At 38.7% G+C, this 288,358-nt stretch overlaps 11 protein-coding genes and 5 long non-coding RNA genes across 30 annotated transcripts in view; 8 read left to right on the plus strand and 8 right to left on the minus strand.

Annotated features, from left to right (window-relative positions):
* Window positions 1-4,284: 4,284 nt before the first annotated feature.
* LOC123878830 (probable proline--tRNA ligase, mitochondrial) lies at window positions 4,285-12,357 on the minus strand. 2 transcript variants are annotated; one of them, XM_045926175.1, is made up of 10 exons: window positions 12,179-12,357; window positions 11,253-11,369; window positions 10,864-10,998; window positions 9,610-9,690; window positions 8,725-8,905; window positions 7,838-8,013; window positions 7,398-7,516; window positions 6,686-6,782; window positions 5,540-5,685; window positions 4,285-4,482 (listed from the first exon to the last, which is right to left on the minus strand). In XM_045926175.1, the coding sequence occupies exons 1-10, from the start codon at window positions 12,269-12,271 to the stop codon at window positions 4,293-4,295; spliced, it is 1,335 nt and encodes a 444-aa protein (XP_045782131.1). In that variant the 5' UTR covers window positions 12,272-12,357; the 3' UTR covers window positions 4,285-4,292. The 2 variants fall into 2 exon arrangements, 1 of the variants encoding a protein (XP_045782131.1); XR_006798889.1 differs by having other exon boundaries at window positions 4,350-4,482; window positions 5,540-5,696; window positions 6,681-6,782.
* A 4,911-nt stretch (window positions 12,358-17,268) lies between these two features.
* LOC123878840 (GILT-like protein 1) lies at window positions 17,269-51,039 on the plus strand. 6 transcript variants are annotated; one of them, XM_045926191.1, is made up of 7 exons: window positions 17,269-17,392; window positions 38,921-39,001; window positions 39,661-39,792; window positions 41,738-41,806; window positions 42,488-42,592; window positions 49,570-49,722; window positions 50,870-51,039. In XM_045926191.1, the coding sequence occupies exons 1-7, from the start codon at window positions 17,294-17,296 to the stop codon at window positions 50,957-50,959; spliced, it is 729 nt and encodes a 242-aa protein (XP_045782147.1). In that variant the 5' UTR covers window positions 17,269-17,293; the 3' UTR covers window positions 50,960-51,039. The 6 variants fall into 6 exon arrangements, with proteins under 6 accessions (XP_045782147.1, XP_045782150.1, XP_045782149.1 ...); XM_045926194.1 differs by having other exon boundaries at window positions 17,336-17,396; XM_045926193.1 differs by having other exon boundaries at window positions 17,338-17,385.
* LOC123878862 lies at window positions 24,373-33,321 on the plus strand. Its single transcript, XR_006798900.1, has 2 exons — window positions 24,373-24,459; window positions 33,241-33,321. It is a non-coding gene; the product is annotated as an uncharacterized LOC123878862 (long non-coding RNA).
* Window positions 51,040-54,120: 3,081 nt separating the features above from the next.
* LOC123878824 (transcriptional repressor CTCF-like) lies at window positions 54,121-60,863 on the minus strand. Of its 3 annotated transcripts, none has more exons than XM_045926164.1 (7): window positions 60,670-60,863; window positions 59,247-59,315; window positions 58,305-58,476; window positions 57,391-57,596; window positions 56,745-57,028; window positions 56,065-56,224; window positions 54,121-55,714 (listed from the first exon to the last, which is right to left on the minus strand). In XM_045926164.1, the coding sequence occupies exons 2-7, from the start codon at window positions 59,306-59,308 to the stop codon at window positions 54,982-54,984; spliced, it is 1,617 nt and encodes a 538-aa protein (XP_045782120.1). In that variant the 5' UTR covers window positions 59,309-59,315; window positions 60,670-60,863; the 3' UTR covers window positions 54,121-54,981. The 3 variants fall into 3 exon arrangements, with proteins under 3 accessions (XP_045782120.1, XP_045782119.1, XP_045782118.1); XM_045926163.1 differs by having other exon boundaries at window positions 56,065-56,227; XM_045926162.1 differs by having other exon boundaries at window positions 56,065-56,232; window positions 56,744-57,028.
* A 2,956-nt stretch (window positions 60,864-63,819) lies between these two features.
* Window positions 63,820-69,967, minus strand: LOC123878834 (cyclin-dependent kinase 9). The gene is made up of 5 exons (XM_045926181.1): window positions 69,105-69,967; window positions 68,612-68,697; window positions 66,579-66,716; window positions 65,830-65,909; window positions 63,820-64,503 (listed from the first exon to the last, which is right to left on the minus strand). The coding sequence occupies exons 1-5, from the start codon at window positions 69,784-69,786 to the stop codon at window positions 64,293-64,295; spliced, it is 1,197 nt and encodes a 398-aa protein (XP_045782137.1). The 5' UTR covers window positions 69,787-69,967; the 3' UTR covers window positions 63,820-64,292.
* Window positions 69,968-70,417: 450 nt separating this feature from the next.
* Window positions 70,418-81,261, plus strand: LOC123878827 (sorting nexin-7-like). Of its 2 annotated transcripts, none has more exons than XM_045926171.1 (10): window positions 70,418-70,533; window positions 72,842-72,993; window positions 73,451-73,570; window positions 75,218-75,359; window positions 75,882-75,964; window positions 76,278-76,369; window positions 77,253-77,381; window positions 79,052-79,251; window positions 79,653-79,698; window positions 80,167-81,261. In XM_045926171.1, the coding sequence occupies exons 2-10, from the start codon at window positions 72,856-72,858 to the stop codon at window positions 80,753-80,755; spliced, it is 1,539 nt and encodes a 512-aa protein (XP_045782127.1). In that variant the 5' UTR covers window positions 70,418-70,533; window positions 72,842-72,855; the 3' UTR covers window positions 80,756-81,261. The 2 variants fall into 2 exon arrangements, with proteins under 2 accessions (XP_045782127.1, XP_045782125.1); XM_045926169.1 differs by having other exon boundaries at window positions 70,418-70,528; window positions 72,852-72,993.
* A 3,622-nt stretch (window positions 81,262-84,883) lies between these two features.
* LOC123878842 (pyridoxal phosphate phosphatase PHOSPHO2-like) lies at window positions 84,884-90,529 on the minus strand. Its single transcript, XM_045926199.1, has 4 exons — window positions 90,194-90,529; window positions 87,980-88,168; window positions 86,329-86,547; window positions 84,884-85,649 (listed from the first exon to the last, which is right to left on the minus strand). Exons 1-4 carry the CDS (start codon window positions 90,344-90,346, stop codon window positions 85,497-85,499), a joined length of 714 nt encoding a protein of 237 aa, XP_045782155.1. The 5' UTR covers window positions 90,347-90,529; the 3' UTR covers window positions 84,884-85,496.
* A 473-nt stretch (window positions 90,530-91,002) lies between these two features.
* LOC123878843 (grpE protein homolog, mitochondrial) lies at window positions 91,003-94,635 on the plus strand. The gene is made up of 6 exons (XM_045926200.1): window positions 91,003-91,180; window positions 91,579-91,732; window positions 92,276-92,389; window positions 93,025-93,147; window positions 93,643-93,726; window positions 94,268-94,635. Exons 1-6 carry the CDS (start codon window positions 91,092-91,094, stop codon window positions 94,379-94,381), a joined length of 678 nt encoding a protein of 225 aa, XP_045782156.1. The 5' UTR covers window positions 91,003-91,091; the 3' UTR covers window positions 94,382-94,635.
* On the minus strand, window positions 93,280-111,095 carry LOC123878821 (putative pre-mRNA-splicing factor ATP-dependent RNA helicase PRP1). Of its 2 annotated transcripts, XR_006798888.1 has the most exons (11): window positions 110,952-111,095; window positions 110,169-110,293; window positions 108,762-109,914; window positions 107,566-107,702; window positions 106,509-106,646; window positions 105,977-106,099; window positions 105,405-105,504; window positions 104,749-104,839; window positions 104,014-104,176; window positions 102,656-103,573; window positions 93,280-93,290 (listed from the first exon to the last, which is right to left on the minus strand). XR_006798888.1 is itself a non-coding variant. In XM_045926157.1 (10 exons), the coding sequence occupies exons 1-10, from the start codon at window positions 110,999-111,001 to the stop codon at window positions 103,446-103,448; spliced, it is 2,208 nt and encodes a 735-aa protein (XP_045782113.1). In that variant the 5' UTR covers window positions 111,002-111,095; the 3' UTR covers window positions 102,336-103,445. The 2 variants fall into 2 exon arrangements, 1 of the variants encoding a protein (XP_045782113.1); XM_045926157.1 differs by lacking the exon at window positions 93,280-93,290 and having other exon boundaries at window positions 102,336-103,573.
* Window positions 111,096-111,422: 327 nt separating this feature from the next.
* On the plus strand, window positions 111,423-127,864 carry LOC123878836 (suppressor of cytokine signaling 7-like). Of its 3 annotated transcripts, none has more exons than XM_045926186.1 (12): window positions 111,423-111,704; window positions 113,752-113,826; window positions 114,936-115,029; window positions 115,582-115,680; window positions 116,234-116,301; window positions 117,816-117,888; window positions 118,976-119,051; window positions 119,534-119,623; window positions 120,185-120,299; window positions 122,177-122,355; window positions 126,211-126,331; window positions 126,714-127,864. In XM_045926186.1, the coding sequence occupies exons 2-12, from the start codon at window positions 113,799-113,801 to the stop codon at window positions 126,827-126,829; spliced, it is 1,059 nt and encodes a 352-aa protein (XP_045782142.1). In that variant the 5' UTR covers window positions 111,423-111,704; window positions 113,752-113,798; the 3' UTR covers window positions 126,830-127,864. The 3 variants fall into 3 exon arrangements, with proteins under 3 accessions (XP_045782142.1, XP_045782140.1, XP_045782141.1); XM_045926184.1 differs by having other exon boundaries at window positions 115,579-115,680; window positions 126,714-127,863; XM_045926185.1 differs by having other exon boundaries at window positions 115,579-115,680; window positions 126,214-126,331; window positions 126,714-127,862.
* Window positions 127,865-130,473: 2,609 nt separating this feature from the next.
* Window positions 130,474-131,814, minus strand: LOC123878853. Its single transcript, XR_006798892.1, has 2 exons — window positions 130,765-131,814; window positions 130,474-130,632 (listed from the first exon to the last, which is right to left on the minus strand). It is a non-coding gene; the product is annotated as an uncharacterized LOC123878853 (long non-coding RNA).
* Window positions 131,815-135,310: 3,496 nt separating this feature from the next.
* On the minus strand, window positions 135,311-205,182 carry LOC123878818 (protein slit). The gene is made up of 36 exons (XM_045926149.1): window positions 205,031-205,182; window positions 185,207-185,278; window positions 183,374-183,445; window positions 160,945-161,088; window positions 160,373-160,534; window positions 159,914-159,984; window positions 159,175-159,316; window positions 158,051-158,194; window positions 157,699-157,770; window positions 157,491-157,562; window positions 157,122-157,193; window positions 155,968-156,131; window positions 154,874-155,027; window positions 154,399-154,490; window positions 153,737-153,863; window positions 153,114-153,185; window positions 152,718-152,878; window positions 152,219-152,348; window positions 151,152-151,329; window positions 150,475-150,584; window positions 150,032-150,201; window positions 149,123-149,336; window positions 148,484-148,623; window positions 148,109-148,278; window positions 147,279-147,437; window positions 146,213-146,288; window positions 145,381-145,482; window positions 144,454-144,586; window positions 143,891-144,000; window positions 143,124-143,237; window positions 141,949-142,118; window positions 141,102-141,231; window positions 140,195-140,269; window positions 139,393-139,466; window positions 138,267-138,404; window positions 135,311-137,661 (listed from the first exon to the last, which is right to left on the minus strand). Exons 1-36 carry the CDS (start codon window positions 205,180-205,182, stop codon window positions 137,554-137,556), a joined length of 4,446 nt encoding a protein of 1,481 aa, XP_045782105.1. The 3' UTR covers window positions 135,311-137,553.
* LOC123878857 lies at window positions 139,122-146,525 on the plus strand. Its single transcript, XR_006798896.1, has 3 exons — window positions 139,122-139,132; window positions 145,185-145,186; window positions 146,465-146,525. It is a non-coding gene; the product is annotated as an uncharacterized LOC123878857 (long non-coding RNA).
* LOC123878861 lies at window positions 146,574-155,273 on the plus strand. Its single transcript, XR_006798899.1, has 3 exons — window positions 146,574-146,698; window positions 148,540-148,544; window positions 155,264-155,273. It is a non-coding gene; the product is annotated as an uncharacterized LOC123878861 (long non-coding RNA).
* Window positions 205,183-207,200: 2,018 nt separating the features above from the next.
* LOC123878855 lies at window positions 207,201-216,429 on the plus strand. Its single transcript, XR_006798894.1, has 3 exons — window positions 207,201-207,280; window positions 208,824-208,826; window positions 216,334-216,429. It is a non-coding gene; the product is annotated as an uncharacterized LOC123878855 (long non-coding RNA).
* A 63,407-nt stretch (window positions 216,430-279,836) lies between these two features.
* Window positions 279,837-288,358, minus strand: part of LOC123878820 (insulin-degrading enzyme) — a 22,332-nt gene continuing 13,810 nt past the window's right edge. For 2 of the 3 annotated variants that reach the window (XM_045926154.1, XM_045926155.1), the window contains exons 18-26: window positions 288,099-288,174; window positions 287,430-287,556; window positions 286,724-286,794; window positions 286,189-286,346; window positions 285,499-285,633; window positions 284,302-284,430; window positions 283,298-283,378; window positions 281,389-281,508; window positions 279,837-281,202 (exon numbers count right to left, since the gene is read on the minus strand). In XM_045926154.1, coding sequence (XP_045782110.1) covers window positions 281,095-281,202; window positions 281,389-281,508; window positions 283,298-283,378; window positions 284,302-284,430; window positions 285,499-285,633; window positions 286,189-286,346; window positions 286,724-286,794; window positions 287,430-287,556; window positions 288,099-288,174 — 1,005 coding nt within the window. In that variant the 3' untranslated portion in view covers window positions 279,837-281,094. The remainder of the gene's footprint in view (window positions 281,203-281,388; window positions 281,509-283,297; window positions 283,379-284,301; window positions 284,431-285,498; window positions 285,634-286,188; window positions 286,347-286,723; window positions 286,795-287,429; window positions 287,557-288,098; window positions 288,175-288,358) is intronic. The other variant, XM_045926156.1, reaches the window with a different exon arrangement.

Raw genomic sequence — 288,358 nt, forward strand, 5'->3', positions numbered from 1 at the left:
ATAGAAGGATATCTTAACTTTTAGGTCATTAAGATATGGACGTATTTCACCTTTTTAGGTAAGCAAAATACAATTAGTTGTGTACTAGTAGTGCCTTAGTGTAGGCGTAGCATTCACCTTTTAGGTCAGTGAAGGCCAATTTTGTACTGACTTTTAGGTCATCAGCACGTTAGTGTGTATCTAGCATTATAGTAATATTATTTATGGACTTCGCAAGGTATGTCTGTGGAATAAGTAGTGATTTTTATGTAGCGGTTGGTACATTAGTTGTTTAGGTTGAGGGTAGATGTACATAACTTACTGAGTTTGTAGTTATGTCTAGTTAAATGTAATAGGTGAGTATATGTTAGATACTGGTGTAGGTATCTGTATAGTGTACCGGTTCTGACTACTTTGTTTTGATGAACGTAAGATTGCGCGACGCGGTGTACAACCAACCTTAAAGTTCATGCATATCGCGTGATGTTAAACTTGAGTTGACTGCTGTACATTACGTGAACACTGTTTATCGGTTGTTGTTTTTTTTTTGAATCTAGATGCATGGAATGATCATGTTTGTTTGATAGCACTTTTCGCGGCTTTATTTACGTTTATAGGTATTTGAGATTAGGGTGATTAGCTAATGAATCGATTAATTAGTTTATGAGTTTAGTGGATAGATGTAGTCTAATTTCTTAAAATTATGCCTAGTAGGTGGTTTGTAATGTTATATAGAAAATGATGCATAATCTTAAGTTTGAGTGTTGTAATTGGTTAGTTTTATGTCTTTGACATGCCAGGTGCCTAAGTTATTACCGTCTAGGTCTGCTATGACTTTGAGTTCGTTCTTTAGAAGAGATAGGTATATTATTGAGTAGGACATTGTGAATGTGTGTAAAGTAAAATGGAAGTTAAGAGTGATTAGTGGAACACTTATAAAAGTTGGTAACTGTGTTACACAAAATATAAAATATAGAAGTTAGTACAAAATATACACACGTAGTGTATCCTGAAATTTTACACAAAAATTTCAAAATATACTCGTAACCATACACTTTGTTACGGTCAGCGTATGTTAATGCTATGCGATCTCGAACCTGTGGGTGAACTGTGATTAGGCACCTTTTTTATTCCACAATAAGAGACACAAAAATTAGAGTGGGCGCCACTGTCGGGCTTCGGACAGGGGTCCTAATGTGGAAAATGAATAGGTTGTTAGATACGCGGTAGGATCGCATGGGTAGTTAATCGTAGAAACTAAATGAACTAATAGGTACGCGGTACGAGAGCAGGGTAGTTAATACAATTAGGTTAGATAGCCCCACGTTGGGCGCCACTGTCGCGCTTCGTGCGACAGGTAGGAATTTAGTAAAACGCGAAGACGGATTGATACTTATAATTATAGTCAAACAATCTTACAAATAGGTTGTGTCTTATTGTGGAACTAAATAAACTTAATAGATAACTCAGTCGGGAGCGGCCGTAGGTAACGCGCTACAATCACAGGGTAGTTAATTGAGAATCGCATACGCATGAAGACACGCTGACTGTCCGAAGGAAGACAACTGGCCTTGGTCAGACGCCGGGGCAGACACGGGCTCGCAGAAGGCTCGCAGACGCGTCGGACAATCGACGATGCTCGGGCGGCGCTGCGGTGCGGCGGCTCAGTGCTTGTGCGTAGGCTACTCGACAGCAGTGTGCAGCGTGGCTTGGGTAGACGGTACGAAGTTGGTAGACACTTCGCCGGTGTGGTAGCAGTCAGGTTAATAGCAGGGCTTCAGTGTAACTGTTAGAGCTTCCTGGTAGAAGGAACCCTGGAATCGAGAGAGGCAATCTTAAATGATTTGCTCAAACTCTCGTTCCATAACTTTAGATGAGCCTTGGGTCGTCTGAGCCAAGTGCAGGTCGTATAATATAAAAGTGATGGAACGAGTTTACAGATTCTGTTAGTAAATATCCTATCGCAAGGGTTAGGTTAAACGAGTACAAAACAATTAGCCTAAACTTATAATTTAATAACATCACAGTTACCAACCTTAATCCAGGGTTACACAGAATTCACTACACTTATTTATTACTTTCACTTCACTCCTGCGTCGTGATTGCAGGTAATAGAAATCAGGAATGTCCCTGAACTAGGAGGATTGCTTATTTATATTAAATTTAGCGGAAATAAGGTGTAGTCTCGAGTGTTCTGGCTACAGGAAATGTTATTAGTTTGTCGGGAAAGTTTCCAGAATGAAAGACTATTGATCGACAGATGTCGCTAGCGTATATGATTAATTAAATAGTCTTGACAGATTATTTTTAAATGGAAAGCTATCTGTCGTTAGAGGTCGCTAATTTGTATGAGTAGTTTTATTTTAAAGAATGTTCTAGAAAAACTGTCATTGTTTGATTAGTCTATGTAAACTATTCTCCGACAGATGGCATTGAATGTTAATCAGTGTTGACGTTGAAGTCTGTCAATGTCAGAAATTCTTTGTCCTAGTAATGTATTATGCGACCGGTAGATGTCGTTCGTAATTGTTTATTACAATTCCGTGATTCGATTTTTTTCGAATCACTACACACTTGTAAAAGTTTAATTGAATAAAAATAATTTGAATTTGAATTTTGCAAGTAACGCTACCCGCTCCACTCATGCTCTGTGTCCTCGGGCGACGAAAGAGCGAATCACTGGTTTTGTATTAGCACTTATCAGTCGGGTTAAATGGCTTGTTTCGTCGCCTGCCGATGCTCTGCTAACGCCTAAACCCGCCTGTCATACCAAAATGATGATCCTAAATATCTGCCCAACCATTAAAATAGGACTGGCAAAATAGGTTTATAGCTGTGATAGCCTAGTGGTTAGTACGTCCGCCTCCTAATCGGAGGTCGGGGGTTCGATCCCGGGCACGACCACTAACTTTTCAGTTATGTGCGTTTTAAGCAATTAAATATCACTTGCTTTAACGGTGAAGGAAAACATCGTGATGAAACCTACATGCCTGAGAGTTCTCCATGTTCGCAAAGGTGTGTAAAGTCTGCCAATCCGCATTGGGCCAGCGTGGCAGACTATGGCCTAAACCCTTCTCATTCTGAGAGGAGACCCGTACTCAGTAGTGGGGCGGAAATGGGTTGATCATGATGAAAATAGGTTTATGGTACCAGGACCTAATTGCTCCAAATCACACTAATATTATACCTACCTAAAGGCGAAAGTTTGTGTGTATGTGTGTGTGTATGCTTGTTACTCCTTCACGCAAAAAGCACTGGACGGATTTGGCTGAAATCAGAATGGAGATAGATAATATTATAGGATTAGCACATAGGCTACTTTTTATCCCGGAAAACCAAAGAGTTCCCACTGGATTTCGAAAAACTTAAATCCACGCCGACGAAGTCGCCAGCGTCAGCTAGTAGGAACAAGATAAAGTTGAAACTAAAACCCGACTGCGATCGTCTTAATAAACGCTGAAATATTATGATAAAATTGTTTTTCTGTCGCTTGGATTATTTTAATGTTGTTGTACATTATATTCATGAACTCAGAATTTTTTCCTCTTTCATTTGATATCCCACTCGGTACAATAGCAAAAAAAAATTTGGAGACCCCCACTTTTTCATGTAACATTTTTTCAGGTCAATTTTTTTCGTATAAAATGTAGCCTATGTCACCCGGACCTTTACAACGAATCAATTGACACCTCATTCATCAAAATCGGCCCAGTAGTTTAAACACTACGGTGGAACACACAAAATCTGGATACAAACATATATACATACATACATACATAGACTGCTAAAATCATTTTGGCTTGATCACACTTGATGGAAAGTGATGATATGGCCTAAGATGGGACGCGTATACCTAGAAGATGCATTTCACTCTTGTTTTAAAGATACCCGGATTGTAATTGATAGGAAACACAGATCGTGGAAGAGTATTCCAAACCTTAGCCATGCGTATGAGGAAACTCGCCCGACGTCTTTTCTAAGACGAAGCTATCCTAGCTTTTTTTCTTTTTTTAAAAAATAATATTAGCCATGTTAATCATGACTTTTCCCTTTCCCCTACAACTAAGTGCAAAGCTGTATTAGGAGTAGGTACGACAATAGTGCAACGGGTGGGGTTTGAACCACCGACCTTTTAGAACTCAGTCGGCTCCTCAACCTGTTGGGCTATTGAGGCTTGAGCTTTATTCTGCGGATAGGGTATGGCGCGCTCTTGGAAAGGCCTACGTCCAGGCAGTGGACGCATACAGGCTGATGGAATGAAATGGAATAAACCATAGAATGAAATAAAACCAAATATTGAAATTAAATAATATTTATTTGGCAACACACTTTTCGCTATATTCTACGTCAATTTTATTTTTATTCTGCTTGTGTAAAGTGGCCAATAGTTCATGGATGTCTAGTATCTGGGGTGCTCCGCCCTCGGCGCTCCGGTACAGCTCGTAGCGCGGCGGAGTCTCCAGCGCGGAGCGCCCGCACACTATGATGTAGGGGTAGCCCATTCTGTGAACAAGGCAAAGTACAAAATCAATAAACATACGCGCCGAATCGAACATCCTCTTTTTTGGAAGTCGGTTAAAACTCGACTGTATTACTTAAGTACAAGTGTAAATTAAAAATTTATAACACCCACGACAAGTGAAGGTTAAAGTAACTAGAAAAGAGCTGATAACTTTCAAACGGCTGAACCGATTTTCTTGGTTTATAGCTAAGAACACTCTCGATCAAGCCACCTTTCAAACAAAAAAAATAAATTAAAATCGGTTCATTAGTTTAGGAGCTACGATGCCACAGACAGATACACAGATACACGCGTCAAACTTATAACACCCCTCTTTTTTGGTCGGGGGTTAAAAAGTAGGTCTAGGTACTCCTAGAATGGTCTATTGTTTGTTTGTTGATTTGTCCTTCAATCACGCCGTAACGGAGAAACAGATCGATGTGATTTTGTGCATGGATATAGTTAGAGATTATAGTATAGGATAGAGATACACTTTCTTCACGTGTTCTTTCAACCAACTGTAATATCTCACTGTCATGGGTCGCGTGGTCATTTCAATCTCAATTAATATTCTTGTTATTTATTGGTTATTTATTGTAATTAATAGTCTAACTATATATTTTGCACGCCATACACAAATGGCAAAATGTGAAGGACCAAGGACCTGTCAATATACCTACCATCATTGTTACTCACATTTGGCAAAAAAAAAAGAATCATTTCATTGATTTCAGTAATACTAGGTTATAAGTTACTGACGTTGTAATTGTCAAAATAACCAACATTGCTGTAGCCTATCGACAGATTACAGATAGGATTGGTTATTAATTCGGCATGATGACTTGAGTAGCGTGCCGATAGCTAGAGATTGAGAGACAACGACCGTACCGTAAATAGGTCGCTCAATAGGGGGGGGGGGGGGGGGGGTTTGTTTTAGTTAAAAAATCAGAATCGTCAGCCTAGTGGTAGGCATTTGGTCCCATTTGCCGAGCTATTGACTCAACTTACATATGTTAACAGTAAATAACATATAACATAAGCTCATTTAACGGAACTTACCTGTCGGCCATCATGAGTCGCTTGCCGATAGTGAGAGCGTGTCTGTCGTCGACGATGACGTCAGCGTGGCAGCCATTTTGTTCTATCTGTCGCGCTATTGACTCTACTTTGTCGAAGCCATGTCCGAGCCACTCTTTTGAGCCTTCCTGATAAAAAACGGACCGAATTGAGAACTTCACGCATTTTGAAAGTCGGTCAAAAGTAAAATCTAGCTACGTCATAGTTATTATATCAACTCATGTTATTTATTGTGTTTATTAATATAATTAATTTATTCTTCATTAAGGTATACTATATTATACTACTACTAGCGGATGCCCGCGACTTCGTCCGCGTGGATTTAGGTTTTTAAAGATCCCGTGGGAACTGTTTGGTTTTCCGGGATAAAAAGTTGCCTTTGTCAATTACAGGGACGCAAGCTACCTCGGTAGCAAATTTCATACAAATCGATCAAGCGGATGAGTATTTAGGAATCCCGCGGGAACTGCTTGTTTTTCCGGGATAAAAAGTAGCCTATGTCCTTCCCCGGAATGTATCCTAAGTCTGTACAAAATTTCATTAAAATCGGTTAAGCGGTTGAGCCGTGAAAGCGTAGCAGACAGACAGACAGACAGACAGACAGACACACTTTCGCATTTATAATATTATTAGTATAGTAAATTAGTAATATTAGTAATTAGTAATTAGTATATTAGTATGGATATAAGATTATTGTAGTTTGTACCTATTGCGCGTAAGTAATATCCAACACACCTAGTCTCTCCTTTCACCAAAGGTTGCTTGGTGGAAATTGCTCTAAGCAATAAGGCCGCCTTTGCATAGAATTGTTTTTAGTTTATAGTTTCTTGTTTTGCCTTGTTTTTTTTCCTGTTTTGTGTGCAATAAAGTCTTCAATCTGTCTATCTATCTATTATTGCCGGCCAAGCATAGGTCTCCGCTCTTAAGGGTTTAAGGGATAGTCCACCACGCTGGACATGTTCGGATTGGCAGACTTCACACACTGCCGAAAACATTATGAAGAACTCTCAGCCACGCAGGTTCTCTCACGGTGTTTTCCTTCACCGTTATAGCAAGTGATATCTAAAAACGCCTAAATAAACTCATAAAGTTAGTGATAATTGAAGTAAGTTAATTAACCTGGATTACCTTAGGTCCGATAACGATTGCGGAGTAGGGAGCGATAGCTTTCGGCCATCGTATAGACTTGTCACTTGATAGGGATTCTATACTGGCGGATATTAACCTAAAATCATTATAATCTACATTATTGTATGTACCTGAAGAGGTATTTCTTAGTTTGTGAGTTTGTATGTAGGGGGATTACTCCGGAAATAATGAGATAAGATAAGATTCTGAAAATTATTATTTTTTCATTTTATTTGCTCAAATGCAGGTTAAAATAGTAATTACAATTCATTTTGGTATCACCACATTTGCCATGGAATGGCGTGCAAATTGCGTGTGTGAAACATTAGGAGTTAACATTACTCAAAGTCCATAATACCTACTCAATTTGAAGTCAAAAAATTCCTTAAGGTCATAAAAATTGTGCATAGATTAGATAGATAGCTACATTATTCTCGAGTGTTATCAATACCTATCACTGTCTAGATTATAAATGCGAAAGTGGATTTGATTGTTAGTTTGTCCTTCAATCAAGGGAGCAAGTTGGTTTTTGGTATAGGTATAGTTTGAGCGCGTGGCACGGTTATGCACAAGCGTCAGGTGTATGTGGCGTGTTTATATAAAAAGGTCATAAGTGCGACAGGTTTTTGATGCAATAGTTACGCGGAAAGCTTCTCGAATTCTGAGGCAGACAGACCGTACATTATTGGATTATCAAATTGATGAAACTTACCTGGTAATCCCAATGCCATAACAGCCCATGTGCAAAGGCATATTGGAAGAGTTTTGAGCTATGAAGTTAGCTTGCAAAGGTTCACTGTACCTCGTGCCTAAAACGAAAGTGTGACCAACCTGGGAAAAATGGCATGAATTTATTATTATTTTAATCATGAATTATCAGATGTTAGTGACAATAATCGGGACCGATGGTTTAAAATGCTCTCCGAGGCACGGAGGCAACGAAAAGGCCAAAGTCGGTCACCCATCCAGTTACTGACTTGAGTCAAAGTTGCTTGACAATCGGAACGATTGATATACGCTGTCTCAAGTAGGCCACATGCCCTTCCGTGATAATGACAGTAAATATGTGAATATCTGCAATATTGTAGTAATACTATATGGGCCAAAGAAATAAAGACCCAATTTTTCTTATTAATCGTGGTATAAACATACCTCAATGCTGTTGACTGCATCTGTCCCTTTCCCGCATTTCTCACAAGTGTTACTTTGGTTGGCGAGTGCAGTGTGCGAGCAAGACGCACATACAGCGAGAGTGTCTTCACCAGCCTCTGCGGGCAGTTGCCACTCGTGGGACAAACTACCTCCCATTTCACCCGTTGGCGCTTGTACTAAAACAACATTTACAAAACAATTAACATCCAAGTAAGTAAATCAATGATTTAGTGTAAGAAAGGTATACAATGGACAAATCTCTATTCTATAAGTTAGACCTGGAACCAGTCTTGTCTTGAAATAATCAGTTACATGACTTAGTATTATAATATCTACATATTGTAACATTTTGCTTTTTAAAAAGCAACTGCTGAGTTTCTTGCCAGCTCTTCTCAGTAGAATTTTCTTTCCGGTAAATAATTATTTTGCACGCACTGTAACCATTGCATAAAATACATTAACCAAAGTTAGCTGTCACAGTATTTGTTCCTATAGATGAGTCAATATCCTAAATATCTTTTATAACAGCTGAATATTATACTGATTTAAGTATAACTAGTGTTCAGGCAAATGTTACCTGTAAACCAAACTTACCTCTGTGTACAGGTAAGTCTAAACTCCTGAATAAGCCTCTATCACTACTCACTATACTATACTATAAGTTTGAAATCTATAGAGCGCACCTTGACTTTGCTTAGACTTAAGTTTTAGTTAAAACAAGACAGATTTATGTCAGTCTTATAACGCTGTCTCGTTTTAACAGTGTCTTAATTCTGAGCAAAGACAAAGACAAAGTAGCTCCATAGATCTCAGCCTAAGTGTTAGTCATTCACTCATTGGAGGAATGTGCTTACATTATCTAAATGTTACCTGTAACCCAAACTTACCTCTGTGCACAGGTAAGTCCAAACTCCTGAATATCTTCTTATAAGCTTCGGTCATTATACTATAAGTGTTGGTCGCGCAGTCATTGGAGGAATGTATACTGTATGTGTCTAACATGCTAAACTCCCTAGAACGCAGGAGCCCATGTTTTGGTCTATGCTCATCTCGGTATTTGTTGCCTATCTGAAATAATTCAGTTTAACCAATTTCAACCGTATGTCAAAGTAAATATAACTGAGTTTGGATTGTTATAAAAAACTGGCCAAGTGCGAGGGTTCCGTACCCTGGTGTTTTTTCCGACATTTTGCACAATGAATCAAAAACCATTATGCATAAAAATACATAAAAATCTAGAAGTTTTAGAATGTACAGGAAAGGATACCTAACTTGGTATAGTTATCTTACTTTGAAAATTAAAAATACCGTTGTTTGTTGTCATTTTAATTTTTTTTGTGATGCAACCACAAATCCACGAATTTCGGATTTTTTCCTTTACTTCTGCTATAAGACCTACCTACCTGCCAAATTTCATGATTCTAGGTCAACGGAAAGTACTCTGTAGGTTTTCTTGAGAGACACAAAAGACGGACAGACAGACAGACAGACAACAAAATGATCCCATAAGGGTTCTGTTTTTCCTTTTAACGTACTGAACCCTAAAAATAAGCATGAACTAAGGTTTGGAATACTCTTCCGCGATCTGTGTTTCCTACCAATTACAATCCGGGTATCTTTAAAACAAGAGTGAATAGGCACCTTCTAGGTAAACGCGTCCCATCTTAGATCACATCATCACTTTCCATCAGGTGTGATTGTGGTCAAGCGCTCACCTATAGTGAATAAAAAAAAAAAAAAAAAAAAAAAAAAAAAAAAAGAACTGAACTTACCTGATAAAGTATGAAGGGCAACTGTTTGTATGACAACGGACCTACATCTGCAAATAGATCAGCTATTGCTTCCTCATGAGTCTGAAAATAAACTAATTTTATTTATTACTTAGTGAAATATAGTGCTAGTGTAATTTAAGGAACACAAGAACAAAGTGTGTTCCAAAAAGAACTCTGAACAGAAAAGAATAGAATAGGTTTTTATTCAAGTAGACTTTTATAAGTGCTTTTGAATCGTCAAAATAATTTACCACTGGTTTGGAATGGTGTTCCTACTGAGAAGAACCAGCAAGAAACTCGGCGGTTGCTCTTTTCAACTGTTCAATTCACAATAATATGCCATACTATACAAGCAATATATGTATTACTGTAAACTAAGATAAGTCAATTGACTGATTTTTAGGTATAAGAATGTTTTAAGTTTCGGTTAATATAATATTGCTTATTAGCTTCACTCATAGGCTAGATTGTAATGTCAGTAATTAATTGCTCTCAGCATTTTAAGATTTAATAAAAAAAAATACTTTGAATAAAACAGATACTTCATACAGAATAAAACAGAAATTAGAATAAAACTGATTTGGAGTATTTTATTTGTCTTAATTTTTTTTAAACATTTTTATCTTACACACTTTCCAATTCTTAATATTAGTAAGATAAAAATAGTGTATAGTATCGTATGCAAAGTAATTGTGACTCTACCACCAGTCCAGAAAGAAATTTCTACTGAAAAGAGTCAACAAGAAACTCAGCAGTTGCTCTTTCCAAATCATAAAGTTACAGTATTATGATGAAAGAAGTGGTGATAGCCAGTGGTTAAAACGTCAGTCTCCTAGTCGAATGGTCGGGGGTTCGATCCCTGGCACCCACCTTTACTTTTTGGAGCTATGTGCGTTTTAAGCAATTAAATATCACATGCTTTAATGGTGAAGGTAAACATCGTGAGGAAACCTGCATGCCTGAGAGTTCTCCATGTTCTCAAAGATGTGTTAAGTCTGCCAATCTGCACTGGGTCAGCATGACAGACTATGGCCTAAACGCGAATGAGAGAGGGCCGGTGCTCAGTAGTGGCCCAAGGATAGGTTGATCTTGAAATGAAATGAAATAGTTTATTTGTTTGATTATGGGATGATAAGGTGTTTACAATACAGAGTTGAGCCAACACAAATTTTTTGACAAAGCAAGTAGTTAAGTAAGTTGATTAAGTACTTTAGGAGTTATAAGCAAATAGATGAACTTAAAGAATGTACTAACTGGTGCCAGCAAATACTTCTTCCCATGCCTGTCTTCAACCTTGATGAGTTCTGGTCCGATGTCCTCCATTCTACCGCTCTGTTCCCACAGCTTAGCTGATGTCAAACATGGCAGGGACAACCTTTGAGCCCCGACCTGGAAAAATTCAAAATTCAAAATATTTTTATTCAATTAAACTTTTACAAGTACTTTTGAATTGTCAAAATGTCTACCACTGGTTTGGAATGCCTTTCCTACTCAGAAGAACCAGTTAGAAACTCGCTCACTATTGGCTACAATGCATTGTTGCAACAAAATTACCATAAATTCAGTCAATCACTACAATAATTGCGATTGTAATAATGATTGATGCAGGTTTTCTGGAATGGCCTAACATACTTCATACATACCTCCTCCAAACAGCTGTGTATTATATTCTCAAGTTTGGTGATGGCTCGTCGGGCTAGAGGCAGGATTGTGAAGAGTCCAGAGCTGGTCGGTCGCACTAGACCACATTCTAGGAGCAACTGAAATTATGTATAGACAATAATATTGGGATAAAATCCAAAATCATAATAAAAATCAATATTCAAAGAGATTTGTCTTGACTGATCTCTCAATGCACAGCCAAAACTACTAAGGCTAGAAACTTTTGACAGTAGGTTTCCTTTACCACATCATCATCATCACCATGATCATCAACTCATTGCTGGGTCACTACTGAGCACAGGTCTCCTCTCGGAATGAGGGCTTAGGCCATAATCCGCCAAACTGACCAAGTGTGGATTGGCAATCTTCAAATTACAGAGAACTCTCCGGATGCAGCTTTTACGATGTTTCACCGTTAAAGCAAGTGATATTTACTTATTTAACGCATATTACTCCGAAAAATCAGAGGTGGGTGCCCGGAATCGAAGCCCCGACCGACAAGGCGGACATCTTATCCTCTAAGCTATCATGGCTTTAGCAAGAAACAGTTAAAAATTATTTTGCTATAATCCGCCAACAGAAAAAATCTGTATGGTCAAACATGCAGTTACAAGCTAAGCACCGCTTACCTCCCCAACCAAGCAATAAAGCCAAGCTCCCAAGCAAGCACTGCCACCACCATTCACATGCAACACCACACAAGACTTTTTCTGTTGGCGGATTATAGCAAAATAATTTTTAACTGTTTCTTGCTAAACATGAACTTCCGCAAAGTAACGCCTGATTCTATCCAATATCATGGCTTTTTTTTTAATACTAAGCGTCTAACACAATCATTGTTTAGGTCCTAAAGCGAATATTAACAGGTTAATTAACGTTTTATTGGAGAGGAATATTTGTAACTTACTTTCTGGCTTTTACATGTTATTTCCGTGTTTTTTATCTTTGCGCCCTTGGGTATTGTGATGACCGGCTGAAATATTTGAGATAGAAATCTCATTTTACACCAATTTTAACACAAAACCACAGTTTGGTTGGTTTGTATTTACTATTTTAGGTTAGAAAAACACAGCTGATCGATTTGACTTTGACAGCTTACGACATTGACAGTTCTTGCGTTTTGTAACTGCAAAGTGCAAACTACAAACCTTCAAAGCCTTCAGTGCGATCGATTCCAATAATATCAGCCAGTCATTTTCTGTTAGTAATAATTAAAAGCCAAAACATGTTCGAAGTAAACCTCGCGCCAATATCTAGATCAGTCTGTGTGCGTAAATACGTAGGTAGCTACCTAGTTACTTATATATAACACAGTTATTGTTGTTGTTCTATTCCAGACTATCCTTACCTATAAATAATTTTTTATCTAACTAGGTATCTAGTTACCTGCCTACATAGTTACCTGAAAAAAAATATGAAAAGGAGATTAAGCGATCATATATTATTATCACATCATAATAGCGAAATAAGGCATTTCGTTCACAAATAACTATCTGTATGTTTACTTTAGTAACAGTTAAAATATTTAAACACCTTTTTAGCAGAAGTGGTCTAGGGGTTCGATTCTGGCTTCTAACTTTTTAGATAAGTTTTAAATATCACTGCCGGTAAATAAGTAGGTTATTGAATGGACTTCGTCTGTGGTGGCGTTTGCTGGCGCGCTTGTTGTGTCTTTTTGGAGTGTTATGGTTTTTTGTTAGAAGTGGCCGGTTTCTGTGTTCTGCTGGTGTTTGTTGGTGGTGGAACTGACTGGGAAGCGCTCTAAAGGGGCGCCGCGTGTATGTCGGCGGGCGCCGGCACAGACGCAGTCCATACTTAAAAATATAGTTTCCCTAACATGTAAATAACTACAAACTTGACATTGGCTAATCAGTGTAAAGCCAGATGAGAGAAAAAAAAACCTTATAGAATAGAGTAGAGTAGTGTAGAGTAAAGTAGAGTAAAGTGGAGTACCTACAGTAGAGTAGAATAGTATAGAACAACAACAGAACAGAAGAGAAGAGCAGAGAAGAGAACAGAATAGAAATTATTTATTTGCATAATGTGTGTCACAAAAGATGATAGTATATGATTACAAGAGTTCAACACATTAGCCGTAGTGGCGTACAAATATTGTGGTAACTAGTTAATTGTACTTAAATGTTTTTTTTTTATTTTTTTTTTTTTTTGTAGATTTACATCAAGAAACCCTATTATAGGATACTTTCCGTTGACCTAGAATCATGTTTGGCAGGTAGGAAGGTCTTATAGCACAAGTAAAGGAATTAATCCGAAAACTGAATTTTTGGTTACATCATAAAAAAATTAAAATTATATGCGGTTCGTACAATGTATTAGGTGTGTACTTATGTATGTAATGGTATGTATGTAAAGTATTATGTATGTAATGTTCGTATTAACTATATAATATTATCTTCACAATCGCAACACAAGAACTGTCCCAACACCTTTCACCACTCTATACCTGTTGTTGTAGACAAGTAACGGTAAAGGCTGTATGGATGTCACCATCCTTTGTACTCTCGTGGGAAACAAGTCAATTGCTATAGTAGCATTTTAACAAACAGGTACCTACCTACTCAAAGTACACATAAGTATACCTAGTAGTAATAGGTCGACGTGACAATCGGGGAATGAGACGGGGCGTCCTAACTCCGATTACCATGTCGATCTGTCGCGAACTATACAAATAAGTAGCTGGTACCTACTCAATTTGATCTACCTGCCCATTTTACTCTTATCTTAAACAGAGTTATTCTGAAGAATGTCGAACGAATTGCTAGGTGATTCGCTTACTCAGTGTCTTTAACACTGAATGATAGCCATCGGGGTTGGTTGATTGTACATTGCTACTTCACTGGGTGACATTAAAATATGGTAACGTAGAGAACCCTCAATGTATTAAAAACCGGCCAAGTGCGAGTCGAACTCGCGCACATATGGTTCCTTACTCGGGTATTTTTTCCAACATTTTGCACGATAAATCAAAACTATTATATATAAAAATAAATGAAAATCTGTTTTAGGATATACAGGTAAAGCCCTTGCATATGATACCCCACTTGGTGTAAGTTATCTTATTTTGAAAATTGAAACACATTTTAATTTTTTTTTAATGATGTAACCACAAATTCGCAGTTTTTAGATTTATTCCTGTACTTGTGTATGGCCTATGTCCGTCTAACAAGCTAACTGTGTACTAAATTTCGTTAGAATCGGTTAAACTGTTGGGCCATGAAAAGGTAGCAGACAGACAGACACACTTTCGCATTCATAATATTATAGTATAGATTTGACCAAAACGAGTGTTGAAGTGGATTTGCGGCGCTCGCCCTCGTACGCTAAAACTATTGATTCTACAAAAAGGTTATTGCAAAAACTGTAGGAAATTTCCTGGTGGGAGGCTTCGGCCGTGGCTAGTTACCAACCTACCGGCAAAGCCGTGCCGCCAAGCGATTTAGCGTTCCGGTACGATGCCGTGTAGAAACCAAAGAAGTTTGGGTTTAATTGAAAACTGCCATACTCCTTCCAGGTTAGCCCGCTTCTATCTTAGCATCATCACTTACCACCAGGTGAGATTGCATCAAGGGCTAATCTGTATCTAAATTAAAAAAAAAACGACAGCCACCGTATATTCACAACAGTTATTATTATTACAATAGGAAGTACTGACCTACTTTACTTTCACCGAAATATTATTAAAGTTGGAAACTTGAAATATCTAGTTATTTATTAAACTTTCACTTCCTGTGAAATAATGGTATACTTAATTTAATACCTATTTAGAGTTATAATAGTAACCATACACTAAACTAATTTCATTTAGTCTAATTTCATTCGTTTTCCCCATACAGAATGCGCGACGGGTATGCTCTATACAGCTACTCTATTTTTTACCCGACTGCGGCAAAGCCAAAAGGAAGGGTAATGATTTTAGCAGTCTATGTATGTATGTATGTACTTACCACGGTGAGATTGCAGTCAAGACTCAAGAGCTAACTTGTAAATATATTTTTTTAATATATAGACTCGCGCTTGGCTACAATCAGTCCTGCTAGCAAGTGATCTATTAAAAACTAGCTGATGCCCGCAGCTTCGCCCGCGTGGATTGGTCAGATCCCCTGCAGCATCAGGATTGAGGAGTTGGACTCCAAATTTTTTATGAAACAATGTCGCAAAGTTCCTCTATCGATTAAAAAAGAAATGACGCAAATCGGTTCAGAAATCTCGGAGATTTCGGTGTACATAGGTAGAAAAACACAACTCCCTTTTTGAAAGTCGGTTAAAAAAGTAGCCTATTTTACGCCCTGGTCAATCCTCTACTTGCCTGTGAAAGTCCCGTCAAAATCGGTTCAGCCGTTCCAAAGATTAGCCTTTTCAAACAGACAGACAGACAGACAGACAAAAATTTTAAAAACGTGTGATTCAGTTATGGTATCGTTCAAATAACCATATGAGCTTAATATGAGGTAGTTATTTCGAAATTACAGACAGACACTCCAATTTTATTTATTAGTATAGATATGCTCCTGAGAAAAGCATATTATACAATCGAAGATTATGTAAATGATAAAAGAGCGTGGATTTGACCTGCAGCTCGCTCCAGCAATGCAACAATAATATTGTATATCAAATCTTTAAAAAGAGCAACCACCGAGTTTCTTGCATTGCATTGCAAGGCATTCCGAACCAGTGGTAGATGCTTTTTACGATTCAAAAGAACTTGTAAAAGTCTAATTGGATAAAAATATTTTGAATTTTGAATTTTTGAATTTTGATGGTGCAGCCTAAGATGAAGCGCGCTTGCCTAGAAGTTGCCTATTCACTCTTGACTTGAAGGTACCCATATATAACCAGTGGTAGGGAAAACTAATGCCAAAAGTGCGTTCTATATCCAAGCGGTTCGGATTAGAAACGAGGAAGCAAATCGTTTCGTATGTATCCGAGGAATTAAAATTAAAATATGAATAATAAAAAAAGTTTATGCACTATGTGAGTGAGATTTGAACCTACGATGTTGCGGATTTTTGAGCGTTGAGCCAACAGTGGCGTGCTTCCATGCATGTGCCTCCATACATGCATAAAAGCACTGCATACCCTATAACCACAAGTCGAGGCTGCTCGTATGGATATGTAAAGTTTAGAATGCAATAACACAATCAATGTTAAAAGGGTAACGTACGCAATACGTACGCACGAGCAAATTAACGCTCTTATTTACTTACCGTAGCGTGGAGACCGTTCACATTACAGCATCACGACTCACGATCACTGAGTTCAGCGGGTCGAAAGCGGAATAGCTACATCAATCATCGCTACAGTCTCAATTGTTGAGTTTGGCTCCATCATCATGATCAATTCATCGCCGGTTCATTACATTACTAACATAGGTTAAGATGTTTACTAACATAATATTGTGGGCCTTTGTTGCTTAAATAAATAAAGATATTATTATTACTAAGCACGGGTCACCTCTTAAAATGAAAAGGGTCTGACCAGAGTCTACCAAGCTGGTCAAGTGCGGATTGGCAGATTTGGAGAACTCTCGGGCATACAGGTTTCCTCGTGATGTTTTCCTTCACCGTTAAATCGAATGATATTTATATTACTATCACGTCATTGAGTTTGATTTAATTTATTCTAATTTTACTGAAGAAAGCGGTGATAACCTAGTGATCAAGACGTCGACCTCCTATTCAGAGGAGTTTGAGATCATTTTTAGGGTTCCGTACCTCAAAAAAAAGCGGAATCCTTATAAGATCATTCAGTCTTGTCTTGTCTGTCTGTCTGTCGGTCTGTCAGTCTGTCCATCTATCCATCTGCCGTATCTGCCAAGAAAACCAATAGTTCCGTTGACCTAGAATCCTAACCTAGGTATCCAGTGCAAAATAATGTAGTACCTATACGTTGTAATGTAAACTGTCTGCATCAATCTACAATGCGTTTGCACAAGCACGCTAATTGCACAAAACTAAGCTCTAATACCATCGAATAAGACCTAAAATCCATTGTAAATTAACAAATGGCCAAGAACTCTCAGCGTAAGTTGGTAAATGGCCAGTCGCCGACCATCTCGCAACCGTTGTTCGCGTATTCAGTTCGAAATTTAAAAAATAAAAAAGTAAGTGTCAAATTCAATTTTTTTTAATTTTTAAAGCTGGACGCGCATTATTTTTTATCGTGTTTTGAGGTGTTATTTTTAATCTACAATCATTTTTTTTTATTGATTTTTTTTAAAATAAAATTATCAGCAAATTTATTAAGAAAACATTATTAAATAATAATTAAACAATAATAAACATGTAAGATAATATTTTATATTTTGCGGTACTATTAGGTCAACGCTTTGGTTGAACGTCCATTCTCCCATGTTTTTTTTTCAAGGCTGCCCATTGTTAAACTGCCGTAAGTGCAAATATTAAGTTTTTTTTCCTTCATATAAGTTTAGAGCGCGTTAAAAACCGGTACCTACTTGGTTTGCGAAGGTGACTTTTTGTACTTTTTCTACCTAATTACACGCTTGGTACGTACGTTCAGTAGTTACCTACGTATTTATGTACTTTGTGAATTTATTTCTTTATTATGCTGATGATAATTTGAATTTTAATTACCTAAGTAGCTGCACCCAAATAAGTACTTTTAAAAATTATGTTAAGTAGGTTTTATATTTTACTAGCTGATGCCCGCGACTTCGTTCGCGTGGATGTAGTTTTTTAAAAATCCCGTGGGAACTCTTTGATTTTCCGGGATAAAAAGTAGCCTATGTGCTAATCCAGAGTATAATCTATCTCCATTCTAAACAGCCCAATCCGTCCAATAGTTTTAGCGTGAAGGAGTAACAAACAAACATACATACACACACACACACACACACACATACATACAAACTTTTGCCTTTATAATATTAGTGTGATATTTTAAACATGATTTTAAATTATGAACTTTTGTTTTAGAATATTTATCTCTTATTATCTACAATATGTACTTACTTAAGTTTATAATTGCTATAGGGTAACTACCTACCTACCTAGATATGTATTACATACCTATGTACTATGTACTACTAACGCTTTCGTCTTAATTACTAGTACTAAGTTTGTATAGTGAACCTTCGTGCATTTTTAACCGACTTCCAAAAAAGGAGGAGGTTCTCAATTCGTCGGAATCTTTTTTTTTTTATGTATGTTCCCCGATTACTCAAAGACCCCTGGACCGATTTGGATTTTGGTCCCATATAAATTTGGTGAAGATCTGATGAATATCTTCGGAGATGGAGAACAGAACTCCTCAATAGATAGGAGCAAATTACTCGCGATCAGTATAATAGCTTAGTAAACAGTAGGGTATTAACTGGGCATAGCATATTATAGTACAGTGGGGCCACTAAAAATTGTGAAATAAAAAATTTTCAAAAGAAAAATAAAACCGACTTTTGAAAATTTTTATTGACATACCGATATATCATGATTTAAAAAAAGTTGGTAAGTTCTTATTTACGTAGTTAGGTACCTATACCCATTGATTTTGAAAGAGCCTCCCTAACGTATTTTTTGTAAACATAATTAAAAATAATATTTACAAAAAAATACATTAGGTACGTACATATAATGGAGATAATAATGAAACATATTCAAGAATAAGATGAGGAGCTGGATAACAAAACAGTATAATCCCACTTCTGATCCAAATAACTACTTTTGATTCGGCTGTTTTTGATCCACTGTTGTCTTATTCAAGCACAGTACCTACTTGAAAGCTTCATAAAACATGGTTTTTGACTAAAGCAGCCTTAGATTAAGGTTTATGTTATGTAGGAATAGCCCTTCTATAGGTAGGTAATAATTTTTTTTAAAGAATATTAGCCATTTACTAACATTCCCCTTTCCCCTCCAACTAAGCGTAAAGCTTGTGCCAGGAGTGGGTACGACAATAGTGCAACGGGTGGGGTTTGAACCGCCGACCTTTCGGATTTCAGTCCGCTCCTATAACCGTTGAGCTATTGAGGCTTTAATTTAATGACTATTTCAATAGTAAAGCGTCTCAAAACAATCAATTTGAACATTCAACCACAGTTTGACGCTAGCGAGCGCAAAATGGAACAGTGTTGCAACTCGTAATAAAGGTAGGTACATAATCTACGCTACGAACAATACTTATTTACTTAGTAATTTTCGTAATTTTCGTCAATTTTTGATGTATACTAGGTAATCTAATCTATATACATATAATAAAATTGTAGAAAAGTGGTGTCTGTACAATGGAAATATATAAAAAAAAGTAGCAGGGGTTGTTATTATATCAATGCCGAACCCGAAATTGTAATTAATTTTTTTTGTCTGTTTGTCTGTGTGTTTGTGCACGCTAATATTAGAAACGGCTTATTCGATTTAGATACGGTTTTCACTAATATATTGTAGTAAGCTTCACTTAACATTTGGTGTTTATTTCATGTCAATCGGTTCATAAACAAAAAAGTTGTCAATTTAAAGAATCACGGTGAACACTATTCCACGCGAACGAAGTCGCGGGCACAGCTAGTCTATATTAATATTACACGTAAATGCGAAAGTGTGTCTGTTTGATTGATTTTGACGGCTTGCATCCCGGATACCGATAATAAAGACTACTTTTCATCTCGGAAAATCAAAGAGTTGCCACGGGGTTGCAAAAAGCCTATTAATTATACCTACCACGAGGATAGAGTCGCGGGTATCATCTAGTATTGTAAAACTACGATAGACTGGATAATATCAATGTAATTAATACAAACCTGATCGTATCTCCTCAACTATTGTTGTAGTTAGTAACCACAGAGGAGTGCAACATCGGATGTCTGACTGACTGAAAGTAGGTTTACATAATAAGTACCTCTAACAAAACTTTGTGTTTATTTCGCTGATTCATTTTAAGATTCAAAATTGACAAAATTGGCTCATTTTTGCGCAACGGATCAGCCTGACTGTCCAGCGTGGAAATGCAGCCAATATTCTTGGCACCATTCCACGCGGGCATGATTTTTATAGTAATTAGATATGGCTCGCTTTAAGTTTTAATAATGTAATATTTTCATTAAAAAATCGGCCAAGTGCGAGTCAGACTCGCGCACTGAGGGTTTCGTACTCGGGTATTTTTTCCAACATTTTGCACGATAAATCATAAACATTGTGCATAAAAATAAATAAAAATTTGTTTTAGAATATACAGGTAAAGTACTTTCATTGACACCCCACTTGGTATAGTTATCTTACTTTGAAAATTGAAACACATTTTAATTTTCATGATTCTAGGTCAACGGGAAGTACCCTATAGGTTTCTTGACAGACACGACGGACAGACAGACAGAAAGGGTAGGTAGGTTTTCCTTTCCTTCCTATAAGGGTTCCGTTTTTCCTTTTGAGGTACGGAACCCTAGAAAGGTCTTAAGAATCACCGTATATAATTTGGAAACCTTCAAAGCGCAAGTGAATAGGCACCTTCAAGGCAAGCAAGGCCAACTTAGACCTCATTCATAGTTCCCTTTAGACATAATTGCAGCCAAGGGCAAGACTGACATGAATTCGATTAAAAAAACCAGCCAAGTTCGAGTCAGACTCGCGCACCGAGGGTTCCGTACTCGGGTATTTTTCCGACATATTGCACGATAAATCGAAAACTACTAACTATAAAAATAAATAAAGATCAGTTTTAGAATTTCCAAGTAAAGCCCTATCATATTATGATACCCCACTTGGTATAGTTATCTTACTTTGAATTTTAGCACACATTTTAATTTTTTTTTGTGATGTATCCAAATATTCGCGGTTTTCGGATTTTTTTCTTTTACTTCAACTCTACTTGTGCTATAAGACCTATCTAAATGCCAAATTTCATGATTCTAGGGCAACGAGAAGTACCCAATAGGTTTTCTTGACAGACACGATAGACGGACAGACAGACAGACAACAAAGTGATCCTATAAGGGTTCCGTTTTTCCTTTTGAGGTATGGAACCCTAAAAACCAAATAAATATCGTACTAAAATGAATCTAACAACTATATGTCGCAAAGTTAAGTAAATACTCTACGAATTTAAAAGTACACGCTTTCTCTAGAAAGTGATTGTAATTGTGAATAAGCATAACATTTCAATCGTCGATTAGATTCATTCTCTTTGTGAATGTTTTTCCGGCTGTAAGGTAATTTAGTTGTTTGACAAATAAAGTAGGTTACAACAATATTTTACAGTTAACTAAATAATGTCTGCGACTTCGTCCGCGTGGATTTACCTAGATTTTTTTAAACCCGGAGGAACTATTTCATTTTCCGGGATAAAAAGTTTCCGGGACGCAAGCTATTTATGTACCAAATTTCGTATAAATCGGTTAAAACGTGAACTCTTTAATTTTCCGGGATACAAAGTAGCCTATGTCCGTCCCCGGGATGTAAGCTAACTCTGTACCTTTCATTAAAATCAGTTAAATCTATACTAATAAATAAAATTGGAGTGTCTGTCTGTAATTTCGAAATAACTACCTCATATTAAGCTCATAGGGTTATTTGAACGATACCTTAACTGAATCACACGTTTTTAAAATTTTTGTCTGTCTGTCTGTCTGTCCGTCTGTCTGTCTGTCTGTTTGAAAAGGCTAATCTTTGGAACGGCTGAACCGATTTTGACGGGATTTTCACAGACAAGTAGAGGATTGACCAGGGTGTAACATAGGCTACTTTTTTAACCGACTTTCAAAAAGGGAGTTGTGTTTCTCTACCTATGTACACCGAAATCTCTGAGATTTCTGAACCGATTTGCGTAATTTTTTTTTTAATCGATAGAGGAACTTTGCGACATTGTTTCATAAAAAATTTGGATTCCAACTCCTCAATCCTGATGCTGCAGGGGATCTGACCAATCCACGCGGGCGAAGCTGCGGGCATCAGCTAGTAATAAATAGTTAAGCCGTTAATTGGGCCGTGAAAAGCTAGCAGACAGACAGACAGACACACTATCGCATGTATAATATTAGTAAGTATGGTAGTATGCCATGGACATAGATTAATAAGTTTTGAGATAAGTAGGTATTATTAGCTAGTTTTAAGAAAGTTTTACAAAAAAATACCACTAATTTTTTATTATCTATAAAGTTATCGTTTTAAGATACCTTATTAGCAATTGTTAAGTATTCAAAGAAAACAGTCCTAAGTCATTTTTTGTATTTTTTTCGGAACCAATTTATCGGATATCGTAACCAATTTTTTTTACTAAAACGGTCCATAGCCCATAAGATTTTAATAATATAAACTTAATAAAAATAGGTACCTACTTTTATGTGGTATTTAAGATATTATATGTACTTTATCAAATACATATTTACATTATAATGTTGCAGTGGACCAGCGGACGAGAACAATGCCTGTGTAAAATCAGTGGTTCATGAAAACAATTGAAAAATTAGCATAAAAATATTATAAAGACGGCTGAATATATTATATTTATCAATAAGGATATAAATTTTAATATATAAAAGGAAAAGGTGGTTGACTGACTGACCAGCTCAAACTACTACACGGATCGGGCTGAAATTTGACATGCAGATTATAATAGGCTACTTTTTATCCCCGAAAATCAAAGATTCCGTGTAGTTCTGTTAGCCCTGTTAGCCGTGTCCCCGTTAACGAGGCCAACGGGATAAGAATAAAATTATTAAACATCAGTACCGTTGGCCCCGTTAAATTAAAAAAAAAACTAACATTTTGATAAAAATTCCCACGGGTTTTTTAAAAACCTAAATCCACGCGAACGAAGTCGCGGGCATCAGCTAGTTTCAGATAAAAATAAACTTTGATATTCACTTAGTAACATGTGTGGTACCTACCTACTTGATGTAAAAAACATACCTTTGCAATTGCTCAATGCTTAATGCATGATAAAATAATTATTATAACAGACATAGCGCTTATGCTATTTGTACTGTTAACTTGTAAAACATGTTTGACTTACAGTGCAACCAAATTAATAATGCGCATAGAAATCTTCGTCACTGTTCGGCAACGGTCGTATGATACACATGATATTGACTCCTATTTGTTTATAACAAGGTGCAAAATTCGTCGTATTCCCAGAAACACCCGAATCATTGAATCGTAAGAGCCCTAAACAATGCACTTGCATTTTGCACCTTGTTATAAACAAATAGGAGTCAATATCATGTGTATCATACGACCGTTGCCGAACTGTGACGAACATTTCTATGCGCATTATTAATTTGGTTGTACTGTACAGTGTTTAGTATTCGCATACTAAACACTGTAAGTGTGTTTGATTTTGATTTGTTGTTTTGTCCTTCAATCACGCTCAATGGAGCAATGAATCAGCGTGATTTTTGCATGTTAGGTAATTGCATATAGTTAAAGACCTGGAGAGTTATAATTTTATCCCAATTTATAAAAGAGTTTCCTCGGAATTTTTAAAATCCACGCGGATGAAATGCCCAGCATCATGCAGTTTTTGAAAATCCTTTTTCATATAACGGCCAACAATGCGATGTTCAACAGCGTTTCCCGTTAAACGTAGATGTAGCCACGATCAATGTAGTTACAACGGCATTCACATTGCCGTTTGGCGTTAGACGATTTTAACCCCAATTCAATTGGCATTAGACGAACTAACCGTTCAAGTGTGGCCGCTTAGTTTAACGCGTTGATTATCGCAATAATTATGGCGTTGTTGGGCATTGACGTCAACCTTAATGTAGCTGTAACAATAGCGTGCGTACTCTCAAGTTTCTAGACAGTCAGTTGTATATTTCTATCATTAAATAATTACCTGCCTGGTATGTGCCATACGAGATGGTAGGTACATATACATGCATACATAATATTTTGTTCAGTATCAGTAAGTAACAATCTCCCACCACCGGTTAGGAATGTCGCTCCTACCGAGAAGCATCAAGCAAGGACTTTATTTTTATACTTTTTTTTTTATAATTTGTTGTATATTTTTTATATTCGATTCGGTCGTTAATTATTATTTATCAAAGTGGATCGGATCTATCTCTATTTTTACCCGACTGCGGCAAAGCCAAAAGGAAGGGTTATGATTTTAGCAGTCTATGTATGTATGTATGTATGTATGTGAGTATGTATGTTTGTATCCAGATTCTGTGTGTTCCACCGTAGCGCCTAAACTACTGGGCCGATTTTGATGAATGAGGTGTCAATCGATTCGTCGGAAGGGTTCGGGTGACATAGCCTACATTTATACGACCTAACGGATGTTACATGAAACAAAGTGGGGGTCTCAATAATTTTTTTTTTGCTATTGTATCGATTGGGTGTCAAATGAAAGAGGAGAAAAATCTTTGTAAGCGCCCTCTAGTTACTTAAGTTATTATTATATATTTAATTACGCTATCATACATACACACATACAAACACTCACGCACACATAAAATTCCATCCTATTACCCGCTCTCACACCCCGCTCCTGTCAGTTACCTTTGAACCGGCGTTTACGCACGTCGAGTCTGAAACCCGCTAACTGCGTGACGCCCGCTGTACAAAACGCCACGCGCCGCTTGTGTAAAAAACTCATATAACGCTAAATTAATCACGCAAAACCCGCTATTAAACTGTAAAAACGCTACGCTAAATAAATAAGTTAAATCACATAAACTTTAAAATTAAGTGAAGTGTTCTGCGAATCTGTGCTTCGAAGAAACTATCCACGGAATACGAGAAAGGGAAGACTCCAAACCACCGGTGACCTATCCTGCCTAAATCCAGGTATTTATCCTACAATTTCTCTGGTCCTATCGCACCGTATCCAATTTCTCTTCCTAGAATCGTATTCATATATAATTCAACACTAAACACGCTATTTATTGTATATTTCAATATTCATTGCAATAGAATTACGTTCGGAACATAGGTACCGCCGCTAACAAAAATATACAAAAATCTTGTATAATTACGCATATTTATGTTTAGATCCACGCATTACATTATATTAACGCATTATATATAATTATTTATGTATATTTTTCAATATTTAAAGATTAAAACTTTTTATATCTACCTACAACTAACTCATTATAAAATTATATCGAAATATTAATTCGCCTGTATTGAGTCTTATTCGCTTGAAATAACGTTTATTATCGCATATCAGAAATCAGAATGTCGAAATCTAACGAAACTATTGTTAGATTAGAGGCTAAGAAAGAATTCTTGTTTTTATCAATTCAACAAATATATGATTTAAGTCTGAAGGTGAGTGATCCTGTGAACAAAACGAATTTCTTGTCTCGCGTTCAAAGTTTAGAAAAATTACGTCAAGATTTCGCGATAGTTATAGACGATTTAATTTCAGCCTATTTGAAACATGACCCTGTTTATACGCCGAACTATGCCCCGCTAGGCGCATTTGACACATTATACTGTCAAATTCAATATACTCTAAATGAAATTAAAAGTGAATCCGCTGTGTCACAGTTTGACAACCAATACAGTTTGTTAAATAAAAAATTACCTCCACTGAATTTAAAAACATTTGATGGCTGTCCGTCAAAATGGACTGTCTTTTACGAAAACTTTTTAAACTTAATACATAACAACAATAGACTCACTGACGTACAGAAAGTCCAATACTTAGTTAGTTGCTTGACTGATAAGGCGCTTTTGGTTTGTTCTGGTATACCACCCACCTCTGAGAATTATCTTATTATATGGAACGCATTATTAGAGAAATATCAAGATACTAGAGTGCAAGCTACTCAATACATAGATACGATTTTAAATTGCAAACAAAATCAACCGCTCGAATCTTTTGTTGATCAATTTTGCTCCGCGCAAGCGGCACTGCAACGCCTAGAAATACCAGACTTATCAGACTTTATGATTACACACATTGCACTCTCAAAGTTAAGTAAAGATGTTGTGTCATTATTTGAACAAAATCACAAACACATTAAAATACCTACCTTTTCCGATTTAAATAACTTTTTAAAAGAACAATTAAAAATACAAACTTTACGCTCCGCTCAAGTTAACACTCAAACTCCAAATAAAAAACCTAATTCATATAAACCTAAATCGCAAACTCAGACTTATACTAGTACAGTCAGCAACAACAATAATTATAATTTAAATTCTCAAAATACTCAACGTAAGTGCTTAATCTGTAAAAATCAAGACGCTCATCCGCTTTACAAGTGTGAGGTTTTTAAAAACCAAGACGCTAAAACTAAGCTAGACATAGTGAGAAAAAATAGATTTTGTGAGTTCTGTCTAGGATTTCATTTAAAATTCCGCTGTAAGAGCCAAGGTCGATGTGGGAACTGTGCATCTAGCTCACATCACAGTCTGTTATGTAGCTCTTTTTCTAAGCCTAGATACGAACCCGGGACCTCACAGTCACATGCCACCGCTTACTCACCGAACCGCTATGGTGCTAACAACAGTAACACTCCGATACAGATGCCACCGCAGAATGATAAATCTAGCGATTTACCAAAGATTACAGCACCGCTACCCGCACCTCACGCTCCGCCAAGTAATCCTACAGAATTAGCACTTTCGGTGACTACCTCTTCACGCAATTATTCACAAGATACAACTGTACTTTTACCTACCGCGAAAGTAAATGTATGTAGTAACAATAATCAATACGCTATCCGCTTATTTTTAGATACAGGTTCAATGACTAATTTTATATCAAAAGAATGTTGCCAACGCTTAAATATGAAAATTAAATTTGCTCCGTCAGTTGTAAAAGGCATTGGTCAAACAGAAAGCACATCCCTGGGATTCGTAACATTTAAAATTTATTCTCGCTTTGACTCACGCTGTTCTTATACTATTACCGCTAGGGTGATAGACACAATTACCGACCACTTACCAAACGCTCGTATCGATGTTTCCCAGTTGACTCATTTACACGCATTGCCATTGGCTGACGACGATTATCATACTCCAGGGCCGATCGATTGCCTAATCGGTAATGAACTGTTCCCCTTCTTGCTTGGGTGTGACAGAGTGGTCTCGCGTCGTTCGTCTGTAGTCGCGGTTCAAAGCACGCTAGGCTACATACTGATGGGGAGAGCAGACTGCGCAGCTCACAACTCGATTCACCGCTCAAACGATTTTAAAACTTTTTTATGTCACACAGACTCTCCGTCACTTGATGAAATTACTGAACGCTTTTGGTCATTAGAAAATGTACCTAATAAAATTCACATAAGCCCTGATGATGAAGCATGTGAACGCATCTTTAAAGATACTTACTCACGCGATGAAACAGGCCGATATACTGTTCACTTACCCTTTAAAGATGATCCCGCTAAACTCGGTGACTCATACTCGATCGCCAAACTCCGCTTTCTTCAATTAGAGAAGAAATTAAACGCTAATCCCGCTCTTCGTAAAGATTATAACGCAACCATTCAGTCATACATAGACAAAGGTTATCTTACGAAAGTAGACAACCCTTCACGCGATATAAATTGTTATTATATTCCGCACAGAGCTGTTTATCGCCCTGATAAGCAGACTTCGAAAACTCGTATCGTTCTAAACGCTTCAAGTCGAACTACCTCCGGAAAATCGCTTAACGATTTATTATATGTAGGTCCTAACTTACAAAATAACATATTTGAACTCTTAATAAATTTACGCTTATTCTCAATCGCAGTAACCGCAGATATTGAAAAACATTATTTTCAATTAAATTTAACGCCCGCGCATCACGCTTTTCAAAGAATTCTTTTTAGATTTGACACTGAGCAATCTATTGACACTTATAACTTCACCGTAGTATCATTTGGAGTATCTAGTTCACCTTATCTCGCTATGAGAGTCGTGCGTCAGCTAGCTGAAGACAGCATTGACAGGTACCCGCTCGCAGCTAATGAAGCTACTCATCACATGTACATGGACGATTACATAAACTCAATCGATGGTTTTGAGAAAGCCAAAGCAACTTATCATGAAATGGTCGATATGTTCAACTCAGGTGGTTTCAATTTAACCAAATGGATCTCCAATGACACTAAATTTCTAAATGAAGTTCCTAGCTCTCATAAAAATCCGCACGCAATTAATTTTGATTCAGATGCTCAAGACGTTACAAAAATAGTAGGAATGCAGTGGCATCCTAAACTCGACACTTTTACTTTTAAAATCAACGCTAATGAGAGTCCACGCGATTATACAAAACGCTTAATTCTTTCAATTACCGCGCGCCTGTTCGATCCAATCGGTCTAATAGGTCCTGTTACCGCTTTTATGAAACTTCTCGTCCAAGAATGTTGGAAATTAAATCTCGACTGGGATACTCCAGTACCCAGCTCAATCGCTCAACAGTTTGAACAATTTTGTAATGAACTACCACATTTAGAACAAATCAAAATTCCACGCTACGTAGGGATGAACTCTGAATCCCATGTAACGCTCATAGGTTTTTCTGACGCTAGTGAAAAATGCTATGGAGCCGCCGTTTACATACGCGTAAGTTCAGATGAACATTCTTCTGGATCTATTCATTTGCTCGCTTCAAAATCTAGAGTCGCACCGCTTAAGAAAACATCACTCGCTCGACTCGAGCTTTGCGCATCTCTTCTATTAGCCAGTTTAATTGATTTGATACGTGAAACTCTTAGCAAGCGCTGCAAAATAAATAACATTTACGCATTTTCGGACTCTACAGTAGCTCTTTCATGGCTGCATTCTCCCGCATATAAATACCATACATTCGTTGCCAATAGGATTACCGAAATTAATTCAAAGTTATCTGCTGAACATTGGTATCATATAAAAGGACGCGAAAATCCTGCGGACATTATATCTCGTCCAGTCACGCCGAAAGAATTATTAGAACGCAAACTTTGGTTTAACGCTCCTCAGTGGACAACGCATCCTATATCGCGATGGCCTATAACGCCTTTTCAAGTAAACGCTCATAATGAAAATTTTGAAGAAGCAAAAATTACTGTTCTAGCAGTTGAAACTTCTGTTTCCGACACTCAACATCCGATTGATATCTTAGCCGAACGCTGTTCTAGCTGGTCTAAATTATTGCGCACCATTGTTTACATGTTAAGATTCTCTAAACGCTTAAAATCACGCGGTTCTATTACAGTTTCAGATCTAGAATTTGCAGAAACTTATATAATTCGCTATGTTCAAAATAAACATTTTTCTCAAGATATTCACGCTCTCAAAAATAATAAACCTTGCTCGAAATCGATCTTAAAACTTAACCCATTTCTCGCAGACGACATCATCAGAGTTGGTGGTCGTTTAAGCAATTCGCAATTAAATTTTGGTCAAAAACATCCAATAATCTTACCTTCTAAAGACCGCATTACTCAACTAATAGTTGATTATTATCATATCACTAATTTGCATACAGGACCCGCGTTATTACTCGCTTTACTCAGACAGAAGTTCTGGATCATTGCTGCCAGAAACTTGGTTCGACAACGTGTACACAAATGCAATATTTGTTTTCGCACCAACCCTCAATCTACTTTTCCACAAATGGGAGAGTTACCCGCTTTTAGAGTAGCGCAAGTTAAAGCCTTCGTTCACACCGCTGTGGACTACATGGGACCTTTCTTTGTAACTCACATTCGCCGCCGAGGTATTAAAAGTCATAAAGCGTACGTCTGCATATTTACATGCATGACTACCAAGGCAGTACACCTAGAATTAGTCTCAGATCTTAGTTCTGACTTATTTCTTGCAGCTTTTTTAAGACTAAGCGCACGCAAAGGCCCTGTAAGTCTAATATACAGCGATGGAGCTACTACATTTTTTGGAGCTAAACGCAAATTAGATGAACTTTACACTCTCATACAGTCCAATGCTCATAAAAATTTCATTGAAAATCGCCTCGCAGAACATCGTATTCAATTTAAACATAGCCCGCCTTACGGCCCGCATTTTAATGGTCTTAGCGAAATTAACGTTCGTTGTGTAAAAACGCATTTATACAAGGTAGTAGGGACACAAATCCTTACTTATGAAGAATTAAATACAATTATAATTCAAATCGAAAACTTATTAAATAGTAGACCATTATGTATTTTAAGCTCTGATCCGTCAGATCTTTCCGCACTTACGCCCAATCATTTTCTTAATCTCACTCCCGCAAAATATTTACCTGTCGAGGATTTAACGGATATTCCTGACAGCCGCTTATCCCGCTATCAATTGTTAACTAAAATTACTTGTTCTTTCTGGAAACGCTGGAGCCAAGAATATTTGACTTCTTTACAACACAGACAAAAGTGGAATACTCCATCCAACCCTGTGAGTCTTGGAGCTGTTGTTGTAATCAAAGACTCCAACGTTCATCCTCTTTGCTGGCCTCTAGGAGTTATAGAAGAACTCTATCCAGGGAAAGACAGTATAATTCGAGCAGTCAAAGTTAGAACGCGTTCCGGAAGCTACATCAGACCTGTAGTTCGGATATGCCCTTTACCTTCTCAATAGGCTGCTATTAACGCTATTAACTCTATTTAACCGCTTTAAACGCTATAATTTTTATCTCTCTCTTGCAATTCGTTCTGTTTAGAGGACTTACCTCTAGGCGGGGGAAGTTGTAAGCGCCCTCTAGTTACTTAAGTTATTATTATATATTTAATTACGCTATCATACATACACACATACAAACACTCACGCACACATAAAATTCCATCCTATTACCCGCTCTCACACCCCGCTCCTGTCAGTTACCTTTGAACCGGCGTTTACGCACGTCGAGTCTGAAACCCGCTAACTGCGTGACGCCCGCTGTACAAAACGCCACGCGCCGCTTGTGTAAAAAACTCATATAACGCTAAATTAATCACGCAAAACCCGCTATTAAACTGTAAAAACGCTACGCTAAATAAATAAGTTAAATCACATAAACTTTAAAATTAAGTGAAGTGTTCTGCGAATCTGTGCTTCGAAGAAACTATCCACGGAATACGAGAAAGGGAAGACTCCAAACCACCGGTGACCTATCCTGCCTAAATCCAGGTATTTATCCTACAATCTTAGTTCATAAATATAAATGTACTACAACATTAAAATATACCAAGCGACAGAAAAACAATTTTACTATAATATTTCAGCGTTTATTAAGACGATCGCAGTCGGGTTTTAGTTTTCAACTTTTCTATCATATTCCCAACATTTTGTCGAAACCAAAAACCAAATAATTAATTTTTAGGGTTCCGTACCTCCAACGGAACCATCCATAAAATACCCAAGTACGGAACCCTCGGTGCGCGAGTCTGACTCGCACCTGGCCGGGTATTTTAAATGATACCTACCTATTCAGACTAGAAAGTAGAGATGTAAATACTAGACACCTATTAACCGATTTTTTCTCGCTGTTGCTATCAATATAGCAACAGAGCAAAGTTTCTGGGTTGATAGTTGATACGTCATAACCGCATTTACTTTGGTATTGCTTATCAGTTCAGGTCAAGGGTTAGGTCTTAATTTATTACTAAATGCAGCTGTTATCATTATGGCGCCCGCTTATATTGGCGGAGCAAGGGATTAGGGATGCCACCTACCACTTCATGATTTAAGGGTTACCAACATCAATAATACGGGTTTTAAATTTTTTTATGGGAGATAATTAAAACTGCAGCAGCATCAGAAAAAACATCAGTGTTTGGTTTCGCCAGTCATCTTTGACTGAATTTGTAAAAATTCAGCCTTTTTACTTTAGCAATTACGGGTTTCTGTAGTCTCACAGACTGAAAAACCAGATAACCCGAGGCAAATATCGCACTCGCTTCGCTCGCTTTTTTCTTATATTTTAGTAGTTGCCAGCAACTTCATCTGCATTTATACCGAGCTCGGCTAGTCTGTCAGAGATTATGCCCAAAATATTTCACAAGATTTATTCAGACGGTGGTTCACGTTTGCCTTTACTAAAGAACGCGTAATGAATCGAAAATATCAAAGAGTCAAGACTGACCCAAAACCAAATCGTTGCTAGTTACATATTATGATCACACTAATATTATAAAGGCGAAAGTTTGTATGTGTGTGTGTGTGTGTGTGTGTGTGTATGTTTGTTACTCCTTCACGCAAAAACTACTGGACGGATTTGGCTGAAATTCGGAATGAAGATAGATAATATCCTGGATTAGCACATAGGCTACTTTTTATCCCGGAAAACCAAAGAGTTCCCACGGGATTTCGAAAAACCTAAATCCACGCGGACGAAGTCGCGGGCGTCAGCTAGTAGTGTTTATATACCGTGTACATCCGATTGCATTGGTTATGGCTATGACTCAATAACCGGATTGGTGTAAAATAGCTTTCGGCAATATTTGCCTACCTAATTTTGTAACTAACTACAAAACATTTCTCACTGTTTAGTTCGCATTTATGTACATTTATTATTTACTTACCTACAATTTGAAAAGCTGGAGAACAAAACGGTGTAACTACACCGATTATTCATATGTTTTTCTTCCATTTAGACGTTCTTGGCCCACTGAATACAAATTTTCAAGAAAACTGCCAAAACTTTGGCTAAAATTAAGTCCTTTTAGCTTTGGGCTTTTTCTTTAAAAAAGTATTTTACGCAATTAGTAATTACGTACTTACTCTGTTTTTCTCATAATATTATATTTACTTAGCTGTTGTTATACATGGCTATTATGTTACAAAGGTGGACCTAGTAGTCTAATGGTTGTTGTTGTTGTTGTTTATTTTAGTGGCTTTTTGTTGTGCCACACAGCACAATTCACTTCGCCAAAGACGCGTTTGTAAGACGTCGGCCTATTCGAGGGGTCCGGGATCAAAACTGGGCACGGACCTCTTTTTACCCGACTGCGGCAAAGCCAAAAGGAAGGGTTATGATTTTAGCAGTCTATGTATGTTTGTATGTATGTATATATGTATGTGGGTATGTATATTTGTATCCAGATTCTGTGTGTTCCACTGTAGCGCCTAAACTACTGAGCCGATTTTGATGACTGAGGTGTCAATCGATTCGTCGTAAAGGTCCGGGTGACATAGGCTACACTTTATACGAAAAAGTTGACCTTACGGATTTTACATGCAAAAAAGTGGGGGTCTCCAAAATTTTTTTTGCAATTGTATCGAGTGGGATGTCAAATGAAAGAGAAAAAATATCTGAGTTCATAAATGTAAATGTACTACAACATTAAAATATAGGTACCAAGCGACAGAAAAACAATTTTACTATAATATTTCAGCGTTTGTTAAGACGATCGCAGTCGGGTTTTAGTTTTTAAAAGTTATAATCCCTTGGTGAAAAACATCGTTAGGAAACCTACATGCCTAAGAGTTCTCCATAGTGTTCTCGGCGGGTGTGTGAAGTTTGACAATCCAGTTGCCAGCGTGGTATTAGACTATAGCCTTAAAGATTCTCTATCTGTGCTCAGTAGTGGGCCAGCAATGGCTTGAGATAATGACGATATGTTGACAAAGTAACTAACTGTAGGGGTATTTAAAAATATAACATCTTATTATTAGCATCACAACGATAAAGAATGTATAAGATCCATATAATACATACATAAATAACACTTCGATAAGAACAGTTCAAAATATTGTCGGGTCAAATGCGAGTCAGTAGCCCGACTGTCGTCTAGAGGTTAATTTATTTAAATAGCTGCTGTTAAAATTATATTATTATAGTAAATATTCATATAATAATACTGGAGTAAAACAAAATCTATATTTTTTTACTTGTGTCACTTTTTTTGGAATCGTGTTACCTGTAGTAATTTCTTAATGTTACATTTATTGATCAATATTAATTAATTTCTAATTTTTTTAAATTAATGTTTTCGCTGAAAAGATCACTAGTTTCGTTTTTGGGCTTAATTCAACGGGTGAGTTGTTTTTTTTTTTTAAATTAAAAGATATCGTTGAAAACTAAAACCCGACTGCGATCGTCTTAATAAACCCTGAAATATTAGAGTGAAATTGTTTTTTGTCGCTTGGTACATTTTAATGTTGTTGTTGGGACACCCCACTCGATACAATGTAAAAAATATTTTTGAGACCTCAACTTTTTTGGTGTAACATCCGTTAGGTCAATTTTTTTCGTATAAAATATAGCCTCTGTCACCCGGACCTTTACAACAAATCAATTGACACCTCATTCATCAAAATCGGCGCAGTAGTTTAGGCACTACGGTGGAACACACAGCGCATACATACCTATACACATACATAATGTATGTATGATACATACATAGATAGATTGCTAAAATCATAACCCTTCCTTTTGGCTTTGCCGCAGTCGGGTAAAAAAACGCAATGCGAGCTAGGCAGGTGCTAGGCCTTAGGCACTTTTAGTATAAGTACCTACAGTGTACAATAGTTTAAATTGGCAGACCACGTGTAAGGTCGTTGCCTCACATTAGTATGCTGAAGACACTTGTACATGCACTTGTCGAAACACGCATATTATGGTAATACAATAACTGTTATTCTGAAATGTTGAGAACTGCGGTTATGCCTGTTTAACGCTGCCGTCCTTTTGCTTAAAAGTGGTAAAAACTAAAAAGTGATAACTTAAAAAGTAGTTTTTGAGTTATTGCCAAAAAAAGAAAAGAAATCATGAGAATTTTGAAAAACTCATGTTTCTGGCAGCCTAGTGGTTAAAAAAGCTGTGATAGCCTAGTGGTTATGAATGTCCGGCTCCCAATCGAAAGTCAGGGGTTCGATCCCCGGCACGCATCTTTAAAACTTTTCAGTTATGTGCGTTATATAAACAATTAAATATCACTTGCTTTGACGGTGAAGGAAAACATCGCGAGGAAACTTGCATCCATGTACCAAAATGTGTGAAGTCTGCCAATCTGCATTTAGGCAATGGGTTGATCATAATAAAAAAAATGTTTCTAAAAAAAAGTACTACCTACCAGTTTTAAACTTAAAACTAACTAAAAGCCTTGGTTCAATGTATCACAGAAACATCAACTTGTAGCTTTCAGGCTTCCGAACCCAAAGGGTGCCAACCACAGAAATCCAAATAATACTAATAAATCTTTGGTGCCAAAAGAACCCTATTACGAAGCCACTGCTGTCCGTCCGTTCGTCTGTCTGTCGGCTGGCAATATCTCGTGAACCGTAATAGGTCGATAGTTGAAATTTTCACAGAATGCATTGTAGTTCTACCAATACTGTACGATATTTGTATTGCCGCTTTAACAACAAACAACAAAAATTTAAAAACGGCTGCCATGATAATTAAAAAACAAGTGTAAATAAAAAATTTATAACACCCCCGACAAGTGAAGGTTACAGTAACTAGAAAAGAGCTGATAACTTTCAAACGGCTGAACCGATTTTCTTGGATTATAGAAGAACACTCTCGATCAAGCCACCTTTCAAACAAAAAAAACTAAATTAAAAACGGTTCATTAGTTTATTAGGAGCTACGATGCCACAGACAGATACACAGATACACACGTCAAACTTATAACACCCCTCTTTTTGGGTCGGGGGGTTAAAAAGTGTTATGTCTTGTACGATGGTGTGGAACCATTTGTGTGCGAGTCCTACCCACACTTGGCCGGTAAACTACTTACTAGCAATTGCATACCGACTTGGTTGCGTTAATTAACCTGGGCTAGACCTTTTAGCAATTAGGAGAGTAATGATAGGCATTTTATCTAATTCTAGATCTTAATAACCGTCATGCTAAGTTTAGCAGTTGCTAGACATCAATCAACGTGATTGTCTGTGCAATTATCTCTCTGTCAGTCGCTCCATACAAACGTAGTTTGGTAATTGGTTCTCATTTGAATACTAGCTGATGCCCGCAGCTTCGCCCGCGTGGATTGGTCAGATCCCCTGCAGCATCAGGATTGAGGAGTTGGACTCCAAATTTTTTATGAAACAATGTCGCAAAGTTCCTCTATCGATTAAAAAAAGAAATGACGCAAATCGGTTCAGAAATCTCGGAGATTTCGGTGTACATAGGTAGAAAAACACAACTCCCTTTTTGAAAGTCGGTTAAAAAAGTAGCCTATGTTACTCCCTGGTCAATTCTCTACTTGTCTGTGAAAATCCCGTCAAAATCGGTTCAGCCGTTCCCAAGATTAGCCTTTTCAAACAGACAGACAGACAGACAGACAGACAGACAGACAGACAGACAGACAGACAGACAGACAGACAAAAATTTTAAAAACGTGTGATTCGGTTATAGTATCGTTCAAATAACCATATGACCTTAATATGCGGTAGTTATTTCGAAATTACAGACAGACACTCCAATTTTATTTATTAGTATAGATTAACCAACCAAACGTAGACCGTAATGAAATTTTGTAGTAAACGCGTTCATGTATATCTGTTGTATGTCACATTTTCTTTAAAATATTCCAATTGTACTTGAGTAAAAAGAATTTTGTACCTATTATAAATATATAAATGTATCTCTAAGCAATTAATTATTATTAGTTCTAAAATGTGTCCACAAAATATATTCAAATGAGAACTAAACTACATTTGTTAGAGGAGCAGGTAAGTAGGTACTACGAATAAACTCCTCTTACTCTATCTTTTCGGAGTTTTAATGCGTATTAAGGGTTCCGTAACTACCCAAAGGCTGCCAACGGAACCCCCTCTCTCTCTCTCTCTCTCTCGTTTCCGCAACGGAACTCTATTACTAGGCTTAGTCCCTCTCCGTCCATCCGCTGAACCGTAATAGGTAGAGAGTTGACATTTTGACGTAATTTGTTTTTCTTCGGCCGCTATAAAGAGCAAATAATACAATTTAAAATGACCGGCGATTAATTAAAAAAAAAATTGGTTGTCTGTAAAGTCGGTTTACTGACGATAGTTGAACGTGACAACAAAGGCCGATTGTGCTTCTTTGTCGCTCGTTCCGCGCTCTCGCTTGCACTTCAAGCCTTACATGGAACGCCTCAGAGCGAGGTAACGCCGCATGAGTCATGTTTTTTCGTGCGTGCAGCCGGCTCTATCGAATTATAAGACGTTGTCACGTCAAAAAAGTTTTAGGTAAGTATTCCTTGTATCTCTACCGATACTGTACGATAGTACGGGACCCTTAGTATGCGAGTCGGATTCGGACTTGATTGATTTTTCCTTTTATTTGAACCGTAGCAACAAATTCAACGTGTTACTTGTAGTGACACTTCTCTGCGATGCTAATGTAGAAATCCAAGCGCCAAGTGAATGTGAAATCGTTTTGTTTAGAGAAAGCAATTCTACAAATCAATCTAACACGCAGAAACTGTTTACCTTCGAATAGAATAGAAAACGCTATTTTCATTGAATGAAATGTAACTAATAAAATTACTTTTATAACATACCTACAGGTAAAAATAGTCAAGTGTAAATTAAAAATTTATAACACCCCCGACAAGTGAAGGTTACAGTAACTAGAAAAGAGCTGATAACTTTCAAACGGCTGAACCGATTTTCTTGGATTATAGCTAAGAACACTCTCGATCAAGCCACCTTTCAAACAAAAAAAAAACTAAATTAAAATCGGTTCACTAGTTTAGGAGCTACGATGCCACAGACAGATACACACGTCAAACTTATAACACCCCTCTTTTCGGGTCGGGGATTGCGAAAGACTAAATAAACTACATTTAATATGGTTGTGGTACTCGTATACTTGTGGACCACTAATTATAATTAAGAGGGCTCCTCCGTCACTGGTTTCCACTCGTTTCATACAATCGTAGTTCCAATTTCATTTGAATATTAAGCAACCAAAGTCCATGAAATTTTGCAGACATATTCTAGAAACTAATATCTATGTCTGTGGTTTTCCAGATTTCTGTTAAAATATTCGGTTTCAAAGTTACGCGGTCTTAAAATTTTCATACAAATCTTGGAGCCCCTGAAATTTTAAAACTACATATTTTTAGAAAAATCTAAAACACCACAGACACAGATATTAGTTTCTAGAATATGTCTGCAAAATTTCATGGACTTTGGTTGCTTAATATTCAAATGAAATTGGAACTACGATTGTATGAAACGAGTGGAAACGAGTGACGGGTACACTCGCGGCGCGAACGGCCGCGAAAGCCCGCGACAAGTGCGAATCACGAGTGTAGATGTTGTTCACGCCTTCGCGTTCCCCTTTCCCCGATCAGTGTCGGTTTTTGGTCCACGACAAAGGGTTTCGTCCATAGTCACGAACAAGCCTGTGAAGACTTGCGAGTGTGGAGGGACACAGTTCACGCGCGGATCGCGGCATACATTCACGGCGCGAAATAACGGCGCGACTTCACGTGCGAGTGTAGAGCCGGCTTTATAAACTGCAAATTACCAACTAATCCACACTAATATTATAAATGCGAAAGTGTGTCTGTCTGTCTGTCTGTGCTACCTTTTCACGGCAACAGTTTAACCGATTCGGACGAAATTTGGTACAGGGTTAGCTTATATCCCGGGGACGGACATAGGCTACTTTTTATCCCGTAAAACCAAAGAGTTTCCACGGGATTCCTAAAGACCCGTCTGCTTAACCGATTTGTATGAAATTTGGTACCGAGGTAGCTTGCGTCCCTGTAATTGACATAGGCATTTTATTCCAGAAAATCAAATAGTTCCCACGGGATCTTTAAAAACCTAAATCCACGCGGACGAAGTCGCGGGCATCCTCTAGTTACAACTAAATATGTACTGATTGTCCCCAGCACAAGATGAAGTCGTTGGTGGCGTTCTGCATCCTCACGTTCCTGTGCAGCGCGCTGGCCAAGAGCAAACGAGACGACAAGGTAAAGGCTCCCATCTTCGTCCTATTGTTGAACACCGTACCTACGCATGGCTTAATATTATTGTTTTTCGAAAAGAGCAACCGCTGAGTTTCTTGAGGAGCCACCTCTCGGTAGTGCGGTTATTCCGAACAGTGTCAGATGTTACTGTTAGTGTCAGGTGACGTGTGGGTGTGCGGGGCGTTCCCCCGCCTCATACTGCGGTTTTATTTTAATACATTTTTGGAGTAAAATTTAACATGAATCGATTAAGTTTTTTTTAAGTATACCGTCGCTGACGCGTGGTTTTTTACGAGTGTCTCAGAATGAAGGTTTTTAATTAAATTCGATAAACACATAAACACATTTAAAATGGTGTCGTTAACTGAGTTTTCTTCAGGCGCTGATTACGAGCCGAGATAATATAACGCCCATTTTCAATTTTTCTTAATTCAATAAGAGATTGGGTTGTAACTTGTAAAGTAAGAATGTATTTGCATGCCAACTTGGATAGGTCCAGCTAACCAATATTTTATTATGTATTTACACCTTTATGTATGTACATAGTTACCTGTATCAGCAAATAAATGAAATTGAAAATTGAAACTCTCAAGTTACTGACAATGTTACTATACTATACTATACTATAGGCTGCGTATTTATACCAAGTTTCCTGTTTCCAGGTGAAGATAGCGGTGTACTACGAGTCGCTGTGCCCTGACAGTAAGAAGTTCATCACAACACAGCTGGCGCCCGTCTGGAGGGAGTTCCGAGGCCTCGTCAAAGTCAAGCTGGTGCCATATGGCAAGAGCACTGTGAGTATACACGCGAGGGGGAGGCACCAGGGCTTGAGGCCTTAGGAGTCCACGAAAATAGATTTTGCTGTCAGTTGTATACATTTTGCCACTAGGATTGCTAGACGCCCCGTATGTTGCCCCGTATTTCAGGATATGGTAATATTATATAGAATAGAATAAAACAGAATAAGATTTATTTGTTGATCAAACACAATTAAACACAATAAACACTAACAAAAATAACGCCTTAAAATCTAACTTAAACAGTGTCTATATTATGTGTCATGCCAGCGAAAATACCCGAACTCGGTTAAATGCTGTGGATACTTGAAAGAGTAACCACAACGTTACAGAAACCCGTAATTGCGAAAATAAAATACGGGGTTGACAAAGCTCCCGTATTTTTCACAAATTCAGCCGAAGCTGACTTGTCCAGTTAGATAGAGTAGGTATATTCCTTGTGCGGCAATGCGTGGGATGTAAGCTAACTCTACCAAATTCCACCAAAATCTGTTAAACTATTGGGCCGGGAAAAGCTAGCAGACAGACGAACAAATACAGACAGAGAGACAGACACACTTATGCATGTATAATATTAGTATGGACTAGAGGATGCCCGCGACTTCGTCCGCGTGGATTTAGGTTTTTAAAGATCCCATGAGAACTGTTTGATTTTCCGGGATAAAAAGTTGCCTGTGTCAATAACAGGTTCGCAATCTACCTCGGTACCAAATTTTATACAAATCGGTTAAGCGGATGGGTTTCTAGGAATCCCGTGGGAACTCTTTGATTTTCCGGCATAAAAAGTAGCCTAGGTCTGTCCCCGAGATATAAGCTAACCCTGTACCAAATTTCATCAGAATCGGTTAAACTGTTGGGCTGTGAAAAAGTAGCAGACAGACAGACAGACAGACACACTTTCGCATTTATAATATTAGTGTGGATAAGTAACTAGGTCCATTGATAAATATAGATATAAGTAGGTAATTTATTGTGCGCATTTATTTAATCCAAACATGGTCAGAGTGATTTCACATTGCGTTGGCATCCGTGGGTATATAACAGTTATTTACACGCGCTGAATAATAATAAGCTAAGGAATCCCGTGATAATAAATAATCACGAAGTAAATCCATAATATAATATTATAAATTTGAAAGTGTGTCTGTCTGTCTGTCTGTCTGATTGCTAGCTTTTCACCGATTTTGATGAGTGAAACCTTAATAGAATAGAATATAAATTAGGTATTTATTTGCATAATATATGTTACAAAATATGATATAATATACTCGTATGATCATAGAATTAAAATACTATGTATATGATTACTAAACTTCAACACATTAGCCGTAGTGGGGGGGTACAATTAATATTGTGTTAGTTAATTATACCTACCCACAAAAAATGCATATTTTGTAGATTTACATGTGGTTCGTAATATTATAGTTCTTCTTTTCTTCTCTATGGCTCTTTGTACTGCGGCTTTATAATTATTATAGTTGAGATAGTCATGTTAAATACAAACAAACCGGATTTTTTTTTTCACTATAAGCAAGCGCTTGACCACAATCACACCAGATGGAAAGTGATGATGTGGCCTAAGATGGGACGCGTTTACCTAGAAGGTGCCTATTCACTCTTGTTTTAAAGATAAACGGATTGTAATTGGTAGGAAACACAGATCGCGGAAAAGCCAAACCTTAGCCATGCGTATGAGGAATGATGATAGATTTTAAAATTAAAGAAAAAAAAGATTAAGATTTGGTTTTGCCAGCCAGCTCCGGCTGAGTTTGTAAAAATACAGGAGCTTTATTTACCCCGTATTTTATTTTCGCAATTAAGGGTTTCTGTATTGTCATGCCTTGAAATACGGGGTAAACCGTAAAATACGGGACATTTGGCAACTAAGTACCTAGTTATCTATAGGCTGTGGCCTGTGACTAAAGTATGCGTTTTGTTTCAGCACGACAAAAAAGACAACAAATGGCAGTTCACCTGCCACCACGGCCCTGAGGAGTGCTATGGTAACAAGGTGTGTATCCTAGAGTACCTAACTTTACGGTCTAGCGGGTGTATCTATTGTATCTATCTAAGGTGCATGAGACGGGTCTGCCCGCGAAATTCAAATTTTATTTGGTTTTTCGCAATTTGTAAATTAATACGACAAAGTAGGCTTAGATGGCATTCTAATTCCGCCAATGGCAGTATCATCTTCACAGGATTACATAAAAATCTTAATACTTGAAAGTATTCAGTTTAAGAAATTAGTCAAAATAATGAGTTTGACATGAGTTACTCACAAATTAGTCGATACTGTAGCTAAATTTCTTAAACTGGACCCTTTCAAGTAAAGATTTTACTCATACGTACTCATACAATTTTACTTATACAAGTACTCAACCTACTGACACCCGGCTGAGTTTGTTGTTGGCTCTTCTCAGACTTGGGCGCGTTTGGAACCTTACGAGTTTACGTAAGTAATTAATTATCACCACTGTATCATCTTACAAATCCAACAGTTCAGACCATCAAAAGGCGTGCCTACCTACTTTGAATAAATGATTTTGAGTTCAGTTTGAGTTTGAGTTAATACTAATGGTGTTATATTATTACTTACCTAATACTATAATAATACTAAAAAGTTAAGCCTATAGTTCCTTGCATAACTCCTAAAGTTGTATAATTGTAACACAAGTTTGTATGATAATGTCAGATCCAGTCGTGCATCCTGAAGGACCGCAGCCTCCAGGACACGGAGAAGATGGAGCTGGTCATCTGCCTCATGACGCAGGCGCATCCCGACAAGTCCTTGGATGTGGTAAATATATATATCTTTACTAGCCGATGCCCGCGACTTCACCCGCGTGGTTTAGGTTTTTCGAAATCCCGTGGGAACTTTTTGATTTACCGGGATAAAAAGTAGCCTATGTGCTAATCCAGAATATTATCTATCTCCATTCCAAATTTCAGCCAAATCCGTCCAGGAGTTTTTGCGTGAAGGAGTAACAAACATACATACACACACACACACACACACACACACACACACACTTACAAACTTTCGCCTTTATAATATTAGTGTGATTCAGATACAAGTTAGCCCTCGACTGCAATTCTCAACTGATGGTAAGTGATGATGCAGTCTAAGCGGGCTTAATCGCTAATCAGGGAAGGGATATGGCAGATTTTTATTAAACTCATACCTACCCTTTTGGTTCAACAGCACGCTAAATCGCTTAGCGGCATTATAAAAACATAGTATTCTATGATATCACTAGATTTGTTTAATGAAATAGTCTAATTGAGTTGTCGTTTTAACATCTCCCGGGCGTTAGCACTTTCAGTAAGGCTAAAAGCAGAAAATTTCTGTTTTTCCTAATTGTTTACTTTACTGTTAATTGAGATAATCTTAATAAGGTAAATTAATTACAATGAAGAAGTATGCATTTTTATGAATAAAAATTTGAGTATTAAATTTTTTATCTCTCTACAAAATTCGTCCTCTTGCATATATCAGGGGACCAATTTTTGTACGACAAAACATTCTCAGCTTTACAAAAAAATCGGTGACTTCCACGACTGGCAAACTAGAAACCGTAATATGCTCCTAATTCCTACGCTCCGCCTCAGAAAAATAGGAAAGTCATTTGTGGGAATGAGTGTAATATTTTTTTTATAATAAAATTCCACAGTCAATATTAAACTTGCCTTTACAATAATTAAAAAAATCTATTAAAAGTATGCTGCTGGCAAAAGCATATTACATGTACAGGTATATTTGTACAGATATTTGATGTATATATATATGATGTTGCTGGATATATAGTAGCGCCGTGTTCTCTACCAGGGTAGTAATAAAAACAAAAGAAATGAACACTAAAAAAATATATATTATAATTCACAATTTTAAGTTACAATTTGTAAACGTCAACATGATACAACGGGCTAGATGCAACTAACCAAACTTGCTACGGCTCACACGGCGTAGCTCGAAAATGCCTATTTACTAGTGCCTCTACATCACACCACCCCAAATTTTTATCTTAATAAAAATTAAACAAATACAAATTTCCGCAACCTTAATTTTATTTCACAATATTCGTTCTTTATTTTTCGACAACCCTAGCAATGTTTCCGATCCGCTTACCCAACAAATCATAATTTAAACACGTCACCCAGTTAAAGTGTTCCTTTGATTCGATGCATGGTACATCTCTTAACACATTATACTTGAGATGAGGTCACTAGAACTTGAGCGGGTGGCGACGGGGTCGCTGTGGCAAGTCCACTTACAATTGTTGCTATGCCCGCGCCATCCAGCCTACGTTGCACTCAACGCTTCGAATGTTTGTTACATTACATTTTACGTTTACACACTATCCAATAAATTATAACAATCGTCAACCACTCTAACACTCTCAATAATAAGGTTTAGTTATGACTTCTAATAAAAAATAATACATGAATAAAATAAAAAATAATATATGCGGATCGGGGCCATTTTACAATACTTATTGCTTAATTGCTAGTTGATACTCAAATTATTCTACTGATACCTAACGGGCGTTTTGCTGACTCTCCCACTCCGAGTAGTACGGATTGTATGAGTCGGCAAAACGTCATCGTCACTAAATCTACATTTTTTCTTACATGACGTTTCACCCGGCGTTTGTCGTGAATTTTCGATATCCAGGACAAAAGCCGGTTTCAACCTGTCAATAGAAATAAGGGCCTGTCTATTGGGTAACTGTACTAAGTATGCTTTTTCCAACCGCTTTATGACGTCATAGGGACCGTCATACGGTGGTTGTAGACACTTACGCATTACATCGTTTCTAACAAAAACTTTTTTACAGTCTTTTAAAGCAGGGTGCACAAAAATAGTTCGAGAGTCTCTCTGTGTCTCGGGTTTCGGTCTTAAATTACTAATTACCTGTTTCAACTGCTTTAGGTACTCCTCACCGTCCGTTATCTTACTATCCGATGGTTCGAAAAATTCTCCAGGGAGCCTCAGAGTTCGCCCAAAGGTTAATTCCGCGGCACTTACCCCTGTGTCACTGCGTGGTGCTGCACGTAGTCCCATCATAATGGTGTGCATTTCTTCAACCCACGATCTATTGTCCTTTAATCTCGCCATTAAGGCGGCCTTAAAACTACGATGCCATCGTTCGATCATGCCATTACTTTGTGGATGGTACGGTGTCGTCCTAAACTTATGAACCCCTAAATATTTCATTAACTGTCTAAAGAGACTGCTTTCAAATTGCTTTCCTTGATCTGAACTCAAATTAATAAAACACCCATGTCTAGTAATCCATCCTTCATACACGAGTTTGGCTACTGTCTTCGCACAAATATCTTTAATTGGAAATGCTTCCGGCCAACCCGTTTCTCTATCTATCATTGTAAGACAATACCTGTAGCCTTCCTCTGAAATAGTGAATGGACCTGTAATGTCAATGTGTAAATGACACATTCTATCTACTTTTGCAAATTGCCCTAAAGGTGACATAGTGTGTCTGTGAACCTTTGCTTTTTGACACTCTATGCACGACCTAGCCCAAATACCTATGTCTTTATTCATCCCAGGCCAAAAATAATTATTAGTTACCATTTTCCTTGTTGTTCTAATGCCTGGATGGCTGAGGTTATGTATTGTTTCGTATGCGATACGCCTAAACTGTTCTGGTAAGTAAGGCCTAGCCTTATCGCCTCGCAAGTTACAAACAATCGGTTTATTTACACTCGGCAAGTCAATTTTTATTAGTCTCGTATTACCGTTTTTTGTTCCTAGCAATTCTGTGAGCTCTTTGTCGTTCGCTTGCGCAATAGCCACTTCTGTGAAGTCAAGTACAGACGGGCACGAAATTGTTTCAACGCGCGATAACGCGTCCGCAGGCGCGTTCTCTTCGCCTTTTGTATAGCGTATATCCGTCGTGAACTCACTAATAAATAATAACTGACGGGTCCTTCGCGGCGTTTCTTTACTACTACTTAGCTTTTTAAACGCAAACGTTAACGGCTTATGATCTGTATACAAAACGAGATCTCTACCTTCGAACATGTTCCTAAAATATTGCACTGACAAATAAAGCGAAAGTAACTCCCTGTCGTAGGTACTGTACTTTTGTTGCGTGTCAGTCAATTTTTTCGAAAAATAACCTAACGGAACCCATTCGTTATTTACTCTTTGTTGCAATGTGCCTCCAACGCAAGTATTTGACGCGTCTGCCATTATAGCAAGCACTTGACCTGTTATCGGATACGCTAACAAAGCAGCGTTCTGTAAATTCAACTTGCATTGTTCGAAAGCTTGAATAGCACTTTCTGTCCACACTATACTACTTTTGTCACGTTTCTTTGCTCCGTGAAGATACTTATTTAATTCAGCTTGATATTCGGCTGCCTGACGCAAATGACTTCTATAGAAATTTACCATGCCTAGAAATCTACGAAGTTCCTCTACCGTTTTCGGTCTGGGAAAGTCTACAATTGCTTGGACCTTGCTTGGCAACGGCCTTAAGCCACTGGCTGAGACCTCATGACCCAGAAACTCAACTTTATCCTGCAAAAACGCACACTTTGCTAAATTAATAGTTAGTCCAACTTGTTGTAGTCTTTCAAAAACGGCCTCTAAATGTTTTTCATGGAGCGAACTATTTTCGCTAGCTATTATTAAATCATCTAAATATGAAAAAACAAATTCAGTTGTATAATTCGCGCAATCCGGGTTATTTTGTTGAAAATTTGCCTCTAAATCCTGTAAAACATAATTATTCATGAAACGTTGAAACGTTTGTGCTGCATTTTTTAAACCGAAAGACATACATGGCCATTCAAATAAACCAAAAGGTGTAATGATAGCTGTTTTCTCCACGTCATCCTCTGCTATCGGAATAAAGTGATACGCTCGGTTAATATCAATCCTGCTAAATACTTTCTTATCGGCTAAAATAAACGTAAAATCCTTTATGTGAGGAATTGGGTATCTATCAGGCTTCGTAATTGCATTCAGCGCTCTATAGTCTCCACACGGCCTTATATTACCATCTTTTTTAGGTACAACGTGTAGAGGACTCGCCCACGCACTCTTTGACGGGCGGCAAATACCCATTTCCTGCATAAGGCGAAATTCTTCTCTTACCTTTTTAAATCGGTCCGGCGGCAGTGGCCTTGGGCGCGCATGCACCGGAGGACCTGAAGTCTCGATGTGGTGTCTTACGCTGTGACGTGGTGGTTCTTTGAACGTCGCTGGCATTGTCAATTCTGGAAACCTACTTAGAAGAGAATAACATGGATGCGACTCGGCTATAGTAAAAATAGATGAATGCTCCGAGTTTACTATAGTGGAAATTACATACATGTTAGTCTCCTGATCTAACAATCGTCTGTTTCTTAAGTCTACTAACAAATTATACTTAGCTAAAAAATCCGCTCCTAAAATGGGTTGTTTAACGTCGGCTATTACAAAAGTCCACTTAAACGCACGACGCAATCTTAAATTTAACACTAGAGTCTTTGTTCCGAAAGTTTGTATTTCACTACCATTCGCGGCATAAAGTTTGTATTTATTATTCATTGCACTGTCACACACTGATTTATAACTTTTAGGCAACACTGAAATGTTCGCACCTGTGTCTATTAAATAACGTATGCCATTTTCCTTATCCGTAATACATAAACGGTGGTTCCCTAATTCGACGCAGGTACCCACCGGTTCCACCTGCATCTCCACTAGTTTTCCTGCTTCGTATTCCAGGTGCACGGCTGTTCGCAGCGATTAGCTCTCTGCCTGTATCTAAAATGATGCACGCAGAGCCAGTCCGGGCTATCCGGGGTACGTCTGGACCTGTTGTCGTCTCGTCCTCTGGAACGCGAACGACCACGGAACCCTCCGCGACCTCGCCTGCCTCGCCAACTGTGTCTGGACCTGTCCAGCTGGTCCAACCTCGCATGGATCCTGGCTATTTCAGCTGCCATTGACGAAGTTCCGGGTACCGCCTCCTTAACTGCCACTTCTGCTATCGGTTGGGACTTCATAGTCTCCATTACTTTGTCAGCAATCACGGCTAGTCTGTCTAGATCTTTGGCTTCTGTCGCAGCCAGAACGCCTCGTGCTGCTGCTGGTAGCAGATTCTGCCATAAAACGCTTAGGGTCTCATTATTAATTTTACCCCTGGCCAGATCTTGCATCTTTCGGAGGAGGTGGCTGGGTTTCTGATCACCCAGTTCCATCTCCCCGATGAGCTTCTGTATTTGGCGGTTCTCCGACTCTTCATATATGTTCAGCAACCTTTCTTTAAGTACCTCGTACTTACGCACCTCCGGAGGATTGATCAGGATGTCCGTCACCTGTTGAATGACATCCTTACCCAGCTTGGATACCACTATATTGTACTTGGATGCGTCTCCTTGTTTTTGTGGTGCCAGTATTGCCTCCAGCTGGATAAACCAGACTCTAGGTTGGTCGGTCCAAAACTCCGGGATCTTCGACGTGATAGATATCGACGCTAGATGCGTGTCTTCATCCATCACTACTGTCGTAGGTTGCGCCATTTTTAAAGTTTTTTAGTTTTTCACTTCCTTGCACGTGTTAACTTGAGTTGCCCTAGCTCACGTTACGTTACTATTTTAATAAAATTAACACGCGCTACCCTGGTAGTTCAAAGTCGGGGTCACCAATGTACAGGTATATTTGTACAGATATTTGATGTATATATATATGATGTTGCTGGATATATAGTAGCGCCGTGTTCTCTACCAGGGTAGTAATAAAAACAAAAGAAATGAACACTAAAAAAATATATATTATAATTCACAATTTTAAGTTACAATTTGTAAACGTCAACATGATACAACGGGCTAGATGCAACTAACCAAACTTGCTACGGCTCACACGGCGTAGCTCGAAAATGCCTATTTACTAGTGCCTCTACATTACACAATCGAGGATTATGTAAATGATAAATGGATTTGACTCGCTCCAGCTATGCGCTGGGCGTAATTGCTTGTATAGTATTGAATATTATTGTAAATTGAGCAATTGAAAAGAGCAACCGCCGAGTTCCTTGCTGGTTCTTCTCGGTAGGAACGGCATTCCGAACCAGTGGTAAATTATTTGACGATTCAAAAGCACTTGTAAAAGTTTATTTGAATAAAAATCTATTCTATTCCACACACACACATAAACATTAAATTTAGGTCTTTCCCCGCCCCTGGTTAGCCACATCCCTAAGGAAGTAGGCTAACTCCCGGCTTATGCCATTTCGCTGCGACACAGAGGTAAAATAGTTGTTTTTGACGTGACAACGTCTTATAATTCGATAGAGCCGGCTGCACGCACGAAAAAACATGACTCATGCGGCGTTACCTCGCTCTGAGGCGTTCCATGTAAGGCTTGAAGTGCAAGCGAGAGCGCGGAACGAGCGACAAAGAAGCACAATCGGCCTTTGTTGTCACGTTCAACTATCGTCAGTAAACCGACTTTACAGACAACCAATTTTTTTTTTTTTTTTTGGGACTTCGTCTGCGATGGCGTTTGCTGACGCGCGTGCTGTACTTGTTTGGAGTGTTTTTTTTTGTTAAGAGTGGCTGGTTTTTGTGTTAGTTGGTGTTTTGTGGTGGTGGAACTGACTGGGAAGCGCTCTAAAGGGGCGCCGCGCGTATGTCGGCGGGCGCCGGCGCAGACGGAGTCCATACTTGTATAAATTCAATAACTTGAAAATATCACAAACTTGACATTGGCTAATAAGAGTAAAGCCAGATTTAAAAAAAAAAAAAACAATTTTTTTCCAGTGCTTGGAGCAAGTGAAGCGTCAGGCGGAGTCGGACAAGCTGAAGCGCTGCGCGGACGGCGAGCAGGGCGACAACCTGCTGGCGACGTTCGGCGACAAGACCGACGCCGTGGCGCGGCCGCTCGGCTTCGTGCCCACCATTATCATCAATGAGGTACAGCGTTATGCCAACACAGCGAACTATCAATAAGTGCACTTCTCAAGATGGCGGCGTTAGTTCCCATTTTGGCTACGCGCCGATCCTTGTTGCACTGTAAACTAATCTATTTCATAATCATGTTTTTTATTCATTACTAGAGGATGCCCGCGACTTCGTCCGCGTGGATTTAGATTTTTATAGATCCCGTGGGAATTGTTTGATTTTCCAGGATGAAAAGTTGCCTATTTCGATTACAGGGACGCAAGCTACAATTTTATACAAATCGATAAAGTGGATTTGTCTTTAGGAATCCCGTGGGAACTCTTTGATTTTCCGAGATAAAAAGTAGTCTAGGTCCGTCCCCGGGATATAAACTAACCCTGTACCAAATTTCGTCAGAATCGGTTACATTGTTGGGCCGTGAAAAGGTAGCAGACAGACAGACACACTTTCGCATGTATAATATTAGTATGGATAGGCAAGCGCTTGACCGCTAGTCAAATCAGAAATTTTATCAAACATCATACGCTTGCTTAGTATGGAGCTTGCATGAAATACTTATGACGTCATAAACGTTTGACGTAATTCTTGTTGTTAGATTCTTGGCTGCTTTGAAATTCAATAAAATGAAATAAATAAATAAGTCTCTATTAACTTTACAAATTAAATTACAAAACATAGTATTTACAATTATTATAGTATTCAATTTACAATAGTATTGGCATATTATTGTAAATTGAATACTTGAAAAGAGCAACCGCCGAGTTTCTTGCTAGTTCTTCTCGGTAGGAACGGCATTCCGAACCAGTGGTAGATAATTTTGACGATTCAAAAGCACTTGTAAAAGTTTACTTGAATAAAAATAATTTGAATTTGAATTGAATTTGACAAGCCTAAGTGTGAAGCCCTGCCTCCTGCCTTATTTCTGTTCTAATCTATTGTTGTTTTTTTGACGTGACAACGTCTTATAATTCGATAGAGCCGGCTGCACGCACGAAAAAACATGACTCATGCGGCGTTACCTCGCTCTGAGGCGTTCCATGTAAGGCTTGAAGTGCAAGCGAGAGCGCGGAACGAGCGACAAAGAAGCACAATCGGCCTTTGTTGTCACGTTCAACTATCGTCAGTAAACCGACTTTACAGACAACCAATTTTTTTTCAGAAATTCGACCAAGCGCTTCAAGACGAGACGCAGACCGACCTGAAGGGCGTGGTGTGCCGCTTGTCGCCGACCAAGCCCAGTAGCTGCTAACTAGAACGCTTACCCTACTCACACTCCTAACTTATAAGTACATTTTATAATAATAAATAATTAATTCTTACTTTTACTTATTTCATGATGTTTCATTTATTCATAATCCGGGTATCTTTAAAACAAGAGTGAATAGGCACCTTCTAGGTAAACGCGTCCATCTTAGACCAATCTTAGACCACATCATCACTTTCCATCAGGTGCGATTGTGGTCAAGCGCTTACCTATAGTGAATAAAAATAAAAAATAAAAATAAAATCTACTTATACAGGATGTAATCAGAACGCTAGCAAAAACGAAGACAGGTGACAGTACTGATGATTACTGATAAAATACCACTAAAAAACTACGAAAAACAAATTTTAAAAAACCTGTAATTTTTATAAAGTTCACAATATATTGCAAATAAAACATCTAACTGACGCTAGAGGTCAACGAACGTTCCATAAATAGGTCACTCGCAATCAATGCTGAATCATAGGTAGGGCATTGACCCGAGTTTTGCAGTCTATACAGTGCGGGTTTGAAAAATACTAAATCACTAATACTGCAAGATGCAAATGGTTATTGGCATTGGATTGCGTTAAGGTAGTATAAAAATAATACTAAAAGCCGATTGACACGCGCGCACGTACACGTGATACGTGCATAGTGACACGCGTGAATCCGTAGACATAACTGCACGCCTTACGTCTACGCGAACGTTCACGCCACGCAAGCGGTATGCCATGTCTCATACAGTTCCATACATTACAACGCAATGCTACGCGCAATGACTTTCTAAGCATGGACACATCGTGGCATACAACACAAGAGCCCAAACATGGCACACGTTTCTAAATTCACCCTATGTAGCTTCAACTGCTCCATTTTATACATTCCCGCTAACATTCAAGTCCTGTAAACTAACCTCAGTGATTAAGCCGCAATGTAAATCGATTATTGCACTCGAAGCTGAATAAGGTGATTTTAGAAGCAAACTTGAACAAAAAATGGAATGGAGTAGTGTAGCACTATTAATTTTTGTTATTTCTTTGAGAGATTTTTCGTTTTTGTAAATATGAAACTATTATACTATATCTATACTATATAACTATTATACTATTCTGCTCGTGTTGATTCACTGACTGACTGACTGACTGACTCATTTGATCACCTCTTCTGTAAAATTTTGTATGTTTTTTTTTTTTACCGATGGTTTCGTATAGAGGACAAAAAATGATTCGGAGTAAAAATATGGATAGAGCTGATGATTGAGGATTTCGGTGAGGAGCACGGCCAGGGTATTGAAGATAGGTGGGGGGTGCTCGAACAAATGTCACTCAGAACTTCATCCAATTGACAGGGAGCTGAAAAATAAAACCAAAATGGCGGATTCAAGATGGGCCTTGAATCAAGATGGCCAAAGGCCTCCCACCAGCCGACCTAAACCAATTAAGAAAATCTCAATCGGCCCAGCCGGGAATCGAACCCGGGACCCTCGCCATGCAAATCCACCGCGCTACCACTGCGCACCGGAGGTCGTCAAAAGATCTATACATATAATAAAATTGTAGAAAAGTGGTGTCTGTACAATGAAAATATATAAAAAAAAGTAGCAGGGTTTGTTATTATATCGATGCCGAACCCGAAATTGTAATTAATTTTTTTTTGTCTGTTTGTCTGTGTGTTTGTGCACGCTAATATCAGAAACGGCTTATTCGATTTAGATACGGTTGTCACTAATATATTGTAGTAAGCTTCACTTAACATTTAGTGTTTATTTCATGTCAATCGGTTCATAAATAAAAAAGTTATGTCAATTTATAGAATCACGGCGAACATTTTTAACGTACAGATACACGCCTCGCGCCTGAGCGTCCGTGGCTATATAAAGCGCGCTGAGAGCTATTCCACACGAACGAAGTCGCGGGCACAGCTAGTAATAAAATAAATGTGATACAATAATGGCCAATAGATTTTACATTGAACAAAAAAAAGCTACTCCACAGTTTTGTTTTTCCGACATTCGTGACGCGCCCTTCCATCTGTCTCTTTCCGATGTGCGTGAGAGAAAGGAATGGGAACATTGTAAATAATTTTAGATATTTCTAGTGTTTTCAATGGTTTTACTAAGTATTTTACACTTTTTCGCATGTTATCTTACGTAAATAAAATTAACTTACTGGTGGTAAGTCACACCATCTCTTTTCTGCGTCGTTAACGTATTATTTCGGCACTTTTTGATCGCGCATTTAGGCGTCTTGACAGCTTTGCAGTCAACATGCGACTAATGAAGAAAGTGTGCTTACACCGCGTATAAGCACACTTACTTGGTCCCTTGTTATGCGCGCCAGTGCGATGTCCTTGCTTAGAAAGTCATTGGCTACGCGCTACGTCTACGCTTACGCGACGCATACGCGGCCTGTGTGGCCGGCGCTTTTCTGGTTACTACACCCTGTATCTAATGCCCGCTCTACGTTGCAATACAGCTTAATGCCCGCGACTTCGTCCGCGTGGATTTAGGCTTTTAAAATCCCGTGGGAACTCTGACCAAACAAACACACTTTCATATGGCATTTCTAATATGGGTAGCGATAGTTGGGGGGGGGATTAGAAAATAAAACAAAATATTCGGAATTTGGATTGGATGGCATGTATTTACAATTTATTTTATTTACATTTACACAGACTTACAAAAATCACTAGCGACCTGCGCGTACAAAAGACAAGTGTTTTCATCTGTACTTATATGAAGGATTTACACATAATTATTACTTAGCCCTATCTTAGCCGGGTATTAAAGAAATACATTACTTTCTCAGTGTGATTTATAACTTATTATATTACAAAAAAAAACCGGCCAAGTTCAAGTCAAACTCGCGCACTGAGGGTTCCGTACTCAGGTATCTTTTCCGACATTTTGCACGATAAATCAAAACTTTCATACATAAAATGAATAAAAATCTGTTTTAGAATGTACAGGTAAAGCCCCTTCATATGATATCCCACTTAGTTAGTTAGTTATCTTACTTTGAAAATACTAATTATTATTATCATTAATTCATGAACACTTTTTTTTGTGATGTTACCACAAAATTCACGGTTTTCGGAATTTTTCCTTTACCTGTGCTTTAAGAGCTACCTACCTGCCAAATTTCATGATTCTAGGTCAACGGGAAGTACCCTGTAGGTTTTCTTGACAGACACGACAGACGAACAGACAGAGAGACAGTAAAGTGATCCTATAAGGGTTCCTTTTTTCTATTGAGGTGCGGAACCCCGAAAATAATAACAAAGCTGGAAAAGAAATCATCTATACCCCCGTTTCAGTGCCTCAGTGTAGTACAAGATGTGATGTTTCGTCTCTTACGTGGTAACTCATTACTAAGGGTCGTCACTCCTTCCAAAATAGTGACGGCTTGTGATGATGATGTGAGGGAATGCCAAATCCATCAGCAATTTACTTTCTTTCTCTTTCTGCTCAGGGTCATAACCACTTCCATAATGGTGAGTTTCATTGTAATAATAATGCGGTGGGATATCTTAGAGGTTGATCCCTCAACCTTTTGCAATGAAGTCTCCTTCATTTTGTGGGTCATGGTCGCTACCATACAGCTAGGGGTTTTATCGGATTAGTAATGCTGTGAATTTATGGTATCATTAACCCCATTGTTGCGGGTCGTAATCCCTTTTATATATCACATTTTGTATGAATATGTTTCATCAAACTCTCTTTACAGAGTCCTACTCGGAAGTGCACTTTTCACACTTTAGTCATGCATGAAATGTTTGCTATCGTGCTACTTTAGACTGTAGATCAAACTCATGTTGTCTCGTTTTGTATTGGACTTGGAAATATGAAGGGGAAAAGAGAGAGAGAGATCTTAGGGTGGTCATGCTCATTGCTGAGGGCGAAATCTCCTACCATAATGATCGTGAGTGACCCCTTCCGATGACGATTTTATTGAGAAAGCAATGCCATGGCATCCCTCAACCTTTTGCAATGAAATATCTCTCATTGTTGCGGGTCATGATCTCTTCTATTTATCACATTTTGGTTTCTTCGCCCGCGTGACCCACGCTGGTGGTTCATAGTCACCATCTTTACCAGTGTTGTGTTTTCTCGCTTTATGTCTCTTCAAGTCGCTCCGTCTGTCCGTCTCATAGCTGCACTTGGCACAGCTATATCTCTTGGACTTAGAGGAACATATCCGGATATGTTTCATCAAACTCACTTTGTAGTCTGTCTCGAAATTACACTTTTCACACTTAAACACACTCATATCACTCACAAACTGTCCGTTGTCATGGGATTTTAGATGGTAGATCAGACTCATGTTATGCCTAGCTGAATATTTACATAAGTGGCATTTGAACCGTTTGTCTTCTTTGTGTTTCCTTTTGTGTCTGATGTATTGGTGTTTGCTTGACGTTGTATAGCTGCAGATCTCACAGACTTGTATCACTTGTGTGGAATGCTCCTGCATATGTTTCCTCAGCTCAGCGTTGCTGGTGGAAGTGAACCGGCACTCTAAACAGTAGTATTCGCAGAGTCGTCCCCATAGAAGTTTAGTCAAGTTTGTTTCCGATAGTATATCTGTGTTTTTCGTATTTTTCGGGAATTTGTTTTGGCTCGGTTTGTCGACGAGTCTGACGAGCGGTACGTCGTCCTCGTCGGTCTCGTCGGACACTTCGACCATGTCGTATTTGGGTTCTTCGATGATCACTTCGTCTTCATCGCTTGAAGTTAGCAGGCTGACTGGGTCTTCTTTTCTGTAAAATAAACATACAGTATTTTTTTTAACTCGGACAGTATGGAGAAATCCAAAAACAGGAGATACAGGAAAACTGTCTTAGGAAACTTCAGCTCTTTTTTTGTGAAAACAATTCTGGCATAGTCCATTTTTTGGTCAAGCGTGAGTTGTCCACAAAAACCAATAAAATTGACTACTATTTTAATGCCGATCGACCCATTTTCTTGTATGGATTATTTCATTGAACCAAAAGAAAAAAATCGGGACCTCAGAAGTTGCTCTTTAAGTAAATGTTTTTTCATAGAATAGGAGGAAGCAATGTGCTTCAAATTGTGAGGAAATTTCAATAAATCTATATGGGCTACTCACTTCTCCCCCAAGTCTATGACATCGGAGTCATTCCCCGCGTCGTCCCCGGGGTCGTTCCCGGGATCTTCTGGGGGAAACATGAGGCAGCTGGGATCCACCTCGCACTGGACGCTCTCCAGGAGCATCATACAGTCCTCATTGGTCGTCTCCTCTACCCCACCACCTGGAAAAAAAACATTTCTTTATACAGAGTGCAACAGGGTGGAATGCTTGCAAAAACGAAACCAGATGATAATACTGATGATTACTGATAAGATACCATAAACAACTACGAACATTTTTTTTTAATCCTGTATTTTTATAATTTCACAATATATTACAAATAAAACATCTAACTGACGTGACTAAAGTTCCGTAAATAGGTCACTCGAAGTCAATGCTGCGTCGTAGGTAGGGCATTGACGCGAGTTTTGCATGCTATACAATGTGAGCTTGAAAAATACTAAATCACTAAAACTATAAGATAAGGCAAATGGTTATTGGATTGTGTTAAGGTAGAATAATAATACCGCTAAGTTTTTGCTAGCGTTCTGGTAACACCCTGTATAGTTATCCAATCAAATCAAATCAAAATATTTTATTCAATAACAAGTACTTTTGAATCGTCAAATTCATCTAATGCAAAACTAATAATATACTTTTGTATCAAATTAGATTTAAATAAAAACAAGAAATCTTACCTTTTCCAACCGCAACTTCAATAAACACAGGTTCCGCTTCTTCATCCACATCAATCACATCGTCTATTTCCCCATTTCTCCCCATTTCCATTTCCCTATTTCTCCCTATTTCCATTTCCCCGTCCATTGCAAGGGGCACTTCAATCTCTATAGACATGTCTGGGGTGGTCCTGTCTGTCGGTTTGTGCAAAGGTCGAATCTGTTTGATTTGGTAATGTGTTATTATGTCTTCAATGTCTTTGTTACTCTCCGAGTCGGTTATAGATACTATATCTGGTTGTTTTCTGTAACAAAGGGGTATTTTAGATTTATCTATACTAATATTATAAAGAGGTATAGTTTGTAAGTTTGTTTGAAGGAAGTAATCTCTGGAACTACTTAACCGATTTTGAAAATTCTTTAACTTATAGAAAGGTATATTATTTCTGAGTGACATAGTTTATTTTCAAAAAATTAGAGATCCCTACGAAAAATCGATAAAGTCACCAGCGATCAGCAGGGGCGGGTCGCTTGTATAGAATATTATAACAAGTCAAAATTGGAAAAAATTACAACTGACAACCTGAGACAACTAACTAGCAAGAGAGCATAAATAGCAGTTTTAGCCGCTTACGTCCAGAAGAACTGAAAAAAAAAATGTTTATACCTTTTCACAATATCATCTTCTTTAACTCCATTTCTCACACTAGCCTCACTGTCCTGTCTATCCTCAAGTCTATGGTCTGGAGATTGTTTGCTCTGTCCTGTATCTGTATTGTCTGTGGCAACGGATTTGACTTTTTGTAAGGGAACTGAATCTTCACCATCACTGGAATCCGTTTTCTCTTTTTGTGGAGATGTTGGCTTTGTGATCTGAAATTGTGATAAAAATGGTTACAAGAGGATTTTATACTTTTTAATTTCTGTATCTCCATAAACAAACTGGTCAAGTGCGAGTCGGACTCGCATACGAAGGGCTCCGTACCATCGTACAAGATATTTTAACATTTTTATGTGCAACACTGCAACTTAATGACAACAGCGCCATCTATATGTGATTTAGTTAATTCATTTTTCGTGAAAACGTTTTAATTTTTTTGTGATGTAACCACAAATTCTCTGTTTTCGGATTTATTCCTTTACTTGTGCTATCAAACCCACCTACCTACCAAACGTGATTATATGTCAACGGGAAGTATCCTATATGTTTTCTTGACAGACACAACGGACGGACGGACGGACGGACAGACAGACAGACAGACAACAGAGTGATCCTATAATGGTACTCAGATTTCGTTCTGAACCACATTCGATGTAATCGTAAAATCCCAGAAAAAGAAGGGCGCCAAAATCTAAAGTCTGGTTAGATTAGGTGAGAACATAAATATTATTAGGTCCTATGGAGTAATATCTTAATATTATCAGATGCTCAGTACTCTATGATATCAGTAGATTTTTTTATTGAAATATTCTAATTGTGTAGTCGTTTTAACATCTTCCGGGCGTTAGCCATATCCCTAAGGGAGTTGGCTAACTCGCGGCTTATGCTTCGCTGCGACAGATATAAACCCCTGGACTCACGTTATCAAACACGCTGGGAACTACTTTCGCCTTGAGTCTCTTCTTGCCGCGTATCACCTCGTACTGGTTGGGCAGAAAGTGCCGACTGCAGACCGCTGTGTCCAGGGTCACCTTCACTGAGTTGTTGATCGCGTCCAGCCACTTGCGGCGTAAAGTACGGCTGTTTGGAAACCTGGAATACATTTATTTACATCAACTAGCTGTGCCCGCGACTTCGTTCGCGTGGAATAGTGACCGCGCTTTATATAGCCACGGACGCTCAGGCGCGAGGCGTGTAGGGGTGAGGCGTCTTTAAATTGACATAACTTTTTTATTTATGAACCGATTGACATGAAATAAACACTAAATGTTAAGTGAAGCTTACTACAATATATTAGTGAAAACCGTATCTAAATCGAATAAGCCGTTTCTGATATTAGCGTGCACAAACACACAGACGAACAGACAAAAAAAAATTAATTACAATTTCGGGTTCGGCATCGATATAATAACAACCCCTGCTACTTTTTATTTATATATTTCCATTGTACAGACACCACTTTTCTACAATTTTATTATATGTATAGATATTAGACCTCAAGTTACTCAGTGCGCTATGGAGCGAGCTATCTTGGGTATCACTCTCAGAGGTAAAATCCGGAACGAGGAAATTCGCAGATTCGCAGATACAGGATATCCAAGAACCTGCATTGCCCCAAAGAATAATAGCTCGTTCACACAGGCTGCGTAAGCGTAGACGTAGCGCATACCATTGCGTTGTAATGTATGGAACTGTATGAAACATGGCACACCACTTGCGTAGAGCGTGGACGTTAGCGTAACCCGGTGTGTTAGAGGTTTACGCGCGTCACTGCACGGCACGTGTCACGTGTACGTGCTCGGTGTGAATCAGCCTTAAGACGAAGAACGAAGGAAGAAGATTATATTACATATATGACTTACTTGAAGTAGGTGACATCCTCTGCTGTAGGATCACAGCCATCCACACAGCATATTCCCGCCATTTTTATTCTGTTATAAAAATAACGCAAATCATCTTAAGTTCAATAAACAGCAACAGAGAATAAAGCCTCTTTTTACATGACTGCCCAAAAAATCGGTCAAGTGCGAGTTAGAGTCGCACACGAAGGGTTCCGTACCCGTCGTATTTTGGGTGTATGAAATATTTCATACACCCAAAATATATTAATTGTGTACGGAACCCAAATATCGAGGGTTGACTCACACTTGACCAGTTTTTAATATTTGAAAATTGAAATAAGTAAGTACTTAGATAAAAATTATATCGGTATTTTAATATTATAAGGCATAAGTGTGTCCTTATGCTAGCTTTTCAATGGCCCAAAAGTTAAACCAATTTTGATGAAATTTGGTACAGAGTTAGCTTACATCCCGGGGATGGACATAGGCTACTTTATATCCCCAAAACTAAAAGAGTTCTCTCTAGATTCTAAAAGGTCCATCCATGAACCAATTTATATTAAAGGTACAAAGGTATCTTTTTTCCTGGAAAAGCAAAGTCCCCATGGGATTTAAAAAAAACTAAATCCACGTGAACGAAGTCGCGGGCATCAGCTAGTGTTATAATATATTATATTAGCGCTTGCTTCACACATCATTCATCCAATTGATTTGAAACTTTGTACAGTTGTTGTTGGCACTTGCACTTGCACTTGTTGAAGGTTTCTGGTATAGTGGTGTCAATGTACAAAGACAAATCTATTTATCATAGCAAGTTAACTAAGTCTTGCTGCCTTTACTAGTTTTTATAGTAGTAGTTATTAATATTTTTTGATTTATTCTTTACTTTAACTCTAATGAGAGTATTTTTATCTTTTTAAAAAACTATTGCAAAAGACAAATTTTTTGCCATGCATCAGATTTGGCATGTGAGATTATAAAATAACTTATTATTAATAAATAAAACGTTTCAATAGTCTGTTTAACTCTTTTAATGATTATTTTTTGCATATTTATTTCAAAAAAAAAATTAAGTAAAAATTAATTTTTCAATTAGGCATCAGTGTACCACCGCCTTTACATTCCCCATTATAACTTGTTCCGCGTCCTTACTCTGGTATTCCAATATCGCAACGACATCGAATCCCTTTCTCGACCTTATGCCTCTAACAATAAGGTGCAAAATACAATATCAAGCGGCGATCTAACTTCGCAGTTTCACGAAGCGATTTCCAGAGTAAGACGCGTCAATAATCAATTTCGATCACATAAATTTGATCGAAGAAGCTATTAAATATATGTTAAATAGGCAATTTAACTTAAAATTCACCTAAAAAAACTTATTTCGCGCGCAAATAGTTCGAAAACAAGGTTAGAAACTGCGAAAACAAAAATTTAAACTTACCACGATTTACGACTCCGGAATGCTTCCGAACCTCTAAATATACTTAAGCTAGCTTCACCATAATTTTTAAAAACCTTATTTACTCTATTAATACATTAATTTCACGAATAATTTTACAGTAAGAACAGAAATAATTTGCTATTAATTTCCATAAAATATTGGATTTTTGACAACTGCTAGAGTGGGGCATACGATTGCAATGAAACCGGTGCCGAATCGAAAGAAATAAAGCTATGACCACACTAGCAACTAGGTAAAATTTTACGATAAAAATCGATAAAGAGCGGCTTGTTGCGTACATTGGTTGCGTAGAGTTGCGTATGTTGGTATAATATATACCTATGTACTTTTTTTTTTCTCTCGTCTGGCTTTTACAATGATTAGCCAATGTCAAGTTTGTAGTTATTTGTAACAAGTTAGCTATTAAACTATACAAGTATGGACCCCGTCTGTGCCGGCGCTTGCCGACATACGCACGGCACCCCCTTAGAGCGCTTTCCAGTCATTTTTAACAAAAAAAAAACACTCCAAAAAGTCACAACACGCGCGCCAGCAAACGCCACCACAGACGATATATGTATTTACCATGCACTCGATTGTGTACGGAATACGGATCACATGTTATTGGTCTGTGGTGATCACCGGACCTTTCGAGAATCGAGATACTAGGGTGACTAGGACATTTAACCACAGACCAGGCCCGTGACACCTTTAGTTCTTTCTTAGCCGCAAAGCGCTAGTATCGCAACAAGCTGCAGCCATATTCTTTTTTCTAGTCGATGGCCATATACATAGACTCTGTGGCATACTATTCTCTCGTTAGAGAGTAGTATGTACCTTGCTCTGTGGTACATATACTGGGAAGCCATATTGTTTATTGTTGTTGTCTCCAAAGGTTAATAAATTATGGGAATTGTGGTGATCCCAATTAATTCCTGTAAATATAGGACTCAGTGCTTTGCCGAAGGCTCAATTGTTGAACAGACACGTATGCCAGAAGCACTTCGATAGACATCAGTTCGACAGTATGTGGTGGTATGGGAACCCGACGTACGCATGGTTATCTCTACTTGTTTACTGAAAAGGAAAATACTTCACGGAATTCCTGAGCTCATTAGGTAAGTTGATTTCATGTTAAAGATGTATTAAGCACTAGGTATTCCCTAACATAGTTTTTACTTTGTGCTTTCATACCATATTTCATGTGAATAAATTGTGTAAAATTCTTTTTTCAGCTGAACATGATTTCAGTGATCACAATTTTATTATGCTTTACAACCAACTTCAGATCAACAGAATTCAACATTCAGAAGATTCAACAGTATCCACTTAAAGTACAATAATAATAATTAGTGGTGAGTTAGTACAAAATTATCTGTCCTGTGTCTAGTAACTATTTTATTTATTCTTTGCTAACATTGCCTTAATTATGGCTAAAGTCTTATATGCAATACAAATATTGATGTGATGGTCTCCACGGAACCACTACTTTAACACTGTACTGATGTCCATACAGTAGATTTTATCCATACTTCCATACTAATATTATAAATGCGAAAGTGTGTCTGTCTGTCTGCTACCTTTTCAGAGCCCAACAGTTTAACCTATATTGACGAAATTTGGTACAGAGTTAGCCTATATTCTGGGGATCAACATAGGCTACGTTTTATCCCAGAAAATCAAAGAGTTCCCACGGGATTCCATAAAACCCATCATCCTCTTAGCCGATTTGTATGAGATTTGGTACTGAGGTAGCTTGCATCTAGTAATTGACATAGGCAAATTTTTATCCCTAAAAATCAAACACTTCCCACTGGATCTTTAAAAATCCTCCTAGTCCTCTAGTTTTAGTTTAGTTTATAGCTGTATTTTTTAATCAATCGGTTATATTATTATTAGACCAATTTTAATATGTAGGTACCAACTATCAGTCGTCTCATTAAGAATCCATGTAGTTTTTCATACATAATTTCTTGTTTATGTAATTTAATTTTTCATTAATAAAATAATATTATTCCTTTACAGCCAATTTGACAACCAAGTGCAGGTATTAAAAGAATAATAGAAATGTTTATCAAAGAAAACAAGAAGCAAAGGCTATTTTCAGAAGGATCCTCAAAGATGACTTTTGGTAAATATATAAAGTGTATAGATTAAGAAGCAAGAAATATAAAACTGAATTTGATAAGTTGTTTTATTTTACACCTAAATATATGCAAAAAAAATAAAATTATAAAGGTACCCCGTTTCAACGTTGTCATGGGACATCACTATGCTATCGATATCGACATCGACACAAGGTCGGATTGTGTCCCAACACTTTTTGCGACACTAGCGCTATGCGGCTACAACGGAACTAACCGTTAACTTTTGCACTGTCCTATCTGTCTTTAGACTGTATATAGTGATCTGTGCCACAGACCACGAATCATCTAACGTCGTCAAACCTCGGGAATGCATTTTTGCTCGCGTTTCTAGGAAGAAAACATGCTCGCAACGCACATCCTGATCTGACTAATTTGTTCATTCGATACTCGTAACGCCATCTATGACATTAAATGAGAAACTCGTAAATACTCGCTTCTAATTTTACAGCTCGCAGTTTTTTCTTCCTCCTGAAAAGTTACTTCTTTTACACTTACGAGGTTTTCACTATAAGCCGTCGATATCTGGCTAACAGTGTACGTTGTGGCTGACGGAATACCGGCACCATATTACGGACGGTTACTAGTATACTAAGTTACCAATACCTCTATCTTGTATTAAATACACTTCGTCTCATTTCTCGACGTGTTTTTCTCGCTACATCGCTCCCTGACTCTACCAAGTGTTATTTCTTGCAGGATGATACGGAATCCTACGTGTGAGTCGGTTTTTACCCGACTGCGGCAAAGCCAAAAGGAAGGGTTATGATTTTCGCAGTCATGTATGTTTGTATCCAGATTCTGTGTGTTCCACCGTAGCGCCTAAACTACTGGGCCGATTTTGATGAATGAGGTGTCAATTGATTCGTTGTAAAGGTCCGGGCGACATATGCTACATTTGTAGGAAAAAATTAACCTATTGGATCAAAAAAAACTGGGGGACTCCAAAAGTTTTTTTTGATATTGTATCGAGTAGGATGTCAAATAAAAGAGGAGAAAATTTTGAGTTCATGAATATAATATATATACCAAACCACAGAAAAACAATTTTACTACAATATTTCAATGTTTATGAAGACAATTGCAGTCGGGTTTTAGTTTTGAACTTTATCTTGTTATTCACATATTTGTAGAACAAAAATTAAGTTTTAGATCATATCACATCACATTTCGGCTACACTGCAGTAGACAGGTCACTTGAGGTTAAGTGATTACCGCTGCCCATGATCATTTGCTCTCATTGTCTAATAGCTGGCCTTGGCAGAAACTCCATACAACGTCTGGTCTAGAACACTCTGTCCTGGTAGCCGGAGTCCTGCGCGGGCTTGGGCTGGACGTGGTGGTGATGCCGCAGGTGGGCCTGCGAGGAGGCGCCAGGTACTCCAACATGTTCCGAGTGTGTTGGGCCAGCATGCAGGTCCTATATCTCCGTGTGTGTCTAACATCTGGCCCTGGCAGAGACACCACCCTACGTCTGGTCTAGAACACTCTGTCCTGGTAGCCGGAGTCCTGCGCGGGCTTGGGCTGGACGCCCGGCACGTGGTGGTGATGCCGCAGATGGCCGGGCCTGCGAGGAGGCGCCAGGTACTCAAACATGCTCTGAGTGTGTTGAGCCAGCATGCTGGCCAGGTCGCAGGGCATTGGGTCCGTCCAGAAGAAGTCGTGGTTTAGAGCTGTGTCAGCATCATACCTAAAAGTTCAATTATTAGGTTTACAACGTAACATTCTAATTTAGACTAGATACTGAAATTCTAAACATCATCATCATTATAATAAAACTGTAACTGGACAATTTCTGTACACTAAACATATTTTGAAAATTTGAATCAGAGGAAACATAATCCCCAAAACAATTTCTTTTGGAATTTTTGTCCGTCTGTCTGTGTGTGCGCATCACGTGATAACTACTAAACGGATTTAAATATTTGGTACAGCGGTAGCTGATACTCTAAGCTAACATAAAGGGTAGTTTTTATCCCGAAAAAAATTACAGATTCTTCTGGATACAGGATCACATATTTTTATTGATTTTACTACTATAACTCCGTCAAATCTAAATTGGTTTTAATAATTTCTTCTTTATAAGAAAGTGTGTACCATCAGGTAAAACTGTGTCCAATTTTCGTGAAGATCTGATGAACAGTTTCGTAAATAGAGGATGGAACTCCTCAAGGGGTAACAGCAAATCCATCGCGTTCGCCCGGGATTTTTAAAAGCTAAATCCACGCGGGCGAAATCGCGGGCATCAGCTAGTTAACACTATAATTCGGGAGTTTATCCATACTTCCATACTAATTCGATACTAATATTATAAATGCGAAAGTGTCTGTCTGTCTGTCTGTCTGCTACCTTTTCACGGCCCAACAGTTTAACTGATTCTGGCGAAATTTGGTACACGGTTAGCTTATATCCCGGGGACGGACATAGGCTACTTTTCATCCCGGAAAATCAAAGAGTTCCCACAGGATTCCTAAAAACCCATCCCCTTAACCGATTTATATGAAACTAGAGGATGCCCGCGACTTCGTCCCCGTGGATGTAGGTTTTTAAAGATCCCGTGGGAACTCTTTGATTTTCCGGGATAAAAAGTTGTCTAAGTCAATTACCGGGACACAAGCTACCTCAGTACCAAATTTCATACAAATCGGTCAAGCAGATGAGTTTTTAGGATTCCCGCGGGAACTATTTGTTTTTCCGGGATTTTATCCCGGAAAAACAAATAGTTCCCGCGGAAAGTAGCCTATGTCCTTCCCCGGAATGTATCCTAAGTCTGCACAAAATTTCATTAAAATCGGTTGATTGAGTGGTTGAGCCGTGAAAGCGTAGCAGACAGACAGACAGACAGACACTTTCGCATTTATAATATTAAGTATGGATTTGGTCCCGTGGTAGCTTGCGTCCCTGTAATTGACATAGGCATTTTATCCCGGAAAATCAAACAGTTCCCACGGGATCTTTAAAAACCTAAATCCACGCGGACGAAGTCGCGGGCCTCCTCTAGTAATAAGTATATTACCTCTTGGCAGGGTCCAGTTGCAGCAACTTATCCAGTAAATCACAGCCATAGGGGTCTTTGACGTAAGGTTTTAGTCTTTCCTGAAGTTAAACATAACCACCGTTAATAATAATGAATGAATTTTATCAATAACATAATATTATTCAAATAAAATAAAAAATTATAATAGATATTTATAAAAAATAAAAAAAATCTTAATCACTTAATCTAAAATATAAGGAAAAAAGTGTTTCTTTCACGCAAAAAATACTGGTCCTATTTGGAATGTATATAGATTATACCCTGGATTATCACACAGATTATTATCACACTTTTATCCCAGAAAATCAATGAGTTTCTACTGGATTAGAAAAAAAACTATGTCTACAAGAATAAAGTTATGGGCGTCAGCTAGTTAAACCAGTTAAACAACAGAGCAAGCAACTTCCTCACAGTGTGTGAGGAGGTTCCTAACTCTAGAGCTCTGACCACTAGCAACTTGGGTCCTACGCAGCTGCTAGTGGGATACAAATTAACATATTTTTAGTTAATGTTTTTTCTGTTGTTTGAATTATTTTTTATTTTTTTCTGTAATGTTTTATTTTCTTTTTCTGTTGTTTCTGATATTTTATTTTTGTTGTTTCTGTTATTTTGTTTGTTTGTTACTTCCCTTATTTTATTTTTGTAAACATTTTTTATTAAATATGATAAGAATGAGATGGTGTAAATAAAGAGGTATGCTTATTTGATTGGTTTCAACAATATCTGACCTTGACCTTCCTCTTCTGTCCCTTGGGCAGTTCCATCTTGTTGTAGAGGTCCAGGCTCTCCACTCCAGGCCACACGTCGGGGGTGCATGACCCACACAGTTGGGAGATCAGGATTAACTGCTGCTGTTCTGTGGGACCCTAGGAAGAAAAACTTACATACATACAGTGCGACAAGGCTCTTTTGGCGCGTGGCCAAAATCGGAACTAAAGCCACCATCTAGAGAAGTGCACTTATTGATAGTTCACTGCGTCGGCATAAAGCGACAACTGCGCCCTCACTCAAGTGCCAAAAGAGCCTTGTTGGACTGTACATGTTTTGGAACCAATTCAGTCATACAAGAAATGGCAATCGTGCCACTGTAAAAGTTGAAATCCATGTTCATCTACATGATCAACCCATTACCAGCCCACTACTAAGCACTGGTCTTTTTCAGAGTGAGAAGGCTTTAGGTCATAGTCTGTCATGTTGGCCCAATGCGGATTGGTAGACTTCATACACCTTTGAGTATATGGAGAACACTCAGGCGTGCAGGCTGATACATGCAGCGCAAGACCGATGTGTCGTCCCTACAAGATGTTCAGCAGTGGGCATCTATCAGTTGTTGATGATGATGATGAAAGTGTGTATGTCTGTCTACTAACTTTTCACAGGCCATCTCTTAAAACGGTTTTGACGATATTTGGTACAGAGGTAGCTTACATCCCAGGGCTAGTTATCCGAGGATACTTGTTATTTCAAGAATCAAAAATCCCACATGATTTAAAAAAAATCTTAATCCATATAGACACAGTTACGGGCATAATTTATTTGGTACAGAGATAATTTGCATGCTGGAGACAGACTTTTTTTTTTTTTTTTTGATATTTCTAGGCTATCTGCAATCAGTCATTTGCCGACTATAATCAGATTGTATGAGTGCGTTGCGGGTTTGGAGAAGGTCACTCCATCAAGAGACTCTTCTCATAGGGCTATCCCTGGCTTTATTGTCCACAAGACAGTTCTTCTATTGTGGCTCGTTTTAGCCTATTTACTCTGCTGCATGTGGTAAGTGACACTGCCAGACTATTCGCATGGACTTCTAGCTTGGCTTTGTGTTTTTTAGCATTATTATTAATTTCTTCTTTGATTGTGGGCATTGCAAGATACTCATGTGTTTCACTTGTTTTAGTAAACCATGGAGCATTCAGTATTGTGCGAAAGACTGAGTTTTGATAGCGCTGTAGTATTTCTATGTTACAATTGCTGGCTGTGCCCCACAACTCCAAGCCATATGTCCATACGGGTTTTAAAAAGCTCTTGTATATGAGTACTTTGTTATTAAGTGATAGTCGGGAGTGTCTGCCAAGTAACCACATTAGCGATCTCGTGCGTACACGCAGCTCTTCTCTCTTTTTTTTTATATGTGTTTGCCATGTTTGTCTTCTATCAAGATGCATACCAAGATATTTGGCTACATTACCATGTGGCAGAGTTTCGTTGCCAAGTTTCACCTCTGGGCAATCACCGGGCCTAAGTGTAAAGGTTACGTGGGTTGATTTGGATGCACTAGCCTTGATTCTCCACTTTCGCATCCATTTATCAATATTATCCAAGTGGCCCTGTAGTCGCTGGGATGCTACCGTCGGATTTGAGTGAGTACTCAGTGCCGCTGTGTCGTCAGCAAACGTTGCGGTGAGGATACTTGGTGTCTCGGGTAAGTCGGCTGTGTATAGGGTATAAAGGGTCGGCCCTAGCACTGATCCCTGTGGAACACCAGCTTTGATATCGTAGAACTGGGAACAATGCTCTCCTACTACGACTTGGAATATCCTGCCTTGTAAATACGACTTCAGCAGAGTATAAATATTATGAGGAAAGTTAATCTTTATTTTGTACAAAAGGCCTTTGTGCCAAACCCTGTCAAAGGCCTGGAGACAGACTGACTGGGCACTTTTTATTCCAAAAATCAATGTTGCCACAGGATTTTTAAAAACCTAATTCTACACAGGCAAAGACGCAGGCATCATGTAGTTTAATTTAAGTAGGTAAACACCTGCATAATAGGTGACCTTGTCCACATCTCAGCCATGATGCATCCAGCTCCCCACATGTCCACTGGAGGCCCGTAGTTGCGGTCACCTGGAAACACACCATCATCATCATTATCAAGCCATTGCCGGCTCACTACAGAGTCTACAGGTTGGCTCTCAGAGTGAGAAGGGGTTAGGGTATAGTCTACCACGCTGGCCAAGTGCGGGTTGGAAGACTTCACACACCTTTGAGGACATAATAGCAAACTCTCAAGCATGCAGGTTTCCTCATAAAGCAAGCTATATTTAATTAGTTAAAACACACCTAAGTTCGAAAAGTTAGGGTTGAAAAGTTAGTTTTAACCACTGGATGGATCAGGCTGACATGTAGATAGCTATTATGCGTAGACAACAGACATCTTCTAATAAAGTTTTTCAAAATTCAACCCCTAAGGGGATAAAATTGGGGTTCGAAATTTGTTTAGTCCACAGTCGCATGATAAAAGAGATACTAACCTAATAAAAGTTCTGGAGGTCTATACCACAATGTGACGACCCTATTTGTATATTTATTGGCTTGCCCCGACTTTGCCACACTGAATGCTCTTGCCAAACCAAAATCAGCTAATTTCAACACTCCGTTCTTAGTAATCAACACATTTGCTGCTTTCATATCTCTATGCAAGATTTTATTACTGTGTATATAGTACAGGCCATTTAGAAGCTGTTGCATTACTCTTTTGATTTCTCCTAAGCTGAATTTTACGTTAACATTAGATAATAGTCCAGCCAAATCGTGTTCGCAAAAGTCGAAAACTAAGTAGAACGTCGACCTATACTTGTTATGTAAAGTTGCCTTTGTTCTGCAAATTTCGATTAAATTCACAACATTTTCGTGTTTCAAAAGTTGTAATATCTTTATTTCTCGCAACGCTGTGATGGGAAAGCCTTCTTTCTCGTTGTCCATTAAAACTTTTTTCATTGCGACGAATTTTTTGCTACTATTCCTTGCGCGAGCTTTGAACACTTCCCCAAAGGTTCCTTGGCCGATTTTAGCGACTTTTTCGTATTTAGAAGACTCGTCGCAGAAGGGGAACTCAAAATCTTCAATATACTTTTCTTTTTCCCTCATATTGAGGATGGTGGAGCTCGTGCTCATCACGGGAGCTGGCTCCCGCGGAGCGCTCACGTTCTGCATTTTGGCAGCAATTTTGACGGCTTATCAGGAACTTCCCGGTTGAAAAACTGTTTTTCCTGCGTCCTTCAGGCTTCATTAATCAAATCTGCACTTTATTTTTGTTTAAAAACTTAAGTTTCAGGAATTATTTTAAAACTCACTAGGTTCTTGGAAAAAAAATCGTAAACGTCAACAATCAAGATGTCAATAATGTGCTGGCGAGAGTAGTATATTCTTTGGTGCTGGCAATAAGGCACATTCGCACTATCAAGCAAAATAATCATTAAAAAAAATCGATTCTCCATACTCTACTATCCACATGTCGGACATCTCGCAGCCCTACTCCCTATAGGTTCCTTCAATAGAAATATAGTGGACTTCCGAAAAGGACTTCGTCAGTGTTGGTGTTAGCTGGCAGGCGTGTTCTGCCTTTTTGGAGTGTTTTTTTTTTGATAAAACTGACTGCAAAGCGCTCTAAGCGGGTGCCGTGCGTGTGGCGGCGAGCGCCGGCACAGACGGGGTCCATACTTGTATAGTTTCCCTAACTTGTTACAAATAACTACAAACTTGACATTGGCTAATCTTTGTAAAGCCAGACGAGAGAGCAAAAAAAAAAATAGAAATATAGTCTATGGTTGTTGGTTGTCAATGATTGTCATTTTAGGTGTGTCAAAATTTTAAAGGAAAAAAATGGAATTTTATTAATTTCATGTATTTAAATTAAAATTAGTGTAGTAACTTGGTGTTTATTCACGTAAACCAGGTAAACTAAACATGTTTTTAATTATTATATCCATGTGTAACTTGTGAACCAGATAGATTTATGTGTGTTGCATCCGTGCATTATCGATCCTTATTTAGATAAATGGGGCGAAAGGAAAAGGCGTTTTTAAACTTTCGCTCACCTTTCTATTGTTATCGTACGATAACGAGCTATATATAAAGCAAACGAGCGATAAAAGTATACGCCCACTTCATTATTTTTGATAAAAATTCACATTGAAACAATTTGGTGTGCATATAATTTTTTTAATACTTACTATTGTTTTATAATTAAAATATTACTTTTTAATAATAATATAATAATTAAACAATGGAATTTTTATATATGGGAGGCTTCGGTCGCGGCTAGTTATGACCCTAGTGACAAATACCTATCGATTTTGTGTTCAGATACTATACCGCATCTAAACCGATTGATAGTATTGCTTTATAATACTGCCATAATAACTCATTCAAAATCCATACTAATATCCTACGTAATATTATAAACGCGAAAGTTTGTAAGTATGTATGGATGGATGTTTGTTACTCTTTCACCCAAAAACTACTGGACAGATTTGGCTGAAATTTGGACTGGAGATAGATTATGCCCTGAATTAACACAGGCTACTTTTTATTTTGGAATATATTGATGTTCCAAAAGTTCCCATGGGATATTTTAATTCTTATTGATTCTCTGGGATAAAAGTAGCCTATATGTCAATCCAAGGTATAATCTATCTCCATTCCACAGCAAAATCTGTCCAGTATTTTTTGCCTGAAAGAGTAACAAACATCTATACTATACATCCATACATACAAACTTTCGTGTTTATAATATTAGTAGGATGTTGATTTATGTATTAATAGCTGATGCCTGTGACTTTGTCTGTGTAGATTTAGGTTTGCGAAAATTCCATGGGAATTTTTTGATTTTCCAGGATAAAATGTTACCTAGGTTACCCAGGTCTTAAACAATACATATGCAAACATGTCGACCTATTGCTCTGTTGCGACGTGATTGAAGGACAAACCAAATAAGAAACACACTTTTGCATTTATAATATGGGAAGTGGTGTAAGTTATGTTAGTTAATGAAGAATGTACCATTGCAACTAGTTTGAAATATTTTCCCTACTGAGAAAAACCGGCCAAGTGCGAGTCAGACTTGCGCACTGAGGGTTCTGTACTCGGGTATTTTTTTCCAACATTTTGCACAATAAATTAAAAACTATTACGCATAATAATAAAAATCTGTTTTAGAATGTACAAGTAAAGCCCTTTCATATGATACCCCACTCGGTATAGTTATATTAAATTGAAACACATTTTTTTTTTTAAATGATGTAACCACAAATTTGCGGTTTTCAGATTTATTCCTGTACTTGTGCTATAAGACCTACCTACCAGCCAAATTTCATGATTCTAGGTCAACGGTACCCTATAGGTTTCTTGACAGACACGACGACGGACGGACAGACAAACAGACAACAAAGTGATCCTATAAGGGTTCCTTTTTTCCTTTTGAGGTACAGAACTCTAAAAACCAGCAAGGAAACACCTGTATAAGGAAACTAAACTATTAACTTAGTTTACGTAATCTAATGACTGAGCACCTGAGAAAAACTGACATGTAATTATCTGTAGCTCGATTGTGTAAAACCTACATCAATCATTCTTACAATTGCAATTGTTGTGATTGGCTGAATTTATGGTATTCTTGTTGCAACAATGCATTGTAGCCAATAGTGAGAGAGCGTCAACCAATCAGAGGTGATTGCCATTGTGACATTGTAGCTGTCATTGGACCGCAATGGAGCTACTGTTGAACTAATTAATGAGTCAGCTCTATTATTCATCTGGTATATATCATAACTTATTTTTTCTGCCGACTTATATCATCATCACTAACAACCTCTCAAAATGAAAAGGCGACAGTCTGCCACGCTGGCTCAGTGTAGATTGGCAGACTTCACACACCTTTGAGAACATGATGGAGAATTCTCAGGCATGTAGGCAAGTATGATCTGCCTGGTCTTATTAGTGGGAGGTCTAGGGTTCGGTTTCCGATAGGGTTTGGAATTTTATAATTTCTAAATCACTGGTCCAGTCTGGTGGGCGGCTTCGGCCGTGGCTAGTTACCACCCTACCGACAAAGCCGTGCCGCCAAGCGATTTAGTGTTCCAGTATGATGCTGTGTAGAAACCAAAGGGGTATGGGTTTGATAAAAATTGCCATAACACTTCCAGGTTAGTCTGCTACCACCAGGTGAGATGGCAGTCAAGGGTTAACTTGTTTCTGAATTTAAAAAAAAATTGTTGTAGAATCATGGCCAGCGAGAGCAGTTCTGCGGTGCTGGAGCTGAACGATGCAGATGCGACGGACACGGAGGCCCCCAGCGTGATAGACGATGCCCACGATGCCACCCCTCTTATCATGGAGCACGGATATGATATTGCTGTTAAGGTACATTGGTGTGGTGCTGTGTGGTGGTAACGCATATTGCTTGCTTGGTGGTTGACTTTTCCTGCATGTTTAGCAGTGGAAGGGCGGGCGGTGCATATCGCATGCTGCATGTTGCACCACAGAGATTTTTTTTTAATAGATTTACTAGCAATTTAACATATAAACTTAATACCTACAAATTCAAAATTACAAAAAAAATATTGATTAAAGTAAAAATTCCATAAAATGTGTCTGTATGGCTAAATATGTATAGTAATTTAGGGAGTATTAATGCTAACTAACAATTTATTCTAGTTTAATGCAGTATGAAATTAGTCTGTTTCAATGGATTATAGGAAATTAAGCGTTTGGTTCCTTGTATATCATGGACTTCCGCAAAGTAACGCCTGCTTCTATACAAAATCTGAAAGAGTAGAATAGTACCTAATTTGAATAGTTGACTTTGACTTTGTTCCAGGTGGACGCGCCAATGAAGCAGCTTTCAACACTAGAGACGTTTGTAACATATCGGGTCAGGTGCGTGTGTGCGCGTTGGAGCACCCCGCCGTACGTGCGGCGCCGGTATAACCACTTCAAAGTAAGTACACCAAACAGTATTTTAGTCCCACTTGCTCGGATATTGCTTCATTACTAAAAATCAGACAGTGCGAGTCAGTTTTGGCACACAGGGTTCTGTACTACACAAGAAGTAAAACGGTACAAATCACTTCTCAAAACAAGGTTTATTGTTTACTAGCCGATGCCCGCGACTTCGCCCGCGCGGATTTAGGTTTTTCGAAATCCCATGGGAACTCTTTGATTTTCCGGAATAAAAAGTAGCCTATGTGCTAATCCAGGATATTATCTATCTCCATTCTAAATTTCAGCCAAATCCGTCCAGTAGTTTTTGCGTGAAGGAGTAACAAACACACACACACACACACACACACGCACACACACACACACACACACACACACACACACACACACACACACACACACACACACATACATACAAACTTTCGCCTTTATAATATTAGTGTGATCATATATTATTTACTAGAGGATGCCCGCGACTTCGTCCGCGTTAATTTATGTTTTTAAAGATCCCGTGGGAACTGTTTGATTTTCCGGGATAAAAAGTAGCCTAGGTCTTTCCCCGGAATGTATCCTAAGTCCGTACAAAATTTCATTAAAATCGGTTCAGCGGTTAAGCCGTGAAAGCGTAGCAGACAGACAGACAGACAGACACACTTTCGCATTTATGATATTAGTATGGATCATATATTATTTATTATATAGCATTGCTTTTATTTCTCCTGTAAAATGTATATATCCTTAAAACTCTATACTTGACCATAACTATTTTTTTCCTACATTTGACACTATAAATCATAAACTCAAATTCAAAGTCACTATTTGGTGGTCATTTTTGTATTCCAATTATATTGGGCTTCTATTTTTTTAATTAATTTATTTAATTACAGACATTTACACCTAAGCACTAGATAAAAACTGAGACTGGTGTTTGCCCAAATAGACCATATAATATTTTTTTTTTCCTCTCTCGTCTGGCTTTACAAAGATTAGTCAATGTCAAGTTTGTAGTTATTTGTAACAAGTTAGTTAAACTATACAAGTGTTGACCCCGTCTGTGCCGTGCGTGTGTCTCGCCGACACACGCACGGCCCCTTAGAGCGCTTTCCAGTCAGTTTTAACAAAAAAAAAACACTCCAAAAAGGCAGAGCGCACGACCGCCAGCCAACACTAACACAGACAAAGTCCCCATATAATCACACTAATATTATAAAGGTGAAAGTTTGTATGTGTGTGTGTGTGTGTGTGTGTGTGTGTGTGTGTGTGTGTGTATGTTTGTTACTCCTTCACGCAAAAACTACCGGACAGATTTGGCTGAAATTTAGAATGGAGATAGATAATATCCTGGATTAGCACATAGGCTACTTTTTATCCCGGAAAACCAAAGAGTTCCCACGGGATTTCGAAAAACCTAAATCCACGCGGGCGAAGTCGCGGGCATCGGCTAGTATTATATACAACTATTCCGAATTTAAGTACATATTCGAAATAATTGATTGTGACAGACAGATGAATAAGCAAAGTCGTGCATAAGGGGTCCATTGTTACCATTGGAACAGAACTCTAAATAGCTCTATATCTTGTAGTTGGTATGGAGCTCTTTGTGTAGGAGTCTGACTCGCACAAAGCCAGTTTTTTTTCATTGCAGTTGCTACATAAACGCTTGTCTGCGGCTCACCCGCTGGTGGCGGCGCCGCCCCTGCCTCCGCTCCACTCCGCGAGGCAACAACTCGACAGATACTCCCCCGTCTTCGTCGCTGTGAGGTGTTTGGCCTTACACGCGTTCCTTGGTAAGAACGCATCATCGTGATCAACCCATGCCAGCTCACTACGGAGCACGGATCTCCTCTCAGATGTAACCACAAATTCAGAGTTTTCGGATTTTTCCTTTACTTGTGCTATAAGATCTACCTACCCGCCAAACATGATTCTAGGTCATCGGGAAGTATCCTATAGGTTTTCTTGACAGACACAACAGAGTGATCCTATAGAGATTCCTTTTTAACCCCTGACCCAAAAAGAGGGGTGTTATAAGTTTGACGTGTGTATCTGTGTATCTGTCTGGCATCGTAACTCCTAAACTAATGAACTGATTTTAATTCAGTTTTTTTTTTTTGTTTGAAAGGTGGCTTGATCGAGTGTTCTATAATCCAAGAAAATCGGTTCAGCCGTTTGAAAGTTATCAGCTCTTTTCTAGTTACTGTAACCTTCACTTGTCGGGGGTGTTATGAATTTTTAATTTACACTTGTTCCTTTTGAGGTAGGGAAGGAACCCTTAAAAAAAATGTATAATGTCGTATTGTGTTTGTCAGAGCGCGTGGCCAAGCATCCGATCCTGACCCACAGTGAGGACTTCAGGTTGTTCCTCACTACACCTGACGATGACCTGGACAAGGTATGCTTCTTGATTACTTCATCACTACCTCATTACTACATCACAAAATAAACTTAATCACTAAAATCTTTTATTGTATCATATTTTGTTCTATCTTTACCTTTTATTTATTTTTTCTTTTTGTATTTGTATGATAATAATTAATCATCTAGTTCGTGTAAGTGGCACTGCCGTTCAATTAGATGTAAAATAAAATAAATAAATCACTTGATTACTAATCATTATTACAAAATCACTTATACTTATTATGGCGAGTAAAGGTTGCATGCCTCTACATAAAATCATCGGCACTGACAAACATACACCTTTCCAGGTGTTCAAGAGTGAGAACAGTGCATTAAATCTATGGGGCTTAAGTACTGCTTTGTACGGAGGAGGAGAATCCAAACCTGCCAACGGAGCCAGGTAAATATTAAGAATATATTTATAATATATTACAGAATATGTTATGGAAGAGCGGGGCCGCCCGCCACAAGTACTAGTTTAATACTAGTCACTTACTGGGATGGTCCCAATTTCTATGTTATATGTAAACTTGTTTTATACCGAAATAAATATTTTTGTATTTGTATTTGTATTAAGTACACAATATCTAAATACATATATATAAAAGAGCCTCAATAGCTCAATGGTTGAGGAGCAGACTGAATTCCGAAAGGTCGGCGGTTCAAACCCCACCCGTTGCACTATTGTCGTACCCACTCCTGGCACAAGTTTTACGCTTAATTGGAGGGGAAAGGGGGTATTAATCATGATTATCATGGTAAAAAAAAAGCTGCCTGATTAACTGATCTATCAACGCACAGCTCAAACTATTAGATGGATTTGGCATGCAGATAGATGCTAGCTATTATGACGTACACATCAGTGTGACATAGTGCCACGGGACTCTATTACCAAGCCTCTCTGTCCATCTGTCTGACTGCCAGCGGGCTGTATCTCATGAACCGTAATACATAGATAGAGAGATGATTTCACAGAATATGTATTTCTAGTATTGCTTATGCTATAACAACAAACAATAAAAATTTCAGAATGGCCGCCATGACAATAAAAAAAAAGTCTTATATATTATTTAAAACAAGAGTAAATAGGCACCTTCTAGGTAAACGCGTCCCATTTTAGACCACATCATCACTTTCCATCAGGTGTGATTGTGGTCAAGCGCTTACCTATAGTGAATAAAAAAAAAAAACAACCTAGTAGAATAGTACGGAACCCTGCGTGTCCAAATGTGACTCACATATGACCGATTTTTTTTTAAATGACGATTTGTTTACTATTTCAGAGTGAAAGACCCAGAGTTCAGTTCGGCAGCGGACTACCTACAGTCCCTGCAGCAGAAATTGACCACCCTCTGTGTGTTGACCAGCAAACTTTACAAGGGGTCCGTGTCACTAAGCACTGAGCTCATGGGGTACGTAACTCACTTCAATCACATTTTTTTTTACTTAGATACAAGTTGGCCCTTGGCTGCATTCTCACTTGGTGGCAAGTGATGATGTACTGTAAGATGGAAGCGGGTTAACCTGGAAGGGCTATGGCAGTTTTTATTAAACCTACTAGCTGATGCCCGCAGCTTCGCCCGCGTGGATTGGTCAGATCCCCTGCAGCATCAGGATTGAGGAGTTGGACTCCAAATTTTTTATGAAACAATGTCGCAAAGTTCCTCTATCGATTAAAAAAGAAATGACGCAAATCGGTTCAGAAATCTCGAAGATTTCGGTGTACATAGGTAGAAAAACACAACTCCCTTTTTGAAAGTTGGTTAAAAAAGTAGCCTATGTTACTCCCTGGTCAATTCTCTACTTGTCTGTGAAAATCCCGTCAAAATCGGTTCAGCCGTTCCCAAGATTAGCCTTTTCAAACAGACAGACAGACAGACAGACAGACAGACAAAAATTTTAAAAACGTGTGATTCAGTTATAGTATCGTTCAAATAACCATATGACCTTAATATGCGGTAGTTATTTCGAAATTACAGACAGACACTCCAATTTTATTTATTAGTATAGATACCCCTTTTCTTTACCGGTTTCTAAAAGACATCATACCGGAACGCTTAATCACTTGGCGGCACGGCTTTACCGGTAGCTAATATTATAAATGCGAAAGTGTGTCTGTCTGTCTGTTAGCTTTTCACGGCTCAACAGTTTAATCGATTTTGATGAAGTTTGTTACAGAGTTAGCTTACATCCCGGGGATGGACATAGGCTACTTTTTATCCCAGAAAATCCAAGAGTTCGCACGGGATTCTTAAAGGCACATCCGTTTAACCGATTTATACAAAATATAGTACAGAGGTAGCTTGCATCCCGAAAATTGATATATGCAACTTTTTATCCCGGAAAATGAAAGAGTTCCCACAGGATTTTTAACAACCTAAATCCACGCGGACGAAGTCGCGGGCATCCTCTAGGTCTAGGTGTAAACAATTTATAACAACAAGTTAATATGATAATCCATACTAATATTATAAATGCGAAAGTGTGTCTGTCTGTCTGTCTGTCTGACTGCTACGTTTTCACGGCCCAACCATAGAACCGATTTTAATGGGTACAGACTTGGGGTATATCTCGGGGAAGGACATAGGCTACTTTTTATCCCGGAAAATCAAAGAGTTCCTACGGGATTTAAAAAAAAACCGAAAACCACGCGGGCGAAGCCGCGAGCATCTTCTAGTCTTAAATAAAGTTAGAACTTAGGAACTTCTAATCTAATTTGCGCATTGCACGCCACGAAGCGGCAAACTAGAACTTTTATCCCTATAATACCTAAATATGTACACAGTTGATGCAATGAAACTTATTCTTATTCTGTCTCTGTACTAACTTCTCTCCGTGGATACAGTATAGTTGTTCTGCATCACACTAATCACACTAATATTATGAAGGCGAAAGTTTGTGTGTATGTTTGTTACTCCTTCACGCAAAAACTACTCCACAGATTTGGCTGAAATTTGGAATGGAGATAGATAATACCCTGGATTAGCACATAGGCTATTTTTTTAAGGATTTTGAAAAACCTAAATCCACGCGCATGAAGTCGCGGGCATCAGCTAATGAATAAATTTTGATTTTATTCCAGCATGCGTCGTGTGTGCGACGCGTGGGCGGTGCAGGCGGGGGGACGCTGTGGGGCTGCGGTCGCGGGCTGCGGGGTCGGGGCCTCCGCCGCGGCGACCCCCCGCGCCAGGGCTCCGCTCAAGTACCGCGCCACACTGCCACTGCTCGCGGCGTACGCGGGCGCTCATCTGGACAAGATACGCAACAGAGACGCACTGCATGGTATGTATGTCTTGTATACAGTGAAATGGCATAAACCAATATCACTATAGATTTGTTCATTGAAATGGTCTAATTGAGTTGTCGTTTTAACATCTCCCGGGAGTAAGCCATATTTACTTTACTTTGAAAATTGAAAGACATTTTAATTTTTTTTTACAATATGAAATAACCACAAACTCGCGCTTTTCAGATTTATTCCTGTATTTGTACTATAAGACCTACCTACCTGCCAAATTTAATGATTCTAGGTCAACGGGAAGTACCCTATAGGTTTCTTGACAGACACGATGGACAGACAGACAGACAACAAAGTGATCCTATAAGGGCTCCGTTTTTCCTTTTGAGGTATGAAACCCTAAAAAATGTAATGTTATCAATATTGTAGAATGTTTTTGTTTCAGCGGCCTATGTAGCGGGAAACAATGCCACAGACGAAGTACACAATAGGTAAACAATTTTTTTTTTCGAAATTCAAATCAAATTCAATTTCAATTTCAGCAAAATTTAAAAAAAAAACTGATCACAGGAACCAACTCACACACAAAAAGGTCTGCAGAAGATATACCTACCTAACACTTTTATGTAGAACACTGCAAGTCAATGACAGACTGCGCCATCTATATATAATTTAGTAAATTAATTTTTTTGATCACAAATTCAGGGTTTTGAGATTTTATCCTTTCCTTGTGCTATAAGCACTACCTACCCTCCAAATTTCATGGTTCTTACCTACCTACCTGCTAAATTTCATGGTTCTAGGTCACTGGTCAACGGGAAGTACCCTATAGGTTTCTACAGACAGACAGATAACAAATTGATCCTACAAGGGTTCCTTTTCTTCCCAAATCCGAGATTATAACAATTGTAATTAGTTATAATAATTATTATAGAAGAAATAAAATTCTATATTTCCAGATTAGAACAAGCCTCCGAAGCCCTACGTTCAGAACTATCGGACTGGATTCCAAAAACCAGAACGGAAATCCGTTCCTTACTATTGGAATTAGCGGACAGACAAGTGACGATCCACACCCAAGCCCTAATGGGCTGGGAACATGCCCTTAAGTTATCCACAGAAGACATCTCCGAGATGTTCAAAACAGTATCAAAATCGGCCGTGCAAAATCTATCACCCACCAAATGTAGAAACCTTATGACGCCCGAAACAGAAAGGGATATAGATGATATTGATATAGAGAACTATAGTAACGACTCGGATATACAGGATGTTTCGCATTTGGACATTTCCAATATACAGGATGATTTCAAAAGTGAAGTCGGTGAAAAAAGTGATTTGAACTATGACAAAAGTGTCAAAAGTGATCTAAACTATGATAAAAGTGATTTGAACTGTGTGAAAAGTGATTTGAATGGTGACAAAAGTGATTTGAAAAGTGTGGAAAGTGACCAGGGGGTGTCAAATGGTGAGAAGTTGGATTTGAAGGAAGAGAGTCCGAAGTTCTCGGATCCGTTGAAGGATTTTTCGGAAGTGGATTTGTCATGATTCTGTGATTCTATTTTTTGTAATATAATGAAGGATTTTTGAGTTTTCTTTTACCTGTTATTGTTTTTTTGATTACGATTCTACCACTTGTAAGTTATGTTGATTTACCTGCGCAGAAAACTTAGTTTTGACGCGAAAATATCTCAGCCAATCATAGCGCGCGTCCGTCCGCTATTGGTTGTCGCCTACGCGCCATGTTTTGTACGCGCGAATTATGAGCGAGATAGCACGAGTCTCTGTTGTTTTTGTGTTTAAAACCTTAACGTCAAGCAATAAGGTCTGTATTTCATTGGTGTATGTTCGGTTTTGGGACTTAAAGTGGTAGGTAGTATTGTAGTTCAATATGAATTCTAACAAGTTACATCATTGTTTCATTTCTTGTCAACAAAGAGATCTATAGTCTGTACACTAACATGGTGTCGGTACACGCGCAGGCGCTCTTATTATACTGCTTTTATTTAATTATTTTTTACTGTGTTTGTTAAATAAAATATTTTTTCTATTCTTTCTAAGAATAAAATAGAAAACAATTTTATCTTGTGGTTATTATTGTAATAAAATACGAATATAAATAATGATAGATGCCAAATTCTCCTGCGGGTGTACGTCGCACGCGGCTAACTTTGAAGCCGCGGCAGCGCCTTTGCCAATTTGCGGTTCGACACAAAGGTAACCGTATCTAAGCGAACAGACTTTGATATTACTATATATACTCTTTTTAAGATTTCCAACTGAAAAAAATTATTTTGCATTTGGTAAATGATATTTGTTTTAGTTATTTTAGTTATAGCAATAAAGACAATTTGCATAATATCGATAATATCGATCTAGTTTTGTGTAAATATAATATTACAATGGCGTCGATCCTGATCTTTTTCTCTATACTAAAAGAGTATAGCTGCATCTTTTTCTTTTTAATATTGCTAAAAAAGGACAGAAAATTAATTTTAAAAGACTATATTTTATTGATAAAAATAGGCTCACAACTGGCACCGAAATTCATGAGGTAGGTTTGACAGTTCCAAATTGAACTAGGTTTCTCTGTCCTTTTCTTATTACATTGGTAAGAAAAAGATGCCAATACTCTAAAAATTTATTTGCGTTCAGAAACTACCAATTTGCATAATATTTATCTAGTTTTTGTAAATATAATATCTGTATATAAAGAATTTACATATTTATTGAAAACTAACTACTTATAGCCATGCAATAAGCCCGTTGATCTGTCGTCGGCGTGATTGAAGGACAAACGAACACTTTCGCATTTATATGGGTAGTGATAGCACTTAACAGGGCTCTCTCCGTCACTTACTCCATACAATCGTAGTCCCAATTTCATTTGAATATTAAGCAACCAAAGTCCATGAAATTTTGCAGACATATTCTAGAAACTAATATCTGTGCCTGTGGTGTTTTAGATTTTTCTAAAAATATGTAGGTTTAAAATTACAGGCGCTCAAAGATTTGTATGTGAATTTTTATGACGGCGTAACTTTGAAACCGAATATTTTAACAGGAATCTGGAAAACCACAGGCATAGATATTAGTTTCTAGAATATGTCTGCATAATTTCATGGTCTTTGGTTTCTTAATATTCAAATGAAATTGGAACTACGTTTGTATGGAGCGAGTGACGGAGAGACCCCTCTTTAAGTTTTCCGGTTGTAAAATTATCTACTAAATAAGTGAAATACGTAAGTTTTTCTTTATAATTTTGTGTACTTTAGGAATTTGTGTTTTTTGAAGCCAAATTAAAATGTTTAAGTATCGTCATCTCCAAAAAAAATCATCATTTTGTTAAATCAAAATTAGACCTTAGAGAAATTTTAAATATAATGGCATTTTTTTGTATATATTTGTTCAATATGTACAGTTGATTAATTAAATTATACCAGTATTAAAATGCGTTTTTTTTCATTCCTCAAGAATTTTTGTACTGTCGGGAAAAGTTGGGGCCTGTAGGTAATCCATTTATCGAGCTACTAGCCGATGCCCGCGACTTCGCCCGCGTGGATTTAGGTTTTTTGAAATCCCGTGGGAACTCTTTAATTTTCCGGGATAAAAAGTAGCCTATGTGCTAATCCAGGATATTATCTATCTCCATTCCAAATTTCAGTCAAATCCGTCCAGTAGTTTTTGCGTGAAGGAGTAACAAACATACACACACACACACACATACAAACTTTCGCCTTTATATAGTGTGATTTAGCTTTTAGGGTTCCGTACTCGAGTACCAACCGTTCCGAAGTCTGTCTGTCGGCGGGTTGCATCTCCTGAACAATAATAGGTAGAGTTGATTTTATATGTTAGATTGCCATCCCAACCTGTCGCGTACTATACTTGACTAGTACTAATAGGCAGTAGCAAAGGTAATCAGATTAGTCATAATGTTGGTGAAGACTCGATAGCTCAACGGTTGAGGAGCGGACTGAAATCCGAAAGGTTGCTGGTTCAAACCCCACCCGTTGCACTATTGTCGTGCCCACTCCTGGCACAAGCTTTACGCTTAGTTGGAGGGGAAAAGGGAGTATTAGTCTTGATTAGCATATCTAATATTCTTTAAAAAAAAAAGTTCTAGTAGGTTTGGCAGTACCACGCATAATAAACAGTCTTACATTACCCGCACACAAATACTGCGCGGCCAGGCCGGTGTTCCGGTAGTAATACATAATAGCTCGTCACACAGGCTGCGTAAGCGTAGACGTAGCGCGTACCATTGCGTTGTAACTTGTTATGTATGTGGAACTGCATGAAACATGGCACACCGCTTGCGTAAAGCGTGGACGTAAGCGTAACCCGGTGTGTTAAGGGTTTACGCACGTGTACATGCTTGGTGTGAATCTGCTTTAAATCAGTACGCTTGTATGGAGTACTATAATCTACATTAAAGATCGATGGTATCTAAAAGGTAAAAAAATAAAAACCTTTTATATTGATAGCTATTTATTAGTAACATCACAGAAGTTCTAAGCACTTAAATATATAAATAACTAGCCGATGCCCGCGACTTCGCCCGCGTGGATTTAGGTTTTTTGAAATCCCGCGGGAACTCTTTGATTTTCCGGGATAAAAAGTAGCCTATGTGCTAATCCAGGATATTATCTATCTCCATTCCAAATTTCAGCCAAATCGGTCCAGTAGTTTTTGCATGAAGGAGTAACAAACATACATACACACACACACACACACACACATACAAACTTTCGCCTTTATAATATTAGTGTGATGTGATACAGCGGAATTTATACTACGAAATTAGTGGCACGAAATAATAGTTACACGACATCCACACTAATATTATAAATGCGGAAGTGTGTCTGTCTGTCTGTCTGCTACATTTTCACGGCCCAACCGCTGAACTGATTTTAACGCAGATATCCCGGGAAAGGACAAAGGGTACTTTTTAACTCGGAGAATCGAAGAGTTATTACAGGATTTAAAAAAAACCCGAAATCCACGCGAGCGTAGCCGCGGGCATCCTCTAGTTAATTTCATAATTGTCAATTGCACGTGTAAACGTCTAATTACGTAATGCACGCTTTGTGAAATAATACGTTTACACGTGCAAATCACACTAATATTATAAAGGCGAAAGTTTGTATGTGTGTGTGTGTGTGTGTGTGTGTGTGTGTGTGTGTGTGTGTGTGCGTGTGTGTGTGTGTGTGTGTGTGTGTGTGTTTGTTACTTCTTCACGCAAAAACCACTGCACGGATTTGGCTGAAATTCGGAATGGAGATAGATAATATCCTGGATTAGCACATAGGCTACTTTTTATCCCGGAAAACTAAAGAGTTCCCACGGGATTTCGAAAAACCTAAATCCACGCGGACGAAGTCGCGGGCGTCAGCTAGTTCGTAATAAAATTCCGCTTACATCTGCGGCCAGGCGCACACTAAATGATGAGCAAACTATATTTTTCTAACATCTTTTCAATTACAAGGCGAGTTTGTAACTATCGGCCAACGGCTGAAATTCATATCAATATCTGTACCTACTATGGACGAAGAAATTTCATTTTCATAGTATCCTTTACCTACTGTAAAATTAACAGCAAAATACAATTTCTCTCCTATAAAAATATAATCATTTAAACAATATTTATATTAGTTATATCTAAAATAAAATTTGAACTATCTGACTTTTTATTACTTAAGCTACACACCCACTGCACAGCAATTAATTGTGTTAAAATATAAACCAAAACAGACAAGTCCAATATTACAGATTCCATGTAATTGTAAAGATAACACTTTGTAAGTCAATTTTATAACATTCAAGATTAAAAGTTATTGAAATATAAGTTAAAAATACTTGTAAAAACAGAATTTATAATCCTACATTTATCAATATTACCTATTTTTTGTTTATATAAATAGGTTCCGCCCAAAGAAGCATAGGGCCAGCAATACTTATGAACTTATTCAAAACATCACAAATTTTCTACTATGTATAGTAACTTAAAACATAAGTTATGGTATACATCATGAAACTGTTGTGTTTGTGAAACATGACTAGTCTAGTACATTGAAGGTATGTGGACAATTTTTTAATAACTTGACTGTCATTAGTTATGACTTATGAGTCATGTCCAATATAATATTATGTCTAGTGAGTGGCAACTTTAAGGTATTTTGAGCTTGTGCAACATGACACTGGTATGCTAATAGTTTGCGTAATTTTTGTAACTTGTTTGTCATAGGTCCTATGTCATGTGTCTAGTGGGCGGTGACCTCAAGGTTCCCTAACTAGCGTGTTGTCCAGGAAACAGTGTCTGCAGTATAGTGGACGCATGGCTCCAGGGCACCACGGCACACTTGACCTGCGGGCTGGGGGACGCCAGGGTCTTCTGGATCAGGTCATCCATGGGGAAACCTTTCCTGGGGAAGACTATTGACTGGAAACAAAAAAAAATTATGGTTAGTGTTTCTTACACTTCAAGGAAATTTCTAAATAGTCTATACTAATATTACAAAGAAGTAAAGCCGAAACGATTTGAAAGAATCTTTCACCAGTAGAAAGCTACATAATTCCTTAGTGACATTAGCTATATATTTTTTTAAATTAGAGATCCCTTCGAAAATTGTAATAATCTACCCGTGCGAAGCAGGGGCGCGGCGCAAATTTTTAATACATACCAAAATTTCGGACGGCAGGATTCGAACCTGTGTCTTGTTGCATAAATATGAAAACTTCTCTACTGCGATTCAAATATACATAGCGACATCTAGTTTATAACAAGTTAGTTACTGTTTTACGAATCGTTACTATACTCGTGTTAGACAGGAAATCCTGTCGTGGGATTTTTATACAGCGGCCTATTTTCATAACTATCGCCCGGATCCATTAAAAAAACTGCTCTACCGTGATTGAAATACACACAGCACCATCTAGTTTAAAATAAGTCATAACTGAACGATTACTAACGTTAGGCGTTAGGACAGGTGGTAGGACAGACAGACTAAGTACTGTCCTGTGTGACTTTGCAACTATCGCTCGAGGAAGAAAATTTCTCTAGTGCAATTCAAATACACATAGCTCCATCTAGTTTAAAACAAGTTAGTTACTATACTCACGTTAGGCGGTAAACTGGTGGCAGGACAGTAGTCATTCCTGCCATCGCCCGTATAGACTATTCTCTCGTACTGTCGCGACTGGGTCCAGTGCGCTAGCGCGAGTGACTTGCACAAGTTGGACGGACAGCGCGGGCAAGTAGTTTGACGCATGCAGGGTTCTATGTAGAGTCGGTCGTTGCGCCAGAATGCGCGATTTGTTATCACCTCCGTTATTGATCCCTGGGGACAACGAAATTATTATCTGTATCAGAGTGAAATAGAGTGAGGGAACTCTCGGTTCGATCCTGAATCGACGATAATACGTCAAATATTAGGCTATGGCAACGTAAAATCAAAGAAAAATAGAGCTATTTTTCTTTGTAGCCCTATTTTTCTTCGCAAACGTTTAACGTCGCGAACGTAATCTACACATCTACACAATTGTTTCGCAGCGTTCGCTAGCTATCGCAGCGCAAATAACATTTGGAGTCGACATTCGATGGGCTTCGTGTAACGACGCGAACGCGAAATCATCTGGGCTGTTTCGCGATGTTTGCGGGCTGTCGGGTCGCAAGTGTAGACCAGGGTTTATGAAATGACGCTTTTGGTTGCATAGAGCGATTCATCGACCTATTGACGGCTCACTACTGAGCACAGGTCTCTTTTCAGAATGGACGACCTCCCTGGCGCTATGGTAAGTGCTGTGGTCTTATTAGTGGGAGGTCCCGGGTTCGGTTCCCAGCAGGTGGTTGGAATTTTATAATTTTAAATTTAATGGTCTGGTGTGGTGGCAGGTTTGGTCGTGGCTAGTTACCACTCTACCGGCAAAGCCGTGCCGCCAAGTAATTTAGCGTTCCGGTTTTAATAAAAAACTGACATCCCCTTCCAGGTTAGCCCGCTTCCATCTTAGACTACATCATCACTTACCACCCGGTGAGATTGCAGACAAGGGCTAACTTGTATCTGAATAAATAAAAAAAATCAAAGTGTTTGGCCATAGTCTGGCTAACTGTAGATTATCAGTCCTCACATACCTTTGATTGACGCATAATATACTATAACTTGATATAGTTATATAGGCAGGTAGTAGAGTAGGTAGGTACGTAACTTACCGGAAAACAATAATCGTAATAATTGAGTTAGTCATATTAGAACATAGGAAGGTTTACCCCTACTCGTGGTTGGAAAATTATATGTAACTATTAACACTTAAGTGATGACTTTATTCACAGTACTTACGTAGTTAGATAACAATTTAATTTTCCTGTTTCTATTTTTTTTTTTTGTTTTGTTTTATCCTTAACTTTACTCTATCCGCGAAATTTATATTTATATTAGTATATAGCGCTCTCTCTGTTACGAAATCCCATACAAATGATAGGGACAAAAATCTCAGGGGGCGTTAACCATTTTGTATCAACAACCAATCACAAACGAAACTATGTTTTCTAATTGAATTGCGAATGTTCTTTGAAAATTGTGATTGGTTCCTGACTGAAAACGGTTAACGCCCACTGAGATTTTTGTCTCTATCATTTGTATGGAATTACGTAACAGAGAGAGCACTATACTAACTTCTTTCCTTTTCTCTCATTTGGATTGGCAACGTAGGAGTTATAAAAGACACATATGACAATGCATGGTTACTGGCCTCTTGATGATGATGATTTACCTGCAGGCCATGAGTCTTGAGCCAGTGGTTGACGAACACACTGTTGGCATCAGTCAGCACCAGCACATGCCAGTTCTCTCGTGCCAGGGTCTGGATGAGCTGTGGCATGCCAGGGTTGGCGCGCATGGACGCTATGGACTCCAGGATGTCTGACGGGTGGAAACCAGCTGAGTACGCGTGCTCGAATACCTGAGAAAAAGGGTTCTGATTTTTAGGGTTCCATACCTCAAAAGCAAAAACGGAACCCTTACAGGATCACTTTGCTGTCTGTCTGTCTGTCTGCCTATCTATCTGTCCGCCTGCCCATCTGTCGTGTCTGTCAAAAAACTTAGGGTACTTCCCGTTGACCTAGAATCATGAGGCAGGTAGAAGGAAAAAGGATGAATTTGTGGTTACATCACAAAAAAGTAATTAAAATGTATTTCAATTTTCAAATTAAGACAACTATACAGAATGGGGTATCATAATATGAAAGGGCTTTATCTGTACATTCTAAACAGATTTTTATGGATAATAGTTTAAGATTTATCGAGCAAAATGTAAAAAAATACCAGAATAAGGAACCCTCGGTGCGCGAGTCTGACTCGCACTTGGCCGGATTGCGTATATACAAACATACGCCCAAAATACTTTAGCCTCCTTCTAGTGTAGTTGGGTAAAAATTAGAATCTTGAGAATCTGGAGACACTTAGTCTAAGTTGCGCTCGTTCTTGGCAGCGCGCCATAAACCTTGAATAATCACCTTGACAATGAACAAACCTGCTGCTCGATTGCGGTAGAATGACAGCTACAATCTCACGATCGCAATCACATCTGATTGGTTGACGCTCGCTCACTATTGGCTACAATGCATTGTTGCAACAAGAATACCATTTTAGCCAATCACAACAATTGCGATTGTAATAATGATAGATGCAGGTTTTCCGCAATCGAGCGGCTGATGTAAGTGATGTAAGAAGTTGGGATTTATTTGCAAAAGGAAAATTCTTCTTGTCTTCTTTTTCTTAGATAGTTCTTGTTAAAAATTGCATAATTAATCATCATCATTGACTGATTGCAGATAGCCTAGAAATATCAAAAAAAAAAAAAAAATCATCATCATCATCCCATCGTCGGACCACTACTAAGCACAGGTCTCCTCTCAGAACAAAAAAGGTTTGGCAGTTGCCTGCCAAGTCTGGATTGGCAGACTCTGTTGGTTACACAAAATGAAGAGCGTTTAAAAGCTGTTTCTTCGAATAATAAGTATTAAAAAATCGATGTAAAGCACTGTGTCTCCTGTAAAAAAAATATTTTATTTGCTGGTAACCCTTAAATCAGGCAGTGGCAGGTGGCAACTCTAATGATGATGCTATAAAATGAACAGTTTAGTGGTACCTAGTGTTTACATTTTACAAACAAAAGTAAGCAGGTACACAAAACTGTTTTTTTGGATTCTGTATCTCCAGGAACAAAAGGAACCCTATTGGGATCACTTCATTGACTGTCTGTCTGTCTATCAAGTGATCCATCAAGGGAATCAAAACCTATATGGTACTTCCTGTTAAACAAGAATCATGAAATTTTGCAGGTAGCACTGTCTTATAGCAAAAGTAAAGGCAAAAAGCCAATACTGTAAATTTTTCTGTATTGTACAGAACTCTTTGAGTGTGAGTCCACTCGCTCTTGACCGGTTATTCTGAATTAGCATCACCAGACGACAGACATTGCTAGAATAATATAAACATTACGCAAATATTATTGTGACTAAAAGCTATCATAGGAAGTGATGTAACAAAAGTTTTTGTTGCCAATGAAACTTTCACAATAAAAGATTCTAACATAGTAAGTTACCTATTTATAACATAAACTAAATATACTATGGCTAAAATACGTCGTAATACTAAAAATACACTTGTTATATTTAGGGTTTTGTTCTCTTTATTGTTGTCTGTCTGTCGTGTCTGTCAAGAAAACCTATAGGGTACTTCCCGTTGACCTAGAATCATGAAATTTGGCAATTAGGTAGGTCTTATGGCACAAGTAAAGGAAAAATTCGAAAACCGTGAATTTGTGATTATATCCCAAAAATAATTAAAATGTGTTTCTTGTCTCGATTTCTCATGCAAAATGTTGGAATATTTTTCCACCGAGTGCGGAACCCTGGGTGCATGAGTCTGACTCGCACTTGGCCGGTTTTTTAATACAAATTGATGCACCCCTTTTTATACTTACATCGCTCATATAGGGAGTCCAATCTAGACTTCCAGCTTCCCACTCGGGCGGAGGCTTCTTCTCACGAAGTCTGTTAATTATTGTAGCATCTGAATCATCGCTGACGATAGTGCGATCAAAATCAAACACTGCTAAGGACGGTAGCGGAGCCATGGTCAAAATGCGCGCGCACGCGGCTGCAGATGTGAATGCACTGCGGCAAATTCTCGCGGCGGACGCGAAATTGATGAGACAAGGGATTTGGCATTGGCAATGGCATGCTGTGATGGAGTTTTTTGTAACTTTTTCCGCAATTTCCAACAGCTGTTCTGTTTTGTTGACAAATTTAAACGTCAAACTTGCATGCGTCAAACGACAAACTTGACAGTTGACAACAAGATCGCATAGATGTCTGTCAACTAGTAATATAGTACCTAGAATCTAGATAATCTATGTCTGTTAATTTTAATAGCATGACGGGCATAGAGATTCATCCAAGATGACGGGCTTTAGAGGGCACCAAATCAAAGAAATTGCCTCGATTAGAGAAAAATTGTTTGATTTTGTACCTACTTCTTCCTCATTCTGTGATTCTTGGCACCATTCCACGCGGGCATGATTTGTACAGTAATTAGATAAGGCTAGCTTTAAGTTTTATTGTAATATTTTCACACATTATTATAATTGTCATTCTGTGATTTCATTGTTTTGTTGCCGCAGCTCAAGATGTGGTCAAGCTTCATGGTGCTGCTCATGTGCCTTAGGCCTAAGAATTAGTCCATAGACAAGAGTCAAGATGACACCGATGACAGTTAATTTCGTGACAAAAATTGACAGACAAAAAATCCTACATAACCTCTTGCGTACATTTTCCTAGTACATTAAAATAATTAAAAAACACTATTTATAAATTACATAAATGGCTTCCTTAAAAGTGTATTCAGTGGGCAGGTTAGCGAGATACATGACAGAATCATCGATACGGAATATACGCACAAATTTGTATAGGTAAGGTTGCGCAACTTGAGATAATAAAATCCCAACCTAAAAATTATATTTTCCGACTGAGGATAAAGTTTTCAAAGAAAAAACTAAGATTGTATTACTAAGTGAAGTCTATTGGGATCGACTATTGTCAGGTTTTGAATTTTGAAACAGTTTTATTGTGGTTTTGATCATAAAGAAATAATGTAATGAATTTACCCAATTTCATCATTTTTTGATATCTTGGGTAAACTAAAGTTATTGAAAATTTAAGGCGAAACATTTAAATCATGTGAAATAGACGAATAGACTAAATACTTCACTTGTGTGGGTACTGGGTACCTCCTGAACACTCATGTGAATATAGATGAGACATTTCACTCATGTAAGTATGAAAATATCCAGTTAAATGTATTTTCCAGAAGTTCAGCAGCAAGATACAGCACAGAAGAGAAGGCAGCGGAACCTGAATCTAGTGACAAGCAGTTGCCAACATCTGTAGAAGAGTGTCACAAGCAGATTGAGTCATTAACTAGTGAAGTAGGCAAGCTTAAGCAACAGCTTAGTGATTATGAAGTGAGTATGTCAAAAATTTGTGAGAAAAACCTCTTAACTTTTCAGAGTTATGTGCATTTTAACCAATTAACTCGTACACAGTAAGTTATGTCATGCTCTGGAACTCTGTTCCTTCGATTCAACTATCTAAGTCACTCAATATTTTTAAAAGTCGTTTTAAAAACTATTCTCTAACTTTGTATAATGATGATGATATCAGAAATCAATATTTAGGGTTCCATAGGAGAACTAAGAATCTTACAGTTTTCTTAGGTACAAAACTAGGAAATCTTATAGCTACCTACTCATAGCATAAGCTTTACACTTAGTTGTAGGGGAAAGGGGAATATAAGTTATGGTTAACATGGCTAATATCATTCTTTTATTAAGAAAGTAAGGTTGTAATTAAATACAGAGAAAAATGCCTATACTACAATATAAATACAATAAGGCCACCTTTGCACACAATTGTTTTTTTCTGTTTTGTTACTGTGTTGTTATCCTTATATGTGTTTTTGTGTGCAATAAAGAGTTTCTATCTATCTATCTATAATATGGTTTCAGGACAAGTACAAGCGAGCGCTGGCAGACAGTGAGAATGTGCGGAGACGGATGCTGAAGCAAGTGGAGGATGCCAAGTCATTTGCCATACAGAGCTTCTGCAAGGACTTACTGGATGTGAGTTTTGTTCTTTACTAGGTGCAGCCCGTCCCCACCCCGAATGAACCATCCCCTTGGTCTGATGAGTGAAGGTATCACCAAGCTTGCAGGAAAAATTTGGAGAAGGCTCGTCCAATACCGAGAAGAATGACATGCATGTGAGGAGGCCTATGTCCAACAATGGATAAGTAAGGGCCAACAAAGAAGAAGATGAATGCTTCATCATTATTGGACAAAGTTATGGGCTTCATGATGAATCCCATAATTTTGTCCATGTGGGTTTGGGTTTTTAAAATCCTTTGGGAACTCTGTGATTTTCCAGACAAATAAGTTTCATAAACCCAGATTGTTTTTTGTACTGCACTTTTTTCAGTTAAAGTGCATAGAATCCGCCATTTTGTTTTGTAAGTGTTTTATGTACCCAGTGAGTAGTGACACTCAGCTCTTGACATGAAATGGTGTATTATTTATCAAAATCGGTTGTACGAATGGACTTTGAATAGCTAGCAGACAAACAGACACACTTGCGTATTTATATTAATATGGATTACTTTATGTGGGTGATCACAATGGATTAGAGATAATCGAAGTGATACAGGGTGATCCAACAACCTACGAAGCCCTAGAGAATAAGAAGATGTATTACTTTCTAGGTAGCTGACACCCTCTCTGCAGCGGCAGAGAGTGTGCCGGAGGGCGTGGAGGGAGAGGGCGCGCCGGCCGCACTCCGTTCCCTCCGAGATGGCCTCAAACTGACCAAGGCGCAGCTCACACAGGTATGTTACATTCATTTGTTTTACAGGAAGATAGGCAAAATACAAGAACAGTGATGACTTCAGAAATATGATATTTGAACTGGATGACTGTCTGTCCATCTGTCGTGTCTGTCAAGAGAATCTATAGAGTACTTCCTGTTGACCTAGAATCATCAAACTTGGCAGCTAGGTAGGTCTTATAGCACAAGTAAAGACAAAAATGCAAAAACCGTGAATTTGTGTTTACATCACAAAAGAAACTACAATATGTTCATGAACAAACAATAATTCGTATTTTCAATTTTCTAGTAAGATAACTTTACCAAGCGGGGTATCATATGAAAGGGCTTTACCTGTACATTCTAAAACAGATTTTTATTTATTTTTATGCATAATAGTTATTGATTTATAGAGCAAAATGTCGGGAATTTCCGAGTACGGAACCCTCGATGCGCGAGTCTGACTCGCACTTTGCCGGTTTTTTACACATACTGACTTTTCGTTGTATTTTGTCAGGTGTTCAGTAGACACGGCCTCGTAGTAGTGTCGCCGCTTCGAGAAAAGTTCGATCCCAACTTGCACGAAGCATTATTCCAACAGGTAATTTTTTTTTATTTCTATTCAAGTTAAGCAATCTCACCTGGTGGTAAGTGACGATGCAGTCTAAGATGGAAGCGGGTTAACCTGGAAGGGGTATGGCAGTTTTCATTAAACTCACACTCCTTTGGTACTTACACGGCATCGTACCGGAACGCTAAATCGCTTGATGGCACGGGAGAAAAAAAAAGTATAGCGGGCATAGTATTTTCCCGCGACTTCGTCCGCTGTACATAGATGTAATTTATAGCCTACTAGATACTAGAAGATGGCCATGACTTCGTCCGCGTGAATTTCGTTTTTTCAAAAATCTCGTATGAACTCTTTGATTTTCCGGGACAAAAGTAGCCTATTTTTTTCCTGGGATGCAAGCTTATCTGTACCGAATTTCTTCAAAATCGGGTGAAGTCTACCAATCCCCACTTGGCTAGCGTTGTTAGACTATGGCCGAACCCTTCTCATTCTGATACGAGACCCGTGCTCAGTAGTTAGCCGACGAGAGGGTAATCATGATAATGATGATGATGGTATTTTAACTTTTAAGGAAGTGGAAGGTGCAGAGCCGGGCACCGTGGTGGCGGTGAGCAAGGTGGGGTACAAACTGCACGAGCGCTGTGTGCGGCCGGCCTTAGTGGGAGTCGCCAAGGGATCCTCCTAGTGTGGACACGCCTTTATATCGGGATACCGGCCTTTATGGATTTTACATTACGAAATAAGTTTCACGACATTTATCATAATAGAGCCTCGATAGCTCAACGGTTGAGGAGCGGACTGAATCCCGAAAGATCGGCGGTTCAAACACCACCCGTTGCACTATTGTCGTACCCACTCCTAGCACAAGCTTTACGCTTAATTGGAGGGGAATGGGCAATATTAGTCAGTATAATTAAATTGACTAATATTCTTTAAAAATAAAATTATCCATCATTATCAATTGCACGTGTAAACCTCTTATAATGCATACACGTGCTATTTATAGTGAAATTAGTGCCGTGAAACTAATTTCGTGCCACTAATTTCGTAATGTAAATACCGCTTTATGGTTTTTACAAATTCCACAATTCTCTTACATTGTAAAAGACAGAGAGAGCCCGTGAGGGTACCATTGTTATTTTATAAAAGCTGAAAGTTTCTCTGCGTATTGTCCCCAACACAGGGAGGAACGATCAGCGACTATGAAGTTTACGAAGTTTAGTAGTACTAAGGTTGAAACCTATAGAGCGCACTTTGTCTTTTCTTAGACTTAAGTTTCAGTTAAAACGAGACAGATTTATGCCAGCGGTATAGCGCTGTCTCGTTAATAGTGTCTTAAGTCTGAGCAAAGTCAAAGTGCGATCTATAGATCCCAAGTCTAAGTGTCATGACGTGATTTCTAATTTTATTCTGAGGAAAATATAAAAAAAATTACTACTATTCATACTTTGACGTAAATAACAGGTAAGAAAAGTGTAAAAAATGTTATCATATCTCATCTAATCATGGTGATAATCCAAACTTCATAGTTCCTGATCCTTCCTCCCTGTGTTGGGGACAATACACAGAGAAACTTTCAGCTTTTATAAAATAACGAAGGTCTAGCACGCGCTGGCTCTTAGTCCTCGAGTAATGGGATATGTGAACTACTCAGACTAAAGGAATATGGTAGATTTAGAATAATGGGCGCTCATTCTTCTAAGCTCTCTTAAGTTATAAATAATATTTTCACAATTCATGTTTACTATAGGTATAGCGCGTAATTGAATAGGCTCACGGTGCGGGAGGGTAGCAGTTTAATACTAATAGCAAGCAAACGAGCAAGCGGGTCACTTGATGTTAAGTGATTACCGCCGCCCATGAACATTTGGAGCACCAGAGGAACCGTCGATGCGTTGCCGACCTATCAGGAATTAGTTGGTCCGCCTCTTGAATAACCCCATGTTGTGATCTAGTGGGAACACCGCCGATGGGAGTTGATTCCACAGTTTGCATGTGCGTGGAAAAAAGGATCTGGCACACCGGGCGGCCGAAGTGCACCAGGCACTCAGGTGGTGAGGGTGAAATTCTTGACGTCACTAATTTATGAGTCACTGAGCTCTCGCGTGACGTCATCATCACACCTCCCGCACCGCATGCATGCATACGCATGGCTAAGGTTTGGAATACCTACCAATTACAATCCGGGTATCTTTAAAACAATAGTGAATAGGCATCTTCTAGGTAAACGCGTCCCATCTTAGACCACATAATCACTTTCCATCAGGTGTGATTGTGGTCAAGCGCTTACCTATAATGAATAAAAAAAAAACCGCTCCACCACCGCAGGAACCTACTCAGTTATGCGCTATGCCTGTAGCATTAGATCTATCTATTTCCTTTAGTCTATGGAATAATGACTAGTTTAAAAAATACAATTTCGTTGTACATTATTGCGGAAGGGTTGATTTTATGTATGTTTTGTCGCAACATATCACCAATAAGTAATTAAAGGATTCTTGGTTTATTTATTTTCTATTAAGTACATTTTCTAAAGGAAAACACTTTTTCAGAGTCATCTATTTTGTTGTACGGTCGGCCTCAGAATTCGAGTAGCAATTCCGCGAAACTTGCATCAAAAACCTGTCGCACTTACGATCTTTTTCTATAAACACGTCACACACTTAACGCATGTGCATAAAATTGCCACGCGAATATGATCATTAAAGTGCTAAACGACTTATGGCCTTTAACTGTACAATAAGGTGACGCGCGAGTCTCGTAACGCGTGCCGGGCATTAGCTATAATGACTTCTATTCCAAAAAAGCATTTCAAGCTATATTACAGTACAACCAAATTAATAATGTGCATAGAAATGTTCGTCACTGTTCGGCAACGGTCGTATGATACACACGATATTGACTCCTATTTGTTTGTAACAAGGTGCAAAATGCAAGTGCATTGTTTAGGGCTCTTACGATTCAATGATTCGGAATATCTGCATGCGCATTATTAATTTGGTTGTACAACCAAACAGTGATTTAGTGATTGCAAAACAAATGGTCCAATCTGAAGATGCAACAGGTCTTTTGGTTCGGCTCCATATTGTAGCAGCCATGCAGCGTATGATAACTGATAATTAATTTGACTGTACCTTACTCGATGCTTAAATAATATGGGACAAATGGCGCCTATAAGCATCGAGTAAGGTAAGTAAATTAATAAGCGTTTTATTGGTAGGTAAAACGCGTCTAATAAAAATGCCGCTAACAATTATTATCACTTGTATTACATGGGCTGTGGTTATAATTAGAACTGTGGTAGAAAGCGAGGGCCAGAGCTTGCCAGGCTTGACCGAGGTGTTTCGGTCTTGATTATCTGAATTCTGAAGTGAATGTGGTGAATGCGCTGCCTGGGTTCGTCCAGGCCAGCAGGATATTCGAATTGTTCCAAATTCAAATTGTGTTCTCTAAGTGACAGCTGCAAAGTGTGTTGTTTTCTTCACAGCTGCCAGTCTTAAAAGAGGCTGCATGCCTCTACAATATGTATGGATACATATATCGGGATTTGGCAAATAGTGTGGCCGGTGACAATGGCATCGCTCGGTACATTCGCGTTAACCCGATAGGTTTTTAAGAAACCTCGCGGAAACTCTGTTAATCCTTCTGTCTTTGTTAAAAAAAAACCTGCATTTTTTAAAAGATTGTAATGTAGATATTGCAAATAAACCTGACGCCCGAGATTAACGAACGTTGCGTAGATAGGTGTGCCCAAGTTTTGCAAGCTATACTTTGCAGGTTTGAAAAATACTAAATAAGTATAAGGCAAATGGTTATTGGATTGCGTATAGGTAGTATGTATGATAATAACGCTAAGTTTTTTTAATTACACTTTGTTACAGGCTATAACCAGAACTAGCAAAAACTTAGCATTACTACAGGCAACTTATTACAGGTTAAGGTAGTATAATTACTACCTTAACACAGTCCAATGCCAATAACCATTTGCCTTATCTTAGTTTTACCGATTTAGTATTTTTCAAACCCGCATTGTATAGCATGCAAAACTCGGGTCAATGCCCCCACCTACGACGCGGATTTGTCACTGAGTGACCTATTTACGGAAAGTTCGCTGACCTCTAGTGTCAGTCAGATGTTTTATTAGACTAAAGTTACGCCTCGTGTTCAGATTGGAATATTTGTTTTGCGCGCGCTATACAATTTTTCTTATTATGGAAACGTGGATTTATAATGTAATTTTTTTGTTTAGAATTCCAATATGTTAGTAGTTGTAGTTAGTAGTTTTACTTTAGTGTGTACGTTTGAGAGCGCTTTGTATTGAGAATTGGTATGGATAGCTGTTGTTACTAATAAAGTGAACTGTTGATATTTTTTCCTTTTATTTAATTACTTTATTTACTCGTAACAAAAACAACGCATAAGTAAAGTAATGGTTCCGTACCTCAAAAGGAAAAGCGAAACCCTTATCGTATCACTTCGTTGTCTGTCTGTCGTGTGTGTCAAGAAAACCTATAGGGCACTTCCCGTTGACCTAGAATCATGAAATTTAGTAGGTAGGTAGATCTTATAGCTGATAGCACAAGTAAAAGAATAAATCTGAAAACCACGAATTTGTGGTTACATCATTTAAAAAAAAATTAAAATGTTTCAATTTTCGAAGTAAGATAACTAAGTATACCAAGTGGGGCATCATATGAAAGAGCTTGTGACGAACTGCTCTGCGAGAGTGAAGTAGGCGCGTTACTTCGGGTATGTCCGACACGGATCGGGCTCTATGACGTGACGCCAGTCGATACGAACTTCCGACACCGCGAGGCCGCGCGCGCAGGCCATGTTTGTGAGACGCGACTCAAAAACCTTGTGTATAATAATAATTTACAAATAACGATTAATAAACAATTTATATATAGATAGGGGTTTCATTCATACGCCTATACCCCTACAAGCTTTACCTGTACATTCCAAAACTTATTACGAAGTACGTAACCCTCAGTGCGCGAGACTGACTCGCACTTGGCCGATTTTTTACCCGACTACGGCAAAGCCGAAAGGAAGGGTCATGATTTTAGCAGTCTATGTATTTTCATTTGAAATCACTAATCACCTGAACCTGGTGAACCTGACGTTAGTGGCACTGCGCTTGATTTACGCGCAATGGTGGGTAGTTTAAAGTAAATAAAACACTATATAATCTTACAACGTATCTTTATTCCACATACACACACTATCGCTTACTTCTTTTTGAGTCCGCCCTTAAACATCATAACACTTTGCAGACTTACCGAATATTTCTAATCAAACAAACTATAATTATAAGAAAAATTAGACATCTCTAAAACTTCTTACAGTTAAATAATTATAGCCAGAGCTATTTTGTAAAACTAGAAAGTAAAATTATTTAATTATAATTTCACATTTTGAGTCTCCGCATGTATATGTACATTCTTGAACTTATAGTTTACTAGATGATTCCCGCGACTTCGTCCGCGTGGATTTAGGTCATTGAAAATCCCGCGGGAACTCCAATTTTTCGGGATTAAGAGTATCCTTCTAACCTAGCCTTTCGCATTTATGCAGGTGTAACCAGAACACTAGCAAAAACTATAACAGGTGATAGTGTACTGATGATTACTGATAAAATACCAATTAAAAAAAACTGCCACTTTTTAATCGTTTATTTTTAAAAGTTCACAATAATTATTAATAAAACATCTGACTGGCGCTAAAGGTCAACGAACGTTCCGTAAATAGGCCATTCGAAGTCAATGCCGCGTCGTAGGTAGGGTATTGACTTCGAGTTTTGCACGCTATACAATGCGGGTTTGAAAAATACTAAATCACTAAAACTACAAGATAAGTCAAATGGTTATTGGCATTGGAGTGTGTTTAGGTAGTATAATAATAACGCTAAGTTTTTGCTAGCGTTCTGGTTATATCCTGTAATATTAAGTATGATTGCGTACATTTTGACAGCTCAATTTTAGCTCTCTGTCAACTGTCATGTCAAAAGTATTCACCTTTAAAAGAGGGGTCTCTCCGTCACCTCGCTCCATACAAACGCAGTTCGTCTCATTGGAATACTAACCAATCATACTCAATGGAATTTTGTAGAAACGTTCCGGGAACTAATATCTATGCCTGTGGTTTTCCAGATTTCCGTTAAAATATTCGGATTCAAAGTTACGCGGTCTTAAAAATTCACATACAAATCTTTGAGCCCCTGTAATTTTTAAACTACATATTTTTAGAAAAATCTAAAACACCACAAGCACAGATATTAGTTTCTAGAATATGTCTGCAAAATTTCATGGAGTCTGGTTGCTTAATATTCAAATGAAATTGGGACTACGATTGTATGAAACGAGTGACAGAGAGAGCCCTGTTAAGGACTATGTCGCGCTTCGTGCGACAGGTAGGAATTTAGTAAAACGCGAAGACGGATTGATACTTATAATCATAGTCAAACAATCTTACAAATAGGTTGTGTCTTATTGTGGAACTAAATAAACTTAATAGATAACTCAGTCGGGAGCGGCCGTAGGTAACGCGCTACAATCACAGGGTAGTTAATTGAGAATCGCATACGCATGAAGATACGTTGACTGTCCGAAGGAAGACAACTGGCCTTGGTCAGACGCCGGGGCAGACACGGGCTCGCAGAGGCTCGCAGACGCGTCGGACAATCGACGATGCTCGGGCGGCGCTGCGGTGAGGCGGCACAGTGCTTATGCGTAGGCTGCTCGACAGCAGTGAGTAGCGTGGCTTGGGTAGACGGTACGAAGTCGGTAGATACTTCGCCGGTGTGGTAGCAGTTAGGTTAATAGCAGAGCTTCAGTGTAACGGTAAGAGCTTCCTGGTAGAAGGAACCCTGGAATCGAGAGAGGCAATCTTAAATGATTTGCTCAAACTCTCGTTCCATAACTTTAGATGAGCCTTGGGTCGTCTGAGCCAAGTGCAGGTCGTATAATATAAAAGTGATGGAACGAGTTTACAGATTCTGTTAGTAAATATCCTATCGCAAGGGTTAGGTTAAACGAGTACAAAACAATTAGCCTAAACTTATAATTTAATAACATCACAGTTACCAACCTTAATCCAGGGTTACACAGAATTCACTACACTTATTTATTACTTTCACTTCACTCCTGCGTCGTGATTGCAGGTAATAGAAATTAGGAATGTCCCTGAACTAGGAGGATTGCTTATTTATATTAAATTTAGCGGAAATAAGGTGTAGTCTCGAGTGTTCTGGTTACAGGAAATGTTATTAGTTTGTCGGGGAAGTTTCCAGAATGAAAGACTATTGATCGACAGATGTCGCTAGCGTATATGATTAATTAAATAGCCTTGACAGTTATTTTTAAATGGAAAGCTATCTGTCGTTAGAGGTCGCTAATTTGTATGAGTAGTTTTATTTTAAAGAATGTTCTAGAAAAACTGTCATTGTTTGATTAGTCTATGTAAACTATTCTCCGACAGATGGCACTGAATGTTAATCAGTGTTGACGTTGAAGTCTGTCAATGTCAGAAATTCTTTGTCCTAGTAATGTATTACGCGACCGGTAGATGTCGTTCGTAATTGTTTATTACAATTCCGTGATTCGATTTTTTTCGAACCACTACAACTAAAATCTTACTGTTGACATGACACTTGACCAATAGAGCTAAAATGGGGAGTGAGATCCCAAAATGTATGCATTATATGGACATGGATTCAAGCAAAGAATATGTATGGACACAACATCAAGCTTTTCTATGCTTTATACAGCTTGCTTGTCGAAACAGCTTGGAAAAAGCTATTTTTAACCGACTTCAAAAAGGAGGAGGTTCTCAATACGTCGGAATCTTTTTTTTTAAATAAGGAGCTGGCAAGCAAAACAGTGTCATTACCTGTTTTAGATCGAAATACGTTCTTTTTAAATCCACTCGTTTTTGGTCCACTCTCTATACCAATGTAAACTCATTTCCCAGAAAAATCGGTCAAGTGCGAGTCGGACTCGCTCACGAACGGTTCCGTATTTTTCTGAACCGGAACCATGAGGACAACACTGTTTTTATTAAGCTGGTATCATTATTTTTAAGTTTGACATAGGTTGTCATTTTGGGGGATTTAAAAAAAATTACAGGAAAAAGAAAGAAATATATAAATAAAAAAGACATTCAGATGAATCTTTGAAAATTAAAGAAAAAATATTTTATTAAAAGAAACGACTGAACAGGCTTTGCCTTCATATCTCATAACCACACAAGAAAAATCATCTAAGACTTACCAGGCTGCATGGTCTATGACCTTTGCCTTTCCTGAAGAGAAAAAACCATAAAACTATTTAAAAAATTACAAGAATCAGTTCTTTTCTTTCGATCAGTTTTTGCTCTTTCTATAAAATTTAATTTTGTGCAATCACATTGTTTTAGCTTGCCAGTTCCTTTTGTAATGTTCATTAATTTCTTTTCTATATTATGTAATTAATTGTAAATTACATTCGAAATCATATTAAATATTATTACCTAAATAGATGTCTCTTTTAAATACATGGGTTTTTAAAATGAATTTACATGGTTTAGATTCTAAATTATTTAGAACTAACTGGTACCTGTATTCACGATCATTACTATGAGGTCTCACAATGCGCTCGAATGCATAGTGTAGGTTCCACCAATCAGATCATTGTAAATTGACGTGATACAGCAATCTAATTGGTGGAACCTTCACTGCATTTGAGCGCACTATGAGACCTCATAGTAACATTTATAAATACGGCTGTTAGTCGGTGTGGATTTAGCTTTTTAAAACCCCATGGGAACTCTTTGTTTCTCCGGGATAAAAAGTAGCCTATGCCACTCTCCAGGTCTTCAACTACATCCATGCATAAAATCACGCCGATCCGTTGCGGCGTGATTGAAGGACAAACCAACAAACAAACACACTTTCATGATATGCAGTGATTGTTTGCCCGACATTTTTGTTCTTGTTGATAAAACTGTAAGTTTTGCCAGCTCTACATCCTCTCATCATGATATAGAAAGTCTGGTGGAAGCTGAACAGACCTTGTGGGTCTAAGCATGTTGAGACCTGCAGGTCTAGACACTCAGTGACTAGCTAGCATGTCTTGAAGACCTGGTGATAATCTGGCAGGTCTAAAAGACCTGATAGGACGCTGGAAGGTGTATTGAGAGTTACTGATCTAGACACGTGCTTAAGAACCTTGTAGAGACTAGCAGGTCTAGTTGTTAAGTGGCTGGCTGACAGGTCTTATAGGCCTGGTGGCAGGTTTAGAAGCCCTCCTGGTAGACCTTAGAGTCGATACGCGCTTACAGTAGTTCAAGTTGGCGTCCAGCCTCGCACTATGGGCAGGGTTCGCACGTCAAACAGATCTGGTGGGTCTTAGCTTGTTTAGACGTTGCAGGGCTAGATACTCAGTGCCTGGCTGACAAGTTTAATTTTTATAGGCCTAGTGAAAAGCTGGCAGGTCTAAAAGGCCTGTTGGGAGGCTGGTAGGTCTAGACTCTGGCCTATTGAGAGTTGCAGTAGGTGTACAAATGTGCCTGATGGCTGGCTGACAGATATAGAAAGACCTGTAAGGCCGAAGAGCTGGTGGGTGGAAGCTTATTGAAATGTGCAGGTTTAGACGTTCACTGGCTGACTGACAGTGGTGGTAAGCTGGCAGGTCGAAGACACCTGGAGGGTCTATGCTGGTTGAGACTTGCAGGTCGAGATAACAGCTGGTCTTATAGGGCTAGTGGTAAGTCTAAAAGCCCTCCTGGTAGGCCTTGGAGTCGAGGCGCGCCTGCAGCAGCTCCAGCTGTCGCCTCGCCTCGCACTGCGGGAAGTTGTTGAGCTCGTAGTACTGAGGGGCGATCCGGAGCAGCCATTCCGCTGGAAACAACATGAAACATCTTTATAAGCGAACTAGCGACAAGTGCAATGTAGATATAATGCGTAAAAAAACCGGCCAAGTGCGAACCAGACTCCGGGTTCCGTATTCGGGTACTTTTTCCGACATTTTGCACGATAAATCAAAAACTATTATGCATAAGAATAAACAAAAATATATTTTAGAATGTACAGGTTTTTTATATGATACCCCACTTGGCATTGTTATCTTACTTTGAAAGTTGAAATTACTAATTATTTGTTCACAACCACATTCTAATTTCTTTTTGTGATTTAACCACAAATTCACGGTTTCCGGATTTTTTTCATTTACTAGTGCTATAAGACCTACCTACCTGCCAAATTTCATGATTCTAGGTTAGGGTACCCTATAATGATGTGGGTGGAGCGCCTAAGTATAAATGTAGTATAGAGATACTCACGTTTGATGTCGGTGACAGTGCGTATATAGTTTTTGGTGGTCAGCACGAACTCATTGTAGATGACCCAGTCGGGCTTGTGGTCGAGGCAGGTGGAGGGGTGCAGCTGGACCACTTGGTTGTCTTTCACTGTGAGATAGTGGCCCGTCCGCTCCAAGTGGGCCACCTGGGAATATAGACAACGAAATATGTATTCAAACGAAATATGTATTCAAACGAAATATGTATTCAAAGGTATCAGATATTCAGTCTCATTTGAATATTCAAAATTGTTTCTGCAAAGTATTCGGTTTTATTTTTGCACAATTTTTGATCTTATTGACACAAGAAATGGGAATAGTTCACCATGATTTGGCAGAATATTCGACCTTATTTCTGCAAAGTATTCGATCTTATTTTTGAACAATATTCGATCTTCTTTACACAAGAAATTAGACTGCATTTTGAGATAATATTCAACCTTATTTTTGCAGAATATTCAATCAAATTTTTGAACAATAGTCGATCTCATTTACAAAAGAAATTAGAAGAAGAAGACTATTTTGGCAGAATATTCGATCTTATATTAATAATAATATAAGATCTAATGTGCTAATGCACAATATTCAAACTTATTTCTGCACAATATTGGGTCTTATTTTGACATTACACACTTTATTACACTTTTGTTGAATATATCCAACCTTAGATGGAATATTTGACCTTATTATTACTATTTTTAATACATTAAAGTATTACCTGCATAAAGAATCCGTTGACAAGTGCTTTCCTAATATTAATGTAGTAGTCTTTGCTCGTGAACTCTGTACTTGTTCTTTTTAGGTTAAATCTGGAATAAAAAATGAGCAAGTTTTATAATAGAATAGAAATGTTCTTTATTCAAATAAACCTTAGTAATAAGGTCCCATGGGCACCCTTCGGGTACAGAACTTTAAAAACAGGAATGCATTCAGTAAGGTTCATCATCATCATCATCAGCCTGTGGACGTCCACTGTTGGACATAGGCCAACTCAAGAGCACCACGACACCCAGTCATCAGCCTTCCTAATCCAACCACTTCCCGCCAGCCGCTTTATATCGTCGGTCCATCGTGCTGGAGGGCGTCTCACACTACGCTTGCTTAACGCGGTCTCCCCTCAAGGACTTTCCGGCTCCACCAGCCATCGCCTCAACGACAGGCAAGGCCTGCCCACTGCCACTTCAGCTTGCTTAGTTTGGGTTATGTCAGTGACCTTGGTTCTCCTGCGGATCTCCTCATTTCGGATCTTATCCCTGAGGGAACTCCTAACATAGCCCTCTCCATAGCACACTGAGCAACTTTGAATTTGTGGACAAGGCTGTTTGTCAGTGTCCACGTTTCAGCACCATAGGATGAGGACGGCAATAAGGTTACCTGTCCATAATCCGGCTGAGTTGCTGCCGCACGTTGTCTCCGGACTTCAGCGATCTGTAGTTGATGAAGTTATCATAACACCAGTGCGGGTCCTCCATATCTGTGGAACCACATCATATAAAAACTTAGCTAGTGAATGAGGAACTTCTACAATGCTAGATTCATAGCTGGTATCATATGAAAAAAAAATTTTTTTTCATATGATACCACCACTTGGTATAGTTAATTTCAAACCCCCGATGTCCCTCCCCCCCCTTTTTTTAATTAGCTAAAAAATGTTTAACTCCAATGATGTTGGTCCACTATTAAGGTGGACACACACTTACCCAAGCCAAACGCGTCGAATCGTCCGAATTTTCGACGCGCGGAAGTGTGGAGATTTCATATACAGAATTCTAAAATTCGTTTTGTTTAACGCGTTTGGCTCTGATAAGTGTGCGTTCACCTTTATATACAACTATTCCTTTTATGTCTCTAGCTTTAAATCAGTTACTGAAATAATCGACTCTAACAGACAAACAGACGGACAGATAAGTCACACCATACCAGTCAGAACCCAAAAAATAACTCACTCTGTTTGAAAGCGTGGTACACATTGAGAAGCGTGAGGTGGTCGCCGTCGATGTGGGCGAAGCGCATCTTCGCTTCGTCCGCCGCCTTGCGCGCTTCGTTAGGACGCACGAAGCATTGCGGCACTGGAAGCGAAGCGTAATATATTTACAATTTATTAATAAACTAGCTGATGCCCGCAACTTCGTCCGCGTGGATTTAGGTTTACCGAAATCCCGTGGGAACTCTTTGATTTTCCGGGATAAAAAGTAGCCTATGTGCTAATCAAAGATATTATCTATCTCCATTTTAAATTTATGCCAAATCCGTCAAGAAGTTTTTGCGTGAAAGAGTAACAAACATACACACACACATACACACACACACATACAAACTTTCGCCTTCATAATATTATATTGTGATTGTGATAGTGTGATTTATTAATAAAAGGGTTTATTTGAGTTGTACATTTTGAGGACATAAGTTGTAAGTTTTGAATTGGGCATTTCGAATAGTGTAGTTTGAGGTTATTTTGAATTGTGTTGGAGGTCTCACCGGACAGCATGGCAGTGATGGAGAGGATCTCGTTGGAGCAGTTGTGGTTGCAGCTGGCGATCAGCATCTTGGCGAGCTGAGGGTCGAGGGGGAACTCCGCCATCACTGCGCCCAGGTCTGTCAGGTTACCGTCATCATCTGCAAGTTGAGAACAATATTGCTAACTACTGGTTGCGCCAGTTTAAAATAAAATATAACTAATTAAATTAAATATTATTTACGCGGTGTCATCCAAAAAATCTTTTTAACTTAAATTAACATACCCCAAAAGTGTTCAATGAGATCGTTTTGGGACCCCATAACCTTCTATATGATTGTGCCGAATAATATATGTGAAGTGAATCTGCGTCGTGTTTTTCGGAGACAAGGGAATTATAAGAAGAAACGGCACCATTGCAGATGAAGAATTAAAAACAAAGGTTAGTGCCTGCTTTCCCGTCTTTCTAAATTTCCTATCTTTTCATTTCGCACCCGCGTTATTTCGATTTATTCGATTTATTAAATACAGTCAATTTTCGATTAGAATACTTAAATTTAAAATAACATACTATAAACTGGCGCAATCAACTACTATAATTTATGGACATCACCTGAGAACATTCTGGTGTCAGAGTGAATCATACATTGGGTGTTTCATATTGCTTACTTGGTCGCTTGCTTTTCCTGCATGTGTAGTAGCCGGAGGGCGGTCAGTGCATGTCAAATGCTGCCTATTGTATCATACAAATTCGTTTGTTTTGGGGGATTTTAAGAACTAAGATTATTGTTCCTTGTGGAAATTGTATGGTATTTTTGGAAAATAATATATGCTGTTTATGTATGTACATATTTTTGTGTAGAATTACTTATGTAGAGTTACTTATGGCAATATTACAATATTATTACAATTATTATAGATTAATTATTAATTTTGGCCATTAGTCGAGTCATATGTAAAAGGATAAAAGGAACCCTAAGCATTAGGGATAAGGGTTAGTGCTGGGTGCGGTAACCCTTATTGACAAAGGTCTGTGTCCAGCAGTGGACGTCCACAAGCTGATATGATGAAGCAACTCACCCAGTGCAGCCAAGTAATTGAGCAACTCAAGCGCGCGCATCAGGGTCTCCGGAGCTGGCGGGTCCATGAAGTCAAAGTGCACCAGGTCGTCGATACCCAGCTTTTTCAACTGCAAAACTACAGATCCTAAGTTTGATCTGCAAAACGCAACGCGGGTGGCATTAGGGCACAGCTTACTACTACTAGACCCTACTAGGGGCTACCGCTACTTTTTTTTAATTATTAAAAAAAAGGATATTAGTGATGTTGATCACGACTAATATTCCCTTTTTCCCCTCCACGCATAAAGTTTGTGCTAGGAGTGGGTGCGACAGTAGTGCAACGGATGGGGTTTGAACCATAGCTATTTTCGATGGCAGTGTGCTCCTTTAACTGTTGAGCTATTGAAGCTATTACTTAATACTACATTCAAACCCGTATTTATTATCCTTACTCTAAAGAGCTGTTATAGCTTGCTGGCGAACCTAACCAAACTTTAGATTTTGATGCCCTTCTTCCTCTGGGATTTTACGATTATTTGAATGTGGTGTCAGAACGAAATCTGAGTACCAAAATCTAAAGTTAGGTTAGGTTAGAACATAAATATTGATGTGCCTTTAGGTTCTCTTAGGCAATGTTATTATTATCAATTAGTGTTTCACTAGACTAGAATCGAAATCTGACTATTACAACCCCATGCAGTCTTATCTATCCTACCCTTATAGTATTTTCGTGAAAAAGAAAGTCGGTCAGTTCGGTCTGTCGTAACATTTCATAAACAGTATTCTATATCACTAGATTTGTTTAGTGAAATTCACTAATTCGTTTTCACATCTCCTATGCCATTTCGCTGTGGCATATATAACAATGAGGAATCTACTAAAGGCTAGAGAACTTTAACTTTGGGTATATGGTTTACCTAATAGAGCAGTGTCTGATCAAGGAGCACAATTTGAAACTTATATTTTTTCAGTTTTAGAAAAAATCGTGTATTTTTGTGTTTAAAAATTTGTGTATAAACAACATAAGTCTGAATGATTTTGACAGAATCGTGCCAGTATTTAAATTATATTTATGATAAGTATTATTTATAAAAAGCGTAAGATATTCAGTTAAAACCTTAAGAAAAATATTTTTCATTAAATAGCAAGCGAAAATTAGACATTTATAACATAAAAGGTAAGTAAAATAAAAAAAATACTTCACAAAAGTCAAACCTCAAAATCTCCGGATAGGTATTATCTTGCATTTCATTCTTGTATGCCTTTTCTGTATAAAGCCTGAAGCATTTCCCTGGACGCGTCCTGCCAGCCCTGCCAGCTCTCTGCTGAGCCGAGGCCTTACTAATAGGCGACACCAATAGAGACTCCACACGAATCCTAGGGTTGTACACCTTTTGTTTTGAAAATCCAGTATCTATGACAAATACTACACCATCTATTGTCAATGATGTTTCTGCTATATTAGTTGAAACTACAACTTTTCTACCAATTGCTCCATTAGCTCGATTAGGAGGTGCCGGTTCAAAGATCCTTTGCTGCAAATTCGGTGGTAAAGTTGAATATAACGGTATACATTTAAGTTCACCCACATCTGGTCCCAAATTATCAATTTCACGCTTAATTCTTTTACAAGCATCCTCAATTTCTTCCTGTCCAGTCAAAAACAGTAAAATATCACCGGGAATTTCCTCACAAATATGTATTTGGATTACTGTACGAATGGCTGCTTCTAAATAATCTCTTTCGGGCTGAGGTGTGTAAAATATTTCGACAGGATGTGTTCTACCAGGAACGTTCATTAATGGAGCATTATCGAAATACTGTTGAAACTTCCCTGCATCTAAAGTCGCAGACATAATAACTAGCTTCAAGTCTGTACGTTGTTTAATAACCTCCTTCAGTACACCCATAAGTATGTCCGTAGCTAACGTCCTTTCGTGAGCTTCGTCAAGTAAAATCACTCGGTATTGCTCCAACATCGGGTCAGACATGGCTTCACGGAGTAACATACCATCTGTCATGTATTTTAGTACTGTTTGTGGTCCCGAACAGTCTTCGAAACGGATGCTGTAACCAACTTGCTGGCCTAAAGCAACATCCATTTCTTCAGCAACTCGTTGAGCTACGGACATGGCTGCTACTCTTCTAGGTTGGGTGCAGGCTACTCCGTGAGACTTTCCAGCGGTTACAGCGGAAAATTCCACACACCATTGTGGGATTTGGGTGGTTTTTCCAGAACCGGTCTCACCGACTAAGACCACACATTGGTGTGTGCTGAGGAGTCTCATGAAATCGTTTTTGTATTCCCATACAGGGAGTCCGAGTCGACGGCGTAAGAGTTCATGGTAACGCGTCGAGTGGGGGAGACCTGCGGACAAAAACCAGTTAACCACTTAGTTTTAAAAAAATTTATCTGACGGACGGACAGATAGACAGACAGATAACAAAGTGATCCTATAAGGGTTCCTTTTTTCCTTTTGAGGTATGGAACCCTAATCTAAAAAAGACCATACCACATTGCTAAATAACTTATCAACAGATTATAGACAGATTGAATACTTTAAGTATAAATCAGTTGAAGTCTGATGTGCCTCCCAACACGCTAGTCAATAGTATACAAACCTGTGTAGGGATTAACCCCCGGGGTGCTGGTGGCGGTGGGCGGGGGCGCAGTCCCCAGCGTGGCCACGGAGTCCGACGACTCCCCGCCGCCCCCCGCCTTCGCTAACGCTGCCGCCTTTTCTTCTCTATGGACAAGACAATAAATATAAATAAATAAACAAACTTATTTCATCTTTTCTTGAAGCTACTAGAAAACATAGCTTACCCGCATGCCTGAGAGTTCTGCATAATGTTCTCAAAAGTGTTTGAAGTCTATCAGTCCACACTTAATCAACATGGTGGATTATGGTCTCAGCCTCTATTTAGGTCTAGTGATTCTGGGTAGACCATTTCTCAGTAGTGGGCCGACGATATTACCATTTTTTCGGGTAGCATTGCAAATGACCCACAAACTAGACTGACTATATTTTCAGGTTTTTGAGGTCTACCTAATTTTACAGATTTATTTCTGTTCGAGTGGTAAGTTCTCTGCTTAAAATATTTATGCTACCGTTTTATTTACTCAAAAAATGCTTTTAGGTAAGTGAATATGCTTGCTGGGCTTCCACTAAATATTTAACCGCATTATTGATGCATTAACATCATAAAATCATGCATTGATTCACAAACAGAATATTGTTTACTAATACGTAAAGCGGCTATATAACTCACAGAAAACATAGTCCTGCTTCAAATAAGATAAGTTTCTGCAGTAAAATATAGATTTTTTTAATAAAACAAAGAAAAAACAAGGCATGGTTTCATACGTAAATCGTAAATAAACAGCTCAAACCATTTACATACCTCTTTTTCTTGATGAAAGGATCCATCACTTCAATCCTTCGTTTAGACATAGTTATTTTAAATCATATAATAACAAACAATCACACGCGAGAAAATTTTTATTCAATTTTCGGTAAACTGGCGAGGCAGGCAACAAAATGGCGACAGTAATAGACAATAGAACAGAGTACAGATTAATATTATTCAAATCATACCATAAATCAGAAAAAAATTGAATGTTGATAGCAGTTGATAGTGCGAAAATGACCTAAACTCAGATACGATCCTTTTTACGCATTTGACGAAAGGGCATCTTGAAAATTTTTAGTTGAAAATCTTATTTATTTTTCAGTAAATAAACAGAAAGTAATGTAAGGTATACATAATTCAAACAAAAATCAAATGTTTTTTGGTTTTAAATCAAGAAGAAATTGGTTAAGAATTTAACACACTGAAACTCAACATAAATAACATGACAGTCGAAAGGAACGTTATCAAATAAAAAATGTCACATCAAGGAACTGCGTATTTTGGCCAAGTGTTAAATATTTGTAAAAATATGTGTAAAATACATTAAAAACAATTATGTACAATCGCTTAGCAATTAGTTAAAACGTTTGTAAATAATGTAAATTGTTTTGTGTTGGAATTTTACTCCTGTGGATGTTTGAAGCGGAGATGAACATAAATCGACTAAAACCAAGAATTTGGTTTGGAATTAAAACGAAAGTAACGAATCAATATTGCGACAACACATTAATAAAATAATTAGACGTAAGTATTACAAGTTCTAATCGATTTAAAATTAATCCTCTAGGATTGAGATCATTCTTCATGATCATTTCAAGATGGCTGCCTGATAGATTTTACGATTTATTTTGTAAACTGTAGTGGTTCTAGATCACTTCGTACTGAATTTGTGGCTATTTATTCAAGAAAATCTTAAATTGCAATAAAAATCGATAGATATTACAGTTTTCTGTATTAGGTCATTTGAGGTTATTGAACTTGTTGAGACAAGTCTGTATTTGGTACAGCTGAACTCAAGTTTATTTTGAGTTAATATTACCAAAGTATTGAGCAATAAATAAAACTGTCTGTTCTTACTTTGTTGTACCTCATGTAAACCTCAAACTAAATCAAAATGTGTTGTTGTAAATAAAATGGTCTAAATATTTTCCTGCACTGTTAAAGCAAGTGATATTTCATTACTTGTCAACTTTGGACAAATTTTCTCAGAAAGTCCTACACGGCAATGCGCGTGCAGTACAATGATGCTTTTTGCATATTGATGGGTTTGCCTAGATACTGTAGTGCATCGGGTATGTTTGTCGAGAGTGCCTGATTTTTATGCTGTAATGAGAGAAAAGAATGGCTTCCTTCTGGGAGAGTCTCCGGGCATCTCAGAACAGTATTTTGAAGATGGTCTGTGACGGAATGCCTAGTAATATTTTTACATATTGGCTATCTGTGCATCAAAATAGTGATAAGAAATAGAATTACATTTGTTAACAGTGACACCTGGGAAGTCTTTTTTAACATTCTTAGTTATGTTCTAAGTTATATGTACCTATAGTTTATTTTAATCTACTTTTATTATATTTTTTGCAATTGTGTACTTTGTTATGTATGTAATTGTATACTTGGTTCTTTTGCTTTCAATAAAAAACTTTATTATTATTATTACTTAAAATGCACGTAACTCCGAAAAGTTAAAGGTGTGTGTCTAGGACCGAACCCCTGACCACTGATTAGCTGGCAGACGTTTTAACCACTAAGTTATAGCAACATACTAAAGCTTAACCTTTAACAAAGTTAGTTACGCAATATGAGACTATCAACGAAGTAATGACTTTGTAGTGTTAATTGGTACCAATTGTACCCAATTCAAATGTATCAGACTGTTGTACACTTTTTCACTGAATCATGAATCATGCCTACTTGTTGCTAAATTGTCTAATTTTCTTTGCTTGGAGTCACTTTTAGTTTCATTTGATGTTCCAGTAAAGTTGGTTTAGTTTATCTGTGAAATGAAATTTTGGTGAGAATTTTGAAGATATCTTTTATCTGTAAATGAAAGCAATAATGTTAAGTTCATCATCATCATCATTATAATTGCTGGTTTAATACTAAGCACAGGTCTTCTCTCAGAATGAAAAGGGTTCTGCATTTGCAGGGGAGAACCCCTTATAGAATAGAATATATAGGATCACTTTCTTGGCTGTTTATCTCTGTTGTGTCTGTCAAGACCCATCAAAGGAATTAAAATCTATAAGATACTTCCCATTGACCTAGAATCATGATATTTGGCAGGTAGCAATGTCTTATAGCACAAGTAAAGAGAAAAAATCCAGAAAATTGTAAATTTAACACCAAAAACCTTAAAACATGTAATTTCTCGAAAGCATGATGGTATGGAACACTTTGTGTACAGTTTTTACTTTTCACTTTTGTTAAGTTACAAGTTTACAAATAGAAAAAATTGAGTACAAAAGAATCAGCCCTAGTCTATTAATTTTAATTGTTGACTGCTTTCTATTCTAACGTATAGAGAGTGTAAGCCAAGGTGTATCTTCACACTAACTATAAACTATACCTTATCTGTGGAAAGAAGTTGGTATAGTGCTCTCTCGTTACGTCCCATACAAATGATAGAGACAAAAATCTCTGTGGGCACTAACCATTTTGAGTCACCAACTATTCACTAATGAAACTATGTTTTCTAATTGAATTTTGAAAACATGTTTCCCCGGGTAGGGTATAGGCTCAAACTTAGTGCTACACCTACTGATTGTATGTAACTGTAATGTGTTATTTGCAGATGGTAGTTCGTTTGGCGAACTGTTCATAGTTGGCACAACAAGCAACATGGGACAGCAGGCTTCCAGCAGAAAGAGTGAGTTCCCTTTTTAATGGACTTCCAAAAAGAAGGTGGTTCTCAATTTGGCCGGGTTTTTTTAAATGACTTATAATAAAAGAGCAGGTCCATGCATTTTTTTGCAGTGTGTCTCCATAACTCTATGAACCAATTTCAATAATTCTTTTTTTATTACTAGAAAGGTTGGTCAAAGCAAAATCAAATCAATCATGTTTAATTATCGTTTTTTCTTGTCTATTCTGCGGTCAAATCAAAATCAAATCAATCATGTTTAATTATCGTTTTTTCTTGTCTATTCTGCGGTCAAATCAAAATCAAATCAATCATGTTTAATTATCGTTTTTTCTTGTCTATTCTGCGGTCAAATCAAAATCAAATCAATCATGTTTAATTATCGTTTTTTCTTGTCTATTCTGCGGTCAAATCAAAATCAAATCAATCATGTTTAATTATCGTTTTTTCTTGTCTATTCTGCGGTCAAATCAAAATCAAATCAATCATGTTTAATTATCGTTTTTTCTTGTCTATTCTGCGGTCAAATCAAAATCAAATCAATCATGTTTAATTATCGTTTCTTCTTGTCTATTCTGCCGGGCAATCCAGAATCGCACGGAGAGCAGATGCAGTGTTCTGAATCGACCAGCCGGGCCTGCTCTTGGATTATTATTCATCACAGAGACTTAAATTGAGGGTAGTTTCAAAAGACCCAGCTCATATTAAGTTTGGTGCAGCTAGTGGCGAGTGCGGGTCACTACAGAGGCAAAGACTTCACACACCTTTGAGAACATGGAGAACTCTCAGGCATGCAGGTTTCCTCACGATGTTTTCCTACACCGTTAAAGCTGTTAAACTGAGGGTAGTTTCAAAAGGCCCAGCTCACAACAAGTTTGGTGCAGCAGGCGGCGAGTGCGGCCCACTACAGAGACTGGCAGACTTCACACACCTTTGAGAACATTATGGAGAATTCTCAAGCGTATGGATTTCCTCACAATCTTTTCCTTCACCGTTAAATCCGTTAAATTGAAGGTAGTTTCGAAATGCCCAGCTCATTTCTTTTTCTTTCTTTGTTCTCTCTGGGCTGGTTTCCGAACCTAAACCGTGCCCAGCTCATGATAAGTTTGTTGCAGCGGGCGGCGAGTGCGGCTGCGGCGCGTGGGAGCGGCGCCGCTACGCCGAGTCGCCCAGCAGCGTGCAGCGGTACGTCAGCGCCGTCACCGACAGGTAACTTTCATTTAAACTGAAACAGACAGACAGATTTTTTTTTTGATATTACTAGGCCATCTGCAATTATGTGGACTATAATCACATTATATGAGTGCGTTTAGGGTTGGGACAAGGTCACTAGACCTCCTCCCCCCCTTACATCGACGTTTCGTTTAGAGTTATATTCAAGATCGGTTCTTCTGCCTGCAATCAGACCTGCTAGCAAGTGATGATGCAGCCTAAGATGGAGCGCGCTTGCCTAGAATTTGCCTATTCACTCTTGGCTTGAAGGTATCCATATTAGAAGTGGAAGGGAAAACTGATGCCGGAAGAGTGTTCCATTTCCTACTGGTTCAGTGGATAAGTTTCTTGCTGGTTCTTCTCGGTAGGAACAGCATTCCGAACCAGTGGTAGATTTTTTTGACGATTCAAAAGCACTTGTAAAAGTTAAATTGAATAAAAACATTTTGAATTTTGAATTTTTGAATTTTAAGTCGAGAATAAGTGATAGACAGTTAGACGCACATTCCTATATGTTATACTAGTATATATGTGGTGTGTCTCCAGATGGACGGGGCGGGAGTGCGTGTGCAGGCGTCGGCGCTGGCGGCGCCCGGCCTGCGTGTGCACCGCGTACCGGCGAGTCAGCGACGCGTGCCACGACGACGGGTGAGAATACTGACTGACTTGTGTACAGGGTGTAACCAGAACGCTAGCAAACACGAAGACAGGTGACAGTACTGATGATTACTGATAAATAAATAAAACTGAAAAAAATTAAAAGTACCCTGTATTTTCTAAAAGTTCACAATACATTGCAAATAAAACATCTGACTGACGCTAGAAGTTGCAAAATTTTAAAGGACAAAAAACGATTTCTATTAAATTAAAAAGTGTCAAGTTTTGCTAAAAATGTTTTTCTTTTTTTTTTCCCCCATGTGTGATCTGCGATCAGTCAACAGACTATAAGCAGATTTGTTATGGTCGGTTATGACTTTTGCAGAACTTAGGACCAGTGTCCTTAGATCTGCAAATCAAGCACATTTGCCCAGCATATGTGCCAGTTGATTAGGGTGCCTCAACAAGCGATCCTGATATTTTGTATTATACTTATTGATTTCCTCAATTACTGTTGGTATTTCCAGATACTCATGTATTTCTGTGTTGCGAGACTTTATTATGAATACAGAATAAGCTGTTGAGATTATGTTTAATATTCCAGTTTGGCAGCCGTGCTGACTCTGGGCAGAGACCTCCGCCGGGAATTGGATGCCATCGTCTTGAACAGTGGTACGTATCTAATTAAACTCCTATTTACAGAAATAAGTTAGTATAGCGCTCTCTCAGTTACGTGTTCCCATACAAATGATAGGGACGAAAATCTCAGTGGGTGTTAATAATTCTGGTCACCAATCACAAACATGTTTTCAAAAAACATTCAAAATTCAATTCAAAAATAGTTACACGTACTATTTCGTAGTAACAGGTTGAGATGGCTATCAGGGTGGGGTGGGGCAATACAGTCTAAGGCTGATTTTAGTCTCACGCTTACCGTCAGCGCTCATAGCAGTCACCCCGGGACCCGAAAGGGTCCGCGTGGACGACCTCGAGATGCAGCGCTCATAGCTCAGCGCGTAGTTCATCAGCGCTGAGGCTCAGCGTGGCTCGTTTTAGTATCGTACTGAACGCCTTACTGTACAGACGAGGACAAAAATGTGGAGTGTATTAATTATTGCTGCTTTGTACTACCTATCCCAAAGGAATAGAAACCGGCGATTCGCCATGACTGTACACGCTGACTACATCCGCTCCGCTCGACACTAGAACGCACATAGAAGGCAGAGGCGCTCGTGCAATGGTCAGCGCCGACAGCTCCGCGGCGCAGACGCGCGACGCGTGCGGCCGCGTAGCTATCAGCGCTGACGACTGTGCGCGCTGATAGCTACGCGTCTTTCAAAAACGCTTTCTATAAGTTTATACATCTCAGCCATCAGCGCCGACGGTGCGCGTGCGGTCGGCGTGAGACTAAAATCAGCCTAAGGCTGAAATCTATAGAGTGCTCTTTGACTTAGCTTAGACTTAAGTTTCAGTTAAAACGAGATAGATTTATGCCAGCGGTATAGCGTTGTCTCGTTTTAACAGTTTCTTAAGTCTGAGCAAAGTCAAAGTGCGGTCTATAGATCTCAGCCTAAGATGGTAGCGGGCTAACTTTGAAGGGATGTGGCAGTTTCATTAAATTCGTACCCCTTTGGTTTGGTTGTCATTGTGAGAGGGTACCTGTGCTCAGTAGTGAGCCGGCGATGAGTTAGTGCTGTAGTGTTCTGTGCTAATAGGTCGTATTTTTAACCCCCGACCCAAAAAGAGGGGTGTTATAAGTTTGACGTGTGTATCTGTGTATCTGTGTGTCTGTGTATCTGTGTATCTGTCTGTGGCATCGTAGCGCCTAAACGAACCGATTTTAATTTAGTTTTTTTTTTTGTTTGAAAGGTGGCTTGATCGAGAGTGTTCTTAGCTGTAATCCAAGAAAATCGGTTCGGCCGTTTGAAAGTTATCAGCTCTTTTCTAGTTTTCTTGTAGAAAAGAAGGTTAGATAACCGTTAGGTTCATAATATTATGTCAATAGACAAATGTCAAGCTGTCAAGATGGACGTTGCCTAAATACATAACTATTTATTTGAAAATGATGTTTTGGAAAACTCAAATACTTTGGATCGTTGGGGGTGTTATAAATTTTTAATTTACACTTGTATGAGTTTGAGTCCCACTTGCGCCAGGAAGGTGTGTATCTATTTCCGTTGTTTCAGACGGTGACGCAAACAGAGACATCAGGGAGCCCACGGCTGAGCTGTACGTGCTGTCCGTGGAGCCTAGTAGAGCGTATGTATTTCATTTGCCTAATAATGTTACTTTTTATTTCTCTTTATTATTAAACTAGCTGACGCCCGTGACTTCGTTCGCGTAGATTTAGGGTTTTCGACATCCTGTGGGAACTCTTTGGTTTTCCGGGATAAAAAGTAGCCTATGTGCTAATCCAGGATATTATCTATCTCCATTCTGAGTTTCAGCCAAATCCCTCCAGTGGTTTTTGCGTGAAGGAGTAACAAACATACACACACACACATACAAACTTTCGCCTTTATAATATTAGTGTGATTTTCTGGTGACTTCGTCTGTGGTGGCGTTTGCTGGCGCGCGTGCGGTGCTTTTTTAGTGTTTTTTTTTATTTTGTTAGAGTGGCCGGTTTTGCTGGTGTTTTTTGGTGGTGGAACTGACTGGGAAGCGCTCTAGAGAGGCGCCGCGCGTATGTCGGCGATCGCCGGCACAGACGAAGTCCATACTTGTATAGTTTCCATAACTTGACATTAGCTAATCAGTGTTAAGCCAGATAAGAGAGAAAAAAACTCTGGTACAAATAAAAAAAATGAAATGCAGGAAAGTAGGTCTTATAGCACAAGTAAAGGAATAAATCCGACAACCGTGAGTTTGTTAATAAATCGCACCTGTCAATTTAAATTTATATTACTACATTAAAAATTCATTTCTTTAGTAAACTAATATTTTATATATGGTCTATATAAATTAACTAATCTATACTAATATTATAAATGCGAAAGTGTGTCTGTCTGTCTGCCTGTCTGTCTGCTACGTTTTCACGGCCCAAACGCTGAGCCGTTTTTAATGAAATTTGGTACAGACGTGGGGTACATCCCGGGGAAGGACATAGGCTACTTTTTATCCCCAAAAATCAAAGAGATCCTATGGGATTAAAAAAATATTTAAATCCACGCGGGTGAAGCCGCGGGCATCCCCAAGTCTTTTATATATGGAATAGAGTTTTGAACCCCCTTTAATAACAACCGTGACATCGAGGGGTCGCGACCCCCAGGTTGAGAATCGATGCTACAGATTCATTAAATACATTCTATAGTCTATACTATATATAGATGTTTATAATAATTTGCAGGGAGGGTGAGGCTTCGGAAGGAGCTCGGAGGAGGGAGCGCGCTCAGGCCACCGACCGCGCCATCAGGCGATTCCAGGTACCCACATATTATTTTGCTCATTACTGAGGGTTGGGACCACTTTCCATTTGTCACATTTTTTTGAAAAGAGCAACCGCCGAGTTTCTTGCTGGTTCTTCTCAGTAGGAAGGGCATTCTGAACCAGTGGTAGATGCACTTGACGATTCAAAAGTACTTGCAAAAGTTTAATTGAATAAAATATTTTGAATTTTGACTAGAAGATGCACGCGACTTTATGTGCGTGGGTAGATTTTTATGAAGCCCGCGGGAACTGGTTTATTTTCCGGGATAAAAAGTAGCCTTTGTGTTAACCCAAGGTATACAAAATCAACAAATAACGTCAAATCCGTCCAATAGTTTTTGGGTGAAAGAGTACCTAATAAACATACACAGACACACACACACATACAAACTCTTGCCTTTAGTATTATTTTATAATATTAGTATGATAAACCTATTTAATTGTACTGAATTATAACAGTTTGGTTTATATTTTGCAGGTGGTTTGTGGGGGAGAGCTCCGTGCTTTATTACTCCGCGCACCCCCCTTGGAACATCTACCTTCACCCCCTACTACTGTACACACGCAGGTACGTAAAATGTTGCTTGTTTTTAGGTTTCGTAACTCAAAAGGAAAAACGGAACCCTTATAGGATCACTTTGTTGTCTGTCTGTCTGTCGTGTCTGTCTAGAAAACCTATAGGGTACTTCCCGTTGACCTAGAATAATGAAATTTGGCAGCTAGGTAGATCTAATAGCACAAACACAGAAATAAATCTGAAAACTTCGTGGTTACATCATTAAAAAAAAAATGTGTTTCAATTTTCAAAGTAAGATAACTATACCAAGTGGGGTATCATATGAAAGGGCTTTCCCTATACATCCTAAAATAGATTTTTATTTATTTTTATGATTTGAATCATGAAATTTAGCGGAACCCTCGGTGCGCGACTCTGGCTCCCACTTGGCCGGTTTTTTCTTTCTTCTCGATTGTATTTATTTTTATTCAGATACAAGTTAGCCCTTCACTACAATCTCACCTGGTGGTAAGTGATGATGCAGTCTTAAATGGAAGCGGGTTAACCTGGAATAGCGGGTGAAAATGGCGCGTGAGAAGTAATTTTTTACGTATTTTACTGTACATATTTCAGGTGGACTACAAACATTGCTTGGTACCGGATTTACAAGAGATCACCGCTTGCTCGTTCTACTGGGGCAAGATGGACCGATACGAGGCCGAGCGGCTGCTGGACAACAAGCCCGAAGGTGAGCTATGGGAGTGAGGGAATAGAGACCAATGGCGGAAACACCTGGCCTATTTAAAGACCTGGAGTGTGGCATGCTACTTTTTATCCAGGGAAATCAAAATTTCGATGGCTTTTTGTAGGGTTCTTGTCTCAAGAGAAAAAAGGGATTGTTATTGGATCGCTTCATTATCTGTCTGTCTGTCAAGATCCAATAGAGGAGTTAAAACCTGTAGGGTACTTCCAATTGACCTAGAATCATGGAATTTGGCAGGTTTCTTATAGATAGCTCCAATAAAGAGCAAAATCCGAATTTGTGGTTATGTCATACAAAGTTATTTCTTGTACAACGGCACGGAACCTTTCATGTGCAAGTAAGATAATATAATTTGTATGACAGCCATTTCGAATCGTTTTTTTACGAAAACGAAGTGCACAAACACCCTTAGATGTACAACTTAAGCACCGGCCACACAGGCCGCGTATGCATGGAACTGTATGAGACATGGCATACCGCTTGCGTGGCGTGAACGTTCGCGTAGACGTAATGCGTGCAGTTATGTCTACAGATTCACGCGCGTCACAAGCAAGTGTCACGTGTACGTGCGCGCTTATCAATCGGCTACCAAGTTTTAACTGACAATGTTTTATAGATTAATTTTATTGATGGAACAACTTTTAGACGTCCTGTCCTGTATTTAAATATAGCAAGGAAAAAGGACTTCTTTGGCATATTATAGCTATGTATTATTTACATACATATGCTATCGAAAAATTTTTCTAAATTGACTCAGGTCTGTTAGATATTTCCCGCCTAGCCAGCTTATAGCACGTGTTGAGCCACACAAATCCGCGCGCAGTAACTGCCTACAACGCCATCTTGTTTTGTGGAAGGGAATTAAATTAACTTAATAAAATTCTGTAAATTCTAACTAAATATAAAAATGAGGCTATCTTACATCGGACACATCGTAAAGAAAGAACGCCAGCTATTAAGGTGCATGAGACGGGTTGACCCGCGAAATTCAAATTTAATTTGGTTTTTCGCAATTTGTAAATTAATACGGCAAAGTAGGCTTATGGCATTCTAATTCCGACAATGGCAGTATCTTCTTCTCTGGATTACATAAAAATCTTTACTCGAAAGTGTTCAGTTTGAGAAATTAGTCAAAATAATGAGTTTGACATGAGTTACTCACAAATTAGTCGATACTATAGCTAATTTCTTAAACTGGACCCTTTCAAGCAAAGATTTTTATATAAACCTGTGGAGACGATACTGGCATTGGCGCAATTAAAGTGCCATAAGCCTACTTTGTCGTATTAGTTTACAAATTGCGAAAAACCAAATTAAATTTGAATTTCGCGGGCAGGCCGGTCTCATGCCCCTTAATACTTGCATCACCTACCTCTAATACTTATAGTTATGCCCTTCGCACCATTTTGGCTGCCTGGAAGAGATTGCTACCTCTATTTTTGACGTGACAACGTCTTATAATTCGATAGAGCCGGCTGCACGCACGAAAAAACATGACTCATGCGGCGTTACCTCGCTCTGAGGCGTTCCATGTAAGGCTTGAAGTGCAAGCGAGAGCGCGGAACGAGCGACAAAGAAGCACAATCGGCCTTTGTTGTCACTTTCAACTATCGTCAGTAAACCGACTTTACAGACAACCAATTTTCGATTTGCTTTTTATGTGTTTCTCTGTGCTGATTTTGTGGTGTACAATAAAAGTATATTCTTCTAGTAGTAGTAGTCTTCTTTCTAGTAGGTTCTTCTCGGTAGGAACAGCATTCCGAACCAGTGGTAGATTATTTTGACGATTCAAAAGCACTTGTAAAAGTTTAATTGAATAAAAATAATTTGAATTTGAATTCATTGTACATGATATTGTACAGGCACATTCCTCCTGCGCGACTCGGCACAAGAGGAGCACCTGTTCTCGGTGTCGTTCCGCAAGTACGGGCGCTCGCTGCACGCGCGGATCGAGCACTACCAGCACCGGTTCAGCTTCGACTCGCACGACCCGGCGGTCTTCGCGGCGCCCACCGTCACGGGCCTCATCGAGCACTATAAGGTGATCCACCATGTGGTTCCGCAAGTACGGGCGCTCGCTGCACGCGCGGATCGAGCACTACCAGCACCGCTTCAGCTTCGACTCGCACGACCCGGCGGTCTTCGCGGCGCCCACCGTCACGGGCCTCATCGAGCACTATAAGGTGATCCACCATGTGGTTCCGCAAGTACGGGCGCTCGCTGCACGCGCGGATCGAGCACTACCAGCACCGCTTCAGCTTCGACTCGCACGACCCGGCGGTCTTCGCGGCGCCCACCGTCACGGGCCTCATCGAGCACTATAAGGTGATCCACCATGTGGTTCCGCAAGTACGGGCGCTCGCTGCACGCGCGGATCGAGCACTACCAGCACCGCTTCAGCTTCGACTCGCACGACCCGGCGGTCTTCGCGGCGCCCACCGTCACGGGCCTCATCGAGCACTATAAGGTGATCCACCATGTGGTTCCGCAAGTACGGGCGCTCGCTGCACGCGCGGATCGAGCACTACCAGCACCGCTTCAGCTTCGACTCGCACGACCCGGCGGTCTTCGCGGCGCCCACCGTCACGGGCCTCATCGAGCACTATAAGGTGATCCACCATGTGGTTCCGCAAGTACGGGCGCTCGCTGCACGCGCGGATCGAGCACTACCAGCACCGCTTCAGCTTCGACTCGCACGACCCGGCGGTCTTCGCGGCGCCCACCGTCACGGGCCTCATCGAGCACTATAAGGTGATCCACCATGTGGTTCCGCAAGTACGGGCGCTCGCTGCACGCGCGGATCGAGCACTACCAGCACCGCTTCAGCTTCGACTCGCACGACCCGGCGGTCTTCGCGGCGCCCACCGTCACGGGCCTCATCGAGCACTATAAGGTGATCCACCATGTGGTTCCGCAAGTACGGGCGCTCGCTGCACGCGCGGATCGAGCACTACCAGCACCGCTTCAGCTTCGACTCGCACGACCCGGCGGTCTTCGCGGCGCCCACCGTCACGGGCCTCATCGAGCACTATAAGGTGATCCACCATGTGGTTCCGCAAGTACGGGCGCTCGCTGCACGCGCGGATCGAGCACTACCAGCACCGCTTCAGCTTCGACTCGCACGACCCGGCGGTCTTCGCGGCGCCCACCGTCACGGGCCTCATCGAGCACTATAAGGTGATCCACCATGTGGTTCCGCAAGTACGGGCGCTCGCTGCACGCGCGGATCGAGCACTACCAGCACCGCTTCAGCTTCGACTCGCACGACCCGGCGGTCTTCGCGGCGCCCACCGTCACGGGCCTCATCGAGCACTATAAGGTGATCCACCATGTGGTTCCGCAAGTACGGGCGCTCGCTGCACGCGCGGATCGAGCACTACCAGCACCGCTTCAGCTTCGACTCGCACGACCCGGCGGTCTTCGCGGCGCCCACCGTCACGGGCCTCATCGAGCACTATAAGGTGATCCACCATGTGGTTCCGCAAGTACGGGCGCTCGCTGCACGCGCGGATCGAGCACTACCAGCACCGCTTCAGCTTCGACTCGCACGACCCGGCGGTCTTCGCGGCGCCCACCGTCACGGGCCTCATCGAGCACTATAAGGTGATCCACCATGTGGTTCCGCAAGTACGGGCGCTCGCTGCACGCGCGGATCGAGCACTACCAGCACCGCTTCAGCTTCGACTCGCACGACCCGGCGGTCTTCGCGGCGCCCACCGTCACGGGCCTCATCGAGCACTATAAGGTGATCCACCATGTGGTTCCGCAAGTACGGGCGCTCGCTGCACGCGCGGATCGAGCACTACCAGCACCGCTTCAGCTTCGACTCGCACGACCCGGCGGTCTTCGCGGCGCCCACCGTCACGGGCCTCATCGAGCACTATAAGGTGATCCACCATGTGGTTCCGCAAGTACGGGCGCTCGCTGCACGCGCGGATCGAGCACTACCAGCACCGGTTCAGCTTCGACTCGCACGACCCGGCGGTCTTCGCGGCGCCCACCGTCACGGGCCTCATCGAGCACTATAAGGTGATCCACCATGTGGTTCCGCAAGTACGGGCGCTCGCTGCACGCGCGGATCGAGCACTACCAGCACCGCTTCAGCTTCGACTCGCACGACCCGGCGGTCTTCGCGGCGCCCACCGTCACGGGCCTCATCGAGCACTATAAGGTGATCCACCATGTGGTTCCGCAAGTACGGGCGCTCGCTGCACGCGCGGATCGAGCACTACCAGCACCGGTTCAGCTTCGACTCGCACGACCCGGCGGTCTTCGCGGCGCCCACCGTCACGGGCCTCATCGAGCACTATAAGGTGATCCACCATGTGGTTCCGCAAGTACGGGCGCTCGCTGCACGCGCGGATCGAGCACTACCAGCACCGGTTCAGCTTCGACTCGCACGACCCGGCGGTCTTCGCGGCGCCCACCGTCACGGGCCTCATCGAGCACTATAAGGTGATCCACCATGTGGTTCCGCAAGTACGGGCGCTCGCTGCACGCGCGGATCGAGCACTACCAGCACCGGTTCAGCTTCGACTCGCACGACCCGGCGGTCTTCGCGGCGCCCACCGTCACGGGCCTCATCGAGCACTATAAGGTGATCCACCATGTGGTTCCGCAAGTACGGGCGCTCGCTGCACGCGCGGATCGAGCACTACCAGCACCGGTTCAGCTTCGACTCGCACGACCCGGCGGTCTTCGCGGCGCCCACCGTCACGGGCCTCATCGAGCACTATAAGGTGATCCACCATGTGGTTCCGCAAGTACGGGCGCTCGCTGCACGCGCGGATCGAGCACTACCAGCACCGGTTCAGCTTCGACTCGCACGACCCGGCGGTCTTCGCGGCGCCCACCGTCACGGGCCTCATCGAGCACTATAAGGTGATCCACCATGTGGTTCCGCAAGTACGGGCGCTCGCTGCACGCGCGGATCGAGCACTACCAGCACCGGTTCAGCTTCGACTCGCACGACCCGGCGGTCTTCGCGGCGCCCACCGTCACGGGCCTCATCGAGCACTATAAGGTGATCCACCATGTGGTTCCGCAAGTACGGGCGCTCGCTGCACGCGCGGATCGAGCACTACCAGCACCGGTTCAGCTTCGACTCGCACGACCCGGCGGTCTTCGCGGCGCCCACCGTCACGGGCCTCATCGAGCACTATAAGGTGATCCACCATGTGGTTCCGCAAGTACGGGCGCTCGCTGCACGCGCGGATCGAGCACTACCAGCACCGGTTCAGCTTCGACTCGCACGACCCGGCGGTCTTCGCGGCGCCCACCGTCACGGGCCTCATCGAGCACTATAAGGTGATCCACCATGTGGTTCCGCAAGTACGGGCGCTCGCTGCACGCGCGGATCGAGCACTACCAGCACCGGTTCAGCTTCGACTCGCACGACCCGGCGGTCTTCGCGGCGCCCACCGTCACGGGCCTCATCGAGCACTATAAGGTGATCCACCATGTGGTTCTGACGTCATTTCCGCCGACGATGCCCGCCAAACAGAACAGTTTTAATATGGGTACCTTCAAGTCAACAGAACAATTTTAATATGGGTACCTTCAAGTCAACAGAACAATTTTAATATGGGTACCTTCAAGTCAAGCGTGAATAGGCTACTTCTAGGCAAGCGCGCTCCATCTTAGGCTGCATTATCAATTGCTAGTAGGTCTGATTGCAGCCAAGCTCTAGTCTATATAATTAAAAAACAAATTGAGGCTTCCATCCCGTGTCGGCACTTCCTCATTTAGGATTAGATTAACCGAACAACAGAATTTTTGAATTACTTCCAAATCTTGTGATTCCGAGAGGAGACTCGTGTGCTCAGTAGTGAGCCGGCGACGTGTTATGGCTGAAGTGTTCTGTGCTAATAGGTCGTATTGTTGCCCCCTCCCCCAGCAGGACCCCGCGTGTGTGATGTTCTTCGAGCCGATGCTGACGGCGCCGCTGCCGCGCAGCGCGCCCTTCTCCTTGCAGCAGCTGGCGCGAGCCGTCATCGTCTCGCACGTCAACTACGACGGTGAGTGTTTCACCGTGCCCCGAGCGTACGCCGTTTGGGGCACCGTGAAAATTAAGTTACACATCGCTCCGAACGGGAAAGAATAATTTAATTTTGGAATTAATTAATGTGAGCGTCTTATGTTTTACATTAAAGATTCGTACTCATAATAAAAGTGAACAGGAAATCAGCAATCGGACATTGAATAATATTTCGAGAGCAAAGCGAACAGGATTCTATTTAAGTTTTGTGGAATAAATCAAATAATTGCTTCAATAATGATGCCTAAAATAAGCTGTACACTCGTGTTATACGCATCGGTGCTTCAATGCTCATAGATTGGAAAATAAACAGATTTGTCTATAATTAAAGAGATAATATAATAAATGGTTATTGTTTCCAGGCGTGGAGCAGCTGCCGCTGCCGTCGCGGCTGCGCGCCTACCTCAAGGAGTACCACTACCGCCAGCGCGTGCGCGTGCGGCGCCTCGAGCCCGACGCGTACGAGCCGCACATGTAGCAGATACAGCTCTACTACATCCCGCGCGTCTGCTACAACAGCGGCCTGTGGCGCGTCGTGTTGCACGAGAACCAGTAAAACTGGGAAACGATCGTCGGGGACACGTGAAGTGGCCGTGGGGCACGCTGAAAATAATTGTGGGGCAATATGAAAATTGATTGTGGGGTACAGTGATAATTGACTGTGGGGCACATTGAAATTGAGAGTATAATAAAATGAAATTGTGATAAGCAGTGAAAATTAAGTTTGGACTTGAAATTAGTAGTGTCAAGTGTAATACTTTAAAATATCACACCTTGAAACTTACACCACAGATACATCACAACAAACATTATCATCATAAGTACACATAAAATGTGGGCGTTTAATAATGTATGTAACAGACACACACACCTATATCCTGTTTGTATTTTAGCAGCCTGTGATATCTCATGGTGCAAAGAATACAATAAAAAAATCACTAGTGACTTGGGCATGGTGAATAAATATAGGACACAGTGAAGTGACAGGTGTAGTGAAAAAGAGTTTGTTCCACATTGAAATTGGGTTTGGGGCATATTGAAAATGAATTTGGGGCAAATTGAGGGCTTAGTGAAAATGAGTTTGAGGTACATTGACATTAATTGTGGGGCATAGTGAAATTGAGTTGGGGCACACTGAAAATGACTTTGATATTCTATAAAACCTGTGAAGTGGAAAGAAAACTGGATAACTATGTATATTGTTCATCACAAATGTATGTTTTTGTTTGTAATTCTGTCTTCTACAATACATCATAATATACCTAGGATTAATAAAATATGATATTTATAGTTGAACATATTTTCTGAAAAAGTTCCAACCTACAGTCAAATCAAGTAAAATACTTCAATTATATTAATTATACGATTTACTCACTGCTATATTTAATCCACAAAATAGATAGTTTTATTTAAAGTAATGTATTAAATACCGGGTTGGACTTCGTCTGTATTGGCGTTTGCTGGCGCGCGTGCGGTGCCTTTTTGGAGTGTTTTCTTTTTGTTAAAAGTGACCGGTTTTTGTGTTTTACTGGTGTTTTTGGTGGTGGAACTGACTGGGAAGCGCTCTAGAGAGGCGCCGCGCGTGTGTCGGCAAGCGTCGGTACAGACGAAGTCCATACTTATATAGTTTCCCTAACTTGTAAATAACTACAAACTTGACATTGGCTAATCTGTGTAAAGCCAGACGAGAGAGAAAAAATACCGGGTTGGCGCGGGGGCTGCGTGGGTGTGCGGGGCGACTCCCGATTGCCATCTCGACCTGACGCGTATTATAGGTTCAAATCATCCATTGCGTTATAGTCGTAACTCGTATCTACTTGTAAACAAAATGCTTAGTTGGAGATGAAATATCAGTCGTGTTTAACATGACTCATATTCTTTTATACAAAAATTGTACATAAACTTTTTTTATTATAATATTTGTGTAAAATCAGTGAAGAAAAAATGTTAAAAGTAAATTGTCACGCTCACTCCTTGGATTTAATACTATAGTTTGTGGATATAAACTAAAAAACGGTCAAGTGCGAGTCAGAACCGCACATGAAGGGTTCCATACAAGATATAAGTATATGTATTTATTAATTTGTATGCTGGTCAATTTGAAGTTTTTATTATTTTTTGTTATAGCAGCAATAGAAATACAAAAACCCGGCACAGTGTGAGTCAGACTCGCGCACTGAGGGTTCCGTACTCGGGCGTTTTTTCCAACATTTTGCATGATAAATCAAAAACTATTATACATAAAAATTAATAAAAATCTGTTTTAGGATGTATAGGGAAAGCCCTTTCATATGATACCCCACTTGGTATAGTTATCTTACTTTGAAAATTGAAACACATTTTTTTTAAATGATGTAACCACAAAGTTTTCAGATTTATTTCTGTACTTGTGCTATAAGATCTACCTACCTGCCAAATTTCATTATTCTAGGTCAACGGGAAGTACCCTATAGGTTTCTTGACAGACACGATGGACAGACAGACAGACAGACAACAAAGTGATCCTATAAGGGTTCCGTTTTTCCTTTTGAGGTACGGAACCCAAAAAAAATAGAAACTCTTTGTGAAAATTTCAACTCTACCTATTACAATTCATGAGGTATAATAGCCCGCTGATGAAAAGACAGCAAAGGGACAGCGGAATCTTAAGTGATAGGGTTCTTTTCAGTATAAAACAATAGAATCTTGTTAGAAAACATGCCTAGTATTTGTTAAAAATGTTGAAGAATTATCCTAGGTTGAAAAAGAACAAATTATTGAATATCATATAAATAATTTTGTCATATATATTTTTATATAATTTATTTAAAATTATACATTACTTTATCTACTTAAAATTGAATACTAAAATCAAAAGTTCCAATAAAGTTAGGACTTTATGAAAAACCTGGTTTTCTTGTGATCAAATATTATTGTTGTAAAATATTATTACATTAATTGTAAAAATTTATTGTAATATTAAAATAATAATAATATAATTAGTTCCAAATAACATCACCTATTATATGAAATGACTATTTCTTTACACAATAATAATTAAATTGTAAATAAACTGATGTGTAACTTAAACACTTTATTTTAATAAAAATTGGTTCTAAAAATATTAGCTAGCAGTTATGTAGCATTTCAAAGTGATATTTTGAGATTTTTCAATGATATAAAAATAATTTAAATCACTATCCATACTAATATTATAATTGTGAAAGTGTGTCTGTCTGTCTACTGCCTTTTCACGGCTCAACACTTAAACCGATTTTGACGAAATTTGGTACAGAGTTAGCTTAAATCCCGGGGATGGACGTAGGCTACTTTTTATCCCGGAAAATCAAAGAGTTCCCACGGGATTCCTTAATACCCATCCCGCTTAACCGATTTGCATGAAGTTTGGAACCGAGGTTGCTTGCGTCCCTGCAATTGACATAGGCAACTTTTTATCCCGGAAAATTAAATAGTTCCCACGGGATCTTTAAAAACCGAAATCCACGCGGACGAAGTCGCGGGCATCCTCTAGTCTATTATATTTTTCGATCAGCAGTTGCGATGCAGTTATGTTGTCTGCTGTAAGACTGCATGCCAACTGCAATTTTGGGTTGGCCTTACACGGGCAGCTTGAGCAATTAGCCAGTGACCAAAATATACGGACTGCTCAAGCAGTCATTGAACAACAGCTTGAAGCTGACATTGCATAACTGCTGCTAACTGTAGCAGTCGGAACTGCTCCAGTGGTTCCATGACAAATAGAAGACAGTAGTTCACGATGCAGTTGCAGTTTGAAGCAGTCAATCCTGACTGCTTCAAGCTGCCTGTGTAAGGCCGGCTTTAGGTTTATCGCGCCTGTTTGTAATGCACTTGTTAAATTTTGGTCAAAAGTGTTTAGTACGTCTCATTTTGTATATTTTCAAAGCTTTTATAAAAATAACTTTATTTATGAACCTACTTTAAACTTTCCTATTGTATATGTTTTATAATATTAATGATACTGTCCTGGAGAACATGGTTGTTGAATTGAAAATTGACTAAAATGTATGTTTAGTAAATAATTAATAAATAATAATTGTATAATCATAAGTGCTTACATTTATAACTAGCTAGAGCTTGTTTTAATCGGACATTTTCTTTCGGTTAATACTTCATAGCTATATTATACAAGATTTCACTTGCAAAGCCATTGTAGGTCAAGTCAAACCTTCAACCATCTGAAACTACATCATCAACCATCAAAAACTGCATCATCAATCATCACAAACTAAATCAGTAAACATCACAAGCTATATCATCAATCTTACAAAACTGCACCATCAATCATCAAAAACTGCATCATCAATCATCAAAAACTGCATCATCAATCTTCATAAATTATATCATCAACCATCATGAACTAAATCATCAACTACCACCAACTATATCACTAACCATCACAAATTAAATAATCAACCATCACAAATTATATCATCAACCATCATGAACTAAATCACTAACTATCACCAACGATATCATCAACCATCACAAATTATATCATTCACCATCATGAACTAAATCATCAACTATCACCAACTATATCATCAACCATCACAAACTATATCATCAACCATCACAAACTGAATCATCAACCATCACAAACCATTATTAACCAAAGATAGGACAAAATATGATGTTTACGAACCCCGTAATAAAATTATATTTACAAATCATATAATCACAATATTTTATAAACATTCATTTAACACTTTCTAGACAGATATAAATGTAACTTTAATTTTTAGTTAATAGATATTGCTAATTCAATTGCATATAAAACTAACCAAACTAAATTGATACAACTAAATTTCTTAGATCTCCCTGAAAAAAGATGCATGAAATATTGCCATCTTTTTCACATTGTCTTGTACGGAAAGAGATGGCAATATTTTTGGTCAAGTCAATTTAGTTTTGATTTATGTGCAACAGAATTAGTGTCTATGTTTTGTATAGTAATAATAATTAATTATAACTTGTATAAATATACCTAGTAATATTTTAGGGCGGAAATACACTTACGACATTCGATCAGACTTGATGCTGCGTGACACATATAGAATAACCATTCTCGTGTCTCTTTAATTCCTCACATCATTGGCGAAGTAAGTTACATAAAAAAATTGAATTGAAATCCATACAGTACCTGTTTACCCATATTCGCAATGAAGAAAATTGAATTGAATTAAAAAGTTCATTGGGTTTTGTATGAGATTTTACATCACTCATCGAATTGATAGAATTCGAGCGATGCAATTAGGAAATGTACTAGCACATTTCACGAGTTATGAAACTTGCAAGAAAATGTCGAGGCTTCATTTTGACTGGCAGGCGTCAAATGTTACCTATATTTGACGCTTGGCCACGAAACGACTAGGTATCTTTGATTTCACGTTACCCCTAGCCTAATATTTCACAAATGTTGATCAAGGTTGAAATCTATAGAGCGCACTTTGGCTTTACTTAGACTTAAGTTTCAGTTAAAACGAGACAGATTTATGCCAGCGGTATAGCGCTGTCTCATTTTAACAGTGACTTAAGTCTGAGCAAAGTCAAAGTGCCCTCTATAGATCTCAGCTTAAGAATCAAACCGAGAGCGTCCTCACTCTAGTTCACTCTGGTACTGAAGTAAAGGTTGGTTCTACGTTTTGGTTAGACTCAACAAACGTCGCGTCGCGTCGCGTCGCATCTTGTCTATCGCGTGTCGCAAGTGTGGTTCCGCCCTTACGTTAATTTACCCTCATGTATTATGACGAAGGCGGGAGTAGATCGCGCAAAGCGTACAAATTATATTGAGAAATAAATATATGTATTTTAAAACTATTTTTGCGTTTGTTTTGAAATCCTCGCCTAATGTCCTGGCCATATTCTCATTTACGATGGCGCCTTAGGTTTGAATTATCAAAAATCCTTTTTGGGTTCCGTATCTCAAAAGGAAATACGGAACCCTTATAGGATCACTTTGTTTGTCTGTCTGTCGTGTCTGCCAAGAAAACCTATAGAGGTACTTCCCGTTGACCTATGGTTATTAAACCCCGACCCAAAAAGAGGGGTTTTATAAGTTTGACGTGTGTATCTGTCTGTGGCATCGGAGCTCCTAAACTAATGAACCGATTTTAATTTAGTTTGTTTTGTTTGAAAGATGGCTTGATCGAGAGTGTTCTTAGCTATAATCCAAGAAAATCGGTTCAGCCGTTTGAAAGTTATCAGCTCTTTTCTAGTTACTGTAACCTGCACTTGTCGGGGGTGTTATACATTTTTAATTTACACTTGTGTAGTTTGTAGTAGTTTAGATCAGTCAGTCACCATTCCTATATTTGGAGTAATTGTGAAGAAAAATAAAACTGCCATACTATCTAACATCCTCTTTTATTACATCAAATAAATTATAAAGTTAATAGACAATATTGTTACTTTTATTTTAATAATAAGAAGCGCATGCATAGACGTCCCGCTGCATGTAGGTACTTAGTAACTTAAAGCTTAAGTTATGTATAACTTACTACATGGGAGATATCTTAAAAATCCTTTATCTCATTTACTTTGATAAAATTAAGAGTTAATTAGTAGTAAAAGTAAGAAAAAATCAAACGGAATAATTAAATGCTGAATTCGAAAACAAATCCATTTTATCTAAACTAAACGTTATTTTTAGAGCTAAAGCGCACTTTGTCTTTGCTCAGACTTAAGCCACTGTTAAAACGAGACAGCGTTATACCCGGCATACATCTGTCTCGTTTTAACTAAAACTTAAGTCTAAGGAAAGTCAAAGTGCACTCTATAGATTTCAACCTTAGAAACTGAGACTGATTTTGAATTCGTGAAAAGCTATCATGTGTCTTTCTCTCCGGTACAAAATCGGATCAAGGCGAAGAGTTGTTCATTATAAACTTACTTCGATATTCGTTGCACCGTTATTATGGACATTTGGGTTATAGGCATGTTATAAGTATCGATGTAAACGTCCTTTTTTCTATTCTTGTTAATTAATGTCGGACTCATTGCAATAGAATCGCCGCCCGCAAGGTAGAATTTGGTAGCCAAGTTCGCAATAAAGTGAATTGAATTGAACCTAGCAGTTAGATCATTTCAATTTTCGCAAGTACCTGTTCCGCCTACATTTTTTCTTAGTCTGTGTCAGATATCTTATGCCAAAGCTACATAAATTAATAAATTATCATTTGTGCAAAGAAATATATAGTTTTACAATATTAATAATCCCGGATTTACAGAAATCTCCCTTTAACAAATAGGTAATACTGAAAAATTAAGGTCGTTAAATGCAATGTTGCCGTTGCGATGAAAAATCTACCAAAATGGTAGAAAATAAATACGGAATGCTTGTAAAAAAAATGTTAAATAAAAACACCTAAGTAATCGTTCCTATACAATACATCTTAGCTACAATTTACAATGGATAAGCCTAAGCTACGACTTTTAGCAACAAAATTGCAATAAATATAATAAATCTATTTATTTTTATACAAAAAGGACCTTCAGTCGCACTCCTATTAAATTATTAAGGCTCGTAATATTTATAGCACATAAGTAGTTAACAGGGCTCTCTCCGTCACTTACTCCATACAATCGTAGTCCCAATTTCATTTGAATATTAAGCAACCAAAGTCCATGAAATTTTGCCGACATATTCTATAAAGAAACTAATATCTGTGCCTGTGGTGTTTTAGATTTTTCTAAAAATATGTAGTTTTAAAATTACAGGGCCTCAAAGATTTGTATGTAAATTTTTAAGACCGCGTAACTTTGAATCAGAATATTTTAACGGAAATCTGGAAAACCACAGGCATAGATTAGTTCCCGGAAAGTTTCTACAAAATTCCATTGAATATGATTGGTTAGTATTCCAATGACAGACGAACTACGTTTGTATTGTAAGGTTATTTTTAAAAATTGATTCCAGTTGTCAAAAATAATATAAAATTTTTAATTTATCTAATGCAGGTAGTTTGATAAAATCGATATTTGGCTCATTCGATGTCATACAATCTGTTGCTAGGCGGCCAACAAGATTGAACTTGCATAAATACGGGTGTTTCGAAGGTTTTAGTTCAGTCTCCTTCTGAGATTCGGAGCGATATCGCATATTTTCGGTATTTGGATTGTGAACTGAATAATTAGATGTTGTGATAGCAATCACGCTCTAATTAAATTATTTATTTTGGCATTAGTTTGTTTAGATTAAAACTCTCGGATAACCTTACACATTAAACTTGTGTTTTTTTTGTGTTGGTTTTGGAGAGGACATTCCAATAATTCGATAAAAATATTTAAATAATACCTGCTTTTCTGAGTGACGCCAATAATATGGACCGAGAGACCCCTCTTAAGAATCGAATTTAGTTTGAATTTATTTGCAATTTTGATCGTAAACTCATTTAGTAGGCAGTTTATGTCTTGTATTAATTGTATTAATTTCAAAAAAAAAATGGTAAAGGGCCATGGCCGTTTCTAGGCTGGTAGGTGCAATAAAACTGTTTCTTGCATATAATGTGCTATAGATATTACAAAAACTATACATATTATTATTTCGTCCTTAAACTATTTTGAATACTTGCTAATATGTGTTATAGCTCACACATCTGTAACTGTTGACAATATTCGAATTTGCAACAGATCCTCAAAGTTAAAACGAGACAGTCTTAAATGACCTTTAGTCTATTTTGGTCCAATTCCTCGTAATCCCTTAACAATGCTCAAAAACCTATGCCATTATGAAAGCTTTTGGGATAGGTACAATTAATTTCATACTAGGGGATGCCGATTTCGATTTTTTTAAATCCCGTAGGAACTCTTTGATTTTCCGGGACAAAAAGGAGCCTATGTCCTTCCCCGGGATGTATCCCAAGTCTGTACCTTTCATTAAAAATAAAACAGACAGATACACTTTCGCATTTATAATATTAGTATGAAAGTATGGATTGTATCGGCACAGTCGAAGCATTAGTAACTTAATTAACAAAATGTAATTTAATTAGACACCATGTTCGCGCTCAATTTTGACTTGGCCTATAAAATAAATTGTACTCCAAAAGCTTTCATATGGCATAGGTTTGAATTGAGGCATTTTGAGGAATTGGAGACGGTGCATTAACTTTTATCTTGTTTTAACTCTAGTCTGACGCGTCAACACTATAGTTTGCAAATTTTTTTCAGCCCTAACTTAAAATGCAAAACCACAAAATGTGAATGTGAAGTCCCTTCGCCGGCCCACTACAGAGCACGAGTCAACTCTCAAAAAGAGAACAGTTTAGGCCATGGATTGTCCACCAAGATGGCCTAGTGCGGATGGACAGAATATTAGATGTGCGGGAATTCAATTTTTCATTCGATATGTTGGCTTAAATTAATTTTTAATTTTACATGAAAAATGGCAAGAACTCTGCTTTTTATAAAAATTAAGAAAATACAAAAGTTTTTAAAATAACCTTCGGCGTCTTAAAATTAACTTATCGATACAACATACTTAATAAACATCTAGATAATGATAAATATAATTATATTATTATTAAATAGTACATCAAATGAACACATATAATATTGTTTAAGGTTTTTTTTAAATAATAAAATCAGTGTTACATATTATTATTAATACATGGCAGTTTTAAATTAAGTTTTATTTATTTTGTAGAAAATAATAATTCTAAGCTTTTTTCAAAGATACATTAATAAAAATTATACATAACTTAAACAGTTCTAAATACTGTTTTCAATTATTGTATTGTAATGTAAGAGCATTAGCATAAAGTTCTTTGACAGCTATATGCTAGGGTTGCTAGAGTGAAAAAATGTGCTCACAAAAAACTTTGTACGATAAAAAAATCAATGGATAAAAAGTTAAAAAAAGAGAAAAATAGCCTCCAGGGCAAGTAATATACAACGGATAAATCATATTTTAGGGTAATATTACTTATTGCTTACCCTTATTATATAAATGTACGTAAACCTTAATCGTAATATCCACCACGAATGAAACTCAATTACCTAGTGTCAACTTTCGGTCAATCTATCTGTAATATGTCGTATACGTAAGCGACGTTGTTGATTGTCAATAAATACAAATGTTTTTTAATAAATAACAACGCTGCTAAGTAACGTATCGACAGATTAATTAGATCGAATTGATTTACGGCCAAAATTAATGCTCAATCTATCTTTAACTTGTCGATAATTTACTTAATAACGTTGTCATCTGTCAAAAACGGCCGTACCAATTTTTGACAAATAACAACGTTGCTAAGTAACTTATCGACAGATTACAGGTAGATGATTTTAATTTTGGCCGTTAGAATGTTTCGCGTAACTATTTACGCTGTATTATGAGGTCATTTCAAATTCAACCTGGTGGGCATGACAAATTTAACTTGACGGGCACGACAAAATAAAATTTCTATCTCCTCGCTTACGCTGGCTAATAAGTAAATGCAAAAAATCCTTAACTTTGAAGTATATTCATGTTTTAAGTGTTACTATGGTATTTCTTAACATATTATAGTCTAATGGGGTATATTATTAGGTCTACGGGTTTCGTACATACAAAATCTCTATAAAATCGAGGTCTAAATATGATGTTATTAGGTCGTCTTTTTTTAATAAATCATTTTTAGGCGTTAAAGATTAGTATAGGGTTATTTATTTTTTGTATTGTTTTCATTATTTTTAGACTACATTTACATGATTGAATTAAACTTTTTAAACGTTAAAAAATATTGTGAATTAGGCCGGTGTTTCATGGGGTAGTAATAAATTAATATGGGGTAAAAATAACCCTTAGTCGGTGTTGCCATATATATAAATTTTGTATATTTTTTAAATGCAATAAAATATTTAAGAAATTTTATAAAAGGGAAGGATTATTGTCTATTGGGATTTCGTTGATCGTTTTTATAAATTGGTTATAATGTAATTATGAATTATTTGTATGAATGGTCACTATTCAAAATGGATGTTAGGTACACATCATATGTTATGTTTTAACAGTCTCTCATATTTTTGTTTGGATTATAAGATTGGATGTATTTGTATGGTAGATATATTACTACGCATAATACATGTATTGTATGTTAATTGTATATGAATACGAGTACCTATATTTGTATGATAGCTACTATAATACTTAGGTACTTATTTGTATGGTACATTACACTTGTATGGTGCGCTTGTATGGATTCAATGCAAGAAGGGCGTGTTCCTAGGACATTTCTTGCCGCAGGCGCATTTCCTTACTATTTCTATATCTTTGGTGTAGCGGGTGCCGTCCGCGCAGACCAGGCGGATCTGGAACCAAAATAGATAGACAGATAAATAGAAAGATTTTAAGGCTAGAATTAAGGTTATGTAAATTGATGATTTTAATTTTGAAGATTATGTAAATGATAAAAGAGCGTGGATTTGGCCTGCACCTCGCTCCAGCAATGCGCGGGACTTTAATCACTTGTATACGTGTCATAATATTGTATATCAAATCTTTGAAAAGGGCAACCGCCGAGTTTCTTGCTGGTTCTTCTCGGTAGGAAAGGCATCCGAACCAGTGGTAGATGCTTTGACGATTCAAAAGTACTTGTAAAAGTCTAATTGAATAAAAATATTTTTAATTAGAATTAGAATTTGCATGCGAAGGGAAGAGAGTCATATCACTAGAAGAATGTTAAATATGCATGTGGATGGAGAAAAGAGAAGAGGACGACCAAAGAAAAGGTGGATGGATTGCGTGAAAGAGGATTTGCGTATAAAAGGGGTAGATGATAAGTTGATGGATGACAGAAGAGAGTGGAAGAGGAAGACACGTTGTGCCGACCCCACGTAGCATGGGATAAGGGCTGGAAGAAGAAGAATTAGAATTTAGTTTTTGCTATCGCTCTGGTTACACCCTGTGTACATACCTTCCTCTTCTTGGTCTTCCTGGGCGCGCAGCAGGCGGCCTTGCCGCACGAGTGGCCGCTGGTGGACAAGCAGCGCGCGCCTCGCACCGCGCGCCGGCTTCGGCACGAGCCTTCTGTGATAAACTCGCGGGTTGCCTCCTAGAATTATGGTTGGACTTAACAATAAAACTGATCAAGCGCGAGTCGGACTCGCATATGAAGGGTTCCGTACAAGATATTTTAATATTTTTACCAACAACAAGTTAATGACAACTGCGCCATCTATATGTGATTTAGTCAATTTTTTCATGAACACATTTTATCTCCCACAGTACGGGGGCCCTGGATCCAACACACATCCTCCTGGCCTGGCCTCCTGGACCTCGAGGCCCAAAGCCAAGAAGGCAGGCCTTAACCGACAACGGCTTAAAGGACGTTACCGGGGAAGTGTTCTTCCCCGCGCCACACCCGGGCAAGGAGGCCACGCCTCGAGGCCCGTACCGTCTTGACCTAGGTCAGATGGAGAAGACCCCGCTGCTGCTACTGCTGCATTTTATCTCCACGCTTGACAGCGAACTCAACGCTGTCGCGCGAACACCAAGACCCGCACTGTATATTTTATTTTATTTTGTGATGTAACCACAAATTCACGGTTTTCGGATTTATTACTTCAAGTGCTTAAGACCCCACCTACCTACCAAATTTCGTGGTTCTAGGTCAACGGGTTCCGTTTTTGACGTGACAACGTCTTATAATTCGATAGAGCCGGCTGCACGCACGAAAAAACATGACTCATGCGGCGTTACCTCGCTCTGAGGCGTTCCATGTAAGGCTTGAAGTGCAAGCGAGAGCGCGGAACGAGCGACAAAGAAGCACAATCGGCCTTTGTTGTCACGTTCAACTATCGTCAGTAAACCGACTTTACAGACAACCAATTTTTCCTTTTGAGGTACGGAACCCTAAAAATAATATCTAGTTATGTCCTTAATTAAACAGTACATTACAGTTACAGTCACACAATTACAGTCTAGACTCTAGGCCGTAAATAAAGCAATTGTCGGCCGAGTAATATTATAGAAGGAGGATGCGAAGCTTCCAAAGTGATTTGAAGAAGACTAAACTTAAACGCTAATTTTACAAAACTTACTTTTCGACAAGCCGGTCCGTTGGGTGGTGGCTGCGCAGGAGTTTCTTCAGGATACTGTTTTTGTGGCGGCGCGGCTAAGCAAGAAATAATCGTTAGTAGGCAAGTGTTAAATTAATAAAACGATGAAAATATAAAATCTGTTTATGAAAAGAAAAGCTAACATTGTGATAAAAGGGAAGTTTCACACTAATATTATAAAGGCGAAAGTTTGTGTTGTGTTTGTTAACCCCCGACCCAAAAAGAGGGGTGTTATAAGTTTGACGTGTGTATCTGTCTGTGGCATTGTAGCTACTAAACTAATGAACCGATTTTAATTTAGTTTTTTGTTTGAGAGGCGGCTTGATCGAGAGTGTTCTTAGCTATAATCCAAGAAAATCGGTTCAGCCGTTTGAAAGTTATCAGCTCTTTTCTAGTTACTATATATAACCTTCACTTCTCGGGGGTGTTATAAATTAATTTACACTAGTACTTTTATTACTCTTTCACGCAAAAACTACTGGACGGATTTGGTTGAAATTTGGAATGGAGATAGATTATATTCTGAATTAACACATATACTATAGATGACTAGCCGATGCCCGCGACTTCGCCCGCGTGGATTTAGGTTATTCGAAATCCCGTGGGAACTCTTTGATTTTCCGGGATATAAAGTAGCCTATGTGCTAATCCAGGAGATTATCTATCTCCATTCCAAATTTCAGCCAAATCCGTCTAGTGGTTTTTGCGTGAAGGAGTAACAAACATACACACACATATACAAACTTTCGCCTTTATAATATTAGTGTGATAAGGTGGAGATTACCTGGCGATGCTTGCACGTTGCTGATGATCAGTTTGCGCGGCGGTAACTTCCCTTGAGTTATGACGGGGGCGCCGCCTGGACCAGAAAGGGGTTTAAACGATTTTTAATAATAAGTTTTTCAAGTGAAATTCTTCTCTACCTAGGCAGGTAGTAAGTCTACTCACCGGTAAACCTACTACCTGTCCTAGGACCGTAAGCCAAGACTGGCAGGCCCTAGCTGGTGAAACCTCGGTTATAAGACCTTTACCAGGGCACAAAGATCCCCTGCCCGGGTAAGGAGGCCATACATTTTTTTATTCACTGTAGCCAAGCGCTTGACCACAATCACACCTGATGGGAAGTGATAAGGCCTAAGATGGGATGCATTTACCCAGAAAATACCTATTCACTCTTGTTTTAAAGGTACCCGGAGTCTAATTGGTAGGGAACACTATGGGAAACACAGATCGCGGAAGAGTAGGTATTCAAAAACTTAGATAGCAACTTGACTGATTGTGTTGAACATAACTTGGTTTTTTTACAACTTCAAGGGACCTAATTTATTTGCAATATTAATTAATTTCACCTAGTTACTTGTTATTACCAATTACTTGTTACCTCCACGTTTCTGAAAATAACCCTTCCTTTCGGATTTGCCGTAGTCGGGTAAAAAGGAGGGTATACAACAGTGATAACCTAATGGTTCAGTTATCAGCCTCCTTCCTATCCATGAAGTAGAGGGTTTGATTTAACTTCACCTATTCTTTCTCTCAGTCACATCTTACTTTCTTTTAGTCATGCGTATGAGGAATGATGATGAAAAACGTTTCATGCGTGTAGATGAAATGTAGACGACATAAGGATGGAAACTCGCCTCGAGGCCCGTACTGGCTGTTCCGTCCAGTCGGAGAAGACCCGTAACACTCACCGATAGAAGTGCGTAGTTCACACTGGGCTCCAGCAGTACCAGCTCTGCAACGGCACGTGTAGTCAGACCTGGATCCAGCTTCTCTCACGCAGCGACCCCCGCGAGCACAGGGGTTGGGTACACACGGGTCCTGGCAATTAAATAATGCAAATGAGGAATACAAACGGTCCTAAAACGGAACCCTGGGAGGCCCCTATTTTTATAACGGATCCGGGAATTGCTTTCGATTCACGTCTACATTTTCTATTCTTTTATTTAAGTAAGAACTTATCAACTCCAATGCTAGACCCCTAATTCCGTAATGGTGCAATTTCCTGAGCAATATTTTATGTTTAACACATTCGAAAGCCTTCGATAAATCATAAAAAACGTCAAGCATTTCACCCAGGCCATTCCCTCCCAGGCTTCAATAATTAATATACTTTGAATTAACTCAACACCACCATCGGATGTTCAGTGACCCAGTGTAAAAACCAAGCTGTTTAGTATGTAATTAAATTTATTATATATAGGTATAATTTTGATAACTGTAATAATTTTTTACAAAAAGTGGGTAGTACACAATATTCACAAACTAAAATTCAAAACAGTTCCAGTTATACAGTCTATGTTCGGCACTTAAAATATGATTCCACCATTTCTTTGGTTTCAACACGGCATCGTACCGCTAGTCGTTTGGCGGCATGGCTTTACCAGCAGGGTGGTAACTAACCACGGCCGAAGCCTCCACTAGACCAGACCAGAGATTGAGAAATTATAAAATTCCAAAAGGCAGCCGGGAATGGAACCCGGGACCACACACTAATGAGGCTTACCATTGCGCCACTGAAGTCGTCAGATCACTTACCGGCTCATGTGCGCCGTCTTCCTGCAGCGCGTGCGGAACGAGCGGCGCCGCACTGTGCGTCTGTGCGGAGTGAGAGTCGCCCGCACCGCAGCCCGCACCCGTCCGCACGCTGCGTGCGGCGTTCACGAAGTCCACGCGCTTGTGGTTGATCCACGCTTCCTTCAGGCAACCTGCACGAGCGTAGAAGACTTGATAACAAGTGTAAATTAAAAATTTACACCCCCGAAAAGTGAAGGTTACAGTAACTAGAAAAGAGCTGATAACTTTCAAAAGGCCGAACCGATTTTCTTGGATTATAGCTAAGAACACTCTCGATCAAGCCACCTTTCAAACAAAAAAAAAACTAAATTAAAATCGGTTCGTTTAGGCGCTACGATGCCACAGACAGATACACACATCAAACTTATAACACCCCTCTTTTTGGGTCGGGGGTTAAAAAATGTGTTTTCTTCAATCTTTCGCCCGACAAAGGCTTAACGAATTTAGGCCATATTTTGGACTTGCTTTTACACAAGTTCAAAAATTCTGTGAAAAGTAGGTATAGGTAAATGGTGAAAGAACGTGGATTTGACCTGCAGCTCGCTCCAGCAATGCGCGGGACTTCAATTACTTACCTATATTGTACTTATATCAAATCTTTGAAAAGAGCAACCGCCAAGTTTTTTACGCACGAAAGGCATTCCGAACCAGTGGTGGATGCATTTGACGATTCAAAAGTACTTGTAAAAGTTTAATTGAAAAACAATATTTTCACTAGAGGATGCCCGCGACTTCGTCCGCGTGGATTTAAGTTTTTAAAGATCCCGTGGGAACTGTTTGATTTTCCGGGATAAAATGCCTATGCCAATTACAGAGACGCAAGCCACCTCGGTACCAAATTTCATACAAATCGGTTAAGCATATGGGTTTTTAGGAATCCCGTGGGAACTCTTTGATTTTCCGGGATAAAAAGTAGCCTATGTCCGTCCCCGGAATATAAGCTAACCCTGCGCCCGTCGGAATTAGTTAAATTGTTAAGACAGACACAATTTCGCATTTATAATATTAGTATGGATTTAAAAGGTATTGGACTGGAAAAGTCGAGTTATTACCGTAGTAATGACGATTGCAAGTCACACAATTTTTGTGTTCTATGGAATCTATGGATATTGATTAGGGATGGGGTAGAGACAAACCTTTGAAGCTGGTGATGTTGCGCAGATGCCACTTGCTGAACGCGTCCCTGGCGACGTCCTCCGGCACCCCGCCCACGAACATCGGTCGTTCCAGACGCAAGTATTCGTTGCTGCCTGAAACATACACAAAATTGAAGCAAACCCCCTTATGTCGTCGACATTCCATCTACACGCACGAAACGTTTTGCGTCTTCATTCCTCATACGCATGGCTAAGGTTTGGAATACTCTCCCGCGATCTGTGTTTCCTACCAATTACAATCCGGGTATCTTTAAAACAAGAGTGAATAGGCACCTTCTAGGTAAACGCGTCCCATCTTAGACCACATCATCACTTTCCATCAGGTGTGATTGTGGTCAAGCGCTTGCCTATAGTGAATAAAAAAAAAAAAAAAAAATTACAATGCCACTTATTCTGTCTGTCACAGGTCACTCAGGTTCTCCTACGGAGCTCTGCATTTCTGATTTTTGATCACGTAAAAAAACCCCAAGAATAGCTCTTGCCATCTGAGTGACTCAAAGAGCTTTTTGGGGTTCTGTACCTCAAAAGGAAAAATGGAACCCTTATTGGATCACTTTGTTGCCTGTCTGTCTGTCCGTCCGTCCGTACGTCGTGTCTGTCAAGAAAACCTATAGGCTATTTCCCGTTGACCTAGAATCATGAAAGGCAGGTAGGTAGGTCTTATAGCACAAGTAAAGGAATAAATCCGAAAACCGTGATTTTGTGGTTACATCATTGAAAAATAAAACAATTTTTTGGAAAAATACCTTCGTTGATGATAGATCTCGCGGGGCCATCATCAACGCGTAGTGTGAAGTTTTTCTTGACGGCCAGAAGTTCCGCCTTGTGGTAGTTACCGTCCGAGACCATTTCGAAACTGAAATAATAAATTAGTTTTAGTTTACATTGGTTATCTTAGTTAAAAGTGGTTTGATATAGATTAATATACGTTGAAATCCGTTATTCTAAGTTTGTAACGTTAATTAACGAGAATTAATGCAAATTATACACGTTAAACATTGGATCATCTAGTTAATATTGGTTAATATAGTTTAAAAATGGTTAAGCAAGCTTCGGACCAAATATTAACCAAAGTTAGCAACGATTAACCATTTTAAACATTGGTTAACACTGGTTAACCTAGCGCAATAATGGTTTATCAAGCTTCAATACATTTATTAACCAGTATTAACGTGGATTAACAACGTTAAACATTGGTTAAAAACGATAAATATTCGTAAATCAAGCTTGACTATAGCTAACGTGGCTCTACAACATTTTTTAACAAGTATTAACGTTGATTAACCACGTTAACCAATGGTTAACCTACCTGTACATGGTAGAAGTAGGGTGGTTTCCGACATCGTAGCTGATGCGAATCCTGCCGTTAAACAGCTCCACCGCCAAATGCTCATTGTCGCCGAAATACATGAGTACTCCATGTAATTGTTTAGTACTGAACACTGAAAACAAATTATTATGTGACTAGCTTATATGCTCGTAACTTCATCCGCGCGGATTAAATAAATTTCAAACTCCTATTTTACGCCCTTAAGAGGGGTCTCTCCGTCACTCACTTCATACAAACGTAGTTCCAATTTCATTTGAATATCAAGCAACCAAAGTCCATGAAATTTTGCAGACATATTCTAGAAACTAATATCTGTGTCTGTGGTTTCCAGATTTCTGTTAAAAATATTCGGTTTCAAAGTTACGCGGTCTTAAAAATTTACATACAAATCTTTGAGCCCCTGTAATTTTAAAACCACATATTTTTAGAAAAATCTAAAACACCACAGACACAGATATTACGAGTAGTTTCTAGAATATGTCTGCAAAATTTCATGGACTTTGGTTGCTTAATATTCAAATGAAATTGGAACTACGATTGTACGAAGCGAGTGACGGAGAGAGCCCATTTTCAAAAATACTTTCTTAGTGGATGTCTATAATATGTGTTTACGACGCACGTCTACTCCCCAGTACCCCAAAAAGTGGTATCCCATAAATTATGGCAAATAAGGCAATTTTTTTTCGACCTTTGTACGAACAAAATCGCAGCGGTCTACGAGGCAGGCACTAGGCTAGGAATGTTAAGCTTAAAATAAACGATTATTTTTTGGGTACTAACATTACACTGGGGTATTTGGGTTGCGCTATTGTCATACCTACTCCTAACACAAGCTTTACGCTTAGTTGGAGGGGAAAGGGGAATAGTCATGATTAACGTGGCTGATATTTAAAAAAAAAGACTTACCAAGAGTAACGTTGGCCTGTGGAACTGTGCGTAGTGGTTCCAACTCGACCAAAGAGTCGTTGTGGTTGAACGTGAGTGATGTGAGGTACTCGCACAGACGACCTGACGGACGAACTCACTGATTAAAACCATAATATACACCCTACAGGATGTAACGGACAATCATTCACAATCAAGGAAAGTGTTAGAATGTGTAAAAAGGTTGTGGGTTCCAAGGGGTCCTAGGAGTGAAATAAAACCCACAAGTCAGCACGAGGAATTTATTTAACGGTTACTGATAGGGTCGTGCGTTTGAGAATAGAGTGGAGTGGAGTGGAGTGGAGTGGGGTGGAGTGGAGTGGGCAGGGGTGGGGTGGGGTAGGGTAGATTCGGGTAGGGTAGAGTAGAGTAGAATAGAATAGAATAGTGTTGTGGTGACGTCCCAGATGGCAGTGGGAACACGGCAAGATGTTCTCAGGTCTATAGTAGGCGCGCTGGTAGTTACAAGGTAAATTAGGTAAGTAGCATCAAATTCAAATTCAAATTATTTTTATTCAATTAAACTTTTACAAGTGCTTTTGAATCGTCAAAATAATCTACCACTGGTTCGGAATACTGTTCCTACCGAGAAGAACCAGCAAGAAACTCGGCGGTTGCTCTTTTCAAATGTACAATTTACAATAATATGCCATCGGCAAGTCTTTTGCGCAGAAAAGCGCAACTTAACACCGACTAAACCCTAATGTACAATTGTACACCAATAAAATACAGACCTTATTGCTTTATGTTAAGGTGCATGACACGGGTCAGCCCGTGACACACAGACAGACAGTCTTACTAGGATGAGACTTACCGGAGTAGCCGGGCGCGCACTTGCATAGGTAGTCGGCAGGCGGCGCCAGCAGCGGCCGGTCCATCATAATGTCATCCTGCGAACCAGCCACTGATATTTAATTAAACTACCGTTTGCGAACACACCGTATGCCACTATGTTGTTAGGCAGCCAGTGGACGTGGAACTAGCCGTTCAATTACCTGTCTATTACCGCGTCAAGTTATCTCAAGTCAAGGCGCAATCTCCACGGACGGGTTTATCGTGGCAATAGTCTCGCCGTGCCACCAAATCCGACACAAACTCTATGGGCCTATCTCCACAGGGCGATACGACGAGTGGATACGGCTACCCGTATCCACTCGTCACGTTACGTCACGATCCGTTGCGGTCTTGTGGCGTATCGTTGCGAGTCATGACGACACGCTGGCGGAATTATCGTTGTATCGTAGAGATTATCCGACGATAGTAGGACGGACAGGTTGCAATACTCTCGCCCGAGGAGATGGTAGGGAGTTTATCTCAAAGTTTCCATGTGCGTGGAAAAAAGGATACATCCTGTAAAATACTAACAGACAGGCAACCATACATCGATGTTTAAAGCTAAAGGTACAGATGTTCTAAAGCTAAAGCTCAGAATACACAGAAATTTCACTATAAATAGTAGCAACTCTTACTACGACTCAATAAAGTGCAATTCAGGTCGCACAGCGCTTTATTACCTACTACTATATTTACTTAGAAGTTGCCTCTCTTTCTATCGCTAGCTCTTATCTTTTCTTGCACGCGGCAAGGATCTGAATCCGCCCGACCGGTCGGTTCCCGCCGGGTACTTGTAGCTTTATACCTAAAATGCGGAGTGCGCCAGGTCTGGCTAGAGGTACAAGATGTTCTAAAGCTAAAGGTGCAAGATGTTCTAAAGCTAAAGGTACAAGATGTTCTAAAGCTAAAGGTGCAAGATGTTCTAAAGCTAAAGGTACAAGATGTTCTAAAGCTAAAGGTACAAGATGTTCTAAAGCTAAAGGTACAAGATTTTCTGAAGCTAAAGGTACAAGATGTAGTAAAGCTAAAGGTACAACGGTACGCACGTGCACCGCCAAGTAGCACACGCCGTGCACGCAGTCGTGGTGCGCGCACGGGGACGTGCCGAGCGCGGCGTGCGGCGCCGCCTCGCAGTAGCGGCCCGCGTACCCCGGCGTGCACGCGCAGCGGTACTCGTCCAGCCCGTCCACGCACGTCGCCCCGTTCTGTAAACAAACACGGTAAGCTTTGATGCAGGAAAAATGTCAGCTCCCACAAGTCCTCTTTCCCAAATATGTAATTTTTTCAATCAAGATTTCAAATTCTTAGCCTCAACTCTCGGGTTGAAATTCATAGAGCGCACTTTGACTTTGCTTAGACTTAAGCCGATGGAAGCAATTAATCCGCACGAGGTTGCAAGAACACCAAGACCACGATCTTCAGAAATGAAGGAACGACTAGAGAGAGAGACGGAGAGAGAGAGAGACGGAGAGAGAGAGAGAGAAAGAGAGAGACACTTAAGAACGAGAAAGATTTATGCCAGTAGTATAACGCTGTCCACACAGGTAGCGCCGTTGGCACAGGGGTTGAACTGCGGGACATCTTACCTGGCACATATGGTTGATGCAGTCATCAGCGTTGATAGTGCAGTTCTGCCCTGAGTAGCCCTTAGGGCACGAGCAGGTGTAGTGGCTGATGTGGTCCACACAGGTAGCTCCGTTGGCACACGGGTTGAACTGCGGGACATCTTACCTGGCACATATGGTTGATGCAGTCATCAGCGTTGATAGTGCAGTTCTGCCCTGAGTAGCCCTTAGGGCACGAGCAGGTGTAGTGGCTGATGTGGTCCACACAGGTAGCTCCGTTGGCACACGGGTTGAACTGCGGGACATCTTACCTGGCACATATGGTTGATGCAGTCATCAGCGTTGATAGTGCAGTTCTGCCCTGAGTAGCCCTTAGGGCACGAGCAGGTGTAGTGGCTGATGTGGTCCACACAGGTAGCTCCGTTGGCACAGGGGTTGAACTCTGAACTGCAGTAGGGGATTTTCTTCTCACAGAATTCGCCTGGGAAAAAGTTAAAAAGTAAAATTATGAAACGATGAATACGTTTTTCTTACATAACTGGGGAGCACAATGGCTCTGAACTGTATGTTGTTCACTGAGTTGAGCTAACATAGGCCGCTCTCTCTTGCACTATTGTATAGAAGTGAAAAGGACACACTGGTCAATGGGTATGAGTATTCTCAGAAAGTAAGGAATTGATAGTTACCCATAAAGCCAGGCGCACACTTGCAGGTGTAGCCCTCGAGGTGGTCGATGCAGGAGGCGTTGTTCTGGCAGCGGTGCGCGAGGCAGTCGTCGATGTTGACCTCGCAACGCACGCCCGTGTAGCCTGCGTGGCACGCGCAACTGCAACACAGAACATTATATAGACTGCATTGACTGCAATCAGACCTGCTGGCAAGTGATGATGCATCCTAAGATAAGCGCCTCTCGCCTATACCTCACTAGATGGCAGCACCAGTATGTTACAGCTGAAGCTCAAATAAAACACGCAAATCTGAATCGCACTAACGGAGCGTTTAGGAATCTGCACTATATGTAAAAGTTTCGACATGTAACCGTCGGCCGAGCATAACACCGCTCGGTGGGTTTTCATTTGCTACGGTACCTTGAAAGTACCTTATACCAAGCTCAAGTATGGGATGGCCCTACCAAGTACCAGCTTGATGCAGGTCTTTAGCAGACACCTACCTGAACCATCCCTCTTCAAGCACTTAGCACACCCCATGGGCACAGGGGGATGCGTAGCATGCATTTATCTGATGCTGACAGGTGTAGCCATGGAAGGTGTACCCTCCAGCTAGGTACGGCCGAACACTCCTAGCAGCTGCCTCCAGACACCTACCTAAACCGTCCCTCTTCCAGCAGTTGGCAGACACCATGAGCACAGGGTGAACCATAGCAGGCATCTATCTGGTGCTGACAGGTGTCACCATGGAAACCACGTGCGCACGCGCAGGCGTAACCACCAGACGCTGTAGCGGAGCAGACCCCGCGGTTGAGGCAGGGGTTCTTGTAGCAGCGATCGCATTTCGACACCACTTCAGCCGGGGGGTCGCCTGGAAACAAAATGATTATTGAAGTTTTTTTTTTAATTTATTTAATCAAAAAAAATTTAACATGGATCTTGTAAAACGTCTTTAGACACGACTTGACAGTACCTAACTCAAATCTTTTTTAGGCCGAAATAAAAAACGCCTGACTTCCATCCGTATTCAAAATGACTGCTTACAGAACTGTTGTGACGCCGCCATTTTTTATCGAGGTGTTAAATTTTTTAATAAAAAATAGCGAGCCAACGAGCAGGCGGGTCACCTGATGTTAAGTGATTACCGCCGCCCATGAATATTTGCAGTATCATAGGAACCGCCAATGGGTTACCGGCCTTTCAGAAATTTATTAGTCCGCTCCTTGAGTAATCATATACCCTTTTTGGATGTGATTTGGGTTTGGAACTCTCATAGCTTTAGTTTTAAGTTTACCTAATTAATTATCACCAATATATCATGTTTCAAATTTAAAAAACAAAAGTTTTTTATTATTTATTTATACCCATATTATAGGTGGCAGAGAAAACTGATGCTGGAAGGGCGTTCCATATCCTAGCGGTTCGAATTAGAAACGAGGAAGCAAATCTCTTCGTACCTGTCCGAGTAATTTCAACAATTTGTAATCACAGAACTCCAAATATATCTGTGTACAATAGTTTTGAATAACTTTTGATTTTGACTTTGACTTTGATGCAGGTAAGTACCTCTACACAGGAAGGCTTCGGAGTGCGTGCTTAGCACCAGCTTGTCTCTCATGGGGGGTGGCTCTGCGCAGCGCGCGATGCCCGCTTCCACGTATTCACCGGCCACCTTCACCCACTCGGACAGCCAGCGGGCTCGGCAGTCGCAGTACAGCGGGTTGGAGCCCAGGGCACTGTGGACAAAATCCACCGCATTACTAGGGTTCCGTACCTCAAAAGGAAAAACAGAACCTTTATAGGATCACTTTGTTGTCTGTCTGTCTGTCTGCCAAATTTTATGATTCTAGGTCAACGGGAAGTACCCTATAGGTTTTCTTGAAAGACACTACGGACGGATGGACAAACAGATAGACAGACAACAAAGTGATCTTATAAGGGTTACGTTTTTAGGTACGGAACCCTAAAAAAGGAGGAATGCCTATAAAAGAACATAAATGGTAACTCACACGTGAGAAATAGATTCCAGGTCCCTGAAGACCCCGTCAGCCAGCATCGAGATGTTGTTGCCGTGGAGAGACAAGACACGGAGCTGAGTGAGGCCTTTGAGGGCATCTCGCTGAAAACATACAAAAAAAATTCACTCTCCAACTATTACGGTTCACGAGATACAGTTCTCTGACAGACGGACGGACGGACGGACGGACGGCGAAGGCTTAGGTAGGGTCCCGTTGGCATCCTTCGGGTTCGGAACCCCAAAAAAAAAATCATTTTTATGACCTCTGATTGTTTTCAGTTTTCTGGGGTTCGTTTGGGTAATTGTTTTAAAATTGAAATCTTCTGAAGGGCAATTTTGGGATGGGTAAAAATTTCAAGGTCACACCATCAACATGCAATTTTTATCTTCTAAATATATAAAAGGAAAAGTTGACTGATTGATTGATTTATCAACGCACAGCTCACACTACTGGATGAATCGGGATGTTTGACATGCAATAGCTATTATGACAGAAATAAAAATATATCATCATCCTGTGGACGTCCACTGTTGGACATAGGCCTTCCAAGAGCACCACCACACCCAGTCCTCAGTCTTCTTCATCCAGCCACTTCCCGCCAGCCCCTTCATATCGTCGGTCCATCATGCTGGAGGGCTTCCCACACTACGCTTGTAAGAAAGATATACCTGCACACATCTAAGTCGATTGTAGCTGACGATAAGTGTGGATAACTTAGTGAGGGCTTCAAAAGTGTTGTTGGATAGCACGCTGATCTTGTTGTTGGATAGGTCCAGACGAGTCAGTTGGGTGAGATGTCGGAGCTGGTCAGCCGAAATGCTGGTTATGTCGTTGGATTCCAGATATCTGCAAGAGAAGATGTACGGTTTCAATAACCTTAATAAATATATTGCCTTATTTTGTAGTTTTAGTGATTTTGTATTTTTCAAACCCGCAATGTAAAGCGTGCAAAACTCGAGTCAGTGCCTCACTTACGACGCGGCACTGACTCCAAGTGGCCTAATTACGCAACGTTCGTTGACCTCTAGCGTCAGTCAGATGTTTTATTTGAAATATATTGTGAACTTAAAATATACAGGATTATTTATTTCGCGTTTTTTTGCGGTAGGTATCTTATCAGTGATCATCAGTACTATCACCTGTCTTTATTTTTATTAGAGCTTTCTGGTTACACCCTGTGTAAGGATTGTTGAAAATTCAATCCCTAAGGAGTTAAAATAGGTATTTGAAGTTTGCGAGCAGATGCTGGTCATCTAATCACACTACTAATATTATAAACGCGAAAGTTTGTATGTATGGATGGATGTTTTTTTTACTCTTTCACGAAAAACTACTGGATTTGGGTGAGGAATGAAGATAGATTATACCCTGGATCAACATAGGCTACTTTTTATTCTGGAAAACCAAATAATTCCTACGGGATTTTCAAAAAACTAAATCCACGCGGTCGAAGTCGCGAGCATCATCTAATAAGGTATAGCTTACCTACTAGATGTTTTATTATTGAGGAGATTATGAAGTATATTTCGGTTTGGTTTGGGGATAATGACATCTATCTGCACATGGCTGCTTTCCAAATCAAATTATGGATAGTGAGAAAGACTTATTTTATTAGATTAAGAATTTTGTTGTATTGTTGTATTTAATTAGATTATAATAGGGCTGACATGTACTTTTAAATGTATCAAAGCCCTTAAATAAATAAAGAAAAAAAAAAAAAAAAGGTATAGCTTACAGTTCAGTTGTGTAAGGCGGTATCCTGGCGGGCAGCGCGGTGAGCTTGGCGCGCGCGCAGCGCACCACCGTGCCGGCGCACGAGCAGCCCGCGGGACAGTAGTCCTGTGGGAGGCAGCCTTTATCCTCCGCTGGAACAAACATGCTCAATTGGTCATATTGTATGACGAGGGTGATGATCACTACAACACAGTTCATTCTTGTGCAGGATCATCGTTCCCATTTGTTACTCTAAATCATAAGTTCTTTTATTTACTTCATGTAAATAAGTTTATAAAAAATGTATGTGGGAAAAATAAAGATTATTATTATGACTATCTAACTATTATGACCAATTGATATTTAATTTCTTAACACACACATTACTTCAAAAAGGTAGAAGTGGTAATTAGAAGTAAAAGTTAGACACCATCTTTAAACACTAGGCTATCGCCGCTTGATTTTTATATTAAACTGTATTTAAACGGCCGCAACCCGAGACAACCCCAAAAAAAACTTACATGTGCACTTGAAGTCGGCAACCTCCAAATGCTGCACCTCGGTTCCCCTCAGGGCGGCGGGGAACGCGCACGCGGCGCCGGTCGCCAGGCGACGGTTGCGCAACCAGTTGGGCACCCACGATATGTGGCACGTGCAGTGTAGGGGGTTGTTGCCGAGTGATCTGTTTTACCAAGCAAATCATAGACTGGGGATTAGAGCATTCTTAGGTTGAAATCTATAGAGCGCACTTTGACTTTGTTCAGACTTTAGACACTGTTAAAACGAGACAGCGCTATATCGCTGACATAAATCTGACTCGTTTTAACTGAAGCTTAAGTTTGTTATTTGCTTAAGTAGGTACAGGGTATCTTTTGTACCTGTACTTAAGCAAATAAAGGATATGATTATGTACTTACAAAGTGGTCAGCATGTTGAGATGATCGAAGGACCCCGGCGTGATACATCTTATTTTGTTATCCGTCAGTGATCTGTGACAAAAACAATTATTTTTAGTCAAATGAAAACTAAATATGTAATACAATCTCACTAATCTGAGGACACAACAAAATTAGCTATTTCGTTTCCTCCACACCTGTAGTCAGGCATAGACCTTGAATAAATTGGGAAAATACCAGGATAAGAAAATAACAATAGGTACAGGTGTAACTAGAACGCTAGCAAAAACTTAGCGTTATTATTACTATACTACCTAACACAATCCAATGCCAATAACCATTTGCCTTATCTTGTAGTTATAGTGATTTAGTATTTTTCAAACTCGGATTGTAACCGACCAAACTCGGATCAATGCCCCACCTACGACGCGGCATTGACTTCGAGTGACCTATTTACGGAACGTTCGTTGACCTTTAGCGTCAGTCAGATGTTTTATTTGCAATATATTGTGAACTTTTAAAAAATACAGGAATTTTCTTTTCCGTGATTTTTTTTGTAGTATCTTATAATCATCAGTACTAACTATCACCTGTCTTCGTTTTTGCTAGCGTTCTGGTTCAGCCTATAATGTACATATACTTACAAAGTACTAAGACTATGTAAGCCAAAGAACATTTTGTCTGTGACGGTTTGGAGCAAATTCCCGTCTAACAATAGTTCCTGTATGGACGCTGCACCATCAAAAGCGTTGTCTTCTATCACTGTTATACCTGGAACAGAACGAAAATATTTCTGTGAAATCATTCACTGCTATTTTAGCTGATGCGTCAAAAACAACTCTTACTTTTATAATTTTTTTTTAAGGCTTCCTAGTTCAAAAGGAAAAACGAAACCCTTATTGGATCACTTTGTTGTCTGTCTGTCTGTCCGTCTGTCAAGAAAACCTATAGGGTACTTCCCGTTGACTTAGAATCATGAAAGGTAGGTAGGTCTTATAGCACAAGTAAAGCAATAAATCCAAAAACCGCGAATTTGTGGTTACATCACTAAAACAAAAATTAAAATGTGTGTTAAAATTCAAATAAGATAACTATACCAAGTGGGGTATCATATGAAAGAGCTTTACTTGTACATTCTAAAACAGATTTTTATTTATTTTTATGCATACTTAATAGTTTTTGATTTAAGGTGCAAAATGTCGGAAAAATACCGGAGTACGGAACCCTCGGTGCGCGAGTCTGACTCGCACTTGGCCGGTTTTTTTAATGCTGCATAGGCTTACGCTTGATGAAATCTTTTTCTCACCATTATTTCTGAAGTCCAGTTTAGTGAGGTCCGGCAGTCTCCCAAATAGACCATCTGATTTGATTTGACCCAAATTGTTGTCTGGCATGATGCTGCAAAAGGAGACAATTTCTGCTCATAGTGGTCTGTGTTTCGGCTGCATTAAAAATATATGACTCCAATGGGGATATACAGCCAATTTATCCCGACAGGTGGCGCATAAGCGAACCGCACGGCCATGGAGGCAGTAGATCTATGGAACTGGCTATTGAGCTATTAAAGAACTTTCATCAATTTCAAATCAGAGAGTGAAAAGAACTTGTAAAAGTCTGATTGAATAAAAATATTTTGAATTTGAATTTAAAAGGTAGAACCCAGAGCCGTAAAGCCAGCTAAAAAAATGAGCTATCAAACTAAAAATATAAGCCAGAAAAAAAAAAACTAATAATATTTATTTAGCGCAACTTGGAAAATAGTGTAACCTGAATGAACTCACAGTGCGATAGTAGAGATGGGCAAGTCGCGGGGCACGTCGGATAAGCGAGCACGTGCGCACGCCACCCGTACTCCGCGGACTAACGCGCGCGAGCACGCGCACATATCCGGACATGGGGGCTCATCGCCACAGGCTTCTGCTGATTCTTCGCCAGCTAAACGAAATATGAATAATTATGGTTTATTTAAAGAATATTAGCCATGCTAATCATGGCTAGTTCTCCTCTTTCCCCTCCAATTAAGCGTAAAGCTTGTGCCAGGAGTGGGTACGACAATAGTGCAACGGGTGGAGTTTGAACCGCCGACCTTTCGGAATTCAGTCCGCTCTTCAACCGTTGAGCTATTGAGGATCTCGGTTATGCTTATATTACACTGTATTCACGGAAATAAGTTAGTATATTATGGCTCTCTGTCTCTCTGTTACATAACCCCATAAAAATGACAGAGACAAAAACTCAATAGGCAATAAGCATTTCGAGTCACCGATCAATCACAAACGAAACTGTTTTCGAATTGAATTTCGAATGTTTTTTGAAAACATGTTTGCGATTGGTTGAGAGAACCCTATACTAACTTATTTCCGTGTATAGAGTATTATAGTGTTTTTTTCAATAAATACTGTAATAGGTAGAGACTAGAGAGTTAAATTTTCACAGAATGTATTTCTATTGCCTATAAAATTTTTAGCTCACAGACACAATATTGGTCTAAGTATTTTCTACTTTTAAGTTTAGTTGATAATTTGTATGAATTGTATTTTTATTCTTTTTTTTGTGATTTTGTTGAGCTGAATAAATTTTTATTTATTTATTTAAAAAACCAAGATACTGAATTTCAGAATAGCCGCCATGCAAATTAAAAAAAAAAAAAAAACAAAATGTGTAAATGGAGAATTGTGTTTCTCTGTTAGTTTAATGGTTTGTCCCTGTCGCAACAGGAGCATCCGAATGACTAGATTTTTTGCAGGGTTATAGTTAAAGTCTGAGTGACATAGGCTCAGTTAGTAGTGTTATATCTCGTACGGAACTCTTCATGTACGAGTCCGACTCGCACTTGGCCGGTTTTGTTTTTATAGAACACTCTTAGAATACTTACGTTTACATTTAAAGTTCTCTTCTCTTAACGCATCTATTCTTTTTCTGTTCATTCTCTTTGGGGAGTCACATTTAGCACCAGAAGTTTCTATGGGGTTCTTGCGTAGATACGCCGCAAGCCAGCGCAACGAGCAATCACAGGAGAAGGGATTGCGACCTAGATGCCTAGGAAATAAGATTCAAAGTCAATTACTTACGGATTGGCACATATATCTATTCTTAAACTTTTAAATGGTAATACTAGCTGACAGACGATGAAAATATAACCTAAATGCATATGAAATAGGGTTGAATTTTCATTGTATTGTATTGTTTTATTTATTTAAGCAACAAAGGCCCACAATATTATGTTAGTAAACATCTTAACCTATGTTAGTAACTAAATTATAATGTAATGTATGTTAGTAAGAAACTTATTCTATGTTAGTTAATATAATTAATATACTTATTAACTAATGCAGACATCCAGTGCGCTTTGAGAGCGCTGTCCTGTCTGTCTGCTATCACCTTCAGGATAATGTTGGGACTTCTCTCCAGCCTGCTTTTAATTGAGGCGATCCGTTTCCGCATTATTGCGAAGAAACCGTCTACACGGTTCTCCGCAAACATACCGGACGCGCTACAGTATCGAGGCAGTCCCAACATTATTCTGAAGATGTTATTATACTGGACTCGGAGAGCGTTTATAGATTTTTGGGTATAGTCAACCCACAGACTGCACGTGTAGAAGCTCTGACAAAAGGACTTGAACAAAGTGACCTTAACTTCTTTTGTGCAACGTGCAAATCTGCGAGCTATCATATTCCCTCTAACCGCCAACGCCCTCCGTTCCCTATCTATGTCACAGTTATCTTTCATGTCTGCTGTAACCACATGACCCAGGTATGTGAATTTGGGCACCCTAACCAGCTCTGCACCGTACAGTCTCACTGGAGGTACATAGCTGGGAGAAATGCTACCCGCCGCAAAGACCATTAGCATGCTTTTTTTTACATTATATTTAAGTCCATGCTTTTCAGCATAGTCTTCGCACACCCTCAGCAAATCTCTCAGCGCACAGACCAATTGTAATATGGCACCTTATTTTAATTATGTACATAATTATATGGAATTGATTAATGGAAACTTATTTTAATTGAGTAGGTAGGTACTTACAAAGTCTGGATTCCAGTTAACGAATCGAAAGTTCCATTTGGTAATGATCTGATATTGTTGTCATACAGAGATCTGAAAAAAAAAACGGTCCAAATTCATTGACCAAAATAAGTTTTGTGATTTTGAAATCGTCTAGACACACAACGGTCAACAACAACAACAACCACAAACGGTCCTTTAATTTAAAAGGTTGTAGGATCATAAGATAAGTTATTCCATTAAAAATTGAACCTTAACAGTTTGTGTTAAGGAACAAATTTCAAGAGCGAATAAAAACTTGTGGCTGGATATTTTTTACAATTGAAAAACCGCTTGTGGTCGTCTAGATACTGTTTTTTTTTTAACTTATTTAATGTACATTGTACTTACAATAATTTGAGACTCTGTAGATCTCGAAACGTATCTTTACGGACGCAAGTTATTTCATTTGAGTTAAGTAACCTGAAAACAAGAATACCACACTAATATTACTACTGGACGGATTCGATACGATACGATCGAAAGATCTAAACGTTCATACATACACACATACAGACAGTGGACTCAATTTTACAATGTGTAGAAATTGAATACTTACAGGAGTTGTAGCGATGTTAAACCGTGGAATATTCCAGAAGGAAGATCCTTAATTTTGTTCCCATAGAGAACCCTGAAAAGAAAAGATAAGTATTGTAAAAATATTATGTTACCGCTAGAATTAGGAATACCTATGCAGTATGCATTGTCTTGTAGCTTCCATCTTAGACTGCATCATCACTCACCATCAGGTGATATCGCAGATTAGTGAAATTGTTTTTTTTTTAAAAATAGTCCAGAGGACCTACCGTTGTATCTATGTCTAGCAGTATATTACTTACGGAACCCTTTAGGGGTTTCTTTTTAAAACTATAAAGAACGAAGACTGTCTTACAGTTTTACGAATTACTTACAAAGAAGTTAAATGCGTTAGTCCGTTGAAGGCATCGGCGGCCATCTTGGAAATCTTGTTGTTTGACAGATCGATGCGAGCGACTCTCTTCACTGCTGAGAACGCGCCGGCTCCCACTTCCGTTATCTCGTTCTGTTCTAGGCGACTAGAAAGAGATGGATATCACATCACATCACACTTCACACTAATATTATAAAGGCGAAAGTTTGTGTGTATGTTTGTTACTCCTTCACGCAAAAACTACTGGACGGATTGGGCTGAAATTTAGAATGGAGATAGAATATACCCTGGATTAGCACATAGGCTACTTTTATCCAGGAAAATCAAAAAATTCCCACGGGAAATAACCTACATCCACGCGAACGAAGTCGCGGGCATCAACTAGTATGTTAATAAGATCCAAGTGCGGATTGGCAGACATTACACACCTCTATATGCTCTAGAATGCTGTATTGTCTTTGGACCGCACGGCCACAGGCTGGGCTAAGAGTGGGAAGTAGTAACGGGCAACGGTCCACCAGACAAACAGACGATTCTACTACATAGTAGAATCGTCAGTAGTAGAATCGTCATACATCTCTGTGCCTGAGAGTTCTCTACAATGTTTCCAGCGTGGTCGACTTTGGCCAAACCCTTGTCATTCTGAAAGGAGACCCGTACTTAGTAACAAGTGTAAATTAAAAATGTATAACACCCCCGACAAGTGAAGGTTACAGTAACTAGAAAAGAGCTGATATAACTTTCAAATGGCTGAACTGATTTTCTTATAGCTAAGAACGCTCTCAATCAAGCCACCTTTCAAACAAAAAAAAACTAAATTAAAATCGGTTCATTAGTTTAGGAGCTAAGATGCCACAGACAGATACACAGATACACACGTCAAACTTATTTAACACCCATCTTTTTTGTCGGGGTTAATGATTAATGGACAGGAATAGAATAGAATAGAATAGATTTTTATTCAAATAGACTTTTACAAGTGCTTTTAGATCGTCAAATAATTTACCACTGGTTCGGAATGCCGTTCCTACCGAGCCAGCAAGAAACTCGGCGGTTGCTCTTTTCAATTCTTCAATTTACAATAATATAACAGGGGCCGGGAAGAATACGTAGACAGACACTCACATCTCAGTGGCTCTGTGCGGGATGCTGGGCAGATCTGTGAGGAGCTTTTCGCGGCAGTCGACAGTGCCGTCTGGCGAGCACCTGCAGGGCGGCGGGCAGCGAGGCTCGGCCGAACACTCCGCGATTACCGTCGTTGTGGGACCTGGAGTTAAAACATAAATGGATTTAGGTTTATTAAATAATTCCGTAGAAATTCTTTGATTTTCTGGGATAAAAACTAACTTTGTAGGTACCAAATTTTATCAAATTCTTTAAATCGCCGTGAAAAGTTATCATACGGATAGACATACACACCTTCGCATATTTAGGTACAATACTAGCTGATTGAGTGATTGCCCACGACTTCTTTCCCGTAGATATAGGTTTTTAAAAATCCCGTGGGAACTCATTGATTTTCCGGGATAAAAAGTAGCTGATGTGTTTATCTAGGGTATAACAATCTATTTCAATTCCAAATTTCAGCCAAATCCATCCAATACTTTTTGCGTGAAACATCCATACATCCATCCATACATATGAACTTTCGCGTTTATAGTATTAAGTAGGATTAGTATGTCTAAACCGCGACACGCAGCGAGCTGAGTCCCTATGAGAAAGGACCCCGGATGGGTTTGAAGGTAGGACTTACATCAACTAAATACATGACCATCTATACTTATAGTGGAAATAACTCACAATAGTTCAAACATTAAAATATTAGTATGCATGGATAATATGGATATGAATAGTGATTACTTACCATTGCATATTAGCTCGTGTGCTTCGAGTTCCGTGAGAAGTGCACCTCTGAGGGCAACGGGAGCCTGGCATCTAAAACGCAAAAATATACTAATTATTATACTTAGATAGGTATTTTACATAAAAGTGGGCCTACCGTATACTTGGCTGGCTTCGGCCGTGGCTAGTTACCACTCTACAGTTGAAGATATTAATTAATTCAGGGTTCTGCTCCACAATAAATAAGAAAAACGTATTTATTGTTATCCAAATCGACAGCAAATTCGGCTCTTTGATTGGTTAATTCGCTGTTTACATTTTTTCACAGCCATTCAAAGGACAGAATTGGCTACTGATTACGATGCATGAACACTTGAAAAGAGTAACCGCCGAGTTTCTTGCTGGTTGTTCTCGGTACGGTACGATAGCGATGAATACGTTTTTCTTACACAATTGGGGAGCATACTCTGATAATACTTACCTCGCTCCAACTCCGAGGATGCCAGCAGCGCGTACAGCCGCCGACAAACGCGCGACACGACAGTCGCAGACGATCGGGTTGTCCGTCAGTCGCAGCGTGTGCAGACGTGCGACCGACGCCGCCTCCAACGACAAGTACGTTAGATTGTTGTTATTCAGGGTCCTGAAGAAAAAAAATCGGTCAAGTGCGAGTCAGAATCATACACGAAGAGTTCCGTACCATCGTACAAGAAATAACACTTTTTCATTTTTTTTAATTTTCATGGTGGCCATTTTGAAATTTTTAATATTTCTTGTTATAGCGGCAATAGAAATACATGTTCTGTGAAACTTTCAACTCTCTACCTATCACGGTTCACGAGATGCAGCCCACTGACAGACAGATGGACGGACGGACGGACTGATGGACGATTTGATCACGTAGAGAAATTCCAAGCATAGCTCTCTCCATCGCCCGTTGAGGGACTCTGTTACTTTCTTATGAGGTCCATAGTTAGCGACCATGTCTTGGAACCATATGCCATCACACACGCACTGTTCGAAGACTTTGGTCTTCAAGCACTAAATACTTACAGCACTTCTAAACTCTTAAGGTGTTCCAGCGCTTTCTCGTCGATACACTTGAGCTGGTTTCCGTCCAGGTGGAGACTCTTCAGCGCTGTCAGACCGCGGAAGGTTCGCCGACTGATCGCAGTCAGCTCGTTCCGGCTTAGGTCCCTGTCAAAGTAGAGTACAATCTTGAAGGAGTTAATTTAGTCGAGTTGTATGCGGTAGGATCTGGGAACCCACCGCTTTATTAAGCCTCGATGACACGGGGCGAGTTTACAAGCTGCTAGCGAACTCGCTGCCTTGTAACTTGTAAACTCGCCACGTGTCATCGAGCTTTTTCACAATCTGCTTTTGATTATCAGATTGTAAAAACGCTGCTTGGAAAATAGAAAGCCGGGCTAATTTACTGGCCATTCGCTGGCGTGTTGGCCTGTAAGCTAGCTAGTAGCCACGTGTCATCATCACTGCTAGTAAACTAGTTGCGAGCATCTGCGTTTTGGCAGTTAAAGCTAAAATGTCAACACGCTAGCTAGTTGGCTACTGAGCGAGTGGAATGTTTTGTGTGTCATCGACACTCGCTTACTCGCTCACTCGCTAGCTTTTAAACTCGCCGACTAGCAGCTCGTAAATTAGCCCAGTGTCATCGAGCCTTTACCCCAAGAAAACTTCCTTTTCCATTAATATTCACAGAAAAGGGTCAACCCTCAGCAATGAGGAAAACAACGCAGAGAAAAAGAGATATGAAGTAGTAACCTATCCACGGGTCTGCCCGCGAAATTCAAATTTAATTTGGTTTTTCACAATTTGTAAACTAATACAGCAAAGTAGGCTTATGGCATTCTATAATAATAATTTTTAAGAAGAAGAAATAAGAAGAAATTTGTATGAATTTTTTATGGAACAATTTTGCAAACTATCCTTGTTGATTAAACAAAAATTTGCAAATCGGTCCAAAAATCTCAGAGAAATCGATGTACCTATATAGGTACATAAAATAATAAGTATGTTATCATAAGTATATGTATGTGTAGTATGGGCCTTTAAGTTTTATATAAATACTTTTACCCAAGCGTTTGTTGCATATGGGAACAGCTAAAGGGTAGCTAAAAGTATCATCAACAGCTATGAAAGCATCTGTTGTAGAAAGAATAGCTTTTGTTATCAGTATCAGTCCCCTGACCATAGATATGTACCCCTGACGCAACGAACGGATTCGTTTAGGAGCTACGATGCCACAGACAGATACACAGATACACACGTCAAACTTATAACACCCCTCTTTTTGGGGTCGGAGGTAAAAAACCAACTGTTCGTTCCCGCCATTTGCCGGGCACTTAACAAAATGGCGCTAATGCACCTCTCAGCTTAGCGGCGGAACAATAAGCTTTCGACCTTTTGTGAGCCGATTGTCGCTTTACTGCGATTTGCGAGTGACGATGGATTTCAATTTCGTTTTTTATCTACATAAAAATAAACAAGTGTAAACAAAAATTGCTTTTATATCACTTGCTTCAACGGTGAAGAAAAACATCGTGAGGAAACCTGCATGCCTGAGAGTTCTCCATGTTCTCAAAGGTGTGTGAAGTCTGCCAACCCGCATTGGGCCAGCGTGGCAGACTATGGCCTAAACCCTTCTCATTCTGAGAGGAGACCCGTACTCAGTAGTGGGGCGGAAATGGGTTGATCATGAGACAAATAAAAATTTACAACACCCCCGACAAGTGAAGGTTACAGTAACTAGAAAAGAGCTTGATAACTTTCAAACGGCTGAACCGATTTTCTTGTATTATAGCTAAGAACACTCTCGATCAAGCCACCTTTCAAAAAATAAACTAAATTAAAATCGGTTCATTAGTTTAAGAGCTACGATACCACAGACAGATACACAGATACACAGACACACAGATACACACGTCAAACTTATAACACCCCTCTTTTTGGGTCGGGGGTTAAAAAACGGTCAAGTGCGAGTCGGGCCTCATATTTTGGGTGTATGAAATATTTCTTTTCCGAGCTAGAACATCGCAGTAAACCGTAAACGCGTCCCATCTTAGGCCGTATCATCACTTTCCATCAGTTGTGATTGTTGTCAAGCGCTTGCCTATATAATGAAAAAAAAAAACTGAAAATCCCGCTTCTAATTCAAATTCAAATTCAAATTCAAATTATTTTTATTCAATTAAACTTTTACAAGTGCTTTTGAATCGTCAAAATAATCTACCACTGGTTCGGAATGCTGTTCCTACCGAGAAGAACCAGCAAGAAACTCGGCGGTTGCTCTTTTCAAATGTACAATTTACAATAATATGCCATACTGTATACAAGCAATTGCAGCGCCGTGTATTGCTGGAGCGAGTCAAATCCAAGCTTTTTTGTCATTTACATAATCTTCGATTGTATAATAAGCTTTTTTCAGGAGCACACTTTTAATAGATTTTTTAAACTTGTGTAAACTTCTATACCAATGTTACCCGCTTCTACTGTACGTGAAGAGATTAAGGTTTTAGGTTAACTCTTGGTGGGTAGAGACCCTCCTCCCCTCAAGACACGCAGGTCCTACACAACAGTAGGGCAAGTGCCGCCTCATTAGCGAAAGGACGTGTCTTTACCACATACTTGGCTGCTCGCTAACATGCCAATGCGTAATGAAATACGAAAACTTTCGCAAGAAACAAGTCAAAACTGTATTGAAATTAAGAGGATCGTCTTGTAAATTTTCATACAAAAAGCGATAATGTTTTTCTCCCAGTAAATGTAGACCAATTTTCATATTTTTTGAAATGTATAGATGTAATAAAGAATTATCCTTGTACGCTTTGATTAACAGGGCTCTCTCCGTCACTCGTTTCATACAATCGTAGTTCCAATTTCATTTGAATATTAAGCAACCAAAGTCCATGAAATTTTGCAGACATATTCTAGAAACTAATATCAGTGTCTGTGGGTGTTTTAGATTTTTCTAAAAATATGTAGTTTTAAAATTACAGGGGCTCAAAGCTTTGTATGAAAATTTTTAAGACCGCGTAACTTTGAAACCGAATATTTTAACAGAAATCTGGAAAACCACAGACATAGATATTAGTTTCTAGAATATGTCTGCAAAATTTCATGGGCTTTGGTTGCTTAATATTCAAATAACATTGGAACTACGATTGTATGAAACGAGTGACGGAGAGAGCCCTCTTAACTAAATATCCATATTTTGATTTTTGACATTAAAACTTTTATCGACTGAAGATGTGAAACTATCATCTCATTTTCTTGAAAATAAAACGTTTCATTTCAAAATGAAGCGACAAAATCGTGAGAATGGCTTTATAAGGCTACAAGAAAATGGCAAAAAAATACTAATAATTCGCCCCTCAGGTCGTAGGACAAAGAGGTTTCTTATGTCTCGAGTGACATAAAAATAAACAACTGGGGGTGAAAAGTGTAAGGGTGCGTTTACACTGTGTACCTGCGTGTCACGCTTCAGTTCGAAATTGCCTGTAAAATGAATATATCCAGGTACTTATAGCTTACAAAGAGGGCTTTTTTATTTCTACCAAGTTTCTGCCTTATACATCACACTTCACACTTATATTACACCTAAAGGCGAAAGCTTGTGTGAATGTGTGTATGTATGTATGTGTGTGTGTGTGTGTGTGTATGTTTGTTACTCCTTCACGCAAAAACTATTAAACGGATTTGGCTGAAATTTGGAACGGAGATAGATAATATCCTGGATTAGTACATACTACATTTTATCTCGGAAAATCAAAGAGTTTCCATGGGATTCCGAGAAATCTAAATCCACGAGGACGAAGTCGCGGGCATCGGCTAGTATTATTACTACGGGTAGTTTATTGCGATTTTCGTATGGATCTCAAATTTTTTTGGACTTCATATTTTTAGATTTCAAAAATTAGCAAAAGAACATCGAAATTCCTTCAAACAAAACAAAAGGATTTTCAAATAACAAGACATAAAAATAGCCTAGGTAGTTGTGCACGCACCTTATCCTTACAAATTGACATTTCCAAATCCCTAACATGGCTACTGCAAAATGGCGGATTTCACCCCAAATAAAAGCCTGACATTTCTTTGATTGTGGTGTTTTTATTTGATTTGAAAGACCTACACTTTGATAAATTCCCCAAAGAGATTTAATGTGCACAGGACAGGTGTGCGCAAATCTCCATTCCCTCACTCTCATAATTAAGTCAAAATCAAAGCATTTTATTTAAAATAAGAAACATTGTACACTTTTGACTGTCAATTGTTGAATTTGTTAAATAATGACGTAATGTCGATAATTAATTAAGTATGTGAACTTAAAAATAAAGCTACGAGGGTCCCAAACGCGCCCTGGTTTGAGAAGAAGGCCACAACGTTACTGGTGTTTTTGGTGGTGGAACTGACTGGGAAGCGCTCTAAAGGGGCGCCGCGCGTGTGTCGGCGAGCGCCGGCACAGGCGAAGTCCATACTTATATAGTTTCCCTAACTTGTAAATAATTACAAACTTGACATTGGCTAATCTTTGTAAAGCCAGACGAGAGAGGAAAAAAAACGCCCATAACTCCGGCAATAGGTTTAGACAACTGTAAATTAACAGGGCTCTCTCCGTCACTCGCTTCATACAATTGTAGTTCCAATTTCATTTGAATATTAAGCAACCAAAGTCCATGAAATTTTGCAGACATATTCTAGAAACTAATATCTGTGTCTGTGGTGTTTTAGATTTTTCTAAAAATATGTCGTTTTAAAGTTACAGGGGCTCAAAGATTTGTATGTAAATTTTTAAGACTGCGTAACTTTGAAACCGAATATTTTAACAGAAATCTGGAAAACCACAGACATAGATATTAGTTTCTAGAATATGTCTGCAAAATTTCATGGACTTTGGTTGCTTAATATTCAAATGAATTTGGAACTACGTTTGTATGGAGCGAGTGACGGAGAGACCCCTCTTAAAACCATCTTAAAACGCACATAACTCCGGCAATAGGTTAGACAACTGTAAATATTAAACAGTAACTGCAACCTTTCATAACTAATCGTTCAAAGCAGCTGGTCATATTACGTTAAAGTTAAACAATACCAAATAATTTTCACTATTTACAGTTTACGGAGAAAGATGATATGCTCCAGCATATAATATCAGCTTTCTTGTAGCCGGAAACTGCAACTTTGTTGCCTAGCTCTTATACCGAAGTATACCTAAATCCATAATTCCTTATACATACTTCCAAAGTCCATATTAAATTATTAAATAGCCTATTTTGACGTTTAGTACAGAGATCCCAAGGAAGGACATATTATCTTACTTTTGATCTGAAAAATCAAACAGTTCTCTCCTAATTTGTTGGTGTATGTGTGTGTGTGTGTGTGTGTGTGTGTGTGTGTGTATGTGTATGTTTGTTACTCTTTCACGCAAAAAGTACTGGACGAATTTGACTGAAATTTGGAATCGAGATAGAGATTAACACATAGGCTTACTTTTATCCTGTAACTAGTGTAAATTAAAAATTTACAACACCCCCGACAAGTGAAGGTTACAGTAACTAGAAAAGAGCTGATAACTTTCAAACGGCTGAACCAATTTTCTTGGATTATAGCTAAGAACTCTCTTGATCAAGCCACCTTTCAAACAAAAAAAACTAAATTAAAATCTGTTCATTAGTTTAGAAGCTACGATGCCACAGACAGATACACAGATACACACGTCAAACTTATAACACCCCTCTTTTTGGGTCGGGGGTTAGAAATCCATGGTTATCGCGGAATTTTTGAAACATATATCCATATGGACAAAGTCGCGACCATCATCTAGTAATTTTATAAGTTTAAAAGTTTGTTACTCCTTCACGCCACAATGACTAACCGATTTGCCTGTGGAATGAAGATAACTTATACCCTGAGTTAACACATACTCTTTATCTCGGCAAATTAAAGTTTCTACGGGATATAAAAACCTTCATCTACGCAGGTAAAGTCGCAGGCATCATATAACAAGTCTATATACGTATTGAAGGAGCGATCTCCAAATTATCTAACAAACCAAAAAAGAGAGAATTTCTCAAATAGAACATCCCCAAAACAAAACATTTCTACACTCAAAAGAAATGAGGAGCTCATTAAGCGAGGGCGGTTTCCGGAATCAAGATGGCGCCGCATCCGGTCCCGCGCAGTCGACGTCTGACTGCCTTCCGGTGCGGACGTGCGCGACGGTGCAGCTAATATGAGGTTGAGATTATAAATTAGCTACTGAGTATTGTTTTCTTTGAAGGGATGATTTGTGGAAATATAGGGTTTTGTTTTGAGATATCAATAACACCTTAAATCTATTTTTTTTAAGTCATTACTAGCTAATGCCCGCAACTTAGTCCGCATGGATTTAGGTTTTCCGAAATCCCGTGGGAGCTCTTTGATTTTCCAGAAAGTAGCCATGTGCTAACCCAGGATATGATCTATCTCCATTCCAAATTACAGCCAAATCCGTTTAGCAGTTTTTGCGTAAAGGAGTAACAAACATTACATACATACACACATACATTCAAACTTTGGCCTTTATCATACTAGTGTGATAGGCACACGCTTGACCACAATCACACCTGATGTAAAGTGATGTTGTGGCCTCAGAATACAGAGTTCTCTATTCTGAGGCTGTGGCCTGAGATGGGACGCGTTTACCTAAATAGAAGGTACAATTCATTGTTTTAAAGATACCCGGATATTGATAGAATTGGTAGGAAACACAGATCGCGGAAGAGTACTCCAAACCTAAACTACGAGATATGTATGAGGAATGATGACGCAAAATATTTCGTTTCGTGTGTATAGACCGTAGATGGAATGTCGACGACTTATTTACGTAGGCATCGTTCCAGAACGCTAAATCGCTTGGCGATCGGTACGTTTTTTCCAGAAGGGGTAGTAACTAAAACCTCATACTGGACAAAATAAGAGCCTCTTTGGAAATGATGAACTCTCATATTGACCTCTCCAAGAATCAAACTCTGAATTTCCCATTTATTAAGGCAAGAGCGTCAAAATTAAATAGGTAATTAAAACGTGACTAATTAATATGAATGAAGTGTCACATTTCCCCGCCATTTTGTGGTGTGCCACAGGAGCCAAGATGGCGGATCCATTAACGTTACTTGAGTCTTATTAGCCGAATTAATTACCCTTCCAATGTCGGGGGAAATAGTAATTTTTTTTTTTTTTTTTTTTTTTTTTTTTTTTTCTTATACAGCAGGGGAAATCCTCATGGACACCCACTGGGTAGTGCCGGACTTTTACCGGCTAAAACCCCTGCTGTCTCCTTGTTGGCTGTGTGCCCGCCTCGCAGCCTAAAACACAGCACAACACTTTTGCCCCTTCATCTACTTTTTTCCCTCCTTTTCTCTTCTTCCTCCTTTTCCTTCATGATTACTTCGGCGTAATTTGCAACAGCAATCCAATTCTCTTCCTTTGCTAGCATCTTTTTAACTACATTTTCTGCTGTTATGTCTCCTATTTTATCCACCAGTTTTTCTCTTTCCGTCTTCCACTTTGCACAGACAAATATAGTGTGCATGGCGTTATCTACTTCGCCGCAGTAAAAACATGTATCGTGTTGACTCTTTCCGATACGGGGGAAATAGTAACTTGAGGGAAACTTAATTTAATAAGTTACTCGAGAATTTCTAAACGTTTTTAGATAGATAACAAGTTAGCAAAACGTATTTATCTCTTATCTGTCTTTTCATTTGAAATTATACATTTAAAATTTTTGGTATACAGCGTACATCCATACAGACCTTCATTCACATCCCCTATTTAAATCCTTTAGGGGTAGAATTTCCAAAAATCCTTTTTAGATGCGCCTTAGACGCCAGAGAGAACTAGAGTGAGGGAACCTTTTTGATCCTTAATCGACGATATGTCAAATAGGCTATGGGTGAGAAAATAGGAATCAGGTAACCCTATTATAGTCCTATTTTTCTATGATTTCACGTCACCATAGCCTAATATTGGACATATCGTCGATTCAGGATCAAATCAGGCAGATCACCTGATGTTAAGTGATATCCACCGCCCTTGAACATTTGTAGCGCCAGAGGAAACACCGATGCGTTGCCGGCCTTTCAGGAACTTGTTGGTCCCGTGAATAACCCCATGTTGTAATCTAGTGGGAACACCGCCGATGGGAGTTAATTCCACAGTTTGTATGTGCGTGTACATATGTATGTATAAAAGACTACGAATAATTGTTATTATTCATAGTCCATACTAATATTATAAATGCGAAAGTGTGTCTGTCTGTCTGTCTGTCTGTCTGTCTGTCTGTCTGCTACGTTTTCACGGCCCAACCACGGAACCGATTTTAATGAAATTTGGTACAGACTTGGGATACATCCCGGGGAAGGACACAGGCTACTCTTTATCCCGGAAAATTAAGTTCATACGGGATTTAAAAAAATCGAAATCCACGCGGGCGAAGCTGCGGGCTTACATATACATGAACTGAAAGAAAATCTAGAAGCAAAGGAAACAACTTAAACCAATATTCCGGCTTTCAAAGTGTATTACAATATAAAAGGAGCTAGGAAAGTACACAAAGAACCCCCTCGCCTACCTGCCGCCGCCCTTTGCGAAATTAAATGCCCTCCGTGAATTATATAAACGCACCGTCTGTATGTCACGGTATGTCGTTAGGGTGCCCATATTATGTGTATGGATGTTTAAGAGGGCTCTCTCCGTCACTCGTTTCATACAATCGTAGTTCCAATTTCATTTGAATATTAAGCAACCTAAGTCCATGAAATTTTGCAGACATATTCTAGAAACTAGTATCTATGTCTGTGGTTTTCCAGATTTCTGTTAAAATATTCGGTTTCAAAGTTACGCGGTCTTAAAATTTTCATACAAATCTTGGAGCCCCTGTAATTTTAAAACTACATATTTTTAGAAAAATCTAAAACACATATTAGTTTCTAGAATATGTCTGCAAAATTTCATAGCTTTGGTTGCTTAATATTCAAATGAAATTGGAACTACGATTGTATGAAACGAATGGAAACGAGTGACGGAGAGAGCCCTGTTAAGGATTCCGTATTTCGAAAGACAACAATTAGTGTAAATTAAAAATTTATAACATCCCCGACAAGTGAAGGTTACAGTAACTAGAAAAGAGCTGATAACTTTCAAACGGCTGAACCGATTTTCTTGGATTATAGCTAAGAACACTCTCGATCAAGCCACCTTTCAAACAAAAAAACTAAATTGAAATCGGTTCGATAGTTTAGGCGCTACGATGCCACAGACAGATACACAGATACACACGTCAAATTTATAACACCCCTCTTTTTGGGTTGGGGGTTAAAAAGGAATAGATCACTAACATAATTTTTGTACGATAAAACACTCACAGTTACAAAAAAGTCGATGATTTCCACGACAGGCAAACTAGAAACCGTAATAGGCTCGCATATCCTACGCTCCGCCTCAGGAAAGTGGAAAAGTCATTTGTGTGTGTGTAATATTTTATAATAAAATTCCACAGTCAATTTTAGATTTGCCTTTACACAAGTTTAAAAAATCTATTAAAGCATGCTCCTAAAAAAGCATATTATACAATCGAAGATTATGTTAATGATAAAAAGCATGGATTGACTCGCCCCAGCAATGCGCGGGCCTTCAACTGCTTGTATAGACTGTTTTTGTATAATATAGTCTGAAATAAAAGTATTTTTTTTTTATTTTATTTATTATGTGTTTGTATGTGACACTACCATCGAATAAATTCATTTTCTTTCTTTGTTCCCTCAAACCATGGCCACCCTACCCGGTCCGGTATGTATGAATAATTCCCATGCAATTCAGACGGCGAGGCCTCCGGGGACTCGATCAGGAACAGCCGGAGGCCCCTCGGTTATCTATTCACACCTCGCCAGAAAACACCCGTTTTTGGGTCGCGTTTCAGAAAAACCGGCCAAGTGCGAGTCAGACTAGGCACCGAGGGTTCCGTACTTAGGTATTTTTTCTGACATTTTGCACGATAAATCAAAACCTTTTATGCATAAAAACAAATAAAAATCTGTTTTATAATGTACAGGTAAAGAAAGCCCTTTCATATGATACCCCACTTGATATAGTTAGTTAAGTTATCTTACTTTGAAAATTGAAAATACTAATTATTTGTTCATGTTCTTTTTTTGTAATGTAACAAATTCACGATTTTCGGATTTTTTCCTTTACTTGTGTTATAAGACCTACCTACCTGCCAAATTTCATGATTCTAGGTCAACGGGAAGTACCCTATAGGTTTTCTTGACAGACAGACAGGAAAATTTAATTAAGTAGATACATTTTTCAGTGGTCTCTACCAACTGAACAAGTAAACTTTTGTGACGAAGTAATTGAAACCCGAATAAAAGCAAGGATTTGAACAGATTATGCGCAGCCATGGTCGTCCGTTGACAAACATTAATGTATCTGGAGCGGAAACGCCGCCATCTTGGTAACGGAGACGGATGTTCAGTTTCTAATAGCTTACTCCTGAGTAGCTTATGCCCGCAATTCCTATTTCCTAATGTTAGCCACAAGTCTTCTTATTTACACAAATAACCCCCAAGCCAGAAAGAGGGGTGTTATAGTAAGTTTGACGTGTGTATCTGTGTATCTGTGGCATCGTAACTCCTAAACTAATGAACCGATTTTAATTTAGTTTTTTTTGTTTGAATGGTGGCTTGATCGAGAGTGTTCTTAGCTATTATCCAAGAAAATCGGTTCAGCCGTTTGAAAGTTATGATCTTTTCTAATTACTGTAACCTTCACTTGTCGGGGGTGTTATTAATTTTGGTTAGTGTAACCTTCACTTGTCGAGGGTGTTATAAATTTTTAATTAACCCGTCTTGTACACATACATTTGTAAACTCTTTACAAAAATCAGTGTAAAATGTTTAGCAAAATAAGAAAACTATTCCGTGTGTAAAGTCTCCATTATGAGTGTAGTGGTAACCGCTTTTCCGAGCTTTTGTGCCCACATCGCGTCTGAAAGAGCAACAACGGGCGAAAGAAACTACTGTACACTCACTGACCAAAAATATGGGTACGGCATTATCACACTAATATTGTAAAGGCGAAAGTTTGTGTGTATGTGTGTATGTTTGTTACTCCTTCACGCAAAAACTACAGAACGGATTGGGCTGTTTGGAATGGAGATAGATTATACCCTAGATTAGCACATAGGCTACTTTTATCCCGGAAAATCGATGAGTTCCCACGGGATTTAAAAAAACTTACATCCACGCGAACGAAGTCGCGGGCATCAGCTAGTTCTCAATAAAACAGACATTCTCCTACTATTATTTTAATGTTTTTGTGACAAAAATATATTGTAATTTAATGTAACATACTGCATGCTTATAAGCAGAATTTGGCTGTACCCTTTTTGTCTTTGTAATATATCTACAATGTTAACCCATATCTATGTATACTATACTAATAAATAAAATTGAAGTGTCGTGTCTGTTTGAACGGGCTAATCTTCGGAATGGCTAAACCTATTTTGACGGGACTTTCACAGACAATAGAGGTTTAACCAAGGAGTAACATAGGCTACTTTTTTAACCGACTTTGAAAAATGGAGGTGTTGTGTTTTTCTACCTATGTTTAATGTTTATATCTCCAAGATTTCAGAACCGATTTGCGTAATTTTTTTTTAAACGTTAAGGGAACTTTGCGACATTGTTCCATAAAAGATTTGGATCCCAACTCCTCAATCCTGATGCTCCAGGGGATCTGACCAATCCACGCGGGCGAAGCTGCGGCCATCATCTAGGTTCGCAATAAAGAAATTTGATTTGATTTGAAAATTTCATTGTGAAAAAAGTGTTCAGTTATTTTGGCCCGCAGTGTAACCATCTCGCGCAGCGCGAGGTCGAGTAACTCTCAAAGGGAGTGCTCGGCGCCGCGGGGTATGTGCCCGGTTTCACACGAACTGCCTTTTGAATACTTACCTACTGTTTTCGTGCACTATACTGTAATAATTCGCTTTCCGAACTTTCTTTGAAATGCTGTAGCGAGCACAAGTTTATAGTGTACTAGCTGATGCCCGCGACTTCGTTCGCGTGGATGTAAGGTTTTTTAAAAATCCCGTGGGAACTCTATGATTTTCCGGGATAAAAAGTAGCCTATGTGCTAATCCAGGATATTATCTATTTCCATTCCGAATTTCAGCCAAATCCGTCCAGTAGTTTTTGCGTGAAGGAGTAACAAACATACACACACACACACACACACATACAAACTTTCGCCTTTATAATATTAGTGTGACTAGCTGATACCCGCGACTTCGTTCGCGTGGATGTAGGTCTTTTAAAATTCCCGTGGGAACTCTTTGATTTTCCGGGATAAAAAGTAGCCTATGTGCTAATCCAGGGTATAATCTATCTCCATTCTAAATTTCAGCCCAATCCGTCCAGTAGTTTTTGCGTGAAGGAGTAACAAACATACACACACGCACACACACACACACACAAACATACAAACTTTCTCCTTTATAATATTAGTGTCATTGCTATTTCTGTATAACTTTCGATTGTGTAGAACTTGCAAGTTAGCGAATTCTACACATATAATAATATACTTAGAGGATGCCCGCGACTTCGTCCGCGTGGATTTAGGTTTTTAAAAATCCCGTGGGAACTGTTTGATTTTCTGGGATAAAAAGTTGCCTATGTTAATAACAGGGATCCAAGCTACCTCGGTGCCAAATTTCATACAAATCGGTTAAGCGGATGGGTTTTTAGGAATCCCGTGGGAGATCTTTGGTTTTCCGTTATAAAAAGTAGCCTATATCCGTCACCGGGATATAAGCCAACCCTGTACCTTTCGCCAGAATCGGTTAAGCTGTTGGGCCGTGAAAAGGTAGCAGACAGACGGACAGACAGACACACTTTCGCATTTATAATATTAGTATGGATATACAGTATACATAGCTTCAGAAGTAGCAATTAGTGGTAGTTTCCAAGGGACTTAGGTTGAAATCCATAGAGCGCACTTTGACTTTGCTTAGACATAAGTTTCAGTTAAAACGAGACAGATTTATGCCAGTGGTATAACGTTGTCTCGTTTTAATAGTGTCTTAGTAAGTAAAAGTGTCTTAAGTGTCTTAGTAGTAAGTCAAAGTGCGGTCTATAGATCTCAGCCTTAGAATCCACACAAAAATTAAGTGGCGGGCATCAGCTAGCTTAGCTACATAAACATTTATTTGAAACTAGCGACCCGCCCCGGCTTCGCACGGGTGAACACTACCACGAAAAATCCTATCTATTTTCCGGGATAAAATATAGCCTATACGGATTCGGAAGAATCCCTCTAAGTAATGGTAAAAGAAATTTTGAAATCGGTCCAGTAGTTTTTGAGCCTATTCAATACAAACATACAAAAATACAAAGGTTTCCTCTTTATAATATTAGTATAGAAGAGCATTCGCCGAGTTTCTTGCTGGTTTTCTCGGTAGTGAGGGCGCGTGCGGGCAACCGCAGTCCAAACGAGTGGTACCTAGATTCGAAAGCACTTCGTTATTAGATTCGTTTTATTCAAATGATAAGATTATCACACTAATCACACTATATCACGTGTATTTATATGTGTATATGTGCGTATGTCTGTTACTCCTTCTAGCAAAAACTACTGAACGCATTGGGCTGAAATTTGGAATGGAGATAGGTTATACCCTGGATTAGCACATAGGCTACTTTTTATCCCGGAAAATCAAAGAGTTCCCACGGGATTTTTAAAAAACCTACAACTACGCAGACGAAGTCGCGGGCATCAGCTATCATTTGAATAAAACGAATTCTATTCCACGCAATTCTCAAATTATAGGACACGCAATTTGAACTTACGAGTATAATGCCCTTTTTTATCTTAACTTAATCTAGGATATCCTTTAACCTAAATCTGTGAAAGTAGACCAAGTACATAGTAAACGTAATTTTGTCGTTCACATGAGCATATATCATGCTGTCAGTAGCTACACCACGTCTCAAGTAGATATTCGGTAACTAGTGGTGTGCGCTGCATGTAATTATATCGATATCGATAAATAAAAACCGGCCAAGTGCGAGTTGGACTCGCACACAGAGTTCCGTACCATAGTACAATAAATAACATTTTTTATTTTGAAAACCGGCCAAGTGCGAGTCGGATTCGCGCACCGAGGGTTCCGTACTCGGGTATTTTTTTCGACATTATGCACGATAAAACAAAAACTATAAGGCATAAAAATAAATAAAAGTCAGACGGACAGACAGACACACAACAAAGTGATCCTGTAAGAATTCCGTTTTTATAAAATTTTGATGTAACCACAAATTCACGGTTTTCGGATTTTTTCCGTTACTTGTGCTATAAGACTTACATGCCAAAATTTCATGATTTTAGGTCAACGGGAAGTACCCTATAGGTTTTCTTGAGAGACACGACAGACGGACAGACGGACAGACAACAATCCTATAAGGGTTCCGGTTTTCCCTTTGAGGTACGGAACCCTAAAAAAAGCTAAATCGTATAAATTAAGTTCAATAAAGCCGTAAAACAAAGACTACGTTATTTAATTAAAAACTGCAGATGCTACTAAGTACTAAGTTTATGTTTTCGTTGTGTAAATGAATTTGTCTCGCAACAATTCAGGCAGCTTATCTTGCTTCTTTATTAAATCTCGAGTGAGCAGTAAATTGTGTTCGTACTCACTTCGTTGCTTTGACAATAATTTTGTCTGTAATATAACTTAAAATTCTTTTTAAAATTTAGGTGTTTCTTCTTCTTCTCTCTGGGCTGGTTTCCGCACTTAAACGTTTCCGTCAATTTAGGTGTTTAATAAACTCCCTTGATTTTCGAGGATGAAAAGTAGGCTATGTCCGTCTCAAGATGAAAGCTATTTTAAACCAACTTCAAAAACCGGCCAAGTGCGAGTCAGACACGGGCACCGAGGGTTCCGTACTCGGGCACTTTTTCTTAGTTAGCTTACATCCCTGACTACTTTACCACGAAGTCTTTTAGATAGGCAACTGTTTATCCCGGAATTATAGCAGAGTTCCCACGGCATTTTGAAAAACCTAAATCCACGCGGACGAAGTCGCGGGCATCAGCTAGTATTTATATAAATAAAGCTGTCAAAACTTTCATAATTAAGTTTTATAGTCTTCCAAACGTTTATAGTTTAATGCATATAAATAAAAACGTAATATCTTCAAGTAATAATTAAAAGACGCAGATGCGATTGTGTCTGGCTTTATTAAAATTTATTCGCCTCGGATCTAAGCTTCTAAGATAACGAGCAGTTTCTTAATTAAAGACTAAGTCTGGGAAAATTCTACACAAATTACGGGCAAGGCGGTGTAAAACAAATACAAAGGCTAGAATGCTTAGCATTGAGTTCGCCTTTTGTAAAGTTTTTCGTTTTAACAAGTGTAAATTAAAAATTTATAACACCCCCGACAAGTGAAGGTTACAGTAACTAGAAAAAAGCTGGTGACTTTCAAACGGCTGAACCGATTTTCTTGGATTATATCTAAGAACACTCTCGATAAAGCCACCTTTGAAACAAAAAAAAAAAAACTAAATTAAAATCGGTTCATTAGTTTAGGAGCTACGATGCCACAGACAGATACATAGATACACACCCCTCTTTTTGGGTCGGGGGTTAAAAATACTTCGTACGTATTTCGCAGGTAAAATTAAACGCTAGTTTTTGTTTATAATTAATTGGATTAAATTAATTTATGGTTGACTAGATAATATCCGCGACTTCGTCCGCATGGATTTAGGTTTTCGGAAATCCCGTAGAAACTCTTTAGAATTTCTGGTATAAAAAGTTGCCTTTGTCAATTTCCGGGGTACAAGCTGCCTTTGTACCTTTCATATACATCAGTTAAATGGATGGGCCTTTAAGAATTCCGTGGGATTTTCTTTGATTTTCCGGTATAAAAATGTCCTTCCCCGGGATGAAAGTTAACTCTTTACAAAATTTCATCAAAATCGGTTAAACTGTTGGGCCGTGAAAAGCTAGCAGACAGACAGACATACACACTTTTGCATTTATAATATTAGTATGGATTAATTGGGTTTATAGCTGAATTACTTATTTAGCTAGACCGGACACATTTCTCGTATTGTTTAGGTCATCCATGAGGCTATTTCTGTTGTAGGTACACAATCTCTAAACTAAAATGACAGATCTAAATCATGTCTAAATGTATCGCTATCCCTTTCATAATGCTCTCTGCGGAAAAGGATAGCGTAAAAGACTTATGTCGTCGACATTCCATCTACACGCACGAAACGTTTTGCGTCTTCAATCTTCATTCCTCATACGCATGGCTAAGGTTTGGAATACTCTCCCGCGCTCTGTGTTTCCTACCAATTACAATCCGGGTATGTTTAAAACAAGAGTGAATAGGCACCTTCTAGGTAAACGCGTCCCATCTTAGACCACCACATCATCACTTTCCATCAGGTGTGATTGTGGTCAAGCGCTTGCCTATAGTGAATAAAAAAAAAAAAACTTGTCAATTTAGTTTAGTATAGAAACTGTGTACAATATAGTTAGCCATAACCAATGTCTCTCAAAATAGTATAACAATCTTTTTACGTCCATCTAAACATATACAAAAGTAGGTATAATCACCATTTTAACCATTTTAAATTTTATGTGTCAAAAAATATCATGTCAAAAGTACGATTTTAGTCAGTTGATCCATAGAGTTAAAATGGCGAGTGAAAAGCCATTTTTACAGACTATTTTGTACAGAACGATGTTCATTCTTCAACCTCATACAAATATCAAAGTCCTTGAACAACATTCAATAACACAAAAACCCCGACATACGAGGCCAATAAATCAAAGCACGAAACATGAAAAGCGTAATATTCTATGAGGCTGTTTATCGAATAATCCTCCAGTAAAAAGAAATAACACTTTTATCGACACACGTCAATCCCTTCCCTAGAGTGGTTGTCACGTATTTGAACGTGGAAGCTCTGTTTGCTTCTCGCTCGCACAATATGTCTATTACACTCTCACACTGGTATGATGAGCAAAAAAATTAAAAGTAGAGTAAAATAAAAATAAAACAATTTTTTGAATTATTATGGACACCATAATATCTAGGTATTTAAGTAGGTAAGTATGAATTGTGTTGAATAAATCATTAAAAAAATCTAAAACTGTTTTTAAATAGCACTAATAAAAAGTGTTACATCTTTTATAATGCTCCCTGTGAAAAATTTAGCACTAAGTTCATATCTGCCTAATTATTCTACATTCCGAACCGGTGGTAGTCTTGAATTATCATAAGAGACAGATGATGATGAAATACATTTATTTCATTTAATTTCCTGTCAATTTAGTTTAGTTGCAAAAGAAGTCCAAGTCAAGTTCAAATCAAGAGTGAATAGGCATCTTCTAGGCAAGCACGCTCCATCTTAGGCTGCATCATCACTTGCCACCCAGGTCTGATTGCAATTTGCAAAATAATGCAAATAAAAAAAATATATTAAAAATTGTATACAGACAGCCACAGTTGTGTATAATTAAGTTAAAAGTAATTAACTTATTAATGTATTAAAAAAAAATACTTCTTACTTTAATTATTTTTTGTGCTGACTATACAGTATACATGCACCACGGTCAATCACATTCTTTACAATCGTCATCGTAAACGGAAAATAAATAATTCAGTTTCATCGACAATACAATAAGGTACTTTATCGACAAATCCCCTCACTAGCGGCGTCGTCACGTACGGCCCTACGCTCTGCTTTGTGGTCCAGTTAATACTATAGTAAGTTGCATCCGGTAGTCATTTTGATGAATACTTTAGTTAGGTTAACTGACCAGTGGTAAAGCGAAGATACATGCAGCGATTTGGACGATATAGCACGCGGCAAGAAACTAAAAAGGTTATGACCTTGAACACGCAGAACTCCTTTTTAGGTCTCATCTTTAGGGTTCCATACCTCAAAAGGAACAACGGAACCCTTATAGGATCACTTTGTTGTCTGTCCGTCTGTTTGTCTGTCTGTCGTGTTCGTCGAGAAACCCTATAGTCCACTTCCCGTTGGCTTAGAATCATGAAATTTGGCAGGTAGGTAGGTCTTATAGCACAAGTAAAGGAAAAAATCTGAAAACCATGAATTTATAGTTACATCACAAAAAAATGTTCATATGATATACCTATCAGACATTCTAAAACAGATTTATATTTATTTTTATGCATAATTTTTTTTTGTCGTGCAAAATGAAAAAATACCCAAGCACGGAACCCTCGATGTGCGAGCCTGACTCGCACTTGGTCGCTACAATCTCACCTGGTGGTAAGTGATAATGCAGTATAAAATGGAAGCGGGCGAACTTGGACGAGCAGTTTTCTACTTTAATTTTTAAATTTGTATTATGTTTAAGACAAATGTATTTGCATGCCAACTCGGATTGGTACAGCTGGACCAATATTTTATTATGTATTTTCACCTGTATGTACGTAAATATAAGCAAATAAATAAAATTGAAATTGACGCTCATTCTTTTATTTATAAAACCGAAAAATAATACCCGATTGCTAAACTACAAACTAAAAGAGCCGTGATAAATACGTCCACCTTATATTCGGGAGGTTGAGGGTTCGATTCTGGCCACGCACCTCAGACTTTTCGGGGTTATGTGCGTTTTAAGATATTAAATATCACTCGCTTTAACGGCGAAGGAAAACATCGTGAGGAAACCGGCATGCCTGAGTGTTCTCCATAATGAAAGGATTGGTAAATCCGCACTTGGCCAGCGAGTTGGACTACGAGTTACGACCAAACCCTTCTCATTTAGAGTGCTCAGTAATGGGTTCATGATGACTAAACTTACCTACTTTTAAAATTACTACCACGGGATAAATGTTCCTTATGTATTTTTAACCCCCGACCCAAAAAGAGGGGTGTTATAAGTTTGACGTGTGTATCTGTGTATCTGTCTGTGGCATCGTAGCTCCTAAACGAATGAACCGATTTTAATTTAGTTTTTTTTTGTTTGAAAGGTGGCTTGATCGAGATTATTCTTAGCTAAAATCCAAGAAAATCGGTTCAGCCGTTTGAAAGTTATCAGCTCTTTTCTAGTTACTGAAACCTTCACTTGTCGGGGGTGTTATAAATTTTAATTTACGCTTGTAAAATTACTACCACGGTATAAAAGTTCCCTACGTATTTTATTTAGGTTTGTTGACCAATAGTAAAGCGAAGATGTAGCTAGCTAAATATTAATACTACAAAAAAGTTATTTGTAGTATTAATATTTTTGTTACTCAGGCTTTTATTTGGATTATTAAAATTTTCGATACTTATTTGAAAGTTCAACTTAAATTCTTGGCTTAAATTATACACATATGTTATTTACAAGAGTCGATAAATCATATTTGTACCTGTTTTAGTATAAATTTTATGATAATATTACCTTAATGACTAAATCTAGCTTACGCCTAGATTATTTACAGTACACATAAAGCTAGTATACCCGGGAAGCACGTCCTGTACCGTGGGGTAAGGAAGCCCATGAGATGAACCTAGCTATGGGTTGGTTAGATGGACGGTTTACCCCATTTGTGAATAAAAGAAATCGAATCAAAACTTTTTAAGAGGGGTCTCTCCGTCACTCGCTCCATACAAACGTAGTTCGTCTCTCATTGGAATACTAACCAATCATACTCAGTAGAATTTTGTAGAAACGTTCCGGAAACTAATATCTATGCCTGTGGTTTTCCAGATTTCCGATAAAATATTCGCTTTCAAAGTTACGCGGTCTTAAAAACTTACATACAAATCTTTGAGGCCCTGTAATTTCAAAACTACATATTTTTAGAAAAATCTAAAACACCACAGGCACAGATATAAGTTTCTAAAATATGTCTGCAAAATTTCATAGACTTTGGTTGCTTAATATTCAAATGAAATTGGGACTACGATTGTATGGAGTAAGTGACGGAGAGAGCCCTGTTAAACTAAACAATATTTACGGGACTAAGAATCTGTCATCCTTTTACTAAAAAAATCACAAACTACAAAAATTTTCATTTAGTTGTCGCCTAAAAATCTGGGAATATTCAAAAAGTAGTGTTGTCAAAAAATAATGCCACATAGAGTTTTAGTTGGTTTTTAGTTTGGACCTATCAATCTTTTTTAGAAACATCAGTTTTTTAAAAATCCCGTATACATATTTTGGCGATAACTCCTTAAACTATTTGTTTTGCAGTTAAAAGCTTTTTATATTTATGACGTAAAATGATGTTTCATGAGTTTAAAGCGCTAAACGTTTTGTTAATTTTTCATAGTTATGTCGTGGTTATATATACAAAGTAAGAAAAACAAAACAATTAAACTATTGCGCTTTACCTTTGTAAAGTAGTAATCGGGTAAGTGGGTAAAAATCATTAAGCACTCAACCAAAAAATGCGTACTGTGATAGTTAATTGTAAATGCAATCTTCATGTAATTTAAGGTACTATTTGTGGGGCGACACAAGCGTTTTAACTTTTTATTCCTTTCCACCAATTTCCTATTTTTTCAGTCTAATAAATTTTTTTTAAAGTATTTTTTTTTATACAATTTTCTTTTATTCACAAACTATTAACCCATTTTAAAGACGTTTTTGGACCAGCGAAGGGTATAGGCAAATTAATACAGTTTAAATGTTGGTATGAGTTGATGAGTAGTAGTAATTAATGTTCGGAAGAGATAGAACCCACTAAGCAGGGGTAACTGGGGGTGACAGAGGGTAACGGGGTAACTGCGAAGCGGGGTAACGGGTATTATGAGATTCAAGCACCGGGGTACCTACAGACGGCCTGTGGTGGAATTTGAAATCAAAACCAAAACTTATCTATGAAACCTTTAAAAAATATAGCTTTGACTACTAATTTTGGTACTTGATTTCGAAATTCGACCAGTGAATGCTGTGAATTGTGGTTTTGACGGTTCAATTATAGTTGAACTTTACTTTTCATAAGCTCTTTTGGAATCATTGGCAATAAAAAACATTAGGGAGTAGCTCAAGAAAGATTGCCATTATTCCACATTTACTATAATAGCAATTAATTAGTTTAAAATTTCATTTAATTGAAGACATCACAGTACAATTATTACGATACCTATATCAATCTGAAATGTTTGAAAATATAAAAAAAAATCAATACCAATCTATGCAATATCAATTACCTAGTCATGTGATTTTGTAGGTCTATTATTTTTTCATCGAATCGTTGTACTGATACAATAAAACTGATCAATATCTCTCATAGCGTATTTAGCTCGTAACTAGTTGAAAAAAATCCTGTGAAAACAAACCTTCATTATTGAAGTGGTTTATAAAATAAATTCTCAAACATATCTAATCACGCTTCTTCTGTCGATCTATACTTTTTTCTCATCAAAATTATACTGACTTTTTAGTATTTTATAGAGCTATTCTAAACAAGCAGATCCAAAAAATTAATGGGTACAGATCGATGACATAATATAAACCAAGATAAACTAAATGCTTAAGGACTCCTTTTATTTTATTTTTTAGATCGTTTCAAACCCCCAAAACACAGCATTATCGGAAGGTGAGTTTGCAGGTATACCACACCATTGGCCGGGGACATCCCATACCAACTACTCACAAACGCTGCAGGTGCCTCAACCTCACAAACAGGCCGTCAGCCAAGTGGCCCAGACGGTTATTGCTCAGTTTCCTGCAAATTCAAAACAATACTACACAACTACCACTTTTATAAGTCGCATCGGAAAATTCGGTAACCTAACGCCGACTGAAACCAAATTTACACTAATGAAATACAGACCTTATTGCTTGACGTTAAGATTTTAAACACTAGAACAACACACTCGTACTATCTCACTCATAATCCGCGCGTATAAAACACGCGCACACACGCACGCGCTATAAAATAATACTTCTGAGCAGGTACATCAGCGAAACTTATAAAAGTGGTAGAGTTTGTACACGTTGGATAGAAACACTACCTAGTTACTTTGCAGAAGACCATCATACGCAAGGAAAAAACAGTTTATTTTGATATAATCTGCTATGGTTCAAGCGGTGGCAGTAAAAACGTACTGAATTAAGAACGAACCTTTTCGGAAGGTTATAAATACTTGGAAATTTTTGAAATATTGAAATTTTGTTAAAAGATTGTGTGCATCGTGACAATGAAGAAATTCCTACGCGTTAATCTAAACCGATTTAACTGCTTTATAAGATTATAATAACAAAATAAGATGGTTTTTCCTTATGTACAAATACTACACTACAAAGTCATACCGAGTGGTGGATCATCGATAGAACACTACGATTGGTTGATTTTAAATTTCGAACAGAGATTACAGTCGACGGAGTAACTTTGTAAGGGCGTATCTTAATAAATACTATATTTGTACTTACAGGCGTTCGAGTGCATTTAGCTCCAGAAAGGCATCCCGTTCTATCGTGTGGATTTGGTTTTCAGATAATTGTCTGCAAGATAAAAAAAAAATTGTGACTAAATATCTTTAAAGTTTAATACGATCATCTTTAAACCACATTTTACTTGCAATATTCAATTTCTGAATAAAGTTCAGTTACACATTAGGCGGTTAAATACACAAAATAAAATGAAACCGGTCAAGGGCGAATAGGACTCGCACACTAAGGATTCCGTACAATCGTACAAGAAATAACACTTTTTAATTTTTATAAAACATGGCAGTCATTTTGAAATTTCTATTATTTGTTATGATAGCCCGCAATAGAAATACACAGTCTTTGAAACTGTGATTTCAACTCTCTACCTATTACGATTCATGAGATACAGCTGACAGACAGACAGATGGACGGACAGCGGGGACTTAGCAAAAAGGGTTCCGTTGGCACCCATCGGATACGGATCAAGTCAGAATACCCGGCTGAGTTTGTTGTGGGCTTTTCTCGGACCGGGGCGAGTTTGGAACCTTTGGAGCTTTAGTTTTAAGTAAACGTAATTAATTATGACTACTATAATATCATCTTACAACTCTAACAATTCTGGCCATCAAAAAAGTGCAATAGTACCTACTTTGTATAAATGATTTTGAGTTTGAGTAAAAACTTTAACAGTTTCCTAACCGTAACCTTACTTTAATCGTCTCATATGCAACCAGTCCCTAGTGAATGCTTTTAACTAATAAGGGATTTTTTATGCTAGACCGTGCCGGGCCCGAGCCGTGTTAGGTCTGAGACATACAGATAGGTAAACGTATGAAATCACTTCAAGCCGTGCCATGTCCAAGTCATCCGAGCCTCGTCCGTGTCACGTTTTTTTTATACAAAACTATAGGATGCCCGCGGCTTCGTTCGCGTGGATTAAGGTTGTCAAAGATCCCGTGGAAACTGTTTGATTTTCTGGCATAAAAGTCTATGTCCATCCCCGGGATATAAGCCAACTCTGTACCAAATTTCGTCAAATTCGGTTAAACTGTTGGGCCGTGAAAAGGTAGCAGACAGACAGACACACAGACACACTTTCGCATTTATAATATTAGGATGGATTGTATGGATTGCAATTCGTGGATTATCTGTGCGTCAAACGTGCCTCGAACGTAGCACGGCTCGGACCCGGCACGGTCTAGCATAAATCATCCCTAACTTGTCTAGTAGTAGCTAAGTTAGTAGTTAGTCAGGAAAGCCCGTACAATAAGTAATAGTGAGTCATACGCCACGTGGCAATGGCCTCGTAACTAGGAAATTATTAAATCGATTCGTATTTACATTCGGTAGGTAGAGTAGGCGTCGATTCTGATGTCTTTCTCTGAACTGATTTTGGAGTATCTGCATCTTTTATTTTAATATTTCTAAAAGAGGACGAAAATGAATTTCAAATGAAAGACTCTGTGCTACTCTGCAAATTTAAACTTCGTGCTAAAAGTAGAGACCTTAAACAATATTCTCAAGATTGGCTCCTAAATTCACTAGGTTTGACTGACTAACTGATCTATCAACGTGCAGCTCAAATTACTGGACGGATTACCTACTGGAAGACATCCGCCAAGAAAGGATTTTTGAAAATTCAAGCCAAGGGGATAAAACAGGAGTTTGAAATTTGTCTACGCGGACCTGGTCGCGGGCATTCGCTAATTAATAATTATATTAGTTTGTCTGTCCTTTTCTTATTACATTGGTAAAAAAAAAATACGAAGACTCTCAAATTTAGTTGCTATCAGAATAAGTACCATTGTCTATAGGTAATGTTTAGTTACTTACAATATTTTGAGGTCTTTCAAGTTCTGGAAGTCACTCTGGAATATGATGCTGATGTTGTTGCCTTGAAGGTCTCTGGAACAAAGATAAAGATTGATGATACAACGTATTGAACGTAGGCCTCTTAACCGAGAGTCTGGGGTTCGGTCCCGGTCATACACTCTTAACTTTTCGGGTAAGTATCACTTGCTTTAACAGTGAAGGAAAACATCGTGAGGAAACCTGCATATTTTGGAGTTCTCGACAATGTTCTGCAAGTTCGATTTGTACAAAAATTAAACAAGGCTAGCTTTAAAAAGTTTGTAAGTGCAAGTATCAAGACTCATTAGTCTAATAGCCCGCGTCCCCTTTACCCCGCTCAATGTAGAAGGTAATTCCTTCCACACTGTTAACTTGAGAGCCACTTTGCTCTACCTACTACATATTTATAGTTTGTTCAACTGTGAATATAATATGGGTTAACGTTAACACGTTATAAGATCGAAGACAAAATCATTCAAAACACGATTAATCTTACTTTTTATTGAAAACTGACAAATGTTCGGCATGCACTGCGAGTCGCGGACTACCTGTTGTATGTTAGTAGTACTACATCAGAAACCTTGACGCAAGTCCCAACAACAACTGAATAAAGTTTCAACTCAATCAGATAAACAATGCAAAGTTACGAAAAGAGAGACAGAACAACATTGTTTTTTATAGGAATCCTTATACAATAACTACTAATTGTATAAGTATTTTTATTCTGTAACTAGTATCAAGGCGTTGGGATCAAAAGATGCTATAATGGCGGCCTCGCGTCGAAAAGCGCAGCGTTGTAAGTCACAGAGAGCCGCTGGTTCAGGCGGCGCAAAATCGTGACGTGTGAAAGTCACAACAAGAGACCTTTGTCCAGCAGTGGACATCTACTGGTTGATAATGATGATGGTGATGATCAAGGTAAATTACATGACACAATTTCACTAAAACTTTAGTAATTAAGTATCAAGACCCATTAGTCTAATAGCCCGCGTCCCCTTTACCCCGCGCAGTGCGGAAGGTAATTCACTTATAAAGCGAAGTGTTTCAAGTGTTCTAAGTGATCGACGCCGCAGTTAACTTGAGAGCCACTTTGCTACTACATATTCATGGTTCATACAAGTTAGGGTATAGGCTATAATTTATAGGGTAAAAATGTTATAACATCAGAGGGTAAAATTCTTTGAAGGGTAAATGCTGTCGTATTGTAAAAACCAGGTAAAGTTTGAAGCCAATAATCTCATAATTTAATTTATAAAAAAAAACCGGCCAAGTGCGAGTCAGACTCGCGCACCGAGGGTTCCGTACTCGGGTATTTTTCCGACATTTTGCACGATAAGTCAAAAACCATTATGTATAAAAATAAATAAAATTCTGTTTTAGAATGTACAGGTAAAGCCCTTTCATATGATACCCCACTTGGTATAGTTATCTTACTTTGAAAAAAACACATTTTAATTTTTTTTTAATGATGTAACCACAAATTCACGATTCTCGGATTTATTCCTTTACTTGTTCTATAACACCTACCTACCTGCCAAATTTCATGATTCTAGGTCAACGGGAAGTACCCTATAGGTTTTCTTGACAGACACGACGGACGGACGGACAGACAACAAAGTGATCCTATAAGGGTTCCGTTTTTCCTTTTGAGGTACGGAACCCTAAAAAAATGTTTTTCTTATTATATTTTTGTATAATATGATTTTAAGATGTTTTAGATTTATTTCAAAACATTTTGCAATTGTAATTTGGAGCTATTTGCTGCAATAAAACAGTAATAAAACGGTATCGAGTGTCCTAATTCGACATTGACGGTAATCAAAATAAATTACCGACGATTGAGCTGTAATTGTGACTGCCAGCTGTTCCATGATGAGCAGGGATGTGCCTGCTGTAAAGATGGTATACTTATTGTTAGGGTTCCGTCCCTCAAAAGGAATATCGGAAGCCTTATAGGATCACTTTGTTGCATGTTGGGCATATTATTGTAAATTGAATAAGTACTTGAAAAGAGCAACCGCCGAGTTTCTTGCTGGTTCTTCTCGGTAAAAGGTTCTCGGAGTTATGTGCGTTGTAATTAAATATCAATTGCTTTAGCGGTGAAGGAAAACATCGTGAGGAAACCTGCATGCCTGAGAGTTCTCCAAAATGTTCTCAAAGGTGTGTGAAGTCTGCCAAGTGGACTAGACTATGGCGAAAAACACTTCCTACTCTGAGAAGAGACCCGTGCTCTGTAGTTAGCCGGCGATGGGTTGATCATGATGAAATAACTTGAATAGACACAAAAATAGACATAGAAACAAATGCATTCCGTAAATCAATATAGCACTTGCATTTGACCGCAATCACACCTGCTGATGCAGTCTTATAGCTCGTTCACACAGGCTGCGTAAGCGTAGACGTAGCGCGTACCATTGCGTTTGCGTATGGAACTGTAATAAACATGGCACACCGCAAGCGTGGACGTATGCGTAACTCGGTGTGTTAGGGGTTTACGCACGTGTCACGTGTACGTAATTGGTGTGAATCGGCCTTAAGGTGGAGCGTGTCTGCCTAGAAAACGCCTATTTACACTTATTTGGAAGATACCAAATATCTACTCATCATGTGCCAATATTACGGTATGAGCATTGAAATGAACTTAAACAAGTACGCTGGAAGAGGTATGGCACACAAAATGACAGTTAGTTTTTGTATCGAAGGACCCACCGACCACTAAGCCAAAGTAGACAGTGGAAGCGCCCAACGAAGCTCACCCGGGATTAAAATTGACACTTTCTGTCTAGTAATAATAACAATCTTCGTGTTGACTCTATGTTGGCAGATACCTTTTTTTCTCTCTCATCTGGCTTTACAAAGATTAGCCAATATCAAGTTTGTACATGGACTTCGTCTGTGCCGGCGCTCGCCGACACACGCGCGGCACCCCTTTTGAGTGCTTCCCAGTCAGTTCCACCGCCAAAAAACAAATCCCGGCCAGTTTCAATAAAAAAAAAAAAACACTCCAAAAAGGCAGAGCACGCGCGCCAGCAAACGCCAATGCAGATACCTATACTTGTGAGTTGTGGTAGATGATATTTTAGTTTTGAGTACGCTTCACGACACTCACTGCTGCTTTCAGCGCCTAAAATTGAATTGAATTGAATTAAAATATAGTGAAAATCTAGTTCCTTTTCAGAGACCTCCCTGGCGCAGTGGTAAGTGCTGCGGTCTTATTCCAGAGGTCCCGGGTTCGATTCCCGGCAGGGGTTTGGAATTTTATAACTAAATTTATGGTCTGATGGGAGGATTCGGCCGTGGCTAGTTACCACCAAGTTAGTTGCAGTCAAGGGCTAACTTGTTTCCAAGTTTCTTGCTGGTTCTTCTCGGCAGGAAAGGCGTTCCAAACTAGTGGTCTACTAGTTCGGAATGCCTTTCCTGCCGAGACGCACTGACTGCACTTGACGATTCAAAAGTACTTGTAAAAGTTTAATTGAATAAAAAGCAAAGAAAATGCTTCAAAAGCTCGTCGGCAATTGTAGCTCCAGCGTACAAGTAATAATAGAGGTCAGTTATTGCGAGTACTTTATTGTTTTGACGTTAATAGTAACTACTCGGATCGCTATGTAATCTAAGAAGTAGTCATTTATCACAGGCATTACGTAGGTCCATAACTTTTGCGCAATGCTAACTCTCAAGCTGTGAGAAACAGAGAAACTTGGCGCGTTTAAACGAAATACACGACACGTACTGCAGAGTTATGAGTTGTAGACTGAGAACGCGCGTGGTCTGTTTGCGAGATCCCAAAATACATAATATGCATTGTGAATGCTGCTTAAGGCTGTTTTACGCCGAAGCAACAATATGTTACAATGCGACATGTTACAAATGAATAGAAATTGCAGCTTCATTCGATTCTTGCACGAGTACTACCCAATAAAATAGTGTAATGTTTTCAGGGTTCAAGTTTTTTTTTATTCCACCACGACTTCTAAATGCCTGAACAGGTTTAGATGTATGGGTTATTGGTAGAATTCTTACATCATCAACTGTTACTGGCTATGAATTTTTGGAAACAAAATCAATATGGCGGCTGTTTGGCGCCATGTACTTACAAATGCAAAAAGTTTAAATTTTTTAGCTCGTTTTTGGTGTTATTGTTTCGACTTTTAATGGAAACACTTTATATACACACCCGGATCGCTATGTAATTTGATAAGTATTCATTAATCACAGGCATTACGTAGCGCCATAACTTTTGCGCAATGCTAACTCTCAAGCTGTGAGAAACAGAGAAACTTGGCGCGTTTAAACAAAATACACGACACGTACTGGAGTTATGAGTTGTAGACTGAGAACGCGCGTGGTCTGTTTGCGAGATCCCAAAATATATAATGTGCATTGTGAATGCTGCTTAAGGCTGTTTTACGCCGAAGCAACAATATGTTACAATGCGACATGTTACAAATGAATAGAAATTGCAGCTTCATTCGATTCTTGCACGAGTACTACCCAATAAAATAGTGTAATATTGTTTTCAGGGTTCAAGTTTTTTTTATTCCACCACGACTTCTAAATGCCTGAACAGGTTTTGGATGTATGGGTTATCGGTGCAATAGATCATCAAGTGTCACTAGCTTTTGTATATTTTATAGGTAATATAGCTTTTGGAAAAAAACAATATGGCGGTTGAATGGTGCCATTTACAAAATGTAAAAAACTGTTGGCTATTTTACACCGAAGCAACAATATGCGATAAATGGAAGAAAATTGCAGCCGAATCCGATTCCTGCACGATTGGCTTAGAAAAGGAGTTAATGTTTTTAGGGTTCGTGTGTGTATGTCAGTTTCTCCATTCCACCATAACTTCTAAATGCCTGGACAGATTTAGATGTATGGGGTATCGGTAAAATCTGCCCGAATGACACTGGCAGCGACGTCGAAGCTCGGAGCTCAACGTTTTAAACCCCCGACCCCAAAAGAGGGGTGTTATAAGTTTGACGTGTGAATGAACCGATTTTATTAAGTTTTTTTTTTTTTGAAAGGTGGCTTGATCGAGAGTGTTCTTAGCTATAATCCAAGAAAATCGGTTCAGCCGTTTGAAAGTTATCAGCTCTTTTCTAGTTACTGTAACCTTCACTTGTCGGGGGTGTTATAAATTTTAAACTGTACAATTTACACTTGTGTTAGATGTTCCTGAACTGTCATGAAGTGTGACGCCATTTTCAAATGTGAAAATTTTTGGAAGAGCAGTCGTGTTTTGAATTTTTAATAACGATTTTCTTTATTGTTTTGAGTGTTAACACTAAACATCTACCTCGCTAGGCTTAGATACTCAGTCAAATATTCTGTATTGTACATTTTTCAGTAGGTATCTACTATTGAAAGGTGTGATATCACTCATCATCAGGCATTAAATACTGATCGTTAAAATTTTCTCCAGCTTTTTACTTGTAAAAATTCGATTTTTACAGCCATTTTGGAACCGGATGCAACTAAGCGATATACCAAGTAAGATATGAGTCGATGACCATACAAGTCTACTATAAAAGCGATATGGCCGATAAAATGCATGTTTTATAACTTTATTGCAGCACTAAACTGTACAATGTGCTCATATTTACGCGGACTTAAGAACTCCAATGGTTGAGATTAAGACATTTCAATACAATGTTTATATTTGGTAGCCTCTGGTTAAGCGATTTCAATTCACAATGTTAGGTCCTTAGTTCGAATAAACGGGAATTACAGATACATTTTTAATTATTTCTATAAGTACTTCTAATTAATTAATTTACTTAATTCATCATCATTCTCAACCCATTGCTGGCCTACTACTGAGCACGGGTCTCTTCTCAGAATGAGAAGGGTTTAGGCCATAGTCTGCCACGCTGGCCCGATGCGGATTGGCAGACTTCACACACCTTTGAGAGCATGGAGTACTCTCAGGCATGCAGGTTTCCTCACGATGTTTTCCTTCACCGTTGAAGCAAATGATTCAAACGCACGGAAGTGAAAAGTTAAAGGTGCGTGTCCGGTATCAAACCCCCGACTTCCGATTAGGAGCCGGACGTTTTTGACCACTAGGTTATCACAGCTTTTTTACTAGGCTGTCCTTAAATTAATTACTTAGTAGAATTACTAGAGTTAATAATATGTTTTATACATATATCATAATATCTTTGGTTTCGGTATTTAGAAGTTATGGTGGAATAAAGTAACTCATATACTTACATCCAAGAACCCTGAAAACATTACACTGCTTATTTTGGGCAGTCGTGTAAAAAAATGACAATTTTTTTTTTTGTAAAAATGTATTCATGCTGTGCAGCTGTGTATCCCTAGTGCAGAAAAGCACTAATATTTTTCGTTGGGTATTGTTTAATTGCCGCACGAGCGTTCAATGAGGGGAAACTTCTTAAACTATTTGAGCTGCGCTATCTCGCCGAAACTTCGCGGTGATTAATTTCAGTCTAGTGGCGTACAGGTGGATACACAAGTGATAAAATATGTTCATATTTTTAGGGTTACGTATCTTCATTAAAAAACCGGCCAGAAGCCGAGTTAGACTCGCGCACCGAGGGTTCCGTACTCGGGTATTTTTTCCGACATTATAACGATGAATCAAAAACTGATATGCATAAAAATAAATAAAAATCTGCATTGAAATGTAGAGATCTCTCTTTCATATGATACTCCACTTGGTATAGTTATTTTAGCGAAAATTGGAAATACTTCTTATTATATGTTCATGCACACATTTTAATATTTTTTTGTGATGTACACGCCTATCTCACCCTTTTGCTGACGCAACAATAAAATTCTTTTTGTTTTAAACCAAGTTTTTGATTTGCTTTTATCGTGCAGGGAATAAGGCAGGTTATTCAAAGTATTTTTATTCAATTAAACTTTTATAAGTGCTTTTGAATCGTCAAAATAATCTACCACTGGTTCAGAATGCCGTTCCTAACGCGAATAACCAGCAAGAAACTCGGCGGTTGCTCTTTTCAAGTATTCAATTTACAATAATATGCCATACTATACTATACACGCAATTGCAGCCCCTTGTATTGCTAGAGCGAGTCAAATCCAAGCTTTTTTGTTATTCCAGCATTTCGTAGCAGCATATTTAAAGCTGCCAAAAAAAAAGCTGTGATAGCCTAGTAGTAAGAACGTCCGCCTACTAATCGGAGGTCGGGGGTTCGATCCCGGGCACGCACCACTAACTTTTCAGTTATGTGCGTTCTAAGCAATTAAATATCACTTGCTTTAACGGTGAAGGAAAACATTGTAAGGAAACCTGCATGCCTGAGAGTTCTCCATGTTCTCAAAGGTGTGTGAAGTCTGCCAACCCGCATTGGGCCAGCGTGGCAGACTATGGCCTAAACCCTTCTCATTCTGAGAGGAGACCCGTACTCAGTAGTGGGGCGGAAATGGGTTGATCATGATATTTAAAGCTATTAGTATTTCTGTTTAGCCTTTGTGTTCGCGACAGTCCACATTCCCGCGCTCACAAAGTGTAATGAGAACCGTGAACTCGGCTGTGCAATTACTTGTACAGTTTCAGCTGCGCGCTTTTATTGGCAGCTAGTGTACTAACTATGGGCCTCATAAGAGAGCTCAGAGTCACTCAGCGGGCGATGGAGAGAGCCTATGTGCGGAGTTTCTCTACGTGATCAAATCAGACATGAGGAGATCCGCAGGAGAACCAGAGTAACCGACATAGTTCAACAGGTTTCGAAGCCAGGGTATTCCGCAAAACCGATGGATTTCGGGGTCCCAGGTGCGACAATAGAAAGAAAGAAAGAAAGAAAAAAGAAAAAAAGAAAATTATTTTATTCATCTTGTGTGTGCATCAACAAGTATAGACAAACTTAGGTTAGTAATGGGTTAGTATTGGATTTTAATAAGTACTTAATCTATACTAATAAATAAAATTGGAGTGTCTGTTTGTAATTTCGAAATAACAATACAATACAATAAGCCTCAATAGCTCAACGGTTGAGGAGCGGACTGAATTCCGAAAGGCCGCCGGTTCAAATCCCACCCGTTGCACTATTGTCGTACCCACTCCTGGCACAAGCTTTACGCTTAATTGGAGGGGAAAGGGGAATATTAGTCTTGTTTAACATGGCTAATATTCTTAATAAAAAAAAAAAAAAAAAAAAAAAACTACCACTTATTAAGGTCATATGGTTATTTGAACAATACCATAACTGAATCACACGTTTTTAAAATTTTTGTCTGTCTGTCTGTCTGTCTGTTTGAAAAGGCTAATCTTCGGAACGGCTGAACCGATTTTAACGGGATTTTCACAGACAAGTAGAGGATTGACCAGGGTGTAACATAGGCTACTTTTTTAACCGACTTTCAAGAAGGGAGTTGTGTTTTTCTACCTATGTACACCGAAATCTCGGAGATTTCTGAACCGATTTGCGTCATTTTTTTTTTAATTGATAGAGGAACTTTGCGACATTGTTTCATAAAAAAAATTGGACTCCAACTCCTCAATCCTGATGCTGCAGGGGATCTGACCAATCCACGCGGGCGAAGCTGCGGGCATCAGCTAGTAATAACTAATTCTTGCACCCACATGGCACAAGATGAAAAGGCCTCGGCTCAGCATTAATGCTGCAGGTTTTAAAACAAAACCTGAGCGCTGGTATTCTGCCGGGACCAGGAGTGACGCGCAGGAGTTCCAATAATTAAGAGTTAAAATAAGATAAATAGTTAATGTACATAGTGAGTATAACGTGTAAATAGAAATCTTGAAAACTTGTCGTTTGGTATTAAAGATCATGGTTAGAAAGACAGTGAAATAAATGAAAAAAAACAAGTGTAAATTAAAAATTTATATCACCCCCGACAAGTAAAGGTTACAGTAACTAGAAAAGAGCTGATAACTTTCAAACGGCTGAACCGATTTCTTGGATTATAGCTTAGAACACTCTCGATCAAGCCACCTTTCAAACAAAAAAAAAACTAAATTAAAATCGGTTCAGTAGTTTAGGAGCTACAATGCCACAGACAGATACACAGATACACAGATTGGGTCGGGGGTTAATAAAAGCATAATTATTAACATGTAGGTGTGATAAGGTATAATTACTAAGATACGAGACTCCGATGAAATAGCGACCTCGACGGCAGATTTCAGGTCAAATCCGTCATGTTTTCAGGTGAAATACTATCAAAGGAAGATAAAAAGGATAAAACCCCCGTGCAATCTGTATTCCGCGCTGCGCTGGCGGGGCGCCAACGCGCATTGCGGGGCGCGGCGAATTTAACAGGGCTCTCTCCGTCACTCGTTTCATACAATCGTAGTTCCAATTTCATTTGAGTATTAAACAACCAAAGTCCATGAAATTTTGCAGACATATTCTAGAAACTAATATCTGTGTCTGTGGTGTTTTAGATTTTTCTAAAAATATGTAGTTTCAAAATTACAGGAGCTCAAAGATTTGTATGTGAATTTAAAAGACCGCGTAACTTTGAAACCGAATATTTTAACAGAAATCTGGAAAACCACAGACATAATAAATATTAGTTTCTAGAATATGTCTGCAAAATTTCATGGACTTTAGTTGCCTAATATTCAAATGAAATTGGAACTACGATTGTATGAAACGAGTGACGGAGAGAGCCCTCTTAATTTACGTTTCGGGCCGCGCTTGCCTTTTATCGAGCGGGTATCGGCTAATTGAACTGATATTTCCCTGTGGATTCATCTATGAAACCTATGGAATAAAACCACCACTACAATTGTCGCTTATCTCCATGTTAAATTATAATCATCATCATCACTATAAGTTTTAACACTCACAATAATTTATTATCATCATGTAGGTAAGATTTGACGGCCTCCCTGGCGCTGTGGTCTTATTAGTGGGAGGTGTAGGGTTCGATTCCCGGCAGGGGTTTGGAATTTTGTAATTTCTAAATCTCTGGTCTGGTCTGGTGGGAGTCTTCCGCCGTGGCTAGTTACCATCCTACCGGCAAAGCCGTGGCGCCAAGCGATTTACCGTTCCGATGCAGTGGTAGATGCTTTTGACGATCAAAAGAACTTGTAAAAGTCTAATTTGAATAGGTAGGCTATTTAGGCATGGCTCTCTTAACGATACGATCAAAAGGGCTCTTGCCACCATAGACGTTCCTGCGCTCATTGAGCCGGCAGGGATTAGTCGAGATGATGGCTAGAGACCTGATGGATTGACGCTGGTTCCCTGGGAACGGGGACGGGCGCTAATGTGGGACGCAACGTGCGTTGACACATTGGCCCCGTGTCATATCAGGGAGACAGTATCGAGACAGGGAGCCGCAGAAGAAATGGCAAGCGGCGCAAGTATGCCTCTCATATTGAGAGTTACATTTTTGTTCCGTTTGCCGTGGAGACCCTGGGGCCATGGAGTCTTAGTACAAAGAAATTTTTACGAGACATTTCACCGCGTTTAATAGCCTCATCGGGTGACAGAAGGGCTGGCTCATTTTTTGCGCAACGGATCAGCCTGGCTGTCCAACGCGGAAATGCAGCCAGTATTCTTGGCACCATTCCACGCGGGCATGATTTGTATAGTAATTAGATAAGGCTAGCTTTAAGTTTTATTGTAATATTTTCAATAAAATAAAGAAATTTGAATAAAAATATTTTGTTTCTTTAACTTTTTGATACGATGTCGTGTAGAAACCTAAAGATTCAATCAAAATTCAAGAATTTAATGTTCTACCAAATACCAAAATTTCAGGTTTGTAACTCATTTGGTCTACGAGCTAGAGACCTGTGACACGCGCACAGACAGACAGACAGCAGAGTGATATTAATAGGGCTCCGGTTTTACCGGTTGGGTACGGTTTACGGAACCCTAAAAACCTACCACGGTTTTATCAGCCAATACATTACAAGCTTTCAGTATTATCGTGAGCATTTAAATCCGTATCACGTTTTAGGGTTATAGGTTGTATTCCCGTCTAGGGTTTAGTATGCGGGTCTAGACGGAACCCATAAACTCGACGATTGAGCTAAGCGACACGTTTTATGAGTTGCCATTGTTTTTATTGGCTCAAAGCAAGATTAATTTTCTGAGGAATATCTCTTGAATTCGAGTCATCCATATCCATACTAATATTACAAATGCGAAAGTGTGCCTGTCTTTCTGTCTGTCTGCTACCCTTTCACGGCCCAACAGCTTAACCGATTCTGACAAAATTTGGTACAGGGTTAGCTTATATCCCGGAGACGGACATAGGCTATTTTTTATCCCGAAAAATCAAAAGGTTCCCACGGGATTCCCAAAAATCCATCCGCTTAACCGATTTGTATGAAAGGTAGCGAGGTAGCTTGCGTCCCTGTAATTGACATAGGCAACTTTTTATCCCGGAAAATCAAACAGTTCCCACGGGATCTTTAAAAACCTAAATCCACGCGGACGAAGTCGCGAGCATCCTCTATAGTAAATAGTTTCATCTTCATCATTAGCAACCCGTAGCCGGCGCACTACTGAGTACGAGTCTCCTCTCAGAATGAAAGGGATTAGGCCGTAGCCTGCCATGCTGCCTGGCCAAGTGCGGATGGGCAGACTTCACACACCTTATGGAGAACTCTCAAGCATGTAAGTTTCCTCACGATGTTTTCCTTCACCAAAGCAAGTGATATTAAGATTTTTTTTTTGAAAAGTTATGGATCCGGGATCGAACCTCAAATTCAGAAACGTAGCGTCGTATTTAGTTAGTGCGGATTTTTCAATAGTCAAATGACTTTTATCTGAGGAATTACGTTTAGACAGATTTTCTATGGAAAAAACCGGCCAAGTGCGAGTCAGACTCGCGCACGAGGGTTCCGTACTCGGGTATTTTTTCTGACATTTTGCACGATAAATCGATTTTAAACGATCTGCTACGACCCGGAATCGTTGGGTACGCAGACGACAGCACAGTAATGGAGAGATACATATCCAGTCCACGCGCTAGTAGTTCTGAGATCAATGAACTCAGGGAGGCAATGGTACTGCGGTTAAACTCTACCCTGAAATACGTTTCAGATTGGGGTGATGCCAATTTGGTAGAGTTTAACGCTACCAAAACGCAGGCGTGTCTACTTACAGCAAAACGGAGTCCTTTTACCTTGACTCCCACTTTCCGGAATATGTCTATTAACATCACTGATCACATAGATCTCCTAGGTCTCGACGTCTCGGCTAACATCAACTTCGGAAGATCCATCGAAGCCAAAGCCAAGACTGCCGCAAAAAAACTAGGCATTCTTAACAAGGTCAAGCAGTACTTCACGCCGCGCCAACTGATTACTTTGTATCAAGCACAAGTCAGGTCGTGCATGGAGTACTGCAGTCACCTCTATGATGGCTCCGCAAAGTACCAACTAGCGGCTCTGGATGCCGTTGACCGTCGAGCTAGGAGACTTATAGGCGAAGACTCTCCTTTGTTGGCGAAACTTCATAGTCTCGATCACCGCCGTAAGGTCGCCGGCTTATCGGTGTTTTATAGGATATATTTCGGAGAGTGTGCACAGGAACTTTTCGATCTTGTCCCCCCTTCACCATTTTACCACCGAACCGCAAGACGTCGGGCGAGTTTCCATCCTTATGTCGTCGACATTCCATCTACACGCACAAAACGTTTTGCGTCTTCATTCCTCATACGCATGGCTAAGGTTTGGAATACTCTTCCGCGATCTGTGTTTCCTACCAATTACAATCCGGGTATCTTTAAAACAAGAGTGAATAGGCACCTTCTAGGTAAACGCGTCCCATCTTAGACCACATCATCACTTTCCATCCGGTGTGATTGTGGTCAAGCGCTTACCTATAGAGAATATAAAAAAAAAAAAAAAAAAAAATCAAAAACTATTACGCTTAAAAAATCTGTTTTAGAATGTACAAGTACCTGCCAAATTTCATGATTCTAGGTCAAGGGGAAGTACTCTATAGGTTTTCTTGACAGACACGATAGACGGACAAGCGGACAGACAGACAGACAGACAACAAAGTGATCCTATAAGCGTTCCGTTTTTCCTTTTGAGGTACGGATTACGGAACCCTAAAAATTTCAAAACCTCAAAATTATTCCTCAGATAAAAGTTATTTGACGATTGAAAAATCAGCCCTTAATTTCTTAAAAAATACCCATTTCAGCATTACCGTTGCCAAAAGTTGAGAGTAAGTTAGTTGAAAACTAACTGGATAGTTGGATACCCACTCAGTTATACTTCACAGTTTAATTCACTTACTGCGGAACCCTGCCAAGTTACACTGGCGCCCCTCCAAGACTGTGCACTTAATTATTACTTATTGCTTTAAGACGATATGGAGGTATTTATTAGAAGAGGGTCTCCCGCCTGAATCCAGCGGCTCTTGCGATTCGTTGATGTCTTCTTGCGGGAGGCTTCGGCCGTGGCTAGGTACCAGTCTTCTGACAAAGCCGTGCTGCCAAACGATTTAGTGTTCCGGTACGATGCCGTGTAGAAACCAAAGGGGTTAACAAGCTCTTGACTGATATCTCCCCTGGTGGTAAGTGATGATGCAGTCTAAGATAGAAGCGGGCTAATCTGGAACAGCTATGGCAGTGTTTATTAAACCCATTACATACCCCTTATCGGTTTCTAATATTTCTATATGGCATCGTACTCGCTAAATCACTTGGCGGCATGGCTTTGTTGGTAGCAAACTAGCCACGGCCGAAGCCTGCAACCAGGCCAGACCAGAAGCAGATTATAATAAATAAATAATAATAAATAAAAAAATAAAAAAGCCATTTTATTTCTCATATTCCTTAATTAGTTACAAAGTAGATAAGTTTTATTAGTTACTAGAAGATGCCCGCGGCTTCGCCCGCGTGGATTTCGGTTTTTTAAAATCCCGTAGGAACTCTTTGATTTTCCGGGATAAAAAGTGGCCTATGTACTAATCCAGGATATTATCTATCTCCATTCCAAATTTCAGCCAAATACATTCAGTAGCTATTGCGTGAAAGAGTAACAAACATACACACACACACACACACACACACATACAAACTTTCGCCTTTATAATATTAGTGTGATGTGATGTGAAGTGTGATTACATTTGCCTTATTTTCTTAAGTTAGTTAGTATGGTTAGTAAGTGAACAATTTTTGTTATGGAACATGAGCCCCTTCGCGGGTATAGGCCTCCCCCAACCTCTTCCACTTCTCCCTGTCCTTGCCAAGGTACAGCCAGTTCTCCCCTGCAGTTTGAATTATCTAAGAAGCAGATTAGTAATTATAAATTCCATAATATTGCTCCCACCGGGAATCGAACCCGGGACCTCCTACTAATAAGACCACAGCTCTCACCACTGCACCAGGGAAGTCTTATAACTACCATGAATAGAATAGAATAGAATAATATTGACGTGACAACGTCTTATAATTCGATAGAGCCGGCTGCACGCACGAAAAAACATGACTCATGCGGCGTTACCTCGCTCTGAGGCGTTCCATGTAAGGCTTGAAGTGCAAGCGAGAGCGCGGACGAGCGACAAAGAAGCACAATCGGCCTTTGTTGTCACGTTCAACTATCGTCAGTAAACCGACTTTACAGACAACCAATTTTTTTTTATTCAAGTAAACTTTCACAAGTGCTTCTGAATCGTCAAAATAATTTACCATGCCTAAGGCTGCTTTTCCACCAGAGATGTGCTATGCTACGTTGGTATAGATGCGTTTGATATCCACCAATCATATTCCTTGGTTCACATAGCTTAGCACTGGTGGAAACGGATTCAACTAAGATATGTTTTTATATGCAAGGATGCGTGGTATGGCTGCGTGCTATGGATGCCTGCTATGGGCCGTCGACAGTGGTGTAGAGCAGAATCTACAGTATGCGCATCTTTCTCGCGCAGCTACTTTGCGGCGGCGCATCTTCCTCGCACAGCTACATAGCTTAGTATTGGTGGAAACGGTCACATATTTTCATAGCGTAGATTTCACATCTTCGCAGCTTCGCAGCTCTGGTGGAAAGGCACCCTATAGGTACAAACAATTAACTGTAATGGTCCTGTCAGCTGATCTCCTGACAAATGGTACTGACAAATACATCCTGACAAATAGGCGCCACTACCGGGAGCTTGTATTAATTGAGGGGAGGGGATTAGGGATCCGCGTGAAATTCAAATTATGAAGTTACCAAAGAGTAAAAGTTTTATTATTGACTAGCTGACGCCCGCGACTTCGTCCGCGTGAATTTAGGTTTTTCGAAATCCCGTGGGAACTCTTTGGTTTTCCGGGATAATAAGTAGCCTATGTGCTAATCCAGGATACTATCTCCATTCCGAATTTCAGCCAAATCCGCCCAGTAGTTTTTGCGTGAAGGAGTAACAAACATACACACACACACACACACACACATACAAACTTTCGCCTTTATAATATTAGTGTGATTAGAGTATATCCATGCAGAAAAGTTGAAAAGTCGGTATAGGGTTCTCTCTGTTTCGTAATTCCATACAAATGACAGAGATAAAAATCCAATCACAGACGAAACTATGTTTTCGAATTGATTTTGAAAATATGTTTTTAAACAACAATGTGTTACTCAACAAAGTGCTGTAGGCTGTAGCCTCAATAGCTCAACGGTTATAGGAGCGGACTGAAAACCGAAAGGTTGCAGGTTCAAATCCCACCCGTTACACTATTGTCGTACCCACTCCTAGCACAAGCTTAACGCTTAGTTGGAGGGGAAAGGGGAATGTTAGTCATGATTTTAAAAAATGACTAATATTCTTAAAAAAAAAAAAATTCGAATTGAGTTTCGAATTTTTTTGAAAACATGTTTCTGATTAATTGGTCACTCAAAATGGTTAACGGGCCAACTGAGTTCTGTTTCCTTTTTTATGGGATTACATAACAGAGAGAGCTCTATACTAACTTCTCTCCGTGGAGAAAGTACTTAGATATAGCTGACACGCCCCGGCTTTGCTCGGATTTTACGTTATAATAAAGCAAACTTACTTGGAAAATTTTAAGTTTCTAGCTACAGCTGTTGAGTTGTAATGTTGATGTGGCAGTCTGCCAAATCCTGTAGATTTAGAATTCTGTGGTGGTAGGCAACGCCTTTGTGTCTGTATGCAGCGCACAGGTAATAAGAAGTATATCATTTTTGATAACGTCTCTACGAAGGAAATGCCGTGGGCTACACTTTGTGGTAGTAGGGGGACAAAGCGTGAATATTTGTCCGGGATTATCTTAAAACCAAATCAAGAAAAGTTATTTCAAATACCTTGGAACCCTATTAGAAAATCAGAAAGAGTACAATAGTAGGTACTCAATATATTGCAAATTGCATGTTGTACCATTCAGATTTGTTTCTTTCAACGGATTATAGCCATCGATGTATATGGATGGGCCCTTTGAAGATAAAAAACGCGCTCAAAAAGTCAAGAGAAATTGCAAAAGTCTCTTGTCTTTGTCAATGACGATGACGTAAGATTCAAGCGTATTTTTGCGGACGGAATTGTATGGGAAAGGCTAATCCATATACATCGATGATTATAGCAAATTAAGCTTTTTAACCCCCGACCCAAAAAGAGGGGTGTTATAAGTTTGACGTGTGTATCTGTGTATCTGTCTGTGGCATCGTAGCTCTTAAATTGTAATCGTAGGGGGTGTTATAAATTTTTAATTTACACTTGTGATTCCTCGTATATCATGGACTTCCGAAAACTAACGCATGCTTCTATACAACGGTTTTTTTAATAATATTAGTGAGATTAGCTTATGCTATAATTCGTCCGTGTGGACTACACAAATTTCGAATCCCTATTTTTCTCCCTTAGGGGTTGAATTCACAAAAATGCACAAGTGTAAATTAAAAATTTATAACACCCCCGACTACATAATATCTATGCCCCCGACAAGTGAAGGTTACAGTGACTAGAAAAGAATTGGTAACTTTCAAACGGCGGAACCGATTACTTGGATTATAGCTTAGAACATACTCTCGATCAAGCCACCTTTCAAACAAAAAAAAACTAAATTAAAATCGGTTCATTAGTTTAGGAGCTACGATGCCACAGACAGATACACAGATACACACGTCAAACTTATAAAACCCCTCTATTTGGGTCGGGAGTTAAAAATACTTTATCAGCGGATACCTACGTCATAATAGTATCTGCATGCTAAACAGGCCGATCCGTCCAGTAGTTTCAGCTGTGCGAAGATCAGTCAGTCAGTCAGTCATTTTTCCTTTTATATATTTAGATATCACGTATAGAATATACCAAATCTGGCATATATCCTGGTCACCCTAGCTCTTTAAGTTTCAAGTGAGGTTTCAAGCTCGTTGGCCGCTCCGCCCGATCTATCTAGATTCTAGCCTTTAGGCGATACTTGAATACACTCACACTACTTGCAGAAAAACCAGTTTTGGCTGTACCCAATCTTAGCATAAGCTTGAAGCTTAGTTTTGGAAGGGTTTAGCTTAGGTTTGATGGTATGGTGGAAGGCTTGTGCCGTTACTAGTTACCAGTTACCACCCTACGGGCAAAGGTCGGACGAATAGCCTCGATAGCTCAACGGTTGAGGAGCGGACTGAATTCCGAAAGGTCAGCGGTTCAAACCCCACCCGTTGCACTATTGTCGTACCCAAACAACCTTGTCGTACAAGCTTTAAAAAAAAAATAAGCCAAGGATAGAAAGCTGAAAGAAATGGTTTATTTAATCATTTATTTTATCCCAAAATTTAGCCCCAAGACTTTTAAAATACCATGGGGCTCAATGAAAACAATATCATCACCACAATTTGCCATGACATGGTAAGAGTAACCTATAACGTGGTTGTATGGGGGCGGTTTTCCATTTTCCATAGGTCGACTTCATGGTGTAATATTATGTTATGGGGAGTGCACAGAGCAGATACGTATAGAGGCATCGATTAATGTAGAGAAATTAAATTGGAAGGTTTAAATTGGATAAAAAAAAACTATTACGCATAAAAATAAATAAAAATCTATTTTAAAATGTACAGGTAAAGCCCTTTCAAATGATACCCCACTTGGTATAGTTATCTTCCTTTGAAAATTGAAACACATTTTAATTATTTTTAATTATGTAAACAAAAATTCACGGTTTTCAGATTTATTCCTTTACTTCACACTAATATTATAAAGGCGAAAGTTTGTATGTGTGTGTGTGTGTGTGTGTATGTTTGTTACTCCTTCACGCAAAAACTACTGTACGGATTTGGCTGAAATTTAGAATGGAGATAGATTATACCCTGGATTAGCACATAGGCTACTTTTTATCCCGGAAAATCAAAGACTTCGCACGGGATTTCGAAAAACCTAAATCCACGCGGGCGAAGTCGCGGGCATCGGCTAGTATGCTATAAGACCTACCTACCTGCCAAATTTCATGATTCTAGGTCAACGGGAAGTACCCTTTAGGTTTTCTTGACAGACACGACGGACAGACAGACAGACAGACAACAAAGTGATCCTATAAGGGTTCCGTTTTTCCTTTTGAGGTACGGAACCCTAAGAATACTGATTATGCTAATTATTATTCCCATATCCTCTGAGTCTTCATTGCTCTGCGCATCTCATACTCAGCTCAATAAAGCAGGGGTGGCCCGTAATACACTGTACGCAATAACTTGCCGCTTCCGCGCGGGAGACGTTCAAAACACAATATTGGGTTTATTGAATAGGTATTTGCACCAAAATGCTCCATTTTCGGTGAAAGAATACGTTGAGGAAACTTATTTGTCGCGAGAATAACTGTAGATGTGTCCGCATTAAAGAATAGTTTTTTCGATATTAGGTTTACTAACACCTATAACATTTATGTCTGTCTATCAATAAAACTTTTTAATTTTCAAAATATATCCCAAATTGTAGATTAAGCTTGAGTTTTCTTTTTAGGGTTTTAGGGTACCTCAAAAGGAAAAACGGAACCCTTATAGGATCACTTTGTTGTCTGTCTGTCTGTCAAGAAACCTATAAGATAGTTCCCGTTGACCTAGAATCATGTTTGGCAGGTAGGCAGGTCTGATAGCACAAGTACAGTAATAAATCTGAAAACCGCGAATTTGTGGTTACATCATTAAAAAAAATTAAAATGCGATTCAATTTTCAAAGTAAGGTGACTATACCAAATGAAGTATCATACAAAAGGGCTTTACCTTACATGTACATTCGAAAACAGATTTTTATTTATTTTTATGTATAATACTTTTTGATTTATCGTGCAAAATGTTGGAAAAAATACCCGAGTACGGAACCCTCAGTGCGCGAGTCTGACTCGCACTTGGCCGTTTTTTTATTCAGTTAGCCCTTGACTGCAATCTCACTTGGTGGTAAGTGATGACGCAGTCTAAGATGGATAGCAGGCTAACCTCGAAGGGGTATGGCAGTTTTTATTAAGCCCATACCCCTTTGGTTTCTACACGGCATCGTACCGGAACATTAAATCGCTTGACGGCACGGCTTCGCCGGTAGGGTGGTAACTAGCCACGGCCGAAGCCTCCCACCAGATAAAAGATTATGACCAGTGGTTGCACGTGCAATAAACGTCCATTCGTTGAGTAAAGTTCCAGGAACAAAACAAGAAGCCAGGATAAAATGGAATTGTAGTTTCATTATTAGTCAATTTAATTTCTTTAAAAATTTCTTTCTTTTCTTTCTGCGTTTATCCGGCCCGAAGGACCAATTTTGTGTTAAACAAAAAAATGGTCCTTCGAGCCGGATAAACGTAGTTTACTTCCATTACTAAACGACTTGCGACTTGTCAACTTAGAAATAATATTATCATCTTCAAACCTTCCTTTGCAGGGATAAAGTAAAGTAGACTCACAGTCGATGCGCGTCGGTGGGCAGCCGCCTAGGCGCGTGCAGCAGCGCGCGGTGGGCGCAGTCTGCCGCGTTGGGGCGGCACGAGCAGGCCCAGGGGCACGCGGCAGCAGCACCCAGCAGCGCCGCCAGCAGCAGCAGGATCGCGCGCCGCATCACTGCTTGTGCTGCGCTTAAGTAGTAGACTCACAGTCGATGCGCGTCGGTGGGTAGCCGCCTAGGCGCATGCAGCAGCGCGCGGTGGGCGCAGTCTGCCGCGTTGGGGCGGCACGAGCAGGCCCAGGGGCACGCGGCAGCAGCACCCAGCAGCGCCGCCAGCAGCAGCAGGATCGCGCGCCGCATCACTGCTTGTGCTGCGCTTAAGTAGTAGACTCACAGTCGATGCGCGTCGGTGGGTAGCCGCCTAGGCGCATGCAGCAGCGCGCGGTGGGCGCAGTCTGCCGCGTTGGGGCGGCACGAGCAGGCCCAGGGGCACGCGGCAGCAGCACCCAGCAGCGCCGCCAGCAGCAGCAGGATCGCGCGCCGCATCACTGCTTGTGCTGCGCTTAAGTAGTAGACTCACAGTCGATGCGCGTCGGTGGGTAGCCGCCTAGGCGCATGCAGCAGCGCGCGGTGGGCGCAGTCTGCCGCGTTGGGGCGGCACGAGCAGGCCCAGGGGCACGCGGCAGCAGCACCCAGCAGCGCCGCCAGCAGCAGCAGGATCGCGCGCCGCATCACTGCTTGTGCTGCGCTTAAGTAGTAGACTCACAGTCGATGCGCGTCGGTGGGTAGCCGCCTAGGCGCATGCAGCAGCGCGCGGTGGGCGCAGTCTGCCGCGTTGGGGCGGCACGAGCAGGCCCAGGGGCACGCGGCAGCAGCACCCAGCAGCGCCGCCAGCAGCAGCAGGATCGCGCGCCGCATCACTGCTTGTGCTGCGCTTAAGTAGTAGACTCACAGTCGATGCGCGTCGGTGGGTAGCCGCCTAGGCGCATGCAGCAGCGCGCGGTGGGCGCAGTCTGCCGCGTTGGGGCGGCACGAGCAGGCCCAGGGGCACGCGGCAGCAGCACCCAGCAGCGCCGCCAGCAGCAGCAGGATCGCGCGCCGCATCACTGCTTGTGCTGCGCTTAAGTAGTAGACTCACAGTCGATGCGCGTCGGTGGGTAGCCGCCTAGGCGCATGCAGCAGCGCGCGGTGGGCGCAGTCTGCCGCGTTGGGGCGGCACGAGCAGGCCCAGGGGCACGCGGCAGCAGCACCCAGCAGCGCCGCCAGCAGCAGCAGGATCGCGCGCCGCATCACTGCTTGTGCTGCGCTTAAGTCATCTGCAACAAACAAATACGTAGTTTTAGACACTTCGCGCTGAAGACTGTAGCGGTTGCCAGTTGCCACATTCACGAGTAGATGTCGCTTCTAAACTCAATCAATCAACAAACGCTCGAACACGAACCCAAGCCTAATTACTCACGACGCACGGACTAGATGGCAGCACAGGTAGCTTAATGGGAAACTCAAGTAAAAACACGCAACTCTCAATCGCATTGACAGAGCGTTTATCAATCTGCACTATATATAGAAGTTTTAAACTTCAACCGTCGGTCCAGCTGGCGCTACCGAGCACAACACCGCTCGGTGGGAAACCCTATTGGTATGGTCGAGCACACAGACACCGCTCCCGTATAAGACCATTCTTCTTGAAAATGAAGCCATTCTTCTTCTGAGAGGAGACCTGTGCTCAGAAGAAGAATGGTTTAGGCCCTAAACCATTCTTCTTCTGCGGTCGGCAACAGGCGTATCGCCGTCCACATACGGACCGCAGACAGTCGAATCTTGGATCGCTGAATATTTTTAATACTATCTATGAATGGATGAATTAAAAAGTATAACTTTTACAATTTTGCATGGTAATATGCACTTTGATAGGATTATAACTTTCGCATTTGATGTTCCTCACGCGAACCAAACTATAATAAACTTTCTCAAGACCGTCGTCGGTGTACTTTTTCGCATTATTTCTGGACCTCGAAAATAATACCACCTGACACAAATCTGATGACCTGGCACAAGCTTTACTCTTAATTGGAGGGGAAAGGGGAGGAATTTGTCATGATTAGCAAAACTAATATTATTAAAGAAGAAAGAAAGAAAATTTCAACAGAATTCGGACCCCACTTAAAATTACTTGCCGACCCCTGGTTTATTGGTTTGTCCGTCAGTCACGTCGCAACGGAGCAATCGGATGGCGTGATTTATTGCATGGGTATAATTAAAGACCTGGAGAGTGACACAGGCTACTTTTCATCCCAGAAAATCAATGAGTTCCCGCGGGATTTTTAAAAACCTAAATCCACGCGGACGTGGACATCAGCTAGTTTAAAATAATGTGCAAAAATAAGTTTTTTACTCGACTGTGGCGAAGCTCAAAGAGAGTTATGTGTTTGAGCTGTATGTATGTATGTCAGTTCCTATGTCCACTCGTAACTACTCACTCGATTTTGATAAATGATACGTCATTAGATTCGTTAAAAATGGCACGAGTGTTACTGAGTACATACATAAAATTCTTTAATAAACAAAATGGCGGATTTTATGTGCTTTTAGCGGACCAGAGACAATCAAGAAATAATAAGCCGGCAATCAAACGCGCGACCTCCGATAATAAGTACACAGTACCTGCGCTAGGGAGGTCGTCAATACACCTAGAAGTTCAGGATTCAGATAAGAATTTATCCAGATAGTTTCTATTTCTGTAATCATTTTAAGACAGTCGGACTGTAAATCATAAAAATAGCACTCGTACCGTCCGCGTCCGAGTGCGATAACCTGTAAGTGCGGGTTCGATTCCCGACTGCGGCTTATCTCGCGCAGCTCTGCGCTTTATCGTAACGACTTGCACTGCGCCGGCGCTTGTGTAATGGCCATTAAGAGTGGAAATATTTCGTTTAAACACACCTGCACAATAATATAGTTTCCTCTAGACCACGGGCTCCTATTACGGGGGTCCGAGCCTCCGAAGTTCTTCAATTCCTAGCTCGCATCTCTAACTTATTGGACAGATTTTATTTTAAACAATAAAAACCGGTCAAGTGACGCACTGAGGGTTCCGTACTCAGGTATTTTTTCAACATAAATCAAAAACTATCATACATAAAAATAAATAAAAATCTGTTTTAGAATGTATACGTAAAGTTAGATAACTATACCAAGTGGGGTATCATATGAAAGGGTCATAATATGATACCCCACTTGGTATAGTTATCTTACTTTGAAAATTGAAACACATTTTTTTTTAATGATGTAACCACAAATTCGCGGTTTTCAGATTTACGGTTACGGCCAAAGGTCTAAGAAGCTGAACTTTGCATAGAATAGTATACTTTGAAGCGTATCTTAAAAAGCTCTAGTCTTTCACAATCAAAACTTCAGTAAACGGACAGGTTTCATAAGGCATAATTAAACTCATTTTACTCGTGTTCCCATTAACACAAGGACGTTCCCACGGTAATTACCAATCAACCCAATTAATTAACGCGCTTGGAAACGCAAGCCTCAATTTCCCCGTACCCAAATTAAAAAAAAAAAAAAAAACAAAGAACCGGCTTCCAAACCAGCTAAAGTGAAAAAAAAAGAAAAAGCATTGAGCTGTCAAACCCCATTGTTCGAAATTTGAATTCACACCTGAATGCCTTTGTGTCAGTGTCACAGATAATTGTGGCGACTGTCAAAATAGCGCCACTCGAAAATGCAACGTAGTATCTTGGAAATAGGATTTATTTTTGTTTGTTTTAGTCTACGTCCGTTATTAGAGTTCCGTAAGGATAAAGAGTGTGCTCAGAAACGTCACTATTGTGTTCCTACTTTACCATTCTGCCACAGGACAGCCAGAAACCGTGAATATGGTCGATAATCGACATTTAATCTACTCGCACGAACTCAACTAGCCTATGCCCACGACATTGTCCGCGTGGGCTATACAAACTTCAAACCCCTATTTTACCCACTCGGAGGTTGAATTTTCAAACCCCTTTCTTAGCGGATGTCTACGTTATAATGGATATCAGCATGCTAAATTTCAGCCTGATCTCTCCAGTAGTTTGAACTGTACGTTGACAAATCATCAGTCAGTCACTTTATTTATTTATTTATTACTAGCTGATGCCCGCCATTTCGTTCCAGTGGATATAGTTTTTTAAAAATCTCGTGGGAACTCATTGATTTTCCGGGATAATCTGTCTCCATTCCAAATTTCAGCCAAATCCGTCCAGTAGTTTTTGCGTGATAGAGTAACAAATATTCATACATATACAAACTTTCGCGTTTATAAAATTAGTGTGCATATATTAAAATTTGTCTGTTTTTGATGTGGCTTTTTCGTTTCATAGAACTTCAAATCATAACAGTACTAAAGTTATCACTTCAAAAATTACATCGACGGAACTCTTTACGTTTAAATTTTGTTCACTCTTTTCTTTTAAAACATAGATCCGAAATGGAGCCCAACAAGTTTTTACGAAAATAAAAGGATTGGTTTCGTAGATCCGACATTTCAATTATGAAAGTGCATAATACGTTTTCTCGGAATCCGTCTGTCCGTCTGTCACCATCGGTCACTCGATGTGGGCCGCTTTGGAAAGCTACCGGGCGTTTTTGTTAATTTTGAAAAGCAAATAAAAGGTGTGTCAAACAATGAGGTCTTATTTTTGGGATGAAAGGTTTCGAACTTTGTGTTGGCAAAATATTTGTACAACCGGCCAAGTGCGAGTCCGACTCGCACACGATAGGTTCCGTACCATCTTACAACCGTACGATGTAACGGATTTTTACGTATTTCGTACGTATTTTTGTGTTTTAACCACAAATTACAGATTTTACAGATTTTTTCCTTTACTTGTGCTATAAGACCTACCTTCCCTGCCAATTTTCATGACTCTAGGTCAACGGGAAGTACCCTGTAAGCTTTCTTGACAGTCACGACAGACGAACAAACAGACAGACAACAAAGTGATCCTGTAAAGGTTCCATTTTCCTTTTGAGGTACGGAACTCTAAAAAACCTAATGGCTGCAATGAACATTAATATGAGGTCCGACTCGCACTTGACCTGTTTTTTACTAACCCCCGACCCAAAAAGAAGGGTGTTATAAGTTTGACGTGTGTATCTGTCTGTGGCATCGAAGCTCCTAAACTAATGAACCGATGTTAATTTAGTTTTTTTTTTGTTTGAAAGGTGGCTTGATCTATAGTGTTCTTAGCTATAATCCAAGAAAATCGGTTCAGCAGTTTGAAAGTTATCAGCTCTTTTCTAGTTACTGTAACCTTCACTTGTCGGGGGTGTTATTTTTTAATTTACACTTGTTATTATTTACATTCTATCTGTTGCGTCCGCCATTTTGTTTCCCAATTAACGAAACGTAAAGAGGCGGACTTCAATTATTATTTACCCAAAAAAAAACTCCGAAAAGTTAGAGGGCCCATGCCCGGGTTCGAACCGCCACCTTCTGAACAGGAGGCCGGGCTCTTAACCACTGAGCCACAAAGATCACGGATAAACAGTAAAGGGAAGCAATTACAAATTACTGGTAATGGAATTTCTTATGGTTTCCTTTAATTACCACACGCTAAATTGGAGTCTGCCTCTTTGCGATTCGTTTAATGCGAACGCGTTTTAATGGCGGACGCAACTGATAGAATGTAGATATAATAAAAAAAGGCACAACCAAAGGTTCCATACCATCGTACAAATTATAACATAATATTTTTTTTTTAAATTTGCATGGCAGCCATTTGAAAATTCGCCATTTTGGTTTTTATTATTTATAGTTGTAGCAGCAATAGAAATACACACTGTGAAAATTTCAACAGTTGGTCTATTTATTACGCTTTTTGATATACATAATCCCACCAAAAACATTTCATGTAAAAAGGTAGCCAAGACTCACAAGTTCATAATGTTTTCACTGTTAAAAAGTTATGAGATCTCTAGTAGAGCCAAGCCCCTAGCTGAGCTTAGATTTGTGCTGGCCATGGGACCTATCCCAAGTCCAAAGTAATATAGCTCTTAAATGTTCTTGACTATATCACATTTATAACAATAAATAACAAATCACTCTACTTACAAGCTCTGATTCTACAAACCCTACATCTTGGTAAAAAAAGGACGGCTTGGCCGTTTAATGTTCAGGCTTAGCACCTAATAGGGTCCGAGTACTTCGGGTACTGAACCCTAGAAAGATAAAAACGGAAAAAAGATACCCAATTATTGATAGATTTCTTACAAAAGGCGGAGGAAAACATCGTGAGGAAACCTGCCGCCGTGGAGGTCTCTAAAAATAATATGTTCTCAAATGTGTGTGAAGTCTCCTAATCTTCACTTGGCCATGTGGTAGACTATTGCCTAACCGTTCTCATTCTGAGAGAAGATCCCCGTTCTTAGTAGTGAGTCGGGCGATCTGTCGATGTTGATGGTGATGATAGTTTTCATGTGAAAAAATTGGTTGTCTGTAAAGTCGGTTTACTGACGATAGTTGAACGTGACAACAAAGACCGATTGTGCTTCTTTGTCGCTCGTTCCGCGCTCTCGCTTGCACTTCAAGCCTTACATGGAACGCCTCAGAGCGAGGTAACGCCGCATGAGTCATGTTTTTTCGTGCGTGCAGCCGGCTCTACCGAATTATAAGACGTTGTCACGTCAAAAATCACTCCGAAGCTTTTCTCCACACCAGAGGCTATTTAGGAAGTATAAATTCCCAAATTGCCCCAGCCAGGAATCGTAGCCTGGACTTCTCATTCATTAAACCACATCGCTCACTCCACTGTGCTAGGGCGTCTGTCCCGTGAGAAAACTGTTAAAAACTCAATAGTGCATGAAATACTTGCACAATTGCATTGAAAAGATCAATTAGTGAGTTCTCACTTAGGCAAGAACACTTCAGTTCGAGTGCACTTTCAAAAATTGCACCATTTCCAGAGAGGGAACCGAACTTCGAACCTTTTGTATATGTGAACTTCTAATAAAACGTCGACGCTTCGACGTCACTGCCAGGCGTCAAATGTTACCTAGTACATTTGACGCTGGTAGCCCTAAAGTAGCCTTATTTAACCCCGACCCAAAAAGAGGGGTGTTATAAGTTTGACGTGTGTATCTGAGGCATCGTAGCTCCTAAACTAATGAACCGATTTTAATTTAGTTTTTTTTTGAAAGGTGGCTTGATCGAGATTGTTCTAAGCTCTAATCCAAGAAAACCGTTTGAAAGTTATCAGCTCTTTTCTAGTTACTGTAACCTTCACTTGTCGGGGTGTTATAAATTTTTAATTTACACTTGTTTCTTTAATTTTACATCACCATAGCCTTACATTTGACATATATTGTCGGTGGGAAAGGATCAAAGCGAACGTTCCCTCACTCTAACTCACTTTGATAAGTTTATATTTTAGTTCACGACAGGTCGACATAGCAATTTTCTAGTGAAGTGACTTTAAATACCGAGTAATCGATATCGATATTTTTACGGTTAAGTTTGTTGTGGGCTCTTTTCAGACTTGGGCGCGTTTGGAACCCTCGTAGCTTTAGTTTTAAGTTACGTAATGAATTGTCACCACTATATCGTACAAAAACAATTTCGACCATCAAAAAGAGTACAATTGTACCTACTTTGAATAAATGATTTTGACTTTGACTTTACGGTTCCGTACCTCAAAAGCTCAAAAACTCTTATAGAATCACTTTATTGTCTGTCTATCGGTCTGTCAGTCGTGTCTGTTAAGAAAACCTATAGGGTACTCCCCGTTGACCTAGGAACAGGCAGGTAGGTAGATCTTATAGCACAAATAAAGGAAAAAACCAAAAACCGTAATTTTGACATGCAGTTGACCCATAGAGTTAAATTGGCGCGTGTGAAGTCATTTCGTATGGACTATAGGTATAGTATTTTCAGAAGATTAATCCGTATTCAAGAAAGAATCTCATTGTAAAGTGACGTCATGACAGTTAACACGGGAGGGAATCGAACCCGGGTCCCCATCCGTCATCGCCGTCACTTATCTCGTCGCTATGAGTTTGGGAGTGATTTACGACAGACGTCAGATGACGCGGTGTTTCGTAACGTGCACTAAAAGCTTAGGATTTTGATCGAGACTATTAGAGCAAGATCCCACTGCCGCCAGACATTCCTTATTTTATGAGAAACTAGAGAATACCCGCGACTTCGTCCGCGTGGATTTAGGTATTTAAAGATCCCGTGGGAACTGTTAGATTTTCCGGGATAAAAAGTTGCCTATGTCAATTACATGGACGCAAGCTACCTTGGTACCAAACATACAAATTGGTCAAGCGGATGGGTCTTTAGCAATCCCGTGGGAACTCCTTGATTTTCCGGGATAAAAAGTAGCCTGTTCGTCCCCGGCATGTAAGCTAACTCTGTACCTTTCGTCAGAATCGGTTAAACTGTTGGGCCATGAAAAGTTAGCAGACAGACTGTTTGTCTGACAGACAGACAGAGACACTTTCGTATTTATAATCACACTAATGTTATGAAGGCGAAAGTTTGTGTATGTTTGTTACTCCTTCACGCAAAAACTAGGTACTGGACGGATTTGGCTGAAATTTAGAATGACGGTAGATATTATCCTGGATTATGCATACAGGCTACTTTTTATCCCGGAAAATCAAAGAGTTCCTGTAGGATTTCGGAAATCCTAAATCCACGCGGACGAAGTCGCGGGCGTCAGCTAGTATTAGTATGGATATGGATTTAGTTTCATTGTTGGGAACTCAGAAGTAAGAGCTACAAATTCGCAATGCTGAATCCAACGAGTACAGCTATAGGTACGCAGTGGGTATGTGGGGCTGGTCAGAACACACAAGTGGGATACAATTAAGTGAATGTGGCGGGCAATCAGAGAACTGTATTGTGTTAGCGGACATTCGCGAACACTAGTGCTTTCTCAAAGCTTTTTGAAGCTAAGATTTGATCACAAGACCCTATAAATATACTGTATTTCATACCTTATTCCGTTTTACCTTAGATCCCACTGCCGCCGGACCTTACTTATTTTCTGAGAAACAAAATGTGTGGGATAGAGTAGTGCTAGTGTGTACTAGTTCGTATATTTGCTAGCTTGTACTTTGGGCTAATTTAAAGAAATCAGTTGCTAAAGGCACGTCAAACATTACTCAATGCTGATTTTCATGTATATTTGATGAGTATCATAATACATAGAAAAATTAAGAATCAGACTATAAGTAAGATAAACTATGCTATTTTTTGTGAGCTTTAAAGCGTCTTACAAAAATTACCGCTGACTGGAAGTGTCTGGCAGTACTGAAAATTAATTATTAATAATATTCTGTAAAACACACGAAAATCAACAGTCAGACTTTAAGAAAAGTGAGTAAATTTCAAAGGCTGTAAGTCGTTTAGCACCTTAATAATTATATTCGCGTGGCATGGTTATTCATGCATTAGGTGTGTGTGTGGCGTGTTTACCTATAGAAAAAGGTCATAAGTGCGACAGGTTTCTGATGCAATAGTTTCGCGGAATTGCTACTCGATTTCTGAGGCTGACCGTACTTATACGCATTTTAGCGCGAAGCCACTTGTTTATATTTGAAGTTAAAGGACAACTGAAGTCTAATTTAAATTAGCTGAGTTTATCGTAAACTGTAGTTAGCACTTTTGTCCGCGAGTGTCCCCACAACAGCCGCGCGTGTGCCGCGTCCATCTCACTTAGGCACCCTTGCGTCCACGTCCACTATTTGTGCCAAGCATCGACTATTGCGACACAGGCTTACCTACTGTATACATATTGCATACGTACGGTCGGCCTCAGAATTCGAGTAGCAATTTCCCGAAACCATTTTTAGGTTCCGTACCTCAAAAGGAACGAGTGTAAATTAAAAATTTATGACACCCCCGACAAGTGAAGGTAACTAGAAAAGAGCTGATAACTTCCAACGGCTGAACCGATTTTGTTGGATTATAGCTAAGAAGTAAGAACACTCTCGATCAAGCCACCTTTCAAACAAAAAAAAAACTAAATTAAAATCGGTTCATTAGTTTAGGAGCTACGATTACACAGACAGATACACAGATACACACGTCAAGCTTATAACACCCCTCTTTTTGGGTCGGGGGTTAAAAACAGAACCTTTATAGGATCACTTTTTTGTCTTTCTGTCTGTCTGTCTGTCCTTCCGTCCGTCGGGTCTGTCAAGAAAACCAATAAGGTTAAGGGTAATTCCCGTTGACCTAAAATCATGACATTAATTATTATTGGTAGGTGGGTCTTATAGGACACCCGCGCTATCCCGCACCGGGTTGTGCGGGTTTTGCGGGGCGTCCCTATACCGATTGCCATGTCGACTTGTTGCGAACATCGATGTATGCGAACTTTACTTACTACTGAACCATAATACAAGTGTAAATTAAAAATTTATAACACCCCCGACAAGTGAAGGTTACAGTAACTAGAAAAGAGCTGATAACTTTCAAACGGCTGAACCGATTTTCTTGGACTATTCAGCGCCTACGATCCAAAGTATCTGAGTTTTCCAAAACATCATTTTCAAATAAATAATTATGTATCTAGGCAACGTCCATCTTGACAGCTTGACATTTGTCAATTGACATAATATTATGAACCTAACGGTTATCTAACCTTCTTTTCTACAAGAAAACTAGAAAAGAGCTGATAACTCTTAAATGGCTGAACCAATTTTTTTGGATTATAGCTAAGAACACTCTCGATCAAGCCACCTTTCAAACAAAAAAATGTAAATTAAAATCGGTTCATTCGTTTAGGCGCTACGAAGCCACAGACAGATACACAGATACACAGATACACACGTCAAACTTATAACACCCCTCTTTTTGGGTCGGGGGTTAAAAAGGCTTATTAACTTTGTGCACGCGTACGCGCGTATTTTCGATCGACCTAGCTAGGGATAGTGTAAGAGCAAGTTACGAAACATCCCGTCCGTTGACACATGAATCATCGCCATCTTGCATCAACAAGATAAGTGACGACGATGACGGATGGGGGATCCCTTGCGTCTCTTCTTAGTAGGTTAACCGCCTCGATGATGTACTACCACCTCCCTGGCGCTGTGGTCTTATTAGTGGGAGGTCCCGGGGTCCATTCCCGGCAGGGGTTTGGAATTTTATCCATATTGTCCATATCACACTAGCACACTAATATTATAAAGGCGAAAGTTTGTATGTGTGTGTGTGTGTGTGTGTGTGTGTGTGTGTGTGTGTATGTTTGTTACTCCTTCACGCAAAAAACTACTGGACGGATTTGGCTGTTTGGAATGGAGATAGATAATATCCTGGATTAGCACATAGGCTACTTTTTATCCCGGAAAATCAAAGAGTTCCCACGGGATTTCGAAAAACCTAAATCCACGCGGGCGAAGTCGCGGGCATCGGCTAGTAATATTATAAATGCGAAAGTGTGTCTGTCTGTCTGCTAGCTTTTCACGGCCCAACAGTATAACCGATCTTGATAAATGGTACAGAGTTAGCTTACATCCCGAGGCTACTTATACATACTTATTATATAGGCTACTTTTTATACCGGAAAATCAAAGAGTTCCCACGGGATTCTTAAAGGCCCATCCGTTTATCCGATTTATATGAAAAATACAGAGATAGCTTGCATCCCGAAAACTGACATAGACAACTTTTTATCCCAGAAAATCAAAGAGTTCCTATGCGATTTATAAAAACCTTAATCTACGCGGACGAAGTCGCGGGCATCATCTAGTAATATCTAAATTTTAAATCAATCAATCGGGACCATTGAGTCAAAGTTGTATAGGTACAATATAAACACGGGGTCACTTTCTATTTTATTACTTGTACACCATAAAAGACAGGTGTCAACTACATGGTTGTTCCCACGGTACAAGACAACGTCGAGGTAACTATCGATAGTCCATAGTATCGATAGTCGATAGTATCGATAGTCGATAGTATCGATAGTCGATGGTATCGATAGTCGATAGTATCGATGGTCGATAGTACCGATAGTCGATAGTATCGATAGTCGATAATATCGATAGTCGATAGAGTCGATGGTTGAGTCTCACGTTGACACGTCTAATGATGTTATTGCTCCAAATCAACACTTGTGCTCCCTAATGAGCATAATGCAAAGGTCTGAACAACAGTTCTACAGAAATTCTGAATCTTCAAAATTTTATCGCAGCTTACTATTTTTATTAAGGTTCCGTACCTCAAAAAGAAAAAAGGAACCCTCACAGGATCACTTCGTTGTCTGTCTGTTCATCTATCCGTCTGTCAAGAAAAACTATAGGGTACTTCCCGTTAACCTACAAACATGAAAATTGGCAGGTAAGTAGGTCTTATAGTACAAGTGAAGGAAAAATCCGAAAACCGTGAATTTGTGGTTACTGGTTACATCACAAAAAATAAATTAAAATGTGTTCATGAACAAATAATTAATATTTTCAAAGTAAGATAACTAAACCAAGTGGGGTACCATTATGAAAGGGCTTTACCTGAAGATACATCCTAAAACATTTTTTATTTATTTTTATCATCGATGTTTTTTATGCATAACGGCTTTTGATTTATCGTGCCAAATGTCGAAAAAATACCCGAGTACGGAACCCTCGGTGCGCGAGTCTCACTCGCACTTGGCCGGTTTTTAAATGTGCTATTGTGAAAAACTTTGAATGTCCTTTGCCTTTCTTCATACTCGTAGTTCATAACATAGACAAATATTTCGCAATAATCATAACCTGCTTTTTTTGGGAAGTCGGTTAACAGGGCTCTCTCAGTCACTTACTCCATACAATCGTAGTCCCAATTTCATTTGAATATTAAGCAACCAAAGTCCATGAAATGCAGTCATATACTAGAAACTAATATCTGTGCCTGTGGTGTTTTAGATTTTTCTAAAAATATGTAGTTTTAAAATTACAGGGGCTTAAAGATTTGTTTGTGAACTTTTAAGACCGCGTAACTTTGAAACCGAATATTTTAACGGAAATCTGGAAAAACACCGGCATAGATTAGTTCCCGCAACGTTTCTACAAAATTCCATTGAGTATGATTGGTTAGTATTCAAATGAGCGACGAACTACGTTTGTATGGAGCGAGTGACGGAGAGACCCCTCTTAAAAATTAACATGGCAATGATAAAGACGTGTGGACTGTGAATGTGGGAAACAGAGTCGTCCTAAAACAAACCGTGTTGTTTAAATAACAATCATTCCTCGTGTACACTCACACGCATCTTACTCGTACTTGTTTAGTTTTTAACCCCCGACACAAAAAGAGGGGTGTTATAAGTTTGACGTGTGTATCTGTCTGTGGCATCGTAGCTCCTAAACTAATGAACCGATTTTAATTTAGTTTTTTTTTGTTTGAAAGGTGGCTTGATCGAGAGTGTTCTTAGCTATAATCCGAGAAAATCAGTTCAGGCGTTTGAAAGTTATCAGCTTTTTTTCTAGTTACTGTAACCTTCACTTGTCGGGGTTTACACTTGTTCTTGTATCGTACCGTCTGATTAGTTAATCGATTGCGGAAAAGCTGCACCATGGGTTTAGGTTTTTAAAAATCCCGTGGGAACTCTTTGATTTTCCGGGATAAAAAGTAGCCTATGTGCTAATCCAGGGTATTATCTATCTCCATTCTAAATTTCAGCCCAATCCGTCCAGTAGTTTTTACGTGTTTCTGTGTACGTGTGTAATATACACACGTACACAGAAACTTTCGCCTTTATAATATTACTAGCTGATGCCCGCGACTTCGTTCGCGTGGATGTAGGTTTTTTAAAAATCCCGTGGGAACTCTTTGATTTTCCGGGATAAAAAGTAGCCTATGTGCTAATCCAGGGTATTATCTATCTCCATACTAAATTTCAGCCCAAACCGTCCAGTAGTTTTTGCGAGAAGGAGTAACAAACATACACACATATACACACAAACTTTCGTCTTTATAATATTAAGTGTGAAATATTAGTGTGATAGTGTGATTAGTGTGATAGTGTGATGTGATGAAGTGTGATGGGTAGTGATGCGGCGTCTAGCTATTCCAAGTCCATGGTATACAGGATGTAGTATACAGGATGTGAATAAAAATATTTTGAATTGAATTGAATTGAATTGTAGTCAAGTAACTATCCCGTGGAAACGTCTATCAAACTGGCGGATTAGAGTAATCCGAACAGCTAAGCTTTAGCACTGATTTTAGTAGGTCTGAGTTTCAAGTAGTTAGGTATAATGAGCGACAAAACCTCATAGCTAACTCTAGTTTTTTACCCGACAACGGCAAAGAAAAAAGAAGGGTATGATTTTAGAAGATTTTGAATTAGAATACCAAGATAATTACAGCTAACAAGATTGTAATGATTTGATGCAGCTTGTCCGTAATCGACCGACCAATCTCTTTTTCGATCGGAAGTAATATTTGTGCATCGATTCATGTTTAGTTTTAATTTTTTAGGGTTCCGTACCTCGAAAGGAAAAAAGGAACGCTTAAAGGATCACTTCGTTGTCTGTCTATCTGTCTGTCTGTCCGTCTGTCCGTCGTGTCTGTCAAGAAACCTATAGGGTTCTTCCCGTTGACCTAGAATCATGAAATTTGGCAGGTAGGTAGGTCTTATAGCACAAGTACAGGAATAAATCTGAAAACCGAGAATTTGTGGTTACATCATTAAAAAAAATTAAAACGTGTTTCAATTTTCGAAATAAGATAACTATAAGTACTAAGTGGGGAATCATGTGAAAGGGCTTTACCTGTACATATTCTAAAACAGATTTTTATTTATTTTTATGCATAATAGTTTTTTATTTATCGTGCAAAATGTCGGAAAAAATATCCGAATACAGAACCCTCGGTGCGCGAGTCCGACTCGCACTTGGCCGGTTATTTATTCATTATAGGCATGCTTGACCACAATCACACCTGATGGAAAGTGATGATTTGATCTAAAATTGGACGCGTTCACCTAGAAGATGCCTATTCAATCTTGATTTAAAGAAATCCGGATTCTGTTGGCGTCTGTACCAACAACGGTGGTAACCTAATTCATCGTCAAATGTTTGCATTAACGCTTATGATATTATGCACGAATACAAGCTTCGCATCCGGCGTGCCTTGCAGGTTTTGACGACCTCCGTGGTGTAGACGACGATCGCTGGTGGGACCCAGGACCTCCCACTCGCAAGAGGAGGTCTGTCCGGTATCGAACCTGACAGAAGTACATACTTTGCAAAATATAAGGACCACTTTTACACAAAAACTACACTTACAAACATAGATTTATCATACTTAGTATAGGTAGATGAAATACTTTGTATATTTAGTAGGTAGGATGATTCTAAGGATGATACATGATACTTAGTAAACGTAGGATTGCAATTTCGTACTTATTGATGGCATATTATAGAATCTTTAAAAAGAGCAACCGTCGAGTTTCTTACTGGTTCTTCTCGGTAGGAAAAGCATTCCGAACCAGTGGTAAATGCATTTGACGATTCAAAAGTAAATACTTGTGAAAGTTTTTTTTAATTTTTTATTCGGATACAAGTTAGCCCTTAACAGCAATATCTCACATGGTGGTAAGTGATGAATGATGATGCAGTTTAAGATGGCGGTCTAACCTGGAAGGGGAATGTCAGTTTTTATTAAAACCATACGCCTTTGGTTTCTACCCGGCATCGTATCGGAACGCTAAATCGCTTGGCAGCACGGCTTTACCGGTAGGGTGGTAACTAGCCACGGCGGAAGCCTCCCACCAGACCAGACCACACCTTTAGAAATTATAAAATTCCAAACCCCTGCTGGAAATCGAACCCGGGACCTCCCACTAATAAGACCACAGCATTTACCACTGTGCCAGGGAGGTTTATTTGAATAAAAAATATTTCTATTCTATTTTATGCCCAGCAGTGGGCGTGGGCGTCCATCGGTTGATGATGGTGATTATGATAGCTCATGTCAGGCAAAGCCAGGGTGTGTCCTTAGTATCACATTACATCGAAGAAAGCAACATGTAGATCAAGTAGAGGATTATATTATTTTCTTACACTTGAACGCATACTATAAAGAATGTGTTGAAACGCTTCCATTGAAATATCACCTTTAAATCTATTATACATTAGATCTAAATTCCCTTGTAAAAATAGTTAAAGGAATTAACGGAATATGTATGCGATTTTAAACTTAATGTTAATGGGTTAAGGTTGGATTTTGCTTGTATGGTAATAGGGCAGTATTGGGTGCTTGGGTCAAATCTATGGCTAACGAATGCCTTCCATCTGATCTACGCGGGCAGGGATTGACAACATTTGGAAAACAATCATTTTAATTTTGTAAATACTTTTCCTACTAATATTATAAACGGCAAAGTTTGTAAGTATGTATGTATGGATGTTTGTTACTCTTTCACGCAAAAACTACTGGACGGATTTGGCTGAAATTTGGAATGGAGATAGATTATATCCAGGATTAACACAGCGGCTTTTTTATCCTGGAATATCAATGAGTTCCCACGGGATTTAAAAAAATCTATATCCACAATAACGAAGTCGCGGGCATCAGCTAGTATATAATGTAGAGTTCTGGGTTCTGTTTTCGATCGAGTTGATACATTTTGCAATCAATATTTAAGCAGCATTCATTAATCTAGCGAAAAAGTGACGTAATATTCAAATGACATGAAATGTTATTTATTTATGTTTATTCTATAGATTAACAATTTTAATTATTAGTATAGATACAATTTATAGTCTTGTCATAATAATTAATACACGGTATAAAAATCACTTGTGCCACTTATGCTATGTCAGGACTCTACCAGCGATTCGGAAGCTGATTAGGTACATTGAAATGAGTCGCAGAAATATTCTGAACTGTGAGTTTTCTAAAACATGTAAACGCATAGAAATGACTCAATCGATTAAAATCATTAAAGTTTTCTGTCTTTTTGAAATACAAATGATAAATGCCCTCAACTAAAATTAGGTTTTGGTAACCCTGAACTAAAAAGTAAACCACACATTTGTCAGGAGCATATTTGTATTCCAGGTGGTCTCTCAGCACCGCACACACACACATACATACAGACACGATACAAGCAAGTCGTGACACACAACTCTGTTTTTTGCTTTCTCAAAACGTTGAGACAAACTGTTGTCACGTTCGGACGCTTTTACGACGAGTATGCTAAATATAAAATCCCGATGGAAAAAGTTGTATTTGGAATAAAAAGCGTCCATATCCGAAATGCATCACTAATGTGTAGCATTACTGCCCATCACTAATGTTTTTTTTTATTATAAATGTCAAGTGTGTTTGCTTGTTCGTTTGTCCTTCAATCACGTCGTAACTCGCAATGTATCTGTCGCAGCGAAATAGCATAAGCCGGGAATTAGTCAACTCTCTTAGGAATATGGCTAACACCCGGGAGATGTTAGAACAACAACTAAATTAATGCATTTCACTAAACTAGGGAAATAATAAAAATATATTGACCATAGTTTATGAAATGTAACGACAGACCGACCTGATCGACTTTCTTGTTCACGAAAATACTCTAGGGGTAGGATAGATAAGACTGCATGGGGTTGGGATGATTTCGATGCTATATAGTATAGTGAAACACTGATTGATAAAGATAATATACCCCAACAGAACCTAAGTGCACGGCAGCACATGAATATATTTTATGTTCTAATCTAACCTAACTTTAGCATTTGGTACTCGCATTTCGTTCTGGAGCACATTCGATGTAATCGTAAAATCCCGGAGGACGAAGAAGGGCGCCAAAATCTAAAATTTGGTTAAGTTAGAATAGAATAGAGTAGAGTAGGATAGGATAGGATAGGATGGGATAGGATAGGATGGGATAGAATAGAATAGAAAAGAATAGAATAGATTTTTATTCAAATAACTTTTACAAGTGCTTTTGAATCGTCAAAATAATTTACCACTGGTTCGGAATGCCGTGCCTACCGAGACGTTTGGTTAGATTAGACAAGTTCACATTTTCGCATTTATAATATGGGTAGTGATTAGACTTAGGACTTTTTGGGAGTTACGAGGAAACCGACGAACTAACATACTAACAAAATTACAGTAAAATGTTGTAAACCCCTGTCCGTAACCCGACCCGCACTTGATACCATCAAGTCGGACAGTCATAGCTCGTTTAGAACATTTTTTGTGGTTTATTTACGATCATTACGCGCCGAAACTTTTTACTATTATGATTGTTTTATTGCGTTCCATTGTGTTGCGGCGGCGACGGACACACAGACAGACAAACAGACTACTGGTTGTTATATTGTTGTTTGTCATTACTCATTAGTGAAGGGTTGAAATGATTCTAATAGAGAGTTGAAATTTCCACATGTATGTAAGTACTATTTATATTATGCCGCTATAGCAAGAAATAAAAAAAACGGCCAAGTGCGAGTCAGAGCCTCTGTCATTTATATGGGATAACGTAGCAGAGAGAACCCTTTACTAACTTCTCTCAGTGGACAGTCATTAGACCAACGAGGCCATTGTTGATCAATGAAATACCAGATCGAGAAAGTATACCGTCCTACTGATTTGGTTTTGTTTTTGTTTATCCACGACAAAAGGAGACAAAGGAATGCGTAAATCACTTAACACCTAGTGCTGTGACGCGGTCAAATGTTTGTCGATATATTTATGATGACGTCTAAATGGGGCAGCCGGGTTTTTGGACTTTTTTGTCATCCCGAACCAGAAGTGGTAGACGCATTTAATAAAAAAAATAAAAATAAAATAAAAGAATGAAAATAAAAAAGCCTTTTATTACTTGCATTTTTACAATAGGTGCTGAATGTTTACTAATGTTTTTGTTAGTTGGTAAGTTGAATTTATAATTTAGTTGTTAGTATTGTTAAGTAATTAATTAATTATTATTATTTTGCAAGAACCCCACGTTGGGTAAAGGTCTTCTCCAAAGATGTCCATTTATCTCATATACCAGGAGGCAGGGCCTCACACTAAAGTTTGTAAACACTGTTTTGTTAAGATAATAAAGATTTATTTACTTACTTATTTATTTATTTATCTCGGTCCTGTGCTATTCGGTCCCATTTCGGGCCAGAATAGAATAGAATAGATTTTTATTCAAATAAACTTTTACAAGTGCTTTTGAATCGTCAAATAATTTACCACTGGTTCGGAATGCCGTTCCTACCGAGAAGAACCAGCAAGAAACTCGGCAAAAGGGCAAAACTCGCCCAGCTGTTTCTTTAACCTCATCTTCCCGTAGATTCACTTAACGATTCAAAAGTAGGTATGTATGTAAAGGTTTATTAATCATTCAGCCAGTTTGCATCTACTGCTAGATATAGGCATTCCCAAGAGTAAATTAATTGATAATTAATCTTTTATAACAAAAATCCGCAATCAATTTCGGACTTGCCTATACACAAGTTCAAAAAAATCTATTAAAAATATGCTCCTTAGAAAAGCATATTAGGTACACTATCGAAAATTATGTAAATGATAGAAGAGCGTGGATTTGACCTGCAATTCGCTCCAGCAATGCGCGGGACTTCAATTGCTTTTATTCATGGCATAATATTATATATATCAAATCTTTGAAAAGAGCAACCGTCGAGTTTCTTGCTGGTTCTTCTCGGTAGGAAAGGCATTCCGAACCAGTGGTAGATGCTTTTGACGATTCAAAAGTACTTGTAAAAGTCTAATTGAATAAAAATATTTTGAATTTGAATTTGATAATGCACTACGTAGGTAGGTATAGTGCGTTTCATCGAATAGTACCTATGGCGTTATGTTGGCCCCCCTGTCTGTCCAAGTCATTGGCACGAAATTTGCATAAGAAGACGCAGATTTTGTTTATTTTCATTTGATTTTCCTGAATGAATGAAATGAAAATCAAATGAAAATAAACAATATCTGCGTCTTCTCATGCCAATATGGTGCCAATGACCACCCAACAGACAGGGGAGCCAACATAACGCCATAGGTACTATCTGATGAAACGCACTATAGGTAGTACTTCGTATTTTTGACAGATGTCGATTCAGAATCAAACCGAGTTTCCTCAGACTAGTTCACTCGACTAATATTGCTACGGAACCCTACCTTATTCTGTTTTGACACGCGCTTGACCAGTGTTTTCACTAAAGGTCAAATTCCATAACACTCGAAGCATACCATAGCAAAGCACGAATTTTATGTGCCTTATAAAGTTAAAATCTCTAAAGCCCTGGACATTTACAAATAGCTAAGCCTTTACCGGGGTGACAGATGAGATAAATAGCTTGCTCTTACGCTGGGCCACGACTTTAACGCAAAAGCGATGTTTTAGTGCAGAGAAAAACAAATGCATGAAAACCTCAATACCGCGTTCCTATATTAATTGATGGGCCGTAATTATGTATGTGTATGTGTGTATGTTTGAATCCAGATTCTGTGTGTTCCACCGTAGCGCCTAAATACTGGGCCGATTTTGATGAATGAGGTGTCAATCGATTCGTCGTAAAAGTCCGGGATACATAAGCTTTATTTTATACCAAAAAAATTGACCTAACGGATATTATATGAAAAAAGGGAGGCTCTACAAAATATTTTTTTTTTTGCTATTGTATCGAGTGGGGTGTCAAATGAAATAGAAAAAAAACTTAAGTTCATAAATATAAATTTCCTACAACATTAAAATATACCAATTGACAGAAAAACAATTTACTATAATATTTAGCGTTTATAAAGACGATCGCAGTCGGGTTTTAGTTTTCAACTTTATCTTGTTTATGCCATGATCAATGGTATTGATAATGGTAGCAATAAACATAGCCTTCGCGTAGAAACTAAAAATATTGTTTTACTTAGTCGGTTTTTGCAAAAAAAAATACTGTCGCATTTTTGAGCGCACTATGCTGTCGCATATGCTACAAAGTCATGGCCCCGCGCACAGCTTTCATTAGCTTTAAGCCCAAAAGCGGTAAAGCGTGAGCTGCTTTTAGTTTTATTGTCCAAACGACAGCGCAGTGACGGTTGCTATAAGCTCTTTAAGGGATGTACTATTATCGATGTACGTTTATCGATACTTATAAAAAAGATAACAAAATAGTACTAAAACAAAATGAGCCTCAATAGCTCAACCGGTAAAGGAGCGGACTGAAAACCGAAAGGTCGACGGTTCAAACCCCGCCCGTTGCACTATTGTCGTACCTACTCCTAGCACAAGCCTGACGCTTAGTTGGAGAGGAAAGGGGAATATTAGTCATTTAACATGGCTTATATTCTTAACTAGCCAATGCCCGCGACTTCGCCCGCGTGGATTTAGGTTTTTTGAAATCCCGTGGGAACTCTTTGATTTTCCGGGATAAAAAGTAGCCTATGTGCTAATCCAGGATATTATCTATCTCCATTCTAAATTTCAGCCAAATCCGTCCAGTAGTTTTTGCGTGAAGGAGTAACAAACATACACACACACACACACACACACACACACACACATACAAACTTTCGCCTTTATAATATTAGTGTGATAAAAAAAAATATAAACAGCGAGCGAGATGAATAAATAAATAATTCATAATAATTAAATTGAATTTCTTATTCAATATTTGGTTTTTAGTTAACGTTCTACACCAAATACCAAAATTTCATTTTCTCTTATGTTACGTAACCATGACTTCTTCGTAAATGATTATTCTTCTTCTAGTAAATGGTCATTTCAATGTAAATGGAAATCGATAAAATAACTTGTAGACTGCAGATTACGTATTTTATCGAGTTGACCCCATCACTATTGTGTGTAATGGAAAGCGCGTGCGCATGTATCTACCCTACCTACGTACCTACTACGCAAGGTTTCGAGAACTTTGAGCACAGAGTAGCTGTGAGACTAGAAACAATTTTGCATTTTGAAATGCGTTCATATTTAGATTTTGACGTGACAACGTCTTATAATTCGATAGAGCCGGCTGCACGCACGAAAAAACATGACTCATGCGGCGTTACCTCGCTCTGAGGCGTTCCATGTATTGGCGTCACTCAGAAAAGCAGGTATTATTTAAATATTTTTATCGAATTATTGGAATGTCCTCTCCAAAACCAACACAAAAAAACACAAGTTTAATGTGCAAGGTTATCCGAGAGTTTTAATCTAAACAAACTAATGCCAAAATAAATAATTTAATTAGAGCGTGATTGCTATCACAACATCTAATTATCCAGTTCACAACCCAAATACTGAAAATATGCGATATCGCTCCGAATCTCAGAAGGAGACTAAACTAAAACCTTCAAAACACCCGTATTTATGCAAGTTCAATCTTGTTGGCCTCCTAGCAACAGATTGTATGACATCGAATGAGCTAAATATCGATTTTATCAAACTACCTGCATTAGATAAATTAATAATTTTATATTATTGTTGACAATTCAAATCAATTTTTAAAAGTAACCTTCACATGTAAGGCTTGAAGTGCAAGCGAGAGCGCGGAACGAGCGACAAAGAAGCACAATCGGCCTTTGTTGTCACGTTCAACTATCGTCAGTAAACCGACTTTACAGACAACCAATTTTTTTAACTGACTTCAAAAATAGGAGGAGGTTCTCAATGCATCGGTTTTTTTTTTATGTATATTTCCCGATTACTCAAAGACGCCTGGACCGATTTGGAAATATCTTTTTTGTTTCAAGATCTGATGAATATCTTCGGAGATGGAGAACAGAACTCCTCAATGGATAAGAGCAAATTGCTCGCGATCAGTGTAACAGCTTAGTAAACAGTAGGGTTTTAATTGAGCATAGCATATTATAGTATAGTGGGGCCACTAAAAATTGTGAAATAAAAAAATTCAAAAGAAAAATAAAACTGACTTCAAGACTGACTGACTTTAGAGCTTAAATATATTAGTGTTAGGGCTTGAAGTTGGAACCATTCAAAATAAGTAAATACATTAAATGAATTACAAATGCAAAAGTATGTTTGTTAGTTCGTTGGTTTGTCGTTCAATCCACCACGACGAAGCAAACGAATCAACGTGATTTTTTGCATAAATAAAAATCGAAAAAAAAAAAAAACTACCTATGCAGGTCGGTTATTAACTTTGATACCATCCAACCAATGTACCCCAACCCGGTTTCATTAAAAAGGCAATAATGCAAAGATGTTTTTTTGAGTCCTTAACAAAACGTAATAAAAAAATTAAAAAACACGACAGCCCTGCCAAAAATCGAACTAAAAACAAAACATTTTGTCATTTCTTTTTTTTTATAGCCAGTTTCTTTCGGGATACTGTTAGGATGTTAAGGGTTCTAATGATATATGTATACCTACGTCCAAATCCGTTCAGGCGTTTAGAAGTTATAGTGGAATAAACAAACTCATATATATTACAATTTACATGCCCTAAAAACACTTACACTCTTTTAAAATCTATTTAGGAAAATTATTTCCAACCAAGAATTGAATCCGGAACCTCGAATAAGGCGGCCATTGACCAAAGGTTAAAAGCTACTTAATCCAATATCCAGAGTGTTTAGAGATTCAATAGAGAGCAACCCCATACTTATTAAATTTATTAATACAGGTCAATGACCGGTTCCGAGTTGATTCAAGATGGATTTTGAACTTTATTTCAAATGGTTTTAAGATTCATTTTTGTCCTTTATTGATGGTATATTGTAGTAAGCACGTGTGCAGAATTAATTATATTAAAGTGTGGATTAGAGTTTATCATCTCTATTCTTATCTGAGACATGGTCGCTAACTATAGGCCTCATAAGAGAGCTCAGAGTCACTCAGCTGGTGATAGAGAGCTATGCTTGAAGTTAATCTACGTGATCAAATCAGAAATGAAAAGAACCAGAGTAGCCGCCAAAAAATATAGCCTATGTCACCCGGACCTTTACAACGAATCAATTGACACCTCATTCATTAAAATCGACCCAGTAATTTTGGCGCTACGATGAAACACACACACATACATACATGCATACATACATACTTACATATATATAGACTGCTAAAATCATAACCCTTCCTTTTGGCTATGCCGCAGTCGGGTAAAAAAGCGGTTGGAAATCACTCACGATCACCTTACGATAGTTTAAACAGTAAATGATCTCTGTGATCTCTATTATTACATAAGTACATATTGGTACATAAACCACGCGGACGAAGTTAAGGGCAAAAAACCAGGCAAAAAACCGAATAATCAGAAATCCATAAAAATTGTAGGCTAGGCCCTAAAAAGTAATGCTTCTAAAAAGCGCTTACAAAACCTTTCAAAAAAAAAAATTTACCACAAACCTCAAGATCCCATACCAAGATGTTATCTTATAACATTAGTACGAACAAATAATTAAAACTCATAACCGCAAAAACACAGGCAAAAAGGGGTCAACAGGTGTCTCTTTCTTTTAACCCTGGCCGGAGAGAGACGACGATAGGGTCAATTCTACCCCACAATCCAGGGGTCTTTGATAATGATCGCTTTTATTTTATGAAGAATTTAATAGTCGAATATTATGAAATTTAAAAGAAGGTAGGTATATGAGGTTGTACCTATGTGTTTAGTGGTTACAGTAATCTACCAAGCTCATATAATATGTACAAGATGATGAACTCTTTGATTTTCCAGGACAAAAAGCCTGAATAAGCTATTTCTATACTAGAATAGAATAGAATTCTATTCTACTAAATTTCGTCAAAATCGGTAAAACCCAAGGCTTATCTGGCTGTGAAAAGCTAGCAGACAAACAGACAGACACACTTTTGCATTTAAAGTATGGACTATAGATTCAAGAGCACAGCAAAAAGAGCGGTGTTATAAGTTTGACGTGTGTATCTGTGTATCTGTCTGTGGCATCGTAGCTCCTAAACTAATAAACCGATTTTAATTTAGTTTTTTTGTTTGAAAGGTGGCTTGATCGAGAGTGTCCTTAGCTATAATCCAAGAAAATCGGTTCAGCCGTTTGAAAGTTATCAGCTCTTTTCTAGTTACTGCAACCTACACTTGTCGGGGTATTATAAATTTTTAATTTAAGTACACTTGTATTCTTATTAAATAATCATCGCCAAATAACATGAGGTTTAACGTAGGAATGACATTTTGACAGCTTTTGCATTGGCAGTCTGCCAAAATGTCTTATGTAACTTAATTTGTCGATTGAATAAATAACCAGCCCTTAGTGTTCCAAAATAATTTGTGTATCCAACCCACGTTCCTTGTGTAACAACCCATTCGTTCGTCACTGGACCCCTAGCACCCTATTTTAACTGTCATTTCATCCCTCATCAATTAAAATTGACACGCCTTTCCATTAAATTCCTAATTCCTGTACAAAGATCCATTGTTTCACATCAAACTAGATCTAAATCTCTAAATTCCTGCACTCTATCGGTCACTCAATGGGAAACAGCACGTGTTCACCCTTAACGCCGCCATTTTGAATTACTTTAAAACAATTTAAACTCTATCCGTACAACTTAAGGGCTATTTTAACACAAATTAACGTTTCCACTAAACAGTTTTAGATATTAGACGATTTTACACACTATTTTTTGGAATGTAAAAACTAATTTTCAATAGCGTTGGGTATTTTTTACCCTTGGTTGGTAGTGGTAGGGTTTAATGAATATGAACGCTATTTTGTGTTAAAAAGAGCTAATTTTCAGTAGCATAGGGGTTGATTGTGCCAGGGGTTGGTTCGCGTAGGGTTGGGGGTTCAAGTGGTTTTTGATTTTGTACTCGCATGCAGCGTTAGAAGAACTTGTCTAGCCGGGAGGCAGCACGGGCATGAAATTGCGTGAATTATTTATGCATTGCACTACACGTGCAAGCGATGATACTCGTAGCTTAGTAGTTAAGATAATGGCCTCCTGTTCGGAAGGTTGGGGGTTTGATTTCGGGCGCGCATCTCTAACTTTTCGGAGTTATGTGCATTTTTATAGTGTGAGTCGTAATTAGGGTTCCGTACCTCAAAAGGAAAAACAGAACCCTGTCTGTCTGTCCGTCTGTCAAGAAAACCTATAGGGTACTTCCCGTTGACCTAGAATCACGAAATTTGGCAGGTAGGTAGGTCTTAAAGCACAAGTCAAGAATAAAATCCGAAACCGTGAATTTGTGGTTACATCACAAAAAAAAAAAAATATGTGTTTCAATTTTTATAGTAAGATAAGTATACCAAGTGAGGTATCATAATATGAAAGTCGGTTTTTTTGCTATAAATACTTAGTAGGTTCCTCTTCGTATTGTAAAAGTATGACGTAGAAATGACGTAAGCAATAAAAAATTCAAAATCCGAATCCAGTAAACCGTTACCCCGGGCCCTTTCCTTCACAAACAATACATTGCAAACTGCGCAAGCGTAGGGCTGAGACCACAGACTAAAGCCCCGGAAAATTTAAATAGTCCCGATTTCTTATATCTTAAGGCCTCATTTTCACGAGAGAGGGTCCAAATTCAATTAAAAAAAAAAAAAAAAAACAAAATTCAAAATATTTTTATTCAATTAAACTTTTACAAGTGCTTTTGAATCGTCAAAATAATCTACCACTGATTCGGAATGCCGTTCCTTCCGAGAAGATCCAGCAAGAAACTTGACGGTTGCTCTTTTCAAGTATTCAATTTACAATAATATGCCACACTGGAACACATAATATGTATTCCCAAGTATATTATGTTCACACGTCAATGTTTTTTAACGTGTGAACAGATACTTTAGAATACATTTTGTTCTATCTGAACGCATTTTTAACGGACGTTAAAAAAGCTCGATAACAAGTACAGGAATAGCTGGCTTGCATCCCGGAGAATATGTCAGTTTCTCTATTCTCTTACGGATCTCCTCATTTCTGATTTGTTCACGTAGAGACTCCAAGCATAGCTCTCTCCATCGTCTGCTGAGTGACTCTGAGCTTTCTTATGAGGCTCATAGTTAGCGACCGTTAGAATCCCGATTTTTCTGACCCAATTTTTACAATATCCCACAATTTATGTCCCGCTTTTCGCTGGGTATCACTACAACGCTCGCAGAAAGCGAATGCAAATAGCCTGCGTACTCGTAACAAAGGGAGCTGATTAACCGACGGTTTGTCGGGTGGGATTGTGAGTGGCCGACAATACAGCTGTTAAGCCATGAGCACACTAGTCAGCTCGACTCTGGTCTACGTAAACTGGCCATTGAGATCTGAATACACTTGCAATGCAACATTAGGCTTGCAGAAACTTTTTATACTAACATAGCCCTGATTTCTACAGTTCTGATTTCTTTATTTCACTGTATTGTACAACTAAGTTTTACAAAAGGCGGACTTAATGCTCGCGGCCCATATTTGTCAGTCATGCTGTCCCGATCTCATGTCCCGATTTTTCAATATCCCGTATTCTCTGTCCCGATTTTCGCTGGACATCACTACATCGCTCGCAGAGAGCGAATGCAAATAGCTCTGTGTAACAAAGGGAGCTGATTAGCTGACGGTTTGTCGGGCGGGACTGTGAGTGGCGACGCGTGCAGGAGCATAGCTATAAGGCTTGTACAGACTAGCAGCAAATAAGACTGGGCGGTTCTTTTGCTGAACAGCTGGCATTATAATAATATGTATTAGCAATTCCGCGAAACTATTGCATCAAAAACCTGTCGCACTTATGACCTTTTTCTATAAACATGCACACACACAGACCTAACACTTAGCTTAGTGTTGTCCATAAAAGTCAATTAAATTGATATATTTTTTTTAATGCCGATCGACTCAGTTTCATGTATGTATGTTTTTTTTTTTTTAACTTTTACCCACTTCGGCTGTCCCGAGTTTTTCAGCGATACAATGAAATTATGCGTAATGAAACTGAGTAGATCGGCATTAAAAAAAAAAAGTGAATTTCATCGATTTTTATGGACGACTCAATCTTGACCATAAAATTGACTATGCCGAAATTGTTTTCACAAAAAAAGACCTTTAAAGATTCCTAGGACAAATCCCTATATCTGCTTTAGTTTTTGATTTCCCCATACTGTCCCAGTTAAAAAAAACACTATATTATGTAGATTCAATCGATATTTAGTATTTTCAGAAAATCGGATAGCAGACTTTATATAAAGTTTATTTTCAAAATAAAGCCGTAGAATAGGCTGCTTTTATCTCAAAGTAAACAATTTGAGTGACATACCAGTAGCCAAAATAAATACAAGCTGTATTAGTTCAGGAGATATTTCCGCGACGACAGACTGACGGCTATATTCCGAGAAGTCTTTATTTTGGAGGGAAAAATATTTTAATGTGATTGAATTAAAATAATATTAGTTAGCATAAAGCGCTGTTGAGTACCCCTCCCAGACCACACCTTTTTAGGCTTCCGTACCTCAAAAGGAATAACGGAACTCTTATATTATAGGATCACTTTGTTGTATGTCTGTCTGTCTGTCCGTCCGTCGTGTCTGTCAAGAAAACCTATAGGGTACTTCCCGTTGACCTAGAATCCTGAAATTTGGCAGGTAGGTACGTCTTATAGCACTAGTTAAGGAGTAAATCCGAAAACCGTGAATTTGTGGTCACATTATTAAAAAAAAAATTGAAATATTTTTCGATATTCAGAGTAAGATAACTATACCAAGTGGGGTATCGTATGAAAGGGCTTTACCTGTATTATTTTATATATATTCTAAAACAGATTTTTATTTATTTTTATGTATAATAGTTTTTGATTTATCGTGCAAAACGTTGGAAAAAATAACCGAGTACGGAACCCTCAGTGCGCGAGTCTGACTCGCACTTGTCCGGTTTTTTTTTGTTTAAATCGATAATTTAAAATGGTTAGCAAACTTAAAACTAGCATCGAATGTGGATTTTACGAATATTGGAACTCTATTTAAAAATTAATAAGAAATAATTTATTTTTGACAAAGGCATCATCCCCATTGGCCATGGCTAACAATATCCCATGATGAGATCCCCAAACCACACCTGCGCTAACTACACCATCAAATCTTTTCTAACAAAGCACATAGTTAGCATTACTACACTAATTACTGTAGTTATGTTTACCTTACGCTCGCTCATTTCTCCGAAACTGTTGATTTCTAATATTTTTCCCACCTTAATTACCAAATATTATGTAAAACTGGTAGTTAACTAAACCAAAAATGCACGTTTCCTCACGATTTTTATATATTTGAACTCAGATTTTTTTCCTCTTTCATTTGATATCGCACTCGATACATCACGTAAAATAGCTAAAAAAAATTGGAGACCCACTTTTTTGGATGTAACATCTGTCAGCTATATTTTTTTTCTATAAAATGTAGCCTATGTTACCCAGGCTATACTAACGAATCGATTGACACCTTATTCATCAAAATCGGCTCAGTAGTTTAGACACTGCGATGGAACACATATAAATACAAACATACATACGTGCATACATAGACTGCTAAAATCATAACCCTTTCTTTTGATTTTGCCGCAGTCGGATAAAAAAAGGACCTACTCCATGGCTCTATTCCCGTCTGCAGGTGTGCGTTGCGCCTAATGAAGGTGATGGTTGTCAAACTCGTCAAATCGTACGGTTTCGTTTTTATAAGGTTTCCAGGCTTAGACCTAAACCCTTTCGCCTTTTTGCGGTTAACCAAGGGTTTACCCTTTGCGTCATAAAGTTAATCTTGCTTTGAAAAATGATCCCACATTAAAAAACCGGCCAAGTGCGAGTCAGACTCGCGCACTGAGGGTTCCGTACTCGGGTATTTTTTCCAACATTTTGCACGATAAATCAAAAACTATTAGGTATACACAAAAATAAATAAAAATCTGTTTTAGGATGTACATGTAGAGCCCTTTCATATGATACCCCACTTGGTATAGTTATCTTATTTTGAAAATTGAAACACATTTTAATTTTTTTTTAAATGATATAACCACAAATCAGGGGTTTTCAGATTTATTCCTGTGCTTGTGCTATAAGACCTACCTACCTAGTACCTACCAAATTTCATGATTCTAGGTCAACGAGAAGTACCCTATAGGTTTCTTGGCAGACACGACGGACAGACAGACAGACAGACAGACAACAAAGATATCCTATAAGGGTTCCGTTTTTCCTTTTGAGGTACAGAACCTTAAAAATATTTAAACCCTGAGTTTATTTTGTTAGCTTCTTCTCAGACGCATTTGGCACCCTCGCAGGATAAGGTAGTTAAACACATAATTGTATAAGCTCACTTCTATAAAAATATGTAAAATTCGACTACTTTGACATTCAAAAATGTATAGGTACATCTAGATATATTATCATCATCCCTTCGCCGCGCCGGCCCACTACTAAGTACGGGTGTCCCGGGATGAAGGGTTCAAACTTTAAGCCATAGGTTAGAAAGACTTCACAGTAGGTACTTCACACCCCTTGGAGAAGATTATGGAGAACTCTCATGCATGCAGGTTTCCTCACGATGTTTTCCTTCGCCGTTAAAGTTAAAGCAAGCGATATTGAAAAGTCCTGACTTCGACTACCTATTCGAGTGGTTTAGGGTTCGATCCCGGATAGGTAGATATACGCACCTCTAACTATTCAGCAGTTGCGGGCACAGGATTTAAAGCCAGAGTAAGCATTAATCCAATAAAGAAAAAAAAATTAAGATATGAACTTATTTTCTGGCAGGTCATAATGGAAAATGAGTGTTGATTTATTACAACTAGGATAGGCAGTGCTTTTATACCTCTATGAGCTGCACGCCACTGCTATACTCCCCAAGTAAGGTAAGTTAAGGTGTATGTGTGTGTGTGTGTATGTTTGTTACTCCTTCACGCAAAAACTACTGGACGGATTTGGCTGAGATTTAGAATGGAGATAGATTATACCCTTGATTAGCACATAGGCTACTTTTTATCCCGGAAAATCAAAGAGTTCCCACGGGATATTTAAAAAACCTTCATCCACGCGAACGAAGTCGCGGGCATCAGCTAGTTATTTAAATATGCATGAGTAGCTAGTGCTTTGTCATTTGTCAGTCAGTAAAGAAACAAGAATAAAAATTGTTTAAAAATGTCTTAAGTTCATTAGAGTAAAAATGACCCCACCTAATCCGTTTTTTGCCTCAGCCGGGATCGAATTCCACCAGCCCGAGACGTGTCTACTGTCTCGGGTTACGACAAAAAATGTTTGATCTTATTGAATTCAGTCAAGCTAAAACTGTTTAAACGAGTAAAATAATAGGTATGTAATAACCATCGATGTATAAAATACTAGCGACCCGCCCCGGCTACGCACGGGTGGACACTACCACGAAAAATCCTATCTATTTTCCGGGATAAAATATAGCCTATACGGATTCGGAAGTATCCCTCTAAGTAATGGTAAAAGAAATTTTGAAATCGGTCCAGTAGTTTTTGAGCCTATTCAATACAAACATACAAAAATACATAGGTTTCCTCTTTATAATAATATTAAGTATAGATAACCTATGTCCACGGTTTGCCAGCTTTCCGTAAAAAATCCAGTCCAGACTAATATTATAAATGTGAAAGCGTGTCTGTCTGTCTGTATGTCTGCTAGGTTTTCACGGCCCAACAGCTTAACCGATTTTGATCTTTCGTACAGAGTTAGCTTATATCCCGGGGACCGACATAGGCTAATTTTTATACCGGAAAATCTAAGAGTTTCTACGGGATTCTTAAAGGCTCCTCTGTTTATGGGATTTTTTTATGAAATTTGGGACAGAGTTTTATATAAATCGTCCCGGAAATTGACATAGGCAACTGTTTATCTCGGAAAAGCAAAGAGTTTTTTTAAAAAAAAAAAAACAACTTAAATCCACGCCGTCGAAGTCGCGGGCGTGATCTAGTAAAGTAAAGAAATTCTTGAGAATGTGTTACTTTGAAACTGAATGTTTTAAAGGAAATCTGGAAAATCACAGTCAAAGGCAGATATTAGTTCCTAGAAATATATGCATCTTGAATTGGTTAGTATTTAAACGAGAGCCAAACTACATTTTGTATGGAATGCACTACGAATGAATTACTCTTAAGGGGCATGAGACCGGCCTGCCCGCGAAATTCAAATTTAATTTGGTTTTTCGCAATTTGTAAACTAATACGACAACGTAGGCTTATGGTTATTTTATTTGCGACAATGGCAATATCATATTCACAGGTTTATATAAAAATCTTTACTTGAAAAGGTCCAGTTTAAGAAATAAATTAAAGTATCGACTAATTTGTGAGAATAATCGATACTTTAATTTATTTCTTAAACTGGACCTTTTGCATGTGTATTAAATATTACTGTGTATTAAAACCCTTAACCCTAATCTGTTTCATCCTAACTCCAAATTCAAATTCAAAGTATTTTTATTCAATTAAACTTTTATAAGTGCTTTTGAATCCTCAAAATAATCTACCACTGGTTCGGAATGCCGTTCCTACCGAGAACCAGCAAGAAACTCGGCGGTTGCTCTTTTCAAGTATTCAATATACATACTCCCAAGGGTACAATATAATAGTCAAAACATAATTACCAGTATTGTGTGGTCGACTCAATTATGTCCGACGTTGAGAGGACCTCGTAAAACAACAGGGTACTTAAATCAGTTAAGGCGACGACTCTTTTAACCGACTTAAAAATTGTAATAACTAATTATTCTGATGGCTGATTTCAGACGTCGATAGATTTCAGTGAATACTAGCCCAGAAGATCTCTAAATATATAAAAGATCTTCTCAGACTTGGGCGCATTTGGAACCCTCGTAGCTTTAATTTTAAGTTACGTAATTAATTATCACCACTATATTGTACAAATTTAACAATTTCGACCATCAAAAGGAGTACAATATTGTACCTACTTTGAATAAATGATTTAGACTTTGAGTTTGAAAAGGACAAAGTGATCGACTGATTGATCTATCAAGTATCAACGCACAGCTCAAACTATTGAACGGATCGGGTTGTTTGGCATACAGGTAGCTATTATGACGAGGACATCGGCTAAGAAAGGATTTTTGTAAAATCAACCTGTAAGGGGGTAAAATAGGGGATTTATATATGTGTAGTCCACGCGGATGAAGTCGGGGGCATAAACCAGTTATAAGTATGTGATGTTCAAGTGTGTGCGAAAACACACGTGTACTGAGCACTCTCTATTCCCTCACTCTCGCAGTCAGATGAGACGGTAATTAGACACGACCGGAGAGAGAGACGCAGGACCAACAGCTTTACGTAGTCTGGAGCAAGGTCGCCAAATCCCTAACCCCGAGAAATAAAAATTTCTTGAAGAAACCGAAGCAAGATGGATGGAGCGGGCTAACATAGAAAGAGTATGGCAGTTTTCACTAAGCTCACCTCCTCCTACAAATAAGACACAACGCTCACCACTACGCCAGGGAGGTCGTCAAATATACTACGGTGGAGTATTCGCCTTAATGGGACATGTTTATCCGTACACCCACGGCGCGTCGTGAGCACGCTATCATCGCGGACATTAAACCACTTTCGTGTTCTGTGCAGTGTTCTCGCTTTTACTTCACTTCAAAAAAGCTTCTTTGTTCGATTCAATTCAATTCAATTTATTTATTTGCCTTATTATATTTATTAGTACGGGTAGTACCCATTTATGTAACCCACAAAATTTCTCCAACCTGGGCACTTGGGTTTCAACTCGCTTAACAGGGCTCTCTTCGTCACTCGTTTCATACAATTGTAGTTCCAATTTCATTTGAATATTAAGTAACCAAAGTCCATGAAATTTTGCAGACATATTCTAGAAACTAATATCTGTGTCTGTGGTGTTTTAGATTTTTCCAAAAATATGTAGTTTTAAAATTACAGGGACTCAAAGATTCGTATGAAAATTTTTAAGACCGCGTAACTATGAAACCGATTATTTTAACGAAAATCTGTAAAACCACAGACATAGATATTAGTTTCTAGAATATGTCTGCAAATTTCATGGACTTCGGTTGATTCAAATGAAATTGGAACTACGATTGTATGAAACGAGTGACGGAGAGAGCCCTCTTAAAACCCGACGAGAGAGCGACCAAATTGGTACAATTTGCAAGATTCTTAGCGGTGTGATTGACTGCTCTGAGCTGCACAACAAGCTCTGCTCCGTTTATGCACCCACTGATTACAGCTACCTCCGCCGCCGCCGCAAGTTTTCGTGAGTCCGTTTAGTCGCACGGTCGCGCGCGCCAGGTCTCCCATACCGCGCACTTTGGCAGCGCTGAACGCGCTGCTGAAGGAGTCCCCTCGCTGTGACATATTTGCTGACAAATGGGCTGACCTCATAGTTCAGATCCTGCACTTTTGCGAGAATTTGTAGTTTACATATTAGATTATTGACGTAACAAATTTATTTTTAATGTGTAATTTAATTAGTGTAATTGGACTGAAATGTCCGTTCTAATTAAATCTATACATATAATAAAATTGTAGAAAAGTGGTGTCTGTACAATGGAAATACATATATAAAAAAAAGTAGCAGGGGTTGTTATTATATCGATGCCGAACCCGAAATTGTAATTAATTTTTTTTTGTCTGTTTGTCTGTTTGTCTGTGTGTTTGTGCATGCTAATATCAGAAACGGCTTATTCGATTTAGATACGGTTTTCACTAATATATTGTAGTAAGCTTCACTTAACATTTAGTGTTTATTTCATGTCAATCGGTTCATAATTTTAGTTAATGTTATGTCAATTTAAAGAATCACGGCGAACATTTTTAACGTACATGCTGCCCGAAAAGTCACTATTCCACGCGAACGAAGTCGCGGGCACAGCTAGTAAATAAATAAATAAATAAATTAGGAATGTGCTTTTTTATTAAAGTTGGTAAAGTATAAAGTTGTTTTTAATGTAGGTACAGACTAGCGCTTGGCTGCAATCAGACCTGCTAGCAAGTGATGATGCAGCCTAAGATGGAACGCGCTTGCCTAGAAGTTCCTATTCACTCTTGGCTTGAAGGTATCCATATTAAAAGTGTAAGGGAATCTGCCGAGTGCTTAGGTACTCAGTTAACCTATTGACTTGATCGGTCTTATGTTTTACGACCATAAAATATGGCTATATTGATTTATGATGTACTTACTTAAATAGTAATTTTATTAGACTTTAGTGTGTAGTATTATTAGGAGTAATGAGTGTTTTTTGGGTTTTCATTTGAATATTAAGCAAACAAAGTCCATGAAATTTTGCAGACATATTCTAGAAACTAATATCTGTGTCTGTGGTGTTTTAGATTTTTCTAAAAACATGTAGTTTTAAAATTACAGGGGCTCAAAGATTTGTATGTGAATTTTTAAGACCGCGTAACTTTGAAACCGAATATTTTAACGGAAATCTGGAAAACCACAGGCATAGATATTAGTTCCTGGAATGTTTCTACAAAATTCCACTGAGTATGATTGGTTAGTATTCAAATGAGAGACGAACTACGTTTGTATGGAGCGAGTGACGGAGAGACCCCTCTTAAACCCAAAAAACTTAATTTGTAAATCGTATCTACACAAGCATTCGACGGTGTTGATCAGAATATTTTATCAAAACGAATTAATCATAATTTATTAGTCAACGCTCAGTTAAAAGGCGTTTATCTAAAATTTATGATCTAACTTTTTTTAGACACTTAATTTATATCGTATGGTTATATGATTTATTGGATGGGAGTGCGCCAGGGCATTTTGGGACCGATACTATTAAATAAGTATATTTTTTTTTGTATTTTTTTTAACTCCCTGTAATGACACACAGCTGTATAAACGTCGCTTATTAGAAATATAAACGGTCATAGCCTAGTGAGGGCACGCACTTCTTTTCGAAACTATGTAAGTACATTTTAAACAATAAAATATCACTTGCTTTAACGGTGAAGAAAATCATTGTGACGAAACCTGCATACCTGAGAGTTCGTCGCAATAAATGTTCTCAAAGGTGTGTGAAGTCTGCCAATCCGCTTTTAACCTACTACTAATCTCATAAATTAATTTGCCTATTAAAATCATTAAAAAGTATCCAAACAAGTAAAAACGGGCAAATTCAAGAGAGCAAACAAATTTGATTATAACTACAATAGAAAATATAAGACCTGAGTGATCATAAAATGATCACTTCCATAACTGATCTTTAATAACTGATATATTGAGGCAAAGAGTAACAATTTTCTCCGGTATCCACATATTTCCAAAGGCATTTTACTGTGATTTATCGTTTAGGGGTGCAGCAGGGTATCTTTCCGGACCTTTATTGTTAATTATAGATACCGATGACTTACTAACTAATTAAAAGAGGATTTTATTTAATCTTTAATTATCTGTACGTATTTAAATATAGGTAATGCTCCTGAAAAAATCATAAATCAAATCTAAGCGATCGATAATGCAAATCGAAGATTATATGTATTTAAATGATTTGAAAAAGCGTGGGATTGCGATAATTCATGGCGTAATATTGCAAATTGAATATACATATTTGAAAAGAGCAACCGCCGAGTTTCTTGCTGGTACTTTTCGTCCCCTGGACATCTTGCTTTGATAGCAAACTATATCAGAAACGTTCACTTAAGAGGAAAACCTATGCGAATGACATTGACGATTTCCCCTTCAAACTAGCAATTTCGACATGTCATGACCCTCTATTGACAATTAATCAAGCAGACATTTCAATCTGCGAAATTTACGCGGACTTTTAGTATTTTGACGTAGGAGGGTAAAAGATCCAGTAAATGAATGACTACCCTGACTTTGACCTAAAATTAAGATATATGAGAATCGTTCTATATATAATTTTTACATTTTTTTTTATCTGTGTCTATACACAGTAGGTATACACTCTTAAATTATTTAAATATCAAAAACGCAAAAAAATGCGTGGTATTAATTATTATAAATTATTTTATTTAACAAAAGGATAAATTGCCAGTAAATGAACTGGGAATTTCAGTGAATGAACAAACTCTATCTAGTGCATAAACTCTCGATTCCTATTAATAAATTCTTAAGTATATTTTCGGCTTGGAATTTAAAAAAAATGTCAGATTTTCAGTTTTTGACTTATTGTATATTTTTTTCTACATTTTGCGCGATAAATCAAAAACTCTTTTACATAATAATAATAAATAAAACCTGTTTTAGAATGTATAATAGAGCCCTTTCATATGATATTATCCCCTTTGGTATAGTTATCTTAGTTTGAAAGTCACCTAAATTTTCTGGAAAACAGTCCAAATGACTACAGAGAAAATGAAACTTAACGCCCTTGTTGCATCCAAGTCGCTGGAAGTGCAACATCAGCTACTGAATGTGTTAAGAGTAGTGAGAATAATATACCGTAACACAAGTGTCTGATGTTATCAGATTTGTTCCTTTGAGCCGAGAAGCCACATGTTCTGATGCTTTTTAGACAATCTAAGATCTCTCATTAAGTGATCCAAATAATTTTGATTGAATGGTCTAAGTTGAGATGTAAAAAAGTCACTACATCGTCACTACCTTCTGAAAGTTCTTGAAATGGTAGATTAGAGGTACTGGGTTGGGGCTGAGGTACAGATTTATCACCAGAAGTCAGAATCGTTCAAATTGCAGACTGCAAGTTACAATAGAGCCGCTTGGAACAATTTTTTTTGCTGTTTCTTCTGGTAATATTCACAACGCAGAAATAATAATCATCATGGTGTTTAGATGGTTCGCGCCAAATTATAAATTTTTTTTTTAGTAAAAGTAGTTAACTATTCTTATTTGCTCATAAACGCAACGAGGAAATACAGCTTCCACATATAAAAATTGGAGTCCAGGCCTTGCTGTTAGCTGCTAATGGGTTCTCAAAGTAGCCCGAGTATGCTTGTTTTACTGGGCACAAAAGGAAAGAATGAAAGGAGCTTACCCAGTACATCTTAAAAGATCCGTTATAGATACATGCATCCTGCCATGCCTTACCTATGCCAGCCAAACATGGGTCCAAACAAAGAATATAAAAAGAAATAGTGACTTGCTAAAGGGCGATGGCAAGGTGCATAAATTAAGCAAAAAATATTCAAAGTGAGAATTGAAGACATAAGAAAAAAGACAAAGCCTACAGACACCTTGAGACATGCCCTAAAACTGAAATGCAAATGGTCATATTGTATCGATTTTTACAGATGAAAGAAGAACAGGTAGGTAGACCGAAGACGCGTTGGTCTAATGCTATTGTGCAAATCGCGAGAGAAAATTAGCTTGATAGTACCAAAGACAGAGAGAAATGGGGATACCCAAGAGGGATCCATATCCAAGAAAGAAGAATACCAGAATAAATATAAAAAAAATTCAAAAGAAAAATAAAACCGACTTCAAAATCACAAACACTAAAAAGTAAAAAATAATTTAAGTTATTGTGGTTTTTGAAGTCGGTTTTATTTTTCTTTTGAAAATTTTTTATTTCAAAATTTTTAGTGGCCCCACTGTACTATAATAATGTGCCATGCCCAGCTAAAACCCTACTGTTTACTAAGCAATTACACTGATCGCGAGCAATTTGCTCTTATCCATTGAGGAGTTCTGTTCTCCATGTCAGAAGATATTCATCAGAACTTCATCAAATTTATATGGGACCACCTGCAAAGTATACCTAGCTTTTCAAAAAAAAAAAAATCCAAATCGGTCCAGGCGTCTTTGAGCAATCGGTGAACATACATTAAAAAAAAAATTGAATTTGCTCTTATCCATTGAGGAGTTCTGTTCTCCATCTTCAAAGATATTCATCAGATCTTTACCTTTATATGGGACCACTTGCAAAGTATACCCTATCAAACAAAAAAAAATCCAAATCGGTCCAGGCGTCTTTGAGTAATCGGGGAACATACATAAAAAAAAAGATACCGACGAATTCAGAACCTCTTCCTTTTTTTAAAGTCGGTTAAAAATATACTAAGATTTACTAACATGGTGTTATACCACAGAGTAGCAAACAGAGGCAAAATTTATAACTATTTTGGTAGGGTTGGCACTGGAGGATACAATTTAATTAACAATAGTTATTTGTTCAACAAGATGGTAAAGTTTGTTTTTGTTGTGATTGCCTAGTTTAAATATCGATCTTTAAATATCGATCGATAGATCTAAATATCGATTTTGAACGAAATCAGTCAATTTAGAAAGAATTATAAATGGTGCCAACTTTTTTAAATTTTGGTTACAGTTTCCTATTTTGTGATCCCAGGGAGCTCTAAATATCGATTTTGAACGAAATCGGTCAATTAACAAAGAATTTCAAAATGGCGTCGACTTTTTTAAATTTTGGTAACAGTTTCTTATTTCGTGATCCCAGGGAGCTCTAAATATCGATTTTGAACGAAATCGGTCAATTAACAAAGAATTTCAAAATGGCGTCAACTTTTTTAAATTTTGGTAACAGTTTCTTATTTCGTGATCCCAGGGAGCTCTAAATATCGATTTTGAACGAAATCGGTCAATTAACAAAGAATTTCAAAATGGCGTCGACTTTTTTAAATTTTGGTAACAGTTTCTTATTTCGTGATCCCAGGGAGCTCTAAATATCGATTTTGAACGAAATCGGTCAATTTACAAAGAATTTCAAAATGGCGTCGACTTTTTTAAATTTTGGTAACAGTTTCTTATTTTGTGATCCCAGGGAGCTCTAAATATCGATTTTGAACGAAATCGGTCAATTAACAAAGAATTTCAAAATGGCGTCGATTTTTTAAAATTTGGTAACAATATCCTGTTTTGTGATCCTAGGGATCCTCAGATATTGATTTTGAACAAAATCTATGACAGTTCAAGAAAATAGATTTTAAACACTATTTAAATTATTTTTAATTTTTACTCTCATTTATTTATTTTTCCCATTTTATCCTATTTTTAAACAACAAAAAATAAAATAACAAAAACAACAGAAAAAATAACAGAAACACAGAAAAAATAACAGAAACAACAGAAAAAATAACAGAACCACAGAAAAAATAACAGAAACAACAGAAAAAATAACAGAAACACAGAAAAAATAACAGAAACATAGAAAAAATAACAGAAACAAAAAAAAATAACAGAAACAACAAAAAATAAAATAACATCAACAACAAAATCCATAAATAACAGAAACAAAAGAGAAATAAAATAACATAAACAACAAAAAAGTGTAACGGAAAAAAAAAAAAAAAACATTGAATAAAAATATGATAAAACGGATCCCACTGGCAACAGGGTGGGTTGGACCCAAGCCGCCAGTGGTCAGGGCTCCAGAGTGAGGAACCTCCTCACAATGCGTGCCGTCTCAAGAACCACTGCCTTCTGTATCTTACCCTTGATCCAACAGTTAAGCGACAGTTTCTTAAGATGTTGGTCGAAACTGTTCGCAATAAGACCGTGGACTGATACAACTATCGGTACAATAATCGCTGAGTCAACATTCCACATGGCGGTAATCTCGTGGGCCAGGTCCAAGTATTTCGATACTTTTTCCTTTTCTGCTTTCACTAAATTATCATCATGTGGAATAGTGACATCAACAATCATTGCTCGACTAGATTATTATCATTAACATTAAATTAAATTATTATCATTAACATTAAATTAAATGAAAACACGACGCGCGACGTGTACTGCAGCCCCTGAGCTTGAGCACAGGCCGAGCCGGTATAAACCGATTTCTCTCCGTACGCGACGTAGCGCCTGTGCTCACGCACACACGCGCCTCAAGCTTGTAGTAGTGTACCTATCGTAGCGCGCTTGTATGAAGCTTTGACTCTGTTCGCTACTCATGTGGTTATACAACGCAATACCACACTAACAAACACTCGTACAAACATACAGACAAGTATATACTCACACACACTCACACACACACATGGACGCACGCACACGCACTTTTGAACGGTTTGAACGGAACACGGTTTTGAAATTGAATTTGAAAAAAGTGTAAGAATTTGTAAGAAAATATTTAAAAAAGGTATATCAGCCGGTTTTTTATTCCAGCTCTTAATACATGTAATAACGTCCAATCTGTTCATTTACTTGAGCCTTTACCCTAGTACCTAATTATATCGACCGCCTCATATCAAAACAAAGTAAAAGTCATTTTTCCGAAAATCGTTTTATGTCATAAGCCTAACTTTCATAGTATGTCCCGTTGTATTGTAAGGACACCCACATTAAAGTAAAATTAAAAGCTAGTAAGTCGCTTTGACCATTTTAAAACATAGTAAGTCTATGAACTGGCTAGGTTTTTTATAGATTAATGCGCCTTACTAAGTTTTTCAAAGGAATTAGATTAAATAAAATAAATATCACCCATTATCTAAATACCATGTCAAAACAGTAATACTTAATGATGCATTAAAACTTAAAAGTAAGATAGGAAAAGTCAATGACCTCTACATGTCAACTGTTAAATATGGTTTGCAAGGGAAATACTTTGCATACTTACATAATGTTTTTAGGGTTGCATATCTCAAAAGGAAACACGGGACCCTTATAGGATCACTTTGTTGTCTGTCTTTCTGTCCGTCTGTCCGTCTGTCGTGTCTGTCAAGAAAACCGATAGGGTATTTCCCGTTAACCTAGAATTATGGGCAGGTAGATAGGTCTCAACTCTCATAGCCCAAGTAAAGGAATAAATCCGAGAACAAATTTCGTGATACTAGATCAACGGGAAGTACTGTATAGGTTTTCTTGACGGACGGACGGACAAATGGACAGACAACAAAGTGATCCTTTAAGAGCTCCGTTTTTCATTTTGAGGTACTGAACCCTAAAAAAGAAAGTGATGCACATCTAATGAATAAATGTGTAGGCCAGTCTTCACACTAAAATATTTAAACCCCTTTAATTTAAAAACTGTCATAGCCTAGTGGTTAGAACGTCCGCCTCCTAATCGAAGGTCGGGGGTTCGATCCTGGAATCACGCACTACTAACTTTTCAGTTATGTGCGTTTTAAGCAATTTAATATTGTATATCAAATCTTTGAAAAGAGCAACCGCCGAGTTTCTTGTTGAAGACTACGGCCTAAACTTCTCTTGAATTTAAACCACTTACTAGGTTTTGATCTGAGAAAGAAATTTGACATTAATTGACAAAATTGAGAGACCTAAGCTTGTATAAGAACACAGAAGTGTCATAATTCGTGTTCACTTTACCTAACGTCTCTCGGAGAGCAGAGAGAGATTTAAACTGTTTCTTATAATCATTGGCCATATTTCAAATGCGAAAGTGTGTTTGTTGGTTTAATATTCAATCACGCTGCAACGGAGCAACCAGTCGACGTGGTTTTTTGCATGGATACATTTAAAGACCTTGAGAGTGACATCTCTCTCCGCATCGTATTCTTTATTGCTGAGGGTTGTGACCTCTTTCCATTATTCCTACATCTAATGGTAGGTTTTCTTGGGATGCGATGAGTTCAAAGAGCCTACGGAACTCGACTAGAAAAACGAGATTTTGACTCTTAGGTTTAACGGTTATGAATTAGTTATTATTATCAGTGATAAAATTGATTAGGGCTGCCAGGTAAAATGACATTTATCTCGGAAAATCAAAGAGTTTCCACGAGATTTTTTCCAAGTTTTCGCTACTAAGTACATATATTATGAAGAGGAAAGGTTTGTTTGTTTGTTATCGATAAACTCTGAAACTACTGAACTACTTGCACTAAAGACATAATCATCAACATCAACCGACAGACGTCCACAGTGAACATAGGTCTTTAATAGGGTCTTCCACATGCTACGGGTTTGCGCCGCCTGAATCTTTGCGCTTGCGCTTGACGACAATCATGCTTTAAAGAAAGCAATGATGAGGTCCAAGTTGGAGCACGCTTACCTGGAAGATGCCTATTCACTCTTGGCTTGCAGGTATCTATGGTATATATGGCAGGAAACACGGCCGCAGAAATGGCGTTCCAACCTTTAGGCTCTCCCCATTGCCCGCAGCATGAATCTGAGCTTCCTTATGATGGTTATATTATGTACATATAATATCTCATAAGAAATCTCTAACACACAATCCAGCTAAGTAGGTCCAATTTCAAAAAAAGTTAGCTAGCCGACAAATCTAACTCAGTTAGGCAGCCTTCGGGAACCTTCGAGATGTCTCTCGTCCAAAATTCCTCAATGCTTGAAGACCAGTCTTTGAATAGTGCATGATGTCAGTGATGAAAAATGGATCCGAAATATAGGTCTTTTTTTGTACACAGGAAATGCCTGACGCATACCCCTCCGTCATGTGGGACTTACACCAAACTTGCACTACTACGAAATCCATTTCGTAAAAAATCGATACTACGAAATCGAACTAACGAATCGATACTATAAATACTACGAAATCCATCTCCTAAAAAACATAGGTATAATACCTATTTAGAACACTTACTATCTGTCATCATAATCTATGACAACCTCCGAGTATTTACCTGGTAAAACCGTAACTTTCGAATAAATTTTAGTATATAAGCAGGCTTCATTTAGAAATGAAAAAATCCCTATTTTATTTTTCAACGATTATAAACACAACTTTCATTCAAAAATAATAAGCTTAAATTCATTTTAAATAATATTTTGCGACGAAATGACGCGCACAGTCCTTCCGCCATGACAGTCCAGTGGACACTGAATTCCATAGAGCGCCTGCAAGAAAATAAATAGCACAGGAAGTTTTTTGGTTAGTTTTAGATTATTTAAGAAACGAAAAACATTTAGTATAAAACTAACAGTTAAAATTGATTGCTAAACCTAAACATATCATTTTCTGGAGGTTGGCTTCAAAGTATCAAGATGTTAAAGAAAACTTTTACAGAACAAGTTGCGAACAGCAATGTTTTCAACTTGGTTTTTTTTTTTATTGGGATAATGTATACTAAATAAAAAGAGGCCCTTATAATCTTCACAAACTGAAGTTTTTAATTGCATGTATTTAATAGCTGTTAATGCTTTAGAAAAATAAACAATTTACTTCAAAGTACAGCATTTTTGCGATTTGTCAAATAGCAATTACCATAAATTAGAAGCACATTTTTCTATGATTTATTGTTTTGGGGAGCACCAAGGCACCTTCCTCGGGCCTTTATGTTTAATTACAGATACAAATGACTTACTAACTAATTTTGGGCAGGTTTTATCCGATGTTTATCTAAATTGGTTGGGGTTATCAATGACTTGGGATTCGGTGAGAATTCGAGGTAATATTAAGAGATTAGAGATAACTGTTTTACAAAGTTATTAAAGTTTTACTTTAACTTTTCTTTTTCCTAATGTGAATTTTCGAAGTTTTCTTACCATGCTCTAATACTACTAAGTGTAGATTAAAAATTTATAACACCCCCGACAAGTGAAGGTTACAGTAACTAGAAAAAAGCTGATAACTTTCAAACGGCTGAACCGATTTTCTTGGATTATAGCTAAGAACGCTCTCGATCAAGCTACCTTTCAAACAAAAAAAAACCAAATTAAAATCGGTTCATTAGTTTAGGAGCTACGATGCCACAGATACACAGATACACACGTCAAACATATAACACCCCTCTTTTTGGGTCGGGGGTTAAAAAATAAATGTTTCTTGATAGCTTACCAAAACATAGAAGAACCTACTCCATGGTTTCTTTTTATAGTTATAGATTTTAAGGTGGTAGAACCTATTTCTTAACTGATATGAAAATGAAAAAATAACTCTATCGTTTTACGATTCTTTGGAATTTAACATCTTCAAAAAAATATACCCTTTCATATTCATCGACATGTTATCTGGAACCGGAAATAAGGTATTGTGCACCGAAACTTCATCGATATCGTGGACAAATGTTTGCTCAGCACTGGCACGATAAACCCGACCTTCAACTATCGACTGTCGACAAACACTGCTCCATGTCACGGCACTATAGGCCGAGAGATGGTCGAAGGATTCCCTTTTTTTGTATATAAAACTACATGATGCCCACGACTACATCCACGTGGATTTGGGTTTTTAAAATCCTGTGTGAACTCTTTGATTTCCCGGCACAAACAGATGCCTATGTCAATTTCCGGGACCTCTGAACTTAAATCGGTAACACGGATGGAAGAACCTTTAAGTATCCCGTGGGGACTCACTCATTTTCTGTGATAAAAAGTAGCCTATGCCCGTGCCCGGGATGTAAGCTAACATACTTTCACATTTATAATATTACAACGGATAGCAAGCAAACGAGCAGGCGGGTCACCTGATGTTAAGTGATTACCGCCGTCCATGAACATTTGCAGCACCAGAGGAACCACCGATGCGTTGCCGGCCTTTTAGGAATTTGTTGGAACGCCCTTTTGAGTACTTACGAGTCATTATCATCATCATCATCATTACCTCCCGACGACTTTTGATGACTTTCCTGGCGCAGCACTGTGATCTTAAATGGGAGGTCCTGAGTTCGGTTCCCGGCGAGGGCAGGAAAATTGCTAAATTATCTTTGGTTTGGACTCGTGGGAGGTTACAATCGTGGCTAGTTACCACCCTACCGGCAAAGTTGTGCCTATTTTACAACCTCACAAAACTTATCTGTCGTCTCCCACACTATAATCGTGCCACCAGTCAATATTGACCTGTCATGTCGTGGGACCAGTCAGTGTATTGATGTCTTTATTTCTGAGTGACTCTGACGACATGCGATGGAAATTACGGCTCTTATGCAACAGAGTTGGGCACTACAGGTCTTTAACTGAAATAAAATTTGAAACTATAAGCACATGAGTCGATATCTGTGCTATAGGTAAATCTATATAGTCCGTAAACAAGTGTAAATTAAAAATTTACAATTCCCCCGACAAGTGAAGGTTACAGTAACTAGAAAAGAGCTGATAACTTTCGGCTGAACTGATTTTCTTGGATTATAGCTGAGAACACTCTCGATCAAGCTACCTTTCAAACAAAATATTAAAATCGGTTCATTAGTTTAGGAGCTACGATGCCACAGACAGATACACAAATACACACGTCAAATTTATAACACCCCTCTTTTTGGGTTGGGGGTTGAAAATGACTTTTCACGCGCCATTTTAACTCTATGGGTCAACTGTCGTGTCATAAGTCTCAAAAGTACGTTTCATCTTTAAAATAAGGACTAAAATCGAAACCTTGTTAGAGCACGCTATGGAAAAGCTCTGAAGAGTGATAAAGACAAGAACACATTTTTTGTCTTTGTCACAGTTTAGCTTTTTTTTTGTTGGGCACAGTTGTCATCTGTGTTGTCATTGTCATCCCTAATTAATATTCCAGATATAGGTGCACTATAATAATTTTATCTCCACAATACATCAATAAATCATCGTTCAGACGAATTAATTTCAATTTCACTACAATAAAGTCACCAACAGAAATTATTAGCAATTAATTATCTTGTATAATCAGCACAGTAAACAAAAGGTTATTGTTAATTACCTAATGTTAACTTTAAATACCTACCAATACCAATATACTCAACCATATATTATAACATGCAAAGATTTTTATACATTTTTTCACAACATTAAGAGCTTTTAAAAATTATTTTTAGAGTTCCGTACCTCAAAAGGAAAAACGGAACCCTTATAGGATCACTTTGTTGTCTGTCTGTCTGTCTCTCCATCGTGTCTGTCAAGAAACCTATATCGGGTACTTCCCGTTGACCTAGAGTCCTAGAATCATGAAATTCTTATAGCATATATTATTATACAGGAATAATTAATCTGAAAACCGCGAATTGGTGGTTACATCACTTAAAAAAAATGTGTTTTCAAAGTAAGATAATTATACCAAGTGGGGTCTCATATTATGAAAGGGCTTTACCTATAAATTCTAAAACAGATTTTTCTTTATTTTTATGCATAATAGTTTTTGATTTATAGCGCCAAATGTCGGAAAAAATACCCGAGTACGGAACTCTCGGACACGCACTTGGCTGGTTTTTTTTTTTTGGGTTCCGTACCACAAAAGGAAAAACGGAACCCTTATAGGATCACTTCGTTGTCTGTCTGGTTGTTTTAATATGATGAGTGAAGACCCTCCATTTTACGCCAGGGGTCAAGATTCAAGAAGACAGTCTCAAAGATTTGCAAAGGAGCAATAAATGCCTGAATCATTTACGACGTAACTCATTCAGCTTTATCAATTGAGTTGACGGCGCAAATTAATTTATTAGATCGGGTCCCGGGTTCAATTCCCTGCTCGTGTAAAATTACAATTCTGACGTTGATTTGTAACTTTTGGCTTTCAATTGGAAATTACTTCGATACTTATTACACTGGAATTCTCAATAATTTCAACTCTCTACCTAGTGCGTTTCATGAGATACTAGCTGACGCCTGCGACTTCGTCCGCGTGGATTTAGGTTCTTCGAAATCCCGTGGAAACTCTTTGATTTTCCGGGATAAAAGTAGCCTATGTGCTATTCCAGGATATTATCTATCTGCGTTCCGAATTTCAGCTAAATCCGTCTAGTGGTATTTGAGTGAAGGAGTAAAAAACATACACACACACGTACACACAAACTTTTACCTTTTATAATATTAGTGTGACACTCCGCTGACAAATAGACGGACAGATGGACGGATAGTGTAGGCTTAGTAGATCCCATTGGCATCCTTTGGGTACGGAACCCTAAGACCAAGTGCGAGGCCTCACGCATCGAGGGTTCCGTATTCAGGTTTTTTTTGGCATTTTGGACGATAAATCAAAAACTATTATGCATAAAAATAAATAAAGATCTGTTTTAGAATGTACAAGTAAAGTCCTTTCATATGATACCCCACTTGGTATAGTTCACTTACTTTGAAAATTGAAAATACTAAATAATATATTTGTTCACGTACACATTTTAATTTTTTTTTGTGATGTAACCACAAATTCACGGTTTTCGGCTTTTTCGCTCTTCTTATATGACCTACCTACCTGCCAAATTTTAAGATTCTAGGTCAACGGAACGTACCCTATAGGTTTTCTTGACGCCCGGACAGACAGACAGACAAGGAAGTGATCCTATAAATGTTCGTTTTTTCCTTTTGTGGTACGGAACCCTAAAAATGCAGCAGAATACGGAAATAGAGTACCTACGTTTCAAAAAGCCAGGAGCTAGTAAAATTTTATTCTAAACTGATACTAAGCTCTTCTATTTGACGTGAGCGAGCTTCAGGCGATCGATAGGACAGCATACAATATTTGCTGTACTAGTGTTGTCCCTGAGGATATCGCTAATGGATATCGATATCGACAAAAAATTGATTTGTCTGATACGAACCGCTATGTTGAATGCCCTTCAAGCCTTTACCTTCAACCCAAGATTGGATAGGCATCTTCTCTCCTTCATTTTTTAACCCCCGACCCAAAAAGAGGGGTGTTATAAGTTCGACGTGTGTATCTGTGTATCTGTCTGTGGCATCGTAGCTCCTAAATTAATGAACCGATTTTAATTTAGTTTTTTTTTTGTTTAATCGAGAGTGTTCTTAGCTATAATCCAAGAAAATCGGTTCAGCCGTTTGAAAGTTATCAGCAGCTCTTTTCTAGTTACTGTAATCTTCACTTGTCGGGGGTGTTATAAATTTTTAATTTACACTTGTTGGATGTGTTATAAATCCACCAACATCGATATTTCCCACAACGGACAACCCTACACATATGAACAGCCAATAAACGTGACGTGACAGTTACACTATTATTAGCGCCGCCATCTTTACGACGAAATAAAGCTTTATTTTACGACGTGTGCTTACTCGGATGGGTTTTGAGATTTTTTGAAAATAATTGGGGAATTTTGACAGCGAGGATAAAGTGTTTAGGATTTCAAGTACCATTATGATTTATGACTAAACTTTAAGGGATTTAAAGTGTAAACTTAGGTCTTAGTCTGAAATAGACAGGGTTGGAAAAAACCGGCCAAGTGCGAGTCAGACTCACGCACTGAGGGTTCCGTACTCGGGTATATTTTCCAACATTTTGCATGACAAATCAAAAACTATTATACATAAATATAAGTAAATAAAAATCTGTTTTAGGATGTTCAGGTAAAGCCCTTTAATATGATACCCCACTTGGTTTAGTTATTTTATTTTGAAAATTGAAACATATTTTAATTTTTTTTTAAATTATGTAACCACAAATTCGCGGTTTTCAGATTTATTCCTGTACTTGTGCTATAAGACCTACCTACCTGCCAAATTTCATGATTCTAGGTCAACGGGAAGTACCCTATAAGTTTCTTGACAGACAGACAGACAGACAGACAACAAAGTGGTCCTATAAGGGTTCCGTTTTTCCTTTTGAGGTACGGAACCCTAAAAAGTTTCAAAAACATTTTTGTTTACGACGGAATTAAAAACAAGTTTAATTAGAACTTTTTTTTAAACATCTAGGAATAGGCAACAGGCCAACCTGGAAATAGGTAAGTAAGATATATACCAAGTGGGATATCATATGAAAGAGCTCTACCTGTACATTCTAAAAGAGATTTTTATTTATTTTTAACCCCCGACCCAAAAAGAGGGGTGTTATAAGTTTGATGTGTGTATCTGTGTATCTGTCTGTGGCATCGTAGCGCCTAAACGAATGAACCGATTTTAATTTACTTTTTTTTGTTTGAAAGGTGGCTTGATTAAGAGTGTTCTTAGCTATAATCCAAAAAAATTGGTTCAGCCTTCAGCCGTTTAAAAGTTATCAGCTCTTTTCTAGTTTTCTTGTAGAAAAGAAGGTTAGATAACCGTTAGGTTCATAATATTATGTCAATTGACAAATGTCAAGCTGTCAAGATGGACGTTGCCTAAATACATAATTATTTATTTGAAAAGATTTGAAAATGATGTTTTGGAAAACTCGGATACTTTAGATAGAAGGCGCGGAATAGTCCAAGAAAATTAGTTCAGCCGTTTGAAAGTTATCAGGTCTTTTTGGTCCTTAACCTTCACTTGTCGGGGTGTTATAAATTTTTAATTTACACTTGTTATGCATAATATTTTTGATTTATCGTGCAAAATATCGGAAAAATACCCGAGTGCGGAACCCTCGGTGTACGAGTCTGGCTCGCAATTGACCAGTTTTTTATTTGTTAATATTATTATCAATCAGTCGGGGAACATTTTCTACAATATCCATGTCTAATTAAAATTTAATATAGACGCTACTAAATCCCAGGTAAAGACTGTATCTCCGTGATTTTAATTTGAATCATTAATGGGTCATAAAGTATATTTTATTGCCTTTAATGACTCGGCCGCTCCACGGGGAGCCTTGAATAATTACTAATTTATACCGAGTGATTCCATAGTGGTTTAAAAATGAAGATTCTAAGCCTATTTAGGAAAGATGGGGGTGGAAATGGGGGTGGAATCGGAACGTAGCGCCACTGATGTCTTCGAAAAACCCTGAAATTATCATAATTTATGTCTGTTCATAGCTATAGCTTAGTAGCTTAGTGGTTAGAACGTCCGGCTCCTCTTCGGAGGTCGGGGGTTCGATCCCGGGCACGTACAACTAACTTTTCAGTTATGTGCGTTTTAAGTTCACTTGTTTTAACGGTGAAGGAAACATCGTGAGGAAACCTGCATGCTTGAGAGTTCTCCATGTTCTCAAAGGTGTGTGAAGTCTGCCAATCCGCATTGAGCCAGCGTGGCAGACTATGGCCTAAACCCATTCTCATTCTGAGAGGAGACCCGTACTCAGTAGTGGGGCGGAAATGGGTCGACCGTGATGTCTTTTCGTATCACCACAATACCACAGTTCACTACAGTTACGGATCTTCTAACTAAACGTTGAGACTTCGACGTCACTGGCAGGCGTCAAATGTTAGTACATTTGACGCCGGTAGCCGTAAGGTAGCCCTATTTTATGGTTCCGTACCTCATAAAAGGGAAATCGGAACCCATATAGGATCACCTTGTTGTCTGTCTGTCCGTCTGTCGTGTCTGTCAAGAAAACCTAAGGGGTACTTCCCGTTGACCTAGAATCATCATAAATCACACTAATATTATAAAGGCGAATGTTTGTATGTGTGTGTGTGTGTGTATGTTTGTTACTCCTTCACGCAAAAACGGATTCACGAAAATTCTGAATGGAGATAGATAATATCCTGGATTAGCACATAGGCTACTTTTTATCCCGGAAAATCAAAGAGTTCCCAAGAGATTTCGAAAAACCTAAATCCACGCGGACGAAGTCGCGGGCGTCATCTAGTCATATATAAAAACAGGTACACAATTGCTTGTGGTCTTGATAGGACCGCCTTCTCTTCGAGAGATCGGGGGTTCGATTTCGGGCACGCACCTTTTCGGAGTCATGAGCGTTTTAAGCAATTAAATATCAAAACATCGCAACCTACATGCCTGAAAGTTCTCTAAAGTTCTCAAAAGTGTGTAAAATCTGCACTTAGCCAGCGTGGTAGTGGCCAAGTCCTTCTCATTCTGAGAGCAGCCCCGTGCTCAGTACTGCGCCGGCGATGGATGTTGATACATGATGTAACGCATTTGGTTGCAATGACAGCATGCAGATGTAGCGATCGACAATTAGTGCTTGAATGCGCCAAACATATCACAGCTTGTCTAGATAGCCCGCTAGTGAGGGGAACACTATCGATATCATAAAAATCGATACTCCGGCTTGCATTTGAAAGAAAAGCTTAAATTATTTTTTACTAGCTAATGCCCTCGACTTCGCAGATTTAGGCTTTTGAAAATCGCGTGGGAACTCTTTGATTTTCCGTGATAAAAGTCACTTTTCGTCAGAGTTACACATCCAAAAAATCACGCCGATCCGTTGCTCTGTTGCGACGTCATTGAAGGACAAACCAACAAACTATTATTCAGATGCAGCGTTAAGCGTTTGACTGCGAATGCACCAGGTGAGATTTCACCTGGTGGTAAGTGATGATGCAGTCTAAGATGGAAGTGAGCTAACCTGGAAGGGGTATGGCAGTTTATTAAACCCCGTACCCCTTGGTTTCTACACGGCATCATACCGGAACGCTAAATCACTTGGCGGTCTGGCTTTACCAGTAGGTGGTAACTAGCCACGGCCGAAGCCTCCCACCAGACCAAACCAAGCCCAAGTGCTTTCAAAATCTATCACGTGCTCGGATGACCCACACTACTGAGAAAAACCAGCAAGAAACTCGGCGGTTGCTCTTGAAACTAGTGAGAATTCCACATCTGAATATGTCTAAGTACCTACTAAAGGAAACCTGTTGAAAATACACAATATTTTAAGTAGTTGCCTGTCTTTACAAAAAAATTGGTGGTAAGTATTAAATATTTTGAATGATTGAAGAAAATTATTACCATTCTTAATAATTATTTACTGGATTGTTAAAAATATAATGCTTACCACCTTGACCTGGTAAGTTTGACGTGTTACTAGTTAATTTGCAACGGACTTATGTAAGAACCAACGTTTTAACACAGAACGAGATTTTATCAATTTTTAAAGCTAAACTTTATTTTGAGAATTAATTGCATATTTAAGTAGACTTAATGATTTCAGGAAACATAAAAAAATATGTTTTTATGGTTAATTTTTCAACTGTGACTTTCGCTACAATAGACCAATAAGTAAAACAATTTTTGACTGGTTTTTCCAAGGATTATCTAGACTCTAAAAGTCAACTAAAGTCTAAACAATCATAAGTACGGGTGGTGTTTGACTATAACACACACACACACATACACACACACACACACACACACACACACGCACACACACACACGCACACACACACACTAGAGTGAGGGAACACACACACACGCACACAAGAGTGAGGGAACTCTCGATTAGATCCTGAATCGACGATATGTCAAATATTAGACTATGGCGACGTAAAATCAAAGGAAAATAAGGCTACTTTAAGGCTACCTTCGTCAAATGTACTAACATGTGCCTGCCAGTGACGTCGAAGCCTATCAACAGTTCAAACCGTGGGATGCATGTATGTTTTCTCTATAACGTAGATAGATAAGAAAGGATTTTTAGAAATTCCACGATACAAAGTCAGGACAGCAGGGCGATTCAGAACACTGTATTCGATAAGTTATCGTACGATAAGATGTATTTTCAATTGAAAAATACATCTTATCACACTTCACATCACACTAATATTATAAAGGCGAAAGTTTGTGTGTATGTTTGTTACTCCTTCACGCAAAAAGCACTGGACGGATTTGGCTGAAATTTGGAATGGAGATAGATAATATCCTGGATTAGACTATTTTTTATCTCGGAAAATCAAAGAGTTCCCACGGGATTTCGAAAATCCTAAATCCACGCGGACGAAGTCGCGGGCGTCAGCTAGTCGTACGATAACTTACCGAATCGAGTGTTCTGAATCGCCCGGCAGGTCAGATAGCTGGATTATGATTTAAATAAATAATTTGTCATCTTCATAGCGTGGGGTGTGGTTGTACAACTTATAATCAATCATATGTGTGACAGCGCGCGGAGTTCGCATGACAGAATATCGATAACATTTCACTCGGTAGGTACATCACTAGTGCGCGCCGCTGCAGCGGGAAGATAACCTATTCAAATAGTGATGCGCATTCAATCTACATAAATTATCGATTAAGGCGCTTGCTCAAATACAGATAATGGTATCGAGAGCTGGTGGAATGTATAAAATACTTTAAAAAAGATTAGTAAGTACCTACTTATTTATTTTATTTTAGTTTTGTAATTTAATTTCTTTTTTAGTTTTAATTTAGATTTAAGTTTATTTTCTAGAATTGTAAATTATATTATGTTACGTAATAAATGTATGGAACAATAGAGAATAAAAAAAAAAAAGATATTTTTATTTAATTATTTATTTTATTACTAACTTATGCTTCGTTCGCGTGGATTTAGGCTTGTAAAAATCCCGTGGGAACTCTTTGATTTCGCAGGATAAATAGTAGCCTTAATATTTAAAACTCTGAGACGCCTGGCCCGAGATGGCCCAATCACGCCGATTATCAATTATGTCGTCGACATTCCATCTACACGCACGAAACGTTTTGCGTCTTCATTCCTCATACGCATGGCTAAGGTTTGGAATACTCTTCCGCGATCAGTGTTTCCTACCAATTACAATCCGGGTATCTTTAAAACAAGAGTGAATAGGCACCTTCTAGGTAAACGCGTCCCATCTTAGACCACATCATCACTTTCCATCAGGTGTGATTGTGGTCAAGCGCTTACCTATAGTGAATAAAAAAAAATCACATATATTATACCTAATCGTTTCATAGCCTACATTTGCCACCTACCAGCCTGCCAGTGTAGGTGAAGTCTCAAGGATTCGTTGCAAGTTTACCTGTGGCTTGCGGTTACCATAACTAGGCATAATAGGTATTGACTGATTCTGTGATAAGTTATTATGCCTCTAATGACCCGGCCTCATTAACAGCCAACAACGCGATGTTCAACGGCGTTTCCCGTTAAACGTAGATAATCCACGATCAACGTACAACGGCATTCACAATGCCGTTTGGCGTTAGACGATTTTAGGCCAATCAAATTGCCATTAGACGTTTACCTTTCAAGTTCACTTAGTTTAACGCGTTGATTATCGCGATAATTATGGCGTTGTTGGTCATTAGCGTTAATCTTAATGTAGCCGCAACATAACACCACGTCTTCGAATGATTAATTATCAAGTTCCACATCAAAAATTTCCACCAGTTGCCCGACTATAATGTTTGAGTAGCTATGCGTACATATTATTGTGGAGGGAGTGGGAGGTGCCTAATGGGATTTAATTTAAATTCAATAGTGTTTTATGTTTAAGTGAAAGCAATCACCACTTTTATTGGCAATAAACTTTTAACGAGTAGTTTTGAAACGATTTTGTAGTTTTGAATACAAATACATACAATTAAATGTGTAACGTATTAACCAGAAGTTAGACCAGCCAAATGTAGCGTGTTGGAAAGAGCTACTGCTGAGTTTTGCTGGCTTTTCTCAGTAGAAGCTTCTTTCCGAACAAAAAGAGCATAAGAGATACTTCTAGCTGTCCTAACTACTACTACTAAACGCTGCGATTCCCGGCAGGAGTATGGAATTTTATAATTTCTCTGGTCTGGTCTGGTCTGGTGGGAGGCTTCGGCCGTGGCTAGTTACCACCCTACCGGCAGAACCGTGTCGCCGAGCGATAGTGCGTTCCGGTACGATGCCGTGTAGAAACCATAGGCATATGGATTTATTGAAAACTGTCATATCCCTTCCAGGTTCGCCCGCTTCCATCTTCGATTGCATCATTACTTACCACCAGGTGAGATTGCAGTCATGGGCTAGCCTCTATCTGAATTTTAAAAAAAACTACAATACAAGCCACAAGGCTTCCTTATTTTGCCAAGGGACCTTAAAAAGGTCTCCCAATTATAATTTCCGTCGGCCGCATTCCGTTAGAAAAAAAAAATTGTTCTCATATAATTTCCTGTCAGGTTCAAACTTCAAGAAAAAACAGACAGACATAGAACAAGTATCTAAGATAAGAAAATAATAAGCAGCATTCTGCATCAAATCTGTAAGTAATTTCCTGTCTAGACTCGAGGTGTCTTCAGGTTTTTAACCCCCGACCCAAAAAGAGGGGTGTTATAAGTTTGACGTGTGTATCTGTGTATCTGTCTGTGGCACTGTAGCGCGTAAACTAATGAACCGATTTTAATTTAGTTTTTTTTTTGTTTGAAAGGTGGCTTAATCGAGAGTGTTCTTAGCTATAATCCAAGAAAATCGGTTCAGCCGTTTGAAAGTTATCAGCTCTTTTCTAGTTACTGTAACCTTCACTTGTCGCGGGGGTGTTATAAATTTTTCATTTACACTTGTATGTCAATAAAAAATCCGTTGGTGTTATCATGCCTACGAGTATGTATCTAAGTAGGTACCTATCATACTACGTGATGCCCGCGACTTCGTCCGCGTGGATTTAGGTTTTCTAAAAATCCCATGGGAAATCATTGATTTTCGCGGATAAAAAGGTTCCTATGGCAATTTCCTGGACGCAAGCCACCTCTGTACCTTTTACATGAATCGGTTAAACGGATGAGCCTCTAAGAGTCCTGTGGGAACTTTTCGATTTTCCGGGATAAAAATAGATCCCGACTAAATTGCGAACCTCCTCCTTTATTGAAGTCGGTTAAAAAATGGCCTATGTCCGTCCCCGGGACTAAGGTACCAAATTTAATTTAAATCGGTTCAACTGTTGGGCCTTGAAAAGCTAGCAGACAGATAGACAGACACACTTTCGCATTTATAATATTGAGTATGGATAGGAGTGTACGATTCCCACGAAAAATGAATTTAATATACATACTTAGATGTTTGTATTGCTACAAAATACAAATAAGTTTATATACTGTAGATAAAAAAATGTACACAGAGATAAAAAATTCGCGAAATGTGGTTTGTCGCCAGAGATGGATATGATTGCTACTTTGAAATCATTTTCGTATGGTGAAATTTTGAGCCTCAATAACTCAACCGGTAAAGGAGTGGGCTGAAAACCGAAAGGTCGACGGTTCAAACCCCGCCCGTTGCACTATTGTCGTACCTACTCCTAGCACAAGCCTGACGCTTAGTTGGAGAGGAAAAGGGGAATATGTATTAGTCATTTAACATGGCTAATATTCTTTTATTAAAAAAACTTCACTGTACTTATTATTCACATGCTACTTTTAACAGAAAGTAATTTTTCAAATTTCGCACTTCCAATTGGGATGATGCCTATGTCAACAAGTGTACGTTAAAAATTTAAAACACCCTCGACAAGTGAAGGTTACAGTAACTAGAAAAGAGCTGATAACTTTCGAACGGCTGAACCGATTTTGTTAGATTATAGCTAAGAACACTCTCGATCAAGCCACCTTTCAAACAAAAAAAAAAACTAAATTAAAATCGGTTCATTAGTTTAGGAGCTACGATGCCACAGACAGATACACAAATACACAGACACACAGATACACACGTCAAACTTATAACACCCCTCTTTTTGGGTCGGGGGTTAATAAATGAATAATGAAAAGGCTTTTCACGTGATTTTTCACATGCTACCTGTGCAATGACGCATCTCTATTTATTTTGTCTCATGAATATATTTAAACAGATATACTAATATATTATTTACTTACTAATTGGATGAAATAAAAATATAATCCTATTTCGCAACTTCATTGGTTTCTAATATTTTGTTTGCTTGTGATTGACAGCTTTTACACGAACTGTTGGTTCTTCTAAGGCCTCATTCGCACGAGAGCTTTTTTAACGCGCACTTTGTATGTTCAGCGCAACGCCGGGTTTTAACGCAACGCTTTTTTAACGCTCGTGCGAATTAGGACTAAGGGGGAAATCTATAGAGCGCACTCTAACTAGACGTAAGACAGTGTTAAAACGAGACAGAGGTATATCTCTCACATAAATCTGTCTCGTTTTAACTCAATCTTAAGTCTGAGTAAAGTCTGTTCTCAGCCTAAGAGCGGTTACGCACTCATCCGATCCCAGTTCGTGAAAATACGGATATAAAAAAAATTGTTATTTTAACAATTTACCAATTTCGACCATCAAAAGGAGTACAATTGTACTACTTACCTACTTTGAATAAATGATTTTGACTTTGACTTTGACTTTGAGGATATCGGACCGAACTCGGCTATTGCTTACGCACTAATTCGATCTCTGATCCAAATCCAAGCTATGTGGACATCTTTGACATAATATATGTATCTAGGTATTGTTATTATTTCATTTATTATGCTTATTAATATAATTAATTGTTCATTTATACATATACAATATAATTTTACTACTAAATAAGATTCTGTGTATTGCGTAATATTTCTAGTATCCAACAAACCTAGATTCTCTTTTCACCAAAAGTTGCCAGATGGTTCTCGGTTTTCGGACTTTTCCCTTGTGCTATAAGACCTACCTGCCTGCCAAATTTCGTGATTCTAGGTCAACGGGATACCCTACCCTATAGGTTTCTTGACAGACAGACAACAAAGAGATACTATAAAGGTTCCTCTTAGAGGACTCTCTCCGTCACTCGTTTTCACTCGTTTCATACAATCGTAGTTCCAATTTCATTTGAATACTAAGCAACCAAAGTCCATGAAATTTTGCAGACATATTCTAGAAACTAATATCTATGTCTGTGGTTTTCTAGATTTCTGTTAAAATATTCGGTTTCAAAGTTACGCGGTCTTAAACATTCACATACAAATCTTTGAGCACCTGTAATTTTAAAACTACATATTTTTAGAAAAATCTAAAACACCACAGACACAGATATTAGTTTCTAGAATATGTCTGCAAAATTTCATGGACTTTGGTTGCTTAATATTCAAATGAAATTGGAACTACGATTGTATGAAACGAGTGGAAACGAGTGACGGAGAGAGCCCTGTTAAGGTACGGAACCCTAAAAAATGTATAATTTGGGTCCCCTCGAACCACTCCACGTGTTCCGCCCGCATCGCTCTCGACAGGAGAGATTTACTCCGGGTTTTTTAACACTCTCACTGCCAACAATATATAGCATTGTTCCAGTTCAGCAAGCCATGGAGTCCGCCTGCGGGTCCCAATGATTCCGCTGCAGTAGGCCGTCATTCAAAATGAAAAAATATTACAGCAGGCCGTGGGGTCCGCCGGCGTCTAGTTAAGAATGCTTTCAGTACGCCGTGGGATCCGCTGTGACCCCCCAAATACAAACAGATATTTGTACTACTGGCCTGCGAATTAGGAAAAAATATGTCTGTTATTGGCTTGCATATACAGTGAGCTACATGTTGAAAAAAAAATCAAGTCAATCGGAGCAAAAATGACATTTCTGTATGTCGGGAGGAAAAAATGAAAAAAAAAAATTAAATTGATAAATCTTTATTGTTTTATCACAAAAACAAGGAAACAAAATGCATTGTGAAAAATTAATTACTTTTTGCTGTGTTTATTAGCAAAACAACACGCGCAAACACTGGGCTTCGTAGGGCAAGTGAGGCATACCGTGCTTGTTTTTTTTGTAAGCTTCTTGGCTTCTACACTTGATTTGCCTTCTTGTCGCAAACTTTCGTAGCAGTGTATACACTTGCGACGTATTAGTCGATTGCGATGGTCAGTCAAGGGGTTCTTTCCGAACTCATGTTTGGTTACGACAGGATCGGTAGCATGGCGCTGCTGTAAATCCATCAACTGTATACATAGGTTTTCACGAAATTTCGTTATTGTATAGTTTTTTGTTGTAAGTCTTTTACGAGACTTGTATATCAAGTAGGCGTTTACGACAGACGTAGTTAGCAGTAATTCAATTGCCAGTTTTTGAAACCAACGTACGTTTCTTCTTGACGGATTACAGTAACTGCCCATCTGATCAGAAAAGTCAATTGTACTTTTGTATTTGTTGTATTCGGCAATTACTAATGGTTTCAGAGCAGTTTTTCGCCTATTTCGTTTACTCCGGACTGTTACGAATCCAACTGAATGTTTTGTTGATAACGCGAGGACGTCTCTCTTGTCTTTCCACTTTAAAACCAAAATTCCGTCATCATTTTCTTTTGCTATCATCTCACCTTTTTGCAACTTCGTAGAAACTATATCTTTCGGCAACCCTCTTCGATTTTTTCGAACTGTGCCAAGCAAATGCGTAGACCTATTTAAAAGGGACTTAGCTAAGTCCACGCTTGTATAAAAATTATCGGTTACAATACTTCGGCCCGCGTCTAAGTATTTCTCGCTTAGTTTCATAACCACATCTGTAGACAAATTTTGGCCAGGCGTCGTTTTCTTACCTTCATATACAATCAGATCATGTACATAACCATTTTCATCACATATTTTGAACAGTTTTATCCCATATTTGTGCTTCTTCCCAGGGATATATTGCATGAAAATAATCCTGCCACGGAAGGCAACCATTGTCTCATCCACTGTTAGATATTCTCCAGGTGTGTTATAATTCTGAAATTTTTTTGTAATCAAGTCAACCAGACGTTTTATTCGGATAAGTCTGTCAGCGCCCGGTGACAGATGAAAATATGTATCCTCAAAGTGCACCGCACCAGCAATTCAAAGCGATTTCGGCTCATTACTGAACCAGCTACGGGATTTTTGTATAATATATTCTGACTCCAGTAATCAGATATTTTAGGCAGTTTTTTTATACCCATCCATACCAGCAGACCAAGGAATTTCTTCATTTCATTTTGGTCACAATCCTTCCAATTTACTAGTCTACTTGATCGTCTCAAAACTGTAAGTATCTTCGTTTTATTCGCATAACAGTTAGTCATAGTCACCATCAGGTTAATTATTTCGTCGTCCACAAACAAATTATAGTAATCCAGTTCAGTCTTACACGTGTCGGGAATATTTTTTATACCAGATGTAAAAGCCAAAGGGAATTGTTTTTGACGAGAGCCAGTTGGTGTATCCCAATGACCACCACTATCTACCGATTTTTGTACGGGGAGATCTCTTTGATGTAAATTCTGCGCAGTGACACCTTCGTCGGTGTTTTCGCTATCGGTGTATCCATCAATATCGGTACTACAACTAGAATCCAAAGAAGGCACGTAATCGGGATCATAGTCCGAGTCGTCTGACATGTTTTATACACTATAAAACAATATTCTTTGCAACAAAATTGCCTCTAATCCCTAAAGTTGCGAAAGCGCGGGAAAAAGACGCACGCAGCGAGCCAAGGGGGCGGCCGGCGGTCAACTAACAATTATTTTAGCTGGCGTCATAATTTAATTCTAGAAAATTACAAGCGGCGTAAAGGATAAAATATTTTGGGGGTGGCCAGCGACCCCCCCGGCCTGCTGGTTAATGTTTCTTTAAAATAAGACCGGCCCTTGCACTCGAAAACTTAGGGCCCGCCAGCGGATCCCATGGCAGTGAGAGTGTTAATTGTTTTTTGTGTGTTACGGTTTGTTTACGTGTAATTTTTAATGAGGAGACGAAATTAAAATGCAAATGAAATGAAAAATCTACTTGCTTACGCTTAGCTATTAAAAAGACCCTCCGAAAAGTGGTTTTGGTTCAGAGAAAAGTGAGAATAAACTAGAATTATGTAAAAAATTGTAGAAAACAAAAAAAAACGATCTACAAGCTTGCTTTTTAGTAAAATACAGGCTTAGTTATAAATAACTAGCTGACGCCCGCGACTTCGTCCGCGTGGATTTAGGTTTTTCGAAATACCGTGGGAACTCTTTGGTTGTCCGGGATAAAAAGTAGCCTATGTGCTAATCCAGGATATTATCTATCTCCATTCCGAATTTCAACCAAATCCGTTGTAGTGATTCGAAAAAAATCGAATCACGGAATTGTAATAAACAATTACGAACGACATCTACCGGTCGCGTAATACATTACTAGGACAAAGAATTTCTGACATTGACAGACTTCAACGTCAACACTGATTAACATTCAGTGCCATCTGTCGGAGAATAGTTTACATAGACTAATCAAACAATGATGAACAAAACAGATGAACAAAGTCCTAAACAACATTTCACAATGGTGCCAGCAAAATTCTCTTATTCTAAACCCCCTGAAGTCCAAATTTATGGTTTTAGGTACAAAGAGGCAAGTAAGCAATGTTCTTGCCCACCAGCCAAAACTATTGATTGACGGTGTCGAAATAGAACACGTCTGTGAAACTCGAAATCTTGGCTTGCGCATGGATGAAAACCTTCGCTTCGAAAACCACGTAGCTGATCTTGCTCGGAACTGTTTCTATAGACTAAAAGTGTTGTACAAGATTCGGCCTTACATTAATATTAACCTTAGAATTAAGCTTTGTGACACACTAATATTGTCAAAATTAAATTACTGCCTAACAGTTTACGGTCCTTGCCTATTTGGTAAAACGTGGCGTTTACTTGAACGAATACAAAACGCATGCGCTCGTTTTTGTTTTCCCATTCCACCAAGATCTCACGTCACTCCATTTTTAAATGAAAACAATCTACTAAAAATGAAGAACAGATATTATCTACTTTTAGGTACTTTATTATTTGGGGTTATCAAAACTAAACAACCTGAGTATCTGTACAAAAAATTGGTATGGCGAGAGCCAAGATTTGGACAGCTCAGGGCAACAGTGCCTCCATTATCGATGCCACGCCACAGGTCTGCAGCGTTTCGTGGCAGTTTTAAATATCTTGCCACGAAATGCTGGAATGACATCCCCCCACCCTGTCGTAACGTTGGCTCCAAATTTACTTTCAAAAAATTATATCGTGCCCATTTACTAAAAATTCAAAAGTCAGTCAGCTAGTTTGTGGCAGTCTGAACAATATACAGCTGAAAGACATTTATTCGCATAGAACTTTTAGATAATAATATTACGTTAGAGAAATTATTATTTTTAATTATAAGTAATTTTTTAATTTTTAATCATGTTTTATTTTAGTTCTATTTTAAATTAACACTTTACAGAATTACAAAAACTTCCAGAACTTCCCTCGTTTGGGCTCGAACAGAATACCAGCGTTGTGGGTACATTGTGTATCCACAACATTAAGCTGAGTTCGGGCCTTTTCGTTGGCACAACATATAGCAGGTACTCAACACCATGTTTAAGTTAAGTTAGTTTTTAAGTTTTATATTTTATATTTTAAGTTTTATTTATTTTTTAAGTTTTATATTTTAAGTGTGTTTTGTATTAGCTGTATGTTGATCCAATGAATAAAGTTAATTCTATTCTATTCTATTCTATTCTATAAACAATGACAGTTTTTCTAGAACATTCTTTAAAATAAAACTACTCATACAAATTAGCGACCTCTAACGACAGATAGCTTTCCATTTAAAAATAATCTGTCAAGACTATTTAATTAATCATATACGCTAGCGACATCTGTCGATCAATAGTCTTTCATTCTGGAAACTTCCCCGACAAACTAATAACATTTCCTGTAGCCAGAACACTCGAGAATACACCTTATTTCCGCTAAATTTAATATAAATAAGCAATCCTCCTAGTTCAGGGACATTCCTGATTTCTATTACCTGCAATCACGACGCAGGAGTGAAGTGAAAGTAATAAATAAGTGTAGTGAATTCTGTGTAACCCTGGATTAAGGTTGGTAACTGTGATGTTATTAAATTATAAGTTTAGGCTAATTGTTTTGTACTCGTTTAACCTAACCCTTGCGATAGGATATTTACTAACAGAATCTGTAAACTCGTTCCATCACTTTTATATTATACGACCTGCACTTGGCTCAGACGACCCAAGGCTCATCTAAAGTTATGGAACGAGAGTTTGAGCAAATCATTTAAGATTGCCTCTCTCGATTCCAGGGTTCCTTCTACCAGGAAGCTCTAACAGTTACACTGAAGCCCTGCTAATAACCTGACTGCTACCACACCGGCGAAGTGTCTACCAACTTCGTACCGTCTACCCAAGCCACGCTGCACACTGCTGTCGAGTAGCCTACGCACAAGCACTGAGCCGCCGCACCGCAGCGCCGCCCGAGCATCGTCGATTGTCCGACGCGTCTGCGAGCCTTCTGCGAGCCCGTGTCTGCCCCCGGCGTCTGACCAAGGCCAGTTGTCTTCCTTCGGACAGTCAACGTATCTTCATGCGTGTGCGATTCTCAATTAACTACCCTGTGATTGTAGCGCGTTACCTACGGCCGCTCCCGACTGAGTTATCTATTATGTTTATTTAGTTCCACAATAAGACACAACCTATTTGTAAGATTGTTTGACTATAATTATAAGTATCAATCCGTCTTCGCGTTTTACTAAATTCCTACCTGTCGCACAAAGCGCGACACCGTCTAGTAGTTTTTGCGTGAAGGAGTAACAAACATACACACACACACACACACACACATACAAACTTTCGCCTTTATAATATTAGTGTGATACTTAAGTAGGTTTTCAAGTAGGTAGGTAAGGTAAGTAAGCACTAATTAATGAAAGCTTTTCTTATGTGAAAAAAAAAAGATTCCAACGAATTGAGAACCTCCTCTTTTTTTGAAGTCGGTTAAGAATGTAATAAAGTATTGTTAAATTAATATATAAGTGCATGTTTTATAACTGTGACTGTGAATAAATAAAAAAAAATATTTTTGGCTTTCAAACGTTAATTTTCTGCCAAAAATGTAAACAATTTGTCCCAAAATAAGAATGAATTATATTATATTCGTACAAACAGACAGAACATTTTGAATTTATTGTGTGTTGTTTCTGTACATGACACAATGTTGTGCTGACAGAAAATAAATTGGGTGTTGTTTATAAATACAAGTAGTTTCTTTTATGGTTCCGTGAAAGGAAGACCCTTTACATTACGGAAACCTATTATTGTAGAGCGGTTACGCAGTAAGCTCTCATCTGATCCGAATCCGTAAAAAGACGGTTATAAAAAACCGGCCAAGTGCGAGTCAGACTCGCGCACTGAGGGTTCCGTACTCGGGTATTTTTCCAACATTTTGCACGATAAATCAAAAACTATTTATTATACTTACGGACCGAATTCGGGTATTGCTTGCGCACTCTGAATCCGAGGTAATACGAAAGCGTTTGTACCATCGATGTATATGGATAGGCTCTTCGAAGATAAAAAACGCGCTCAAAAAGTCAAGAGAAATTGCAAAAGTCTCTTGACTTGACGATGACGTAAGATTCAAGCGTATTTTTGCGGACGGAATTGTATGGGAAAAGCTAATCCATATACATAGATGGTTCGTTCAAACAGTACCTGTGGTACCTACTACGGTTACTTCGATCCGAATTTCTTCCGAATTGGAGACTCGGATGATGGACAGAAATCGGATGACTGAAGTCAGCTGTGGTGCGTAACTACCATGCAAATAAAAATTCAAAATTCAATAGTTTTATTCAATTAAACTTTTACAAGTACTTTTGAATCTTCAATAAATCGTCCACTGATTCGGAATGCCTTTCCTACCGAGAAGAACCAGCAAGAAACTCGGCGGTTGCTCTTTTCAGAGACTGGAGAGAGAGAATAGTTCTTTCACTGCTTCGGGACGTATTTTCACGGATTCGGATCGGATGCAGGGCGTAACCGCCCTAAGCCTCCGCTGTTCGTCTGTCAGCGGCTGTATCTCGTGAACCGTAATTGGTAGAGTTGAAATTTTCACACAGTGTGTATTTCTATTGCTGTTATAACAACAGATATTAAAATTTCGAAATGACAATTATAAAAAAGTTTTATTTCTTGTACGGAACCCTTCATGTGCTAATCCAACTCGCACTTAACCGTTTTTATTTATTTCACTTACTTTTAGATTAGAATAGCAGTAAATATTTCTATACTTACTCAAATAAATTTTTATAAAGTGCTTTTGATTGGTCAATATAGCCACCGGTTTTGTTAGGCATTCGTAGGAAGAAGTAAAAAGCAAGAAACTCGGCGGTTGCTCGTTTCAAATGTTTATTCACAACAATTTAAAAATGCCAAATCATACAAATAGGTACTTAATAGGTATTGTAAAGTTTTATTAATTTACTTAAATTCTTTTAATAATAATAATTTGAGTAATTTTTTTTAAGATTTAAAATATTTAATGTGGTCTAAGAATTGTACGAATTCTGTGATTGTAAGAAAAAATGCACCGACTTTCAATAATAAGTAGGCATAACAATAAAATATATTTTTTATAAAAAAATATTATTTAGTTTTGTTTATTCATTTTCTTAAAAAAACAAAGGTTTCAACATTAGTTTTACGAAGAACATAATTATTTATTAATTACCTATAATTAATTATCTATAGGTAACATCCGTCAAATAATTAATATGAAATTTAGGGTGGCAATTCTAAAAAAATTCTCCCCAATTTTCGTAATCAATAAAAAGTATAAGCCATTTTTTTTAATAAAACAAATAATCGACAGGCCAAGATCGATAATCTCCAACAAAAAAATGTCTAAAGTTGAAAAAATAAATCCTTATCCTAGGAACCTTTATTATTTTGACAACGCTAAAAGCACCGAAGCTACGCCGCGATATTTAATTAAAGCCTTCGAATAAGTTCAATTGGTAACCGATATTTGAATAAAGAACGCCACTTACCCTTCAGAAAATAGTCGAAAAAAGATCTCAGTTGGTGCCTAATCACACTAATCACTTGTAAAACACTCAAAATTCACTAGATACGTAGGTATGATGGCACGTGAGAACCGGGTCGGGACATACAACTTTCACGAGTAAAAGCTGACCGCGTACTGGGGGCAGGAATTTTGTTTTGCGGAGTCTTTGGGAGCCCGGTGTGGCCGTGTAAGGACGCCAGCCATCCCGTATTTTTACCCTTAAACACTCCCTCTGTTCTGTCATCATGACCAATTCCTCGCCGGCCCACTACTGAACACGGATCTCCTCTCAAAATGAGAAGGTCATAATCTGCCACACTCCCAGTGCGGACTGTTAGACTTCATAAACCCTGCACTTAGCAGTGGTAAGCGATGTGGTCTTATTAGTGAGAGGACCCAGGTTCGATTCTCGGCAGAGGTTCGGAATTTTCTACATTTCTGGTCTGGTCTGATGTGAAGTTCCGACCGCGGTTAGTTACCACCCTACCGGCAAATCTGTGCCGCCAAGCGATTTTGCGTTCAGGTATAATGCCGTGTAGAACCAAAGGAGTATGGGTTTAGTAAAAAGTTATAACCCTTCCAGGTTAGCCCGCTTCTATCTTAGACGGCATCTTCACTTACCACCAGATGACATTGCAGTCCAGGGCTAACTTGCATGTGAATAAAAAAACTTTTGAGAAACTTATGGAGAAATCTCAGGCATGCATGTGCACGATTACGGTAAAATGATGACGGTGATGATCGCAATTACCTCTGATTGGTTGTCTCTCGCTAACTATTGGTTACAATGCATTGTTGCAAAAAGAATTCCATATCACAACAATCAAGATTATAATAATGATTGATGCAGTTTTTCCGCAATCGACTAGTTTCCACATGATGTTTTCGTTCACCGTTAAAGCTGGTGATTTATTTAATTGTGTAAAACGCACGTTAGTTCCGTAAAGTTAGAGATGTGTGTCCGGGATCGAACCCCCGATCGAATTAGTAGAGGATATTTTAAGCACCAGCCTATCACAGTCACTGGATAATAACTGTGAATTCTAAGAGAAGAAATCTTGTTCTATTAGTCTTGCTAAATGCGAAAGGATATGGGAACTCTACCAAGAAAACTGCAATTTTTTTATTCCGATAAAATTAGCCCTTGGCTGCGATCTTTCAATCAGTTTATGTTTTATGAAAACTTTGAACTCTACAAGTTTATCTCTATAACTTACCCCAAAACCGGGGAAAGTTTTACTACTGCAACACAAATAATACTATAAATATTTTCTTTAATTTGAAACAGTCAAAATTACCCCAAATTTAGGCAAAATTTCTTCCACCGCAACCCAAGCAATGATACCTGTATTACGCACACACGACCGCTCCTTTCACAAGGAGTCGTATTACATAAAAGGGCGCTACTCACACACGCACACGGCCTGTGAGATGTTATATTACTAGAGCATGTAGGTAATGTAATACAAGTGTAAATTAAAAATTTATAACACCCCCGCCAAGTGAAGGTTACAGTAACTAGAAAAGAGCTGATAACTTTCAAACGGCTAAGAACACTCTCGATCAAGCCACCTTTCAAACAAAAAAAAATCAAAATCGGTTCAATAGTTTAGGAGCTACGATACCACAGACAGATACACAGATACACACGTCATACTTATAACCCCCCTCTTTTTGGGTCGGGGGTTAAAAATATTATTCAAAAGCACTTGTAAAAGTTTAATTGAATAAAAATAATTTGAGTTTGAGTTTGAGTTTGAGTTTATTAAAAGAGCAACCGCCGAAATTCTTGCTGGTTCTTCTCGGTCGGCATTTCGAACCAGTGGTAGGTATTTGTCCAGTGGGACTAGGAACAGTTTCGCATCGTATAATTCGTATCGTACCACACTGCATCGCACCGCACCGCAACGCACCGCACCACACCGCATCGCATCGCATCCCCGGGTCCCGGGGTTGATTCCCGGGAGGGGTTTGGAATTTTATAATTTCTAACTGGTCTGGCCTGTTGGGAGGCTTCGGCCGTGGCTAGTTACCATCCTACGGGCAAAGCCGTGCCGCCAAGCGATTTAGCGTTCCGGTACGATGTCGTGTAGAGACCCCAAGGTATAATAAAAACATATACCTACCCCTTCCAGGGTTAGCCCGCTTCCTTATTAGACTACATCATCACTTACCACCAGATGAGATTGCAGTCAAGGGCTAACTTGTATCTGAATAAAAAAACCGGCCAAGTGCGAGTTCCGTGCTCGGGTATTTTTTCCAACATTTTGTACGATAAATCAAAAACTATTATAAATAAAAATAAATTAAAATCTGTTTTAGAATGTACAGGTAAAGCCCTTTCTTATGATACCCCACTTGGTATAGTTATCTTACTTTTAAAATTGAAACACATTTAAGGATGTAACCACAAATTCGCGCTTTTCAGATTTATTCCTGTACTTGTGCTATAAGACCTACCTACCTGCCAAATTTCATGATTCTAGGTCAACGGGAAGTACCCTATAGGTTTCTTGCCACACAGACAGACAGACAGACAACAAAGTGATCCTATAAGGGTTCCGTTTTTCCTTTTGAGGTACGGAACCCTAAAAATAAAAAAAAGAGGACTGAGGACGTAGCTAGAGAGTAATCTGCTCTTCCACAAACATCACCTCACTGTTCCCAATAAAGAAAGAGACGGGTAGACTGATTGAGTGACGCTCGTCACTCCGAAACGGGTTTGGGTTCGATTCTCGCGTTAGGAAATATTTCCGGGCGGTTACTTGTACTGGTTCAATTCCATTTTGTAATGTGAAGTGATAAAAGTACTTTCTTATTACTGGTTTGAACAATAATCGATTTATGTAACTGACTGTTTTATAGGGCTGACTTCAAATTGTACGATGAAGGCCTTTTTTAGGGTTCCGTACCTAAAGGGTGCCAACGGACCTTGTTATTAATCCTCCGCTGTCATCTACGTTCGGTGTCAGTCTGTCAGCGGTCTGTATCTCATAAACCGTAATAGATATAGAGACTTAGGCTGAGATCTATTCTTATCATATTCTAATTCTATTCCTATTCTAATCCTACTATTATATAATGTAAAGGATTATTTAAATGATACGAAAGCTTGGGAATAAGTTGCCAATCAGCTTTGATAGGGCTAATAAGATTATGTGTTTTTGTAAAGTGGTGACTTGGGCGCGTTTGGAACCCTCGTAGCTTTAGTTTTAAGTTACATATTAATTATCACCACTATATCTTACAAATTTAACAATTTCGACCATCAAAAGGAGTACAATTGTACCTACTTTGAATAAATGATTTTGACTTTGACTTTGACTTTGATCTATAGAGCGCACTTTGACTTTGCTTGGACTTAAGACACTGTTAAAACGAGACAGTGTGATACGGCTGCCATAAATCTGTCCCATTTTAACTGAAACTTAAGTCTAAAAGTCACCGCCTGCCTCGGAGAGCACGTAAAGCTATCGGTCCTGCGCCTGAAGTCTCTCCGGTCGTGTCTGATTTCCGTCCCATTGGGCTATGAGCGTGAGAGATAAGAATAAGAATAAGTTTATTGCATAAACTAATAGAGAGTGAGAGAGCCTAGTTATCTAGTTACATTTTTTTAATTTTTTTATTCAGATACAAATTAGCCCTTGACTGCAATCTCTCCTGTAAGTGATGATGCAGTCTAAGATGGAAGCGGTATGGCAGTTTTCATTAAATCTATACTACCTTTGGTTTCTACACGGCATTAAAACGTCAAGTCTCTAAGGTTGAAATCTAAAGAGTGCACTTTAACTTTGCTTAGAATTAAGTTTAAGTTAAAACGAGACAGATTTATGCCAGCTGTATAACGCTGTCTCGTTTTAGCCTGAGCAAAGTCAAAGTGCATTCTATAGATTCCAGCCAACTCATTATCATATACCATCCTATACAAAACACTTTACCCTACTTTTCTCCGTTGCAATCAGTCAACGTCGCCCGCACGCTAGCATTATTTAAATATTATGTGATATTATAATATTCGAGATGTTGTTAAGATTTTTTTTGGTTCAGATCCTTTTTTCTACGCACATGCAAACTGTGGAATCAAAGTCTCCCATCGACGGTGTTTCCACTAGATTACAACATGGAGTTATTCAAGGGGCGAACCAACAAATTACACAATTTATACAATACTACAATACTACTGTTTAAGTTATTAATAATATTATTCGTTAGGCCTAGCTGGGAAGGGACATCTTGTTTTGTCTTGTTTAGTTTTTATTTATTTTTTTGCTTGTTATGTGTATGTGTGTGCTTTTTTCTCCTTTTCATTTTTCTTCACTACTGTATAGTTTTTTAGGTTCTTTTTTGGGTTGTACTGTATTCATTTTAATATTGATCAATAAGCAGGGAACGCAACGGGCGCGGTGCGTTTTTATTATTTTATTAATCAATATTTTTTTTGGAGCAAACTGAAAACCAGCGCTGAGCATTGCCATCAATGCTCGGTCGTGCTGAATTTGCGGCCTATTGCTAATTGTTATTTTTTGTTTTTTTATAGATTTAATATACTTATAACACATATTTTTCACTAGCAATAAGAAAGCAATAAAGCCTATTTATTATTTATTTAAATTCCTGGAAAGCCGGCATCGGCGGTTCCTCTGGTGCTGCAAACGTTCATGGGTGGCGGTAATCACTTAACATCAGGTGACCCGCTTGCTCGTTTGCATGCTATTTTTTATAAAAATAATAATCATACATGTAGGTAAAGCTTTTTTGAGGCTTTCGTACGTCCTAATGAAAAAAAAAAAAGATTCCGACGAATTGAGAACCTCCTCTTTTTTGAAGTCGGTTAGAATTATGGAATCACTCGTATTTGCCTGTGTCTGTCTGTCTATCACAGCTAATCTACCTGTCTGTCTGTCTGTCACAGCTAATTTACTCCGACTCTACTGGAACGATTAAGTTGAAAGGTACACACACGTACGTACGAATTTCTCTGATCTAAACAGGATGGAAAGCGTACATAAATGAATTTTGAATATAAGAGAAAAAAAAATCCAACCAAGCGAAGCCGGGTGGGTCAACTAGATTAATCCGTAATTGAATTAAATATTCATAAAATATTTATCAATTCATATGAACGCTGTATTTATGCGTTTTCGCCATGTATTCCTCACAAAGGCGCAACGCTGACATAAATTCGTAGCACACATTTTTATGGTAGCAATAAATCGTACCAAAATGGCCGCCACACGTCAAGTGTCAGAGACAGCGCGCGAAAATGCTGGCTCGATAACTCAGCCTGTACACAGTACGGTATTTTTGGACAAATAGCTCTGAATTTTCGTATACCTATTATGTAAAGTTTCCCTAGCGCGCGCTCCCTATCGTTTTCCATGCAAACTCTTACAAACTTACTAATCACTTAACATCAGGTGACCTGCCTGCTCATTTGCTCGCTATTAAAAAAAAAAAAAATCATACTAAATGTAAAGCTTTTTTTAGGCAGTCGTATGTCCTAAAGAAAAAACGGGACACTAATTACAGAATCTCTCGTATTTGCCTGTATACCTGTCTGTCTGTCTGTCACAGCCAATTTACTCCGACTCTACTGGGACGATATACATCGATGGTTGAAAGGTACACACACGTATTATCATGAATTTCTCTGATCTAATTAAAAAAAAATTAATTATGAATAAGTATAAGAGAAAAACCCCAACCAAGCGAAGCCGGGTTGAAAATGTTGGGTCGATAACTCAGCCTTTAACGCAGTACGGTATTTTTGGACAAATGGCTCTGAATTTTCGTATACCTATTATGTAAAGTTTCCTTAGCGCGCGCTCTCTAGCGTTTTCCATGCAAACTCTTACAAACTTACTAACCACTTAACATCAGGTGACCTGCCTGCTCGTTTGCTCGCTATTTAAAAAAAAACATACTTAATTTACAGCTTTTTTTAGGCTTTCGTACGTCCGGTCCTAATGAAGAAACAGAACACTAATTATAGAATCACTCGTATTTGCCTGTATACCTGTCTGTCTGTCTGTCACAGCCAATTCACTCCGACTCTACTGGGACGATCAAGTTGAAAGGCACACGTATTATCATGAGTTTCTCTGATCTAACTAAAAAAAATTGAATTATGAATATAAGAGAAAAACCCCAACCAAGCGAAGCCGGGCTGAAAATGTTGGCTCGATAACTCAGCCTTTACACAGTACGGTATTTTTGGACAAATACCTCTGAATTTTCGTATAGGTACCTATTATGTAAAGTTTCACTAGAGCACGCTCCCTATCGTTTTCCATGCAAACTCTTACAAACTTATTAATCACTTAACATCAGGTGACCCGTCTGCTCGTTTGCTCGCTATTTTATTATGTAAAAAAACCGGCCAAGTGCGAGTCAGACTCGCGCACTGAGGGTTCCGTACTCGGGCATTTTTTCCAACATTTTGCACATATGAATCAAAAACTGTTATGTTAAAAATAAATAAAAATCTGTTTTAGAATGTACAAGTAAAGCCCTTTCATATGATACCCCACTTGGTATAGATAACTATAGTTATCTTCTTTGAAAATTAAAACACTTTTTTTTTGATGATGCAACCACAAATTCGGGGTTTTCAAATTTATTCCTGTACTTGTGCTATAAGACCTACATGATTCTAGGTCAACGGGAAGTACCCTATAAGTTTCTTGACAGACGGACAGACAGACAGACAACAAAGTGATCCTATAAGGTTTCCGTTTTTCCTTGTAAGGTACGGAACTCTAAAAAGCATGAATTTGACTCGCTCCAGCAATGCGCGGGGCTGCAATTGCTTGTATATTATTGTAAATTGAACAATTGAAAAGAGCAACCGCCGAGTTTCTTGCTGGTTCTCGGTAGGAACGGCATTCCGAATAGTGGTAAATTATTTTGACGATTCAAAAGCACTTGTAAAAGTCTACTTGAATAAAAATCTATTCTATTCTATCGGTTTCTATACGGCATCGTACTGGAACGCAACGTACTGAAACGCTAAATCGCTTAGCGGCATCGCTTTGCCTGTAGGTATTAGGTAGGTACTTTAAATAAAACAAACCAGTATTTTCTGTAAGTATATATTTATTTATTTATTATTAATTATCCTTATCTACAAACAATAAAAATTCATTTCACATGGAATCTTTGAAAAAAAAAATATACACACAAAATATAATACTAACTTTTTATTACAATAAAAATTCTGCTTAGTCAGTATTCGATACTTAAGAGGGGTCTCTCCGTCACTCGCTCCATACAAACGTAGTTCCAATATCATTTGAATATTAGGCAACCAAAGTCCATGAAATTTGGCAACATATTCTAGAAACTAATATCTATGCCTGTAGTTTTCCTGATTTCTGTTAAAATATTCGGTTTCAAAGTTACGCGGTCTTAGAAATTCACATACAAATCTTTGAGCGCCTGTAATTTTAAAACTACATATTTTTAGAAAAATCTAAAACACCACAGGCACAGATATTAGTTTCTAGAATACGTCTGCAAAATTTCATGGACTTTGGTTGCTTAATATTCAAATGAAATTGGAACTACGATTGTATGGAGTAGGTGACGGAGAGAGCCCTGTTAACATACATTTTATACAGTTTAAAACAATTCCATCGAGTCTTTCAAAATATATAAAAAATAGCAATGATTGGTAAAAATATTGTTAACGTACATGTGAAGCGCGTCATTGACATGCCATTTCGTTATTATATACCTATAGTAAGATTCGATTAAAAACTTTAAACACTATTAAAGTTAAAAAAAAAAAAACGATTGCACATTTCTTTCGCCCTTATTTTTTTTATAGTAATTAAAAATTAGTCTTGTTAGTAATGTATGATATCTTACTTTTTTTTTTCTCTCTCGTCTGGCTTTTACAAAGATTAGCCAATGTCAAGTTTGTAGTTATTTGTAACAAGTTAGTTAAACTATACAAGTATGGACCCCGTCTGTGCCGGCGCTCGCCGACACACGCACGGCACCCCCTTAGAGCGCTTTCCAGTCAGTTTTAACAAAAAAAAAAACACTCCAAAAAAGCAGAGCGCGCCCGCCAGCTAACACCCACACAGACGAAGTCCGATATCTTATTTTTCTATACAACCTATAATGCCTTTTTTATTTTCATAATTTTTTATGGCAAGGAATAATTGCACTATCCATACTAATGCTATAAATACGAAAGTCTGTCTGTTTATTTGTTAGCTACTTTTTTCCGCCTTATCTGCTAAAGAAAATTTAACAACAACAATAGAGATAGCTTGCAATCTAAAGACGGACGTGGGATAGTTTTTATCCCGCAAAACTTTGGTTTTTTTAGTTCTAGCAGGATAAAAAAATCTACGTGAAGTTTCGTTCAAAAACTGATGTTATACAGGGTGTAACTAGAACTCTGAAGTAAGGTCTAAATATATGTACATATATTATAATGTAATATCAAGGAAAAAAAAGTTTTAGAGGTACTAACTAGAACGCTAGCAAAAACGAAGACAGGTGATAGTACTGATGATTACTGATAAGATACCACAAAATATAATAAAACCCGTATTTTTTAAAAGTTCGCAATCAAAATAAAACCATCTGACTGACGCGAGAGGTCAACTAACGTTGCGTAGTTAGGTGCCGCGGGGTCAATGCCGCGTCGTACTTCGTAGGCGAGGCATTGACCCCGGGTTTTGCACGCTATACATCGCGGGTTTGAAAAATATTGAATTAATAAAACTATAAGGCAAATAGTTATTGGATTGTGTTTAAAGAGTTTAACAATAGCGCTAAGCTTTAGATAGCGTTGTAATTACACCCTGTATAAGATTAAAAATATGTATTAAATTTTTCTTTCTTTGTTATATATAATACTTACATATACAAGTATGCTTATGTATTTCTTTAATTTTGACTATTACAGTTTATTTAACAATTATTGTATTATATTATAACTCTAGTTTGCATTTTACTTGAATAATTAGTGGTGGGGTTTCTTTAATAAAATGCATGAGTTATATTTTACTTAATGTGTTTACAAAAACTTTTCTTTATTAAGTACATTATACATATAACTTATTTACTACGTTCACAATGTGCGTATTTTTGCAGTAAATACGAAATAAATCTTTTTAAAAGTGAGCAAATTATTTACTGTTGTACTTTAATTATTACTGTTGTTAGGTTTGGTTTTAAGACGTTTAATTCTCATAAAGACAAAGAAAAGTCATTTACATGAGAACTTAATTCTAGGAATAAAGTATACAATATTTCGCCAATTAAGTACTCATTCAATGCATTTGTCGAAGTAATTCGCATTACTCATAATGTGAGCGCCTAATTCAGTTTTAAATGCATTGAATGAGTGTGCATTTTGTTACAACTTAATATAATACTTACATTTGTTTTTTTACTAAAATTCACTAATATGCTTCCATTTCTGTGGTATAGTTAACTTTATTAGGTGGCTTTCATACAGTATATTTCTTTTTTTTACTACAACAGTAAACTTTTACTGTTATTTTTACTGTTAGTTATTTATATTAACTTTTACAGTTACTGTTGCTACAGTTTATTACTTTTCGTTTCCATGGTTTATTTTACCTTATAAGGTTACGTTTGTAAAGGAAGTACTTCATTATTTACTGTCACTACAAATTATTTACAGTGCCCTTTTGTGGTATATTATACCTTATTAGTTTAAGTTCATTGAGTTATTTTTATTATTTATAAAGTATAAAGTATTTATGTCTGAATTTTGTTGTGGGCTCTTCTCAGACTCGGGCGCGTTTGGAACCCTCGTAGCTTTAGTTTTAAGTTTACGTAATTCATTATCACCATTATATCATCTTTCAAATCTAACAAATCGGACAACCGAAAGGTTTACAATAGTACCAATTTTGAATAAATGATTTTGACTTTGACTTTATTTACTGTTGTTACTTTACTGTACTATAAATTTACTACTTTTACTACAGTTTACAGTGAGCTCCCTTTCATTCAAATGTAACAAATCGGACAAAGAAAAAGTGTACAATAGTAACTGTTTTAAATAAATGATTTTGACTAAGACTTTATTTACTGTTGTTACTTTACTGGACTATAAATATATTACTTTTATTACAGTTTACAGTGGGCTCCCTTCCGTGGTATATTGGTGAATGGAGTCGGATGCGGGTATAGTCGTCGGCGGGATTTGAAGTCCACGAGATCTTGAATTTTCACTGGCTGCAACAAAAAGTGATAGGTAAATTACTAAAAAATAACAGGTAAGTAATAAAAAAACCGGCCAAGTGCGAGTCAAACTCGCGCAACGAGGGTTCCGTACTCAGGTATTTTTCCCAACATTTTTCACGATAAATCAAAAACTATTATGCATAAAAATAAATAAATAATTAGTTTCTAAGGACATACCTCTCGCGTTTTTTCTTTCTTATTTTCAGACTCGTACTGTTTCCCGGCGCCGCCTTCCGCTGTAGACACTACGTATACTGACAGCTTCTGTCTGTCCGTTGAATCTGGACTTACGTGTTTCTGGAATAGAATCATTTTATGTATATACATAGCTATAGACTTACATAAATATATAGATAGGCTTACATAGATTTTTTTAACTCGTCTAAGGGTAAGTGTATAAAATAAAAATTAAAATAAACCGTCTTTCATAACTACATTGCTCATTTACTGACTATTTTTATTTAAAAAAAACCGGCCAATTAGTGCAAGTCAGACTCGCGCACTGAGGGTTCCGTACTCGGATACATTTTCCAACGTTTTGCACATATCCTATAAGGGTTCCATTTTTCCTTTTTAGGTACGGAACCCTAAAAACTACTTAAAACAGTACTATTTTTTTGCATATTTAATTTTTATTTTAAACATTTTAGTGTAAGTAGCCATTGCTATTTGCTTGGTACCTAAAATATCAGTTCACCAGCAAAACTTTCCAAGTCCACACGGCTTAAGAGTTCAGTACCTTGCAGCATCAGGATTCAAATTCAAATTATTTTTATTCAATTAAACTTTTACAAGTGATTTTGAATCGTCAAAATAATCTACTACTGGTTCGAAATGCCGTTCCTAAGTTCCTACCGAGAAGAACCAGCAACAAACTCGGCGGTTGCTCTTTTCAAGTAATCAATTTACAATAATATGCCATACTGTATACAAGCAATTGCAGCGCCGTGTATTGCTGGAGCGAGTCAAATCCAAGCTTTTTTGTCATTTACATAATCTTCGATTGTATAATAAGCTTTTTTTCAGGAGCACACTTTTAATAGATTTTTTAAACTTGTGTAAAGGGAGGTACCGCATACTGGTAAGCGCAGTGTGGGACGACCTCCAGCCCGCTGGACCGATGACCTGAAGAAGGTGGCGGGGAGCGGGTGGATGAGGAAGGCGGAGGACCGTGTTTGGTGGCGCGCTCTTGGAAAGGCCTATGTCCAGCAGTGGACGCTTACAGGCTGATGGATGGATGGATGGATGGATGGAAAGGGAGGAGTTGGGGTCCGAAGTTCTATGCTTGGTACCTAAAATATTGCACCACACAGTTACTGGATCACTATAGTTTAGAAGTGCTGTACCCTGTATCATCAGGGTTGAGGAGTTAGGACTTGAAGTCCAAGCATGAAGTCGTTACTTGGTGTCTACAATATTAATTCACTATGAAAACTTCCGAAATCTTAATAACTTAGGCAACCATAACCCTGCAGCATCAGGATTACAGTTGGAACCAGAAAATCTTATGGGACCACCACGGAAACTTCTACTGTTGTCAAAAAAAGCGGTGCTCAAACCTCGAAAAAATCGGTGTACATCTATACTAATAAATAAAATTGGAGTGTCTGTCTGTAATTTCGAAATAACTACCGCATATTAAGGTCATATGGTTATTTGAACGATACTATAACTGAATCACACGTTTTTAAAATTTTTGTCTGTCTGTTTGAAAAGGCTAATCTTGGGAACGGCTGAACCGATTTTGACGGGATTTTCACAGACAAGTAGAGAATTGACCAGGAAGTAACATAGGCTACTTTTTTAACCGACTTTCACAAAGGGAGTTGTGTTTTTCTACTTATGTACACCGAAATCTCCGAGATTTCTGAACCGATTTGCGTCATTTCTTTTTTAATCGATAGAGGAACTTTGCGACATTGTTTCATAAAAAATTTGGAGTCCAACTCCTCAATCCTGATGCTGCAGGGGATCTGACCAATCCACGCGGGCGAAGCTGCGGGCATCAGCTCGTACATAATAAAGGTCCGCATTGAGAACCTTCTCCTTTTTTGAAGTCGGTTAGAAATAGATAGATTTGTCTTACTTTGAAGAATTCGATAAGTTCTTGCTTGGTGACCGTGTTGAGTTCATCGACCTCCACGTGTGGACGATCGAAGTTGTACACCTGAAAAACATGTCCTTTTACCCGACTGCGGCAAAGCCAAAAGGAAGGGTTATGATTTTAGCAGTCTATGTATGTATGTATGTATCCAGATTCTGTTCCACCGTAGCGCCTAAACTACTGGGCCGATTTTTATGAACGAAGTGTCAATTGATTCGTCGTAAAGGCCCGGGTGACATAGGCTATATTTTATACTAGCCAATGCCCGCGACTTCGCCCGCGTGGCTTTAGGTTTTCGAAATCCCGTGGAAACTCTTTTATTTTCTGGAATATAAAGTAGCCTATGTGCTAATCCAGGATATTATCTATCTCCATTCTAAATTTCAGCCAAATCCGTCCAGTAGTTTTTGCGTGAAGGAGTAACAAACATACACAGACACACACATACAAACTTTCGCCTTTATAATATTAGTGATGAAAAAAATTGACCTAACGATTGTTACATCAAAGAAAGTGGGGGTCTCCAAAAATTTTTTTTGCTATTGTATCGAGTGGGATGTCAAATGAAGAAAATTCCGAATTCACGAGTATACAACAACATTAAAATACACCAAGTGACAAACAAACAATTTCACTCTAATATTTAGACGATTATGGTCGGTTTTTAGTTTTCAACTTTATCTTGTTTTATGATAGTTTTTAACCCCCGACCCAAAAAGAGGGGTGTTATAAGTTTGACGTGTGTATCTGTCTGTGGCATCGTAGCGCCTAAACGAATGAACCGATTTTAATTTAGTTTTTTTTTGTTTGAAAGGTGGCTTGATCGAGAGTGTTCTTAGCTATCATCCAAGAAAATTGGTTCAGCCGTTTGAAAGTTATCAGCCTTTTTCTAGTTACTGTAACCTTCACTTGTCGGGGGTGTTATAAATTTTTAATTTATACTTGTTTATCTACACTAATCTACATTAATACAAACTATACAGTACCTGTGCAGTGATTTCACTCCATAACTGCGAAGCTTTGCTGGCGAGACGCTTGGGCCTTTCCAGTCTTTGGGCGGCCAGGGACGCGCGGTGCTTAAGGAACTCTTCGTCGGTCATCTTTTCCAAATACTCCTGCACAAAATAACGTACGGACCCTCAAAATCCATTCCAATGGAATGTTAAATGACCCAAATGAAAAATTTGGTACCCCATTAGGCAGACCTGACAGACAGAATAAGCGTTGGAGCGACGATATTGTAGATGTGGCAAGTATATGGCATGGAGTAGAGTCGCAAAAGATAGAGAGTCATGGAAAAGGTTTGAGGCTTTCATTCTGTTTAAGAATTCTTTGTAAATATTAATTATTATCAATAAATTAAGATAACATTTAAGTTTTAATAGTCTAGGATAAGCATGTAAACTATATCTTAAGAAAGGAAAATAAAGCTATTTTTATTTATTTAATGAAAATTTACGGACTTTCAATGATCACATCCATTCTTTAATATTATAAATAGCCTCAATAGCTCAACGGTTATAGGAGTGGACTGAATTCCAAAAGGTCGGCGGTTCAAACCCCAGCCGTTGCACTATTGTCGTACCCACTCCAAGCACAAGCTTTACGCTTAGTTGGAGGGGAAAGGGGAATGTTAGTCATATTTAAAAATGGCTAATATTCTTTTTTTTAACATTATAAATGCGAAAGTCTGTCGGTCTGTCTGCTAGCTTTACATGGCCCACCAGTTTAACCGATTTGAATGAAATTTGGTTCACAATTAGCTTACATCCCGGGTACGGGCATAAGCTACTTTTTATCCCGGAAAATCAAACATTTCCTAAGGGCCATCCGCTTAACCGATTTAAATATGATATTTGACACATAGGTAGATTACGCCCCGGTAATTGACATAGGCAACTTTTTAGCCCGGAAAATAAACATTTTTTTATTTCAGACTGAAAGTCCATATACAAAGTCAGAATCTTAGTAACAATAATTCCTTATAATTATGTTAGTAATGTTAGTACTAAGTAAATAAATAAAGTAGCATACCGTGGCAACTCTAGTCGCCCGGTGGCCACAGCTACCAGCTACTACCAGTTATTGGAAAAGCAAAGGGTTCCCAAGGAATTAAAAAAAAAGCTAAATCCATGCAGACGAAGTCGCGGGCATCATCTAGTATCATACAAAAGGAATCGAACCTGCGACCCCTCGATGAAGCTCTCTATCCTCTCCTCCAGATAGGCGGGATGTCTGTCGCTCTGCACTATGATCCTTAAACCTTGCACGCCGTTGGATCTCCTCACCCCACTGAAAACTATGTAGCCGAGTTGCTCCTGAAATAACACTTATTATGTTACAAGTGCGCAAAGTAGGAAATTATAGTCAAGTTGCAAATTTTAACCGTAAACGAGGATTTTAAATGGACCCAGTAACGCCAAAATGACTAACCCACAAACTGCCAAAAAATGAGTTGAATTGAAATGAAAAGGTTATTTGGAACTGCTCTAAAGGTTACTTCCACTAAGTTTTTTGTTCATTTTAATGACTTATTCAATCATTTATTTTTGCTGATTGACTGGTCTATCAACGAACATTTCAAACCTCTGGACGGATCAGGCTGAAATTTTGCATGTAGATAGATATTATGCCATCAACATCCGCTAAGCTAGTCTAAATATATAAAAGGGAAAGATAACTGACTGACTGACCTATCAACGCACAACTCAAAGTACTGGATCGGACAAATTTCAATTTGGCATGCAGATTGCTATTGTGACATAGACATCCGCTAAGAAAGGATTTTTGGAAATTCTACCCCTAAAGAGGTAAAATAGGGGTTAGAAAGTGTAGTCCACGCGGACGAACTCGCGGGCATACGCTTGTATTACCTGTGTCCGTAGCACGTGGAAGCAAGGTTCGCTTAACGCTTGTGCTAGTAGTTCTAAAGTGACGTTGGTTCGAGTCTGTCGCACTCCGCACGCATAGTATAAGGAGGCACAAGACGATTTGTGCACTGAGTTCTCTATTTCGCGGAGATACCACGAACCTGTGGAAAAAGAGCTATTTTATTGACAGTATATAAAATAACAGCCATTTATGCTACAAGTGCGCAAAGTAGTAAATTATAATCTAGGCGCTTCAAATATTCTGATATCTATTGAGTGCTCATAATGTTCAGATACAAAAATATTACCGCACATGTACGATAATATAATATTACCGCACATCTCTTTAAGTGGCTAACTGTGCGGTAAAAGTCTAAATATTTTTTACACGTGCTTCTTTTTGGATTTTACGTACGGATAGTATCAAAAATTTTAAATCACACAATTTGTAAATGAAAACCACTATCATTAGTTTACGCGTAACACGCGCCTCAAGAAGTTTTCACCTCAATAATTTTCATAAGGAATGGTCGCTTACCCTTTTCTATTTCAACTTCCCTGTACAACAAGAGCTGTTGTGCTAACAGAGGTGTCGCGTCTTTTGGTAATCTGCAAATCAATAATAATTTCAATAAAGTTGCTCGAAAGCTATATTTACAATGACACAAACCCACCTTGAAAGTTAATTTTATCGCACTAGTGCGATTTTTTCGCACGTTCGTAATGGCTCAATTATAGTACCACTAGATGATGCCCGCGTGGATTAATGTTTTTTTTAAATCCCGTAGGAATTCTTTGATTTTCCGGGATAAAATTTACCTTTGTCAATTTCCGATACGCAAGCTACGTGTGAACCAAACATATAAATCGGTTAAGCGTATGGACCTTTAAGAATCCCGTGGGAACTCTTTGATTTTGCCTATGTCCTTCCCCGGGATGTAAGCTAACTCTGTACCAAATTTCATCAAAATCGGTTAAACTGTTGGCCCGTGAAAAGGTAGCAGACAGGCAAATCGATAGCCTCAATAGGTCAACGATTATAGGAGTGGACTAAACTCCGAAAGGTCGGAGGTGCAAATCCCAGCCGTTGCACTATTGTCGTACCCACTCCTAGCACAAGCTTTACGCTTAGTTGGAGGGGAAAGGGGAATGTTAGTCATGATTAGATTAGACAGACAGACAGACAGACAGACAGACAGACAGACACACTTTCTCATTTAGTAAGGATATTATTTACCACATACTTGTTCTCTATAGTATCAGCAACGGACAAGGCCCTCTCTCGTGTGAGGTTGCCAAACATAAGCCCCTCCACATGCACCTTGCGCACCAGGTGGCCTGCGAACTCGTCCAGCTGCTCGGGGGTTACACCTGACGTACAAAACATTCCATTTTTAAATAATTTTTAGATACATATCAAAAAATCAAAAAAAAAAAATCGGCCAAGTGCGAGTCAGACTCGCGCACTGAGGGTTCCGTACTCGGGTATTTTTTCCAACATTTTGAACGATAAATCAAAAACTGTTATACATAAAAATTAACAAAAATCTGTTTTAGAATGTTTAGGTAAAGCCCTTTCATATGATACCCCACTTGGTATAGTTATTTTACTTTGAAAATTGAAACACATTTTAATTTTTTTTAAATGATGTAACCACAATTTCGCGGTTCCCAGATTTATTCCTGTATCTGTGCTATAAGACCTACCTACCTGCCAAACATGATTCTAGGTCAACGGGAAGTACCTTATAGGTTTTCTTGAGAGACATGACGGACGGACGGACAGACAGACAGACAGACAACAAAGTGATCCTATAAAGGTTCCGTTTTTCCTTTTGAGGTATTATTAATACCCTAAAAATTGTGACTTTACCATATTAGCCACAATATCTGTATGTAGTCTGAATACTTGCCTTCTGCAGCATTTACTAGTTGACTCCGAGTCCACACCAGGTCTGATAGACTTAGGGCTTGTTGGTATACCGCATGCTGAAAACAAATTATTTTCTCACTCACTCGGAAATAATTCCTTTGCCCTTTGAAATCTGTGTGGAAAGTGGTAATTTTGCTCGCTAGCGTATATATCTTTTTTCTACTTATTTACGCTCTCGAGCCTTTGAATTCCTCGCTACACTCATAATTCTATTTTTGAACTATACCTTAGAATCCTACG

This window comes from Maniola jurtina, chromosome 26 (genome assembly GCF_905333055.1).
Source record: "Maniola jurtina chromosome 26, ilManJurt1.1, whole genome shotgun sequence".
Lineage (NCBI taxonomy): Eukaryota > Metazoa > Arthropoda > Insecta > Lepidoptera > Nymphalidae > Maniola > Maniola jurtina.

Bases quoted from the DNA above. Each gene is read 5' to 3' on its own strand.
- LOC123878830 (XM_045926175.1), bottom strand. From the start codon at position 12,271: ATGAGATTTCTATCTCAAATATTTCAGCCGGTCATCACAATACCCAAG. The intron at 11,370-12,178 runs GTAAGTTACAAA...ACATAATTTCAG, and splicing joins TAACATGTAAAAGCCAGAAA to TTGCTCCTAGAATGTGGTCT. The intron at 5,686-6,685 runs GTAATCCAGGTT...GTTTTTTATCAG, and splicing joins CAATCGTTATCGGACCTAAG to GAAGGCTCAAAAGAGTGGCT.
- LOC123878840 (XM_045926191.1), top strand. From the start codon at position 17,294: ATGGCCAAGAACTCTCAGCGTAAGTTGGTAAATGGCCAGTCGCCGACC. The intron at 39,002-39,660 runs GTAAAGGCTCCC...TCCTGTTTCCAG, and splicing joins AGAGCAAACGAGACGACAAG to GTGAAGATAGCGGTGTACTA. The intron at 41,807-42,487 runs GTGTGTATCCTA...TGATAATGTCAG, and splicing joins AGGAGTGCTATGGTAACAAG to ATCCAGTCGTGCATCCTGAA.
- LOC123878824 (XM_045926162.1), bottom strand. From the start codon at position 59,308: ATGGCGGGAATATGCTGTGTGGATGGCTGTGATCCTACAGCAGAGGAT. The intron at 57,029-57,390 runs GTATAAACATTT...CCTTTGTTACAG, and splicing joins GAAGATGATATTGTGAAAAG to AAAACAACCAGATATAGTAT. The intron at 56,233-56,743 runs TAAGATTTCTTG...AAATGTTTTTTT, and splicing joins GAAGTTGCGGTTGGAAAAGG to TCCAGGTGGTGGGGTAGAGG.
- LOC123878834 (XM_045926181.1), bottom strand. From the start codon at position 69,786: ATGCAGAACGTGAGCGCTCCGCGGGAGCCAGCTCCCGTGATGAGCACG. The intron at 66,717-68,611 runs GTGTTTACCTAC...TTTTCTTCCTAG, and splicing joins CAAGGTCACCTATTATGCAG to GGTCCCACAGAACAGCAGCA. The intron at 64,504-65,829 runs GTAATATACTTA...TTGAACTTTTAG, and splicing joins CAACTGGACCCTGCCAAGAG to GTATGATGCTGACACAGCTC.
- LOC123878827 (XM_045926171.1), top strand. From the start codon at position 72,856: ATGGCCAGCGAGAGCAGTTCTGCGGTGCTGGAGCTGAACGATGCAGAT. The intron at 72,994-73,450 runs GTACATTGGTGT...ACTTTGTTCCAG, and splicing joins GATATGATATTGCTGTTAAG to GTGGACGCGCCAATGAAGCA. The intron at 73,571-75,217 runs GTAAGTACACCA...TTTTCATTGCAG, and splicing joins GCCGGTATAACCACTTCAAA to TTGCTACATAAACGCTTGTC.
- LOC123878842 (XM_045926199.1), bottom strand. From the start codon at position 90,346: ATGGCTCCGCTACCGTCCTTAGCAGTGTTTGATTTTGATCGCACTATC. The intron at 88,169-90,193 runs GTAAGTATAAAA...CCTTTTTCTCAG, and splicing joins GGACTCCCTATATGAGCGAT to GTATTCGAGCACGCGTACTC. The intron at 86,548-87,979 runs GTAAATCATCAT...CGTTGTCCCCAG, and splicing joins TCAAGACTCATGGCCTGCAG to GGATCAATAACGGAGGTGAT.
- LOC123878843 (XM_045926200.1), top strand. From the start codon at position 91,092: ATGGCTTCCTTAAAAGTGTATTCAGTGGGCAGGTTAGCGAGATACATG. The intron at 93,148-93,642 runs GTATGTTACATT...GTATTTTGTCAG, and splicing joins CCAAGGCGCAGCTCACACAG to GTGTTCAGTAGACACGGCCT. The intron at 93,727-94,267 runs GTAATTTTTTTT...TTAACTTTTAAG, and splicing joins ACGAAGCATTATTCCAACAG to GAAGTGGAAGGTGCAGAGCC.
- LOC123878821 (XM_045926157.1), bottom strand. From the start codon at position 111,001: ATGTCTAAACGAAGGATTGAAGTGATGGATCCTTTCATCAAGAAAAAG. The intron at 107,703-108,761 runs GTTTGACTTTTG...TGCGTTTTGCAG, and splicing joins ACCTATCCGGAGATTTTGAG to ATCAAACTTAGGATCTGTAG. The intron at 106,647-107,565 runs GTGAGTTGCTTC...CTCAACTTGCAG, and splicing joins CAATTACTTGGCTGCACTGG to ATGATGACGGTAACCTGACA.
- LOC123878836 (XM_045926184.1), top strand. From the start codon at position 113,799: ATGGGACAGCAGGCTTCCAGCAGAAAGA. The intron at 115,030-115,578 runs GTAACTTTCATT...GTGTGTCTCCAG, and splicing joins GTCAGCGCCGTCACCGACAG to ATGGACGGGGCGGGAGTGCG. The intron at 117,889-118,975 runs GTATGTATTTCA...AATAATTTGCAG, and splicing joins TCCGTGGAGCCTAGTAGAGC to GGAGGGTGAGGCTTCGGAAG.
- LOC123878818 (XM_045926149.1), bottom strand. From the start codon at position 205,182: ATGCGGCGCGCGATCCTGCTGCTGCTGGCGGCGCTGCTGGGTGCTGCT. The intron at 155,028-155,967 runs GTAAGTATTCTA...TATTTCGTTTAG, and splicing joins AGAGAACTTTAAATGTAAAC to CTGGCGAAGAATCAGCAGAA. The intron at 150,585-151,151 runs GTATATCTTTCT...GTATGTTTTCAG, and splicing joins ATCGACTTAGATGTGTGCAG to CGAGATGCCCTCAAAGGCCT.